The 244537-nt window shown below is 48.7% G+C and overlaps 4 protein-coding genes, 1 long non-coding RNA gene and 1 pseudogene across 11 annotated transcripts; 2 read left to right on the top strand and 4 right to left on the bottom strand.

The window, feature by feature from the left end:
• Positions 1-9496: 9496 nt before the first annotated feature.
• On the bottom strand, positions 9497-53679 carry EFCAB8 (EF-hand calcium binding domain 8). Its single transcript, XM_064475985.1, is given in 27 exon segments — positions 9497-10145; positions 11148-11246; positions 11332-11536; positions 12737-12869; positions 17583-17751; positions 20045-20182; positions 20755-20976; positions 23832-23966; positions 25012-25221; positions 26090-26294; positions 27076-27146; positions 28289-28516; positions 29587-29700; positions 30998-31104; positions 31107-31134; positions 32499-32650; positions 32985-33052; positions 36640-36770; positions 37422-37489; positions 39322-39446; positions 39981-40065; positions 40255-40360; positions 43038-43173; positions 44808-44908; positions 46257-46403; positions 51992-52222; positions 53674-53679. Coding segments are annotated over 27 exon segments (3894 nt in total). The 3' UTR covers positions 9497-9671.
• A 6725-nt stretch (positions 53680-60404) lies between these two features.
• Positions 60405-89579, bottom strand: MAPRE1 (microtubule associated protein RP/EB family member 1). Its single transcript, XM_031433985.2, has 7 exons — positions 89436-89579; positions 84888-85011; positions 77378-77523; positions 75067-75274; positions 72382-72503; positions 67839-67991; positions 60405-66217 (listed from the first exon to the last, which is right to left on the bottom strand). Exons 2-7 carry the CDS (start codon positions 85006-85008, stop codon positions 66161-66163), a joined length of 807 nt encoding a protein of 268 aa, XP_031289845.1. The 5' UTR covers positions 85009-85011; positions 89436-89579; the 3' UTR covers positions 60405-66160.
• A 5113-nt stretch (positions 89580-94692) lies between these two features.
• DNMT3B (DNA methyltransferase 3 beta) lies at positions 94693-131761 on the bottom strand. 5 transcript variants are annotated; one of them, XM_031433986.2, is made up of 22 exons: positions 131472-131761; positions 117443-117614; positions 116439-116500; positions 114660-114767; positions 113539-113664; positions 112701-112913; positions 111546-111704; positions 109668-109775; positions 108642-108786; positions 106953-107078; positions 106759-106803; positions 105517-105596; positions 105073-105185; positions 104351-104534; positions 103740-103824; positions 102663-102808; positions 102244-102334; positions 101770-101918; positions 100827-100912; positions 98244-98313; positions 97350-97468; positions 94693-96032 (listed from the first exon to the last, which is right to left on the bottom strand). In XM_031433986.2, exons 2-22 carry the CDS (start codon positions 117606-117608, stop codon positions 95891-95893), a joined length of 2523 nt encoding a protein of 840 aa, XP_031289846.1. In that variant the 5' UTR covers positions 117609-117614; positions 131472-131761; the 3' UTR covers positions 94693-95890. The 5 variants fall into 5 exon arrangements, 4 of the variants coding, with proteins under 4 accessions (XP_031289846.1, XP_031289847.1, XP_031289848.1 ...); XM_031433987.2 differs by lacking the exon at positions 113539-113664 and having other exon boundaries at positions 131472-131604; XR_004130944.2 differs by lacking the exon at positions 98244-98313 and having other exon boundaries at positions 96018-96032; positions 131472-131604.
• A 192-nt stretch (positions 131762-131953) lies between these two features.
• Positions 131954-133746, top strand: LOC116147393 (uncharacterized). The gene is made up of 3 exons (XR_004130945.2): positions 131954-132108; positions 132998-133192; positions 133268-133746. It is a non-coding gene; the product is annotated as an uncharacterized LOC116147393 (long non-coding RNA).
• A 12549-nt stretch (positions 133747-146295) lies between these two features.
• COMMD7 (COMM domain containing 7) lies at positions 146296-176431 on the top strand. Of its 3 annotated transcripts, none has more exons than XM_031433990.2 (9): positions 146296-146709; positions 153501-153554; positions 153654-153756; positions 161693-161749; positions 161832-161869; positions 162327-162417; positions 162729-162778; positions 163189-163237; positions 163756-164543. In XM_031433990.2, exons 1-9 carry the CDS (start codon positions 146626-146628, stop codon positions 163830-163832), a joined length of 603 nt encoding a protein of 200 aa, XP_031289850.2. In that variant the 5' UTR covers positions 146296-146625; the 3' UTR covers positions 163833-164543. The 3 variants fall into 3 exon arrangements, with proteins under 3 accessions (XP_031289850.2, XP_064331841.1, XP_031289851.2); XM_031433991.2 differs by having other exon boundaries at positions 146556-146709; positions 153504-153554; XM_064475771.1 differs by lacking the exons at positions 163189-163237; positions 163756-164543 and adding an exon at positions 176107-176431 and having other exon boundaries at positions 146552-146709.
• Positions 176432-185500: 9069 nt separating this feature from the next.
• On the bottom strand, positions 185501-186071 carry LOC105092260 (ubiquitin-fold modifier 1-like; annotated as a pseudogene).
• Between the last annotated feature and the right edge of the window lie 58466 nt (positions 186072-244537).

Consider the following 244537-nt stretch of genomic DNA (forward strand, 5'->3'; position numbering starts at 1 on the left):
GTGCATCAAAAGACAGTATCAACAAAGTAAAAAGGCAACCCACAGAACGGGAGAGAATATTTTCAAATCATGTATCTGATGAGAGATTAATATTCAGAATACATAGAGAACTAAAATGCAACAACAAAAACCAAACAACCCAATTCAAAAATGGGCAAAGGGTTTGAACAGACATTTCTCCCAAGAAGATACACAAATGGCAAAAAAGCATATGAAAACTTGCTCAGCATCACTGATCATTAGGGAAATGCACATCTAAACTGCAATGAGACCACTTCACATCCATTAGGATGGCTATTATCAAAAAAACAAAAAACCCAAAACAGAAAATAGTAACTGTGGATGAAGATGTGGAGAAATTGGACTCCTCATGCACTGTTAGTGGGAATGAATGTGCAGCCACTGTAGAAAACATTATGGCAATTCATCAAAAAATTAAAAATAGAATTACCATATGACTCAGCAATCCCACTTCTGGGTATATATCCAAAAGAACTGAAAGCAGGGTCTCAAAGAGGTATTTATACACCCGTGTTCATAGTAGCATTATTCACAACAGCTGGAAGCAACCTAAGTGTTCATCAACAGATGAAAGGATAAACAAAATGTGGTCTATACATATAATGGAATATTATCCAGTTTTAAAAAGGAAGAGAATTCCATAATACGCTACAACATGGGGGAACCTTGAGGACATTATGCTGAAGGAAATAAGCCAATCACAAAAAGACAAATACAGTATGATTCCACGTGCGTGAGATACCTGGAGTAGTCAAGTTCATAGAGATGGAAGTATAATGGCTGCCAGGGCTGGGGGAGGAGAGGGTGGGGGGTTGGTGTTTAATGGGTACAGAGTCTCAGTTTTACAAAATGGAATGAACTATGGAGATGGATGGTGGTGATGGTTACACAGTATCGTGACTACATTTAAAACCACTGGGCTGTACGCTTGAAAAAGGTTAAGACGGTTAAGTTTTATGTTATATATATTTTACCACAACTTTTAAAATTGGAAAAAAGTTATAAAATATCTTAAATCTCGTACAGGAGAAAATCTGGGATACTTTGGAAACGTAGGAAAATCCTATAAATTCTGATAGCACGTTCCATATCATCACTGCGTACTATTAGAAATGCAGACACAAATTTTCTGTTCCCTAAATTAGTCACTCATTTTATGTACATAAGCTTTGTCATAGCCTAGTCCCACCTGTTTTAGTATTTACTCAAGAGCTTATAGAAATGCTGAAACCAGTATCTACTGCGAGTATGTACCATGGTTCCCCCCACGGAGCTCTCAGCACAGAGCAAGGCACCCAGTAGGTGCTGGGTAAATGATGGGTAAACGATCACCGATCACCGAGGTAAATGATCAGGGCCAACCTCCAACCCAACCCCAGGAGATGCTGCCCCGAAGCAGGGCCTTCCAGGCTGGCAGGGTGGCTGAGCTCGAAAGCGCATAGGGATGGAGCCTGCAAGAGAAAGACTTCATACGGGCAGGGGCAGGCCGGTTGAGAGGCTGACAAGGGTTCAGCTGGGCATTACGAAGGTGGATAAATCAGAAATACACTTGTCTCCTGGGAGAGCAGCCTGGACAGGCCCCTGTCCTGCTGCAGAAACTGCCCCTCTGGCCACCCGCCAGGATCCTCACCAGCCCCCGGGGACCCTCCAGCACCCAGCTCCAGGACCTGACCTCTGATGCTCTCAATGGTGGGGTGGGCTTCAAGGGGTCACCTCTCCCTAACCCCTCCCAGCAATCTGTGGACGTGGGAGCCAAACGTATCCAAGCCAGCATTATTTCCATAGTTTTTATGAGAACCATTCTTGTTATCAACAAGAATGTTACTAACACAGCATACTGAGGTTTGGTGAAAAGTAAACCCACAGACACCCCGCTTCCCCCCACAAATGCCTCTTCCAGTCTCTCTGCTCTAGCTGCTCTACATCTTTTCTTCTAGTCGTTTGTTTTTCAAATTTGTTTAAAGTGTCTTTCGTTCAGCAGATTTTTTTTTGAAAATTTTACACACATGGTTAAATCAGTCTTTTCCTTTGTAGCTTCTAAGTTGTATGTATTGTCAGGAAAGCCCTGCCCAGTTCCAAGATTATAACAATATACTCCCTATTTTCTTCTACTAATTTTATAATCTATGTATAATATATATGTGCATACCTACACACTATAGATACAATATATGCTTTTAAGTGCACTCACAAGATTTAGATGTATAAAATCTCTTTCATACATCTGGAATTTATTTTTGTGCACAGTGTGAGGTAGGGATCTAGTTTAATTTTTGCTGAATTGCTACCCAAAGGCCACAATATGGTACCACTATCAAACAGTTCATCTTTCCTCTGTAGCTTGGAAACAGAATCAGTGTCTAGCTTCCAGTCTTTTTCACTTCCTTGGGCCCCTGCCTAGTCCTGCACCAAACTGCTCTCTTCAAGTTACTGTAGCTTTGGAAATATGCTGGTATGTGCTATACCACATACCCTCTTATTTCTGTTTCTGATACACTTTCTCTTTCAGACAAACTTTAGAATCAGCTTGCCACGTTGCATTTTTTTAACAGCTAAACTGGCACTGGTTTTATGGATTCACCTGTGGAGGACAAATCTTGTGGCCACATCAGCTCTTCTCTTTCTGGAACATGGTATCTTCTCTCCATGCCTTCAGGTTTTCCTTCAACATCTTTAGTAAAGTGTCATTGCTTTCTTCATGTGACTTCTGTGCTGTTCTTGTCAGATTTAATTCTGGATGTTTCACCAGTTTTAGGGTGACTGTAAATGTGATCTTTACCCTCAGTGACATTCTGTATGGTTGGAGTTGCAGCAAAGGAAACTCGTGTGGCCTCGAGTTCCATGGTCCCCATCCTCTTGAGGGTTCAAGTCAATTCTCCTCATATCATCCAAGCATTCCACTGTGCACAGGTGTGTTCACGCCTGTCACCTCGCCTCCTCCTCACTACTGGGACGAAGCATCCCCACAGGCAAGGTGACAGAGGCTCAGAGAGGTGGAATGACTTCCTAAAGTCAAACAGTGGGTCATGGTGGAGCTGTGACACCAGCCCAGACCTTCCACGCCCGAAGTGCTTGCTCGCCACCCCCGAGCCTTCTCACTGTCATTTCAGATCCCAGTGGGTTCAGGTGGGCCGACTGAGGAAGCGTGAGGGAGGGAAGGATGGCTGGGTCTGTCCCCACGGGGCCCCACAAAGCAGCCTGAGCTCCCTACTGCATCCCAAGATGCTGGGACCATCACCCAGGCCTCACCGGAAGGGCAGAGCCGGGAGGCGCTCCACCCACCAGGAGTCCTATTCTCCAGCAGCCCCCACTGCACGCGGCTCAGCCCCCCACCTGGATCATCAGGTCCCCCTTATTCACCATGGGTTCCCCCTTCTCCTGCCCCCTACGTGCCCCACGCCCCACAGCCCCTGCCCTCCAAGGCCAATAGGCCCTGGATTGGGCCTTACCATCCACTGCCCCCTTGAACAGACAAGGAGACAGGCCCGAAGGGGACCCAGTCTCACCCAAGGCTGCTACAGAAACCTTTTCAGCCCAGCGTGGGGCAGGGGCTGGTTCCTGTAGGAGAACAAAGGCCTCTCTCCCCCCACCCCCACTCCAGGTCCACAGAGCACAGCACTGGCGGCCATCCACCTGCCATCCAGCCCACACGCTAGCCTGGAGCAGAGGAGTGGGCGGCTGGCCAGGGTGGGAGGCAGCTCTTGCAATGACCAAGACAGGACCGGAGGCACAGAGCACCAAACCACCTCCCAGGGCCCCCAGAGTGGCGCCTCCGGTAAACCCAGCTCAAGCTCCAGGAATTTCACTAATCCTGCTAATCCCTGGACACCAGGCAGGGTGAGGCTGGGGCTGGCGGACAGGGCCTGGCTTCTCAGAGGCTCAGGGACCCCCTGGACCAGTGATAAGACAACGCCCTGGGCCCCACCCTGGCCTGTGCTCCCTCACGAGTGACCTGGAGGGAGTTGGCCTCTTAGCCTCAGTTTCCCCATATGTACCTGGGAGATGCTAGTCCTCACCGCCTCCCGGCCAGAGGCGAACTGAAGCCCCCAAGATCCTGGTGTGGAAAGCCCTTGTCGACTGCAATCACGTGTATGAACCCCTCACACACACAGCGAGGGAAGTATCACTTTATTTCCCCAAATCACATCCAGCTCCGAGACCCCAGGTATCTAGGCCAGTGGGAAGTCCTATAGTGGTCACAGTGGTTTTTCAGATCCCTTCACCCTCCCAGGGCTCTGGGGATGACTCAGCCCTAGAGAGGAGGGGCCAAGGCTGCTGGTCACCATGTGTCATGGTCACAGCTGGGGAGCCTAAACTTAAGCACCCACATCCATCCCTCTTCACCATGAGGCCTAAGGGCTTATGGGACCTCAAGACTGGCTATCCCGCTCTGGAGTCGCTGCTGGTGGGGTGTCTGGGAAAGGGAGGGCTGGCAGTGACAGGGGTCGGAGGCTGTGGTGAGGACTCTCCTGTGGCCCCTGTGAGATGCTAAGGGACCATGGTCTGGCACCCCGACCCTCACCCCAGATCGCCCTCCTATACAGAGCTGGGCCAGGGCAGAAGGCACACACAGATGCCACCCAAGGAAGGAAGGAGCGAGAGGGTGACAATCTCTACAGAGACTTGGGGACCAGGGGAGGTAAAGAGATTTACCTGTAAGTACTTTAACTGTTTTTATATTAAATTATATTATTAAGTAAAAGGTGAAAACTATGCTAATTTTGTAAAAGAATTGGAGCCTTCTGTTGAGAGTCTATGGGCTCCACCTCCGGGGGCGGGAGGGGGGTTCCCTGCCAGCTGCCTTCAGGGAGGCTGAGGTCTGCCCACACCTGCCACCCATCTCATTACTCGCTAAATACCCCTCCATTCTCCTCACTAGCTGGGGAATTTAGCCAATTTCTGAGGGGCACCAGGTCCAGGCTCTGCCCTCCGGGTTCACACCAGCAAGGCTCACTGAGTCTGGAGGCCCTTTTAGGGGGGCCCTTCCCTGTGTCACCCTCTCCAGTGAGGAGCTGCCTCAGAGCAGCCTGGGGCAGGGGCCCAAGCACCACTCCCTGTGTGACTGAGGGCAGATCCCAGCCTCTCTGAGTGAGCCTCGGTTTCCACCAACGTGACCAGAGGCACTGGAGCAAGTGAGCTCTGGCCCTGCTCAGCGTGGAGCCAGCCCCAAGGGGACAGAGGGACAGACAGCAGCCTCCTGGTAACAACAGTAACAGATGGCGCCCTGGGCAACTGGGATGTGCCAAATCTGTCTCCTGCCTCATGTCCTCACCCCAGGAGGTCGGTGCCTCCACTTTCCCCCATTTGACAGATGGGGTCCCTGAGGCCCACAGAGGGGCAGTAACCTGCCCACGTCACACAGCAACTTAGGGTTTGGACTCAGATCTGTTAGGTGCCAAAGCCTGTGCTCCTAAGCCACAGAAGGACTCAGAGCACCCCTCCCCAAACCCCGCAAGTGGCATCAGGTCAGCAACCTCCATCCTTAAGGCATCTATACCTTGCAGTGTGGGTGGGGAAGGTTCCCCTTTCTCAGAAGGTTTGGAGGGGTGTTTGGCTCCTCCTGAGTCCCAGCTTCCTAGGACTTGGGCAGTGAAAGGGCAGCTGGAGGTAGGTCTGGGGACCAATGGCCCCAAGGCCATCCCTGCTTGCCTCTCCATGTCCACAGTGACCATGAGTTTGCATCCATAAACCACAAGCTTGGAGGACCAGGTCCTGCAAGGGAGGGTCAGTGGAGGCAAAAAGGGGCTCCCAGGAGTTGCCCACCCCACCGGGTCCTCACAGGCACCCAGTTCCCTCTGGAATTTCCTGTGATCTGCCTAGAAGCATAGCTCCCTGTGGGCCTGCTGGTGCCATCTTCCCACCATTAGCACCATGGCCCTTCAGCCTAAAACTCTGTACCTAGTCTGTGCTGCTCTCAGCCACTCACACTGCAGTGGGGACGAGTCCAGAGGAGCCTTTCCTAAGAGCCACTGAGACAGGGATGGTGAGATAAGAGCAGAAGGGTGGATACCCCCGCAGCCTTCACCAGGTTGAGTCTGACTGAGCCCTGGGGCCAACCCAGTAGCAGCTCCACAAAAGCACACACCTTCACCAGGGGCCCGCCCTCCTCCAGCAGCTCAACGGGGGCGCCCAACAGCACCTGCATTAGCACCGGGACCACAGATGGTGGGCACAAAGGGCACTGCAGGGCATCAACGGCTGTCTCCAGCCTCTCTGAGAACCCAGAGGCTCCAATGCCAGGCCTTGTCCCCTTCCCACCAGGGAATTCAAGCACCAACCATTTATCCCCATTTTATAAATGTGGAAACTGAGGCTCCGATAGGTTGAATCACTTGCCCAGGGCCACGCTAGGAGTGAGGAGAGAACACATGTTGGTCCAGTTCTGGAGTCCACATTTCCTGGCTGTGTCCCCAAGGGTTCAGCTCTGGCAGCTCTGTCTCTGTTTATTCTCCCCTACCTCAATGGAATTCTTTCCAAAAAGGATGAGGCACCTCCAGTCCCCTAGAGGAGCTATCAACCCCTTCCCCAGTGAGCCATAGGACCATTTCCCACCCCCACACCTGAAGTCTGCTTTTAGTCTGTCCTGCTCTCCAGTCAACATGCCCTTTCTTTCTAAGCCTCCAGCTTGTCGCCTATAATAGTCATGATGGTAATAATAATAGGCCACAATTATTGGGCATTAGGTACCTTCAGAGAGCCAAGACAGTGTGCTGATTGAAAACATACTATTTAAAACGAAGAAAAAAGGGGGGGTGGGGGCGGGAAATAGGCTTTGCAGCCAGGCTTCTTCCTGGATTTGAATCCCAGCCCCACAACGAATCATCGAATCATCGAGACACCTCTCTCTGGCTCTCTGGGTTTCAGTTTCTTTGTCTAGCAGATTGGGATAATGTTAGTACCCACATCTTAGAACTGGTGTGAGAATTAAAAGTAAAGACTTTAGAACATATAAGGCCTTTTGAACAGTACCTGTCCTATATTTACCTGTAGTAAATGCTCAATAAATGTCAGTTATTATTATTACTGCTGAGGAATGATATTGGGCTGATTAACAGTATGGCTACTACCCAGCTGTGGGACCGTAAGGCAGTTACCCAACCTGAGTCCTGTGGTTGTGAGGTTAAATGTGGTCACATCTAACACAAAATAACAATAAAGACTTATTACCCTTCTATGTCAGATACTGTGACCATCTCAATGAGTTTTCACAGCATCTCACGAGGCACGTTCTACCAACCCCAGAGGATTGCACTCCAGTGGCCCACAGTAGTAAAGCACTTACTAATAAAGCTCTATTGACTGGCTTCCTGTCTCTCCTCTAAATGAAGACTTCCCTGAACTGACTTCAGAGCAGAGCTGGTCTTTCTGGGGATGGGCAGCATGGATGACTGAGTTTGACCTCAAGTGTCAACTGAGATTGATTAGAAGTGGCTGCCTGGGAACGGATTCTGAAGCAAGTCCAAGCTCAACAAGAAAGTTTATGATCCATTAATGATGTCTGCCACAGGCAAGGTGGGAGGGAAGTGGTACACACGCTGTCAATCTGCCCAACCTTCACCCTGGAACAAATAAAATTTACAGGGCCTGTCGACTTTAATATTTCTCAATGCTGCACGTTAAGAAGTTGTGATTGGGAAAAGGTTGGGTGAAGAAATTTCTGTCCAGTTCTACTGGCTCCTGTGACTGAGTGAGTGAAAAGAAAATTGAGGTTGGAGGGGCCACACAGGATGGGCACTCCCTCCTCAACTCCTCACATCAGAGGCCAGACCTTGGAAATCAGAGCCTTGCTGCCCTCTCTGCAAAGTGGAAAAACTCAGGATGGCATCTCCATCTGCAAGACCTCCCCTCAACCCTCCACACACGCCCCATCAGTGCAAGGCATGCGCCCCGGCCCAGGGCTCAGGGGGGCGGTAGCTCTTTCAGAAGAAGTGAGTGGCTTGCTCAAGTTCTCCCCGCACACTGAACAGCTTGGACGGCATTGTGGGGCAACGGGACACTCCCCTTTCCCTGGCCTTTGACCTTGCCTGTTACAGGAGGTGGGGGTTTCCTGTCACAAGGAATCTTCCCACAACTTTTCTGTCTCCAATGTTCAAATGCAGCACCCCCAAATCCTGAGTATCTCAGCCAGGAAGAGGCAGAAACACCTGACGTCCCTGGTTGGAATCCTAGCTCTGACATTTCCTGGCTGGGGGACTCCAGGCAAGTCATCATTCTTTTTGAGCCTCAGTTTTCTCCATCTGTAAAATGGGGATAGATGACCTACCTCATAGAAACTCTGTGAGAAAAATGTGTGTAAAATATCCGACAAATTGGAAGATTGTGTCATCCCCCTGTCCCACCCCAAACAGGCTCGAAAAAGAAGTACTAGACGTTCCCCACTCACCTTCAATCTCCTCCACAAGCCCAACTCCTCTCCAGGAAAGGAATCTGCTCTCTTGCATCTCTGAAGGAGGCTGGGCTGTGACAGGATCTCTGTCCACCAGGGGGCGCTCCCTCCCCAGCAGGATTGGTTTCACTGCCTTGCTTCTATTCCAAGATACAGTATCAACATAATATACTGTATGGGCTCATCAATTGTGAGATACATCCCAATTTCTGAAACCTTTTAAAATTGCTTTTTAGTACAATTTTTGAATTATGTCTGAGAATTGAGGAAATTTGATAGTATTTAAAAGCTCTTAAAGTAAAAAGAAAAAAAAAAGGTTTTGAAGGGAAAACAGCCCAGAGCTCCTCTCCCGCACACTTCAGAGGCCCCCCACGGCCTGCTCCTGGCCATCAGTGTCTGCACCCTCTGGTCCAGGACACCCCAGGCACCCCTCCCCACCCCCACCCCCCGGGCAGCGTGGCGCACAGCAGGGGCTGCTCTGGCTCTCCACAGGCTGCAGGTCATGTGTCCTGAGCCCCCACATGCCCCAGAACAGGGTGTGGAGCTGCTGAGAGGGCTGGTGGCCCAGCAGAGGTCTGGACAAGTGCCTCCAGGCCAGTGGGGGACAATGAACCCAGAGATAACAAGGCACTCCCAAGCCAGACAATGGCAGAGCCAGGCTGGGGGCTGCCCAACACACTTCCCATCCTCTCTTGCTCAAGAACAGTCTGGAAACACAGATTCCCCACGGAGGAGTGTCTGACAGGGAAGGAGGACAGACACCCAGCAGGGGCAGGAGACAAACAGCCACTACGCGCTCCAGATGGCTGCTGACCTCACTCCTGCCAGGAAGCTGAACCAAGTTTCAGAACCAAACAGCTCACCCCAGCGGCACGACCCACCCACCACATCACCACAGGGCCTGTGAAGGCCCGGCCCCGGGCTTCGGCCTGGCCCTGTGACAGCTGCACCAGGTGTCCTGGGGAAGGGGCTCTCCTCCTTGCATCTGCCCAGGGTCTTGCCAGGAAAACGTGACCCCATCTCAGAGACACAGCCTGGTGTCTGATGGGGCTAGGGACACACAGCCTGCTCTCAAGGCCAACATCTGAGAACATTTATTTTCTTCTCTAGGATTCTGGTGAGGGTCAGCTTCACCAGACAGGCAGTGTGAGGATAGCCAGGGGAAGGTCTGTATCTTCTGGGCCTGGCAGGGTAACCCAGGGACAGACAGGACCCCATGGGCCTGGTGGCACTGCTGGAGGCCTGGGGAGAAGAGTGGGCCACCTCAGAGCCTGATGTGGGAGTCCTTCTTCACAGAGAATGAAATGCTGGCTTTCAGAGGCCTGGAGAGCAGATTGAGGGAAGAGGCGACGGGCCCGGGGGCCGCCGACCCCTGCAGGATGTACCAGGGTACGTGCAATAGGACTGCGGGGGCCGACTGGGCCTGGGGCCTGACAAGGGCTGTAGCAAGGAGCGGGGGTGCTGGGGCTGGGGCCGCAGCTGCCAGGAGGTGGGCAAGGAAGCTGGAGTCTGAGGCTGACAGAGAGAGCGAGCCAGGAGAGGAGGCCACGGCAGTGGGGGTGCTGGCCGCGCTGTCGGGCACCATCTCCCTGCCGGGATCCAGGTCTTTCTGGATGCGCTGGGTCGCCAGGAGGGCAAGCTGGCCCTGCTGGTCTGCGACCTTGTGCATCACGGAGTCAGGCTGCTGGATGGGCACCAGTTCATTGAAGTGCAGGCTCTGGTAGATCTGAGGCGAGATCTGTGGGGAACAGAGCAGGGGAGCGTGCAGAGGCATGCAGACCAAGGGTAGGCTCACGGGGATGCTGGGCCCTGGGGTCTCCCATGAGAAAGAAGAAAACTCCAGAATACTGTGGCTATCACTGATGACCACTCCCTGCTGAACCCACTGTCTGCCAGGCCCAGCAGCCAGCCCTCCTCTTGGTGCTGGTAACAGTCCTGTGAGGTCAGCACTGGACTGTCCTCATCTTAGAGTGAAGCCTCAAGCTGGACCCTGAGTGGGGCTCAGTGCACAGAGCTCTCCAGGCGTGCCCCCACCTGTCCTGTTAGCACTCACCACGCTGTGCTTTGAGGCTCATCTCCAGGAAAGGGCAGGGATGCCAAGCGTTCCTTCTCTGCACTGACCTCTCCCCAGCCTGGGACAGAGAGGTTATCTCACTGATTCTGAGTCCCCACCACAGAGCGAGGGAGATCCCCCAACACCCCTAAGGCAGGTGAGGAAGGAGAGGCTGGGATCCACCCAAGCAAGAGGCAGGATGGGACCCAAAGCTGGTCTTTCCAAAGCCCCTGGCTCCTTTCTCTCCCCAAGGACAAGGCTCCTTTCCATTCCTTCTGTCTCTTACTGACTGTGTGCCTGGCACCAGAAAGCCCTGTGTCTGCTCAGGAGTGGCCTGCAGTATGGAGACACAAGCAGTGAACACGCTAACAAAGAAACAATCAGACTCTGGGAACTGCTTTGAAGGTGATGGACAGGTGCCGGGTCCACGGAGGACCACCTCCCTTAGACCCAAGGAGGTTTGTCCTTAAGGATGAAACCTGTGTCCACGGCCTCAACCAGGGCCTTGACAGACAAACCAACCAGATTAGCTTCATCCCAGAACTGTCTGTGGCCTAGAATGGATGGATGCACCCCTCACCCCACTGGAGGGCCATATGGGTATAAGGGTGGCCGCCAATGGAGATGGGATCCCCCGCCTCCAGCCCCAGCATCCCAGGGAGCTAGTCTCCCCCATGCCCTCCTCACCTGGTGCTTCATCCAGCCGTACTGCACGTTGGTGAACAGGAGGCCGGGACTCTGTGACCGCTCCCTGGGCTTGTATGATGCTCCCATGACTTTGCTCGCCTGTAGGAGTCCCAGGCAAGAGCACAGGCTCAGGACTGCGGGTTGAGGGCGCCCCTACCCTCCCTGCGCCCCGACCTAGCCTCACCTGCTTGCCCTTGGACTCCCACTTGTGCCAGCTATTCTCAGTGTCTTCCGGGGAGCGCTCTCCAGCCCATGGGGACATCAGGGTTATCTTCCGCAGTCTGGCCCAAGCTTCAGCCTCCGTGTCCGCCTTCCCATTCAGGAGAGCCATGAGGGCCACCTGCTCCCGTCACTGGTACGTCAGGGCCTCAGCAAGATCCTGCTTCTCCCTGATGTGAGGGGCTTTCTTTCATAAGATGCCCTCGGCACCACAAGGCGGACAGCCCTCCCAGGAAAGCCAGGAGGGTTTCTCCCTTCTGGGCCTGATCCTTTCCAACCCTCTCATCCCTCCCCTGAGGCCATACAACCCAGGGCCCATCACTGAGCAAGTGTTCAATTAACACCAGCAAACCTCTGCTTACACTGGCTCCCAACAAGCCCTGCAACCCTTCCCACCACCCTATGCCCTCTTCTATGGAGGCATGACACCCCATCCTGACCTTTCCCGGACCTCCCCTTGTAGAATACTTAAACACCCTCTCCCTCCCAGGGAAACCCAGCCTCTGTCTTGTTTGATATCCCCCCTCCAAGGTAAAAACATATGCCTTGATAAGAACATAGGTGCCACAAGGACTCTGTGAGTGCCTGGCAAACTCCTACTTACATGTCAAAATCCAACTCCAAAGTCTCTTCTCCTATGAGGCCTTGCTTACTTGGTCCAACCAATCAGGTGATTGTTCTCTAATCCATCCTTGTTCTTAACAGTCTCATCACTTTTCACATAGAACTGCAGCCATGGGTTTGCATGTTCGTCTACCCAAGTGGACTGCGAGTTCTTTGAGGCAGGACCTGCGTCTGGGTTGTTTTGGCTCTCAACCTAGCACAGGGCCTAGTGGTCAGCAGGACCTCAATAAATATTTTTTGAATGACTCAAATTTATACGAGACTTGGTCAGGAATAAGGGTAGAGCAGGGACAGAGGAGAAACCTGCAGAGGAAAGAACAAGTAGCAAGCAACCTGCCTCCCCCTCAAATCAGAGAAATAGCACAAGTGTCCGTTCAGGACCAGAGCCCTGGGCACTCTCCTGCCAGGGGCCTCTGGCCACATGGAAGTGGCCTCTGCAGGGAAGCCAGCCCTGGCAAATCTGAACCTGACTCTGGGGCAGGGTCCCATCTAAGGAATTGGGTTTTTATATTTCTGACATGTACTGCTCAGTCTTTCGGCTGATCTGGGCTAGAACAGAGCCTCAAGCTCCTAGGCCACGGCTGCAGAGTCAAGTTGCCTACAGGCCACAGGCCTTTGGCCTTCTGAGAGCTCTTCCCAAATATGCCCAGCACTACCCAATCCAAGTGAGGCTGCCTGGGGTCTGGGGAGGCTTCCAGCATCCCCCTCCTCAGGCCAGAGTTGCCCAGTGGGCTGTGATAACTCACTGCAGATCTAGATGGAAGGCCTTTTGGGTAGTGTCTATGAAGTCACCCTCCTCCTTTGAGCTTTTTTTCAGTTCCTGATCACTGACTGTCGGGGCATCCTGCAGCATTTTCCAAACACTCAGGCCAAACGTCCCTGTGATTTAACCAGACCCAGTTCAGTAACAAGGACTGGCCAACACCCCGCCGCTGAACCCTCTGCCCCTCACCATCCACTCGCAAGAAGTAGCCAGCAACCCCTAACCCCTGGCCTACACTTTATTATGCCCACCACATTCCAGGCATTATGCTAGCTACTCAGCAAATACCTGCAGGAATCAGACACTGGCCCTAGGATATACTTGGAGCTCAGGCCTAAAGCATCCTTCCCCACATGTAGGCTAAGATGGAAAGAGTACCATGGCAGTGACTGAATGGTCCTCATTTGGGCTTTAAGTTGTTCATGTATAAAATGGCAATAGCACAAAATGATCAGGTGTCTATCCCCTATGTGAGTTAGAAGTGAGTTTGGGGAGGAATGGGGCTGGACTAGAAATTAAATAGTGAGAATAGAGAAGCACGAGTCCTTTGGACAGGGTAGAGTGAGTCGTAGGCCATTCTTCTGCTGAATTCATTTTAATTAAGAAAAACAAAACATAAATGTTACAAAGTCACATTTTAAAAAATCACTATAGAACCATGAGTTATCACCTCACACCTGTCAGAATGGCTATCAAAAACAACACAGATAAATGTTGGTGAGGATGTGCAGAAAAGGGAACCCTTATACACTATTCGCAGGAATGTAAATTGTGCAGCCACTATGGAAAACAGTATGGAGGTGTCTCAAAAATCTGAAAATAGAACTACCACATGATCCAGCAATTCCACTCCTGGGTATAATCTGAAAAAAGTAAAAACACTAATTTGAAAAGATACATGCACCCCAATGTTAATAGGAGCATTATTTATAAATGCCAAGAAATGGAAGCAACCTAAGTGTCCATCAATGTGTGTGTGTGTATATGTGTGTGTATACACACACGTACCACATGCACAATGGAATACCACTCAGCCATAAAAAAGAACAAAATTTTGCCATTTGGGGCAACATGGATGGACTTGGAGGCATCATTCATTATTTGTAAAGACAAATACTGTGTGATATTATTTATATGTGGAATCAAAAATACAACAAACTAGTGAATATAACAACAAAGAAGTAGACTCACAGATACAGAGAACAAACTAGTGGTTCCCAGTAGGGACATAGGGGAGGGGCAATAGGGGGGTAGGCGAGTGGAAGGTACAAAATATTGGGTGTAAGGTAGACTCGAGGATGTATTGTACAACATGGGGAATGTAGCCAATATTTTGTAAAAATGGAAAGTAACCTTTAAAAGGTGTATTAAAAAATCACTGGAAAGCTGAAAAAGGAGGAGACTAGATTAACTAAGATTGCAGAAAGGAAAGAGTCCTTCCAAGAAGAACTGAAATTGGAAGCTGCTTTCTTCTCTGGGGGCATTTTCTGAGTCTGGGCACAGGCTGAATGAGAACCAGGCTCAGCTTAGTAGAAGTAAGCAAGGAAGGCATGGAAGCCAGGAGAGCTTCTGACAGCCAATCTGGCTGGCATGATGGATTAAGTCTGAGGGAGTCCCAAAGGCATAGCTGTTTTTCCCTCCAGGACATTTGCTAAGCACTGTGTGAGCTGAAGTTCCGGGGGCTAGAAAGACAGAGTGAGATCATAGGGAGACAGAATCCCACTGAAGGAAGAAGCTGACAACAAACATGAAAGACTTCACTCTTGAGTCAAATGAACACAAGTAAACTGAGTCTCTTAAAGCTGTAGTCCAGCCCCAACCAGCTTACTTCCTAACTGCCTTGAGTTGAGATGCCCAATACAAAGGAAAGAGCAAGTATACAGTAGGAAAAATCACATCAACCTCAGACTTTACAATTCCGAAAAGTTTGGTTTAGTTTGGTTTGGTTTGGTTTGGGTTTTTGTTTTGTTTTATTGGGAGTGTTTCTATATGTGACATGTGAAAAGATAGGAAAATATAACCAATAATCAAAAGAAGAGATAGGTATTAGAATGAGAACCACAGATAATTCAGATAACACTTTAAATAACTATTATAAATAATGTTAAATGGAGGAAAATATGAACAAAATGGAGGAAAAGAAGAATTTCAACAGTGACTTGAAATCTATAGGGAAAAAATCAAATGGGTATTCTAGAACTACAAAATACAATATCTGAAATTAAGAATCAATTGGATGGATTTAATAGCAGGCTGCATACAGAAGAAGATAGGATTAATGAACTGGAAGGCAGGTCAGTGAAACGATCCAAACTGTAAGGCAGAGATAGAAAAAATGGAAAGAACAGAATAGAGCATGAGAGACTTATGGGACAAAGCCAAATGCTCTAAAAATACATGTAATTGGAATCCCACAGTGAGAGGAGAGACAGAATGGGCAAAAATAATATTGAAGAGATAATGTTCTCATAGATGCAGAAAGTAGAATGGTAGGTGCCAGGTCCTGAGGGGAGTGGAATACGGGAAGTTGTCCAATGTGTGTGGAGTTTCAGTTATGCAAGATGATTAGGTTCTAGAGAGCTGCTGTACAACAAATTACATTATAGTTAACAACACTGCATGTGCACTTACAATTCTGTTTAGAGGGTACATTTCATGATCTTCCCCCAGCACTACTGAGATATAATTGCATATAACATTGTGTTAGGTTTAAGGTGTACAACATGATGATTGGATATATGTACATACTGCAAAATGATTACCACAATAAGGTTAGTTAACACATCCATCACCTCTCATAGGTATCTTTTTTGTGTGTTTTGTGTGTGGGGGGGGGACTTTAAGATGTAATTCCTTAGTAACTGTCAAGTATATGATATATATATATATAGTATTCTTAACTGCATGGTGTACATTAGATGCCCAGAACTTAGTCATCTTATGACTGGAAGTTTGTGCCCCCTTGGCCACCTTCATCCACTTCCCCCATGCCACGTCTTGCCCTTGGTAACTACCAATCTACTCTGTTTCGATGAGTTTGGTTCCTTTGGATTCCATAAATAAGTGAGATCATGTAACACTTTTATTTCTCTGTCTGACTTATTTCACTTAGCATAATACCTTCCTGTTGTTGCAAATGGCAAGATTTCCTTCTTTTTATGGCCGAATAATATTCCATTATGTGTATGTGTATATATACACATATAAATCATATATGTTACATATAACATATATATTATACACATCACATATATGTCACATTTTTTTTATCCACTCACCCATTGTTGTACACTTAGCTCAGTTCCATGTCTTGGATCTTATAAATAATGTTGCAATGAACATGGAGGTGAAGGTATCTCTTTGAAATAGTGATTTCATTTCCTTCGGATGTATGCCTAGAATTGGAATTATTGAATCAGTAGATTTCATGTAATTTGTTTTTTACCATAATAAAAAAAGATTTGACCCAGTGTGGGGGGAAGGGGCAAGATATAAAAGGCACAAACCATAAAGGATGAGATTGATAACATGGATAACATTAAAATTAAGAACTTCTGTTCATCAAAAGACATTCCTGAGAATAAAAACCAAAGTGGAAGGAGACAGCTATAAAACATAGAATTGTCAAAGGACTCATATCCAGAAAATATGAATAACTCCTATAAATCCAAAAGAGCAAAACATCTCGATAGAAAAACGAGCAAAATACCTGAACAAGCACTTAAAAAAAAATACAGCCAAGTGATCAATAATATATACATAAACAGATGCTCAACTGCACTACTTATCCATCAGGAAATGCAAATTAAAAGCCACAATGAAATGTCACTATGTATCTATCAAAATCGCTAAAATTCAAAGCACTGACAATACCAAGTGTTGACACAATTACGGGACAGTAAGAGTTGTTCTACACTGGCGGTGAAAAAGGGCAAGTTGATAACCACTCTGAAAGACTGTTTAGCAGTATCTGCTGAGACTTAATGTGCATACACTGGGGTTCAGCAATTCCATTCTTAGATATATACCCAACAGAAATGCATACACTTGTTCACCAAAAAAATATGTATAAGAATGTTCATAGCAGTGCTATTTTTAATAGCCTGAAATAGCCCCAAAGCCCACCAACAGTAGCACAGATAAATAAATAATGATGTATCAACAATATAATATTAGCAGCAATGAGGATGAATGAACAGCCAACAAATGGCTGAACTGCACAAACACAATGGTGTTTGAGAGCATGAATCCAGACACAGAGGAGAAACTGTCACATGATTTCACTATACAAAGTTCAAAGCCAGACAAACCTAATCTTTGGATTTAGAAATCAGAACAGTGCTTACTTTTGGAGAGGAGGAGGTAGAAATGGTCAGGTTGGGGGATGAGGGGAGCCCTGAGTGCTGGTAATGTTCTGTTTCTTGATATGATGGTGGCTCCACGGTAATATGTTTACTTTCTGAAAATTCCCCAAGCTGAACCCTTTTGGTTTATGTGCTTTTCTTTATGTATGTTATAACACAACAATTAAGTTTATTTTTAAAAAGAGAACGGAATATACCTTATCAGATATATGATTTGATATACAAAGGCAAATATTGTTGGGTGGGTGAGTGAATGAGTGGATGGACAGCTGATGGATGAACAGACAGACTACTGAATGGACAACTGGAAAGACTCACATCTTGTAATAATGTTTGGCCAAAGGCAGCTGCTATGGCCTGATACCCCCAACCCCACAGGATATAAAGTTTGTGCCAGCTTATGTTCCATTAGGGACAGGGCCAGGAAGGGCCATGGGGCACAGCTGAGCTTCAGCAGGACCATACCAATGGCATCACCAGAGAGTTTCCAAGCCTTGACGTCCTGGTCCTGGCCAGCACTGATACTCAGCTGGAAGCTGTCCACATACAGGATGTCTGCCACACTCTCCAAATGGCCCTTCCAGGTAATCAGAAGCTTGGGCGGAACCAGAGAAATTGTCTGGCCAGCCACAACCTACAGGGGACAGTACAGGAAAATTCATTATACTAAGACACAGGCCCCTCAGAGGGCATCCAGAGGCAACAGGGCCCTCTGGAAGGACCTTGGGACATGGGCCAGGGTTCAAGTACTAGACACGTTTCCACAAGAACTTTCTGGTGACCTTAGGTAAGTCCCTGCACTTCTCTGGTCCTCACTGGCCTCTTTGGTAAAATCATAAAAAGCACTGCATATTGCTATGTTGTTTAGCAGCTGTCTGTATACAGATGACCTTCATAACAACCTTATAGGATGTATACGAGTCTCATCATCGCACAGAAGAGAGACGTGAGAGTCAGAGATGTTTAGTAACTGGCCCAAAGCCACACAGCTAGAAAGTAACGGGGTAGACAAGAACCCAGGGTGTCTTCTTTACTCAGCTGGGCATCGGGAGTAGAATAGGGTGAGTAAGGGGGAATATATCACATAGCACTATGAGAGTATAAAACTCTACTTAACTGGAAAATGAGTGCAAATACCCAAGACCATTTTTAAATAAAACAAGATTAATGAAGGGGGACATATTTTACCATATTCAAGTATGTTAAGTCACAATAATAGACATGATAATAAGCTATAATGGAAAAGAATCTGAAAAAAATATGTGTATGCATATGTATAACTGAATCATTTTGCTGAACACCTGAAACCAACATTGTAAATCAACAACACTTCAATAAAAAATAAAATTAAATAAATAATAATAACAACTAAACAGAACAATGGAAGACAATAGCTCAGGAACCAACACAAATATATATTTAAAACACTGCTAGATGATAGAATGATAGGAAAACTGATGGTAAATAGAGAGCAGGACTCAATCAACAGTGTTGGAATTCCTGATAAACCATGTAGTGAAACTTAAATCATTATCTTACAACTGAATAAACACGAGAAAGGTCGAAGAATTCTTTTTAATGACACCACTAAACATCTAAAAGAAAGTATGAGTGACTAGTTATTTCTGAATAAGAAAGTGATAGGCAATGAGAAATATCACAATGGGAGGAAAAATTGACTTGGTCATAAAAATATACTGTAACTTAAAAACCATCATGAGTGAAATTAAAAGACAAATGACAAATTGGGGAAAATATTTATAAGATATATGACAGGCAATGAGTTAATATCTTTTAATATATTTTAAAATGATTATACATCATTTATAAAAGATGGTTACCACAATAGAAAAATGGGCAAAGGACATGAAGAAGCAACACAAAATTATATATGGCCAATAAAATAAGGAAAGATGTCAACATCACTAATAAGCAATGATATCTTGATTAAAATCAAAAGAAACTATATCTAAAAATTGGCCCAAAGTTTTTTTTTTCACTTTAAACATTTATTTATTGAATGGATACTATTAACAAGGCACTCTGATAGACCCAGGGGATGCTCGCTCAGAAAAATAAAGCTAATAATAAAAACTTTATGTTGTCAAGGATTAAAGCAAAACAGACTAATAAAGTGCAAAACTGTATAAACTTTCTGGAATGTGGTTTGGCAGTTCACGTTAAAGACCTTAGCGGTTTATGTTCTTTTAAATACTACTTCCTTGGGATAAATTACATAAACAATTACAAAGATCTGTGAAAAAGAATATTTGCTCTATCGTTTCTATTTCTTTTAAACACAGCTCTATTGAAATACAATTCACATACAATTTACCCATTTAAAGTGCTCACGCCAATGGTGTATTAGTATATTCACGGAGTTTGCAACCATCATCATCAATTTTACACCATTTCATCACCAGTTGATCTATATCCTTGCCAACATTTGGTATTGCCTGTCTTTTTTATTTCATTCTGCTAGGTGTGTAGTGGTATCACATTGTGGCTTCAATTTGCGTTTTCCAGACAACTAACGAAGAGATATGTGCTCATCTTCATTAGTCACAGGAGAAAAATCAACTGATTTTTGAGCTATGGAAATGTGTTACCTACTCAAGAAAATACATACATATTTTCAATATTTTTAAAAAGAATTAATGATTCTAGGGCCTTTATTACAAAGATCAAAACCCCTAGATAGTGTGTGTGTGTGTACATGTGTATGCATGTGCGTATATTTGGTATCTGCATACTTGTGTGTTACTGGTTAATGGTGACTTCTGGTTAACAGAAACATTTCCACCTCACCCAGACAACTTTGAACAGGACACATGAAAGATTCAGAATCTCAGTAAAGGAACCATGGTCTAGCTTGTTTGTGAGGCTCAAAGGCACTTTTCTGAGCAACCTTTCAATAATCTTCCTACCTTCTTCTCCTCCAATGGAATGTTGTATGGGAGGCTGGTCTGAAACTGTTTAGGAGTTAAGAACTGAAACCCATTTGTTCTACTGGGATGGGCTGCTTGCTTGTCGGAAAATGTGCAGTAATCCTTGATGTCCCAGATCTAGGCACAAAGTGTGGATTAGTGGCCCAGCACTTCCTGATCCCAACACCAGCTCAATCTGAGGGCCCCTCCCAGACTATTTCTCTCCACTTTAGGGGCATAGGTCTTACTCATCCCTCTTAAGTACCCAGACACTCAGGGCCAAAGGGGCCCAAGGGATCTTCTAGGCCAGGCCCTTAGCTAGCTTGCACAGAGAGTGTGACTGAGACAAGGATAGGACAATCTTGCCTCATGTCATCACAAAGCACAAAATCAGTTCCTGATCGCAGATTAGATGTGTGGCGGGGGGGGGGGGGGAAGCGGAGGGAGTTGTAGGAAGAGAAAGATGGAGCACAGGACCCACTGGGGAAGGCTTCTGGGCAGGGGGGCTCCTGACCAAGCCCTCACTCATTTCACTGGGCCCATGAGAGCAGGAGAGAACTTCTAAGGCAACCCACCCTACTGCCCACTGTTTTACAAGTGAAACCAGCACCCAGAGGGCATAGGGACTAGGCGAGGGCCACATATAGCAAAGAGGTGGCCAGAGCTGGGCTGCTGTCAGCCCCTCAATCTCGACGCCAGTTCCTCCTCACCTTGATGTGTCCCTGACAATCCCCTGTGACAAGAATCCAGTCGTTTTCATCAGTGGCCTTGGCGCCCACAACCACGTCCCTTTTCTCTTCAAAGTCCACAGGGAACTTCCCCAGCAGGCCTCCACTGCCGTGGATGGACCAGGCGTAGATGTAGCCGTCCATGCAGCTGCTCAGCAGGGCAGCCGTGTGTGGCAGGCAAGGTCTGGTCTGCAAGAAGATTATCTGCGTGAGAGAGGTGAGCGCACTCAGTGGGGCTGGGAGCCAGGGCTTACCCTGGCCACTGTCCCACGGTGCTGAGGGGCCCGGGGAAGAAACCACACCTGCCTGGTCCCCCAGTTTCCTAGATACCCAGTGAGAATGGTGATGGGTTACCACCCTTCCTACCTAGCTGGTGACCAGGAACATTTGGCTGGACCATGAGCTCCTTGAGGGCAGGGATTTGTCTTTTTTTATTCACTACTTATCCTCAGCAACCACAATGCTGTCTGACATGTAGTAATTTATCAGGGCATGGTTATTGAATGAAGACATACAAGTTTGGTTTGTCTTAAAGGCTCAAACAAGATTTTCTAAGACTTGTGCTCAACTCAAAATGATTTGGAAAATGAATTCATTCCCCTTCATATATACCTACAGTGAAATGCCAGATTTTCCAGCCAATCACCAAGAAGCTGGTGTTGGCATTTTAACCAAATTCTTCCTCCAGTTTTGTTTAGATCTTGCCCTTTGCTAAATCCCTCCTCTGCTCACTGTCACCTCACACGTCACTCCTGTGGCCCCACGGTGCGTGAGAAGGAAGCTGCTTGCCTGGCAACCACCACGCATGAGGCAGAGAGAACACAGTCAGAGGGAGAGGAATCAGGCCTGGCAGGAGAAACTGGAAGCTTCCCCCTTCCTGCTAAGTCAAAAATCATAGTGTAGTAGCTTATGTGTCCCCAAAACACGTTGCCAACAACAACAAAATCTTGATTATCCTTATTGTCATAGAGACCCAAAACAAAATGCTCAGCCTGTGTCCTGTTGGCCCAGGACAAGAAGTCTGTAAACCATAGACAAAGGGGAAGTATTTTCCCACTTTACACAAGTGTACTTTGCATGCTGTACAAAATGTGGACAGATGAAAAGAAATTAAAATCACCCACAGATTCTAACACCCACCATTAAGATTTTAATGCATTTTCTTCTGGCTTTTTTCTAATTGCATAAGGACTTTTATCATTTCTTTTAAAATTGTGAAATATACATGCAAGAACAGACAAATATGCCAATGGAACAATGGTCTAGAAATAGACTATAGAAGACCACAATATATAATAATGATAGAATTTCAAGCCAGTGGAGAAAAGATAAACTATTCAATAAATGGTGTTGGAAGAACTGGCTACCAATTTAGGGGAAAAATTAGATTTATACATCACACTATATACAAAATTACTTAGACGGGACAAAAAAAGTTGACTAAAAATATATAAAATTATAAATGTCTAAAATATAATAAATTTTCCTGTGATCCTGGGATAAACAATGACTTTCTCTGTTGTCGCAAAGGAAAATAACAAAAATGGCAAGAAAAAAATTAAAACCTCAGTGTGATACCATGAATGCAGATAAGGTGAAAATAGCTGTAAGACACAACAGGCAAAGGATTCACTTCCAGAGAGTACAGAGAGCTCCAAGGAGTTAATATAAAAAAGAATGGAAAAGGATGTGAATAGATATTTATTCCATTGAAGAAATACAAATATCTAACAAATATACAAAAAGCTCAAACTCACAAATAATCAGAAGAAAAGTCAAAAGGCAATGCTATTTTCCAGCTATCTAACTGGCAGAAATGAAGAAAAGGCTGATGTCTGGAACTGGCTTGGTGTGAGGACAAGCAGACTCTCACACTGGTGAGGGGGATGGAGATCATCAGTCTTCCTGGAGAGCAGATCATAATGTAAACTGTGCACAACTGGATCCCTCAGACCTACTTCTGAGAAATCCAGCATAACCTGCACAGATAAACCTAGAAGGGTCTCAACTGCACCACAGTTTATAATAGTGAAATACTAGGAACAACTTCAGTGTGTACCAGTTGGGCCTTCATTAAATAAATTACGGCAAATCCAAGGAAATACACTGCAGCCGGGGCAGAATTATCATTGAAGTTCATGAAGTTCTAGGCCAAGTTAAGATCAAGGTCGAGTTCAAGGCCCTTCCAAGGTCATGAGAGGAACTACCAACATGCTAGTTGTAACTTCGTCAGCTTTGTACGTTTTGAAATATGCTGTCATTTCTTTCTCATTCTAAAGAAATTTTCACTTTTCTATCTAATTTTATATTTATAAATATGTGTTATTTTTCTTAAAGGGTGCCTCCTAAACTGTGTAAGTTTCAGGCTCCGAAAAAACCTACATCAGCCCCCTGTATGAAACTATTAAAAAGAATGAAGTAGATAGACGTATATGTACTGAGAGGAAAAGTTGTCCACTGTGCATTGCAAAAGAGGCAAACAGTTCAACTACGGTCTCAAACATTCCCAGCTTTATTTGAAAACCAAAATCATACCTGTGTGTACACATAGCACATAGGCAAATAAAAACACATCCTAAAAGATGCACACAATTTTTATAGTAGTCATTATTTATCATTTTTAAGGAAAATTTAAAAATCTTGTCATAAGAATCAGATCATTAAGTATTCTCCTAAAACATGATTGCAGGATTCACCAAAAAGATATGCCACGAAGATCTTCCTTTTCTGAACTGGGGGAAAGCTGAGTCTTCCTTCCCAACACTTTCTCCACCAGCGCTGGGACAGCTGAGCAGGCAGGATGGAGGCAAGTGAGTGGCAAGGACTGGCTGGGAGCACACGGGCAGGGCTGCGTCGTCAGAGTCAGGAGCTCCCCTCAGACACAGCGGCCCGGCAGCCAAGATCCGAGTGGTACCTTCATCTCCAAGCTGCCTCTCCTGGCCCTTCTCTGGGGAGAACCAGCTCGCAGGCCCCCAGGCTCAGAAGCACTGCATTTCCCAGCCCACCCCAACTGTTCCTCACGCCGCCTCACAACTAGACCCTGCCTGCGCGTGGCCGACCTTCTCCACTGATGCATTGGACTGCAGCAACAGCTTCCTCTGGAAGTCTGCTTTTCTCCTTTCAGCCTCTCTGACAAGTGACGGTCTGTCGTGGGGTGTTCTTGACTGTTTGAGGCTGTAGGCGCTGAGAGCCTTCTGGAAAGTAAAATGGACCTCCCAGCTCATCATGAAAGGGTCTCCAGGGAACAGAGACAGAGGCGGATGCTGAAAGAGCAGCCCTACACAGTAGATACGCCCTTGTGCACATGGTACAGCTGGGTGTCTAAAGGATCCTGGCTGTAAAGACACTCTGATGCTGGGGAGTCCCTGTTTTAAATTATAAGCAGCTTCTGCTCTCAGGGCAGAGACTTGAGTTGACCTTCGGGGAAGTACTCTTCTTGGTCCTGGAAGAGACATTCTGACTAGAGGTGAGGATACAGGGGTGTGTGCACCTCTTGCTCTAGAAGATTTGAATGTGATGGTGCAACCCTGACACTTTGAAGATGGTACGAGAGCCTCACAGTGACATACAGTGTGGGCATCTCACAGAACTATGTCCTGGCCGGTCACGTGGGGCCGGATGAGCCCTACACCTCCCAAGCACTGGGTATTTGGGGAAGGTGAGGTTTCTCACTCCAGCCCCAGCTCCCAGGAACGGGAATCAGGCTTCAGTTGCTCAGACCACCTGATGGGCCCCTCAAGCCCCACACAAGAGATCACTGTTGTCACAGCTGAAGGTCTGAGGCCAAAGCCCCCCCTCTGGGAGTAGGGAGAGCAGCTCCCCTACTCTTCCTTGCTACTCCCTCCAAAATCGGACTGTCAGTCAAGCCTGGGAGGGTTGACCCTGGGGCAGAGGCCAGGGCTTGGGGGAGGAGGGAAGTGGTTGCTGCATCTGGGCCTCAGACCACTGGAGCCTGTTCTCTGTGAAACGAGGCTTGTTGGAGGAGGGAGGCCCCTAGTGGCTCCTCTCTGCCAGGGCGACAAGAGCTAGAGAACTGACAAAGGCTTTCAGCTGTCAGTTCTCTGGGTTGTGCTCCCTCCAGGTCCTGCCCGGGAGCCTGTGGACACAGGGGTCTATACTGGCCATGCTCTGGGCAGGGGCCAGGCCCAGGCTTGAGGCCACCATGCAGCTAATCAGGGAGGGACCCTGCCTGGGCCTGGAACAGCACCTCCTCAGGCGGCAGGATTGTGGGGCACCCACCTGCAGGGGTGCAGGGGGGGCTGGTTCCTTGTCCCTCTGGTGTCTCACCACCGGGGGTGCCGACATCAGGTTCCGCCTCAGGTGAGTGTTGGCCAAGGACCTGGCGCCGGGGCTCTGGGGCTGTGTGTGGGTTTTGTGTGCCCACTTCTGCTCCACACAGGGCTTGCTGGCCCCGTGGCTCTCAGTCAAGCAGTCATCCACATCCTGCACCTGTGCCAGGGAAGGGGCCGCCCCTAAGGTGCTGCTGCGTCCCAGAGGGTAAGGGAGGGCCTCCCCCAGCCAACACCAACACCACTCAGCCCTCTGGGTTCCCTGGGGCTTGCTTCCCAGAAACCGAGTACCCCTAAAGGCATCAAACCAGAGCTTAGAAGCCTGTGCCTGGGCCAAACACTAGCTCCCCAAGTACCCACTGGCAGGAGATGGCTCCCAGGAGGGACCAGTCTCCCTACCTATAAAATGGATAGTGTTTCTAAGTATTTTTGAGGTTGTTTTTAACCTGAAGGGAAACTCTAAAGTGTAAAATAGATTTTTAAAAAACTGAGGTGCTATGGGTGAAGCTGCTGCAGTAGCCTCCAAGCATCTCTCCACAACATGCAGGGAAACTACTAGGCAGGGTGGCCCCAGAAGCCCCTTCCAGCTCTAATCCACCCAAATACGGTAATTCAGAGACTATATGGGCTTTCTAAATCCTACTGTGATCCCAGGGAGCCCAGCGCGGTAATCTGTAGCCGCAGCGGGTAAGATGTGAGCCACCTTCAACGAGAGTGGTCTCATGGGAGAACAGGACTAGCACCACCAGGCTCTGGAGGCAGACTACCCAGATTTGGATGTATTACTTCTTGGCTGCGGGTCCTTAGGCAAGCTGCTTAACCTCTCTGTGCCTCAGTTTCCTCATCTGTCAAATGGGGATAATTATAAAAACTACCACCCACCTACCTAGCTTCCAACCTCCTCCAGAACAAGTCACCACCATCCCCTCTACTTCCTGGGGTACACCCTCCCCCACCCCGCAAGCCCCATGATTCTGGCCCACAGCTCAGAGGGAAGTAAGAGGGGAGCGTGTTCCTGTCGACCGTACCCTCTTGGGCAGCAAGGGCAAGGGGCTCTGAGAGGCACTGAAATTGAGAACGGGCTTGAACATGCTGGTGTTCCAGAAGAGGATGTCGCCGTTGTAGGAGGAGGTCCCGAGGAACTGGTTATGGTACTTGGCCATGCTCAGGACATCCTCTGTGTGGAAGGTCTGCCAGTGGTAGCACAAGAGCACCAGCTTGGTCTTGTGGAACCTGCACACAGGCCCAGAGGCAGGAGGGCTGAGTGTTCAGCCTCAGTGGTCTCCTGGGAGAGCATCCTCTAGGACTCAGAGCACTGACTCAGAGGACACCTCCGGGGACATGTTGGAGCAGGACTGAAGCTCTGCCCTGCTGACCTCATTTACTAAGCACCTACTACCTGCCTATTCTAAAGGCTCTGTCCTAGGGGCTTTACATACACTACTCTTACAGATTTGCCCCATTCAGGCACCTGAGTAAGGATTCAGGTTTAAAGAAGGGGAAACAATGGCCCTAGAAAGTCCCTTTGAAGGGAGAGGGCCCCTCTTGTCCAGAGCCCTTCACTGCTTCACTGAGACCCCTCCTGCTCGCTCTTCAGATCCCACTCCACCCATGACATCCTCAGATGAGCCTTTCCTGATGGCCTCTGAGACCCGATCAGAGTTCTGTCCCCTCACCATAGAAACCTGTACTGTTTTATTTTCATGGCACCCAAAAGACTATCATTATAAACCATTATAAATTATATTATTTGATTAGTATCTGCCTTCCCCTAGGAGCTCCAGGAGGATGGCGACTCCATCATTCTTGTTTATACCCGATCCCTAGAACCTATCAGCCTCATGGAGTGATGAATGGATGGACAGATGAACGCCTGAAGCAATGAACATCACCCACCACTAATTTTCTGCCTGGTGTTCTAACCAGCAGCAAAGCTAGGACTGGAGGAATCCACCTGAAGTGAAGAGAGAACAGTCGGCTGCCCTACCTCCCCCTGTGCACCCTGGCTACTCACATGAAATAAGTGATTCTCTTACTCCATCCGGTCACATAGAACACTTTGTTCATACGGACAATCCCACTGATCTGTTGAGGATGAAAGAAAACAGAACTCTAAGGTACCTCAGAGAAAGTGGCTCCAGGCCCCAAATGTCTTCCTAATCGTACCATGCAAGGAGTCAAAACTCTCCATGATGACAAGGCTCCCCTAGAGGTGGTACTGCCATCTATTTTCCAGAGTGCCCTCACATCCCATTGTCTGTTTGATGGACTTGGAGGAGGCAGACAGGGTAGGTAACCAGGTCCATCTTACAGGCGGAGAGCAGGGAAATGGACAAATGACTAAGCTAAGGTCAAATAACTAAGTGACAGAATCTGGACCAGTCCTATAATCCCTGGCCTCTTGGCCAAGTGCTCCTTCTGAGTCGGCTAAAGGACTGTGCCACAGGGGTTAGTAATGGGCTCAAGTCCCAAAGTGGGACTGCTGGCTGGCTTTGGACTTTGCCACACCCACAGACTGTCCCTATAAGCCTGTCAGGCATTTCTCAAATGGGGTGAGCACGGGGGCTCTGAATCCCCTGCCCCACTGCTAGAAATGCCATCCCAAGCTCTAACGTGTAGGTAAGAAGTGCTAGCATGCTAAAAGAGCAAGAGGAGCTAACGTCTGTGAAATGCCTACTAAGGACAGGCACCGATCGGCAAGACCAACTCCATGTTGATGACTGGCTGCCATCTCAAGCCAAGCTGACCGCAAGCCACAACTTCCGCCTTTAGTTAAAGCCCCTTCTGCCAGTAAAACCCTCCCTGGACCTGAGTGAGAACTACTGGTGGGAGCAATCATCTGACACGCCCCTCTCTCTTTCAGACACATCCCCCTTACTTTCAGCATCCCTCATTTGCATAAGAACCCACCAATCAGCTCCTCCCCCCATGCATAAATAACCAAGCCTGTATGCAGAAAGCAGGCTCCAGTCTAACTGGAGACTCCCTCTGCAGGTTTCTCGCAATAAACCTGACTCTGCTGTTGAGCTGTCTCTGATCCTTTCTCTCTGATTCAAACAGGCACTGTTACCTATCTTCATCTTATGCACGAGGACACAAAGGCTCAGGGAGGCATGAAGCCAGGCAGACTACATGTACAGACTTTCGGGGAGGCATGAAAAATAGTGCACCCCAGGGTTCTGGGAGCTGTGAGGGACCCCTGGCCCCAGCTGATGGACCAGACTGACCTCCATCTGGTCCGGGTTGGGGAAGGTCAACAGGCATTCACCAACACTGTAGTTCCACATCTTAATGGTGCCATCCCGCAGACCCATGAGCAGGCACCCCTCTGACTCATCCAGGGACATGGCAGTCAGCTCCACATGCTGGTCATCAGTCACAGAGAACTCCATCATCCTCCTGCCTGTCACGACCTCCCACACACTCACCATGCCGCTCAGGCAGCCGCTCACCACCTGTGAGCGAGCACACAGCTGGGGCTTCTCCCAAGGGCAGCCTCCACCTGCTGTGATGGAGGCTAGCCCAGCCCCGGCTCCGTGCACTGAGGAGAGAGATGTTCAGGGTCCTCTGGTGGCGGGATAAGCCACTCTTAAAAACAGGCCTTCCTCTGCTCTGGGGCACAGGGTGGTGCAAACTGGCATAGTTCTTTTAGAAGGAACCAGTTTGGTGAAATCCTCTTTAATTCAGAAACAAAATTTATCAGAATCTACCCAGAGAAAGTAATCTCTAATTCAGAAAAGACTTTTACTGAAAAGTCATGAATCATGGAGGGAAGAAAAACCAGTAAGAGATACACTAACTACCCCTTAAGTAGGGAAGTGCTGAGAGGAAAGGTAGGTCACTCCACCAAAGGCAACATTTTGCAGCCATTACAACTGTTACAATGTGACAGTTGCAGGTGGGGCTGTTTCAGACCAACCTTCCTGCTGAGGAAGGGGGATTTTTTTTTTTAAACTGTTTGAAGGCATTGAAGAACCCTAAGGTATGAGGGCGTGTGGCACCACGAGCCAAAATTAGAGGGAAGTTGGAGAGGTGAGCTCTGGCCTCATGCAGCCCAAGGCCACCGCTGTACCAGACACAGCCTGTCCTGCCCAGAGCCTGGGCCAGAAAAGGTGTTTCCATAGGAGTGGTCAGAGGGCCCAAGAGCCCTTTCTGTTCCCACACTTCAGAAACCCAGAAACCGTGTGCCCAGTTTCCCTGCCCAACACAGAGACCTCTACTCCAGCACCCACCCTGGGAACCTCGCAGGGCAGTCCACGCCTCATGTTCCATCCCACACTGTGCAAAGAACTGCCCCGAGGCAGCAGTCCCGGGCATGCAGGCTCAGAGGAGTTTGATGACCCGTTGACCACGTGGTGGAGCTCCCATCTCACCTGGGGTCAAGCCCTCTGCCGGGCTGCTGCTGGTCCGCCTCCCGCCGCCCACACCTCCCTCCACGCTGCTCTGTGCCACCCTGGCCCTGTGCTCGCTGCCCCACATCATGGGGCACTCCTGCCGGCCCCAGAGACAGCTGTAGCCCACTCACCTGCTTGAAAACCTTGCTGTATAGGATGGCGCACAGGGGTGCACTGTACATCGTGATCTTCTCCTCTGGTCCCCCAGGCCCCTGGGTCTCTAAGTATCCTTTTAGGATGCCAATCTGCAGGTAAGGAGAGGGGCAGACAGCCAGGGTCAGAAGGGCCCTGCCCTCAGTGACTGGCCCCAGGAAGAAACTTCCGGTAAACTAAGACATCAAGACATCCTCAGCTGCACTGCACACAGGCCTGCTCATGCCTCTTGCCCCTACTTTGTGGCCCCCACTTCCTGAGATCAGGGCTCCCAAGCCCCAGTGTTCCTACAACCCGGAAGTCCAAGTCCAAGGTCCCTCTTATAACTTCTGAAAAGCATGAGGCCTCAATCTTGTGTCCATGAAGCACCCAGCACACATCTCCATCATAATACAGAGCAGTTTCTACTAAATTTGTTCTTCTATCCAATAGGTTCCTCAAAGGATGGGACAGTGTCTAATATATTCTCTGCTCCTGAGAAAGAGCAGAGAGTTGACAATGTTTGATGATCTGAAATGAACTTCAAAAGTCTATTTAATTCAACAAATGCTGGCAGCCAGTCTGGCACTCAGCAGAGATGAAGGGACCCACCAACTCCCATCTGAATAAACCTGCTGTCTGGGAGAGCCAGCCAACGGCACAAGGCCAGAATATGTGTCCCCTGCCAGGATGGCCTGGCCAACAGAGGGTAGGAGGCCTCAGTAGGGCCACCACTTCCTCTCAACCACAAGCAACACCCTGGTCTCCCTTTCTAGACAAGCCTCCCCATCCACTGGCTGCTGATCGTCCTTACAGCTCCCTAAGCTCCCGTCTTGTCACAGGCCCCACTGCCACCCTGGACAGTCCACCCCTTGTGCCTCCCCCAAGCCGTCCCATCCTCTGGGGTCAGGAAAGACCTCATATGGGCACCAGCTAAGTCTTGGTTCACAGTCTTCACACCAGGTCTCTCCAGGCTCTCTCTTTCAGAGGGGCTGCTGGGGTGTGGGCCCTGCCTTCCTGGGGTTCATGATTTGGCAGGAAAGACAGACATGTAACCATGACAGGGCAGAGTAACAAGGGCCATGACTGAGGGGAGGCATGGGAGCTTGGATCAGGGGGCTTCTAACCCAGCCTGGGGGTCAAGGTGGGCTTCCAGGAGGAGCGTCCGGAGGCCGCATAGGTCAGGAGAAGAGCGCAGAGAGCAGGGTAGAGGGTGACTGCTGGGGCCTAGAAATGTTCCTCCAGGAAATCCCAAAAGACAGAAGCTTCAGGGACGAGGACACAGAGTCTAGCAGCTTTGTCCTCATGGCACAAAGCGCAGTCTCAGGGGGACAGGATGTGGCCATCCCTTGGCGTTTCTCAGGGCTTCGGGCCCGGCCACAGTGCCCCACCCCTCTGCCCAGCACTCACCGAGTAGGTGCTGCAGATGAGGCTGTTGTCATCCCTGTGGAAGTAGGCGCTGGTGATGCGGCAGTGTCCCAGGGCAAACAGCTTCCCACAGAAGGACTGGAGGCTTCGTAGTCCTGCATGTCCCACACGCGAATATTCTAGGGGTGGGAAGCAGGCAAAGGGGCCAAGAGTGGGTCCTCAGGGATGCAGCTGGCACCTGAGGCCGGGGCACACAGGGAAAGCACTTCCAACGTACCCCCAGAGACACTGTGCCTATGCTCATATGAGGAAACCGAGGCCCGGCTCCACCCCCAGCCTCCCCTAGGGCCTCCACCCTGCTCAACAGCTGAGGACGAAGCCCACACACGGCAGCACATGCCCCTGCAGACCCTCACTAGTTCCCACCCCAGCCTTCCTGAAGTACAGCCAGGTGGGCACAGAGAAAGCTGCCAACATAGTTGTCCAAAAGTCCCTCCTGTTCCCCTCAAGTTCCTCTCAGGTTGAGGAATTGTCCCCAGAGAGGCCCCACAGAAGTCCCCCAGGTCACCCATCACTCAGCATCATGGACAGAAAGCTGGACATGGTATGAACTTAGAGTCTACCAGATTCCAGCCCACATCCTGCCTCTGACATTGCTGTCTGTGAGGGTTGGGACAAGTCTGTTTCTGTTCCTTCCACCTCTCCAGCCTTGGATCCTTCATCAGAGGCGATGATACCCAACTTCCAGGGCTAACAGGATAATTCCAGACAATAGCAAGTGTGGAGATGTGTTGGGGAGTGTGACCTGGTGACCCAAAGGCCCTGCCAGCTCCTGGTCTACTGAGTACCAGAAGACACAAACCTGTCCCCAAAGGAGGGCTAGAATAGTTGGCCTGCATCCCCCAGCAGATGGGGTGAGCCTCTGAACCCATAGCTCAGAGCAGCACAGTAATGGGTTTGAGCAGGGGAGCCCCCAGACATTTGAAGGTCCAGTCCGGCCCTGATAGCCAGGGCAGCCATGAGAGGGTCCCTGGGAGAGCTGCGAGGAGCAAATTTGGACCTGCGGGGAAGGGAAAGGCAGGGGAATGGCTCACATGTTGTACACCTACTATGTGCCAGACAAGCACTGCCCTTGCACCACCAGCTCTCCTCTAAGCCACTCGACACCCATTCTCTGGACAAGGAGATTGAGACCCAGAAAGGGAAGGGCCCTGACCAGAACCACAAAGTAAGAAGCCAGGCTGGGCTCCATGGGAAGCCCACTCTGGTGGCTGCTCAGAACTAGGCTCAGACCTCTGCTGGGTGTGGTCAGAGACCCGTAGCCCCTCATGGTGGTGCCACCTAGGATGCATCCCTCTAGGCCTCAGGCCAGCAGTGGGCCCAGGGGCAGGGAGGTCACACCATTGCCCTGGGCCTCAGGCTCCCACCACCTGCCCGCCCCGCGGCTGGCTGAGCTAGCTTGTTATCCCAGCTTCGTCGGGGAACGGGAATGCGGGGTGGGGTGGGGGGAGAGCAGTAGGGCCGAGCTCTCCGAGGGTGACACCTTGTCCTTGGAGGTGCTGAAGAGGGTGCTGCTGCTCTTGCTGCTCACGAGGATGTGCGTCACCAAGGTCTTATGCCCCTTCATCAGCCACACAGGCTTTTTCGAGAAGAAGGGATTCCACAGGTGGATGAGGGGGTCATAAAACCCAGTCACTGGAGTCGAAAAATGGGTATCAGCCACCGGGGGCCTACACGGGGACCCTGCCCTGGGGCCAGGCCTTGGGTCCCAGCCAGGCTCGGCAGAAGAGGGGCGTTGCTGCGATCCATGCCTCTGCCCTTCCCACAGCTTCCACCACCATGCCAAGCTAGCCCATGTCACCACCCCAGGTGCCCATGAGCAGGGACCAGAGCAGCCAGAGAGGACGCGGGACAGAGGCTGGACGCTGCAGGGCCTCCTCCTCAGCTCTGATGCTCTCCACACCCCCCAGCTGCCCTCACCCTAGTTTTGTCAGACCAGCAGCCTCTGCATGATATGAGGTTTACTTACCCAGGATGTTCTTTTCTGGGCAGTAATCAAAGCAAAGAATCCCTTTTCTTAAATTCAGCACTGAAAACCTACGACAGCAAAGGGGGAAGGCTGTGAGCAGAGGCCTCAGGGAGCCTCTGAGCTTGGGATGCGGAGGAGCTGGAGGCAGGGCCGCTGCGAGGCCAGGGAGAAGTCACTACCTCTCCACCCAAGGAGAGGAGCAGCCCAGGGAAATCCAGCCCTGGGCTCACCCTGCAGACGAGGCAGGGCTGAGCACTGTAGGCAGAGCAGCAGCCCCCACCACTTCTGAAACCAGCAGTGCAGAGGAAACACCTGTCTCCCGCTGTAGCAACTCCTACAGCTGAACGGTTTTGCTTCTTCCAAGGGCAAACTTAACTCGATCTTCACCGCAGCTATACTGGGACAGTCCTACCCATGACACCAACCACAAGGTTGGGGAGGGGGGCAAAGGCTAGGGGAAGAAAACAAAGTCTCTGGGTGCCATGTCCCTGCCACCTGCTGGTCGCTGTGCTAAGTGTTGTCTCGAGAGTCACCTGGACCCCTCACACAACCCTGAAGACTGAAATCAGCCTTGGGCCACAATGAGGATATGGGAGTTAAGGAGCTTGCCCAAGGTCACATGGCTGGCAAGGTGAGGGGTTCAGGATTCAGACCCAGGGTGGGCATGGCAGGAAGAGGCAGGAGGCTCAGGAACCAGAGCTCTAGGAAAGGAAGAGGTGCAGCAGGGCCCGGTGGGGCTCAGGAGGCTTGGTGACCCAGGGGTTCCAAGAAGTTCAGCCCTGGAGGTCAGCCCTGGAAGCTCCGTGCCTTTGCACAGGCTGTTCCCTCACGTCTACACATCCTGCCTTTTCAGCTCCTCCTATTCAAACTGCCTTCAAAACTCAACAAAGGTCCCCCATTGTAGGGCACCCTGGCCCTCTAACATAGACTGTCCTCCACCGAACTTGCCCTTGACCTGCTCCTCTGCCGCTCCCATGGGCCTAAGCCAGTTGCCTGGTTGTCATCCTGGAGGCTCCCTCTCCTGCACTCCCATTATTCAGGTGGGCTCCACATCCTCTTTACCCACGTCCCACACAGCCTTGGCCTCTACTTGGTTCAGAACCCTTTCATTTCTGTATTGGCCTCCTGGGGGGCTCTCAATCTCCAGCCCCCTCCCACTTCCCTGTGCTCCCTACTCCACAACCAGAGGGATTCATCTAAAAATCAAATCTTCAAGAACAACATATCAAATACACATATCATCAAACCAGATATGTCTCTGTCGTCCATGCATATATGTGCAGAGAAATATTCTAGAAGAATGGTCACAAAACAGTGCTAGAAATTATTTCAGGCTGAGTCACCCATTTATTCAGCAAAAATTTCCTGGCTCCTACGCCCTTCCAGGATGACCAGACGCATAGATATGATGCCTCTGCCTTCCCTGGGGCTTTCCTTCTAGAGGAAAATGGCATGAGCAAGTAAAGGAACAGAGAGCTGGGGGTGGACATGTACACATCATGGTGAGTCCGGCAGGGGAATAAACTTTAAGTGGCTTTGACAGGACGGCTGAAGGAGACCAGGTCTGCAGGCGGCTGCTGTGCAGAGAAGGGACTGGAAGGTCAGAGGGGACACAGGGAAGAAGTCCACAAGGCCACAGCAAGCAATTCAGGTGGGAAACGACAGTGGCTTCAACTAGGTGGTTGTGGCAGGAGTGAGAGGGGAGGAGGGAAGCAGGGGAGATGCTGTGGGTTGGTCCACATGCTCAACACAGGCTCCCTCCACCTCCACCCCGGCTTCTTCTCCATCAGAGTCACTGCTGGCTCGGAGCAGGAAGCCAGACCCTGAGACCCACATTGCCTTGGAGGCTGAGGCCAACTCCAGAGGCCGTCTGGGTTGGCAGGGCTGGGCCCCAAGAGGTCTGCACAGGAGACCAGCTGGCGGTCAATGGTGCCACCCGCTGGCCAGTGTGTGCACTGCCGTCAGACAAGAAGGAAGAGGGTGCGTGTGCATGTGTAAAAATATATTCTCCAATCCATCCCCAAAATGTATCTCAAATCCCCCCATGTCCACTCCACTGGCTGACTCCAGGCCACCATCACATGTAGCCTGAATTATTACAATAGTGTTCTCACTGGTGTCCCCATCTCCCCTCCTGCCCACATACAAACATTCTGTTTGCAACAGAGCAGTCAGAAGGATGCTCCTATGTCAGACCGCACCATTTCCTCTGCTCAAAACCATCCTAGAATTGTGTCTATATCTGATTGCAAATAATTGTAAGAACATTCTTCTGAGACACTTGGGGAAAGATTAACCTGAACCGGGTACTTATGATATTAAAGCATTATACTATTTTCTCTACATTTGCGTGTGTTTGAAATTTTCCATGATAAAAATGTTTTAAAAGCAGGCAGAGAGGAGCAAAGCAAAGGCCTGGGGACAGGAACACGCCTGAGGCACAAGAGGGCCAGTGTGGCTGGAGTGGGAAGGTGGCAGGGCCAGACAGTGGAGGCCCTCATGGCCAGGATGAGGTCATCCCGTGACATCCTCCTGCTGTGGAGACCCAATAAAACAAGAAGTTGAATGAAACACATCACAGACATGAGGTGATACTCCCACCAAATAGAGAGACGGTCCTCAGCAAACCAGCTCCAAGCAAAATTCCACCACACTGCCCTACTCAAAGCATGAAAGTCAAGACAGAAATTCACACCACCTCAGGCAGATGCTCCTCTCCTTGCACCTGCAGCTCATTCTTGGACTTGGAGGTTGGATAGGGGACGGGGTGGGGTTTACAGGATTCCAGTTTTATATATGATGTTTTGATTTTTTATAAGGACAATGTATGTATGTATATTTGTGTGACTAAACGCTGAATTTAAAAAATAAAAAAAGAAGAGGCAAAGATTCACTCTGGGGTAGAGGAATACTAGGATGAAGGATATAGATTAGAATCATCTCCAAAAAATGCGTGTGGCCAACTGTTGAATACATACCAGGTACAGCGCTCACTTAAGTAAGCCTCGTGGTAAGTGAAGTAAGGGCTGTTTTCACGCCCTTTTACAGACGAAGAGACTGAGGTTCACAGATGTGAAGAAACTCGCATTCATTCCTTTGTCCAGAAAACATTTTTCTGTCTAGTTACATGGTGTGCCAGCTTCTGTGCTGAGTTTTGTGCATAAATTGGTGGATAAAAGAGGCTACCGATATTTTTGTTGCTGGTGGCAACACTAGAATGATGATTAAAACCAGACTTCATAAAAGTTTTCATCACGGGAAGAAAAGATGTGTAACTGTGGGTGGCAATGAATGTTAACTTGACTTATTGTGATGTCTTCAAATATATAAAAATAGCAAATCGTAAACCTGAAACTAATATATTATACATCAGTTTTCAAAACTGACAATCTCAGTTTAAAAAAAAAACTCCAGAGCCCACATTCTAACCGCCACACCCCACTGTTGGCCCTTAGGACAAGCAGTGCTTCCTTGGACCCTGTGTGATCCACAGGACACGGTACTGCCCGTGGGAGATGCCACTGTCCCAGAGGCAGGCCCACTCTTTGCAGGGACAGCCACATGTGGCTGAAGTGAAGCCTGACTCTTGGAGTGACTGTCACTGCCCACCCCCTCCCAGCCCCCTGACCTCAGCCTGGAGAGAGGTGCTCCTTACCTGAGGCTCTCTGGGGCTTTGGACGGCAATATTTTCAGCACCAGAGAGGACTTGCTGATGGCTGAACAGGAGGCCACCAGGTTCAGCTGGGGGATGAACTTGACCCGTTGACACCAGTTGGGGTGGAGAGCCTGGGAAGAGAGCAGTGGTGGTGGGAGACCCAACTCAAGGATAGTCATCCAGGCCCAGCCCCCAGAACGTGGCAGGTGCTGGGGGGAGGGACCAGGAGATCACCGAGTCTAGCGCCCTTTCAGTGATCACAGCTCTGACAAAGTGATCCAGCTCGCGGTCCTAGCCCAGGTCATGTGACCAGGGGTGTGTGGCCATCACTTGTGAATGGAGCAGGTTAAAAAGCACTGAAGTCTACTGTCATGTGAATTTATTTGTAAGTTAGTGGTGAGCATTTGAGATTTTGTTCAAACAGGAGAGCTCCTGGGGGATTCTGAGTAAAGTGCCATGGCTGGGCGTCTAGCTCATGATTCCTAAAGCTGCTGAATGGGGAAAGGATGTGGGGAAACCGCAGCTGCCCAGGAGAGGTGGTGTCTGAGCAATGATGGCAGTGAGAGAGATCAGCCGTGCCTGGGATGCTATGGATTCAGCAGAAAGAGCGGCCAGGATCCAACAGCTGCCTCCATCCTGTTCCCAGAGACCAAGCCCCAAGGCCTCAGACTGAACCCAGGGGGCAGATCCACCCCCTGCATTTATTTCTGAGTGATGCTTGTATATAGCTAATTACCATGCTAACAGCTAAGGGAAGATTCCACTCACCTTCAGCCGATAACCCGATAACTTCTATGCATAGGGGACTTCTCATGCAAGAGCTTCTGCGTGGAAACGTTGGTCCAGTGATCTGACAGGGGAGAAAACCAAGGCCTACGTCACCAGCTCTCCTTGTTTGCCAGACAAGCAAAACCTCAGAAGACCCCTTGGGTTGGTTTGCAACTCCCATATGTCTCAAAAGGCTTTTTCCCTCAAGCCTCACTGTGTCCTGGTGAGTTCAGTGAGGTGAACTCAGCACCCAGAAAACAGACCCAGTGGACACTGCTGCCCGGAGTCCCCCTGCTGGCTCCTGGCAGAGCTGGAACCAGGTTTCAGGGCTCCTCACCCTCCCCAGCTGTTGATCTCCATTAGAAAGCTCTGACTTTGCTGGAGTGGAGAATGAACTGAGATCCTAGGATCTATTGATTCTGAAAATAATCATTTGGGAGTCGGCCATCACGCTTCAAACTACATGCCTCCTTGTCCAGCAAACACAAGTTCCAAGAAGTTGCCTGCATGTGCCATCCAGCAAGCGTGTCTGGAGCAAGCACACGAAGCACGGCCCTGCCCTCCTACTTTCCTCTCCTTCCACCTTATAGCAAAGCCATGAACAGAATGTGCCCATCCCCATTTGTATAAGGGAACTGAGGCACAGAGAGGTTAAGCGACTGGCTCCAGGTCACACAGAGCTGGTCTGTCCAGCCTCTCCCAAGTCAACATGCAGCTGGGCCCCCTTCCTATTTGACCCCCAGATAGCACATGGCACGGAAGGACTCCTGTCTGACCACTCCAATGTCATCTGCCACACACCTTCCGATTTCCTGTCCACCACTCGGCCCAAAGATCACCACAACCTCCTGTGCCAATTCCCAGGGTGGCATAGAGTCACCAAGGTGGGCTGGGTCAGGGCAGGGCGGGCACCAAGGGCAGAGGCTGATGAGGCAGAACACAGCGTGGTGCTGGCCCACTCCTGCATCCAGAACTGCATCCATCTTCTGTTTGGCCAGTGGGGGATGCTGCCCCAACAACCTGGGCAGGAGTTATCACCGAGGCCAGGGAGCTCCCTGGAAAGTGTCCTGCTCAGAAACCGACTAGAAGCCCAAGGGGCCGCCTGGTGTCCTGGATGGAAGGGACCCGGTGTCCCTGGGGCTGGAGCCCCGGCCCCCTCTAGATGGACGTGGAGCAGCTTGGAGGCCCGACACCGTGTTGAAGGCTCGAACCTGGTCAGGGTCCAGTTCAGATGAGCTCCCAACAGTCCCAGCTCCGAACCCTCGGGATCTAGTGCCCTTCAGGAGAGCGGCCTCAGACAGCATCCTCCAGCATTTAGTCCACTTGGGATACAGCCCAGCAAGTGGTTAAACTGCAGGCTCTGGGGCAGACTGCCTGCCTCTGATCTCAGCTACCACTGTGGGGCCTGTGCAAGCGCTTCACCCCCTAAACTCCAGCTCCTGCTCCCTTAATGGGCTGTGACAACAGCCGCTCCCTCAGCTTGCGTGGAGCGGGGCTTTCCTCCAGGCTCTGCAGAGCCCACGTTTGGGGCAGCCTCTTAGCCCCACCCCACCTACCCATAGGCAGCTCCCAGCCAGGAAGAGCAGAATCCTCCTCACACCATGGAGGAAGCCAGGGCCATCTCCCCAAGACCCAGCAGGGTCACACAGCTGCCATGGGTTCTTTCTTCCTGGGATGAGGAAGGTCCTGAAGCCCTCCCACCCCTACACCAGCTCTCACATGCACAGCTTCCCACCTTCAGAGAGACTACCTACCCTTCCTGTGTCCTGCTGTCACCCCATCACCCCATCTCCCACTGGTGGCCCTGAGCTGGGCACGTGGGTGACTTCCCAGAGGCTCTTGAGCATGGAGGCAAGGAGTAGGAAGAGCACCGCCGGGCAAGACGATCCCCCCAAACTTTCACATCTTCACTGCCTCATTTGGAGGTCCTGGGGAGGATTCGGGGGTTGAACAGCCCATTGGTCACATCGTCGGAGGTGAAGACAATGACATTGCCTTTGGTGTCCCTATAGCAGAACACAGCTCTGTGGTAGTCAGACCTGGAAAAGGGGGAGGCAGAAGAGGCTGTGAAGCCAGCTGGGCACATCCAGCTGCAGCCCTCCACCCCTCCTCGGATTCCAACAGCCTTTCTCCACCTTGGGAGTGAGGGTAGTTCCCACACACCTTTCCAGCCTTGCCCTCAACAGCTGACAAACATGGGCCCAGCCACCCTGATCCAGACCATTGGTGAATCAGGTCCAAGATAAATCAGTAATTTATCTTAAACCAAAATAAATGAATTCCTGGTCCTCCAGCTGCTCTTTGTCAAGTCACCCTACTGATGGACTATGACATCCCCAGAGCCTTCAGCCACAGCAGGACAGGCCTTGGCAAATCAGATGGCTGACTTGGTGGGGGAGGGAGAGGAAGAGGAGTCGATGAGTCTGAGGTCTGAGTGACCATGAAAGGGGAAGCAGCTTGGGGGAAGAGAACACAGGCACACAGGTGGGAATCTTTCCAGGGCTGCTTCCACAGGCCCCTCCAAGTGGTGGAGCTGCTGCCAAGACTGTGCACTGGTCTCCCAGGGAACTCACCAGTAATCCATGGTCAGGACGCAGCTGTCCAGATCAATGAAGGTGAAGGCCCAGACACATCTATGGTTACTGCTATCAAAGAACTCTGGGAAAGAAACAGAGGAAGGCATGCTTGGAACCAAAGCCTATGTCCCAGGCCTTGGGGGTCTCCACCTAGCAATGATCCCAGGGGACTCTAATCCACGCTCTCAGTTGGCTAGGTGACAGACCTCTCCAAGTGCAAATGCACGGTTCTAGTGGCCAGGAGCAGGCCTGGGGAGCTGTGGGGACTCACTTATCTTCTGGTCAGTTGACACGATCGCAACCAGGTTCATGTTGTGGAGACACACCATGTCGATGACCCACATCTGCTGGCTGTGGAGTGGCTGGATCTGGTAAAGCTGCCAGAGGCAGGGCAGAGGAGACCTGGGCTGGGGAAACTTGCCTAGGAGAGCACGCCAGGAACGCAGTGTCCCGTGAACCCTCTCCTGCCACCGAGGCCCCGGAGTCAGGCACACACCTGCTGTGGAACCCAGAGCTACCATCCACTACTAACGGTGGGGCCTTGGGTAAATTCCCTAACTTCTCTGAGTCTCAGTTTCCACGTCTGTAAAATGGACTTAAAGAGCACCCATCCTCACAATCCCCTTTCAGAGCTATTTGAGAAGCTCATCAAAGTTTTAAACGTGCATCGTTTGTGATCCCAGGATCCATTTCCAAGAGGCTCCCATGACTGCGCCCACGTGTACTCACAGAGACGTGTAAGTGGGAGTGGGTGCTGCTGCCCAGCTCTGACAGCAACAGGCCAGACACTGCCCGGAAACACGCCTCACAGAAACCCACACCACCAACCACTGCCCAGACGCTAAGAACAAGGGAGCTGTGTATGTACAATACAGAATAGTGGCCAAAATCTGTTATTAAGTGAAAAAGCAAGGTGAAAGCAGCATTATAACGTGATACCAGTTGTGTATTTAAAAAGGAAGTAGGGTGAATGTACAGGCGATTCCTCCCCAAACTGGTCACAGCAGTTGCCTCCAGCGAGAGGAATTAGGGTCTAAGAGAAGGAAACTGACTTTTCCACAGTCTGCCCCCTACGCCTGAATCTTTTTTCTGATTTTTATTGAAATATAATTGACATTTAACATTGGTATTAGGTGTCTTTGTTTTGTCTGAATTTTGTTTACCATCTGCCAGTGTCACCTGGCCAGAGTGGCTTATTAACGAGAAAGCATCCTGCCGGGTTGTGAGGAATGGATGGAACTGGGGACAATAAAGCCTCTGGTGTGCTGCCCGGCTTTGGGATGGGCTGGATGGGTGCCTCCCACCCTGGTTGGTGCCAGCCTCAGTAACCCTTATGCAGACAGGATTTGAGCTGGCACTCCAGGCAGAGGACACCATGAGCAAAGGCAGATCAGCAGAAATGAGCTGCTATGTCCAAGGAAAAGAGGAGGCCAGCCCGACAGGCTTGGGTTGGAGAGCATGGGCTGTGGGTGAGGGGCGCCAGCTACGGAACTTGTATTTTACTCCCCAAATAACGCTACAGGCTCTGAACTCTTTCATCAGAACCCAGAGCACCAAGAGCAGAGGCCTGGGCTAACAGCTGGGGCAGTGAGGACAATGGACCAGGGACCCTCGAGGACCCTCTCTGGCCCAGGGCTGGGGGTCTAATGCACACACAATGGAGATGATGGTAATGGCCATCACCCCTCCCTACCCATGCTCAGAGAAACTGAGAGGGCATCTCAGAGACTTGCCCAAGGTTGCACAGCTAGTAAGTGAAGCCCAGCCCCTGCCCCAGACTCCAGGGCTTTCCATCTGCACCACCGTGGACATACAGTTGGTGTTCAAGACGGTACTTGGTGGCTCACTCTTCCCAACCTACTTGCCAAAGCAGCCCCTCAAGGAAGCATGCCCAGCTCTGCTCAGCCTTTCAGGGAGCCTCCCTCTGCCCTCTTCAGCCATCCCAGACTTTGGCCCTCAGGGGCATTGGTGACCATAATAGCCACGACCAGAAGCTCAGGCTATAATGTGAACCCCCTCCCCCAATAAACACACAAAAGAAAGTGAAATGTGCCAGAAACCCCAGCCTCAAGAGCACAAGTATGAATCCACGTTGGTCCTAGACTACAAAGTGCACCCTAGAGAGTCGCTGGAACTCCACCAACCTAGTTCCCTCCCTTGGCAACTTGGGGGAACCATCCAGAATCCTCCTGCCCCAGGGCTGACCCCCAGTGCAACCAGGAAATGCTCGGTAGTCACACAGCACACTCACTCAGCCTTCCCTGTGGAGCTGTGCCTCCCTCGTCTGCGGGAGGATTCTGGACTGGCCTGGCAACACCAAGTACACAGTGGGTTCTCCTGAGTGTTTTATCATTTACCACACTTGGCCAGGGGCTGAGGCACAAAGACAATGGTGATGTCAGCTTATGTTTCTCAGGTGTGTGCTGCTGCCCTGACCTGCTCCAAGCACCAGACATGGATTATGCCATTAAGTGCTCCCAACAGCCCTGCGAGGGGTACTGTTACCAACCCCATTTGACAGATGAGGAAACTGATGCTCAGAGTGATACAGTTACTTTCCGGGGAGCTAGAAGGTGGTGCAGCCAGGGTTCTACGCCTGGTAGTTGGGCTCCAGAGCCCATGCTCACAACCACTGTGACTTCTTCCCAGGTCCAAGGGAAGGATCTGAACCAGCAGGACTTGGTGATGGAGTGGGTGTGACGGGGAAAGGAAAGAAGGTTGATCTCTAGCAGGGAACGTTGGTAGATGGTGATGCCATTCACTGACATGGGGCACCAGAGACGTAAGCCTGGTGGGCAGGGAGGGCTACAGCGACAGTCGGTTTGGACAAACTGGGTTTAGGGTGTCTGTTGGGACATCCAGGTGCAGTGGACATCCAGGTGGAATCCTGCTTTCAGAAGAGAACTGTGAGGCCACAGTCCCATGGGGAAGCCAGAAGCCAGTCCCAGGAGCTGCGGCTGCAAGTGAAGACTGCCTAGTCCATGAACCCAGGGAGGGAGCCCGCTCTGTGTCCAAGGCATAAAGGCAGAGGCTCGCGGTGCGGGCCCCACTCACCCTGAAAGAGCTGGTCAGCGAGAAGGACTCCGACCAGAACTACAGGATCCCGTCCTTGGTGACGGTCAGGAAACGCCCAATCTTCCTAAGCTGCTGGACTAGAAACTCTACTTTCACAATCTCACACCCGTGATTCCTGTGGAAGGTAATAAGAGAGAGGAGCCCAAACAAAACCAGGGCAAACAGCACAGAGGAGGAAGGCCAAAGCCGGCAAGAGGAGCTTCCCTCACACCCGCACCACAAGACACTCTGGCTCTGAGAGAAACTCAAGACATGGGCTCTGCCCTCCTCACAGGGGACTGCTACCATTATCCACGGTCACCAGAAGGAAAAGAGACCCACTTATGATGCTGGGATGAGACAGCGCTCCCAAAGCAGTAAGTTTATCCCATGAAATAGCCAGTCAGCGTCCTCAAGATGGGATGGGCCAGAGAAGACAGGGGACAGGCATCTTTTGCAAAAGTTCTTTCATAGGAAGAACATCCATGGAAGGCAAGTGAAGTGAGGTTTGTCACAAGACAAAAACTGAAATAACAGCGTTTCCAGCAATGCTCTAGTGTTTGGAGGTGGAGTGGGGAATAGGGCCCAAGAATGAGATGGAAGTGGACAAGGGGATAGTGAGAAATCAGGACCCCATGCACCCAACTCTTCTCCAAAAACCTGCCCTGAGTGTAGCAAACAGCTCCTGGGGCAGGTCTGGCCTCACCAGAAGCCACCGAACAGCCTTCCCAGCGAATTTTAATGCCACCTTCCAGTGGCTTCTTTCTGGCAATTAAAGGGCCAGACACGGCACAGCACACACTCTCCCACTTGATGTGCCCACAACTCCAGGCCCCAGCAGGGCAGGTAACGTTGCCCCACCTTACAGGGACAGGGGATAACCATTTGCCTGGAGTTATGTCCTGGTTACCAGCAGAGCTGGAACTAGAACCCAGGCGCCTTGATCCCCACTCCAGCCAGAGCCGTTTCCACATGTCACTATGGACGTGATCTGAGCCATGACTTACAGATAACCCATGACTCTGGGAAATGCTACTGCGTTACAGTCTCTGCAGAAAAGAGGGGGGACTCGTCATCTGGACATGGCCCTCCTCTTACTCCAGCCCTCAGCCCACAGCTCTGCCCACAGCCTGACGAATATTCACAGTCTCCCCTCTAGCCGTCACTTCCAATTCTGCCTCCTCTGCCAGGGCCAAGTTGTTTTAAAAGTTACCCTTCCGCAGTTTTCATTACACCATCTTCTCTATTAAAATCCAGGTTGCTTGAGGGCAAAGACAGTCTTCAAGTTCATGGTCTGCCGCGTGGCCTGATTGGGGTGTGGTCCCCTGGGACAGACCCACCCACATCCTCTCCTAACCAGGTCACAAATGTAGGTCACCATACCTGGTACCCAGGACCCATTCCTGGGCTCCAGCCACCGGCACTGGGCATCTGGTGTCGCAACAAAGTGGGCTCCGGGAAGGGAGCCAGGGGCCTGTGGGCAGCCCAGCTTAGGAGGCCTGGGCCTGTGGTCCACATCCACTAGAATGTTCCTGGTTCTTAGGGAGTTTGCAGGGGTGGAGGCACACAGGGCCAGAGCACAGAGAGAGGATAAAGAGCCTCATGAAGGAGTGGGCCCTCAGGGTCAGGCAGAGGTCAAAGCAGGGACAAAGAGCCACTTGGCCCAGGAGTGGCACAGGGCTCAAGGAGCGGTTTCCTATGTGGCTTTCCATGCAGGGCTAGCCCCAGCCTTGTCCAGACACACCCTTCAGTACAGGAGAGGCTCCTTACAGGGGGATGATCCTCATGGGAAGGTGGAAGCACGGGCGGTGGCTCCTCATCATCTTCTCCTTCGCTCAGAACTCGCGTATCACGTAATCCACGTACTCCTGCTGCCTCAGGGAGAAACGCAAGCACTGCCATACGTGTCAGCCAAGAGGTCTGAGCACTGGCTTCCAGTGCCCGCCCCCATCTCTCCCCAGCCAGCCACAGTGCTGTTCTTGGATCTGGGTGGTGCGAAGGGTCTGTTTGCCAGCATTTGTGAAGCTAGCACAGCAGTGCCTCCCTCCTTAATTTGTTTCTGTAATTCTAGATAATCCTCACTCACTTCCACATCTGGCATCTCATCTGAGTCTCTTCATTCACCCCACTTTGGGGTAGTAAGACTGAGGCCCACAGAAATCTAGATGAGTTGCCCCAGCTCATATATCAAGTCAGCAGCAGGGGAGGACCCCTAAGCCAGGCCACAAAGGCAACTCTAGGCTCTGTTGACCAGTCTCACGAAAATATGGCCAAGGTCAAAGTGCCACCACCATATGAAACTGTAACAAGAAGTAGGGAGTTATTAAGAAAAATCATTGTGTAGATGACAGAGTGCTGGAAACGTGTTTATTACAGAATATTAAGCGAAATGAAGGCAAAAAAAGCCACAGAAAAACACAGAATGTATGTCTACACTGAGTGGGCTTTTAACATATGGGATCTTGAGGCAAAATCCCTGGGTCTGAAGACTGACTCGGCACTAACTAGCTCTGTAACCCTGGACCAGTTTATTCCTCTCTTGCCTCAGTTTCCCAATCTGTCAAATGGAGGTAAATTACCAGCAACTACCCCATAGGATTCCTGTGAGGTTTAAGTAAAGTAATAATATAAACTGTTTTGCACAGTGCTTGGTGCAAATGCTAGTTATCATTGTCAGCAGTGCGCCATCAATATGTCAGACTGTTTCTTTGCAGTTCGTTCCGCATTCTTAAATGCTATACATGCTCATTGTAGAACATTTAAAATCAGCAGGAAAAAAGCATTACTATTAAAATGCTCTTACATCCTGACATTTTTTAAATCTAATGGCCCCTGAGTGACCATGAAGGGCAACAACATGGTTGTGGCCCCAGCCGGAATCCCCTTAGCCAGATAGGAGGCTGGAGTGCAGGGGAGCCACGTGGCAGGTGGGGGTCCTTGCCGGTCTCATGCGGGGTCGCTGAGAGTTGGTTATCCACTCTCTTGTACCCCTGGAGGGGAATGAGCTGCAATGAACCCAGCTCACAGGAGTCTCAGGAGGGCCCCTCAAAGACTCCAAGCGTTCCCTCCATGCAGCAAGCCCCCCAGAGTCCACGGGAGGCTTTCTGATGTTGTGCCCACCCCTCATCACCAGCCCTCCATGTGCTCCACTGAGCAGCTGAGGCCCGACCCCTCCAGCCTCCCTCCAGCTACCTGCGGCAGCAGGGGCGCCCTCCTCACCCAGGTGACGGAGCTGTTACAGTTTATGTCCTCCTTCAAAAACAGCGCCTCCAGCATCTCATCTGACACATTGCTCAGAATCTTCTTCACAGCCTTAATGAAAGCCTTGATGTCCAGGGCTTCAAAAGAGACAAGAAAGAACACCGTCTACTTTATGGCAAGTCCCTCAGGTCCATCACTGGTCATGGAGCTGTCTGGGTGCTGAGTGGGGGACACACAGAGGATCACGTTGCATCTCATCTGTTCAACGTTAGATCATCCACAAATGCTGGCTGCGCACCTGCCACACGAGAGCCGTGTGTTGGCCTCACAGCAGTGGGGCCGGGGTTGCTAAAAAAGATCAGATCCAAGATCAGATCCCATTTCTCAGCAAACAAGACAGACCAGGCTTTGAGACAAAGAACATTGATGAAAAAAAAAAAAAAGTAAACAGTGACAACAAAGAGACATAAATAAATTCAAAGCTATAGCACAAGAAGTGAAGTGCATCTTTTAGAGGCAATTAAAATACAAACTTGGGCTGGAGAGAAAGATGGGGAGGGGAGAGGCACAGGCGCAGGGATGAAATTTTCTCCCCATGCTGGGTTTTACGGCTACAAGGGAATCTGCCTGCAAATGGGTCAATCACCCCTGTCTAGATCTTTTTTTTAAACTAAAAGAAGTGTTTCTAAAACCCACTCCAAGTGTTGGAACCCTCACCATGGCCTGAATGCTGTGTGTTATCTGGCTCCTCTCGGACCTCAGGTCCCACCTCCATCCCCTGCGTTCTCTGCTCCAGCCATGATGGCCCCACAAGATTTCTCACCCTGCCAACCTCAAGGTCTTCACAGGTCTGGTTCCTCTACTTTTCTAAGGAGGCTGACTTTCCTCATTACCATCCTAGCCATGAGCTCTGGGAGGGCAGGGCTGAGTCTGTCCCCTCCGTGTCAGTGATGGCAATGACTGGGTGCCAGTATCATCTGTGTTTATTCATACTGACCTCCTGACGGTGTCGGAGGTGGGGCGGTTAGGGGGACTCGTAGGGAAACTGTGGCACAGAGAGGTGGAGTCACGTGCCCAAGGTCACACAGCTGTGAGTGGTGGCACTCAGGCCGTCCCCAGCAATCTGGCTCCAGAGGTCAAGCTCTCCCCCAATTCCATGCTCCTCATCCAACGGCCAGCAAGGCGCTACAGCAGCAGTTATCACTGACTGCTAGACTGAGGAACAAACGAAAGCCTAACAGAAGCTGCCCTGCTTAAAGGAAGATCCATCTTGCTGACCTGAAGCAACAGCCAAGAGCCATACACGTCTGAGTGACACTTAACGAACAGTCCTTCTGTGTATCACATGGACCTCAGGTGACAGTCCGAGCACGGAGCCCTCCCCTCAGGAAAGAGCTGGGAGTCAAAGCGCCTTTGTGTAGCTTTAATGAACAAACTACTCTTAAAAGCACTACAGGGAGAGTCCCTTCATTGGTGTTTAAGAACCTGTACATAATATTCACTGCTGTATTATTTTAATATCCTTCTTCTTACAAACAGCTTACCGAAAAAATTTTGAGGATCACAAGAGAACAGACAAAGGTGTCCTGCATACCATGAAGACCAGTCAGGTCCCCTGCTTGTCGCCTCTAAAAGGAAGCACTCACTCATCTCACACCAAATGGTTCATTAATAGCTCTGAAAGCACAAATGTGAAAACGTCACTTCCCTGGGGAGGGCATCACTACATTCCCTAGGATCAGACAGGAGAAGACTTTCTGGGAGACCCCTGCCAGCTGACTCCTCTGAGCCACCAGTGACCTGGAACCACACCTGAGGGGGGCTCTCCTGGTCCTAGAGCCTCTCCTCCCTTCCAGCAGCAGCGAAGCACCGGCCACTCCCGCCTGCCTGGGAGGCTCTGTCTCCCCCAGGCTCCACTGCCTGCTCTGCCCTGTCATTCAGCGTTTCTCTTCCGTGGGATACTGCCCTTGAACAGCCTCATCTACTCATCCATCTCTACATCTCAGGAGAGAATTTATCTCCACGACCCTGACCATTTCCAAGTATCCCCCGGCCCCTTCAATTTAGCATGTTTAAAATACAATTTATTATCTTTATCCCAAAACTTGCCCCACTTTACTATGTTCATTGTCTCTGCTAACGGCATCACCTCCACCCAGTCGCCCAGGATGAACACCTGAGGGGTGAATCCTGTGGTCCTAGAATGCAGGCACTGTCATTCTCCCATCTTACAGATGAGGATAGAGAGGCACAAGAGGCGTGGAATTGGCACAAGGACACACAGTGGTGCAGCGGGGATTTGGAACCAGAAGCCTTTCTCCTCTCCTCTCCTCTCCACTGCCCTACACAGGGCGGTCACATGACGAGCTCGCGCTCTTTCAACCAACCTCCCTGCCATGTCCATCCTGACCTCCTGGCCACCATAACACTTACCTTTTTCAAACGGGTCTAGATGTGTCACCTCCCCATCAGCCCCACTGTGGGAGTTCAGGACCGCTTCTGATCTAAGAGCACCCCACCACCACAGGGCTGCCTTGCTCCCAGCCTCACCTGCAGGACACCCCTCTCTCCTGGAGCACAGCAACACCTCTCTTAAGCCAGTCTCTGCCAGACCTGCCCTCCTCCCCATCTCCTGGGAAAATTCCTACTTCACCTTTCCCAGGCATGTCCCAGATTATTTCCTTTGTTACAGGGGCAGGAGTCAGGGGAGGGGTCGCAGGGAGAAAGCTTCCACTGCATCCTCTGCACTTCTCTGCACTGTCTGAATTTTCTACCTATACACACTGCCAGTCCCAAGTGCCCGCTGGCCCCAAGCCCCTTTCTCGTCCTTTCTTTGTAATGCCAAGAGGTAGGAAGATAGCTTATTTTTTATATGCTTACAAGCATCTTTAGAATAAATGGTATATTAAAAATGTTTAAGAAAAGCATGGTGCTTCCTAGCCTCCATCCCTCCTCTAGGAGAAATAAGGGACTGCTCCCCACGCTTGCCCGGAGGGCACACCAGATCACCAAGGGCAGGCTGGTGTGCGTGAGGGCTCACACCCCTGCTCTCACTGGAAGGGCATCTGAGGTGTTAACACACGCTGGGGGAGCCCAAGAAAGCCCAGGGTTTGGAGTCAGAGGACCGCTCTGTTGGGGCCTGTTGTTGGTGTCTGTCTGAGCAGAGCCCCCAGCCCAGGCTCCTCCTGTGGAGTCAGGACCCCTGCTGCAGGGCTTCAGGGAGAACTGAAACCCGACAGAGGCCTCTGCAGCCTGTAAGGCCCTGCAGAGCTTGGTCAAATGTCTGCTGGCCTAAGGGAGAGGGGCACTCAGCACATGTGCCACCCACGTCCGCCCAGGAGCACCTGTGCAGAAGGAAAGCGCCCTCCTGGCTGCAGGCCGAGCTGCAGGCCCCCCAGCTCAGTGCTTCTCCTGTGACCCCCTGAGCAGCCCACAGCATCCCTGAGGCAGGCCCCACAAGAACGACAGGCTGGGGCACGTGGACACTTTCAAGACCAACAAAAATAGTACAGCCAAAAAGGGAACTTGCGGAACAGGGAAGAGAACCCTGTATCTCCCCTGTTCCCTCCGAGGCAGGCACGAATGGTCAGGGTTCCCGAGAAATGGTATCAAACAATGCTCAGAATCCACCTCTTTTAAAGACTTTTGAAGGAGAAAAATGATCCTGTTTTCCTTTACCCTACATCAGCTAAGGATGAATTCTCCTTTTTTCCATTTAAAACTATGGCCAGTTTTTTAAAAATAAGGAAGCTCTTTTTACATTGATAGGAAAAGATTTCAAGACATACTAGGTTAAAAGCAAGGGGGGAAACTTGATTTTAAAAAATTATTTTTTAAAAAAGCAAGGGATAACACAACACTGTAAATTAACTATACTTCAATTTTTTTAAAAAAGCAAGGAGTAAGTAGACAATTGTGTGGATCTTTCACAATATATATGGTATCAAATTATCACTTGGCACACTTTAAATATATTGCAATGTTATTTGTCAATTATGTCTCAGTAAAATTGGAGGGAAAAAAAAGCCAGGAGTAGAACAGTGTGGACGGTAGGCTGCCACTGCCTAGAAAAAAGACGAGGAGCCACTACTTGCACTCGGTGCTTCTGAAGGTCACAGGAAACTGAAAGCAGTAACCGCCTAAAGGGACAGACATGATGGAACTGGGTAGAACTATCCAGCTGAGGGAGACATTTTCTCTGTATACCAAGAAAAGGTGTCATGAGAAAAGTGCCTTTTGAATTTTTTGTTTTTTGGAAAATGTTTATAACGCAACATTGTAGAAATACTGCATTGTGGTCTGCTTTGAAAGGAGGGAGAGATAAGGGTAGCTTCTGAATTTTTAACTGTGTGAATATATTACCATAAAAACAAAACACAAGCACAATAAAAATCGTGGCCAAAGTTGGCACTGTTGGTTCCTCCAAGACACGTGGTAGCACTTCCTGGTTGCCCAACACCGACACCCAAAGAATTCTAATTAAGGACCATCTCAGCTTCAGGTCTGGCACAAATCATCCCTCCCCGGCCTCACTTTGTAAACTGGCCATTTACGCTTTCCTGCCCGCATCATGTGTAACACGTAAACATCACACAAACACAAATTGATGGGGCAGGTACCTGTGGCCCCAGCATTGGCTCTCAGAGTCTAGTGGACAGAAATACAGGTGCCTTTAACTATTCCTATTATTTAACTTGATGTGTATCATCCCAAGGGGAAAAATCAAGCTCTAAAGAGAAAAAAGTCTGATGCACAAAGGACATTCTTCACAATGTTATTTAAACTCAATAAAATCTAAATGTTTTATTTAGGGAAATGGCTTGGTCAACCAGTAGAGCACTTGTATTCACTGATAATGATGGTTCAGAAGACCACACAGCACTATGAAAACCCTTAAGAAATTAAGAGGAAAAGAGGGGCCTGAAATTACATATATAGTCCAATTATAGACATGTGAAAACACACGCAGACATCTGGGGCAGAGACTGAAGATGGCCCCATGATGTCCTCTTCCTGGCTCTCACGCTCTCCTGTGATTCCCCTCCCCTTGAGTATGGCATAGCCTGTGACCTGCTTCTGACCAGTAGAATATGGCAAAGGTGACAGGATGTACGGAACTATATGTGCATGATTACAAGATTATAGCACATATCTTGCTGGATTTTCTCTCTGCCTGGCTTGAGCCTTGAAATCAGCCATGGTGGTGAGTCCCACAGGGCCAGGAACTGGGCAGCTCTAGGAGCTTACGATAATCACTAGCCAATAGCCAGGAAGAAACAAAAGCCCTCAGTTCCGCAGCTTAAAGGACTGAATTCTGCCAACAACCTCAGTGAACTTGGAAATGGATTCTTCCCAGTAAAGCCCCAGCTAGTCTTCAGCCCCAGGTAACACCCTGATTGCAGCCTAGTAAGACCCTGAGCAGAGGCGCCAGCTAAGCTGTACCCAGACTCCTGACCCACTGAAACGGTGAGATTAATAAAATAAACATGCATTGGCTTAAACCACTAATTCTGTGGGAATACTGTTAACACCGCAATAGATAATAAACCATACATATGAAGTTGTTTGGAGGAAAGCACACTGAAATGCTGACAATGGTTACCCAAGTGTTTGGATTAGGGCTATTTTTTTTCTCAGTCCCAAATAGCTTCCAATAGGCTTCCAATGCAATATAAAAAGTTTTAAAGGAGATACTGGATGCAGAAAAACTTGAGTCTACACCCTCCACCCACACCAGGTACTGGGTCTCCCACCCTGCACAGAAGCCACAGGGACTGAGCCCACAATGCAGCCTTAACTCCTCCAGTCGAGTCAACTGAATTCTCAAACATTTTCTCCATCTCTGCCAGGTGTGGCTCAGTAAACAGCTGAGACTCGTATTGGAAGTCGGATGTCTGGCTAAGGGTGAATGATGGTGCTGGGGAGCTAAGAGCCTCCTTGCTCTTCTGGAATCCACCTGGAGAGGACACCTGGAACAAAGATGACTACAAAAACCAGGGACTAAGAGGGTTGATTTCCTGAGATGAACATTTTTAAACACATTTTATTGAAAGAGCACATCTTCGGGGTATGTAGCGTTATGGTGTGTAAGTCTTAACCACTTTCAGGCTTAGGAAGATGAAGGAAGATCTGGACTGCTTCTCCTGACTTCGGGGTGTTAACTATCGTTCCTGTTTTACAGATGCCATGACTGAGGCTCAGCGAGGTTAGTGGACACAGCCAAGATCCCATCTCACACATCACAGGACTATAACTTACAAGGTGCTTCAGTCAGTAACCACATAGTTTCAAATCTTCAGTGGTCAGAATTCAAGACCCCAAGGCATGCAGCTCCGTCTTCCCGAGACTGTGATTTTGTCCTGACCAGTCCAGACACTCCAGGTCAGATAAGACCACCTGCACACACAGTCCCTTCCAATCAGGGGCTCTCGGCTTCTTCTTCCTCCTCCTCCTCACCTTCTCACATCCCCCCTTACCCTTCCCCACCCCTCCAGCCCTCAACAATGCTTCCTCTCCACAGCCTCTATGTTCAACTCATTTTGACACTGAGCACAATGTTTCAGGTGACTAACGTCTTGGGCCATCAAAGGCTGCCTCCCCCAAAAGACTCCAGGTGTGGACTACATATAACCAGTGAGGGTTGCCCACTGAAATACATTGCTTTGGGCCTCGGGCAGTCAAGAAAACTTCAGTTCAAAAAGTCAAAAGACCACATGGAGGTTGGATTGCTCACTCTCCTCATCCCAACTGCACCAAACGAGCAAACACATTTGTCCTCCTGTGAACTTGCCTTCATTCACTCATGGTCTATGTACATCTGAGTGATAGGCACTGTGGATTCACCAGTGAACAGAGTGGAGACCTGCCTTCATGGAGCCAAACAGATGAGCTAGTTAATGCTCTAACCAGCCACACAGGCTCCCAGATTAGAAATGCCAGCACCATCTTTGGCTCTTCCCTCTGCCTCCCTTGAATTCTTACTGTCCCTCCTCCAACTGAGTCTTACTGTGATCCATCTCCCACATCTAAACCTTCCTCTTCCACATCCTTGCCCCTCCTCAAGCCCTAGACTTTTGCTGGGACGAGTACAATGACCTTCCCCAACTGGGACCAGAGTTTACCCTTCCCTTCCAATCCTCCTAACATTGGCACCAGTCATCTTTCTGGAAGGTAAATCTGACCCTGACTCTAGCTGACACTTCCCAGGCTATTCCCACCACCCCCAACTCCTGAGCATGGCACTCAAAGCCCTTTGCAATGTAACCCAGACCTGTCTCTCTAGCAAGAATTCAACTTTACCCACGTTGTTACCTCTAAGCAAAACAGACCATCACCCAGAGAGGTGAACTGCTATCTGTTCTTCAAAGTCTGGCTCAAATGGCATCTCCTCCAAGGAGTTTTTTGGTAACTTTCAGGTGAGTGTCATCACTGCCACCTCCATGCTCCCAAATTCTCTGTTCATATCTGCCATATATGCATGAGACCTGTGCATGCCTGACCATACATGCAGACAGCAAGGTGTGACGGGAGACGTGGCTGTGGAGTCCCAGAGCTCTGGGCTACAATTCTGCCTGGCTCCCTACTTCCGAGCTAATTTATGTCGGGGTTATCATATCACTTCTCTGAGCCACAGGTTTCCTCATCTGCAAAATCTCTCCCCAGTACCCACCGTGCAGGGTTGTGGTGAGACAAAATGACACCTGAACACACGTGAAGCTGCAGCAAATTGTAGTCATACACTGATAGTTCCCGTTATTACTCCCCATCTCACAGCGAGCTCTTTGAAGGCCAGGGCCTTAAATTCTTCTTAATTTAATCTTAATTCAACTTATACAAATTATTCTCTGTATTCCCCAGCTCCAAGTACATAATAGACACTAAATACTTACTTGGCTTGATAACAATTTCTACAGCCCACCCCACCATTATCACAACTTGGCTGGGCAAAATTAAATACAGTCCATATAGAGACTACAAATTGATGGCCTGAGACTTGCCCCTTTTGGCCCATAGAGTGCTTTAAAAGGGAAAACCCGCCTGCTGCAGTGTGGGTTTAAGTTACTTTGCAAATATCTAAGTCTGCAACCTCCATACCAATGAGTGACATCTCGTGGCTCTGGAACACTCCCTCCCATCATCAGCTCTGATGGTTTTCTTACCTTTTGAGACAGAGAGCTCTCTCTTAAGTCCTTGGAAGACTCTGAACTTGACCTAGAATAGGGAATCATAGTTGCTTTAACTCCAGTCTTTGTAAGGACCATGTGGGAGGCTGACCTAGCCATGTCACAGGAGAGTGGAAAAGAAGTCACGGTCAAGGGAGAGGGTGGCTGCCCCATGCCCATGGACACCCCCTACTCCATACACATTCAATGAGCACCTCTCCAACAGGGGCTCCTCCAACAGGGAGCTTTTCTACAGCTTAACTTGTAAGTCTCTTTCCCCTGATAGGAAAGAGTTGTCCTACTGATGCCTACTGGGCTTCACAAGTGACTACATTCCTGGCTTAATGCCAGAGGCTTCCTAAAGGGAGTCGCCCTTTCTACAGAAGTAGAAAACGCTGAGGAGGCCACATGGGGGTCCAACCACAAGTCACAGATTAGGGAAATAAGGTCCAGGACAAGCACATTTCCAAAGGGTCAAATACATGCACCAGAGGTGGGGCAGGACAGGCCCAACTTGCCACTGTGTGCTCTGCCAGCCTCCCTCAAAGCCCTTGGAGGAAGAACTTCTGTAGGAGAACTGACGATCTCTTCTCACGGTAGCATGGGGTCAGGTGCAACACGTGGGAGCAGTCCATCCCGTGGGGCTCTGCTCTGACAATACCAAGGGCACACTTCCACAGGGTCAGCGGCACCTCCATAGGGGACGGAAGACAGCGTTTTATTAGGAGTACTGGAGCATGAACCCACCTCATCAGCAAGTCCCCCTCGAGATGGTCCTCGAGGACGGCCGGGCAATGGCCAGGAAACAGTCAAGCCCCAGACGGGCCCAGGGGATAGAGTGAACGAGCCAGCTTGGCTTGACAAAGGGCTCCTGGCGGGGCAGGGGGTGAAGTGAGGAGAGGAATAATGGAAGGGGAGGAATAATGGAAGAGGAGAAACGAAAAGAAAAATGGAAGCAGAATGTAGAATCCTAAATATCTTCGCTGGGGAGTCTGGACAGGATGAAGGGCAATTACGAAAACATCAGCGTGAGATGGGGGGAGAGGGGAGGAGGAGGAAGACTGAAAACTGGCCAGTGGTGTCCTAAGCTAACTGTGTTTTGGCACCAGTTCAGATATAAAGACCAAAGGAGAGAGAAGAGCCAAAGGAAAGGAGACTTGGAAGCCAGGAACCAGGGTAACTGAGGGAAACACCAGAAACATTTCCAGAAAAGGGAGCAAGGCGGGATAGTGGCTTAATGCATGTGATGCTGGGCTCTCCGATTAGAAATAAAAAACAATTACCTGAAATACGGGGACTGAAACTTGAGGAGTGGCTACATTTAGGAGCCAAAGAGGGGAGTAACACACAAAAGTCAGGATGCGTCAGCTAGGAAGACTGGGATGCTCCAGAGCGGGTCAAGATGGTTAAGAAATGAAAACCACTGAACACGGCAATTAAAGGTCACCCGTGAAAAAGCCGCAGAGGTGTATCCATAAGTTCATTTCTGTTACGCATATATGCGCGTGTATGTTAGCCTGGAAAAATACACTCCAAATCCAATGGCAGTTATTGCTGGCAGGTGAGATTATGGAGGATGTCTATAGTCTAATTCATGCATTTCTCTATTTTTCTTTTTAATTCAGAATAGGTTAATGGCAATCTTTAAGATTTATTTCAATGGAGTGAATGGTGGGTACTTATCTGTGAAAGACCATTGTACAAAAGTGGTTGCTGCAGCCAAAAATAAAGTGAATGAGTATCTAAGAGAAATGGCTCATTAAATCAGTACACCTGCATTCAGAATTACCCAGGCAAGCAGAAGGATGAACCTGACCTTCAACAGATGACTAGGAGGGATTTTCATGAGATCCTATAAGAAAGCAGTGCACACTGTGATGTCAATTTTTATAGAAGAATGACAAATAGGTATGTGCTTATTATATAGATAAGAACACGTGTGTACACACACACACACATAAACACATTTATAAACAGGACGATCCTTAATAATTATGGGGCCGAGAGCAAAAGAATATTGGTCCACACAGCTAGTCTAGTTATTTAAAATGTTTATAAATTAACATACTATTAAACAAAATACATTCTATTCTCCTACCTTCATACACACACTTTTATAACAACCTGGAAGGCCTCGTTCAAATTTAGAATTCTGGAATTCCTCAGCTCAGTGACAGAATTTGGCAGTGAGGAGAGAGCCAGCCTCCAAACCCTCTACCCACCCCTACACCCCTCCGTCCTGCTTAAGAGGCTTGTGGATGGTGGCGTGTAGGACATCTCAGCCCCTATACCCAGGCTGCGCCTCCCCAACACCTCTACTGCTCCCCCGCCACTGCAAGCCTAGGCAGGGCTGCCCTCAAAAATGATGCACTGGGGGAAAGGCCCATAAAGACTCTGGAATCAGGTTCAAACTGATTTGGACAGGGAATTTCAGTACTCAGAGCAGGGATGAGGGGCGTGTACCAGCAGGGCCTGAGTGACCATCCTCTTAGCCCCTTGGACCTATCTCATCTGGTGGAAAGGGACATCGCCAGAGGAGGGACAGAGTGGGATACCCTAAAGCTTGGCCCTGGGCAGGGACCCTTCCTGCCTGGGTCTAAGGTGGTACTGTACTATCAGTAATACAAAAGTATGAGTACAGAGAAAAATATGGAAAGACATACACACTAGGGTGTTGATACAGATTATGGGAAGCTGGGGGCTAATGTGACAAAAAGGGGGGGGGGGCGAAGAATAAAGGAATAGCAAAAAGTCTGCACTAACAAAAGGCACAGGTATCATCACATTTATACAAAGCAGGAAAGCATGGGGATGCATAAAGAAAATAAGCATGCTTTGTTTTGCTTTAAAGTCTTCACTAACAAGTGATTAAAGTTAACATCACCAACAAAGGACACGCACCTCCTGCGTGCCACGCTCAGGACTGTCCCTTTGGCCCTATCCCCTGCCAAACTGCAGGACATTCTACAAAACAACTGGGCTTTACTCTTAAACTGTCGTTGACATGAAACACAAAGAAAAGCTAAGGAACTGTTCCAGATTAAAGGTGACTAAAGAGAGCAAGGCTAAAGGCAATAGGTGATTCTGAATTGGATCCTAGACTGGGGGGAAAAATCTCTCAGTGCCATTATTACGAGCATTGGTGAAATTTGAATGTGACTCTACATTATAGGAGAATACTGAATTAATGTTATTTCCTGCTTTTGGCAACCGGGCTGTGGTTAGAAGAGAATGTCCTTGTTCTTAGGAAATATACACTTGAGCATTTAAGGGTAAAGGGGTACAATGTCTGTAATTTATTCCTAAATGGTTCAACAAAAGTATACAATAAAGTAAATGAGGCAAGATGTTCACCATTAGTCTTCCCAGGCAAAGGAGAGTTCTTTATACTATTCTTGCAACTATTTAAATCTTTTTAATTATTTCAGAACTGAAAGTTCTGTAAGAGAGAAATATGAGTTTAACCAGAAGAGAGGGAGGAGCTCTGTGTATGTTCATGGACTGAGGCCAAAAGGGGAAAAAACATCGGTTGAGAGCAACAGAGACACCCAAAAGCAAAGCACCAGAGTAAGAAGCCGAGCGTCCTCTAATGCTGGAGGGGAGGGAGAGAAGAGTTAGATGCAGAATTAAACGTCTATCTAGGAGAGAACAGGTAAGATCAGGGGACGCCTGCTCTGAGGGGAAGGGGGTGGGGATGGGGTACAGCACAAACCTGGACACACAAGTGAGAGCTTAGAGCAGCCACCAGGGAAGCACGTGGGGGAATGGGAAAGAATAACTGGTTTGCTGAATAATCAGTTTGTCAGAATTTGTAGAGGCAGATGATTTAAGGCCAAATGCAGTTAAAGCTGTCCTGAAAACAGGTAAGAAAGGCTCTCCGGTTCAGCTTTTAATCTCAGGCAAACAGATCTCAGGGCTCAGGTGTCCAATCTTTTGGAGATAACTTTAACCCCAAACCTTCGCTCACCCTGACCCGATCTCCTCTCCCCAGTTAATCCTGCTGGCTATATTTGACAGGGGCTTATTGGTATTCCACTTCCTTCCCGACTGAGACATCTTGGCAGCTGTCCCCAAGTCCAAAGCAGCCCCTCTATGAGGTTACTGTTGAACTCCGAGGGCTTCCACCTGACTGCAGTCAGTTGGCCCCCATTTAGAACCAGGAAAATGAGACAGAATCCACACACAGAACACAAAACGGAACATCAGAATTCATTCCACAAACCATAACCACGCAGCCATTTTTCATCTCACGTGAGACATTTTATTGATGAAGTTGAACTTACAGCAGACACAGCCAGGACAAATATGAGTAGAAAGCGAGCCACAGGACAAATACAGCACAGAGTGCCCACCTCTCATGGAAACCGTGGAAAATGCCAAGGAGTCTAACGACAGAGCAAGTTCACCGAAACCAAAAAGCCAACTGGCCCCCACAGTTGGGACAGTGAAAGGCACAGCAGCTGACTTAACATGCCCTCTGCATGAGCTCCAATTCTTTGAAAAGAGGAAGGCTACAAGAGCACAATGTGTAAGATGGGGGTCTTACAAATCCAGACTTCATGGCAGGCCTGGACTTTGTGCAGCACTGTTCAATCTTGCCCCTGGCACAACACAGCAGGATGAGTTGGCCAAAGCTAAATCTCTTGGGGAGAATTCAACCAGGGGATGCCAGACTTAAAGATACCCAGCTAAATCACTTTTCACAATGACCTAGATGTTACCAAAACATGAACTGACCATGAAGCAAACCCTCCCCAAATCTTCACCACACAGAGAACACCCACATGCAGGAAAAACTCTCTGCTCCCATTTCAACAACAATGGAGACAAAAGATTTTGTCACATTGTGGAACATGAAACGTAGAGTGGCTCGATGAAATGCTGTAAAAGGTATAGAAAAAAAGTTTTAAATCAGTTTTATTAAACTAGATATTAATAAATTAGAAGGGTTTATTTGGATTAAAAAAAAAACAGAAAGAAGACTGATGATGCTACATTTGACTGTTTCCCACTGTTTTTTGGCTAAGTGCTTCCATTTTCTAATCCAATGTTACTATTCCTACTTTCAGCAATTCTTGTGTTTATCAATATTTTTATATGGGCCTAAAATATGCTAAATTCTATCACAACAAATGTAATCTTCCTTCCCTGGGAAGAGGCATGAGCAACGGGGAAATACTAAGATGCATTCCACTTTTTGGGTAAGGAAAAGTTCAGAAAACCCCCACCTAAAAAGAGCACCATATGATCATCAATAACTCAGGTTTGAAAACAAAAACCAAACAGAAGCAGGAGGGAGGGCATTTAAAAGAAAAAAATCTCCCAGATAAACCTCTGCACAGAATAATTCTGGAATAAAGTTCAAAGTCCTACTTGAGACTAGTTCAGGCATCACTTGCTAATCCTGAAGAGATTCTGTTCCGCTCCCTGTCAGCAGAGATGGGATGCTTCCGGAAGGGAGCAGCCCCGGCGGCCAGCGCTTCAACAGCCGGTCAGCTGCTGCAGGGAAGGCACCTCCACTCCACTGAGCAGCGGTGCCAACACTGTCGTCTCCAGCTTCACCACGGTGGGTTTTAAAATGTCAAAAACTGTACCCTAATGTACAATTTATATGTGCCAATTATTCCTCAATAAAGTTAACAAAAGTTCGTGTTCTTCTCAGCTTTATAAAATTTGTCAAAAATTTTAAAATGTAACTTGACAACCAAGAGAGGCTTTTCTCTTTTCAAATTCAAATAAACAAGACAGAAGTCAGTGACTGGTGGAGGTGGGGGGGGACCCTGAGGGTTAATGGCAAGATCACACCTTCAGTTGAGGCTCGCATGATATTCAAAACAATGCTCCCTACCACACACCACACTGCCAAAGAGAACTCCGGGTTCAAACACCAAAGATTTCAAAATACCAGGATTCAAGAAAAAAGGAAGATTCTCAGGGCAATTCAGTACCTACCCACCTTCTCCCCCAAAAAGAAAGAAAAAAAATTAAGTCAGAGAGTTAAAAATTCTTAGGAAATTTTTAAAAATAATTTTTATTTCATTCAACACTGAATAGTTATTTCTTCTCTCAGCTTTTAAAATTAATAGGGAGGGAGGTGCACACATAGGGGCAAGCCGGGATTAGCCTACAGCTACCTGTAAAAAACACAAATAATTCATTCCATTCTTCCAAGCAGGGTTTAAAATTTCAAAGTAAAACCAGCAGTCATATATAATTACACATTTAACGCTCACATTATTCTGTAGAAAAACATTTAAAATACAAAAAAAAAAAAAAGAGAGATATCAGGTTAGAAACCTTTAGAATGCTAAAATCCAGATGACCCTGAGGTACGCTGGATCTAAACTACTTCAAAATATATAAACAGGTCCCGTTATGAGAAATATAAACACAAACATGCTAAAACTGTGAAGCAAGCAAGAGAGGAAAGAAATCTGAAGGTCACTCAGCTTAGACTAGGACAAACCATGACAGATTCTGGGTACAACATACTTAGCTTCTTGCACTAAATGGCGATTTGGGGACAAATGCACTAGCGAAGCTCTCCCTGCAGCTTGCAGCCTATGGGGGAAAAAAGCCAAATGCATGTGAGCCACTTTTTACTTCTCCTGTCAAAACCTCTTCTTTCAGAATCAAAGCTTTTATTTAAACACCAAAGTTGTACACTTTACAAACCATTTCATTGTGAGAATTTTTTCAAAATTTCACATGCAAAAGGTATGCAGCTGATGCTGAGAATCATTGTGCTTTTTCTTTGTACCAAAACTGTTGCTCAACTGATGAAAACTGGCCTCCAGAGGCAGTATTTGCTGGAACTGGGCACTCTCCCACTCTTTCCAGCTCCAGTATCCTACTGGCCTTTACAGATCTAAGTAGCTTTTCCTGGCTCAGAAGGGATCCTGGGGAAAGCATCCTCACTCATCTCCTCACTAAGCCAATTGAAAAGCTGTGCTCTGGAGACAAGGGATGCAAGGCCTGGATGAAGACTCCGGTCTTTGGCTCCCTGATCACAGCACTTCTCCCTCGTTCATTTTGGTAAAGGTCAGGGAGGAGCTCCAGCCGCACACTCCCTTTATATATTCAGTCTGCCCACTTGCATGCTTGACCTTGGCTTAACTTTAATAGGCTACAGTGTGATTTGTGAATCATCCATGAAGGCTGAATCTTAGAAACTCATCTTTGTCCCCAGTGGAAACTAGGAAGAGCCATAAAGCCAGCTTTCTTAAGACTTACCCTGATGGACTGAATCTCACTACCAGCTTCTCAAATCTCATTGTACCATCAAAACTGAAAATTAAAGATATCACTAAATGGAATAAATTACTCTTCCTCCTCTTCGTCATACCTGCATCCAGCCTATCCTCACCAATGATTCCTGCAGACTGTGAAAAGTATGAAAGTAAACCACAAGAAAGTTAAAAGAAAAAAATTCTTTTTTAGTTTTTAAGGTAAGGCATCTTACAGAATTCCAAACTGCTAACAGATCACTTTGTCATTCTAAATTTATCTCTTGATACCATTTACAAAGTTCTAGGCTTTGATGGCTAACCTGGTTTGCTTTCAAACGATCACAGGACAAAGACTTGTCTCTCCCCATTTGGAGAAATGCGTCTGTGAAGGCTCCTTTCATTTTACATTTCAGAACCTCAGAGCTTCCAATAAAAAAGAAATATAGGCTATTTTAATTTTTTAAATTTATATATATGGTCTTGGAATAAGGGACCTAGAAATTCAAATCTAAGGTTAGACTTGCTTACCTAGATAACCAAACTAATGAAGCAGCCTAAACACAACCTCAATAGAAATTCTGTGCTCCAAGGACTAAGGTAACATTACTTTCCAACTCAGATTAAGCTACAAGGGTAAGTGACCTCCACAAGTTATAGCCGCATAACAATCTGGCTGAAGGCATCTGGGGTAGTGGTTCTAAGGATAGTCAAGCTCGATGTAAAAGTACAGAATCCCTCTGTGGGCTTTCTTTCAGACAGTTATATTCTCACATGTGAAAACTGAGAAAAAAGCAGCAAGTGTCAGAAACAAACACAAACTCACCTGGTTTTAAAATTTTATAATTGAATGTATGAATTCAAAAGTACGACATACTCCCAATTTTAAATCAACAGCAACAGTACCACCAGACCAGCAAAATGACTGGTGAGGCACAAACACTGACCACGGGCTCAGGCTCAGCTCGGCTCAAAGCAATTACTTCCACTCTGCTGACAGCAGTCACATCTGGGTCACCCACATACTTGCAAGCTAATCTGATTAGGCTGATCAGGCTTAAAGCCTAGGTTTTGTTTGCAGACTATGGTGAACTATACTAAACATCATTAAAAAAAAAGTCCTTATACCAATCTCATAAAACAATCCTTAAAAAACCACCTCCCTAGGGCCATTCTGGTTATTACAAAAAAAAAGGGGGGGGGGCTTCCTTTCCAACACCAAACTATATTCTAGAGAGTAAACCTTGAAGAAAATACCTATATTTAAATCAATGAATCTGAACTACTGAATGAATCTCCAACTAAGAGAAAATGGTGGAAGATGTGTTTAGACTGATTTCACTTGGGGAAAACCAGGATGAAAATCAGAGTCTGAAAATGAAAGAAGCTGGACTCATCAATGCCTCCAAAGCTGAAAAAGAAACATTAAGAGAACCTGTTACTTATTTTACAAAATACTCAAAACCTATCTTAGGAATTGTCCTAAACTCTTCTGACCTATAAACAGAATTTCAGGCTGGATCTGAAGAACCCATGGGGGCTTTCTAACACTGTGGTCACCTTTTCTGTTTATCAGCTCATTCTGATCTCAATAAGCACCCAGTGAGGAGGCACTACAGCCAATAACATGATCATCCCCATTTTGCAGGTCAGAATAAGAAAAGAGATCAGTTAGCTCAAAAGTTACAAAGCTAGGAGGGGCCTACAAGGACTCCAATCTGATGTTCCCCTTGCCAGAATTAGGCTTGAACTTGCAGGCATAAATGTGAGGCTAAAGTACAGGTCTGAGGACATCAAGCCCAGGTCATCTGAGGTTCACAGTAAAATGCAGACTTCTAATCTGACTCAGAATTTCTGGGACTGGACTTTAGAAATATGTTATGTCAGTCAAGAAATACATTATGTCAAAGATTCTGAAGCCCATCAGTTTGAGAACCACCCAGCATGAGTGAATTCTAAATCCAACTCCAGTCAGAGAACGGATCTGTTTACCTATCCTGCATGCCACACAGACCTTGCCAAGCAAACCAAGCAGCTTATTCAAATTAACTGCACCAGTGACCCAACCTGAATAGGTCACATTAAAAGACTTTATGTGCCTCAGCCTAAAGAGACAGGCCAAAGGACTTAGGTCAGAGGTACATGCAGTATCAGCTTCACTCTTTCCAAGGTAAATTCTCAGTTGACATTACCCAACAATATAACTCCAGGGACTCCTGGAGGCAGATTCTTGTAGATTACCAACACATACCATCTCCAATTCCTTCTGAGGTGCATAACATTTCAGGAAGGTATTACACTGTTAACTTCTAAGGAAGTAATATGGATATAACCCGAGCCAAAATTATCAAGTTGGGTTTACAAAGCATCCGTAATTGTGGTGGGTAACTACCTTCTGCACATCTCCTTTTGAATTCATTTTTTATAGCATAGAATTTCAAACGGAAAGAAGAAATGGTGACATTTTTATGTTACGTTATAGATGGATTGTGTTGATTGCCTTTGAAACATACTTTCAGGGAAAAAAAAAGTATTGCCCCATTGTATCCACCAAGCTCTGTCCTGCTGTATTTCTCAGGAGGAAACAGCCTGAAAAGGTTTCATGGAAGCTAGGCCAAGCAATGGACTTCTGAAAGATCTCTCACAGTAATATGAGAGTGTGAAACAGCAGGAGGCTGAGAAATGTACTGTGAAGAATGGAGAAAAAAGAAACAGGCTTAGAAACAAGCACATTTGAAAAACTAGTGAAGGATTTCAAAAGATCAGCCCTAATTTAAGAAGCATGGGTACCTTATCATTTGAACCTAAAGAATATACCCAGGGCAAGACAAATTTCAGAAGACATGATACTCTTGAAATACAGAATTTTATTTAGAAACTGTTTAAAGTAGAAAAAAACCCTGTCAAGAAAGACCAGGTGGAAAATGGGTTCCCAATAAAATGGAATTTTAGGGCAACAAAAGTCTAAAAGGCCACAAAAGAGAAATAGCACCACTGTTATTTGAACAATGGCTAGTTACTTGCATTTTTTGGCATTGTTAATTACTGAATCTAGGTTTTCCTCTGAATTCCACACAGAGCATGCACTACACAACAATTTATCATAAAATACCTGCTTTCTACACACATTTTAGGACAAGCTACCACCAGAAACAAATCAATACAAATACATCAGGGGCTGAACAATCTCAGTAGTGGGTGACACACATTTTGCAGAATTCTGCCAAACAAAGGAACTGAACAGGCTGTGGGCAAAGCAAATGAGGGAGAGTTAAGGAATGAAATATTTTAAATATTAATAATTAATTCAGACATGGTACTGTATTTTCTGCAAAAGAAAATTAACATTTAGTAACACGCTAACGTTTTTATCTCCAAAGAGATTAGTGCACTGGCAAAGTATTCCAATAACAGTGGAGGGCTGTGGACAGCAGGTACCAAAAACACCCAGCCTTGCAGATCCCAAGGTAGCGATGGCCTTCACTGATCACTGTCTTTGCCAGAGGTCCAGATAGACCTTGCAGCATGATCACCTGCCTGCTGAACTTCCACTCTAAGCAGCAAACTTTAAGGAGCCAAAGAGGAGTCCCCAGTGGGCAAGGGGAGCAGAGAAGAGAAACACGTTAAATGTAAACTTAAAAGACAGTAAAACGGGACACAACCCCCATTCAAATCCCAGAGATGTGGGCAAGTCCCCAAAAGTAGTTGTTAGGTTTAAAAACTAGACGCACCTCATTTCCAAAAAAACACAATACATAGAAATTGCAGAGATAATTGGAAAAGTCACCAGAGAAATGCGCAATGAAAATCAAGCTCTTCCACTCAAACTTCTCAGGGCTGAAACACACACTCTATTCATCCAGGCAACAATGCCTCTTGCTTCTTAGCAGAGATGCAATTGGTCAAGGACACTAAATGGCTTTACAGAGTAACTTTTTAAACTTTCCTTTTGGGCCAAGGTCTGGGCCTATGAGGATCAGAGCAGCCCCACAAGGGCTGTGAACTGCAGGTTTCAAAGATTCCAGGTTCTGGCCCTTCCTTCCCAGACACAATGTCAAACACATAATCACCTGTCACGTTACATTTTATATTTTGAAATATGGAAGCATATTTTAAATACTCTTAAGGCATTTATTTATTAAAACGTTCTCTGCCAAGATTTCACATTAGTTTAAAATTCAAATCAGTCTTTACAATTCTCTATTAGAGGTCTCCTCCTCAGTGTATTACATAAAAACACCTTCTCCAGCAATCAGTGTTACCAGCATCCACACAGTGAGCCCATGGTCAGCCTCTTTGTCCCCTAGGTAAACCAACTAGATGTTAATACTGCTCTGCTACAAGGTAAAAGCTCCTAACTCAAACCTATTGGAAAAGGAGTGAAACTTCTGCAAAGTGCACTTTAAGAAGAGGTACTTTTTTGCTTATGAAAAGAAACCAGTGAGTCCTCTAAGAATAATAAAAGGGAGTATTTTACAGTTAAGCACATGATTTGGAGTGAAGAATTCGGATGTTGCTCAGCTGGTCCAGGCTGTTAATACTCTTCCTGTTCCTCCTGTGGGCCCCCCTCATCAGGTATCACGAAGCCTTCCTAAAATGGGAAAATGAGAGGGGAAAGCTGTTACTCAACACTGAAGGAAGGATCGATTTCTACTGTGGGTTCACTTTCCTCATATTTAAAACCTCTCAAAGTCAACGGTTCTTCCTGTCTCTACCACACACTTGGCATTTAATGGCACAAGACCAAGTGACTGCTATTTTATTAGTCAGTGGACTCACATCTCACAGAAGGCATAAACTGAGCACAAATTTACCCTCAAACTTTTGAGGGTGATGGATGTGTATGTACACTGTCTTAATTACGGTGATGATTCCACATACCAAGTTGTACTTAAATATGTGCAGTTCACTCTGTCAAATGAACTTCAATAAAGCTGTTTAAGAAAATTTACCCCCAAAAATACCTGACATCACCATAACAGTACCACACCACCTCCTCTCGATAAACTGCTCACACAGCAGCCTTCCTTTATGTACTTTCCCACTTCGGAACCACGCATGCTATTGCAGGTGTTGTGAGGGTTTTGTTTACCCAAAACCCCCACAGCACCCATAACAGCCCCAAGACTGACCCAACATTAGAGGCATGGGAAAACATGTATGGCTCCCACTTCACCCTCACTCCACCGCATCTGGCGTGTACTAATGGCTATATTACCATAAAAATTCAGACTTTCCCCTTTAACCACCATCTTATTTTTTTTTAACTAAATCTCTATGGCTGAATTTACTTTAGATGACTCCACTAAAACAATACTCAGACTAGAACAAGGACCCCTATATCTTTAGCATCTTTGCTTTCATTATCTGGCACAGAGCAAGCTCGAAATAAGGATTTATTTGAACAAATTATCAAGTTTTCAGTCATCTGTCTTAATCCCCCCAAATTCACTTGATACGTTTAGAGGACAGTGTTAATAACAGCAGTTATTAACATGTTACCTTTCATCTATATCCTGCCACATACTACGAAACACTTAGATGTACACTGTAGTTTGCTCCTACAGACCTTGCTAGGCACGCAGAAGAATTATCAATTACAGCCACTGAACAGTGGACACAGCAAGATACCAAATCCTAAATCTAGGGAAAATCAGTTTTCCCTGTTCAGTTAACACAGCATAATTAGTATCAGCAGATTCAGCTGTGTAATGTACATGGATCCCAAGAAACATGACCACAAAGGGGGAATAGGAACCAGGCACACTCCTGGGTGGGAGGAGTAAAGGTGACAGCTGTGGGCAGCAGACATCAAATAGGGACCATGTGCCTGGTTCTCCAGGGCACGCCTGGGGCTCTGTTCAAAAGGAGGCAGCATCTCTGGCTGAGGGGTCCAAGCTGAAGGGGGCGGAGTGGGGATGGAAGGGCTAAAAGCATTCTGTGGCATTCTTGATCTATTAGTGGCCACAAACTACAGAAGTAGGGCAAGCCAGCCACCTCAGTGTCCTATGCTCAGAGACCTCAAGGCAGAGGCTGAAACTGGGCAGAGGTGCCCTCTGGCTGACTTTGAGGGTCAAAGATGAAGTCTTTTGATGAATGCTATGCTGTAACACAACAAGCATCAGCACTGAGTCTGGCAAAAGCAACCAAATAAAATGTATTTTCTCTTAGATGGCAAAATGGCAAGAAAGTATCCTCAGGTCAATACGTACGTCTGTGGCATAGAGAATGTCCACAATCCTCTGCAATACAGGGTTGTTTTCCCCTTCGTTCTCCTGGCAAATCAATTCAATGTTCCTTAGCTTTCCGAAGTAGAAATCTCTCTCCTTCTCCAGGTCTTCGACGGTAAGTTTCAACACGTTGACCTGCACAAGACATTAGAAAGGGTGAAACATCTGGCATTCACACACCAGTAATATATCACACAAACTTCCAACCCAAAATGAGATGTGATCTTTCACCAAACTCTCTAACATGGACAAAATCCCACTTCACTTTAATGTCAATTTTCCTCAGCTCCAGATAAGGAGCATTGGCTTGTTCATGGCCACCTTGACTATAACAATTCCCAGGAAAGATCAAACTACACCATGAAACATGCATAACTTCTCAAGGACTAAGACAAGATCAAGGAGAGAAACTCATGGGAGCCTGAGACAAATACAGAAGCAGAATCCACCCAGCCCAGCAGGGTGGCCAACAATCATCTACTGAGTCCTTACCAAGGCACTGCTCAATCAAGTCCAGCTCTTTCCAAGTTGAGATCAATAGTAAGAGAGGGTCTGGTCCGAGGCAGCGGGGTAGAAGTGGCGAGTTAGGAGGGGAAGACTAGCTAAGGATGACTATAAGGATGACTAACACTAGCCCAAAGACAGCTAGGACTGAGGGGGACCTGGGCTTGGAAAACTCAATGGTTCTTTCTCTCCCCAATATGTTGGGGTGGGGGTGATCCATGACTCAAAAGAAAAGTATCCTCTGCAGAGAGAGTTCTTGCACCACCATCTACCCCAAGAGAGTCTCAAAAGGGAGAGAAGACGGCAAAGGCAGGGAGCAGATCCCACTACATTCCATTCTAGCCTCTTTGAGCATCTTCTCAGCTCACCACATATGCTGCAGGCTCCCACGGAGGGCCTCTAATTTCCACAAAGGGGCAAGGAAGAAATAAATCTCAGTGCTCGGGCCAGGACTTCATCCAGACAAGAGTAGTAAAAGTCCCGACAACCCTCACGGTCCTTTGTGTATGTTAAGCACAGTGCATCTTCATTCCAGTATATTCAAATCTCTGACATGCGAATTCAATTTAATTTTCACTAAATGCAAATTATATGGCATATGGTGTAGCACAAAATCCTCACAGGCCTTATAGGCTGGGGCCACACGGAAAGGTGAGGGAATAGGAACCAGGCACACTCCTGAAAGGTGAGCCAGGAAATCACAGGTGCAGCCACTAAGAACAATTTGGATAGCAGGGAATTCTGAGAGCCAGAAGGCACCACCGAAATCTAGTCCACCTGAACTTCTAGTTGCAGAAACTGAAGCAAACAGCTTAGCCGGCTTCCCCACAGCCGACAAAGAAGCGAGACCCAACCAAAGCCCCATCCAGGGTGGAAGGAAGCGCCCCTTCATAACCTGCAGTCAAGAAGCATCCAGAGATGAGAAGCAGGTGACTAGAGCCACCAGGACCATTTTGTCAAAGACTTAACTTCAATGTTCATCATCAAAGGCCTGAACAGACCAAACCAGAATCAAGGTTCCAGATACCTTTCACTTTTCCTTTCGCAGTCACAGAAATCACTTTTAAAAATAACTGAAAGTTTCAATAAAGTACTATCATTACCTAGTACCGAGCAAAACGAAACCATCCATCTGCCCCCATTCTCCCCACCCCTGCTCTTACTGCTGCTTGTCACCTCTCCTTAAACTATCAGTTACTCTCAAAGTGGAGTACGAAGGGGATAAAAGGGCAAGAGGTGACTAACCCCGCCAAGCGGAAACTGCCTTGGATCTTCAACTCCAAGATCCAAGGGCCAAGGAAGAGGCCTTCTAATCACATGAAAAGGAAAGAAGGAAAAGGAAGTCAAAAGCCTTACTGAGGCACGCTACCTTGGAATCCACCTGTACACGCATGTTCCACTAGTGCCTCCCTCACAAACTCACTGAAACCTTCTCTGGCCTACCAGTCGTCAAGGGCACCAGAACCCAGCCCTCCAGGCCCCACCAAGGCCAAAGCAGCAGTTCTCCCTGACACCACTCAGTAACTGTGACTCCAAAAAAACAATAACCATACACTAAGTCACCAGCTTTCACCTGGTACTCCTCTATTTATAAGGTTACTAAAAATCTATAGCTAGCAATCAATGTCACTCTTAGAGCCATGCCTTACAGTGAAGTAATAGCTATAACCTGAGAAGCCCAAGGAAAACACTTCAAACTTCCACTGGCCAATATGGTAGCTATGAACTACACAAGGCTTCCTGAGCCCTTGAAATGTGGCCAGTGCAATTGAGACAGCCTATAAACATTAAATACACATTGGATTTCAAAGATTTAGTACAGTGGTCAAATGTAAAACATCTGACAATTATTTGTACTGATCACATGTCAGAACACTAGTATTTTAGATATATTGAATAATGTGTTATTAGAATTAGTTTAATCTGTTTCTTTTTACTTTTTCCAATGTGGCTACTAGAAAATTTTAATTTATACATGTGCCTCACATTCTGGTTTGCATTCTATTTCTGTTGAACAGCACTACTTAAGACTAAAATCAACCAGAAGTAAATTTCTCCAGGACAACTTAAGAATGTGGAATCACTGCAGTTCTCCTAATGCTATGACCACCACAACATAACTTGTGTAGAATACACTGCTCTTCTCTTAGCCTACCAAGCCCACGTGGCTCTATTTTCCACATCGGTTGTGTCCTCCAGACCTCCACAACTTCATCAAGGGCCATCACTTCAAATACTTTCAGGGTTAGAAAGATCATGTAAATGACCATGGGATTCAGGAACAGGGTGTGCGCAGGACTTCGGCAACCTGGAGAGAACCTAAAATCCTTCATATTAAAAAATAATAATAATAAAAATAAAAACTCTTTGCAAGCCAAACAAATTAATTCCAAGGCAGGGCTGGACAAGCTAGCTGTGACCTGGGTCCAAACCCCAGGTCAGGCTATTTAACCTCTCTGAGCCGCACTGTCCTTCTCTGTAACACTTCACAGGGCTGCCGCAAAAGCAAAGTGCTTAGGAGAGCAATGGCGTGCACACTCTAAAAATGTTTTGTTTTTGCTATTAACATCTGTTCATTTCACCAAAAAAATCTGATTCCTGTGAACTTTTAAAACTCATGTTAGAAACCATGTCAGTCTATCAAGACCACAGACAAGAACCATAGTAACCACAACTGTCTTTCACCCACTGCCATTTACCCCATTTATCCCACACTTTAAGGCACCTGACACAACATCAGCTCATGATCAAAGTATGAGCCCCACTGCACACGCAGCAGTGCACTCAGAGAGGTTAACTGCCTTGCCCCAAGTAGAAGTGGGAGCACCAGAACCATCCCCAAATCCACACAACCCGAAGGTGGCATTCCCTCACAGAGGACCCAGCTGAGCAGCGGGTCCCACAGAAGCCGCTGCATCATCTCCCGGAGAGCATAAGGCCAACCCTGTGCTGGTCACCATGTCTGGCCATGAACAACTCTTCCCCGTTTTTCCCTGAGACTGCTTTGTGTTGTTACCCATGCCTGGAACCAACAGTCACAGAAGTCTCCTTACTCTCCAGGACTTCTGTACTTATGGTGCCAGTGCCTAGAGGGTGCACGAGGCAACCAAACCATGGGGGTGGTGACCCAGTCATCTCCATACTCCAGAGGCACCTATGACCATGGGGCACACACAAATCAAAGAATGAAAAAAACCAAATGTGATCTTTGGGCAGGCTTTTATGTCCTGATTTCCTAGGATTATGGTCTGGGTCACAAGAGGTTCTGGATTAAAGTGAGGCCATTTCCCCTGGGCTTTAGGACTTGGCTTTTAGGAAAGTAAAAAGCTTCAATCCCAAACTCACAGGAATCACAGAGCATTCTTGATTTTAAAACTGGAATTAATCAACAAAATCATCCAAAAGCAATGGAACAAATGAAACAACTATAAGAATTAGTGAGAAAATGTCTAAAAGTTTTAAAATTTGTTCTGATTCACAGAGACTCTACCAAGTACCTTCAGGATATTTAACTAATCCCAAGGAAGACATTTCAAATCACTGACCTATTAAGCACAAAAGCAACAAGTTTTCATACCACTTCCATTCTCAACTTAATTCTCTAGTGAGCCCAGACTTCAGCAGAGACAGACTGCGGAATCTTTTTCAAATTATTATTTAGAAAGTTATCTCTCCTTTATCTTTTGCCAGAGCCAAAATTCAATAGACATTCTCCAAATCCCACAGAACCCTGACAGCGTTCCAGAGACTTTTAACAGGGTTCTATTGTATGGACGGGTTTCCAAACAGACACTGGTTTCTGTCACACTAACAGATTTCAGAAATGCCTGATACCGTCCCCCACCTCCACGCTCACAGTCCCCACACAGCACCCGAAGTGCTCACACACGTCATGAGGACTGCTTTTCTACACAGACAAGGCAGGTCTTTCAACAAGAACACGGACAAGCCTCCCCTGGTCAGGGCAGCAAGAGCCCTTTCCCCCCTAATGCCTCCTGTCTTGAACACAGGAAGTGCCTACCTGCTGCATCAATTCGGCTGCTTCGTCATCCCCATTCCCCACACCGGGGTTCTTCCGCACCACACCCGGGCCAGCCTTAGGGGTTGCAGTAGTTCTGTGTGTTGCAATGGGCCTCTGGGGAGCTAAGAGGAGCAGACGTAGTTTTTTAAGAGGAAAAATTTCATGACAAAAAAGAACCCACCAGACAACAAGAGGAAGCTGTGATCAACTGCCCTCCACAGCTATGTGAGGGGACCCAACGTAGAGAGCCCAGCATGCAAAACAGCACCCTCGTGTTTGCCCAAAGTGGTTTTTCATCCTGGTAGCACAGATAAGTACCAATTTTAGTCACGATCTTTCGTGCTGGGACTAAGTCCTTCTGTGTGGTCTTTTTTCCACTGGGGTGAACAGGACTATCATCTGAAAGAGGCAAAGTCATTCGGGCACATTTGGATGATCTTCCTTAATGCAGCTCCAACCAAATTCACAAACAGGGCAGCTTTACGCAGCAAAGGAAAACTTCACGCCAGGAGCTCACAGTCCCAGCTGTTGCAGGGTGCCCACGATTCCCCATCTGGAAAGTAAGGTGCCTCCGAACTCAGAACCTCGGGCTCCTTGGATTGGGAAGAGGCGGGGGTAGAGACTGCTCTGACCACTACTGACTTCAAAACCCGTATCTTGCTTAACTTTCAGAGGGTGTTTAGAAGGGTTAGGAGAGAAAAGCAGCACAGTGACAAGGATTTATAGGCTTCTCTCAGTAAGAATGGGCAAAAGAAAAGACAAGGAAAAAGAGGTAAAGGGGTCAACCTATCTACAAGTTAAAATAAGAATAATCAAGAACAATCTATCTTAAGGTAAATTTCATGGTTTTATTCATTCATTCAGCAATTATTTTGTAAAGCTTGTATGTTATGCCAGGCTTAGAAATATTTGATCGTCCTGTCACCCCAAACTGCCCAATAACCATAATGCCTTTCACCCATAGTAACAGGCATTTTCCCTAGAGGATCTCTAGTATATGTTTACCCTGAGGACTAAATGCATAATGCAAGTCTCCACATGCCTGTCGGCAGCACCTGAAATTTGCACAGGATTATCTACACACTTCCCCATTCTAACAAGCTAAAGAATAAAAATACTCAATATATGAAGAAATCTGAACCCTCATATACTCTGCTGATGGGCATGTAAAATGGTTCAGCCACTCTGAACAAGAGTCAGGTAGTTTGGCAGAAGGTTAAACACAGAATTACCACATGACCCAAGAATTCTGCTCCAAGAGTACCTACTCTTTTTTTTTTCCCAAGAGTACCTACTCTTGAATCCAAGAGAAATGAGAACATATGCCCACAGAAAGAAACTTGTATACAAATAGTCACAGCAGCATTGCTCAGAAGAGCTAAAAAATGGAAACAACCCAAATGATCATCAGCTGATGAATAAATCATGCTACAGTCATACAATGGAATATTATTTAGCCATACAAAGGAATAAAGTACTGACATATGCTACAACATGGATCAACCTTGAAAATACTACACTAAATTAAAGAAGCCAGACACAAAACATTACATATTCTAGAATCCCATTTATATAACATATTCAGAATAGGTAACTCCATAGACAGAGAGTGGATCAGCAGCTGCGTAGGGCTAGTGACGAAGGAGGAGAGTCAGGGGAAAATAGGAAGTGACAGTTATCAGGAACATATGACGTTTCTTTTTTAGGGTAGTGAAAATGTTCTAAAATTGATTATGGTGATAGCTGAACACACTGAGAATATACTAAAAACCATTCAGTTGTGTACTTTAAATGGGTGAATTGTATGGTAAGTGAATCATAGCATAATAAAGTCATTAAAATTAAAAAGTACTCAATGTCCCTCTCTACCTACCAGGTAGATTAGTCTCTCTCAGGGTACTATGTGGCTCTAACTAATGTTCTTGAAACCTTCTGGAAAGAAGAAATTAGCAACTAACGAACACCTACCCTGTTCCGAAGTATACATATGTTCTGTAAGTACAGTACTGCAAACACACCTTGGGAAACCTACCAGGCCAAGACCTTTTAGAGAAGGTCTGTAGCAACACCCTCCCCTTGCCTCCCAGATTCTGCTGGTATCACAGCAAGCCAACACCACTAAGCAGCTGAAGTTCGAGGGAGGGCAGGGAAGCGGTAAGCACAGGAAGCTGACCTGCAGACGGAACAATGATGCAGAGAGCCAAGAGCAATCCTCAAGAGACCTAGAAAGTTCTGCGGTTCCTGGGAGTTCAGGTCTGGTTGTAACTTCCTATCCTAGGGCTCTGTGAAACGCCCTTGTGTTCAAACTAAAGATCTCTTTAATATGAGCTAACCCAAGGGATTTCTATTCCATACAGAGTGTTGGCAAAATCATGTACAATAACTCATTCAAGTCTTAAGAACAACCCTCTGGGGCAAGTATTGAAATTCCCATTTTACAGAGGAAACAGTGGAGAAGAGGTGAAATGGATTACACAGGGCTCCAGAGATCTAAGAACAAACACAGGGCCCTGATGCCATAATCCATGCTCCCGCCACATGACTGGGTTTATGCTCTTTAAGCTCCCTAAGCCTATAGCTACCCCAAAAATTCTGGTTGAATATTGAATGTATGAATCAATGAATGAATATCTGGAGTATTATTACTTGGAAATGGTGTTTGTGTGTGTGTGTGGTTTTTTTTACCTGCACTGCTAGAGCTGAGAGGTTTCTTCGGTTTGTTCAGAGCTGGAGCAACAAGGGAGGGGGCCACCACAGTTTCTTGACCTTGTCTGGCAGCTACAGGGTCATAATCTTTTCCATCATAGTTTGCATCAAAAAACTTCTTGAACCACTGAACGAATTCAAAATTGTCCTGAAACTTTCCTTTTACTAATTTGTCCACAGGAATTATCTGCAGAGAAACATCAAGATTGTTGAGCCCAAAGCAAGAGGTTTTTGGCAAGTATCAAACATATCCAATCATCAAATCAGTTCAAAGCTCTGCCAAAAGGAGAAAAAAAAATTTTTTTTAGAGGCAAGACTAAGTGCTCAGTAAGCCCCCAGAAGTTTGTAGAGCAAGTTTCATTCAGTTTCCTCCACAGAGAACTTACACCTGCCAAACACCCTCCAAATCCATCAGAAGAAATCAGAAATGCAAAAAAGCAAGTATCATATATAAGTCACATATCCAAACACATCCTTAGACATGTCATTCCACTGTAAAGAGTAAATCTCCCGTGTAAGTTGCATGGCCACAGTGCCTGTCAGAGTATGAAATCCATAGCACAAACTAACCACAGGTGTCTATGAGATGTGTTTTAAAATAAAATTATCTTAAAGTAGGTCAAGGTACAGAATCAGTCCTGGGATAGACTTCCACAAAATGGTATGTTTTTCAAGTAATTCCAATCCTATTAAAACATACTTTAAAAGACCCTCTACGTTTTTTTTTTATTATAGAAGAATACTGTGCTATCAGGTATTACTTCAAATGGTTGGACTGCAGTCCAACTCAACTATCTTCTAATTCTCAAAGGATTCCAGTTGCAATGATACTTTTATTTAAAAAAAAAAGAATATACATAATAATCTGAACTGTATCACCTTTCTGAGCAAATAAATTTTTAAAAACTTCTTTGTATGACACCAAAACATTTACAAATAAAATGTTACATCTGGAACTCATTTCAAAATAATCCATGAGAACAGGGGGTGGGGTAGAGGTATAAATGAAATAAAACTGGCCTTGAGTTGATAATCGCTGAGGTACATGGGGGATCATTGCACCTTTCCCTCTATTTTTATATACTTCAGAAATTTTCCTTATACAAAAAAAATAAATGCCATGAAAGAAAAAATTATTCTATATAATAAACTACACCTAGTTAAAATTATGCCTGGTAACCAAATGATATTCTTACAGTACAAATGCCTATTTTATATACTGCACACAGACAAAACTAAAATAAAAAGACTGACTTCACGGTACGTAGAAACCAGATACAGCATACAGTAGCTAACTAGGGGGTGATTACAAGCTTTACTTAAAAAAGTTTACCCCCCCAAAATGGCTTTTTAAAGGATAAGCCCTAAAAAAAAAAAAAGAAAAAAAAAAGGATAGGCCCTTCTAATGGGGGTGGGGAATAACTGCATAATTCTGCAATAATCTATTATCTCCTAAATCAGGGATATTTGTCCTAATGAAACCTGGTGGACTGTGTCTTTGATACCTTCAAATAAGCTTGGGGGCAAGTGGGAAATTCCTAGCACCCACCAGCAATCTTCTTTGTATCTTGCTATAAAAATCAAGTATTTCTAGAATCTTGTCTGTTAGAACTACTTATTCTACCATATGGTATGCTTTACAGAAGTAAATCCAGAGATTAAAGGAGTCAGATGTCAGATTAATAGACTAAACAGTAATTAAAAAAAAAATTTACAGGTAGATTTACAGGTTAATTCTTCACAAAGTTACCAACTTCAAAATGAAGAAGGAAGACAGCAAGGGGGTAGGAGAGCAGAGGGAAACTTTGCTCCCAGTAAATTCTGTTAACTGGAGAAAAGATAACTATATAAATTGAGAAAAGAAGAAAATGTCCAAAGTAATGGGCCAGCATCTGTATCCTCAGTAATTATCACTAGTTTTTTTTTTATTGGCATATAAATTAGTATTTCACATATTGTTCTTAAAATAATTTTCACAAGAGTTTCATAGAATTTTGCTTATTAACACTTAAAAATAATATTTATGAGATACATTAAAAACAATATTGATCAAAGACTAAATTATTCCATGTAGTTAGGGTGACCATCCATCCAGGTAAGCCTTTCTTAATTCCTTAGTTTTTTTGTGGAGGGGTAGTTAGATTTATTTGTTTTTAGAGGAGGTACTGGGGATTGAACCCAGGATATCAAGCATGCTAAGCATACTCTATACCACTTGAGCTATGCCCTCCCTCCCAGTAATTATCACTAGTTAAGAAACAACCTAAATGAAAGAATAAAATTTACTTACTTTGTCAACACCCATCCTCTTAAAACCTGCTTGTAGTATTTTGAAGTTCTGGATGTATTCGTGTTCTAGCTTAGCTTGGAATTTCACTTTCTTCAAGGCAATAGAGCCGGGGAACAGCATGTCCATAAACTGACAATAGGCAGCCCCTGAAGGAACAACAACAAAAGAAGAAAATACACACTAGGTCACTAAATGCAGTAGCTACTAACAAAGCAGGGTGAAAATTTACTCAAACTCATTTAATCCATATACAATTTTAAAAGCTGTAAAGTGGAAACACAAAACCCAAACGCTTCATTATCACATGACTTCAGTCAATTTTTTTTTTCCCAAAGTCAATTTTTTAACTAACAAGACTATGGTTTTACCTGGTAAGTTCTACAACACACTTGCAACCTGGAATGCTATGACGAGAAAAAGGAATGTTTCTATGAAATTTTAAAACTTTTCTTTATAAGAAACCAGCATGACAATAAAACAACTACAAAGAAAAATGAATGCTGGCAGGAGGAGGGATTTCCCCACTATTTCAAAGATCCTTCCTCTGACCTAGGTTAAAAAAATGTTTTTTTCTATGATATCTGTTTCCCATCTCTAAATAAACTTAACCTATCATTTTATAAACAAAGTTGAATAGAAGACATTTTTGTGTCTTAAATTTTTTTCATTTTAAAGGTCATTATAAGAAATTACTGCATATATTTCATTCCATTTGTTCCCCAATTTCACTCCTTCCTCCACGTGTCCATTTTTATCCATCGCCACCCCCAAAAAGTGTTTTCTTGGCACTTAAAATTTCCAGGCATGTTATTTCTCTAATGCCCACCAAACTGCACTCTCCTAATACAGGGCAGGATTCATGTGCACTTACTGCCCTTTCAGGAAAGGAGGCAAGAAACCCAGCAACTAAGCAATAGGTGTTCTGCAGAACAAGGCTGCCATAATATGCATATTCAACTTATTTTTACATCAGGCCAAACTGGCTCCCTACCAGTTCCAGCATTAGAAAAAAGTGCCATTATCATTATTTTTACAAAGATGCAAAGAAAGCAGAAGCACTTCAATGACCAGAGTGACATTCTTACTAGAAAGGCGCATCAGAAAGTGAAAGCCTGATTCTTCAGTGTCTGATTTATTTACTCAACCAATAAAAATATACTGTGGGAATTCTATATACCAGGCACCAAATTAGCAATATTTATGTTTTTTAAATGGAGAACTAATAGCTCCCTAAATTCCAGAGGTCTCTTTAACAAACTAATAGTGTGACGAGTGATGACTATTATATTTTAAAAGAGATTTAAAAGTCATAATTTACCAATTGCACTGTACAGATTTAGCTTTGGATCCTGATACACACAACTCAACTTAAAAGACACACACACAGAAGAGAACCTATTAAGCATCTATATCCACAGCACTGCTTTACACATGGAAGGTATTTTTTCTGGAACAGCAAAACAATGTGCATTTATTAAATGCACAGTATTCTCAAGCCTTTCATGGGACTTTCCATTCAAAACCATTTAAAAGCAGCAGTCATCTAACTCAGAAAATATCTGCTTGAAAAACTTTCAGTTTTTATTTTACAGCTAGAAGATCCCTTAGAGCTATTATAAATTTAAAACCTGAGGACCAAAAACTGTGGCCCAAGACCACAGAGGCCAGACAGCAAGCTTAGAACCAGACCCCAAGTATCCTGACTCCCTGTCCACTGCTCTTTTCTGTATCATTACACACCATCTTGAACAGCCTACAGTGGAATAAAGAAGCATTTCCCAGATTGGGGGAAAAAAGATATGCCATGCTGATACACTCTAACTGACTGAAAAGAGTGTGTGTGTGTGTGTGTGTGTGTGTGTGTGTGTGTGTGTGTGTGTGTGTGTGTGTGTGTGTGTGTGTGTGTGTGTGTGTGTGTGTGTGTGTGTGTGTGTGTGTGTGTGTGTGTGTGTGTGTGTGTGTGTGTGTAAACACTGAGACCTCAACTAAAAACAGACAAATTAACTGGACAATTCACACACGAAAATGTAAACATCTAATAAACACATGGGGATCCAGCCTAAGGAAAATTTTTAAAAATAGGGCAAAGATTTACACATGAAACCTCTATCATAACTTTATTCAAAGGAGTAAAAAATGGAAACAACTTACATGTCCAACAGTAGGAGCAATCGATTACATAAATTCACACACCATCACCTGAGAGAATATTATGCAAGCATTCAACATATGTGTATTTTTTTACTTTCTGGGGAAAAGACCAAGATTTATTATTAAAAGAAAAAAATCCACAAAAACATATCTATAAAATGTCTTTGTATATGTAAAAATACCCATCTTAATATATATACATAGAAAAGATTCATATTAAACCATATGAAGTTATTGTTTTATATATCAAATATGACTGAATAGTGGCCATTTCTTTTTAAAATATTAATTATGTGCTACAATGAATATTACTTTTATAATCAGATAACAAAAAAAAGGTAAATGCTTAAAAGAAAAAAGTCTGTCAGCTGCTTTTTCACAAAAGGGCTCAAAAGTTCCTGACCTATAAATGTCCTAAGTGGGTACAGAACAGGTTAAAAAGGGCCTTCCTTCCAGTCTCTGCCTTAGTAACAAAGGCTGGCAATGTAAGCAGGGCTAGAAGAGGACCCCTCGTAGATGGCCGCTGTCCCAGTGGCCTGTGGCAGGTGTATTGGCCATGCCCTTTGTGGCTGGAAGCTGCAGACAGACTCAGGGCAGTACCAGCTGCGTCAAGGCATCAACTAGCAAGTCTCCACGGACTGCCTCAGCCCATCCCTACCGGGACCGGTGCGAGCACACAGAAGGGCACCACGCAGCCCCTGTCGTATCTAGAGTGCACTGGCTCTCAACCCTTTCGGGTCAAGGGTCCCTTGGAGAATTAGTTGAAAGCTGAATCAACATTCTACACAGAATAGATGCCCTCCTATCAGAAAACTCCAGATTAAGAACTCTCAAAGTTTTAACACACAGGAAACATACTGACTATTAAATGTTAGAGTGTTCAGGCATCAGAGTAGGTGAGGTGTGAGTCATTTTAAAGAATGAATAAAATTTGGAAACAGAAAGCTGTGAGGTGTCATTAACGCAGACATTAAAAGTCAGCCTCCAGATATTTTAACATGCAAACATTAATCCAATTTTAATGTTAAAAGCAGAAAACAAAACTGTACAACACATGTGTGCTTGTATTTGTTACTTACTGCAACAGTCTGCAATAGCAATAGACTAGAAACAAACTAAATGCCCATCAATAGGGGACTCATCCAAGGAAATCATGGTACTACACAGCCATAAAAGAAAGCAGAGTGGCACCTGCTATAAAAATATGGCACACTCTCCAGAATATACACACTAGCACTTGTGTAAAAGGGGGGAAGAGAAGACACACACACAAAATATGGACAGATGGATATTTCTGCTTGTACACACAGAATCTCTCTGGAGGCCACCCAGCTGATAACACTGGTTACTTCTGGGTGGGGGAACTGGGTGGCTAGCAGATGGGTTTACTTTTCACTGTTTATCTCTTTGTTTCTTTTAAATTTTAAACCACTTTGAGACCTTAAGTTAGTCAAAAAATAGTGTGACTATAGTATGTCAATTATGTTTTGAACTTATGGAAAATACAAAGTACAGCTAAGATGAGTAACCTTGGACAAGCTGTTTAACCTTTCTATCTCAGTTTATAAAAGGGGATGACAGTCCTTACCTTCCAGATTATACATAAATAAGTAACATATAAGTAAAGCATTTTGGAGAGTGCCTGGTCTATGATAAGAGCTCAAAAAATAAAACCAGAATTGGGGGGGGGGAATACAGCTAAAAGAGATAACAATAACTATCACTAACTTGTGACAACACAGAAGATTATGATTTTCTTCTTAATATATTTCTATAACAAAGACATAACTACTTATAATCAGAAGGAAATAAGTTTCTTGTCTTTTGTTTTGCTTTAATTAATGCAAAGAAAAATCAAGGAGGTGCTTGAAGAGTTAGGCAAAAAAATTTAAGCGATACTTCAGCAGAGGAGCTACTCAAAAAAAAAAAAAAAAAAAGGTTTTTTCTAAAGGCTGCAGACTATCTTGGTAAAATGAGAGTAGTGGGTGTGAGGGCCCTGGAGGGAACCTAGGGCCCGGTTAGGAGGCCACTGTGGCAGCAACCTGCAAACTAAGGAGCTAGATCCTGCAGAAGATCCTGCAGAAGACATAGAACTTTGTGAATAGCCTCAAAAGATGCTTCTCAGGCCTGTGACACTGGAAGAATGGTGGAATCACGGCCCAAAATACAGTGTCTGGAAAAGGGAGCCAACATGAGGAGAAAAACAAAGTCAGAGGTGTCACACTCTCAGAGTGGCTCTGGGAGCAAAACTGACAAATTGTTTTATTCACGCTCGAGGGCTGGCGGGGCCGCACAATAAGCAGAGGGAAAAGGAAATCTAGCATTGGCCTGCGAGCATCTGAACACCTCTCCTTTCTGTACAGCATAGGAACTATGAAGGAGACCAGGCTGGAGGGGAGAAGACAAGAAGTCAAGGGGGACCCAGGAACATTCAGTGAGGGCCACTCCACACGTTCAGAGCACCGTGCTAGGCCCATGGAAAAGTGCAGAGGGACCAGAAAGCAACCAGCATCCCCCCTTTGACACAAGCAATCCCTCATCAGAACCACTCTCTTTCTTTCCAAAATACTTGATGACTAACTCTTTCAGAACGAGAGACTAGAGAATGTAATGAAATCTTGAAACAACCAGCCAACTCTATCACTGAAAGCTACCCTCACCTTATCTCACTACAAGAGCCAAGCAAAGGCTCATTTCACTGTTAGGGGCAGCGAGCCCACAATGCTGACAAACAGCCATTTCACAGGCAGCCAGCACATTAATAGTGTAGCACCTCAGAGTTTTGCCCTCTCAAGGGAAAAAACCTATTCACCCCTTTCAGAGCTTGTGTTTAGTAGAGAATTCGGTCTGCGTGACCCTCTGCTCATCAGAGGGAAGATCAAGACGGAACAGGCACTAGTGTTAAAGGCTACTGGGATTCTCCTTGGGCCTCAGTCAACTGAAGGATCTGCGGAGTCTCACTCTGACTCCAATCCCCTGGCAGCAGATCTTCTGCAGGGACAATGTCTGTAGCTCATCCAGTGTGGTCTCATACTGGAAGCCAAGACCCCATTTTCTAAACACCAATGTGAAACACAGTGCAACATTCTGCGTATTCTGAGAAAAGTCCTACACAGCACATACGAGAACTAGCAATGAATGAACGTTTGTTTACAAATCAAAATGTTCTGCACTTGCCACTTTTTACTGGGGAAAAGTACTTTATCTAGGACAACAAAAATGCAGGTAGCAAGCAAAGTTAAAAATCTTCACAAATTTTTAATGAGACAGTATCATTATAATTCATTATATGTAATTTACATCTGTTTAGCTCTTCAAATGATTCTTTTAAAAAGATATAGTATGTATATAGCAAAAAGTGTGTGGGCCATGCAATGAAGCCTCTTCGTGCCCAGTCCTGACTATCAATGACAGGCTCTGCCCCAATGAGATAAATCTGGAGCCAGATCAGCACATGTACACCTTATTTACACATGAAAAGAGATCTCATTTCCGAATTAACTAAGTAAAATACACTTTGGAGTATATTTATAGAAAGAGGTAAATTTTAGGGAGAAATTGCTGGTGAGAAAGCTGGCTCCAATGAAAACTAAGGTGACCTCATCCCCACATTAGTCATTAATCATGCGGCAAACATTGCTTTAAAAACCTTGAACAAATGCGGACGTGGTGATGAAACTGAGGAAATTAACAAAAAGCAGGGGGAAAGCAGCAGAGATTTAAGGCTAATAACCAGTGCCTACGACTAACAAAGTAACTGATGTTTAATAAGTATGACTCTTGGGCACCACTGTCTCACTGTACAACTCCACATCAGGCCTCTCTCTGACTATCTATAAAACTGAGATTCAATCTCACAGCGGAAATAAGAAGTCAAGCAAATGAAACTAAGACCAAGACTAAGCCCCAGCTATAAAATAAGGAAGTACAAAAGCTGAATTTAAAAAAATTTTCATATAAATGAAAGCAATAATTTAAGTCAATCCAAATGGCACTAGTTGGTAAAAGAAAAGTTTAGAGAGCAAGCTACAGGGATTGAAGAACGTGAGCTCTTGATTGAACAATACTTCGAGCCTCAAATCTGTTCTTGATCATATAACTCTGTACTTGCTACTCAGTTTCTCTAAGCCTGTCTCCTCATTGTAAAATGAGGTTAATAAATATCCCTACCATGCAGAGGTATAGTGATAATAAAATGAAGAAATACTTGAAAAGTATTTACATACGCTTGGCACACAAGTTCAATTAAATGACTGTTGTTCTAATTACTAGGAGAAGCTGAAGGTTCTAATTCTCTATCCAAAAAACAAGAATTTAAGTAGCACCAGGATATACAGGTCACCCTTCTTCTGGTATATTCTTGACCTCACCTCCTGTCTACGGCAAATCCAGTTTGGATAACTCTACATGTTACATTCTTTTTATGTCAGGACAGTCAGGGGCAGTCAGCAGACCTCACAAAAGGTTGAGACAGGAACTCTTTGGAGGAAGTAGAAATTGACAACACTTTTTTGAAAAATAATTACCTAGAGCCTAAAGTTTATACCCTTTGATCTAGTAATTCCATCCCTAGGAATCACTGGGAAATAGAGATAAAATTTATGGTAAAGGATACCACACCTAGCCATTATTCACAATGGAAAAGTTAGAAATAACCTAGATGTCCAAAAACTGGCAAGATATTAAATAACTCCACCATATCCACAGAAAGAAATAGTATACAGCCATTACACAGAAGTATTTCCAAGATAGTGGAGGACACTAGAGAATATCCACAATATAACGTAAAGTGAAAAAAGCTGGAATATATACAAATATATCTGTGCACAGAAAAGTGAAAGAAAATATCCAAATAGTGGCTTTCTCTGAATAATGAAACTAGTGGCATTTTTTATTTTCTTCTCTAGTTTTCTAAAAGTTATACAATTAGTATAATTGTTTTAAATCATTACCTCTGCCAGATTCTTATTAAGTAGTAGTTCACTAAAATTGTGGGTGAAATGGTACAACTTGCCTAACTTTGGTCCTGTGCTACTTGGGAGTAAGAAAAGCCACTGATAAACTAATACAGAACTAGAACAATTACAATTATTCTCTCAAATAAAGCATTTCAAATTTGGATGAGCAAGAGGGCAGACAGAGAAGCTGGAGCTAAGCTGCAGGCCTCAGAATGCAGCCTCTACAGCCAGACAGTGGACAGGCGGTCTTTTCAGAAGTGGAACCAGGGCAGGGCTGAAAGAAATGGGGCAGCTCTAACATCAAACCCAAACCTGTCTGTGGCTTTTGCAGATACAGGCCTGTGCATCCATGAAGGACCTGCAGTCTCTCCTGGAAAAGGGGTCTACTGGATTTCTCTTACCTGAGCACAACTGTTCGATCTTTGTCAGATTCAACTGCAAAGACTCATTGATCCAGGCCAGCATGTCATGTCGACTTAGGTTATCGCTGGTGACCGACGTTGAGTACACGTTCACTGCCATCTTCTACAGCATGTGAAGAAATGAGAAAGGCTCACATTATTAGGTAGCAAGAAAGAACCAATGTCTCCTGAAGCCACTCATAACAGATCTATGGGAGCCTCACCTTCCTCCCCAACAGGCCAAATCAGAGACACTCAGATTCCAACCATGAGCTTGGATTTCCATGCATAAACATGACCTGAAATGAACTGCCCAACACCAGCCAGCCTTAAATTCAGGCCCCATCTTAATGTGATTGGTATAAAATTTTAAGCTACAAGAGACACTAAGTAAAGGGATGATAAAGTGCTTTATGAAGGGAGGCTGATGCACAAGAATATTCTCGGCTTAGAAAATGTCAATCGAAGTTTATCTATTAACATATCAAAATGTTTACATCAGTTTTCTTCAGATGGTGGGCTTTTATTAATTTCTCTTTACAGTTTCCACTATAAAGGTTCCAAATTTTCTTTAAAGATTATGTCTATTTTTATAATCAAAAAGAAAATAAGCTTTTCAACAACCTAAGTACCACAAAGGTGGTGGCAAATGACCTCACAATGAAGAGCCCTTGGTAACCAATTCTCTGTTGAGCCTCCTGAAGACAGGAGAGCAGCTGCGGGCCTACTAAGCACCAGAAGCTTCCCAGACATTTATCACTTAACCCAACAATTCATTGTGAGGCTCACTACATTCTCCTCATTTTACAGATGAGGAAAGAGAGGCTCAACACAAAAGCCTTGAGAACCAGTGCCAAGTCCACCCAACCCCACCATCCACATTCTTTTCTCTCCCCTAGAAAAGGCTGCCCCTCACCTTTCTGCCAGGCTTCCAAATTCCAAACAATACACAGAAACATAATAAGCTAAAATATTTATGAAGCACTGCTCTAGGGAGCAGGAAACAAGTAAGGAGAGACAAGCTGTCTGTCGGCAGGGAGCGCACTATCTAGTAGTGCAACTTCAACACTGACCAAATACATAAATGTCATTTCATATCGGCCATTCAGGCAATGGGGGTGGAGGGAAATGTGGTCAGGAAAAGCCTCTCCAAGTTAACATTTGAGCTTAAGAATCAGAAGGAAGCAGCCACGCGGAGATCTGGAAGAAGGGTGGCTACAGCCCAGTGAGCAGGAGGGAGAGCAGCAAAAGAAGTGAGAAAAGAAGCAAAGAAGCCAGATCACATTACAACCCTGCAGGCCATGGCAAGAAGTTCAGACCTTCTTTAACTGTAAATCCCCACTGTTGTGGGGATTTAAGTGGGGCAGAATCACACTCTCACCGAAGTTTGAAAAAGATCACCCTGACTGCTGGCAGAGAACAGACAGTGGGAAGGGAAGACTCAGGCAATATGAGATAAGGGCAGGTTTATCCAGAGCTAAATGAAATCCCTGGGCAATTACCATGAAGATACATGACTATAAAACACTAAATTTCAGTAAATCTTGACACGTAATTTTCCTCACTTCTTGTAACATCAGTATTACCAATGGGGGAAAAAACTCAGAGCTAAAGTGGTACCACCATGGGACCCCATGCTCTCTTACTTCTCTCCTCCAGTGACTAGCTAGTCCTCCCACCTATCTCCTGCAAGCCTCTGCCTCCCGAGTCACATGGCTGCAGAAAGTGAGGGCTGCTAAAGACAGATATCTACCCATTCAATCCCTTTTTATGAACACAGATGACTGAGGTCTGGAGAGATAAATGACTTATCAGGTCTGTGCCCTCCAGCCCCACATTCACCGTCCCCCCACAGCACTTGGCATAGTGCCTTACACACTGCGGGCTCAATAAATGCTACTTGTTTTCAGATTGGCAGGACAGTGTCAAATATAAACTTTTTTCAGAAAGCAAAGTATCAACACTCTTACATTAAACTCAGATGATAAAACCATGTTATACAAGGAGCCAACACAATTTAGCTCCTGACTCCTCTGGGAAATTAATCCCTATGTTCCTACAGTACTTCATTCAAACCTCTGCAATTGTCATTATCTCTTCATTTCTGAATCATTCCCAGATGAGACCTGGACAGGCAGGCAATTTGCTCTATGCAAAGAGCTGAGAATTTTAAGCTTGGGTTTCGCATTAAACAAGCAAGGTCCAGGGAAGGGAGGGACCCTGTCCCACTCATTCTCCCAACTCCATTGTCAAAAACAGTGCGGAGACCTGCCGCCACCATCTCTCACCCCATTCTCTGCAACAGCCATCAAATTAGTCTCTGTCTCAATCTGTTTTCACAGCAGCAGGGAGAATATTCTGAATCACAAATCAGATCAAGTGTCTCCCCTGTTCAAAATCCCTGAATGAAAGAATAAATGAATTGCACACTGGGTGCAAAATGCTATTATCAGGTACCAAGGAGAGACACATCCAAATAAAAACCACAGACCCAGACTGAGCACTTGTAATCTATTTTGGCAACATTCATACATACATCGGGTATTGTGTGTGTCCTGCTGCCATAAAATGTAAGCAGCTGGTTAAGCCACGTGTGTCTCCTGACCACACCCCAGCTCAGAAAACGTTAGTGGCCTTTCATCATCATATAATTTAAAACTCTTTCATTAGCAGTACATTAATACCTGGTCCCATGTGCTCTGCAAACTCTGCAACCACTAAATACATGGGGTTAGGCACCCTGTGGATGTGCAATAAACATCCACTGACTCAACCACTTAATTAGCTCTTCCATACAGTCAAAACAGAGCCCAGTTCTCAGAGCCTCAGCTACAGCTAGCGACAGCTCACTCCTCCTCCACGAGGATTCCACTGCTTGGCCTCAGTGGAAGACCCCAGAACCACCACGCAAACCTCACACCCCCACCCCCACCAAAGGTTCCTTGATCCAGGTTTAAATAGCCTTGAAAAAGCTTCCCCTAGCTTCTCCAGGTATCTCTCTTCCCTCTGCAGTTCTTCTAGCAAGCTCCCAAACCCATTCTGATTCACTGCTGGCTGATGAGCAACTATTTACGTCCAAGGCACCACATTGAGCCCTATGGAAAGAGCAGGAGGAAAGTGCCACCAGAAAAAGAAAAAACAAAAGGCAATGTGACCCTAGATACTTCACCTTCCTGGATCACAAACAACTCACCTGTAAAAGGTGAACAATATCTTCTGCACAAGGCAGTGGTGAGACTCTAAGTGAAAACACTTCAGTGAAAAGCACAGCATGTCCTAAGCATCCCTATGTGCCAGAAACCTCTACACACTGTGACACACCACGACAAAGGGCACATTAGATGAAATACGTTCTCTAGACTGAAACTCAGGGAGGCAGCGTAATGCAGAAGTTAAGAGCCTGGTCTCAAGAGTCAGACATGGGTTCAGCCACTTGCTGGACAGCATAAAGCAAATTACCTCCCAGAGTCTCAGTCCCCTAATTAGCTAAATGAAGATAGTATCTCCTAGAGACAATGTGATATTAAATAACACAATGCCACATCAAGCACTTAACACAATGCCTGGCACATAGCAAGTGCCTAATTACCTGCTACTATCGTTACTACTCTCAGAGATACCCCATTAGAGGTGGCTGGCAGGCCTGGTGTACCTTTCTTCAATGGTCTTCAGGATCCTCATGTCCAAAAATGGGATAGAGGCCAAACTCTGCCCTGCAGCTGCCCAGGCCAACTGTGAAGCTGGTACTGAAAAAGCATTGTTCCTGTCACCCGGTTATATTGTCTTCCTAGTAACCATATGAAATTATCTCTTCCACGTATTTTCTTATTTCCTGTCTCTCCACCATAACGCAGACTCCTGGAGAGTAAGCCTTTGCCTGCCTGCTCCCAGATGTACAGCCTGCGCTTAGCACAGTGCCCAGCACCTAGTGGGCCCTACACAAACACCTGATGAAGGAAGGACTCCATTGAGTTGGCGTGCTTTTTGCTATGCATCGCGACAAGAGCTTTCTGTATGTAGTACTATCTTTGTCCTCCGTTTTACACATAAGGAAATTGAGGCCCAGAGAAGTTAAAGCACCTGCCCAAGGCCGCACAGCAGGGACTCCAGGTTTGAACCCGAAACCCTAACTCTTTTAACCATCAGGCGACACCGGCCTCTTACAGTGGGGGTCCTCAGGGCTCCCAGCAGGACCCCCCTTAACCACACACATGCCCTCTACCCGGCCCGGCCACCCAAGAACCTCCTGCCACCAATATCTGGGTTCCACAACTCGGCCGCGGCCCATAAGCCCCCACGCCGCCGAGGGGCAGCCCCCACTTCCGGCCAGAGGCCCCGCCCCCACGGCAGAGCGGAGCGCGCGCCCCCAGCCCAGCCCGCGCGCGCCGGGTCACGGCACCGCCCTTCCCCCACCCGGCCGAACCGCACGGCCGTGAGGAGCGGCCCGGCCACCGCCCGCAGTGCCTGCACGGCCCGCCGGCGCCTGCCCAGCCCGAGGCCCGCCCGGCCGCCCCCTGGCCGCCGCCCCGTGCCCGCTGGCCGGCTCACCAGCTCTCGGCTGGACGGCGTCCGCTGCCCCTAACCGGCTCCGGTTCCGTCTTCGTCTCGTTCAAACCGCCCGACCCCGCCCGCCGCCCGCGCGATGACCTCACACGCACCCCACCCGGCTACGCGCCGACGTAGAGGCTCGTCATTGCCCGCCGGCTCCTTTTATAGAGAGGGACTAAGCCGCGAGCTGGGGGCGGAGCCCGATACTTGATCGACGGCTGAGGTGCCCAAGGGGCGGGGCGCCGGCTGCCGGGGCTGTGCGGCACGTGGCCTGCCTCAGCCAATGAGATCCCTCCTTGGGCCAGTGTGACTCCGCCTAGAAGGCGGGATCCAGTTACAAATTCTCCACCTTAGTAGCCAAAAAAATTGGTTTTACAATGACTTTATATAAAAATGGGAAATTGGATTTAAAAAAAATTGATAGGAGCTTTGAAATAGGACCCACCTCAGAGACACATTCTGTAACTATCTATAATGACCCTGTAATCTCATCATATTTTTTTCTGAGTACCGGTATGGTCATCTTACTTGTTTATGCTTTTATTGTCTGCCTTTACATAAATTTCACAGAAACAAGGATCTTCTCAATTCTTTTGCCGCTGTTTCCCAGAGCCTGATACATAGGTTCTCCATAGAGACTTATGGAAAGGATGAATTATACCCACTTTACAGAAGAGGAAACAGGCTCAGAGGGGTCAATTGCCCAGCATCACAAAAGATAATCTGTTTCGAGCAGATTTCCTTATCCAGATAACATGTATTCATGTATTCAACAAACATGTATTTTCACTGATCAATTATGACCTGGGGATTTAACGGTAAGCAAGAATCAGACATAGCCTCTGAGCTCTTTAAAATTTCCAGTCTAGCAGGGGAGGCAGAGCACATAACTCATCACATAAATCACTGTTTAATTACAAACCACATGTAGTGCTAGGCAGGAGCAGAATGTGGCAGGAGTGATGGCAACTTCATTGCATGGGCTGGATCCTGGTGGCCCCTTCTGGGCTGGGTTTCACCCAGTTAGTTGCAGAAGCAGAGGGAGATGTTCAGGGAAGAATGGGGTGGGGAGCTGGGGCAGGAGCTACTTATCAACCAGCCGGGAGGCACTTCAATATCTTAAGCCAGTACTGCTGGTTTGCCTCTCTGGTACGCAGTGGTTCAAGAGTATAGCACCAGGAGACCTTACCTCACCTGAGCAATGTGGGAAGACTTCCCAGAGATGATACTTGCTCTCAAAGATGAGATGTTAACCCAGTAAAAGAGCTGGGCTAGGAAAAGACAAACAAGAGGATGCAGCAAAGAGCCCTGTAACCAAATGATTATAGCAATAGTAGTAATATTAGCACTATAGTGAGTTGATGCAAAGCACAGATAATTGAGTAAAGATATTCATAAGTGCTCTGGGCGATATAATGTGTTACCCCCATCTTATATCCAAGGACATTCATTAATCTAACAGGCTGAGTGAATTTCATAAGTAGCAAAGCCAGCAGTTCTGGATCCGAATCCTTACTCTACTAGGAGTTAGAATCAAATGAGATGTGTATAATGTTCTTAGACCATTCCTAGCACATAGTATGTGCTCAATAAATGTTAGTGATTCCTAAGTCCCTTTCAATTCATGTCAATTCTCAATTACTGTCAATGAATTGTTGTTAGCAGTACCTAAAAACCATTTTGGGTCAGGGAGGAATTGGCGTGGGGGATGACAGCAGTGGAGAAAGCCGAATCAAGAATAGCCTCAAGGGCCAGACTAGAGTTTGAACCTGGTTCTGTAGACACAGGACAACACAGGTTTCTAAGCATGGGCCTCAGAAATAAAATTAATCTACCCTCACAGGAGACAGCTCCCAAGGAGATGAGAAAGGGCCATGTGATCTGCTCAGAGTCCACTCTCCTTCCTGAGGAGGAGGTTAGCCAAAGTTGTCAGAGCCAGATTAAGCCTTGACTGCAAAAGGCTGGAGGGTAAAAAGAAAAAAGAATTTCCATCCAGCAGGAGAAATTGTTTGGAGACTTTAATATGTCTTCAAGCTACTGTTTTAATACATAAGGGAATTTCATTTTCACAGATAGAAATTGTGAGTCTCCTTTCCAAAAACAAAACAAAAAATATATATGACTTCAAGGCCTGAGTTTTTTCCATGTGTATGACAAGGTTATTGAACTAAAAAATGGTGTTAGGACGTCTCATCTGCCTTGAAGGCCTCACCAGCTTATGGAGGTGGTGACTACAAAAATAAGAAATTACAATCCACACTGCTTTGTACTGAGATAGACTTGTCTATATATCCATAGGGAAGGAGGGCTCAGATTAGGGGATGTCTTTTAATCCTGCCTTGAATGGGGGCAAATAAGTCTTTCTGGAAGAGGTGAGAACTGGAGGACCAGTCTGGCAAAGGGGAGAAGGCTGTTCCAGGCAGAGAACAACATGGGCAAAGACTCAGAGTAAGCAGTCACCAATTCCAGTAATAAAGTTAAGCAGAAAAGGAGAGAAGGCAGAAAGGAGGGAGGGAAAGGAAGCTGAAAAAAAGTAAGAAAGGAAGGAAGCAAGAAAGGTAGGTAAACTGTACCACAAGCTATAAAAGGCAGCAGGTAATTTCAGGATATACACACAATACACATAAACCGGTAAGACCAATGGCTTCACAGAACAGAATCCAACTCATAACTCCTTTGTCACTGGCTGTGTGGCCTTGGGTATGTTATGGGACTCTCAGAGCCTCGGTTCTCTTACCTATGATCGTGGTAATCACCACCTTACTTCAGGATTGCTGGGAGGATCTCTAACAGTAAATAATAAAACAGCTGCTTTATTATATCAGCACTCACTCCCTGTAAGCACTCTTCATGTGCTTCAGTTATCTGATCCACACATCAACCTTAGGTTGATGTTATCCCTGTTTCACAGCAGGGTAAACCGAGGCACAGCCAAGGTCACAAGTTAGGAGAGAGTGAAGCCAGGACAGGCGTCCAGTCTGGCTGCAGATGGGAATCAAGGACCAAGCACAGGCCTGGAATGGAGGATCACTCAAGAAGCAGTGGCTGGAAAACCAGAGGGACTGAGATAGAGTGGGAGACCCTCTCTGTCTAGAGCTGAATACCCACCAATTAGCCATGGAGCTGTCCAGACGCCAGTCCTTGCACCACTAGGAAAGATAACTTCCAGGAGGTCTCTGGGGTGCCAGATGCCAAAGCCACCCCCATTCACTCACCCTAACAAGGAGCAAGGGGACCCCAACATGTGGGAGGTGGGGATAGACACATTTCAACACCAGATGCTGTTGCTGTAGTTAGCATCAGTCAGCCTAGCTCCCATGCAACACCTAGGTGAATATTAGCTGTCCTTCCTTTTTAAGACCTTTCCGATATATTAATACTGGCTGTTATCATCACTCCCAACACCCAGTCATTAACACTGCAGTGACTGATTTTGGTCATCACAATACACATGAGGGCTTACTGCATGCCAGGCACGAGGCAAAGCAATTTAGCCAGATCACACTCTTGAACAGTCACAGCAGCCCTAGGAGTGGGTAGGATTTATGGTCCCCACCTTTTAGAGATGATAAATTCCAATAGTCATCTACCCAAAGTGACACAAGCAGCAGACCCCAGATACAGCCCCAGGCACCTGGAAGGCGGCTTCAGAAAAGGCCTACTTGTAGTGCAAATCCCAACCCCTTCCCCAGGATCTGCGTGTCCATCACATTCTCCCCTGGGCTGCTGAGCCTGGGATCACTAAGTCCAAGCCTGGCCCCTTTCTTGAGAAAACAGAGAACTGCTCCCATAGCCCTTCTAAGGTCTGCCCCAGCATGCCCCACAAGCAGCCCAGGACAAGCAAAGGCCCCTCACCTGGAGGGCCAGTCCATCTCCTCTCTTGGGTTTTCGAGGCCGAGGCTGTTTATTTTGCTTCATCCTGTACTGGCATTTGGTGCAGCACTGAACACAAGCTGGCTTAGCAGGGCAGCCAAGGCCCCCTGGGGCCTGAACACCTGCGCAGAGCTCCAGCCTGGCTTGCTAATTGCCAATTGCCTCACCATGGTGACTTGCACCTGGGCTGTTCTAGCCCAGCAGCACCTAAAAACAGTTGGCTTCTCATTCGCCACTTCCAACTCTGGGCGAGACCCTTTATGAACCTGACCCTAAGGCACACAACCCTAAGCATGGAGGTGGCCATGATTGTAACCTATCTTCTGTGTGAAGAAACTGAGGCTCAGAGAGGTGCCAAGGCTGACCCCTGCTCACACCTTTCGCCCTCTGCACTCACCAGCTGACATTAACCTCTGGAGCAGTATTGAAATCTTCATTGGCTCCTTTTCACTGACCTAGAAGCTAGCTATAGAGAGATACGATTTTGGCATGATGGGTTCTGGGCTTAGGGCACCTGGCTGGGTGGCCCCAGGTAAACAAGATGGAACTACTGGAGAGAGCTGCAAAGTTTAGAAGAGCAACAAACACAATCCACCCAAAGAGCTGGGGGCATGGGCAGCCACGTTAGAATCAACCATGGGCCACTCCCAACCAGTCCTCTCGCTGAGGCCGAGTCCCCTCGCTGCAATGGCTGAATTGTGACATGGCAACTTGGGAGCAGAATTGGAGAATCAGCCCTGGGATTTTTGAGTTGTTAATCATCTTGATCAGCTACCCAAGAGTTGTAAGAAATAGTCTTGATATGGCTGTTCTGGACGTCAAGCCTTTTAAATGAACTCAAACACTCCAGTTATTTGTTTGGGGAACCAAGGTTTAGAAACCCATTCAGTAGCCCTGGTTGGTCCTTGAACCAGCAGCGTGGATTTCACAGGCTCCACTCCAGACTCAGAAACTCTGGGGGTGGGGCCTGGAAATCAAACTCCACTTAACAAGCCTTCCAGAGGATGCTGATACACTGGAGTTTGCGGCCTTAAGCTCCATGTCTGCTTGAGATCACCATGGTACTCCTGCGCTGGGCTTGTTCAATGAATGACCTACTTCAACTAGCCACCTTTCCATTTTAACCAGGCCCTCACATGCCCCACACATCTGACCTGCTGGAGAACAAAAGGGACACCAGACTGTTAGAGAAATACTGATTTTAATTCAACATAAGGTAAACTCTAGGCATGTCATCTTTCAGCCTAAAAATTAGCAAAACCATTGAAAACAAGGCACAATTTTCCCCATACTTGTTATGTGGCTCCAGTTACAAAAAAAAAAATTTATGAAAATGTTAAAACAAAAATAGATGTCTGAGATTTTTTTTAAGTGTATAAAAAACTCCCACAAAACCTGTCAACATTGTTCCTTATTCCACAAAATAGCACCAGTTAGGAGTAAAAGGTGTTTAAAAACCATTACGACAGCATTTCTGAAATGCAGCATGTCCGACCTCCCATTCCCCCTAAAAACGAATTATTGTGGAATAAAAAGGGACTTTAAAAATCACTGGAGGGAGGGTCGAGCTTTTATTGCAGTTTCCCCCTGCAGTCTCTTAGATGAGAGGAATGTGCTTCTGCCCCTGGCTGTCACTGCTTCTGAGATTAGAAAAGGCTGAGGAATTGGGGTGTCATACTTCCAATGTGGGGACCTGTGCCTGCAGAGTAGTCTGGAGGGTACATGGTGGTGGGGGGGAGCCTCCTCCTCTCCCCTCACACTGGGAAGGCAGGGAGATACTGAGAAGCCATATCCATCTCCACAATATATGGCAGCTTATAACCCAGCCCACCCCTTTCCTGAGCTCCCCAGAGGGTTCTATTGCAGTCACTGGGAGGGATTTAGCTAAAGGTAGCCCTGCCCTTGGGTTTATGGGGAAAAAAAATAGCCCTGAATGTGATGATGACGTCATCCCTGCTGAAATCATCATCCTTGTGGAAAATACTCTAAATGGGCCCCGACAGTAGACCCCAGCCCTTTATACTGAGGCCAGGGGAACATGTCAGGGAAAATTCAAGAAAGACTCCGACATCATGTCCTCTTCTGCTGGCCCTAGAAAAAAACCATCCTGGGCCCTTAAAACGTCCCTTGGCTCCATGTCTACTGCTACCTACTCCTGGAAACAAGGAGCTGCAGACATTTAAAATATTAAAGTCTTACAGTAACTGTCTTGGGTGATTTTTTCAGCATTAACCTGAGTATTGGAGAGCTGTCGGCACTGTGGTTTTGGTATCTTAGCCGTTGTTTCTCTGAGCAGTAAACCCAGGAAGGAAAAATTTTAAAAAACCATCTTACTACCTACTTCAAGTTTTAAAGTTTTAGGAGAAGACAAAACGAGCACCGTGTCTGGCCGCTCCGAGCAGCCGGGTCTGAATTGTGCACAAGGAGGTGGCCCCTCGGGGTCCCCCTGCCAGGAGGGGACGGGCAGCTCTGCTCCCACCGAGGTCCGCGGCATGACCCCACACAGCTGAGCTGAGGAAGGGCAGAGCCCGGCTGCACCTCCTGGGTCGAGGCTCTGCCCACATGCCCTGGTACCCAGGGGACTATTCACAGGCAAAGTAGTCCTTCAGGGGGGCGAAGAGGTGTCGGATGACAGGTACACTCCAGGACCTCCCGAGCAGCTTCTGGCGGGCACCCCGGCCCATGTTGGACACGTCCGTGTAGTGTACAGGAAAGCCGAAGATCCTGGGGGCACCAGAGTGAAAAGCCCGAGTCAGAGGTGCCCCCTCCCGCAAGCTTGGTGTCTCTGGGAGATCCTGACCATGGCGGCCAACACAGCACTGCTCTTTCTGCCCTTGGACCTGTCCCTTCCCCCAGGCCCACCGGGCCTTCACAAGAGCCCTCTCTTGACCCCCATTGGTCAGGTCCACTGGTTCTTCAGAACACAAATGACTGCCATGAATGAGGGCATGGTCCCTCTGGGAGGAGGCCTGTCTTGTGCATGTCCGCACTAGCACTGGGCTCCTGGAATAGAGCCGGTGCTAAGTGGAACTTTCTCAAATGAATGAATGCCAAAACAGACAGCCAGCAGACAGACAAAAGGACTGAAATTAGGCAATTTACGTAATAAGAAATAAGGACATTCACGAAAAAGGACCTTATTTCCCATCATCAGATGCTCAGGTCATTTATCACTGAGTACACTGAAGCATCCCTGCTTCAGACCAAATTGCTGGATCAAGGGTCAAGCTGAACTTAATGGCAGATAGCAACCAAATACAACAACAGCCTCACTGAATAGAATTCTAGCAAAGGCCTGGGAAGAGGCTGCAGATACACTGGACCTCATTCTTTCCCAGGTTTACAATCTAACATTAAAAATCAGACTGAGAAATAAAACTGGTTGTAGAACTGAAATATTTGGAATGAAGATCCTCTGTATCAAATAACCTCAAAACACAGCCAAAAATGTAATGAGGACTATTTATAGCCCTCATTACATTTCTAACCACAATAGAAACCAAATAAAAAAATAAAACAAAAAGAGAGGGAAAAAACTGAGTCAGAATAGGAGAACTGAAATCTAAGAACTGGTTCTTTGAATCAAAATTGACAACCAACCAGCTTAGCCAAATAAAGGAAAGGGGGGAAGACAGACTGTGGCTAAGGAGGAATCAGCTGAAGAATCAGCACCGTGGCAGGAGAAATCATGAAAAGAGCAATGGCATGTCAGTGGGGTTTCCTTTAGCCGGATCCTCATACATCCTAGTGTCCCAGCAGGTCGGGGCAGGCAGACGCCAGGGCAGCACAGCCCTGTACAGGTACGTGTGCGATCTAATGACCTCATGTTTCAGAATCCACCACCACCACCCTTTCACCATTTCTGCTAGGAAATAAGGACTAACTGAAAAGGTGTTACCCCCAGCCCCACTAACTTAGGTCAGTGAGACCATGTAGAATTAAGGCAAACACCTGCCCATGTGGACTGCTGACCTTAACCACGTTTTCTTCCCCTTTCTCTCTATCTGGTTGATTTCCCTCTCCACGTACAGCCTTGCTCACCTTTCTAGCTCAGTGCACCACAAAACATCTTCTTTGCCATTCATGACAACAGGGAAAAGTTGGTTTTTCCCCTGTCTGATCGAGTTCGACTTGGTGGTTATTGTCTGTACTTTCTTTAACTGGAGAACAAAATGACATCATGGAGTGAGCACAGAATGAAGGGTTCTGGGTCAGGGCTCAGAAGCACCTAGGGAAGGTGAAGGTGGGTGGGAGGGAGGGGGAGAGACGGTGGCAGGGCTGGGAGGCTGGGCTCGCAGAGGGAATGAGAAAAGGAGAGTTGGAAGGAGAAGAACATCCTGTGGTTCCCACAAAAGCCAAGAATTTAATGAACAGGAAGGACCAGCCTCAGAGAGAAAAAGAGATAAAACAAAAAAGTGACCATGAATGAGATCACATTGGGGGGGGGGGGTGTCAAGAAAACACCAGAGTTATTGATCAAGCAAGATTAAGCAAAAGTAAAGGTTCACCCAGACTGGAGAGGATGGTCAACCAGGATTTGAATGAATAGAGCTTAGTTTGATGGAAACATTGAAAATTAAGTTTGTCTTAATAGAATTATCCATGACTCAACAGATTTGGGGGTTTTTTTTTGCAAAAGTATAATTAACTCATTTCTCACTGGGAGGATGAGCTGACGTTATCTGTGTCTCCACGGAGTGTGCGTTCACAGTTGGAAAGTCTAGTTGCCTTTTCCCACGGTGATTATTTGTTATCAAGAACCTCTCCTACTCTGTACTTGAGGACGGGATAGAACAATTATGTGGAGAAAGGAGGCCCAGCACCAGGGAGTCACGTGGGGAGAAGGGCAGGAACAAATTAGACACCAAGGTCAAGTCCCGCATAGAGGTTACCAAGTGCGTTTCCCAGCGGGCCAAGGCACAGAGCACATCTTACCTTTGCTGTCCTATTGAACTCCAAGCAGTCCTGCAGCTCGAGTTTATCATTCTTTGATGCTATCACGGGCCTGGGAACATCCAAAACCCATTACTTTCTACCGACTGCAAAGGGGCCTTGGTTAGGCGCCTCCCAAGGTGGGAGTGAGGGCCCAAGGCTGCAAAACGTGCTCTGGCAGTGAACTTGCTACAGATACGTGATAAAAGTGGCCCTGGCATGAGCACCAGCCTGTCTGCTGAGCCAGGGACAGACTAGCCCCTTGAGGCGGGCAGCCCAATGTCCAGGAGCAAATGCTCCCCCTCCCCAAATGTTAACAGTAGTCAAAGCTCCTTCATTAAGAAGAGCAGAGAGGGGGAAGCACATCGGAAGGAGTCAGGAGCCACTTCCCTCTCAGCCCCATGGCTCACTGGCTCAGTGAGTAACCTTGAGCAAATTCTGCCACCTTTCTGGGCCTTGGGATCTTTGTGGGTCTACTTGCTACAAGTGGCACATTAAACCCATGACTTGGTGGCTTATTGCTGGGGATGCAGCTTTAGGAGGCTTTAATAGTGTGGATCCAGGTAAGGACAGAAGGTGGTTCACAAAAGGGATAATTACCCTTGCAACATCCAACATTGAAACCGGCAGATGCAGATAGGGGCAAACAATGCTTGAGAAGGGAAAGGGATAGAACTTAGAAACTGAAGTGGTTAAGCAGGTCCAGAGCAGAAAATCAGCAAGAGGTCTGAATGCACAGAATTGATGGACATCACAGCATCCCTGTGTAAGGAACTCCAAGGCCAAAAACAAATCAGGCATAAGAGTGGGTACAGTGCCCCCAAGAGGGGCCATCGAATCACACAAAATGACCCCAAAGATTTCCTCGACCTCACCTTCTAGATTTCCAATGCCACCCTCTCTCCACTCCCAACTTTTCCATGAAGCCATTGGAGCTAAGGGCTCACAGGCCTGTTCTACCTTCTGTTGATTCTAGGATTGAAATCTAACCCCCTGAGGTGTTTGACCTAAAGGCTGGATTTGGGTCTGTGTTGACGATGAGTCTCCCATCCTGCAGAGCCTGGCGGTCGCCGCTCACTTCTCTTCCCAACTCAGGCAAAAGTCTCTACTGATTCCTCTTTTCATCTCAGATCCTACATCTAATGCTCAGCCAGTCCTCTAGGTCCCACCCTACATTATCTAGAATCTGATCCCTCCTCTCAATTCCATAGAAGACCCTCCTGCAGCTGCCACCCGCACTGTGTTGAGAGCATGTGGATGGAACATGTAGGGCACAACACAAAATCAGTCAGCCCTCCTCCTCGCAGCCACCTCAGGTGTCTCCCCATCTCTGCTCTCATCGCTAAGACAGCTCATCTTGCCTGCTTAAAACCTCACGTGACCTCCTGGGCCAAAGTCAATTAAAGTGATGCCATGCCCACAGGGCCCACATCGCTTGGCCCACACTTCAGAGTTCTCTGGCCTCCAAACGAAGCCACTCCCATCCCTGGAACACTTTCTCTGAGCTGGTCTGTGAATGTCATGGTCACCCTGATCCTCTCCTTTCTGCTTTCAACCACCATGTCTCCCCTCCTTCACTTAAGGTCCTGCTGGGATGAGAAGCCTCCCATCAACTTTTCCATTGCCCCCTCCAGCCCAGACCCTGAAATCGTTTCCTATCCCCTCTACCCCTTCCCCACTGGCAGCTTTGTGACAGCCAAGACTGACATCCAAGGTGATCACTGTGGAACTGGCAGCAGGGCCTGGCCGAGTGAGAGCTCAAGAGCTGAGTGAATGAGCCCAGCCCATTCGCCCCTGCACCATCTGACCAGCTGATTAGCCAAGTGAAAATGTAAGCTATCTAGCAGAAATCCTGCCAGCTATTTCAGTGCCTTCTCACCTCTGTCCACACTCTGCTAAATGCCTGAACGTTATTATGCTTCCGATATTTCCTTTTAAAGGAGAATTTTTTCAAGCTAACTCATTTGCAAGTCACATTACCATCACATTTTGTTTCTTAATTAGCAGGTTGTTCTGCCTGAATCCACATAGGAGATAATTAATCCTCAGCCAAAGCAACTTGCTTGGTGACTTTCATCATGAAAGGACTGGTGAAAAGTTGGGGAAAGATCTTGGTTAAGAATATCCAAGGGAGATGGGCTTTGGGCTACTGATTGTATCTCAGCTCTTGCCACAGGCCTGGTCCAGGGATCACCTCATCTCAGGGGCAAGGAGATGGTGCCCGTTACCCAGTGGGACGGCATCCAGGAGGAGAGGTGGGGTGCAGAAGCGTCAGCATCCCTGGCTGGGAAGACAGTCTGCTCCAGCACATGGCACTTTTAAGAGCCAGGTTGGTGGGCAGAGCAGGAACAAGTCAACATGGACTGAGGAATCCTGGCCTGAGATTCCCAGGTAGTTGTACAGCTTAAGAGGCTTCAAACATAACACCAGGGGTTGGTCTGAAGCCCAGGGAGGGGCTTTTTCTCAGTAGAGCCAGCTCTTTCTAGAAGGTTCCAACGTGTCTCTGTCTCACAAGAGTTGACGGTTAGGGCTCACACCATTAGTTTAACTTGCCTGTTACCTGTCCCACTTGGAGCCCCTTGTTACCTGTTCATCCCAGGTAGGTTGCCCCAGAAGTAGCGGGCTCTGTGAGCAGCAGACACCTTGATGGCATCAATCATCACTGGATTACACTGCAGGGAGAGAGAAGGGCAGCTGCTGGGAGCCCACATCAGAATTCAGGTGGCAGCCAGAGGAGGGCTTGACCTGGGCAGATGACATGGCTAGCCCCTGGCTGTGGAGGAGGCATGGTCCCAGGGGACAGACCAATTCCCATCAAGAATCTAACTGGAGGACAGAGCCAGTACTCCCATATTCATGGTGGGGAAAGAGACCAGACTGGACCTCCAGATTCTGAGAAGGTATACCCTGGGCATGCCAGATGATTCCACACTGTGTAATGTACAGGTGGTCAAAGTTCAAAATTGAAATCTGGCGAATTGAGGTCCTGGTGGTGGGAATGCAGTGTTGGCAAAACAGGACTTACGCCACCCATCCGCCAGGTTCACACATGAGAACACTGACCAGTCAGTTTTATAACCTCTCTACCCAGAATTTAAGCTCTCAAGTTTTGGAAGAAATGAGTTTAAGTGTGTAAAAAGTATTTACTACACAGTGCTTGATGCATATTAAGCAGTGGATAATTAAACTTGCCTGTGGTCCCTAAAGCAAAAGTTTTCAGAACAAGGATGAGAAAAAACTCTCTAGAGTAAAAAAAAAAAAAAGTTTAGTCAAATCTCATGAGGCCTCCAAAAGTAGACGATGGTTTCATCATCTGACTTCAGTGGGTGCGGGATGAGGTTAGAGATCAATTATTTCCCATGTACTAAAGAGAACCAACCCACTTGACTCCATTCCTCTTAGATATAGCCGTGTATTCCAAGGGGAACCCACATCATTCCCAGCACTAGAAATACCCAACAACCCCCAGCTACCAGCAGGATCTTCCTGCTCACGTTATCTTAACAATCAAGACCCCAGGACCCCTCACCTCCAGGAACCGAGAGATGTCCCTCTTGTCGCCAACCTTCATGGCTACCACATTCTCAAACATCCAGAAGAAAGGCCGGTCTTCACCCTCCTTGGGGCGGGTGTAATTCAGCAGGTGGTAGAACTCAAAGAACAGCCGGCCTGTGCCCTCTGGGCCCACAAAAGAAGATGGCAGAACCAGATTCAAACCCTTCAACCAGCTCCTCCATAGAGACCAATGGCTTCCCCATGATCAGCTAAGGCTGACACCCTGCAGTGCCCTCTCCCTGCATGCTCTGGGATGACTAAGGACGCAGGCATCAGCAGTGCAGTATTTATGAGTATATCTCTGAGGACTGAAGATTCACAATAAGGCCTGAACAGAGCCCACAGGTAAGGTTGGCCAGAAGCAAACAGCTTTCTCAGGCCATTCCTCCTGGACCAGCACTCAGGTGACATAGGGTCTCTTGGGCCACCAGGAAGAAGGGATGCTCACCATACAGGCCTTTCCTAGCGGGATTCACATTGGAGAGATCATTGCAGGGGCTTCCACCAATCACCAAGTCAAAGGGGCCCCATTCTTCAATCTGTGAGAGTCAAAACAGTCACTCTTAGGGGAGGGATGGGAGTGAGGATGGAAAGGTGAACAGCCTGAGATCCAGGTAACCAGCTAGAAGAAAACCTACTTCTAGGTCTTGCTTAGTCATTTAAGTCCCTCAGCTCCACTTCTGACCCAAGAAAACCCAGTGCTCAGGATTCCTAAGATCTAAATCATTCTGAATGATTTCCAAGTTGTCAGTGTAACACTACAGCTTGAAGCTCCTCTTCTGTCACAACCCTAGGCGTGGGGAGGGCAACAGCAGGGCTGTGAGGATGAGCGGGGCTCAGGGATGGAGGAAGGGGTGCTGCCCGTACGTTCTTCTTTGTGATGTTCCGGACATCATTCACGTATTTGATATTGCCCTCGTGCTTAACAGTTCCGACAGCGATGGACTCTTCACACACTTCAGAGGCGACATATTTCTCCACTTTGATGCCCAATTCTTTGAGGACCAAGTACCCTGTTGGGGGTCGTAGGGGAAAGAAAACAAAACAAGGTTGTCCTGCCCAGGGTCATCTCTTCTTCCAGAGATTCTAAGCCATCTCCAGAACTCGGACCAGACACAGCAAGGCCATGGCGGTCCTCAAGTGAGCCCCTGACGATGGCAACTGCACACTGGGCTCCCCAGGCTCTCTGTGAGTTTCGTGTATGTATAACAGCCCACTGGCAGCACCGATTAAAACTGACAGGTGCAGAGACAATGCCCTGCATCTACCTCCCAAGCATAGTCAGACACAGGAACAAAACCATCTTTAGTAAAAGAAAACCCTCCAATCTGGCAGCAGTGGGCCAAGCTCAGTCCCACTGTGGGTTATCTGTGCCAGCACGAGGAGGTCTTTAGGACCCAAAAAGGCCGGGAAAACAAACCACTGGTGACATGGGAGTCACTAAAAACTGAGTTTTAGGCAGGTGGACACTGGTAAGCACACAAAGGATGCTAAGTGCACAGCAATTTGCTTTCACTGCTTCCTGCTCTGTTGAAAGGGAGATGTTCCCAATGATACATCACAGGGCAGTTCTGACAAATGAGTTAAATCAGACAAAGCCCCAGGGGCAAACACGCTTGTTGGCTTTGCTTATTCCATACACAGGAAACCTGGTGGAATGGGAAGGAACCAAGACTGGAGACAGTACAAGGAGAAGTTGCCTGATTCATCTCCAGTGTATCTATGTTTATGGAACAGAAAATAATTTGCGAAGATTCCTGCACATAAAAAATAAAATGCAACAGCTAAGATATACACGCGTCAAGTATGGTAAAATGGTGGAGAGGTCTGAGGAGACAAACAAGGAGCCAGTGACCAACAGGTAATCAATCCCAGAGGTCTCTCCTGACACTGACAACAGATGCCCGGACCAGGTGGGCATCCCTGGGTGAACCCCAAACTCACCTGTTGCAATTCCATCAAACAAGGACAAGACTCGAATGGGTCGCCTTCGGTTTGCGGGAATCGCAGGGTATAACTTGGGCACTTCCTGCAGGTTAAAGAAGGAGGTCAAGGAGCTTAAGGTGCAGGAGGGAGACTCAAGCTCGGGGAAGAGACAGGAGCCCCATTTCTTAGCTGGGATGCCCCGGGGAGCTTTGGCACAGAGTGGCCCTTCTACCTTTAGACATGGAACACAGGTGAGGCTTTGACACAGGTGCAAAATCACCCACAAAAGGACAGGTTTCCCTCCATGAACTGCTGAGTGCAGCCCAGGAAAAGCCTCTCCCACTAAGATTTGAGAGTCACAGGCTTCCCTTCCCTCTTCAGTTCTAAGACTAAGGCTGGATCAGTTCTATTTCTTCAGCAGGCCCTTGTAAATCCATATAATGAGTGGCCAAGGAGAGGGGGAGGAAAGAACACTGGGGCCGCCTGGGAACTGCACACAGGGCGCGCCAATTAGCCAGCTCTCAAGTCCGAGGCTGCCAGACGCTCCTTTGTCTAACGAAACTTGGTCTCCATGAACTCATGGCAGACTTGCAGGGCCCCCCAAGCCCGGCACGGCGCCCGGGGCTTACATATTCAAGCCCGGGGTCGCTGGTGAAGAAGGCCTGCAGGCGCACGCTCCAGTCCTTGCGGCGCCGCAGGACGCCGTGGCAGCGCTGCGGGAGGCACATGTAGCAGCTCCAGGGCTCCTGCAGCTTAGCGTTGGCGGCCGTGCCCGTGCCCACCAGCACCTCCAGGCACTCCACGCAGAAGCACCTGCGCCGGGCGACCAGGGAGAAAGGATGCATCAGGCAGCTCTCCCACCCACCTGCCCTTCCTGATACCTTCTCCAGCCCCCAGTTGCCCTTTTCCACGGGCTGGAAGGCCCTGGGTTTGGGGAACACCAAGCTCTTCCTGGGATGCCCGGACACCCTCAGTCAAATGGCTATGAACGACCAAGCTCAGCCCCCCAGAATTGGCTGATCTTCAGGGAGACTTCCCACCCAGCTCCCTGGCTTTCTTCGTAGTTGGTCTTTTTGGAGGGTCAGGTAATTAGGTTTATTTATTTATTCTTAGAGGCAGTTCTGGGGATTGAACCCAGGACCTTGTGCTTGCTAGGCATGCGCTCTGCCACTTGAGCTATACCCTCCCCCTTCCCTGCCTTTCTTCATTAAGCCTGCCCCAACGTCCCAGGAACTTCAAGGACAGGGCCCCTGCAGAATACAGACTCAGCCCTGGCCCAGGTCAGTGAGGCTCCGTCCCCGTGCCCGGGACCCTGTCAGGCCACGGCTGGCTTTGGCGGGGCCGCACTCACCGGCAGCAACTCGTGTTGCTGCAGAGGAGCAGCTCCCGGCCCTCGCAGCACACGGTGCAGTACGACTGGTAGCCATCATCGTCGTACATGTAAAACAGCTCGAGGAAGCGGTCCTGGCAGCCAGAGACAGACACCTGTGAGATTGCGACCCGGGACGCCAGGCCCCGCGTGCTCGCTGGCTGGCAGAGGCCCCAGGACGCGGCCACAGAGCAGGTCACTGCTGGCTTGGTGCCTGTCGCAGGGACAACTGGCGAGGGTTTGGGTGCCCCCAGGGACGGCCTCCCTGCTGCAGCCCCGCAGAGCCCCTCAGAGTGGAGGGTGGGGCGGTCAGCCCCCATGAGACCCTCCCTAATGCCCACACATGGGTGCTTTTCTCAGGGGAAGAGCAGGGAAGTCGCGGAGGAGGGAAGGGGCAGGAAAGTCCCGGGTGGGACCTGGACTTACCCGGCACGTCTGGCAGAGCCCACCCTCAAAGAGAGGGTGGAAGGACACGGGGTTTTTCCTACCACAGGACAAACAGCTATCTGTAAGAAAGACAGGATGCTGCCTGTGGCAAGTACAGCCAACACCAGCTGTTGAAGCCTTGGGGCTCTTCCTTCTTAAACATTTGCTCCACGCTAGGAATACACCAAAGATTCTCATGCTTTGTTCCTTTGACTGTGCTTCAAAGTTGCCATCCCTGTTCCAGAGATGGCAAGAGGCTAGCATGACAGCCCCAAGCAGAAGGTCCCATAAGACGGGCTAAGACATGGCCCAGAAGGAAGACTGGGGAGGGGAGGCAGGGGGCGGGGGGGGGGGATGGTGGAGGGTGGGAAGAACAGAACAAGGAGCTTCCTGAGCAATGGGACAGGCCTGAAGGCCTGGTATGAACATTTTTGAGACTCTTTAAAGACTGAGACTTTGGGGGTATTTGGTGATGCCAGCTTGCATGTTGTCCCATGGTAAGACTTGCCCACAACCAGCCATGGCTGTAATTTCAGAGCCCGGGTCCTTTTACTATTAGGCTCTCCTGCCTCCCTTCACATCAGCAGGTCTAACTGATCCACATCACGGATCAGGTAGGCAAGGCCTGAAAAAGCACCCCAGACTAGGAAGCAGACAGATGGGTGAAGGAGGCGTCTCGAGGGATGGAAGGATTATGGGTCAAAGTTCCCAAAGGATGGTCAGGGTCTGCTCCCAACCTGGCTCCTGGGTTGTTTTCCTACCCCGCATTGAGTAATCACTTTGTTGACAAAAGGACATCAGGCTGAGGAAGTGATGGTCTTTCTCACACATTCTGGGTCCCATTAGACACATACTGGGCAGTTTCAATCCCAGTGGTGACTCCCAGTCACGGCAAACAACCCAGAGTTGGCTTGGGAGAGTGACAGTCACTTATGCCCGGCTTTCACCACAAAGCCAGTTCCAGTGCTTGTTCGGGAGGGCCAAGAGGCCGCAGATCATGGTTTCAGATTTGGGGCTCTCCCAGCCCAAGCACCCCCACTGCTGCTCACTTCTTTTAGGGGCAGAATCTGTGTCAGTGAAAATCAGGCAGCTCATTCTATAAAATGTAGCATTTAAGTGGGATGTTCACACATCAACCTGAGGTCAAGGCAGAGTTCTGGGTTGAGCTCTGCAGGGCAGAAAAGCGGGACTGAAGCAGAAGCTGGGAGCACTACCCAGGAAGGGAGGATGGCAAGGGAGTACCTTCCAGACTGCTCTTGTTGTTCGTAACATCTGAAGCCATTTGCTCTGTTGAGAAAAGAGACGGCGTGAGATGAGGTCGAGGAGACTCTCACTGATCATCTAAGTCACACTCCCTTGCTGAGGGTCCTCACTTTGTGCCCACTACTACCTAATGATGGGTAGAATGGCCCCCAGCCTCCCGGCCCCACAATCACCTCGACTCTGGTCCTCCTCTCCTCGGTCTTTGCCATTGTTATAACAGTTTGTCTTGAGGCGCTTGGGTGGGGGACAGTAGTCAGAGGTGGCTGAGTCATCCGCTGTGCGTCTTCGAGTCTTGTTCTCTGTGAAAGGTGAGAAGGCAGCCGAGGCTGGGAGGGAGTGGGGTGCAGGAAGGACTGGACCATGCTTGCTAGGCCTGGGTACCAGCTGCATCTGGGCTGTGACTTGAGTCCACACTGGGTGTCACACAGCCCCTCTGTGGGCAACTTGGATAAGGATGTAATTCAAAACTCCTCACATGTTACGTATGTGTAGGGTCTTAGCTATGGGTGCAAAATACATCCTCTAGCCTCAGCACAGAGGATTAGACACAGCTCAGTCTACAGCTGAAACCCTGACACTGTCCACCATCCCCAATAAGCTGATAGCCACAGGTAGCTGAGAACCAGCAATGCCACTTGTGTGACTGAGGAACTGCGTTTTACGTTTAATATCAATGTAAATTTAAAAATTGATCCAATTAATCAGTTCATTTAGAACAAGTTGGCCATTGTGAAAACAGAGACCAAGCATTTGTAACGAAAATTTATCATCCAAATTGAGATGTTACAACACACATAAAACAAGATCTTGAAAACAGTACTAAAGACCATGTAAAATCTTAATTTTTTTATACCAACAGTTGGAAATGCTAAAATGTTGGAAATAGATTAAGTTTATGGTCGATATTAATTTCACCTGTTTCTTTAAGCTTTTTAATGTGGCTACTAGAATAAATTTAAATTATGTGGCTACTATATATTTCTATAAATGCCATTTATATTTTTATTCACTCTATACAGTATAGTCTATAAGGGACATGGTTAAATTTAACTCTGCCCCTAGGAGAGAAAATTATGCAGCCATTAAAAATCATAAGGAAACTTTAGTGACAAAATGACATTTGACAATGTTTATACTATTAATATGAAGAAACAGGAAAAGGAAGAAACCAACTAGTGAACAGAAAGCTCAAAGGACGTGCACACCCAGCAATATTAACCTGGAGGGCAGTTGTGAAGGTTGGAGTGAAGGGGTGGGTGAGAGTTCAGCTCGACTTTTTAACAGATTTGATTCTTTTCCAGTGACCACTGTATATACAAAGAAATTGAAAGTACAGAGAAAATAGTGCATAGTCAAAAGATGGGGAGGGAATACCGTGCTTCCTTGATTCTAAGTTCCCACTGCCTGCACGACGAACCTTCGACTTATTAACCACTTTTTTTTGGGGGGGAAACAAAACAAAACAAAACAAAACAGAAAACACTGCATTAAATATACAGATTGTAAGACAAATCCTGGATTTCAGGCATCCTGGATTCCTGGAGCATGACAATGTGAAACCACAGGTATCTTATAATGCAGGAAATAAGATAATCAGTCAAAATCTTAGGATGGGTGATGTCACTCTCTGAAAGGAGGTTGCTTATGGGTTTTCAGGGTTTTTTTTAATACTTTCCAAGTTTTCTTCAAAAAGCAGAGTTTATTTTTCCTTTTAATAATGGGTGCTAGTGTAGATTCCAGCCAAAGCTGATTGGTTGCTGGAAAGCCGGGCTGGGGTGAGGGGTAGTGGGTGTAACTGCATCTCCCAAGGGTGCCCCCACCAGCAGTGGCAGGGCTGCTGCCACAGGGAGTCTCAGTCCCACCTGGTCGCTTGTTGTTGGGTTTGAGGCCCTCGATCCCAGTGGGCTTAAAGCCCCCATGAGCCCACTCCAACATGGGCTTCAGCTGGTCCTCCAATTTGTCTCCAGGGCTGCTGGGGAAGGTCTTGCCAGCCCGTATCCTGGCTTTCTGCCGAGACAGAGACAGAATCTGATGAACAGGAGAGGAGGGGGCTCGCTAGGCCCCACCCAGGGATTCCCCCAGCTGGGGCCTGCATTCCCCTTCACACTGGGCCCTTTCATAGCCAGACAGCTGTCCTGAGCTGTGGTATGTGATGGCGAGAAGGGGCCTATGCAGGGGACATGGGCAAGAGGCCATGGGGGAGAGTTAATTCTCTCCTCACAGGCACCAAGTTCAATTTCTTCCCTGTGGTCAACTCCCTCGAGGGCAGCGGATCAGAAGCAGCACTGCCACTCTGAGATATGGGAGAAGCATCACCAGCACTGTCTTACCGCCTCTGAGAAGGCTCCAGGTTTCTTTTTCTTTCCCTCATGAAGATGGGGAGGTGTTGAACATTAAGTCCTATTTCAGAAGCACTAGGATTGACATGTTCTAATTAAGCACAAGTCTTGTCTCAGAAATGCTCACTAATCTTTTCAATCTCAAGCCAAGGTAGAAGAAGGAGCAGAGCCTGAGGGAACCCACAGACCAGGGAGGAAGCAGCTGGCCGCAGCTGCTGCCCAGTCTTGGCCTTGAACCAGCAGCTCTAGAAAAGCTTGCTCCCTTAAAAGAATATTGGCTCCTACTCCCCAGTGCTTCTCCTTCCTCACTCAGCAGACAGTATGGACAGACACCAGCAGACAGGCACCAGCAGGAAGCTGGGGTAGTCCTGGGAAGGCATGGGGCAGTTTCAGATCCCTTCCTACCCTCCCCAGCACGGCCCATCAGGCCACTGCCTTTTAACCTCCTCCCCCTGGTTGCCTTGTGGCCTGAGCTGACTTCCTGTATGTTTCTTGCTTTACCCCGATTCATGGGGCCACGCCCTCCCTAGCCACCCACCACCCTGTTACCTCCAGAGCGTAGTACATGGCCTTCCTGTAAGAGACCAGCTTATTGAAGGTCGCCAGGTTAAAGTGATGGCTGAACAACCCCAGCGCCACCAACTTATCTGCTGGTATCTAGAAGAGAAAGCCATCGTCAACAGCCATCTACAGCCTGCGTCCGCGGTTCCCTGTGTCTCTCATGGTGCTCTTCCTGGGGATCAGGTTCACAGATGGAAACAGAAAGTTTGCTCTTTGTGTAAGAGCAAAATGTTCCACATGGTCCCTGGTGTGGCTCAGTCTTGAAATTCACCATGGATGCTCCAACTTTTTTTTTGCTCATGTTCCTCCCTCCTTCGTGAGCACGGCAAGTAGCTGTGATTACTACATACTATTTCTTTAGCCTTTTATTATTTGAGCTACTTCAATGTATGCGTGTAGAGAACCATGTCTGACACAGAGTAAGCACTTTTTCAGTGGCTGTGATTTGTTGATTCGTGCCTTCCCCTGGGGCTAACGACCCATATTCGCCATGTCGCCATGTCTCAAGCCCCTCGTCCCCAGGCCGTGCATGAACTAATCTGGCTGCCAGTGATGAGATGAAACCAGGCATTCAGGTTTCATCAGAGCCGACAGACACGTGCTATTATTTCGTTCTCCCCAGCTAGTGCTTCTTCTGCTCGTGCTGGCCTCTATTGATCTCTAATCTGACCTCCCACGGGGGTGTTGCCCCCACTAGTGAGAAGGAACTAGGATTCAACACAGTTGTACATTGAAATGTGGGTGCTACCCCAATGCCAAACTGCTTCAATGCAGCATGTGTCCTAAGCCCTAGGCCACTTACTGTAATCCCATCCCATAGACTAACTAAAGTAACAGCCCCACACTTCATCTTATTAGCATCGGATGCAGTCTTGCAAAGCATGTGTCTCACTGGGCCAGAGCAATTACAAACAATCCAAGTTCTTTCATTTCACAGAAGTCGCCCACTTCCCTGCAACTGGATGCTTCAGGGGAAGCACAGGCCCAGGACATTTGTCCTGCTGCTCCCTCTGCTGGCCAAAGAGGGCATCCGCATGCAGACTCTCCCCACCAGGGGAGACTCATACTATTCTTGCCCTTTGGGAATTTCAATGTGTTTACGGCAAATGGCCCCTGAGGAAGGGGAAAACTAGAACCTCAACTTGAGCCTGAATCCCACAGTTATGCCACCTGGTCCTTCATGCCCGCATCTGCCTCCACCCAGCCCACTCGCTCGGCTGTTCCTCACCTAACCTCAGGACATACTGAGGGTTGGACTGACATTTGGAAAAGATTATCGCAAAGTATTGTTTGCCCCATTCTAATCAAAACCTGGAGATCTAAGAGGGTGCCTTAGAAAGGTATAAGAAGGATCCACAAAACAACTCTTATCTGGCAGACTCTCATCAAGAAAGATGAGCTTTAAATGGCTAATATCAAAAATCAGGAAACCCTGGACTCACCACTCAAAAGGACTTTACCATCCAGGTGACCCTGGATCCATCTCCAGGCCCAGCCAGGGATGGCCCAACCCCCAGGGCTAAAGCTGAGGCAGAGACCACCCTTCCTGTCTCTTCCAGGCTCCTCCACTCAACATCTTTGAGGATATCTGCCCAGCTGCCCATACTGGTGACTCTGACCCCGAGAAATAAACCAACAGAGCCCACGTGGCCATGGGTCCCAAGCTCTGGGCCTCACAAGACCCTATGTATCTTTGTGAGCCGGTGAGAAGGGATGTATGTTTTTGTCCTTATGGACACGCAGAGTCATGCAGCCTCATCCATCTGCAGAAAGCAGGCCGTTATCTTAAAAGGCAACTGTAAAAGGAAGGGAAGGAAAACACCATGGGTCTGAGAGCCACAGAGGCTTGCCTTGCCCTGGACTCACCTCGGAGAACTTGCCATCGCCAAACCACTGAACCCATCGCATGCCGGACATCGCCTGGCGCTTGGAGGTGGCCTTCCAGGACACCACCATGGCAGGCCACCAGGAGAAGCCCTTGATCTTTCCCCACACAAGATCCCCTATTCCAAACTCTTTCCCATCCTGCAAGAAAAAGCACATGAAAGAATCCCAGTGAGACAGTCCAGCTGGGCCAAGCAGAAACCCTACCCATCCCAGTGACCCCATGGCAATTGCCTCTGAGTCCAACGCAGGGCTTCCTGCAAGGCCGGCAGAGTTCCTCAGGAAATTCCCTACCCCTCCAACATTTCCTGGTTGAAAACTAGTGAGGATAGCTTGAAAATAAAGGACAGAAGATGGGCAGGCTTGGTTGTTTGATAAGAACATGGAGTTTTGTTTTTTTTACATTACCTCTACAACATTTACCCTGTAACATTTAACGTAGTATTCAGGAAAGAGATCAACTGAAAATTCATAGGAAGCAAGATCAGAGTAAAAAACCTGGATATTCCCATCACAGGTCATCAAATCAGATATTACAAAGCCATTAAACTGCCAAAAAAATTCATCCATTTGCATATATTAAAACTTGCCATAAAAGGTGAGATGCCCATGGAATCATGCAAGTTATTAAAATGTACCTATGAGATCTACTCTGAAGTCATGTACACGGAAAAAAAGATTTCTATACGATACATGTACCTACATATGCACATACATAAGTAGCCACGCCGGAGTGAAACCAACAAGCTCAACTGGTTAATTATAAAGAACACTAAACGGATCGTGCAATACAGTGGATTATAGACTTGAAAGTGAGGCAACTGCAATTCCTAATAAGGGAAGCCAATCAACACTTGTAAATATAACATGATGAAGAGAAATTATGAATTATGTATATAACCCAAGATATATATTTCTAGGTATAAAAATGTAATGTTCAGAAATAAAGTCAATAAAAATCTGGTGCTTGAGTTATGCCTGGGAGACAAGCAGGATACAGGAAGTACTATGTTGCATAAGGAAAATGTACTTGAAGAGTGAATTCAAATATTAAGATGAAAGTAACAAAAATCAGACTAATAGTCACCTCTGGGTAACTGTCTTCTTTTCCCCATATTCAGCCCCTCCTAGTGGTACCTGATACTCCGTGCTGTCTGCATCTCTACCCTCTGCATCCACCAGTGGCGGGGACTCCACGCTCTCCTGCTGGCTGTCCTGGGCCAGGTGGGCGTAGGGGGTGCTGCTGCTCTGGGGAACCACATCGTCTTCTGTGAGGTCAATGGTGAGGTAGGGGCTGGCAGGGGACGGCCACGGTGTGCCTGCCGAGGATGCTGTCCGCCGCCTCAGGGACTGTGGACAAAAGGATACATAGCTTGGGCCACAGTAAATCAGAGGCATGACCAGAGATCAGTGGTACCCCCAATTGCTCCCCACACAAGCAGAAAGAGTGGAACAGAGGCCACCAAGGATGGTTTTCCAGGAACAAGAATCTCTGAAGTGGTGAGAGAAAGCAACTTCCATGAGAACAAAGAATCAAGGACAAAGACATGATTGTGATGAGAGGCAGAGAGGGCCACTGGTTTCCTAAAGTGCTTCTTGGTGCACAACCTTGCACAGGAATGGGCAGTTGCTGGACCCCTATGGTTGTCAAGAGAATCAGTGAAGAAACTAACGAGACAAGACAATTTTGGAACCAGTGGTTTGAGTCAGAGGAAGAGTAAGAACCCAGTCAACAGGGAATCCTTGTGCCTTCCCAACACAGTTGCATCCAGGGACCAGGCCAGGAGAGAAGTCAACAGGCTTATGAAGGGCCTACCCAGCAGCCAGCAGAGAAAGGAAAAGGCAAGACCCTGAAAGGGAGATGAGCGTGGAGACGGGAAGCAAGTTAAACACCAGCCATCTTCAGGGGCGTGGTGAGAGGCAGAGCCCCCAGTTAGAGACTGGGGACAGGGGTCTGAGCGTCCGAGGAACCAACCCTGGTAGCTGAGAACTCCACGGGGGATTCGTCCACGTGATTGCGGCCCTGCCGGCCTCGGGTGGAACGCGGGGAGGGCCTGTGCCTCTCCCGGCTGGAGGTACTGTTGTGATTTCGGGTTCGGACCTGGAGCAAGAAAGGACAGGCACGAAGCCTTTGGTGAGTGGAGGCACAGGGTCTCGGGCAGGGGGCCAAGAGGACTGGCCTTGAGAGGCCGTCTCCCACCAACAGAGGTGAACGAGGCAGTTGCGTAGGAGGGGACTCGGGACTGGCAACTTCCCACCCAGAGACTCCCCTAGTTAGTGGGAAACAGGGGCAGGTAGGGTGGCCAGCAGGGCTGCCTGACAATCCACAACAGATTCCACTCTGCCTCTCACAACTGAAACTGGCCCCTGCAAACTGAAAAGACAATCCAAGTTTACTCTAAACCAATTTTTTTTTCCCAGAAAGCATTAGAACATTTGTTGCATTCTTCAGGAAGGTCTTGGTTATCAAGATGGATGAGAAACCCTTAGGCTTCCTCCTGAAACTGGCAGGAACTTGGGTGTTGCAGACCTGTGTTCAAAGCCTGCACAAGCGTTAATGTTTAACCCTGGGCAAGTTATTGGCATCTTCTCTCATCTGTAAAAGGGAATGAGACACATCACATGCTGGCTGACCATAAGCCTTAATTGCCTTCCCATTTCCAGAGTTTTTAGTCACAGAATCCACCTAAGGAAGTGACTCCCAAGGGCAACTGGCAGTCAAGTCATCCACCTGCAAACTCTATCACCCTTGGATAGGTCTAAGAGTGTTAAAAGTAAACATAAAAAAAAACAAACAAAAAACCCCAATGTCAATTGTGTACCCACTCTGTGCTAGGGATTGCATTTATGCCTTAAATTGTAATTTTTCTATAGATTTTGTTTGGAAGAATAAAATATGGCTTATAAATTTTTATTAAAAAGTATAAACTGCCACGTGAAAAAACCTACAAAATGTTCATGAGCTTTGCTATCATTTTTCATTTTCAAAACGTTTGTTCATCTCGGTCTTCAAGTTCCCAAGGAGATGCAAGACAGGGTTTTCTAACGCAGACCTATGCGCGGTTGCAAGCGCCTTGGCTCGGGGTGGGGACTTACAGCTGGGCTTTCAGCCCGAGTCCTGGTTTCACGGAAGAGTTTTGGCATCACTGGAGTGTCGGAGCCATCTCCGTCTTCCCCTTCGCCATCTCCATCGCCCGTCAGATCCTTTATAAATGAAGCATTATTAAGTTCAGGATGGCATTAAAAGGTCATATAACCAAAATAGTTTAAAATGAAGAGTCAATCATATTGAAAATAATCATACTATTGGTCCAAGTCACCTAAAAAGATTAACTACCTCACTTTGTTCCCAAAAAAAAGATTTTTACAATGGCTCACCGTGGGATCATGAGTGATTGAAACAGAAAACCCCACTGGAATCAGAAAACCAAAGAAATGGTGTAACTGCAACATGCATTGTGAAGCCTTCCGTGTCCACACCACGGTTAGGCTAGTTTGCTCTGCCCAGCAGAGAGACCTGGTCAATTTCCACAATTAATAGCATCTGCATGAAATTACAGGCTTAAGGAAGATGCTTCATGATACAATGCTGGAGAAGAAATGGGACCAATCCCATGTCAAGCAAGTCATGTCTTGAGGGCATGTCCCATGCCACACATTCAAGAAAAACTGAGCACATACACACACACACACACACACACACACACACACACACACACAAACAGCAGTGGTGAGTGGCCCGAGGTTAAGAACTTGAACTTTCATTTGCCAACTACAGCCCGAGGCCTTCATATTAGAACAGTATCTCCCTTACAGCACAACAGGGTTATAGTCAGAATCAAGCAATGCACCCTTCACCCAAGGCCAGGCACAGAGGAAGTGCTCAGGCAGAAGACTACTGCTGTAACACATAACTATCTACCAGAACTACAACAGCCGTCCTGAGCCTCTGAGCCTGCACACTGTCCCTCCCAATTTCCCACACAGCCCTTGTTCCCCACCATCTGGGTACCCCCGGTCATCCTCCATCAGAAGAGGAAGCTGAATGAGGCGAGTTTTCATTCATCCATGACTTTTGTCCATAATTTTGTTCCCAATGCCAAACACTGGTTCTTTGAGAAAAGTAACCAAATTGACAAAACTCAATATTATTCATAGAAAAACAGAAGACATAAATAATGTCAGGAATAAAAAAACATGTAAAAAGTGTAACTTGGAAAAAAACAAATCAAGTAGAAACCTTGATGTCACAAGTGTTAAAAGATATTGCAGGGATTATTGAAAATCCCCTGAAACAAGTCAGACAATATCTTTCCAACGTGAAAAAATCCTTGAGGCCCCATGGCCACATAACCCTGATATCAAAACCAAACTGGGGGGCAGGGTATAGCTCAGTGGTAGAGTGCATGCTTAGCATGCACAGAGTCCTGGGTTTAATTCCAGGTACTTCCATTAAAAATAAATAAATAAACCTAATTACCTACCCCCCCAAAAAAACTAAAAAAAAACCAAACACAGGCCTAGTACAAGAAATAAAATCATATAGCCATTTTACTCATCAATAGCTGCTAAAGTATATAAAATTCAAGCACACCGTGAGCAAGATGGACTCATTCCAAGAATAAAAGGAGAGTTTGCTACAGTAGAAATGTATCAATATAATTGATCGCCCATATTGAGAAAAAAAGAATTTCAAAAGCTTGGCATATAACGACAAATGCCATCCTAAGTGAAACTGTTAGAGGCCTTTCCTGAGTGTTCAAATTCATCATTCAAGTATCTGCTGGGTACAGTTTAAGTCAGCCTCAGGTCCCCCGGTCAATGAAAGTTAGAGAATTACCCTGAACCCTGAAGAGGGGAGAATAGAGCATGTACCTGAGTATAACTTAGCAGGCTGGAGACTTCCCTCTTGGACAGTCGTGAGCTTGACCTGCGGCCTGTGGGGGAAGGACCAGAGTCTGCTTTGAGGAAGGGACAGCTGCTGGGGGCTGTCCTGGGGCCTGGAATCTCCCTAAACCCACTGGCATCCTCAGGGCTTAATTTCTAACCCCCCAGGACCCACAGTCCCCTCAGTAAGTCCCCTCGTAAGGCAACAGGACACAGGGCCCGCAAAAAACAGGACCCAAAACAATACTGAAGGTACTCCTGAATGAGGGCATCAGATTCCTTCCAGAACTGTGCTGCCCAATTCAGTGGCCACCAACTCCACTTAAGTGAGCGATCCAGTGCCTGCCATGGCAGCCACATACGTTTCAAATGCTCACACATGGCTCATGGCTGTTGCAGTGAACAAGGCAGAAATAAAACACTTTCACCCTCTAGAAAGTTCTATTGGACAGCACAGCTCAATGAGTTCTTAACAGCGGGATGGGACAATATAGGGGTTTCCGAACCAGCTGAGTCATTCAATCTCAGTGGGGAGGATCCCAGGTGATCTGATCTGGGAGCTGCAGAGGGGAGGGGAGGGGAGGGGAGGGGGGAAAGGAAGCCAGCCTTAGACTTTCCCAACCTGAGTGTATTTCTTCCCACCTAACCACAGGCCCAGCTGTGAGGGGAGAGGGGTCCCACTGCAGAAGGGCCAAAGAGCCCAGTCTATATTGTGACTGCCCCCATGACTGGAAAGGAACAGGGGTCGTTACCTTGCAGTCACCATTCAGACTCCCAGAGTGAGGTGAGAGGAGAGTAGGGAGACCAGAGGCTGTGGGCAGTGGGTGAGGCTCTGCCTACATCCTTCTCCCCTCCCTGGGGCATGGCAGAGGGTGTCAGAGACCAGACTCTCTCCCCACAACCTGCCTTGAGCTTCCTAAGAGGCTAGGAGGCTCCTGTCCCAGCTGAGGTCTGCAGGGCCTGCCCCACCCCTCCCTACAGGCCCAGCCAACCTCTGCCACTTCTGATCTCCGGGGTGCCGATAGCCTCCAGGATGGGAGGTGAGGGAGCATCCTTGGAGTCGGAAGACTGGTCGCTGCAGCCCCCATTGGTGATGATGGAGTCTTCCCTCCTGCTGGCGTCGTCCTCTCCGTTGAGTTGTCTGGTGTCTCCCTTCATTGTTTCCTGCAGGAGGACCAGAAAGGGTAGGGTAGCAGGGAAGCAAGGGCAGGAGGGGACAGCACGCTCTAAGTCCTCAGGCCAAGAGAGGCCCCATGTTCTTAGGATGATACTCCCGCCCAAGGACCCTGCCCAGGCCACCCCCCCATCACCTGCCCCCCTCACCAAACTCGGAGGCTCGAGACTTGGTTCCATGTGGCCAAGCGACCCGAAGGCTCAGAAGCCAGCACCCAGGATAGGGGAGGGGGCTGGGCCGTGGTGTGAGGCTCAGGCTGCTCGGTGCAATTAGCCGGCCACTTCAAACAATGCCATCTAGGGCCCGCCTGCCCCGGCCTTCCTCCCGCCAGCCTTGGTCCCCTCTGCCCCTGGCCCCCTCTCCCTGCCCAGCCTCTTCAGGGCCTCAGGAAGCCAGTGCATTATTTTCCCTCCTGACCCCTTTGTTTGCTCTCTCCCTTCCCCTCAATCTCCAGGTCCTCTTCCCACCCGCCCCCTCCTCCCCCACAGAACAGCTTCTCTCCTCTCCATGGCAGCACAAGCCCCGCCCCACCTCAACCTCAGGGACCCATTGGTCTCCTAGTCTGTCGCTCACTCTCCTCCTCCCTCACCAGCTGGGGCTCAGAGTCCCAAGTTCCCAAGAAGGGAAGGGATGGAGGAGGCACAAGCAAATGACTAGGGCAGTTAACACAGGGCATGCTCCCCATCTGCTCCAGCCTTACCCTACCCCTGGGCCTCTGTCACCCCACTGCTGCCCATCCTGGTAACTGCATTGTCACTAGGCTATTCAGTGGAAGACCAGCTCAGGCCAGGTCTTCACGGATGCTTTGAAGGGCTGTGCGATCTTGGACCTGGCCCACTTACCTGCATCATGTTGGCTTCAAGAAGCTGTACCTTTCTCTCGTTTATTCCTCCTAATGTGATTGTGGGGCCATTTTATAGAAAAGGAAACTGACACATACTTGGTCTTCAATGTCTAAAAACCACATCTAAGAAGAAGAGTGAGGCCCTAGACTCCTGTTTCTCAGTTTCCAAAAACAGCTCCACAAGTACTTGGTGCCACACCCTCCTGTCCCGGAACTCTGCTTGGGAAAAGCTTCCCCAGCAAATGGCTACCCATGGACACTGAGCACTGTGGCCCCTATTCCTCATCTTGGCAATTCACCACATGGTGCCAGATGACCCGCAGGAGCCTCCCAGGGTACCTTCCAGAACCATCACCTAGGCTACAGGGTTGCAAGCAGCAGTGGTGACGCTGGCGCCACACCCACCAGGGGGCGCCGTGGGGCTTAATCTGATGAGGCCTGCAGCGCCCCCAGGCGGATTTGCAATATGTGGGTTCTCAATTCCATCCTCTGCTCCAGGCCATCGCCCCAGGTGTGGGTGTGGGGCAACTAGATCTCTAGACCTCTGCTAGCCCCCACATGGCCCAGGGACCATGGAATCACCCGGGAGCTGGTTAGAACCGCAGAACCTCAGGCACCGACTAAGTCAGGATCAACATTTTCACAGGCTCCCTGGGTTTAACAAGCAAGTTAAAGAAGCACTCTCAGGGTTATAAATGTATATACACTGATACATCGCACAATGTGGCATTTAACCACCTCAGGGTGTGCAGGCTCGAAGTTCCTAGTCTGTTCTCTCAACACCTGTTAAGGAATCTCACCAGCCCCAGGGAAACAGAGGAGTGCCTGCCCTACCTATCAGCTGCTTCTCAGACCCTTTACTCCCAAACCCTGACTCAGGAGAACAGGCTGCCTGGCCAGTTCCTGTGAGTCCAAGTGACCAGTATCTCAGGAAAACTGCTGGAGTACAGTTCAAAGTAATAATTAATTTCCAGCATTTCACCTCAGGCCAAACCAGTGAACTAAGTGGGAGGCTCGGCTATGGGGTGCAAGATACCAGGAGGGTCCACGGGGAGCCTTGGGGAGGAGGAAGGGGCAGACTGGGCTTCTAGACAGGAGATGGTCAGAGGCTGAAATCAAGAGACTTCCCTCTCACTGGGGACCCAGGGTTCCCTCAGACAGCCCCCCACTGGGTCAACCAAGAGTCTCCCTACTAGACAGACCCATTTGGAGCCCACAACCTGAGCCAATGATTAACTAGGACTAACCACCACAGGCTTCCCCAGGGCCTCCGCAGTGCCAACTTGTCTACCCGCCTGCCGGAGGGATGGACAAGTGAGCAGAGCTCCTTCCCAAAGCCAGACTTCAACATTCAGGAAAAATCTCCTGCCAGACCAGAACCAGAGCCGCAGGCACTGGAGGAAGATGCAGGGAAGAAAACCAGCCAGCTGCGTTGCCAGCTACCTGGAGGCCCTGGGGTGAGCTGGGCAGGTAAAATACTCCTACTTCCAGTGGCATAATTCAGTGAGTTACACATTCCTTCCCTGTGGCTTTCATTACCCTGAATTTGCAATGACATTAACTACACTTGCTGCCTTACTGCCACCACACACGCGCGCGCGCACATACACTTGTGCCCAGAACCTGCATGATTGAAAGATGCCCAGCACAGCTCCTCTCCTGTCCACATTATACACACAGGCCAAACAAACCCAGCCTCCAGATGTGCGCTGCTACAGCTCCCTCCCTCCTGGAAGCCCTCCCAGTCTCCCTACCACATGCCTTATTCAAAACTTCAACTTCAGACTTCAAAAACCATTGCTCAAAATACAGGCAAAACATTATCTGACATACATCTCAAAAATGTTCTTCTAGGGCAATCTACCCAAGCAATAGAAATAAAAGCAAGAATAAACAAATGGGACCTAATTAAACTTACAAGCTTCTGCACAGCAATGGAAACTGTAAGTAAAACAAAATGACAACCTACAGAATGGGAGAAAACTTTTGCAAATGAAACCAACAAAGGCTTGATCTCCAGAACAGATAAGCAGCTCATATGACTTAATAAGAAAAAAAAAACAACCCAATCCAAAAATGGGCAGAAGACCTAAACAAGCAATTCTCCAAGGAAGAAATACAAATGATCAATAGGCACATGAAAAAATGCTCAATATCACTAATTATCAGAGAAATCAAAACTACAATGAGGTATCACCTCACACCAGTCAGAATGGCCATCATTCAAAACTCCACAAATGACAAATGCTGGAGAGGCTGTGGAGAAAAGGGAACCCTCCTACACTGCTGGAGGGAATGCAGTTTGGTGCAGCCACTGTGGAAAACAGTATGGAGACTCCTAAAAAGACTAGGAATAGACTTACCATATGACCCAGGAGTCCCGCTCCTGGGCATATATCCAGAAGGAACCCTACTTCAAAATGACACCTGCACCCCAATGTTCAAAGCAGCACTCTTTACAATAGCCAAGACATGGAAACAGCCTAAATGTCCATCAACAGAGGACTGGATAAAGAAGAGGTGGTATATTTATACAATGGAATACTCTTCAGCCATAAAAACCGACAACACAACGCCATTTGCAGCAACATGGATGTTCCTGGAGAATGTCATTCTAAGTGAAGTAAGCCAGAAAGAGAAAAAAAAATACCATATGAGATCACTCGTATGTGGAAACTTTAAATAAATAAATAAATACAAAACAGAAACAGACTCATAGACATAGAATACAACTTGTGGTTGCCAAGGGCAGGGATGAGAAGGGATAGACTGGGAGTTCAAAATTTGTAGATACTGACAGGCATATGTAGAATAGATAAACAAGATTATACTGTATAGCACAGGGAAATATATACAAGATCTTGTGATGGCTCACAGCAAAAAAAAAGTGACAATGAATATATGTATGTTCATGTGTAACTGAAAAATTATGCTCTACACTGGAATTTGACACAACATTGTAAAATGACTATAACTCAATAAAAAAAGTTTGAAAAAAAACCACTGCTCAAAAGCCAGAAAGTCTTCTCTCCTAGGCCTCTGCTCCAAAAAGGAATAATCTGGCCCTCCGCATGTGGATACACAAATCCTCACCGGATCATTTTTTTCAGTGTTTACTAATATATGCCAGTCATTCTTCCGTGCTTTACCTGTACTAACTCATTTAATCCTTAAATGTGGTATATACTTATCCCTGCTTTACAGATGGGCAAACTGAGGCAGATAGGTTAAGCAATATAATTCATACTTGATCCACGGGATTTGTTTAAAAGTAACCAAATAGTCCAGGGAAATTAAATAAGAACACACAAACTTAACTACATGCTTTTGGCAACAGGAGGAAATTAGCACTAGGGATTGGTTTGTAATGGTACAAATCTCCCTCATGAATCTGGCTTCTAATGAGTCAAAACTGGCATTTCCTGGATAACGTGGCCCCCAGCACAAGCCAGCTGCTTTATCTGGAGCGATCACTCTAGCGCTGGAGGATAAACTGGCAGGGTTATCTCCCCAGATTCCGGTGGCATCTTCCTAAGGGATTTTTCCAGAGGAGCTGACACACTGGCTTTAGAACTGTGCCTTGCCACTTCGCTGCTGTAACAGTTCCCAGGTCCCTACTGTAAGCTAATGGCAATACAACCATCTCAACCCCACCCCATCCTCAGGCAGGTCCTTTCATCAACCTGCTTTCAACAGGCTCAGATGAATTAATTAAGTCACCCAGCAAAGTGGCAGTGCCAAGACTCATGCCTAGGCAGTCCTGGGCACGTGTCTGAATCTGCTGTGCCCAAAAAGATAATGATAAAAGTTATGAACAATGCATCATCCCTCCCAGGGTCTAGGGGAGCTACATGGCTAAGAGACATGATACACCAGCTGAGCGTTTACCTTCACAGGAGGTGGTGGTCCAACCTCGTGATGCAGGTGAACTCTGACCCTTTCTCAGAGGCTGGGGTCCAGCATGTGACTTGGGGGTCGGCAGCGGTGCAGGGTGGGCTCACCCGCAAGGTTCTCCCTGCAAGGTCCTGCCTCATTAGTGCAGGGTGCTTGTGTCCCGACTGAACCAGGTCACACGTGTCCAAATGCAATGTGGCAGACCGAAGGGTGGGCGGCACCCCCAATTAGAATCAGGGGGGAGGCCCAGAGACTCCCCCCAATCTAGCTATAAAGCTGAGAAGTGATGTCATTCATTTCCTCCAGGCTGGCACCAGAGCAGAGCTATTTCCCCGGCACCTTGGAAATGTTAATTGCATTAATTAAACTCACAATGTAGGCAGAGGGGATGGTGGGCATGATGGAGAAGCAGAATGGGGTGGGGGGGCACTTGGGCAACCCTGCCAAACCCTTAGTCCACCCAGATTTGGTGAAATAAAAAGGGAGAGACTGGAAGATACTCCCACCTCCCCATTTGAAAAAACTTCCTTCTCAGCGTATGGGTGGGAAATTAGATTCCTGACTCCTTCCCTTGACGGCTCAGGTCTTTCTTAGCTGTTCCCATAAAACAGAGTGGAGATGAGACAGAGCAATCACTATCTACCTCACAAAAAAAGCTACTCTTATGATCCCCCTTCCCTTCTGCAGGTGAGTAAACAATCTCAGAGAAAGCAGATTAGCAGATCCCTTGTCCAGGTTCCCAGAGGGACTTAATGAGACTGAATCCAGGAGACAGATTTTAAAAACAGTGCAGTAAGGACAGTTATAAAAGTTAAGTCTGGGAAGGGACACCTCTCCCAGGTGAGTGGAGGGGAGGCACCCAGGCATCAGGGGCAGTGGGGACAGTACATATAAAGAAGGTGGAAAACAGACAGCCCACCTGCCTGGGTCCCAGTTCAGAGCTTTTGCCAGATCAGGAATCTCCACTAAATTCTAGGAAAGATCAGATTCCAGGAAAGCAGGGATGAAAAAGCCCTCAATGTTTTCCTCCAGCCCCTGGTTTTATTGTCTGTAAATGAAGTGACCCCACCTAATTCCAGGGGTGGTTGGTGCTGAAGATCTCAAAGTAGATGACAAAACTTTGAAACCTGTTGGTTATGCATTCTGTGTGGTTACGCGGTCTTGCCAGACTTCCCAGCTCTGCCTCACAAAGAGAAGCATCCCCTCCTCCCTGATGATTCAGAAGGCATTTGGAGAATTGCTCAGTGCCTCTGGGTCATGGCTACATGCACCATTGTCATTGTACAGTAATAGCTGGGCCTTGGCATATTTACCAGAATTATTGTGAATTGATCCCATCAGGGGTCAAATTGGACAAGTACAAAAAGTTGGCTATGAGGCTGCTCCTTGCAGTATTGCTCATAGCAGCAAAATACTAACACTTGGATGTCTGTCAACGGACTGTAATAAAATTATATAGTATTAACAATTTAGATAATTGACAGAAAAACCTAGAAACATACAGAAAGATCTGAAATCTTTAAACTGGATTTTTTAAACTGGATTTCAGAGTCTATTTTTATACCCTATGTAACCAAAATGCCAACAACCAGTCCCGTTCCCCTACAATTTGGGAAATCCTGGGAAGGATGTACAAATGTGTAGGGAAGCCACTGGTGATCCAGAGTGGGTGGGGCATCGTGAGGAGCAGAGGATTCTGGGAGCTGCCATGCCTATTCCTGTGCAAAACCAGAGCCAAAGAGCCCTCTGCCCTCTCCCAAGGGGGTAAGGGAAGAAAAGGGACCAATGTTCCGAAAAGCCATCCCCTCACCTCTGCCCCTCACAGCAGACTGCACCTGCACAGCCAATGCCTTAAATCTCAGCCTATCTACCTACCGATGCAGTGGGGATACTGATTCAGCCTTGAAGACGGAAATCTTGATAGAATGATCTAAAACGCTAAGTGTCCATATCCTGTTACCCAAGATTCTCCTGCTAGGAATTGACTCAGCCCAGAGCTCTCACCAAAATCGGTGTGCAAGATGGGCACTGGTTTGTCACAGCAAAAGCTGCAAACAAATGACCCATAGGAGACTGACTAGATTCCATGCAGCCACACTGGGGAGGCCACTGAGAGACAAAGGGGGCAGCTATTGCTAGATGAAGCCATGTAAGTGAAAAAGTCTGCTGACAATACCACTCGTGAATGCATTTGTTGACATGCCATTAAGCCACGTTCCTGTATCATTTTTTCTCTAACTGTAAAAAGTTCGGTCTTTCAGGAAAATAGCTTATGGAGGAACGATGACCATATCCCCATGTTCCTTTTATAATCAGAAACTGCTGTGGAAGAAATATCTTCCTTTTAAAATCACCTTCAAGTTTAATCAATCTGAATTTATTTGTGTATGGTATGAGGTAGGGATCTCATTTTTCCCTGTAAGGAAAGCCAGACACCTCTAATGACTAGTAGGTCCCAACTCTGCCTCTTTTATGAAGTTCCCCTATATTCATGGGATGATTCTGGGCTCACTTCTCTTTTTGGTATTTACCCCTTGCCTCCCTTTTAATCACCATAGCTTTATAAAAAGTGTTCATACCTGCTGGGACAAGCCTGCCAACCTTATTGAAAAGTTTCATTGGTTTTCTCCTTAAAGGTCTTGAGCATCCCTTACTTTGGGTTTTCTCGTTTCTAGTTCTCTCTTCTAGCCCCTAGATTTCTTTTCTAGAGCTTAAGCTCTGCACAAATAAATTTAGACAGCATTCCTAGTTGTTTCAACATGAGGACTTACAGATTATCTCTACCAAAATCAGAATATAAGTCCTTATGTATTATTTCTTTTTGAAAAAGACAAAATACAAAGAAAAACTAGGGATGAGGGGTGTGGAAAGCAGGGAAAGGTAGGTGATCAAAAGGTACCAGCTTCTAGTTATTAGATAATTAAGTCCTGCGGAATCTAAAGTACAGCACGGGAGCTGAAGTTAACACTATATTGTGTATTTTAAAGTAGAAAGTTCTCATCACAAGAAAAAAAAACCTGTAACTATGTGAGGTTAAAATAAAGGGAATTGGATACTAAAATTGGCTCTTTTTAAAAGCCCATGATATCTCACATACACTGCTTTTTGAAAAAACATCCAGTTACCTGGTAGTGGTTTGGGTCTGTATATCTCAACACAGTGGTGAATCAGGCCTGCGGCCAAAGCAGTCAGCACAGACAGGCACTCCAGAGCATCTTAACCCAACTGCATCCTGCCAGTTGTGCAGGTCCACACCAGGTGGAGGCAAAGGGCTCAAAGAAATTTTAACAGCATTTCAATGCAGATTCCACTCCCTGCTAGCTGTGAGGCCTTAGTAATGGTGACAATCAGATTTAATATTTAGCAGCTACTTTGTCCTGTGCTTTCAGTTTAACACATAACATCCTAGGACAGAACAGGACACTGGGAAAGGCCACTCTGACCCAATCATCATGACCCATTCATCAGGCAGGAGTTCCTGCAGTGCTTCAGGAACCACACTCAGCAGACAGCCCCTGGTGGGGCTGAGGTTAGGAGCTGGGTGGCAGCAGAGCTAGAAGACAGCTGAGATAACAAGGCAGGCTCACCCCCAAAACCCGCACTGCTCTCACACTACAGATAACCTTTTGCCAAGAGCTCAAGCAGACAAGATTTCACCCGCACCCCTAGGTACCTTTGCTCTGAATTTTCCAAATCCTATCCAGGTGCCCCCTGCCTCCATGTAACCCAGAACCACCCAGAAAATCCCTGCGGACAGCATCTGCCTGTTCAGACATCTCGCCTAGTCAACACTGCATTTCTCCCCGCGTCCCAGGTGAGCAGGTTCCCTTCTGCTCACCCTCTAAGTCCCCTCTCGGTTCCAGCACTGCAGCTACATGGCACTCAGGCAGACTAAGGCCTGCTTCTGCTGCTGTGCTCAAGTCACACAGCACACACTCATTGAGCCAGGATGCCAGGGGCCCAGCTGGGCTGGCTCCTGGGAACACCAACCAAGAAGGCATCATCATCCCTTCTCCAGGAGCTGGAGTGCAGTGTAAGGCCCCAGCTCTGGACCCAGCATGCACACTTGCAACAGGAAACAAATGCAACTGGAAATAAATGCTGCTTAGGAAGCCCAGTTAGCCTCAGAAGGTGGAGCTGCATGCAGGGAGGGAGGGAAAAGAAATAGGTAGATACCCCGCAGGTCCCCCTCCTCTGCCTGCTCTAGAGGTAATCACTTCTCCACCCGGTCTGCAACACAGGAGACCTGATTTTGAGGGGAGAGATTGACGCCAGACTGAGAACTCCCCAGGACCCTTCTCTGGCAGCCAGACCTCTGGGTAGGACACCGGAGATGCCTCTGCTCTGGGGAATAAGATAAGACAAAGAGCAGAGAACTTCCTTCAGATTTTGGGAGACCCTCAGACAAGTTCACGTCCCTGTTCCACAAAGCAACCCTCCAGTTTTCAAGTCCCACGGACTTGTCTGGACCCTCTCAAATATGGAGATAAGGTCCAGAAGTTTAATACGAAAAATAAAAAGAGTAAAAATTTAAAAAAAAAAAACCTCAAATATTAGAGTGAGCACTAAACATTAAAACTAAGTTTCTCAGGGAGATAAAAGATGTATCTGAAAAACAAGATGGAGGGGAGGAAAGGGCTCAGCGGTGGGGTGCGTGCTTAGCATGCAAGAGGTCCTGATTTCAATCCCCAGTACCTCCATTAAAAAATAAACCTAATTACCTTCTCCACTACAAAAAAACTTTTTAAATTAAAAACAAGACATCATTACAAGTGGAATTTATAGGACAAGAACTCTTCAAAATAAAAAGACAAAAGTTCAAATGCAAGGGGTGGCCAGAAGCTGAGGACACAGAAAACAGGACAAACCTAAGGACAAATGGTCAAAATTTTATCAGGCCAGGAGCCTCCACATATGATTAATAAAGGTTATAGAAAGAGTAGAAAAAACAAAGGAAGTGATCATCCAAGGAACTTTATTCCCTCAGCCTTAGGATAACAGCCCCCAACCCTTTGGGGCCTCCCTCCCCCAGGAGCCCCTCCCACACACCTGGTCAGCATCAACCTGTCCCAAGAAGGAAATTTCTTGGTTAAGAACGTTCTCCCCACATATCTCTCCCACCCATCAATTACCAAGTCATTTTTGAAAATGCATTTTTAATTTCCTGCTCGTCGGAATTTTTCAATAGCTAATGCTCTCCCAGAAATTTCATCAACTGTAAAAGACCATTTTCTGAAAACCTTAAGTTTGGTCCTGGAGTCCCAAAACTAAAAAGTGGCTGGGGAAGGGACATGACAGGCAGAGGTTTACACTAGGTCAGAGCCCATAGACTGCACTGTGTGAAGGGAAATCTCTGTAGGTAAGGTGACAACTTGGTCAGGCCCAGCTGGGAAAGGGCAAGAGCAGAGGCCAGGGGTTGCAGATTCCAAAGAATCTCTCTTCACTGCTCCCCAAAATGCCCCAAAGGTGGCCACAGTGCCCGAAGAGAACTTCACCAAATGAACCACCTTTCCTGGCTCCTCTGCTTTCCTTGGGTTCTCATCCCTTCACTTGGGAAGGGCAGCTGGTCCTCTACTCTTTTCTCCATTTCTAGAAGCAAATGAGAGGCCCCCACATGAAAGCAAAATACTGATTACCTTGGAACTGAGATATTCTTTTCTGGCATCTGAAGATGGTAAATTTGATTCCACTTGTATTAAACACAATGAAAGTCGTGTTTTGAAATATTCCAATTCCCTACACAAAGCAGGTCCTCCTCTTTTTGCTCGTTCCCTGAGAAAAATCTCAAGAATGCTAACCAGGATTGCACTTCTCTCAGGAAGTAAATAATGACCAGTTGCCCACACTTTGGTGTTTACTACATAAGGTGACATTTATTGAATCCTCAATATGTGCATGTTTTAATCTATATTGTCTCAACTGACTTAAACTTGAACATCCTCTGGAACTGGTCAACAATGCATCCCTATTTTACAGATGGAGCAACTGAGGCTTAGGCCACCTGGCTTGTAAATGGAATGAAGAATATAAAACCAGATTTGATCCCAAAGGCCAGGCCCCTCTAATCTATTGCCTCTTCCTCATGGATGACAGTTTTGTAACACTTAGGGCCCCCATCTAACTTATTTTGTGAAAAAGCACCTAAGGCTTGCTAAGCTAAAAGGTCCCTGGATTCCATTCAGTCCTCCACACATCCCTCCTGGGGCAGGGGGTACTTGTACCCACTTCACAGAAAGGTTAATCAACCATAGCAGCCCCAAGAGTGGGTTCCTTCTGCATTTACCAGGCCACTTGCCTCCAGCCACAGCCAGACACGTCCAAACACCTGTACTGGGCTTTCTCACTCCCGGAGGGACAAACTGTCCTGGGATAGTGGCAGATGTGAAAGTTCTGAAAAGCACTAACCATCAAGGAACATTGATCTCCCTGGGCCTCAGTTCCATCAGCTGCAAATTTTTGGACCAGTGAGATCAGCCCATCACTTTACAAAGAGGGTAGGTGGTCTGTCAACTAACCAGAGGAATTCTTCCCTCCTCCAGCCCTGGTCCACCCAGAAACTGAAAATCACCCTAAATTCATGATTTAAAAAAACCTCACAGTATAAGAGCATGCCTGAGCTGAAATCCTGTACCTCTCAAGGGCGAGGGATCCAGGCACTGGCCATGGTGTTTGACAGAGAGTTTTGGACCATCTCAGGTGAAACTGGAAAAAGTGTCTGAGCTGGTAGAAGAGCAGGTCTGAGACAAAGAAGTTAATCCTGGAGTAAGTGTTTTGGGAAGAACTTGCCCAAACCCCACATCAGGAAGCCTGGGGCAGGGCTGCAGGCCTCACGTGGCTGGAGGAAGGGAGGGAGGGGAAGCAGCCTCTCCCAATCCCACCTCCCTTGCCCCTCCCCTTTGCCCCCTGCAGCTCCCAGATACTCTCCTCCCCTCCTTGCAAACTTCATAAGGGGTGGGGGTAACGCCTATGGCTTTAGGGAGCAGGATGCAGCCAGCCCCGGCCCTGGCCCTGGCCCTGGCCCTGGCCCTGGCCCCTTTGTCTCAGCCCTCTCCACCTCAACGGAGAAAGGTAAAGGATCTCACTTAGCTCTGCTATTACACCTTCAAGGAGGGCCCCAAACATGGGTGGGGGGTGGAGGTGTAAAAATGGCCCCAACCCATAAAATAAAAACATGCTACTTTCAAAAAGGAACAAAGGCACTCCTTCCTGCCAACTCCCAAATCGAGGACAATGATTTGGAAAAGTTTTCATAGCTGAGAGGAATATCTTGGTGGAGGAAGGCAGGAAAGGAGGGGCCGGCAGAGGTGCCCCCCTTCATCCCAATCCTCATTAATGGCCACCCTAAAAAGGGGTTATTGGTTAATACAACATCAACCTTCACCACCTGCTATGCCAAGCACTATCATATTGAGTCCTTACCAAAGCCTAATGCGAGGGACTATTACCCCATCGGACATCTGAGGAACATAGATGGTTAGAGATTAAATCTAGTAAAATCTGGTTTCATTCTTACACAACCTGGGGTTATTAGTATGATTGTTACTATTTCATAGATGTAGTAACTAAGGCACAGAGGACAAGTCTTACAGGGACAGATTTAAACACATGCCAAAGACCTATGAGTCCCTCTAAAAAGGACAGTCTGCTTAGCCCACGTTCTAGATTATGATGCCAACAGCGGTAAGCTTTTATTGAGGGACTACTGTATGCCAGGCCTGTAACAGAATCATCTCAACGCTGGGAAAAAAAAATCAAATCAAGTCTGCACCTGGGGATTCCAATGGCTGGGGTGCAAGAAGCCACAACAGTCCTGGTGGAGGAGGGCAGAGGCAGATCAATGCCCTGGGCCCTCTAAGTGAAGGCCCCCGCAGGGACCTGGCTCCCCGAAATAATTGCCACCAGTTGGCGAAAACTCACAGCATCCCGACACCAGGAGGCAGAAAATCAGAAATTACACTCTTGTCCTTAATTCTCTTTAATTCATTCACCAATCAGCTTGGGGGGATGAGGAAGCACAGGCCCAGCCAGCCTCTTTCACCCCGAGGGACGATAAGGGAAGAAGGCAGAGTAGAGACCAGGCCTGGGGCTGGGCCCGGAACTCCTGCAGCCCTTCCCAAGGCACAGGTGAGGAAAACCCAGGCCCAACTCCCGGTTGCTAACTTGCTAAGGCTGCCGGCTCAGCTTCCACTCTCTTCCCCGTGGAGTGGGACTCAATACCCACCCTCCCTCGCCAAAAAAAATCACACGGGCACGGAGGTAGTTCTAGGTTTTCAGGCCTCAGTTTGCAAGCTTGGGAAGTGGGCTCAGCCTGACTCTTGAAGAGGGGAAAATGGAAAGTGAGCCCCCAGGGCAGGCAGCGCGGCCGCGGCAGGGAGGCGCAGTCCCGGGCCGGCTCCTCCCGGCCAGGTGTGCACGGGGAGGAGGCACCACTCTCGAGGGCATCCCGGCAGCCCCGCAGCTCATCTAGGGAGGACCCCGCGAACCCGGTCCTCTGGGGCACGCCCCCGGGACGCGCGCACACCCCGGCCCACCTGAAAGCCCGCATCCACGCCCACTAGATCTTTCCTAGACCTGGAAGGAAAGAGGGAAAAAAGTCCCTAGGCTGAACCCCACGTCCAAGTCATAAAGGACGGACGCCCACCTCCTTGGCAGAACTCTCTTCTATTCCGCCCCCGCCCCCCGCAAAGAGGTTGGCTCTCAAGCCGAGGCCAGGTAAGAATACCCCTCCACGTGAGTTCCACTTCTCTCCAGTGGGGCACCTCCTCCCCTCGGCTTTAGACCCCAGGAAGGCCGCCCGTACCCCTCCCTGGGGACGAACCTTCGCCTCCTCTGAGTCTCATGAGTATAACAAGTATCCCTTCCACTCACGCCTCTGTAAGACACGTACCCCCGCCCATTTTGTCTTCCTTGCCCGCTTCCCCTAAGTAGGGTCCGGGGACCTCTCCTCCCCTAGCATGCCTAGTCTCTAGCCCGATGGGAGCCTCCTCCACAGGAGGTCCCGGGCACGGGATCCCTCCCTGCAGTCCCGGGACTCCTCCGCTGTCCCCTCCCCCACCAGCCCACGGAGTCCTCGTACTGGCGAGCCTCCCCGGGGCTACCGGGTGCTCACCTGCCGAGAGCCTGGCTCGGGCGCGGCTCCGCGGTCGAGCCGCGGGTCCGGACAGGCTGGCGGGAGGCCGGCGGGCGGCCGCGCTGGGCGCTTGGCTCGCGAATCTCCGGCGCCGATCGCCGAACTACGTTTACTTGGGCCCCTTAACCCCCGCGCTGCCGGCCGGGCGCGGCCGCTCGCTCGTCTGCCTGCCAGCGGGCCGGTGGCGTCCGTCGGGGGGCGCTCGGGGTGTCCACGCGGGTTACGGGCGGCGGGCCGGGGGGCGGCTGCTGTGAGGAAGCGGCACAGGCCGGACGGGGCACCAGGAGTGGGTGGGGAGGGGGCGGTGCCGAGTCCCCTTGTAACCCCGGCCCGGCACTCGCCCCGCCCCCGCCCGGGGGCGCCCCCGCCGCAGCCACTCAGAGCCGGGCCTCGGGCGCGGGGGGCGGGGGGCGGGGACGAGGGAAATTTGAAATCACTCCGGAGCCTCCCTTCGCCCCTCCTCCACAGGCGCCGCCTCCCTGCCCCCCGGCCGGTTAAATCGCCACTCGGGTAACAGGCCTTCGTGGGGACCCTGCAGACGCCCTTCAACACTCGAGACTACTCCCCGGGCCCCTTTCCCCCAACCCTCACCCGGACCGCGGACACAGACACACAGGTCTGGATGCGGGGACCCAGAGAAGAAAGCTCCCCAACCCGAGTCACACAGCAGCGGGGTCTCCCCTTTCCCCCCACCTCCAGCCACAGTGCCCCCCGGGCTCTGTGGTACCCCCGCGAGTCAGTGGCCCGGCTCTGGACCCTCGGACTTGCCCTTCCTCCTTTCCTCCCACCCTAATGGCCCTTTGTCAGCCATCTTGAGGGGAGGGGGGAAGAGCAGAAGAGGGAAGTCCACCAGGTCCCTGTCTGGGTTCTCGGTACAGCTGTCAACACCCGAAGGAGAAGCCCCATTCTGTTAGCAGGTTTTGACGGCCTCTGCCCTTAAAGGGGCATTGAACTATCGGAAAAAGTACTTCCTAATATATCTTGTACCTGGTGCTTACACTTACATACAGTATTTGTTTACCTACTTATTGTGTGACTCCATGGATTATACTGTGAGGGCAGGGTCTCAGTGTGTCTCAGCACACAGTAGATGCTCAATAAATGTGTTGAATAAATGAAAGAGCAAATGAATCATGACATGATGGCCTACAAGGCCCTATATGAGCTGGGTCCTACCTGCCGTCCCAGGCATCTCCTGTCCTCTCCTGTCCTCTCCCGTCTCACTTCACTCTAACCTTCTCACCTCTTTGCTGTTCCTCAAACACATCAAGCATGTTGCTAGGATATCCTTTGCCCAGATCTCTGCATGGCCAGCTTCTCATCTCAGTTTTCTTTCAAAAGGTCACATTCTGGAGCAGCTTTTTCTGACCACCCCACCTGAACCGTCTCCCCTCTCCTCACTCCTGTTCTATTTCATTCTCTTGGTAGCATTTAGAGCTCTTTGAAATTGTTTTGCATATTTCCTTGTTCACATCTTTCTTTTTCTTGTTTTTCTTGTTTTACAGATACACACACATAAACTACTCCATGAGAGCAGAAACCACATCTGTCTGTTCTGTTCAAACTAAGCTCTATTTCTAGTGCCTACAAGAAGAGTTCAGTACAAGTTTGCTGAGTGAATGAATGAACACGGGTTTCCTGCCTCCTGGGCTCCAGCTCTCCGAATAAAACCACAGCTTTCTCCCTTCATGTCTTACCAGGTATTTGCAAATGAGTAAACGGGAAGTTCTCTGGAAGCTGCAAAAGTTTCTAAACTTACTGGATCTTGTACTTAGGAACCCAGAGAGAGGCTAAGAAGATACGAAAGTGAAATCTGCTCAGCAACCAGGAAAGCCTCATGTGAGTGGCAGGAACTCCGTGGCCTTCTGGCACAAACATCCAAAATTGGGTTCCAGTCAGCTGGTGCAGGAAGAAGAGGATCTCTCAAGAGGGCCTGTGGCTTGTCCCCACCATCTGGGGTATGTCTTCAGAGGAAAGATAATACATATGGTGGACCTGTGGGGAGAGCTGCTGGGTCTCTGTTTTCTGATACATAAGCTAAGACCTCCCATGTGGCAAAGGATGTCTGTCAACCACCAAGAATGCCTGGGAGGTGTAGTTAAGATGCCAAAGAGTTGGGTTTTCTGGAACATGGCAGACATTTCTGGGGCCAGCAAACCACCTAACTCCAGGGAGGAAAAATACACAGTCTGAAAAAGCAAGTGGTCTCTGTCCTCATTTGGGAAGCAGAGTGAATACCAGAAGAAGGGGGTGAAAGAAAAAAGTGGCATGTTTCCCTAGGGCACAGAACTTCATAGTTAGCAAAGTTCATTGGTCATATTCCTCACCTCATTTGAGCCTCATATCCACTCCATGAGGAGTCAGGGCAAGGAGAATTGGGGGCCCCACTTCCGATGAGGGGACTGAGGCCCAGAGAAGGACTTGTGGGAAGTGAGTCAGCCATGTAGCCTGACCTTGGCTGAGCACCTGCTATGTGGCAGGTATCTGGCTAGGATTTCAGACAGGAAGGTCCAAAGCTTACATACTGGTTGGGGATTGTCAGGAAAAAAACATAAATGAACAAACAAGAGAATGTCAGGTGTGAATAAATCTGGGAAGATGATAAAATGGAGACTGGAATGACCTAGCTAGGGGGAGACCCAGGTCAGGATCCAGCTTGGCATGTGGGAGGGACAGCCACTGTGGCCAGAGCACAGGGAGTGATCAGGGAAGAAATGTGAGAGGGGCCAGGTCTTGTGGAACCTGGTAAGCCGTGGTGGGAATGTCACAATTTGAGCCATGATCTGAATCAGATGTTTAAAACAGACGGGAGTCAGGAGATTGATGGGGAGGAGGCTGGTGTCTGATCTGAAAGACTGATGGTGGCCTGGACTACGGTGGGAACAGAGGAGGTGGAGAGAAGTGACTGGATTTGGGGTAGATTTTAGAGGTTGAGCTACATGGTACTGATACCTCCAGGGGGTAAAGGGAAGAGTGGCATCAAGGATGACCCCTGGGATTTTAGCCTGAGCACCTGGGCAATGCATGATGTGTTTATCTAAATGAGGAAGGCTTGCAGAATGTGGATTTGAAGGGGAGCACAGTGGGTCTGCCAGCGTGGGCTGGGTTGGCACCCAGCTCGCCCAACTCTCTGTCCAGTGCTCTTCTCACTGGGTGGTAGGGCATGCCATATACATCTCCCACACCACACCCTCTTCTCTAGCATCCATTCTCAGAGGGGCTGACTTCATGTCCAGGATGGGACCTTTCATCAGATACTGTGGTTTGAATCGGGCCTCTGAGATCATGTGAATCTGAGAAATCAATTGTGTGGTCTCTCTGAACCTCAGTTTCCTCAGCCACAGAGAGAGAAGACTTCAAGGGATTGTTACTGGGGCCATTGAATGAATTTATTTTTATTGATTTATGTATTTATTTATTTATTTATATTGGCATATAGTTGGTTTACAATGTTGTGTTAGTTTCTGGTGTTGAATGAATGTAAATGAACACATTGATGCTGGATTATCCAGTTAGACAGATGAAATTCTGGCCCCCAAAGAAATATTTTTGAGAAAGATTTTGCTTTTTATTTCCCCACACCCCCAAGATTTTGCTTTTTGATGTTTTTTAAAACATATCAATTTTACTACACAACACACAAACTTTTGTTTCTAGATCAATTTTGGATTTTCCTCTGGTCGTGCACAGGTGCAAAAGTGTTTAGAAATTTATGATAACAGATCACAAGGGGGAAGAGTATAGATTAGTGCTGAGCCTGCGTGAAGTCCCGGGTTCAATCCCATAAATAAATAAATAAATAAATAAATAAATAAATAAATAAATAAATAAATAAATAAATAAATAGATAGATAGATAGATAGATAGATAGATAGATAGATAGATAGATAGATAGACAGACAGACAGACAGACAAATAAACAAATAAAAAACCTAATTACCCCCAGTCACCAAAAAACCCCCAGCATAACAACAGTAAAAAAGCAAAAAAAGCATTAAAAAACAGATCACAATCACTATAATCATGATAGCAATCAATATTTATTAAGGAAACAACAAAAATCCTGTGATTAAAGGACATTTGTTTTGTCATCAAAAAAAGATAGAAGAGAATATTCTTGCTCTTAGGAAATAAACACTAAAGTATTGAGGAAGGCATAAAGGTGCACAATGTCACCAATTTGCCCTTAAATGTTTCAGAAACAATATGCATATATATGGGAGAGGGAGAATGTAAAGCAAATGAGGCAAAAATGTAAACAAATGGAGAATCTAGTTAAAAAGACATTCAGGAATTCCTTGTGCTAGTCTTACAACTCTTCTATAAATTAGAGATTATCTCAGAAAAAAAAAAGATGCCTCCCCTCAAAAAATTTACCTTAAAAAGAAAAAACACATACACGCATATATCCTTGATTCCCTCATGCTAACAAATCAACACATCGGTGGACTTTTACCTATGTTGTGATTAAATATTCTATTTGTGTTGAATTATACTATCATCTTTTCAGCTCTTAGAAGAGCTGCAAGTTTTTAATAACACATGCAAAGTGCTTAGCACAGTGTCCATGCATCTGTATATGGTAGGTGTTTTTACGAGCAAGTGACTTTGTCTCTCTGTGCCTCAGATTCTTTATCTGCAAAATGAAGAAAGTAATAATACCTACTTCATAGGGTTGTTGTGAGTATTATATGAGTTAATACATGTAAGGCATTTTGAACAGTGCATGGCATATGGAAAACAGCATAAAAGTGCTTGTTAAATAAAAATACGTTGTTATTGTAGGGCAGGGCATACCTCAGTGGTAGAGTGCATGCTTAGCATGTAAAAGGTCCTGGGTTCAATCCCTAGTACCTCCATTTAGATGAAATTACATACATACATACATACATACATACATACATACATACATACATACATACATACATAATTATCTCCCCTCCAAAATGAAAAAAAAATTTTTTTAATACATTGTTACTACACTCCTGGCTTTCCCAGCTCACAGTAGGTGCAGAGATGAGCTTCCTCCCTGACTCCTCAGGGTCACATAACCCTGTCTCCTGGGCTCCTGGCTGCTGAGGCCAGCCCAGTTCATCTCTTAAGTCTGAAAGCAGCGTCTAGTATGATGAGCTCCATTTTACAGTTGAGGAAACTGAGGCTCTGCAAGGTGGGGCATTTTGCCTGAGTCACTGCTGGTTGGTGGCAGCTAGGGACCAGACTCCCAGCTCAACCCCCAACTCGCTGTGACCCCCCACTCTGAGTGTGCTATGCTAAGGAGTTTGAGCCTGAGTCTTCTTCCCCTTCTAATTGGAATAATAATAATAATAGTTATGCCTACTTCCCGGAGCGACTGCGGGGATTCGGAGAGCCCTTGTATGTGAAAGAACCCCATTGTAAAGTACTCAGTCTTAATGGCAGTGTCATTAGAGGCCACGTTCATTTGCAAAGTGGGTTCCTCACCTTTCGTTTTCAACAGGAACACCCACACTCCTTTCTGCCCCTGTTGACCATGGAAGGAATTCTTTTCTACTTTTCTAAAACTGAAAATGGGCCATTGAAATAGTTGCTTTAAATATACTTGCCTAGACAAGTACACAGAATCTGGCCAGGAATTATTCTTTAGTTAATATTAAATAAGCGTGTTAGCAGTAGCTATCCGTATCGAGAAAATATGAAGTGCCAGGTACTGAGCTGGGTATTTTACATGTATTACACATTGACCCTTCTAGCAGCCTTATGAAGTGGGAAGGACTGTTATCTACATTTTACACATGGGGAAACCGAGGCTCACAGGTAGAGTTGACTGTCCAAAGGCATACTGCCAGGAAGTGTGCTGAGAGCTGGGATTAAATGCCAAGCTGTGGTCTTAACCATTTTGCTACCCCCTAAAAGGCTTAAGGCGGTGCCTGGTAACCATCTTTAAATATTAGCTATTGTTAGTGTTCTTATCACTGAAGAGGAAGCCTGGGACCTGGAAACTGAGGCCCAGAAGGGAGCTTGCCCAAAGTCACCCAACAAGTCCCTGGTGGCAGAAGGGTGGACTCGAAGTCTCCTTAAGTCCTAGAGCCCTTTGCCCACTGCACAGCCCCATGACTTTCCTTTGCCAGGGAAGGGGAAACCACCCCCATCTTTTGAGCCAGGGAACCTCTATCCCAGGGCTCTGCTCCCAGCATCTCCCATCTCATCCTCCTCTCTTGCCTCCAAAAATGGGAAGTGCCTGGAGTAGGGTTGAGGTTGGGATGGGAAGTGGGGCATACCTTCCCTTTTTGTCATGACAACCCACTCTCTCCATCCCCTGCAAAGGCAGCACAGAAGTTCTTTCCTTGTTGCCCTCACTGAAGAGTCTGCCTTGTGGAGGAGAAATGTGAATATTTCTTGACACTATCAAATTATGTGCCAGGCACTGTGAGAAGAACTCAGGATAAAGTAGAGAACAAAAACAGACTCAGCCCTGGTCCTGGTCCTGCCCTCCTGGAGCTTACAATTGAGTAAGAGAAACAGACATTAATTCAATTTATCTCATGAACAGTTGTGAGATTACAGTTGTGTCAGATGACAAGATGACAAGGACAGGGTATAAGAGGAAGGATTTTCGGTGACAGGGCCTGAGAAAACTCCCTTGGGAAAGCGGTGGCCAAGCAGAGACCTGAGGGGACACAGAGGCTAAGAGGGAAACATGTTTGGGGCAGTGGGACCAACCCTGGCTAATGTCCCAGAGCATAAGGAGCATGGTCCACACAGGAAGCAGGGGAGGCCCACGTGGCTGGAGCACACAGTGGAGAGGGGGACAGAATCTGTGGAGAAGGCGGGGCCAGGTCGTGAGGAACTTAGGAAACAGTCATTGGATGGTTTTCAGCAGGGATGTTAGTAATGTGTTCAGATCTCAGTGAAGCATCTTGTACACTGGATCCATCAGCAAATCAGTTATTCCCTCAAATCAGATCAAAATCTGACCATCACCATTCTTCCATTGCCACCACCTTGGTACAAGCTAATAAGCTAACAATCTACCATCCTCCTTACCCCCTGGAAGCTACACCAGTCTCCTTACTGTGCTCCTGGCTTCCAGACTTGCCCCTCATACTCTCTTCTGATGCAGCCAGAGGGGTCTTTGCAACACTCAGGTCAGACCATGCCATAGCTCTGTTCAAAGCCCTCCCATGACTCCCCATCTCAGAGCAAAAGCCAGAGTCCTTCCAATGGCCCACGAGGGCCCCCAGGATCTTGACCTAACTTCACCTTCTACCATCCTCCCAGCCTCACCACGTCGGCCTCTTGGCTTTTCCTGGAACACACCAAGCATACTCCAACCTCAGGGCCCTTGCACTTACTCTTCCCCTGCCTGGAATTCTTCCCCCAGACAGTTGCATGGTTTATTTCTTTACTTCAGGTCTTTACTCAAATGCCACTTTATAGAGATGCCTTCTCTTAGCGCCCTATTAAATGAGCAAACCTCCACCTACCATCATCCAAACTGCTATGTATTCGCTTACCCATTATTACCTGTATCCCTGACAAGAACGTAAGCTCCACAAGGGACAGCTTATTTATCCGTTTTGACCACTGCTATATTTTGTTCCTGGTGCACCTAGAACAGGGCCTAGCTCATAGCTGGTGCTCAGGAAATATTTGTTGGTGAGTCAGGAATATGGGTTTGGGACTTACCTCTAGCACGTCTTCTCCAAGGCTTGGATTCCTCCCTTAAAAGGGGTCTCCCAATGCTTTCCTCAATGTGAAAAATTAGATGACACAGGAAATGCATGTTATAGAGTGCCATCCAGATGTCAATGGTGAAAAGGTCCTGTGGCTTAGACACTGGCTTCTGATGCCTGTGTGACCTCGAGCAGGTCACTCATGTTCCCTAGACCTGCTACCTCTGCTTCAGAAGTTAATTGAGGGTTAAACAAGAAGCCATACAGGAAGTGTTTAACACAGTGCCTGATATGTAGTAATAATAACAACTGTCGCTGTTGTTGAGGGACTGGACAAAGGATTCTACTTCCTGGATTTGCTCTGTCTCTGGACCCTGCCTCTCTGGTTTTGGGATAAACATAGAGGGGACAGATGCCCCTTGTCCAGACCTGTCCTTATCTCTTCTGGGCAGTTTCTCTCCCTCGAAGCTTCAGGAAGTCCATATACACAGCAGATAACCCTGCCTGCAGGCTGGGCTTTGGAAAGTGACTGTTGAGTTGTGCTGACCTGGGGAGTGGTGGGAGAAGGCAGGGTGATGTGCCCAAGACCCCAGGGCTTTCCCCCTTGATTGTTTTGTTCATATGATCAAGGCCTGACAATTCTGCTTAACTTCCATTCATCTCACAGGTCTCCACGCCTGGCTTCCCCTACCCACCCCCAATGGAACCTGCTCACCAGCCCCCATCTCCTTCCTAGCATTTATCCCTTCCTCATGTCTTTGAGAGATACTTCAAATACAGTGTGTTGCCTGCATTAGCCTGGGAGCTGCACAGGGTGAGGCAGTAGTCTGTCGTGTTCACTGCTGGGTCCCCAGCACCAAGCCCAGGGCCTGGCACACATCAGGTGCTCGTAAGTCTCTGCTGCCTGAAGGAATGGATGGACTTCTCCAGCTTTCAGATAATAAAAATGGTCAAGAAGAGAAAGTTCTCAGGGTAGCTCCTCCCAGGTTACACCCAGGTTGTGTTCACAACACCGAGCAGTAATTTGCATTGCAGTCCTAAACTGGGGCCCAGCCAGGCATTCACTTTATAATCATCCTGGGGAGAAAAACAAAGCAGACAATAGAGATCCAAGCCCTCATTTTCTCAGGCAGAGAATCCTACCTTGAATTTGAAATAAGGGGTGAGAGTCCCAAAAGGCAGAGGCATTATCACCCCCACCCTCAAAACTAGGAACTGCCAAAAGGCCCTTTAAAAAGCAAATTTCTAGAGGGGACAGTGTAAATGTCCCTTGAAGCTTAGGCCAACAATCTGAAACAAGCTTAAACTTTATCCCGGGAATTCCACTTCTCAAATTTGTCTCAAGGGAAAATCTTGAGATTTGGAGAAATATTTTTGAACAGACAAGCAAGTACGTCATCACATCCTATACAGAAACCAGAGACTTGGAACTGTCCTAGAAGTCTAACAATAGAGGAGTGTTTACATTAATTTACATGTACAAGGTTAAAAAATGAAAAGTAGAATTGACTTCCAGCAAGCTCAGAGCCAATTTGAAAACTAATCAGTAACCTCTCTGCTGCCTCATGTGTTGGTAAATTTGCATCCTACCTGGTCCTGATTTACTATCTTTCTTTCTTTTTTTGTTTAATCTTCCTATTTTAAGTGTCTCATTTCCTCTGACCTTTAACTGCCTCCCAACAGGGGAGTTTTTGTCTAGTTCACTGCTCTGTCCCAGCACCTAGCACTATGCTGGGCACGTAGGTGTTCAATATAGACTTGTCCTATGAATGGACAAATGTATCTACACAGCTGACTTCAAGTCTTCTTGGGCAATTTGGCAACTCCTACCCAAATGAAAGGTACGGACCCAGCAATTCCATTCTAAGACCTCAAAACTCCATTCAAAAGAATGCAGATATCAGTATATGTAGGAATGCTCCCTCAAAGATTGTAATAGTGCAAATATGGGAAAACCCTAAGTGTCCACGAATAGGGGCCTGGTTAAGTCAGGTAGGAGTCATCCAGACGATGAAACACTATGCAGCTGTAAAAAAGAAATAGCAAATCTGTAATTGCTGATGTGGAGAGAGCTCCAAGATATACTGCTAGAAGGCAAGAATGCTGAATAGTGAAAAAGTGTATAGATGAGTGCATGGTTCAAAAAAAGTAATAATAACATGGAGAAAGAAGTCTAATAGGCCATTTCTGAGTGATCCTGAGAGCACATTTGGGAGGTTCCAACCTCAGTCCTGGCTCTAACCAGCAAGTGACCTTGAATAGTACCTTTCCTCTCTAAGCCCATCCCCACTTCTACAAAAAAACAAGGGTAAGAGATATGACCTCCTGGTGAGGCTACTGAGAGGATTAAGGGGGGGGGGGAATGCATATAAATGCCAGACCTCTCTCCCAGAGTTCACAAAGACATATTAGTTAAAATAGAAAATAATTTTTCTTGTGACAGGATGGGAACAAAGATCATTTAACTTTTCTCTTAGCCCCTTTCAAACTTATTCTGTAAATAAATTGAAATTTACAAAAGAATTGCAAGAATAATACAAAGAATACCTGTATATTCTTTACCCAGAGTCACCAATTGTTAACTTTTGCCATATTTGCACTACCCCTCCTCATTTCTTTCCTTTTTGTTTTGTTTGTTTGTTTTGTTTTGGGGGGAGGTGATGAGGTTTATTATTTATTTCTGGAGGAGGTATTGGGGATTGAACCCACGACCTCATGCATGCCAAGCATGCACCCTACTCATTTCTTTCCTGAACCATTTTATACCCCTTTACGTTAAATACATTCAGTTTGTATTTCTTAAGAACAAAGATATTCTCTCTCTCTTTTTTGATTATGCATTCAGTTTATTGAAGTATAGTCAGTTTATAATGTGCCAATTTCTGGTGCACAGCATAATGTTTTAGTCATATGTATACATATTCCTTTTCATATTCTTTTCATTTCATATTCATATTCTTTTTCATTATAGGTTACTATAAGATAGTGAATATAGTTCCCTGTGCTATACAGTATAAACTTGTTGTTTATCTATTTTATATATAGTAGTTAGTATCTGCAAATCTCAAACTCCCAATTTATCCCTTACCACCCCCTTCCTCTCCTGATAACCATAAGTTTGTTCTCTATGCAAAGACATTCTCTTGCGTAATCAAGTACAATTATCAAATTCAGGAAATTAAACATTGATATAATATTATTATTTAATCTAAAGTTGTGTTCGGTGGGAGGGTATAGCTCAGTTGTAGAGCACATGCTTAGCAAGCACAAGGTCCTGGGTTCAATCCCCAGTACCTCCTTCATTAAGTAAGTAAATAAATAAACCTAATTACCTCTCCCCGCAAAAATAAATAAAATAAATAAATAATAAAGTTGTGTTCAAATTTCATCAGTTGTCCCAATAATGTCTTTTTTTAAGGCAGGGGGAGGTAATTAGGTTTATTTATTTGTTTTCAACAGAGGTACTGGGGATTGAACCCAGGACCTCATACATGCTAAGCACACACTCTACCACTGACCTATACCCGCCCTCCACAATAATGTCTTTTTCTTAAAATGTGGTAAGAAATGAAACAAACACATCACATAAAATTTACCATTTTAGCCATTTCCAAGTGTACTAATCAGCAGTATTAAGTATATTCACATCTTGTACCAATAGTATCTTTGTCTGCAGTTGTTTACCTCCATCCAGTATCACACATAGCATTTCTGTAGCTACCTTTTTTTTTTTTTTAGTGTCTTTTAATCTGGAAAAACTCCCCAGCCTTCCTTTATTGACGACTTTCATGACATAGGTGTTTTGAAGAGTCTAGACTAACTGTAATTTTGTGGGGTTTTTGTTATGTGTTTTATAATTAAAGGAGTTAACAGTGAAGGCATGATGAGGATAATAATAAATGGGAACATGAAAGTATCCATAATATTGTTTTCCCTAGCTTTTGGTAGAAAGAGGACCTGGAGTTTGTCCCTCTTGTTAAAATGCAGGATCCCTGGGGTGGTGGAGAGGTTCTGTATCGCCACTGTATCAATGTCTATACCTGGTTGCGAGACTGCGCCCTGGCTTTGCAAGATGGGATCTGTGCATGGGGAGAAACTGGGGAAAGGGTACAGGGGTCTCTCTGTATGACTTCTTACAACTGTATGTGAATCTACAATTATCTCAGAGTAAAAGGTTTAATTTTTTTTAAAAAATGCCCTTTGGCATTTCAGAGCCTGAAGTGTCAACCATTCTCCTAGGGAGATCCTAGCCCCTTGGTGAAGTTCCCAGCGGGAATCCTCCTGCCTGAGAAAGGACTTCTTAATGAACTCCTTTCACTTGCAGGGGTGGGGGGAGGGGGTCTCCTTTGCCCTCCGCAGGGACATTTTAAAGTGAATGAAGGGAGCTAGGTCCCTCATTAAGGCTGAAATAGGAGCTGCTGGGGCGGTGGTTCTCTAGAAGGAGGCCTGGCCCCAGGTCTGCATTTCCTGCTACAAAGTTATCTCATTAGCAGTAATCACCCGCTCCTTTCTAGTCAAGAGTGGATTGTGAAGGAGAACGTTGGAAAAATAATTTTTATCTATTGTCTTTGTTAATTGCCAAGTTCTTAATAAAACTGAAAAACTGTGAAGACCTGAAAAGGCAACCAATGGGGATAAGTTATGGGTATTATTATATTCTCACTCAGTAGAATACTATGCTGCATTTTATGATGATGTTTTTGTAGCATTTATCAATGAAATCGAGAATGCTATTTTCTGAGATTTTTAAGTTTCTCTTAGAAGATCTGGGATTCCTGGGCTGAGGGATGTGGGTTAGAGAGCAGTGTTCTCATCAGGGAAATGAACCTGCCACCAGGTCCCTGTTCAGGCTGAAATGCTAATTCAGGGTGTTCTCAGACCGATCAAGTTCTTGTCTCTCCCTACCTTGAAGCTTTGTCATCCTAGTGCTATTCTGAACCCTGAAAGTCTGAGCGAAATATCCCTTGACCCTTCTAGAAATTTCTCCCACAGAAATAAACAGATGTGGAAAATAAATTGTGTACAGGGATGCTTATTGCCATGTCCTTTTTTTTTTTATAAGATTGAAAAACTGGAATAAAATTAAGAGTAAGCATTTACTGAGCACTTACCATGAGCCATTTGCTGTGCTAAGTGTTTTACAAGCATTGTCTCATTTCATATTTCCAAGTAAGTTCTACTATTGTCTCCATTTTTACAAATGAAAAAAGAAATGGAAGCACAGAAAGGTTAGTAATTTGCCCGAGAAAAAATAATTATTAAGTGGAGGAGACAGATGTGTAAATGACAGCAAAACACAATGTGATCAACATTAAAATAGAAATAATATGAGCGACAATAGTTAGACAATGCAAAGTATTGACATTATACACAGTGTGCATTTGGGTGCTTAAAATAAAGCCCAGCATGTGGTAGGCATTTTAAAATGGTGATTATTTATACCTCAAACTTGAATATGATCATGAACCACCTGGGGATTTTGTTAAAATGCTGAATCAGCAGGTGTAAGGTAGGTCTGAGAGTCTGCTTTTCCAACAAGCTCTAGGATAATGTCCATGCTGCCGGTCTAAGGACCACACTTTGAGTAGCAGAGATTGAAGAGCTTGGCAAAGTGGGAGAGTCCCTGAATATGCAAAAACCAAACAAATCATAGAATTACCCAAAGACCTGTGACGTGGGAGAAGACTGGAAAACAACACAGTTACTGTCTTACTGCAGTGATGGGCAGCAATTTCAAGTGAATTTCTTTCCCTTTCTCTATTTTCTGTCACATTCAATTCCACAAATATTTATAGTAGAGTACTTCAGCACCAGTCACTGTGGGAGCAGAAATGAAGGAAATCCAGTGGTTTCCTCAAGGTCGTTTAAAAAAAAAAGTTAAAAATAACTTACAGAAATACACTTGAAATGGGTGAATTTCCTTGTATATAAATTATACCTGAAAAAAGCTGATTTACTACTTAAAGATATGAATAAATATAATGCCCTGACAGGGATCTTTTTTAATAGGTTAAAACTATTTTAAAATAAAAATTCCTGGACGGTGAGTCAGGGGGTCTGAGTTCAGTTCCTGTCTGTCAGTAACCTGAAGGTTTATTCTCTCCCAGGTACCTTGGACTTGGACAGGTGCCTTGTATACATTCTCAAAGCACTTTGTACTTCTTGGCATCGGTTAATAATTTCACACACACGTGACTTTCACATGTGTGTCTACCTACCTGACTAAACTCTGACTTCTCCCAGGCCAGGCACTGTATCTGGCTTTGTCACTGTGGTGTCTCAGCACTTGTCAGGTCATCTGCCCCACAGGAGGCACTCAGTGTTATCTATTTAATGAATGCATGAATGAAGCAGTGACTAAAGGGTCTACCTCTGGATAGAAGACATTTTGTTCATACCATTCCAGAAGGGAATTTTAGGGAAGGGTAGAGAAAAAAACCTGGTGGGGAAAGCCAGCCAATCGTCCCCACACTCCTCCACCTGGGTTTCTATCCTCAAGGCTTGGCTCAGGGGTAGGTGCTTTTGGCGTGGGGGTCTGGTCCTAGATTCCAGGGAGCATGCCTTGGTTTTCTCGTCTGTCCAATAGGGAACAGCGTAATACTTACCTAGGGCTGCAAGGTTATCCTTGGGAAGACAGCATGGGGTTTCAAGGGCTGCAGTGATTATCCCTGTCTCAATAATCTCCCCTCCCCAACCTGACCACCTTCCTCCTTGGCACTATCACAGTCCTTTGCACTTCTTTGCGTCCGTTTCCTCCATGCCAGAGTTTCTCAAAGTGTGGTCTTTGGGAAATTGTTGGAAATGCAAATTCTCAGGTTCCATCCCAGGCCTTTCTAATCAGATACTCTGGGGGTGGGGCCCAGCAACTGGCCTTACAGCCAGCTCTCCAGATGATGCTGATGCAAGCCCAAGTTTGAGATTTTATTTCTCTGCTCTTACCCAAGCTCTCCTAGAAACACCTGGCCTGCCTGTTCACTTTTCTACCCCCAGTGCCTGGCATCTAGGAGGCAGGCAATAAATATCTGCTGAATGCATAACAACTATGAGAATGATACCAGCTAGCCATTGACTGAGGCCCTTCTGTGTCCCAGGCTACCTTCTAAACATTTTAGGAAGGTTAGGTCATTAAGGCTCCACCTAGGGATCATTTTACGGATAGTGAAGCAGGCTCAGAGAGGCCAAGCTCTGTGCCCAGGGGTTACCCAGCGGGAGATGCCGCAGGGAATCCCTCGTTTGAGGGCTGTGCTGCCCTGGGCCCTCGGCTGGCCCCGGCAGCCGCGGGTATCCTGGGCTCTGCGAGGGCTCCCCGCCCCCGACCCGGGACCGGCCCGGGAGCAGCGCGGCGGCGGCGGCAGCAGCGGCGGCGGGCGGCGCGTGGCGAAAGTGCGGCTGCGGAAGCGCGGCGAGGCCGGCCGGCGGCGCGAAGGAGGAAGTCGGGGGAGGCGCGGGAGCTGCGGGGCCTGCGGGGCCGGCCGGACGCCATGGGCCGCCTGCACTGCACGCAGGACCCCGTGCCCGAGGCCGTGGGCGGCGACATGCAGCAGCTGAACCAGCTGGGCGCGCAGGTGGGCCGGAGGCCGCGGCGCGGGGGCTGCGGGGCGGGGGCCGAGCGCGGGCCCTGGGGAGGGGAGGGCGGGTTAGGCCGCGGGCAGCCCGGGGTGCCTGGTGGCCGTCGGGGGTTCAGGGAGGGGCCAAGGGCCGTTGCGTCTGAGGCGAGTTTAGGGGCGGAGGGATCTCGGGAGGCCTAAGGCCAAGTTGAGGTGTGCCAGGGGGATCTCGGAGACCCAGATATGGGACTGGGGGACTGGTGGGGGTCCTGGGAACCAGGAGAGTTTGCAGGGCCCTGGAAGAGGGACTAAAGGGGAGCCTTGATGAGGCAGAAGGGAGTTTGGAGAACTGAAGTAACGGACAAAGGGCGTTGGGAGGCTGAGGGAGTTTGGGGGACCCGTGGAATTCGGTGTGCCAGGCGAGGGCCTGAGACGTTTAGTAGGGGGGCTGAGAGGACTTGGGGAGACTGAGGAGGGTCTTAGCATCCCGAGGGGGCCGAAGGGAGCTTGGAGTCAGGGCAGGTCCTCTGGGGGTGGGACGTCAGAGTAGGTAATGGCCAGGCCATAGTGGGATCCTCCTCATCTCCACCCCCAACCCCCAATTAAGGTAGCTACTGGTGGTCCCCCGAAAAGAAGCCATGCACCCTGCACAGCAGAGGGTAGTGGAGCTGGCAAAGCCTTTTCCTCCCTATTCAGGCTGCAGGTGCCAGCCAGTCACCTTGAAGGCGTCCTGCTCCTGGGCCAGTTGGGATGCTCTTTTCATACCACCAAGGCAGCCGAAATAAGCGAGTTAAAATGACACTTCTCACCATCACTGCAAATGTGCATCTGTTTCCCCCACTGGGTTGTAACTTCCAGGGAGGTGGGGCCCCTCTCTTTCACCTCAGCATCCTCACAACTTACTGTTTTCTCATGAAGTAACACTAGTTATAATGCCAGTCATGTTCTAAGGCTGCAGTGTCCAGTAGAAATAAATTGCAAGCCACAGGTCTACTTTTACATTTTCTAGAAACCACATTTAAAAATGAAAAAGAAACAGGAAATGAATTTACTGTGTTTTCTTTAATCCATTATATCAAAATATTATCATTTCAACATGTAAGCCCTATAAAAAATATCAATGAGATATTTTCATTTTTTGGTACTAAGTTTTTGGGGGTGGTGGTTAGTAATTAGATTTATTTATTTGTTTGTTTATTTTGGTGGAGGTACTGGGGATTGAACCCAGGATGTGCATTCTAAGCATGCAGTCTACCACTGAGCTATACCCTTCCCCCCTGGTACTAAGTTTTCTGATTTTAGTGTGTTTTGCATTTATAGCACATCTCAGATTAGCCTTTTTCAAGTGCTCAGTAGCCACCTGTGGCTAGCGGCCCCTGTACTGGACAGCACAGTTCTAAGTGCTTTTATATGTATTAAATCCCTAAGTCCTTGCAACCACCCTAGGAGTCACGTACTATTACCATAAAAAAACTGGGACAGGGAAATAAATTGACCTGTTTAAGGTCAGGCAGCCAGGAAGTGGTGAAGCCAGGAATTCTGAACCGGACGCCTGACTTAAGATCCTGGGGAATTAAACATACTAGAGTAGAGCTTTGTAGATGATCTCCCCAGCCAGGTAGTTTAGCCTTTACTTGTTTATGTATTGGAGTTTTCTGGAAGACTTCCATTTGGAGAATTAAAAAATTCTGCTGCTAAAAGAATTTTTTAAGCTCCTGTATTATGTGATCCCTAAAGTTATCTTGAATTTGGTATTCCTGGAAAATATAATCCACTTGTTTGAAGAGCAGAACTTGACTCATTTTCTAGCCTTGAGACATACTCTAAACCTTTACCTTTGTTTTTTTTGTTGTTGTTTCTTTTGGGGGGGTGATTAGGTTTGTTTGTTTATTCATTCATTCATTCATTCATTCATTCATTTATTAATGGAAGTACTGGGGGTTGAACCCAGGACCTCCTGCATGCTTGGCATGCACACTACCACTAAGCTATAACCTACCCCCCACCTTTGTTTTTAATACAGAAAACCTTTTTCCTGATGAGTAACTTACCAGAGTCATTTGGGCCATTTCTCCCCCATCTTTTAGGTGATCAAACTTCTCTGAGTACCCACTCTATTAGCTGAACTTACTTTGAAGTCTGAGGTCTAGGCCTTACTGTATTAATGTTAATATCACCATTTTTGCTTATTTAGTGGGTATTTATCTGAATGCCTACTATGCACAAAACAGCCACTTAACCCAGGGAGGTTACAAAAGCTTGCTAAATGAAGCCTTTTGTGGTAGGGAAGTTGTGATCTGCTCAGGAGGTTCAGAAAATGGAGACACAGTCCAGTACTAAGTGGATCTGCATGTGCTCTCTGATGCCTGTGGTCAGTCCTAAATAAAGTGGAGCCTTGAGAGTAGGGAGGATTAAGAAATAATCATTTTTAGAATGGTTATGAGAGGGGAAATTCAGAAAAATATAAAGAAGGAAACAAATGGTCTACATGCAGTCCTCTCACCTAGCTGTAAATGAAGGCAACACACACAGAATATTCAAACAGTATTCAAAGGTATGAAATTAAAATATCTATTTCTCTTGTCCCCAGAAATCATCATTTTAATAGCTTCCTGTGTAACTTTATAGAAAAAAAAAGTCTACATCTGCTACCATGTATGTGGGTATCCTTTAAAAACTTTTTTACCCCAAAGGGATTGTGTAATATTCCTTGAAATGGATCTACCATAATTTAACCAGTCCCCTATTAATAGACACTTAAGTTGCTTTCAGTTGTTTGCTTTTGTGAACAATACTGTCAACAAATTGTATTGTGAAATGTGTCTGGGTTTATAGATTTTTGGAACATCTCTGAAGGGTATACTTTTTGCAGTGGAATTACTAGGTCAAGGGGTATGATCATTTAAAAAATTAGATAGATTGCCAAATTGCCGTCCAAAAAGTTTGCCCCAGTTTATCCTCTCAACAGTATGCAAGCATGTCTGATTCCTTGTATTTTCACCAGCACTGGTGCCATCAGATTTTTAGCTTTTTTAGATCTGATAAGTGAAAAGTGGTATCTCCTTGTTTTGTTGATTTGTATTTCTCATCTGGAATGATCTTGAGCATCTTTTCATACATTTAACTGATGAGACTTATTAAGATTTTGATTTCCTGGGTAGTCCTGAGCAGGTGAGCTCAGCATTCCAGGGAGAGATAGCTATGCAGGTACAAAGGCAAAGAATGGGGAAGGTGCTTAGGGAAGATTTATTCAACAAATACTTACTGTGCACTTACAATGATTAAGGTGCTGTGACCATACAAAGCCGTAGGAGGAACCTTCTCTGTTAAGACAGGTTTGTGTTCCTTATCAAGATTGAACATTCTAAGTGCCCCCAGGTGAGGTTCCAAGAGGGAGCCTCAGAAGTTAAGAATCTGGGTAGGTCCCTTTCTCGTTGGGAGTGTCATGATATCTTGGCAGGGCTTTGAAGGATAAGGAGGGTTTGGAAAAGTGGAGATAGGGATGGGGGTCGTAACAGCCTACAGACCAGGTTAGCTCGAGCCCTGTCTTGGGAGAAGTAGGGGGATGAGACTACACAAGGAGCTTGAGCCTGAGTGTTCGGACTGAGGCCTGGAAACAGAAAAGTAGCTGGAGGCCTTCCAGCTGCCCCATTTTTTTAAAGGCCCTAGGTGGCATAAGAAACAGTTGGCCAGAGACCTGACAGTTCCACAGGTTTGCAGCAAAAAATAAAAATGTAAAGAAATAGAGGAAAATTCAGTTTGAGGGCACATTCTCAAGCCACTCTGGACTGTTCTTGTTTTTACTTTATCAGCGGTTGTGCAGGGCTAAAACCCAGTATCATATACTGCAGAAAGACAGTCCCTGGGTCAGCATTGGTTAAAGTGTTTCCGTGGAATATACATGAAGTTTTGAGAAAGCCGACACTTCTGTGCCATTGGTTGGTGGGAGTATAACTCCATGAAACTTCTTTGCAAGGCAATTTGACAACATTTTCTCAGAGTTTAGAATGCATATGTCCTAGAGAACAAACTAGTGGTTGCCAGTGGGAAGAGGGAAGGGAGGAGGGGCACAATAGGGGTAGGGGACCAAGAGGTAGCAACTGCTATGTATAAAATATATAAGCTTCAAGGATATATTGTCCAACACAGGGGATATAGCCAATATTTTATAATGTCTATAAATGGAATATAGCCTGTACAAATTGTGAATCACTGTGTTGTGCACCTGAAACATATGTTATACGTCAACTATACCTCAATTTTTGAAAATGCATATATTCTTTGACCTAAGATACATTTTAAGAATATATTTTATAGACATACATGTCACAGAGAAATATGTGGGAGGATGTTCACTGCAGCCTTGTTTGTAATCACACCAACAAAAACATACACAGACACTAATGTTCATCTCTAGGGAGCTAAATGATGCTAAGTCTGGAACAGTTGAATGCCATGCAGTTGTTACAGGAACTGGGTAGATTTAGATCTGCTGACGTGATTGGTCGCTAAGATATAATTGAATGAAAAAAAGGCAAGGTGCAGGGAGTGGGTTCAGTATGATCCCATTTGTATTAAAAAGAAATTAAATGAAAATAAAATTGAGGGGAAGACCACAGAGGTACTAGCAGTAACTACCTGTGCAGGGTGGGACTCAGGGCAGAGGAGGTGGGCCGGGAGAGAGCAAGACTTTTTTTCTTAGTTTTTTGTAGGGGACAGTAATTAGGTTAATTTATTTGTTTTTAGAGGCAGTACTGAGGATTGAACCCAGGACCTTGTGCATGCTAAGCATGTGCTCTACCACTTGAGCTATACCCTCCTCCCAAGACATTTTATATTCCTTTAAGGTAGCTGAGTCTTTAAAAAACTTTGCATGTATATTACTTTTATATTTTCAAAGGCTAGTTATATTTTAAAATAGAATACGTTTTAGAATAAATTACCACAGAGTCTTGCCAGGGGATCACGTGGAGTTTGGTGTGTCATGGTCAAAGGGGCAGGTGCGTTTGCAGTCATATTATTCGTACAGCTTTAGGGACTTTGAGCTGAAATACCTGCCTGTAATTTTTTTTTTTCTTTTTTAATGTTGTATTGCTTTAGGAAGGTAGAGCAAATGGTTTAGTGACTTTAATTACGGCTATGGTAATTGCTGCCATATATTTAGCCTCTAGCCTTGCACTGAACTGGAGGCATTTCATGTGCCAATACAATTAGTACCATTCTGGAAGCTATGTATTATTACCTTTGTTTTCCCTATGGGGACTGAGACAGAGAGAGGCTAAGTGACTTGCCCAGGGTCACGTGGGTGCTCAGTAGCAAAACATTGATTCACATCTGGGTCTTCTAAACTCTTGTGTCTTGGTTTCCCCCATGATGCCACATAAATGGTGCCCACTGGGAGGTGACATGAGAAAGAAATATGTGTCTCAGCATGCTGGGGCTGCTGTAACAAAGTACCATAGACTGAGGGCTTGAGCAATAGACATTTATTTCTCATAGTTGTGGAGGCTGGGAAGTCCAAGCTCAAAGTGCCAATGAGTTGAGTTCCTGGCTAGAGTGCTCTTCCTGGCTCACCTCCTCGCTGTGTCCTCATGACATGTGCCTCACCGAGAGCGAGCTCTGGGGGTGTCTTCCTCTGCTTACTTACAAGGGCACCAGCCCTATCGGGTTAGGGCCCCACCCTTATGACCTCATTTAACCTTTGTCACTTCCTCACAGGTCCTCTCTCCAAATTCAGAAGTATTGGGGGTTAGGACTGCAGATGAATTTTAGGAAAACACAGATAACTCAGTTCTTAACACTATAGTACTGGTAAAGAGACTAACATGCACAAAAGAATAAAAGACAGTTCTAAGACAGAGTATAATAACATGTTACACTTTACTGCTTTGTCATGTACACAACAAGATGTTTATTGTGGGGAAAAAAAACCCAGCAAACACAGATAGACAAAACAGAAGAAAATAAAAATCACCCAAAATCCTGCCACACGAAGTCACCGCTTTAAAAAGCAAGGTGGAGAAAAAGTTCATGCAATATGTTACCATTTGTGAGAAATTATTTGTTTGGATTGATGTATGTTTGAATAATAAATATGAGGAAGTATAAACAAAAAGACAAAAGAAAAAGAGGTAACTGCTGTTAATGTTCCAGTGATTTTCCCTTTCAGGTCTTGAGTGTGTGCATTGTGAAATGGTCACCACCCTAAGTCTAGTAATCATCTGTCACCATACAGACTTATTGCAATATTATTGACTGTATTCCTTCTGCTGTACATTACATCTCCATGGCTAATGTATAACTGGAAGTTTGTACCTCTTAATCCCCTTAGCCTATTTCTTCCCCCACCCTCTCCCCCTACCCGTTTGTTCTCTATATCTATGAGTCAGTTTTTGTTTTGTTTTGTTTTTGTTTTTCGTATTTCACATATAAGTGAGAGCATATGGTACTTGTCTTTCTCTGACTTATATCACCAAGCATAATACCCTCTAGATCCATACATGGTATTGCCAGTGGCAAGATTTCATTCTTTTTATGGCTAAGTAACATTCCATTGTATATATACACCACATCTTCTTTATCCATTCATCTGTCGATGGACACATAGGTTGCTTCCATATCTTGGCAATTATAAATAATGCTGCAGTGAACATTCTTTTCACATTATGAATATTTGTAACTTCAAGATAATCAAAACAGGTGCCAACACCTGTGTGTTCTTCTCTTTCAAAGGCTGTAGTTGGATGGGATGTGGGAACACTAACCCAGGAGTAGAATTTTACTGATGTTCTGTGTTATTCTCTTCACAGCAGTTTTCAGCCCTGACAGAAGTGCTCTTCCACTTCCTAACTGAACCAAAAGAGGTAAAGTATCTTGTGAGAAAGAGAGTTCCCGAGTCTGGGTCTCCAGTCCTGAGATGCTTAGAAAGTGAAGTCCTGGTTTGTGCTGTTCCCTCTCTGCAGGTGGAAAAGTTTCTGGCTCAGCTCTCTGAATTTGCCGCCACCAATCAGATCAGTCTCGGTCCCCTCAGAAGCATCGTTAAGAGCCTCCTTCTGGTTCCAAATGGTGAGTAGCCTCTCCCAGCAGCTGAGGCCAGAGATATTACTTGAACATCCCGTCAATCCACAGAGTTGGCAAGCGTGCTCTGGGCACTGATCCAGAGCATTCGGTAGTGAGCCCGACATGGGCGGGTCTCACAGTCTAGGGAGGGAAGCCAGGTAAACAGACAACCGTGGTAGAGTATGACCGAGGTGCAGCTCAAAGCGCAGTCTGCATCCTGGCTTCCAACCCCAGACTTACCCGGTCCTCTACATGATAGGTACAGAAGTTGAGAGTAAGCATTTAGAAACTTCTATAGCAATTTGACAAAGTCTCTTGAATCTACTAACTTTTAAAAATGGAACTTGTATTGTTTTTAATGTAGTAAAATAGACATAATATAAAATTGACCTTGGGGAGGTTATAACTCAAGTGGTAGAGCACATGCTTAGCATGTACGAGGTCCTGGGTTCAATCCTCCAAGTACCACCTCTAAGCATAAATGAATAAACCTAGTTACCCCCCCCAAAAGAATAAAAATTAATAAATTTTTTAAAATCATGGTTAATATTAAAAATAAATTTTAAAAATTAAATTGACCATTTTAACTATTTGTCTTTTCATTTCATATTTCTAGGAATTAATTTTCATTGTGTTTTACAAAAATATCAGTCCATGATGGATTGAAAATTTAAAAAGATAGGTCTTTTGACGCAGATGGTTTGAGAAGCAGTGTTTGCCTTAGAGCATTTAAGGAAAGTTTCTGGCCAGGAGGGTGGTGATCACAAAGGTTGAGCTGTAGGACTATTCGTTGTAGCCCTGTTTATAGTAGAGAAAAATTAGGAAAAGTCAAATCACCCATCAGCTGGAGTTTGGTGTAATGAGCTGTGGCCCATTTTCACAGGGGACTATCGTGGTGGTCAAGAACTTTAGTTTGGAGGACCTGGGTGTGAATCCCAGTCTGACCCCTGATAAGTAGTGTGACTTTGGCTAGGTACCAGATTTCTTTCAGCCTCTAGCAACAACCTTCCACTAGCTGCTTGTCCCCCCTCTAAACTTGTTTTCGGTGCATCCCTGGGGTTGTTTTGAAAATTAATTAAGATAAGGTTAAATTAAATGCTTAGCACAGTACCTTAGTAAAAGGTTGCTCTTATTTTTCAAATTATGTAGAAATTTAAAAAGAAGCTGTGGAGGAAAATGTAATGATATGGAAAACCTTTCAGAATATTCTGCTTAATACTGTCTACCACAGTCCTATTTTTGTGTTTAAAAAAAAAGTTAACTGTGATTGTATCTGACTGGGCATCAAGTTGTTTTGTTTATTTTTAGCTGTGTATTGTCTAAAAAGTTGTTAGAATTAATTTGGCAATTTAATGAAGAGGTAATTGTATTTAAAGAGAGAGGCGACATTTGAGCCCAGTCTTAAAAGAATGAATAAATGTTGACCAGGCTGAGAAGAGGTAAAACAGCATCCCTACTTTGCACATTTTAAAAGTCAGTAATAAGCTGATCTTCCCAAGCTCTCAGCCCAGTGGTGCACTAAAAGTTGGGAGCTTAATTTGTTTGTTCCTGTTGGGCACCTTCCCATATATCTTAGTGCACATCCTTTCCCTTGCCCTGTCTTGTGCTCCTAAGGTTCAGGGCGCTTCAATCAGAACATCTCCGAGATTTCCAAATGTGAAATTTTATGATCCTCTATGTGATTCTTGCGTTCTTGCCCTCATGACAGGTTAAAAGCATGAGAACCACAAGGCTGGATGGGAACTTGCAGTCTTTTTAACACAGGAATAAATTTTCATTAAAACAGTGCAGAACAGTGCAGGGAAAATCCCCTTTTGATCATCCTACTCTTGTCTTTAGAAATAATCACAGTACAATTTTGGTGTATACCCTTTTATATTTTTACATATACTGACAGACACACATATATGCATTCACGTAGTTTTGTTTTTCATAAATAGCAGTAAACCATAGACTTGGACTGCAGCTTGCATTTTTGTTCTTCTGCTATCTGCAGTGTACCATGGACTGAATGTATCTTCTTTTAGTTAATCCATTTCCTATTGCTGGACATTTCAGTTATTCTGACTCTTCACTCTTAGAAACAATACCGCGGTGAACATCCTTACGACATCCACGTACTGCACGTTTGTGAGCGTTTCGGTAGGATGGGCACCCAGAATGCAGAACCAGAAGTTTTTATGCCCTTTGTCAATCTCACTGTAGGAATGAGTCTGTCAGTGGGTGCATACCTGTTAGCCGTTGTGGGCGCTGATTTTCAGGAGACCTCTGTCTGGTGTCCTCCCTTCTTTCCTGTCCTTCCATCTCCTCTCTGCTTGCCGTCTTCCTCCATCCTGCCAGAGCCTTAGTCCCTCCCAATTCTTGAGCTCCAGCCCCTGTGCTGCTACTTTCAGAAAGTCATCCCAAACCATTTCAGTCCACAGTGACCTCCCTTCCTCTTAGCAACCGAGATTTCTTCTATCTGCAGCCATCGTGGACCATAATCATTTTGTTTTCTGTTGTCGGTGCTGTTTGGTATGTGTCTGTCCCATGACCCTAACAGAGAGCTAGTTCCTTGAAGTCAGGGACAGTCCGTACTACTTTCCTAAACCACAGTTATCAGTAAAGTGATGACAGAGTGTGGGAGCTTTTAGACCATGCTGAGTGAGTTGAGCTGAATTTGGGAGATCCTGTAATCCTCCCAGCGGATGTTGGGTGTATAATCTTCAAGCAGGATTGATTATCAATGTTGATAGCAGGTCGTTTTATATAGATGCAGACAGCACAGAGGAACTAAAAGCATACCATTCAGAGGTGGGCTTTGCAGGCTTGTTTGGATTTGCGTGTCGGTCCTATCACCTAACAGAGCTGTTGGACCTTGGACAGATCAGCCTTTTGGATTCTTAGCTTCTGATCTGAAAAACAGAGTAATAAGAGCAGTTTATGGTGTTGGTGCTAGGAATAAATTAGTTAATACACATAAAGCACTTAATACAGTGCTTGCTGAACTTTAGCATTATTTATTCATAGTTCAGTTAGAGTCCTATGCCTCGATATCAAATCATCAGATAAAACATTCCTTTGTCTAATGGAGAAGATCTGAATTCACTTCACCTCTTGACTATTTAACACCCCAAAGCTTTTCAAGTTCTAGAATCCACCTCGGGTTTGCTGTGCTTCTCAGTAGCACTCAACAATTTCTGTTTATTTTACTCTTCTTTTTGTTCTTATACAATCTGACTTTTCTCTTCCTGCATAGTTTTTCTGCTTGAATTCTCCATTTCTTCTAGAGCATCTCCTAAGCATCTGAAATGGTAGCTTATAAGTCTCCTGGCTTCTTCCTCATCTTTTGGCCTGATGTGCCATCTTCTTTTTGATCCCAAAGGCTGCCATCCCAGAACAAGTTCCCAGCCCTTCATGCCTCGTTATGGCAGTGACATCTCCACCTCTCTTCTTCCATCCTGGATTCCAGGTAGCCCTGGAATGCAGGTACAACTTGGATCCTTGGATCCTGCAGCTCCTCTCAACTATTTACTTTGCAGAATGAATTTGTTTGTCGTTAACTTGGCTTTCAAGGCCTTCTCCAGTCTAGTCTGAAATGCAAGGCCTTCGTTCTCTTTCCCTTCCCTCATCCTGGTCTTCCCTGTGCGGTAAGACCTCATTGTAGAAGTGCAGCCTGTTAGAGCTGAAGGCACCTGGAGAACCCTCCAGATCCCTTTTCCTCAAAATTAGTGTTTTCATCCAGAAAAGACTTCTGTGGCCAGACAAGGTCGTAAAATACCATCCCTCCACCCCCCAGCCTTGGAATCTTGGAGATTCACAGACACATTCACATATCTCAGGCTCTGAAAGGTCCTGCAGTAAAAAGCAACCTGCTTAACCAGTATCTGTGAAACAGTTAACTATGGAACGCTTCCTTTTTTAGAGGTGGAGGGGGGAATGGAGGAGGGTCAAGTAAAAGCTTTGTAAAATGCTGATCTAGTCTGATCTTTGTCTTGGAGATAAAGAAACAGAGCCCTAGAGAGGAGAAGTGACTAGCTTAAGATCTTACAGTGGAAAAACTGGGGCTAGAACCTCCCTTGATTAGCTCAAAACCTGTGGATTTTTGTGTGTGTTTTTATTGTTCTTTAATGTTTTTCTTTCTTTATTTAGTATGTAATTCTTAAAAGCATCTGACTTGGACGTTTATCAACCCATGGCCAAATTGCTTCATCTGTGCCCCATCTACTTCTCCTTACTGCTCTACAAACTGGATTATTTCAAAACAAATCTCAGACATCATATCATTTTATTCCTCGTTCCTAGTTACGTATCTCTAAAAGATAAAGGACTTTTCCCTGTTTATCAAACTACTATGCAATTATCATATCTAAAATTAAAATGTGCAGTCAGTGTTTAAACTGCCCCATTGTCGTATGCATTTTGTTTGAAAGCGTTGTTCTCATCAGGATCCAGATAGGGCCCCCACCTTGCATTTGGTTACTCAGTGGCCCTTGTGTGCTTACTTGTCACTGTGGCTGTTTCACAGCTCTGAGACCTCAAGCCAAGCAGTTAACCAGTGAAATCAGTTTCTTCAGGAATAAGATGGAGCTAATACTAGTAGCTCATACACTGTTACAAGAATGGAGAAAGATAATGAATGTAAAGTGCTTGCTTCAATAATAAGGTGGTAGCTACACTGCTGCTATTATCATTGTGATGATGATTATGAGTTGTCTCCCAGAAAAGATTACAGATAATGTCACAGTAGGGCCACAATTTAAGCCTGTTTTTACTTTAATACTTAGCAAGGTATCTGGCCCTTGTGGGTACTCTGAACTGATTGTTTTGCAAGGAAAGGTGATAACTCACCTACCCCACTCCAAAGGAGTCTATCTGGCTGAACAACAGCAACAACAACAACAAAGGAATAATTAATCAGCATTGACAATAGTCACAAATGGTCTTCAATCAAATGTTGAACTAACTTCCCCAGGGCTCCCAACGTCACCTTACCCTGTTGCTTTTCTCTATGGCACTCTTCAACAATACTTGATGTAGCTTACTGATTTGTTACATTATGGTTATGGTCTTTCTCCGGAAAGAATGTGAGCCTCATGAGGGATTGTTGTCTGTTTGGTTCATTGACGTTCCCCAGCTTGCAGCAGAGTGCTGGCGTGTAGCAGGTGCTTCGTAAGTCTGTGTACAGTGACCATGACCTCTGTTGCCCTGTGAACCTCGCAGGGGTGGATTCAGCTGGTCAGCCTTCAGGGTCAGTAATCACCAAATGAATGGGGCTCACCATCCTCTCCCATCTGCTTCCTCCTCCAGGGGTCTTTACCAAGGCTTAGTTCTCATTACACTAAACAAGTTTACATAGGTTTGGGATGGAAGAAGTGTGTTTGCTAATTTTCCAGCTGTTTCCTGAAACCCTCACCCTCACATACACCACTGTCTTGTCACCCACATTATTTGATAGTAGTGGGGGTTTGCCTAAGGCAACTGCTCCTGTGACAATTGGAGTTCTAGGACTTTATGTCTGTGTTTAAAGGACATTCTCAGATTTCCCCCAGTGATATGTTCTGGTGACTCCAGCCCTGGAGTTCACACAGTTTTCTGCCTGACATAGGGTCAGGGTGCTTTGGACAAAGGAATCACCAAAGGAAAAAGGTGAAAAAGAAGTTAAGGACGTAAGGCCTAGCCTGACACAAATGGATACAAATTTTCTAAAATACGGCTCCTGCCTGCCCCAGGTAATGAGGTGACATCAGGATGAAGAGCTTGCTCTGTGGCCCTGCAGCTTGTTAGCCTTTGTTGTCAGTCGCTTTCAAGGCATCTCAGAATGACCTGGAGTAGAAAGAGGCAGCTCAGAATGAACTCTGGCCTGTAGGCTACTTTGTCTGCCACTTGCTGGCTGTTGTGGCCCCAGGCAATTCATTTAACCTTTGTTTGGGGGGCAAGGGGTAACTTTTTTTTTTAATTATGTAAAAAGTACAAGAAAGGAAATTAAAATGGCTCACTATTTTGCCACCTTCACATTAAAAAAAAAGTACTTGCAGCTAGAAAAATTTTAAATGACGCAGAGAAAAATAGTCCCACCAGTCCCTTTCCCCAGAGATATCTACTCTTTAAATTTTTATGGATATGTTCTGAAAAACTGTGCCTTACCTCTGTCTACATTGAGTGCTACCTTATTCTTTTTTTTTTTTTAATTTGTTTTGAGGGGGAGGTAATTAGGTTTATTTATTTTGGGGGAAGGTACTGGGGATTGAACCCAGGACCTCACGCGTGCTAAGCATGTGTTCTGCCACTTGAGCTATACCCTCCCCCAGCTTGTTCTTTTTAGAGACTCATAGTATTCCATTGTATTCCTCCCAGAGGGAACTGCAAGGGCAAATGCCAGGGGGTAGGAACCTGCCTGGCAAATTACAGGAAAAGCTGAGTAAGCCAGGGAGAGAGCACAGGGTCCTGGCGGAGGCCAGACCCTGCTGGGCACTGTGAGAACTTTGGATTTTACTGGGAGTGAAACAGGAGCTGTTAGAGGGTTTTGAGCAGAGCAGAGACATGGTCTGACTTAAGTTTTAACAAAAGCACCTTGGCGCCCAGGCTGCTGTGTGGATGCACCAAAACCAGTGCACCATTCTTAACTTTCCCTCTCCTCTGCCCATGTGGCCGAAGAGCTTCCCAGGTAGATCTCAGCGTATTTTGAGGGCATGTCTATAGGGTGAGTTCTTGGCAGCACCGTTGTTGACTATGGATTTGCCAAATTGTCTCCCCTCAAAGCTTAATCCTTCTGATCTTTAGTTTCTTGGTAAATTAAAAGTTACAATAATAATCTCTACCTCAGAGTACTGTGGGCTCATCAAACAGAATATTCGATTTGAACTGGGTATAAACTAAGGAGTGGACACGTGGTAGCTAGAAGTTCAGTGGGTCAGCTAGGAAGTAGCCCCATTCTTGGAGGGCTTTTATGGCTGAGGTTTCCTGGGGTCTTGCCTTTTTTATTTCCCTGTGGCTTCCTTTCTCAGTCTGATTTTGGAGATAAAAGATTTCCTCCCTTTGTTGACATGGTTTATTTTGCAGGAGACAACAGCTTTTAGGATTGTTTTTCTGGAGTGTGATGGGGGTTGGGGGCTCAGGTTTAGGGTGTTACTTCAGGGCCTTCCCTGGATGGCGGTGGATGTCTTCTTACTCTTTAGTCATCTTCTGGAAGACCAAGAAGTGGAAAATTTTAAAGTGGCTGCCAGATTGTGACTCTGGACTGTAGCCTGCAGGTGGAACATTGAGAAGCCCAGATTGCTGGCAGCACCTGGTTTTCAGGAATTGGGCCCTGCGAGCAGAACAAATCTGCCCCCATGGGTGTGTTCCCAGAGCTGCAGAGGGGAAGCCTCCACAACCCCTCTGCCAGCAACTTGGGAACCGTAACCAAACTGCTTAGTTCATCTTGGTTACTTCCTGAGAGCTGATCTTCCTCAGCAGCGCTGCCCAACATGTAGATGGAAACAATCTGTAAGCTGCGCTGACCAGCACTGTGGCCCCTGGGCCCAGGTGGCTGTTGAGCGCTTGAAACAGCTCCGGCAAGCAAGGAACAGAATGTTAAATTTTGTTTCACTTTAATTCACTTAAAGTTAAATAAACGCGTGCATTTAGTGGTTACATCTCACTTGTGCCCCGCCTGACGTGACATGACACTGGGCTCCGGAGGCTGTGGCCTTTCCTCAGATCAGGTACCCCGTCCCTGAGCCCCTGCCTCTCACGTCTTCCACACTTTCTGGACAGGCCAACACCTGTGTTGTATGAGAAAAAGAATGTGCTGCCTCCTTCTCCCCCATGTCGGATGCTCCCTCCTCCCCGGCTGGATTGGGGTTGCCCTGAGCGCTGCGTCTCACGGGCGCCTCTAGTCATCTGTGTTGTTTAGGCTGTGCCCGAGTACCGGCTGCCAATTGATTTGCCCTTTTTGACTGATTTCTCCCCTGTCTCCCAGGTGCCCTGAAGAAGAGTCTCACGGCCGAGCAGGTCCGGGCTGATTTCATAACTCTGGGTAGGTCACCACCCAAGGTTGCTCAGGGTGACCGGCACTGCGGCTCTTCATTATGTTAATGTCTCCTTCTACTCTCTTGTAGGTCTTAGTGAGGAGAAAGCCACTTACTTTTCTGAAAAGGTATCATAATTCCTCTTAACCAGGGTTAATTTTGATGGCTTGCTTTTTATTTCATGAAAAGAAACAAACTTAAAGCACAGACTAAGGAAAAATCATCAATCATTGTGTGTCATTCCCCCAGCTTAATGTTTTTCATTTGGTTTCATGCAAATGACATACATCCAGCTTTTAAACAGCGCTATTTAGTGCATCTTTCATTTTTTCCCTCTGATTTGACTGAACATAAATGTCATACAGTTTCCGTTCCAACCTGGGTTAAATCTTAGAATTAAAACATTTGTATAACCTCCTGCCTCTCTACTCCCCTCAGCCCCCAGATCTGTGCTCATAGGCCAAGCCCTTGGTTCTGCGTTCTTCCTACTGTCTGCCTAAAGACTAAACATGCTGTGTTGGGGGCAGAGTGAAGAGGGGACATTTTTCCCATTGTTATGACTTTGGCTCTTTGCTTTTGTTCCAGTGGAAACAGAATGCCCCCACCCTTGCTCGATGGGCCATAGGTCAGACTCTGATGATTAACCAGCTTATAGATATGGAGTGGAAATTTGGAGGTAACTAGTTAGAGCCATTCCTGGGTCATTTGGGGGACGTAGGGTTGGGTTGCAGAGGCTTTCGATGGCTTCGCTGGGGAAGCGGTCTCCTCAGTCTCCCGAGACTGTTGGGACCAGCAGCTGCTCCTCTGTGTCATTGTCCACATTCAGCAGCAATTTCTGTCCATGGCTCTCAAAAAGCTCACTTCCTGAAAAGCACATCTTGCCGTCCTCATACTGGCCCTCACATGGCTTCTGCTGTACAACCTGCAAGATTGGGGTCTTCAGAGTGTGCCCTCAGTCACTTACTGTTTTTCTCTTTTGTGTCATAGTGACATCTGGGAGCAGTGAACTGGAAAAAGTGGGAAGTATTTTTTTACAAGTAAGTCTCCTCCTGATCCTTGAAAATTGGGAGATTTTTCACTTGGTTAAAAAGTGTCAAATCTACATTGGGTTTCTTTAATATCCAATGAAATGGATGTTCCACTGAAGTGCCTCATGTATCTCATAGCAAAGTGATCAGCCAGAGATGTGCTCACAAACATGCCCACTTTCAGATGAATAGGATATGGCTGTGATTCTTGCAGGTTTGATTGGTCTTATAGTTGTGGGAATTGTGAAGATGTTTTGGTGGTGGACGATCCAGATTGCTCCTGAGTGACTCTCAAGTTAGACGCTGGATGCTTTGACATTTACGTAAAGTTCAGGTTTCAAGAATTTCTTTGCCCAAACATCGTCATTTTAATTTAAATATTCTTTTCCTTTTTTTCTTTTTTTTCTTTCTTGGATCAGTTAAAGTTGGTCATTAAGAAAGGAAATAAAACCGAAAATGTGTACATAGGTGAGTCCAAATTCCCACTTGAGCCTTTTCACTTTTCCCTGTTCTCTTTAATCACTGGGCTCGGGAAGCCCATCACTGTCATAACCGAGCTGTGGAGCCACCATTCTGCCACCTTTGCTGTCATAAACGATAAGCCATTGGCAGGTTGCAGACCTGCGGGGTCTCCCACAGTTGAAGACTTTTTTCCTAAGGGGAAAGGAGCAGGGGGGGAATGGCGATACCGAAGAGCAAGAAGCTCTGGCTGTAGGAGTCGCGGTGAATGTCCCGAATGACGGCCTTTCATCCCTTTGTGCTTGGGAGTTAATGCCATTCTATATCCCCCCTCCTTTTTTTAAATGGAGCTGAGAACTTTCTATGTTCAAGGCTCTCAGTTCTTTATTATGATCAATTACCCATCAAGAACTGCTTAGGTTAACTATAGCCAAAAAAGAAGAACAATCTGTGGGTGGAAATTAATTTTCTTGGGTGATTCTGCGGAGTTGGAAACATTTACCTGAAGCCAAATTTTCTCTCCCCAGAATTAACCTTGCCTCAGTTCTACAGCTTCCTGCACGAGATGGAGCGAGTCAGAACCAGCATGGAGTGTTTCAGCTGATTTCTGTCCCCTGCATCTCCCCCTCCCCTTGTCACCCCCTTCTCCCCTCGCCACCCCCTTCCCACCCCCACCCCCACCCCCGGGTGACTGCTCCGCTGGGAGAGGCAGCTTACTCCCAGGCCTGTGGGCCACTCCTTTGGACCCGCTGGCTTCTTGGAAGCCCAGGTGCAAAGGTCTCTGAAAAACAACGGGATTAAGTACTTAAAGAGCCTGACAGGATGACCTTCCTGAAGAGTCTTTGTTGAGGGACCCTCCGCCACCTATCTCCCGGGTCACCGTTTAGATATTCAGAGAGGCGATTGCATCTCAGACGCAGGGGAGGAAATAAGTTGAGTCACCTCCCCTTCAAAGTTCCAGAGTAAACAAATGGTCTGCCACTCAAAATACACACTGATTGCCCTCCCCTGCAAAAGAGCAAGGGCTTGTTTATGGCTGAGGAAGAGGCAGACTCTCTGAATGACACAGGCGGGGAGGCCCCAAAGCAGGCTGTGTGTGCGGCGGCGGTGCATTGCTAATCAGTCCTTCATGGGGCACCCCTGTAAGGATACTGCTTGGCCTGCTCTGAGGAGAACTGAGGCTAAACTCTGTCCTCGTTTTCAGGTTTTGCCTTGTAATGAGGTGGGCCTTTTGAGGCTATTTTAGCTTGTTTGGGTTCAAGCTGATCTTCTCTGTGGGTTAAATGATGAATAAAAAAAGGTTCTGAAGAACGAATCTGCATCCAGGCATGTCTCTGTGTGTGGATGAGGGAGTCACGTGCCTTGTAGAGAGCTAGTGCTCTTTTTTTTTTTTTTAACATTTTTTTATTGAGTAATAGTCATTTTACAATGTTGTGTCCAATTCCGGTGCAGAGCACAATTTTTCAGTTGAGAGCTAGTGCTCTTATCTTCGAAGATGATCTTCCTGGTTTTGGTGACAGCCCTGGGTCTTCAGTGACATTAGCTGCGGTCCAAAGTTGAGATTTGTAAGAGCAGTTCAGGGGAAACTCAGGTTAAAAATATCATAAAAAGCAGAGCAAGTGAATGTTTTGTGTTCAGATGACTCTAGCCCCAACCTGGCAAGTGACTTGTCTGCCTCCTATCTCTTCACTCCTCCTCAGAAATTTTTTAAAATTTTGAGTAGGTAGAGGGAGGGTATAGCTCAGTGGTAGAGTGCATGCCTCGCATCTGTGTGGTCCTGGGTTCAATCCCTAGTACCTCTACTAAAAATAAATAAATAAACCTAATTACCTCCCCCTAAAAACAAACAAAAAGCAAAAAAAAATTTTTTTTGAGTGGGCAACACATGCCCATGATTCAAAAGATACAGTGTCAAGTAATTTTTTCCTCCTGGAGGCAGCCCCTGTTACTGGTTTATTGTGTTTTTCTGGACACACTTCATACACTTGCAAATATACACGCATAGCATTTGACTTCTCTTCCCACGCAAATGGTAGCATACTGTACACACAGCGACCTGCACCTTGCTTCCCCCCACCCAGCCCCACTTAACTTGGAAATGGTTACCAGTCCGAACAGAGAGAGCAGCCTCATTCTTTGTAACAAATGCACCACAGTTTCTTCACATGGATGATTTTTCAACCATTTTCCTGCTGATGGGTGTTTAGGTTGTTTCTGTTCTTCTCTTATGAACGATGATGCAACTGAATTTTTGGTAGGAATTTTTTGTATCTATATATCATTTTACATGCATAGAAATGTATTTTTAAGGTAGACATATGGATGTAGAATTGCTGTGTCAAAGAATATGTGTATTTATCAGAGTATAGAAGGGGTAAAGCAAAAGCCCCTCTGCCCTGTCTCCGTACTCAGTTCCCCTGCCGCCCTCCTCCAACAGGTAACCCCAGGTGTTCGTTTCTTAGCTGTCCTTCCAGAGAGTTTGCCCCCATGTGTAGACAATCGGAATCTGAATTTTTACTCTTTTTTTGTTGTTTATGCAGATAACTATACATATATTCTAGTGTGTGGTGGGGTTATGACCAGCAGTTGCAATTTTGATAAATAGTGCCAATATTAGTGTTCCCCAGAGAACAAAACCAACTGTGTGTGTGTGTGCACTCATGTGCGTGCGGCACGTGTGTATGTATGTATGTGAGAGAGAAGGAGAGGGAGAGTGGGGGAGGATTGGTTTATTTTAAAGGATTGGCTCACAGGATTGTGGAGGTTTGGTAAATCCAAAATCTGTAGGGTAAGCTGGCCAGCTTGAGACCCAGGGAAGAGTTGCAGAACAAGGCCAGAGTCTGCTGGCAGAGTTCATTCTTGCTGAGAGGAGGTGGGGGAGTCAGCCTTTGGTCTATTAAGACCTTCAACTGATTGGATGAGGCCCACTCACATTATGGAGGGAAATCTACTTTACTCTGATTTAAAGTCCACTGATTTAAATGTTAATCTCATCCAATAAAAAAAACCTTTACAGAAACATGCAGAATAATGTTTGACCAAATATCTGGACTCAGTGGCCCAGCCAAATAAACATACAAAACAAAACATCACAGTACCAAACTGATCTCTTCAGAGATTGTTCCAATTTATGTAAGATTACTGTCCACAGGTCCCAAAGATGAGCAAATCAGTGCCTTTGGACAAGACTTCCAGATGTGGCCTTGAAGGGGGTGGGTGTAGCTCAGTGGTAGAACATGTGCTTAGCATGCACAAGGTCCCAGGTACAAGCCCTGATACCTCCACTAAAAAAAATAAAAATAAATGATAATAAACCTAATTACCTCCCCCCAATAAACAAACAAGTAAACAAATGTGTCCATGAGATTTTGTGTGCCTGAGACCATGGGAATCTAATATAAAGAGAATTCACTGAATGTCAGAACAGGAAGGTAACTAAAATGCAATCAAGTTAAATCTGTTCATATTACAGATGGGGAAACTGAGACTGGAGACGGAAATTGGTCACTGGTCACTGGTCTGTGCTGCCTGTGAACCATGGGGTCCTGCTTGTTCAGAAACAGGATCCTGAGAGACCTGGTAGGAATCAGCCCAGCAAGGTATCCAGTGCAGGTCCCCATCAGGTGCTCTGTGAGAGCTGGGCCTAACTGGCTGCGGGGTGGATTCTAAGGAGCCCCTTGCCCTGCCCAGTTCAGGTTCTCCCACCCCAGCTGGTCACCACAGTGGCTTCCTGGTGGTTCCACCCCAGTCTTCATTCTTACAGCTTCTACAACCTGGCCTGTTGCCTGCATGAACATTCTCATGGATAAGACTCATGTCAGCCAGCAGATCCAAATGCTCTGCTGGCGTCCAGGGTAACGTCCAAACTCCAGGCATGCCAAGCCCAGCGGTCTGGCCCTGCCTAATTCTCCCACTACCTCCTCTGCCTCATGGCAGGTATCCTGTCCTGCAGCATCTGGTCTACCAGACTGCACCAGCCACACCATGAGGCCCTCTGCCTCTCCTCCCCTTAGGCCCACAGAGATCCCCCATACTTCAGATGTAGGGTTCAGGGCACTTCTGAGGGCCTCCCCTGACGGCACCAGTCCATGATGAGCACTCCTCAGGTCCACTACCTCTGCTGCAGGGCCAGAAGTGTAGGCTCTGGAGTCAGACCTCTCGGGTTCCATTCCTGGCCCCTCAGCTCTGCCCCTGTGTGACCTCAGGCACGCTTCTAAACTCTCAGAACTTTAGTTTCCCCATTTGTAAAACTGGTACAGTTCTCACCTCACAAGGTTATCCAACAGATCACCTAGCACAATGTCTGCTCAGCTAACAGTGAGCTCTTCATTATCAAGTTATTGTAATTGCTTCTAGAATTCTCTTCTCCACTAGCCTGTGAGCTTCTGGATAGGAGGCTTGCTTTTCCACTCAGTAACCCCAACACCTGCACAGTCAGCTCCACTGCTCCCCACTCCCACCTGGTAGCAGGGTTACAGGCCCTGTTGTTAGTAGAAGCGAGGATGTAGGCAGGACTGTTAACAAACCTGCCTGGCTTTAGAAGAATAATATAAATCTGGGTAAGTTGGTTTGATTATTGGTCAGGGTTTTTTTAATTAATTAATTTTCTTAATGGAGGTCCTGGGGATTAAACCCAGGACCTCTTGCACACTAAGCACATACTCTACCACTGAGCTATACCCACCTGCTGATTGTTGGTCAGTTTTAACACGGATCATAGATAAGACTTTAGCATACAGTGACTGGGCTGGGCACCCATCTTCCAGGGACCACCTCCCTAGAGCAGGTAAACGCCTTGCTCCCTGACTCCACGAACATTCTTGGAGCGCCTCCTACGGGCCAGAGCTCCCCCAGACCCTGTGGGAACGGGGTGATGAGCTGTGCACACAGATAACTAACTGCCCCTCTCTTTTCAGTGACCTGATTTCTATGCAAGAGGAGATTATATCCTCCCCTCCATTTGCTATAGTTCAGATCCCACTGTGAACTCCAGGAACTACTCCAGTCCCACGGTGGTATTGAAATTTTGTCACAAATATAATCTATCGAATCAGGGGCATTGATCAGGGCCCTAGACTGCTGGGAAGGGATTTTGCTGCAGTGCTGGGGGATTTGAGCAGATTCTTTCTTACTGTTAACACTTCATCTTTGTATCGATTCCCCCTTGTTCCTATTCTGCTTAGAAATCTGCTGTCCGTTAACCTAGTCTTTGGCTGCAAGTTATTCCTATTTGACATTTTATTTACTTTTGGAGCGTGGTGTTCATTAAGATGGCAATGGTCAGGCCCAGAGAAGATCAACCAGAAATATCTGTATTTTTTCCCTGGAGGAAAAAGGACTGTTGGGTTGGGGTTGGGGAGGCATTCACTGTTCAGTTCTGACACAGCATACTTGGTCTTTTCTGGGTTGTGTTTTTTCACATTTGTCATATTTCACAAACATATTTCAGGATTTCTGTGGAAAGTGCTACAGATAATGCCTGATGGGTGATACCTTATATTTGCGCAACACTAGACTTTGTTTTTTTGAGGGGAGTCAAGTTTATTAAGGCATAATTTCCATACAGTAAAATTCACCCTTTTTAAGTGTACAGTTCAATGAGTTTTGCAAAACATCTACAGTCATGTAACCACCACCTCAGTCAACAGATGAAATATTTCCATCACCCCATCACTGCCAAAAGTTCCCTCAGGGGTCTTTATAGTCAATCCCCTCCCCTCCCCACTAGTCCTGGCAACCACTAACCTGATTCCTGTCCCCAGTGTCCTCTTCCAGGACGTGTATAAATGAAATAATTCAGTACATAGCCAAGCTTCTTCCACTTAGCGTAATGTCTTTCAGATCCATCTATGTTATTGACATGTCAGTAGATTTTTTTCTTTTTTATACCTGGCTACAACCCAGTTTTGTTTCGTTTTGTTTTATCTGTTTACCAGTGACCAGTGGAATGGTTGTATCCTGCTTTGGTGATTATGAATAAAGAACAGCACTGTAACTCCCAGAGTTCATTCCTTCACATACATCATCTTGTTTGAAGCTCAGGACCCCCTGAGAGTTGGGTGTGGTTGCACCAGTGTCTAAGAAAAAGGGACACAGCAAGGGTTACATTGCATGAGATCACCTGGCAATAACTGGAACTTTGGTCTTCTAACTCCCAACTAGAAAGGACTTTTTGTTTGGTTTTTACCAAGATACAATTCACATTCCATAGAATTCCAATTAGAAAGGTTTTAACAGAACTTACCTAAATTAGGAAGTATTACAAAATCAAACCCCCACTGAAACATCTCCATGAATGTTTTATTTCTCACCCTGTGTTAAAGCAAGAGGAAACTTAAAACACCATCTCTTGATCCAAATGGGCCTCTTTTGAACCGTGGGTAACCCAGTGATGAATAAAAAGTACTAGTCCGAAAAAGACTAAAATTGACAATAGCAAATGATTGGAAACAATCTAGTAGCAGGCAATGGGAGCTTAGTTTATATACTTGGCGGTAGGTGTATGTGATGGGAATAATGTGCAGCCATTGAAACGGATGTTGTAGAAGACAGTATGATGGATCATGGTCATGATGTGTAGGCAAAGAAATCAGGTTACAAAACAGTAAGATTAAGGTGAACCTACTCTTGTACAAAATGTTTACATGTAAATAAACTAGTAAGGGGATGAAAAGGAAAACAGTATCAGTGGTTATTTCCAGGCTGTGGAATTACAGGGTTTTTTAATTTTTTCTTTTGTTTCTCTGTAGTTTATGCATTTTTCAAGAAAAGCACAAATGAGTGTGCTCTATTATAGAGATAATACATGAAAGGCACACAGTAAAAAATTCAAACAGACCTGAAAAAGTAAAAACAGCCTCCTTCCCTACCCCCCGGATTGCTAAGAACATCTGTTACTTTTGTTAACAAGTTTTTTTTTCAACCAAAACAACTAAACTTCCTTCACACCAACTACCTGGACTATTTCTAGATTCCTTGTTCCTAAGGAGGCCGTGGTGACTACCCGGGGCTGATCTGGGCCCATAACCTGGGCTTTGTCTTCGACAGGTGGTCCCGCTTCTTTCTCTCTCGGGGCCCCTCTGGGCCCAGCTCCTCTCCATGGCTTTTCATTTCTGCTTCCCTAGGTCAGTCCCTGAAGCCAGACAGGAGATTCAGAAAAGCTTTCGTCAGAGCACCGCTTTCATAAATTGAGGAGAGAAAGCAAAGGGGAGGAAGAGGGTAGAGAGAGAAGCTTTTGCCCTTTCCCTCCCAGAGCTCGCGTTGCCTCCTTTCATGCTTCCTGCTAACGTGGCAGAATGAGCCTGAGCTATGGAGTCAGATTGGGTTCACATCCGCCTCTCACCATCTGTGTTCACGGATGCGCACACTCAGTGAGAATATTTTGGCCTCCAGTCTGTGTGTGACCCGAGAAGTTTTGCTTCACCCCTCCTCTCCAGTTCACCTGTGAAATGGAGATAATGTCGACCTCGCAGGGTAATTGTGAGGATTGAACAAGGTGGTCTCCGTGGGACACTGAGCCCAGCACCTGCTTCAGAGTGTGCACCACCGTCACTGCTGTCACTTAGTACTCAAGCCACGGTATTCAGAGAAAAGGGGAAACGAAACATTCACTGCCAGTAGGTAGCTGCCCCACCCCTGATATTTTCACCCCAGGACTAAATGAGTCGCTAGACTAGTGGTTCTCAAAGTGTGGTCCCAGGACCAATAGCATGAGCATCACCTAAGAACTTGCTAGAAATGCAAATTCTTGGGCCCTGGTCTAGACCTACTGGATCAGGAACTCTGGGAGTGTGACCTAGCCCTCTGCGTGGTAACCAGCCCTTGGAGGGCAATTGTGTTGCATGCTAGCATGTGGGAGCCACTGGGCTTCACCATCCCCTGCCTTTGAGAGCCCCTAATAACATCTTAAATAAACAGAGGATACAACCAGCCCAGTGGGCCCCTCCAAGACCCTACCTCTTACAGAGATGCCTCTGGATTGGGCTGTGGTGTCTTGAAAGCAACCCCAAAGTTAGGGCTGTCCCCCGAAACGCCGTGGGACTCAGCCAACCTTGAATTCAGTGAAGAGTGTCCTCTGTTCTCTTGGATTAGGGGGTTCCTCGATTTCTTCATCCTGCTGCATAAAACAGGCAGGTTTGGGACTCTGTGGCGTGCTCTGGTCTGGGTGGAGGAGGGAAGGGGAGACAGACTCTTGCCTTCGTACCCTGGGACGTTCAGTTCTGGCAGTGATTCTCTGAGCTGCTCACTGTTTCTGGCAGCCCCAATTTCAAATATTTTGGCACTTGATCCCTTTGGGGGCCCTTATACTTGTTAGGCCTTTTCCATGGGTTTTTGGTTTGGAAGCGATGGTCCCTGTAACTGTACAAGGCACGGTGCCGCAGTGTTGCGGTGGCGCAGTGAATTAGGAGACCTGCCAGCCACTCATCCTCAAGGGATTTGAAATAAAGAAGCTCAAGCAACACAGGAAATTGTCGGTCCACGTGGGCGGGTTGTGAGCGGTGGACAAGGAGGACTCTGGCTTACAGTGCCCGGTGAGGAGAGGTGGCCAGGTGCTGCAGGCTGGGCCAGGGTCAGGGAGTGGTCGCTTTGCCCTGACAAGCCTCAAGAGGGGGATCCTGGGGCCACGCTTCGCCTTTCACGTGGCCTGTGTGTTAACGGAGCTCAAGAAGCTGCCTCTGGCCTCTTTGGAGAGACCCGTTTACCTACTGTTGACTAAATAAAGGCTTAGAGAGGCTTATGGAATAAGGCTGCTTTTACATCAAAGGGCTCTTACAAAACAGCTTGGTGATGAGTTAAGTACAAATGAATCAGAAACAGATGGACTCAATTTCCTAGAAAATACCCCTGGGCTTCAACAAGAAGAGGGAAAGTGCTCAGCCAAAGGCATTGTGGGTTTTCGTTGATCCTAAAATATGCTCAACGATTTTGCCTGAAACAGAGCTGAGATGTGGGGACCGTCAGGCTCCAAGTCATTAGAAACTCCAGCTGGACTCCAGCCAGCACATCAGCTGATTCCCAGCGGCCCCTCCCCAGCTCTCCTCGGTGGCCCGGGAGAAGACCCCTTTGGCTTGGTCCTGCTCTGGGTTTGCAAGCCTGGGCAGAAAAGCCAGTGAGACCTTCCTCTTTCCACGTCGGTGCCCTGACTATAAGATGCAGGAGTTAATTTAGATGATCTCTAAAGGCCTTTTCCACACAGGTGTTCCATGAGTAATAATAACAGTAATAATTACCACCGTTTACTGAGTGATTCCTTATGCCAGGCACTGCTGTGCTAAGGGCTTTATATGCTGTGGCTTGTTTTCCTGCTTTTAGCAGCCCCGAGGTAGAACTATAATTATCTCCATTGTACAGATGAGGAGACTTGAGGCTCAGAGAGTTAAATAGCTTGCCCAAAGGCCCACGGTTGGTATATGGTAGAGTCTGGATTTTGACCAAGTGGTAGGGCAACTCTTGGTAATTTCTAGCCCATCTATTCCCAGATTTCCATTCTTGTGGCGACTTTCTCATCCTTGGGTTGGTACTGAATAATCTCCTCTCTGACTGCCCTGCCTCCGGCTGTCTGTTCTCCAACAAGTCTTTAGAGCCTTGGCCAAAGTAACCCCAAAATAGAACTTGTCCTTGCTTACCCTAAGTTCCCCCAGACCCTTACAGGCCTCTGTTAGATGCTGGGGATGCACAATCTTGCTCCCAGGGAGGAGGACAGTGACTCCAGGGCAGCATGATAGATGCCCACTGGAGCAGACGTGTGGGACACGCCCTAGGAGCCCTGGTGGAGCCGCCTGACTAGCTGGGTGAGGCCCCAGCAGGAGTGAGGCAGGCTGGCGAGGTGGGGTGACGGCACTGCTGTGGGGAACAGTGCTCCCTTTGCAGGAAGGTGGGAAGCCACGTGGCACTTGTGGAAGAACAGGAGGTAATTAAAGATGAAGGAAGCCCAGGTGAGTGTTGGCCAACAGCAGGCGAGGAGGCTGGGAAGGTAGGGACCAGATCTTCCAGCTAAACGGAGTGATGAACAGGGGTTAAGCAGGAAAGTGACAGGAGCATCTGTGTCCTGCCTTCTGGCCTGGCCCGCCTCCTTGCTGTCTCCCAGCTCCGGTGGGAGTGAAGACGTTAAGGGCAGGGAATTGTCCAGCACAGCCTGTAGCAAGCGCTCAGTCAGTGTTCACCTGAACATCTGCCTCCTGCAGGAAGGTCTGACTTGGGTCAGCTAGAACAGTCTAGAAAGCCAGCATCTAGCATCTGGGGTTCTAACCCTGGCTGCACCAGAGAATCACCTGGGAAATGTGTGAGCCACACCAGCCCTTGGATCAGGATCTCCAGTGGCAGAGGGGCCTGGCCTCAGCGTTTTTCGAAGCTGCTCATGTAGACGCAGCGCACAGCCAGGGTTGGAATGCCCGCAGCCTTCGCTGTACATCAGTCTCCCAGGTGCTTGCCTCGCCCCAGCCCAGGCCTGTGAAATCAGCACGGGACAGAGCGGGCAGGGGTCAGGGCAGCTGCGTTTTTCACAGGTTCCCGCATGATTCTAATGTACACATAATGCTGAGAACCCTTGATCATATCATTTGGATATACTTGCCTTGGCTTCTAAAGTAGGTCTGAGCCCTGGTGGGTCAGTGGTGATTAGAGAGTGATCAGAAGGGTGACCCAGATGCAGCTTGAAGCCCTTCTCATGAAGCAGTGAGTGTTTGATGGCTGCCACTCTTGGGGGCACAGATGATACAGGTCAGGGCAGTCTCAGAGTCTCTTACAGAACTCTCTTATCCAGCACCCATGGCACTGCGCCCTGCTGGCTGGGTGGGGACGCAAGGCCCTGTACCTGGGCTCCGAACTCCGACTCCACCCTTATCCTCCAGGGCTCTTCTGAGCCTCTCTGTCATCAACACCAAATAGGAATGATGAGTGAGGAAGACATGTTCTGATCACTTAACTGCTCAACTTAGTGGTATGGTCAGCAGATAAAGGGACTGGAGTGCCAGCCTGGGGGTTTCTCATTGTATGCAGGAAGAAATCATTCAGTTATTCATGTAACAAATATTTACCAAGAGTTTTACATCACAGTAAGACCAACCTCACAGCCTTTCTTTCCCAGGGGAGACAGACAGTAGCTAGGTGAAGAGGTACATGGTTAACTTGTAATATGAGTTGGGATGGGAACAATTTTCATACAAGGATAGGGAATAACGTTGGGGGAATTCTCACGTGGTCAGGAAAGGACTCTTGGAGGTGACAAGGAATCTAGTCCTGTGGGATGGTAGGGAGCCTGACAATGAATGGAAGGTAGAGGAGTGGCATATGCAAAGGCCCCGAGGCATGCTTGGTGTGTTTGAGAAACAGGGAGGCCAGAGTGGTTGCAGAAGGAGAGCAAGGGGGAGGGTGATGAGGGCGGAGGGTAGCAGGGTCCAGGCACACAGGACTGTAATAAAGAATCCAGTTCTTCAGCAGGAGAATAACCTGCCTTTTATCTCCTGAGTAAGAGAGTACATCAGGGTTTGATTGATGGGAAGTGAGAGGAGCATGGAATATCGTCATTTCAAGGACATGGGCTTCGAGTTTGAACTCACGTGTGACCTGGGGCAAGTTGCCTCCCCTCTGTGGCCCCCAGTTTCCTTTGTGGAAGGATCGGCCACACAGTCTGTGTTTAGCTGTGTCTAGTAAGGTATCCTGGGAGCTTCCAGCTGTCCGCTGCCCAAACATAAACTGAAGATAAAGAAGTGCCCACCACTCGCATGGCTGTGACACTGAAAACCCTTTGGAAGCAGTGTCACCGACGTTTGTTCATAATTGAGTGAAGTCGTCGCTCTTTTTGACTCAGCTGTTGTCCCCAGGGCAGACCCGTAAATGCTGATTTACTGAGGCTGAGCTGGCCTTATTTCACGATGGTCTCATTTGTCTTTATCCCAGGAGAAAAGTGAAGTGGCTGGGGGAGGCGGGAGGGGGGCCAGAGGCGCGGGGGTTGTGGAGCTGGCTGGGGGACAGTGGCTGGGGTGAGGCTGGGAGCTGGGCGCTGGGAAGGTGTCATATTTTATGAATGATTTCCTGACAGGTAGAGAGGCTGACTCAGCTGGCAGCCTCTCGTGGGTTGGTGTGTGGGGCCTGCTTTTCCGGAGCTGAATACTAATCTGCCTGGGGCAGCTGGCTCCAGGGAAGGAAGGCCCCCAGCTCAGTGGGGAGGGCAACTGTGCATCTTTGGCGGTTTGGTTTTTCTCCCCTAGAACGGAGCTTTTCTTAGCCTGTCCAGGGTAGGCTTGGGGGGGGGGCGGGACTCACCAGGCCTCTCCCCTCCTCCTCCTCTTTCTTCTCCTTCTCCCCCCTCTTCTCCACACCCCTCCTCAGAGGCCTCCTGTCAGCAGCTTTCAGCTCCACTGCCCGCCTGGAGCCTCCGCCTGCACTGCCTTCAGCAGACCTGTGCCTGTGCAAGTGGGTGAAGGCAGCTCCCCACAAACCAGGAGGCTCTTGGGGGTTGGGATGGGGGCCGAGCTCTCAGGAAACTAGGGAGGCAGAAGCAAGGAGGGATTCTGCCTCCTCCATCCAGGTACCAGCTCCCCAGAGCGCTCTCCCTGGAGAATTCCAGTGCTCTCTCTGCCATCTCCCCCGGGTCAGAGAAACCATTCCAGACAGAAGCCCTGTGCTTGTGGCCAGTGTGGGAGGATTTTCAAGCCTGTCTCAAAGCCTGGGCAGAAGACGTGTGTTTCTGAGCCTGGATGTATTTGCCGTCACAGAGGGAAGCGGGGAGGGAGTCTGCAGAGTGTCTGACCACGTGCAAGGCATCAGGAAAGCCTGCCAGGGGTCCAAGGGGAGCTTTCCATCCTGGAGACACTGTATTTCCCTGAATTCTTACTGTAACATTAAGAAGAAGTTATTATTTTCCCAATTTTTTACAGATGAGGAAATCAGCTCAGAGAGGGAAATTTATTTGCCCACAGTCACACAGCAATTAAGTCGGGGAGTGAGGTTTCAAACCAGTCTGCCCAGCACTGAAGCCATTCCTTATACTTCACTCCCTGCCTTTGGAGGGAAAGCCTGCGAAGAAGGTGAATTTGGAGGAGGAGCCCATCTTCTTGGTGCCAGAAAAGAAGTGTGGGATGGGGGAGTCAAGAGACTTGAGTCTAACCTGCTGCATGATTCTGAGTAAACTATGCCCTTTCTCTGCTCCTCTGTTACCCCATCTGGATCAGAAAAGGTTTAAACTCGATGCTTTTGAGATCCCTGGTCCTGCCTGCATTTTCTCCTGAAACCATCTTGCCAAGGCCCAGAGCCTTGAAGGGGACTTGAACACTGGCTGGCCTGAGAGTCCTGGCCAGCTGTGGCCACCAGGGCACATTCCTAGGGGCCTTCCATCTCCCTGAGGGGCTCTCAAGGCTCAGGGAAGGAGAGGCACTGCTGGCAAATGGAAGCCGAGCCCCGATCCCAGCTTGGTCTGGAGGGTGGTCTGCTGATGTTGGCCAGAGCCTCAGAGTGCCGGGCCCATGGCCCATGTTTCTGCCTCCATCCTGAGGGCTCAGGGAGAGAAGGAAGCCCAGTGCTCTGGGACACATGCACTCGCGCACACTCGCACACCCTGCTTCCTTCTTGTGAGGTGTTGATTAGATTGGGCCTCCTTTAATTATCAACACTTGGCAATTTGCAGGAGACTGACTGCAGGTGGTGGGGGCAGAGGGGAGGAGGCAGCCTCTGGAGGGCCAAGGAAATCTAGCTGCTGAGAAGCATCTGGGTCACCGGCTCCTCCTCCCAGGCTTGTCTGCAGGCCACGTCAGGCTTGCTCTCTGGTCCTGGTCTTTGTGCCACACCCCAGAAAGAGGTCCCGGCTAGCAGGCAGAGAACAGGCAGAGTAGCAAGGGTGGCTGGTGATGCTGGAAATAAGATGGAACAAATGCCTATCAGCAAGTTTAAGCAACTGGTGCCAAGAAGCCCCATCACTGTTACCTTGTGGGGGAGCATCTCTGGAACCAATGTGCCAGCTTCCTCCTTCCAGACCTACCCTTACTGCCTGGTGGCCTGTGGACAAGGCACTCACCTCTCTGTGCCTCAGTTTTCCCATCTCTGAAATGGGAACAGTCTACTCTGGGGCTATTGGGGGTGTACACGAAGCCAAGTGTGTCTTCTTGGCACCCGTGGTGAGCTGGTCAGTGGCAGCTGTCGCTGCTGGGGTGGCTGTTGTGGTTGGTGTGACACCTCACCCAGCCCCCCTCTTGCATTGTGTTGGACACAGCCCCTGGATGGAGACGACCATCTCCTTCTTCCCCTAGGACTTCCATCTGAGCACCTGAACGGTACCTGCTTCTTCACACATCTGTCTCGTAGACAGTGCAGTCCTGGAATTCTAGGGCTGTGCCCCCCGCAGCCCACACCCATTCCTGTTGGGTGGATGTTTTGACAGTCCCAGCAGGGGGAGGGGGGAGGCTGGGCTTCCCCACTGCTACCGCTCTGCACTCCCCCCTCTACTCGGCTACCTCTAGGTGATGTGGCCACTTCAGAAAGCCCGTGGCACCCGGGGGAGAAGCGGAGTGTTGCCCAGACCACCTTGGGAAGGAGCCGGGCTGCAGCTCACGCACTTCCTCTTCCATCCACACCTGCCACATCCTGGACGTGGTTTCTGTTCCTCTGCGAGAGCTGATAAACCTGCGGGCGCACAGGGAGGCCCGGAGCCACTCCCCAGTACACCTCCCCCCTTAGCCTTCTAGAAGGCCCCAAACCTCAGAGGTGCTTGGTATGTGGTTGCTGGATACCTGCTGGGGTGGGGTTTTCTTCCCAGGCACCAACACAGTAGAGAGGAGAGCCGGCTAAGTAACAGCGACACCCTGAGTCACAGCACTGCAGGCTTCTGCCACTGAGTGTGAACTCGTGCTGGGCTTACGGGACACAGATTGGAGGTGAAACGTCCGTGGGGAGCTGGAGCTCTTTGAGGGCACACATGTTCTCAGCACTGCCCAGCCCCCGCATTTTGGTGACGGCTCTAATCAATGGCGAGCAGCGAGGCCCAGGATGGTACAACGCAGCTGCTGCAGACTGACTCGGCTGTTGGGCTGCCCTCTGGTTGGGGGGTGTATCCTCGGGCCGCGTTGGTACAGCCTCCACTCTCTCTGAGCCTCTACCATTTTCCAGGCACTGGGCTGCATCCTGGAGATGCCAAGATCCAACTCAACTCACTCTTTTGAGCATTTGCTACCCACCAGGCCCTGGGCCTCTGCAATGGTGGTGCAGCCCCTGCCCCGGTAAACCCCAGGGTGGATGTGTGACCCACACCAGGTGATTCATTTGAAAAGAGGGTTGGGTACCTTGAATGGGGGCAGTTAGGAAGGGAGCAGCCAACTAGCCACAGGGCCATGCACGAATCACCTGGTTCTGTGCCTCAGTTTCCCCATCTGTCAGGCTGTCCTGCAGGATGCAGCCCCGGAGTCACACTCTCTGGGGCTCCTGCAGCCTGCCAGGCTGACTCTTCCTCATTAGTCAGGTCTCAGCCGAAGTGTTTCCTGCCAGAGGCCTTCTCTCACCACCCAGCCTCTGCCCCTGTCCCTCCCCCACTGTTCCTTCTGACAGCAGGTGCAGCAGAATGTTTGTGATGTGCTGCCCCTTGTATGGTCTTCCTCTCCTTAGCCCAGAGCTTGGCACTGAATCAATACTTGCTGAATGAATGAATGAATGAATGAATGAATCTGCCAGATCCCGTGGGGCCTTGCTCACCACGCCAAGGGCTGCCCCCTGGAGAAGGGGAAAGGCTGGAAGGTTAAATGAGGCAGCAACAAGAAGACCACAACTGTGTTGTTGAAAAGCCCCCCTGTCAGCCTGTGAGCGGTGAGGAGAGGGAGCCCTGCGGCAGCAGAGAGGCTGTCACTGGCTCCTTTTTCTTCCACCTTCTCCTCTGCACCTCACCCCTTCCAAAGTGGAGTTGTTTCAGCTCAGAGCCCAGTTCCTCATGAACTGTCATTGTAAACAGCCTGGAGGCCAGGAAAAAGATTCTTTTAAGTTCTCTTTTCCTCCTTGAAAGACTAGCTTAATGAAAAACGACTGCACTGGGGGTAGAGGAAAGTGCAGCCGGTCTGCGCTGAGAGGGGCGCAGAGAGAGGCACTCCCAGTGCCGGGAACAGGCCAGGTGCCTGACACACAGCGGGACTGGGAAGTGGCTGTCAGAGTGTCCGGGAGCGATGGGAGGGCGGGAAGGGGCTGCAGGGTGCTCACAGGCCTTGAGGGAGGGCAGGAGGAAGGACACCTGGAGACTCAGAGGGAGTAGCTCGGGGAGACTGGGGCCTGTGAGGAGGCGTCTGCACTTCCTGTCGCTGGGTGGGCACCGGACTGTTTCCCAGGGCGAGCGGTGGCCCATTGCTAACAAGGCGCCGGCTATCCCCTGAGCCCAGCTTCCGGCCACACAGTGGGGGGTCTCTAGCAGAGGGTGTGGGGGTGGGAAGGAACCCGCGGGTTGATGACTGATGACTTTATCTGAGGAATCCTTGCCTGGACTTTGGGGGTGGTGTTGGTGGGGAACCATGGCCCACCAGGAGGGCCCCAGAACTGCAGCAGACAGAGATGAGGAGGAGAAGTGGTAGGCTCTCGACAGACCGGAAGGAAAGGTTGTATTTAGAGACATGGAATCAGTGAAATTGCAGAAAGAGGAGGCAGCAGGAGAGGTTAGAGGGCTGAGCACGGGCCTGAGGTCAGGGTTTAGATCGTCGACTTTGTTTAGGTGGCTCTGGCCCCCAGGTCCTCTTCACTCTGCCATCATCTGTTTTATGGCCTGGGCTGTGTGGGCCTCGGTTTCCCCACCCATTCACGGGAATAACGATTTACAGCATCCATTTGTCGTGAAGCCCCCGAAAGACATTGCACAAATCACATCCCAAATTCTAACAAACTGAATTCTGCCCAAGGAGCTTTGAGAGATGGGCCAGAATAAGCCCAGCAGAACAAAATAAGGATATAAGAGTTAGAATTGCCTCTTTTTTTGGCAAGAGGTGTTGTTTGTGAGGAAGGGCGGAGAGGATGCAAAACATGTAGATATTGTCTATAACAAAAGCTTCAGGGGTGAGATGAAGACTAGCACGTCCTTTGAGGTGGGTTGTGTATTGTCATTCATTTTTGTCCTTTAAATCCATGTGCCCTGGGTTAACCTGACCGAGCCCCTGACCCAAAGGTGCCTCCTGGTGGCCAGATATAAAAATACTGATTGTTCTCCCACTTGCTTTTTTCTCTCCCTTGTTAAAACAATGTATTGTACTTTTTTCTGAATACCAGACTAATGCATCCAAATACAATATATTTCCTGTACGACTGGTTCCTAGAAGCACAAGGGCTGGGTGGTGGATGCTAGTGTTTTACATGTAGGCAGGTGACATCTTAAGTCTCTTTCCAAAATAGTTTGCACCAATTTGCAATCCCTTTTTGGTTCAGATAAACACCAAGAAGAGACTGATTGGGTCATTTCCGCAACAGGTCCTGCCCATAAAGTAAAAGGGCTGGATTTTAAAAGAATAAAAGGAAAGTAAGGAAACCAATTCTCTGAACAGCATGGCTCCTGCTTTACACTCAGGGTGAGACCCACCGATGGCTGAGCCAGCAAAGGCTGGGAGAGGCTTGCCAGGCAGTGACCCGTCCAGGGCCACACAGCTAGTGGGTTTTCAAAAGCCTGTCCTATCTCCAAACCCTTTGCTGCCCCCATGACCCCACCATCTTCCCCGGCTTCTTTATTCATCCTACCAACAAACAGCTCTGCCTGGCTACCACCGGCCAGGCTTTCTGCAACATGTAGGAGATGCCACAGCGAGCAAAAGCAGATGTATCCCTGTGCACTTGAAGAATCTCACAAATAAATGCATAATTGCAAACGGAGCCAAGTGGCCCCGGGCAAGAGGCACGGGTGAGTGAAGGGTGAGGGCGCCTGCAGCTGGCCAGGCACAGCTGCTTTTTTCTGTTCTGAGGGCATGGGGTGGCTCTGAGGGGTTTTAAGCAGGGGAGGAAGTGACTGGGTGAAAGATCAGATCAAGCAGAAAGATCAGTGTGTGCGTTCGAAGCTGCTATCTGGGTCTCCCCGTCCGTCACATGTCCCTTGGAGCCCCATCTAGGCCTCTGGGCCTGGGGGACCTGTGGCTGCCAGGGGCGGGGGTGGGTGAGGGGAGCGTGTGGCCGTTGAGCCCACCTCCGGCAGCCAGGTCTGAAGAGCCGGCCGCTTCCGCCCTCTGGTCTCCCTGTGGTTGGCTGCTGGGGCCGGGACACCTCGGGCCAGCGTGGAGGGGAGCTGGCGGGGGCAGCTGGACTGTCCCAGAAGGGGCTGGGGCCTCCTAACTCCCAGCCGGTCTGTGGTTCTGAGGGCCCAGCTCAGCCTCTTCCTGCCATTTGTCCCAGCCCTGGGCCTTATCGGGAAGGAATCTTTCCAGGGCTTCTCCCCGCCCCTCCCCACTTCCTCTCCCCACCCTCCCCCAGGCTGTGAGGGGGACAGAGAGGTGCCTGGCTCTCTGGACAAAGGGGCCTTGGGGTTTGGGTTAGGGGCTTCGTTTATGGACATTCCTCAGCCCCTTCATTCCCAATGGTTTCCTCTCTTCCCCTTCCCGAGTCCTTCCGGGCCTCTGGGGCCTGGCACCCGCATGGCCTCCGCACGACCAGTCAGCAGCCACCTTCCAGCCAGCAGTGTGTGCCAGGCTCCGCACCAGTCAGACGGGGGAAGAGCAGTGGGACGCGCCCTGCCCTCCAGAGCTCACAGCCCAGTGGGAAGATGCAGAACCGCCCCAAGCGAGGGAGAGGAGCACTTTTCTGGAACTGTGTGTGCAAAGGGCTGTGGGCTGGAAGGAAGAAGGGGAGGGTGGGGCCGTGGTCAGAGGAGGAAGAGTCCATGGCTTCCTCCCCAGACTTCCAAACACAGGGTCTGCTGTGATGAGAAACGGGGTTGGGGGGCGGAGAAAGCAAGACACACACACACACACACACACACACACACACAGTCCATTTTCCCCACAAAACTAAAGCTGTTTAATTTGAAGGACTTTTCTTTATTCTGAGATGATGGCCTTCCTGTATTTTTCTTTCCTTTTTTTCAGTGGTTTCATGTCCTTTCCAGAAGGTACTTTGTTGTTTGTTTTTCACTGTGGTTAAAGAGAACATAACATGAATTGTACTCTCTTCACAAACTGGTAAGTGTATGCCCCCGTGCCGGTGCCCAGCGCTGTACAGCGGAGCCCTAGAACTTACTCATCTTGCACGACTGAAACTCTACCCCCACTGAACAGCAACTCCCCATTTCCTCCTCCCCCCAGCCCCTGGCTACCACCGTTCTACTTTCTGTTTCTATGACTTTGACTCCTCTCAATACCTCATCTAAGTGGAACCAGGCAGTACTTGTCCTTCTGTGACTGGCTGATTTCACTTAGCTTGTCCTCAAGTTTTCATCTATGTTGTAGTGTAAGACAGGATTTTCTTCTTTTTAAAGGCTGAATAATATTCCATTGTACATAATATGCCACATTTTCTTTACTCTCATTCATCCACCAGTGGGCACGTATGATGTTACCAATTCCATTGCAATGCAGTAGTCAACATGGGAATGCAAATATATTTTTCAACATCCTGATTTCTGTTCTTTTGGAAATATACCCAGAAATGGGATTGCTAGATCATATGGTAGTTCTATATTTATTTTTGAAGACCTTCCATACTGTTTTTCCTAACAGCTGCACCATTTTACATTCCCACCAGCAGTGCCCAAGGGTTCTCTTTTTCATGTCTTCCAGCACTTGGCAACTCTTGTCTTTTGGATAATAGCTGTTCTAGCACATGTGAGGTGATACCTCTTTGCGGTTTTGATTTGCATTTACCTGATAATTAGGGATGTTGAGCACCTTTTCATGTATTTGTGGGCCATCTGTGTGTCTTCTTCAGAGAAAAGGCTGTTCAGGTCCTTTGCCCATTTTTTAATCTGGTTATTTGGGTTTTTGCTGTTGAGTTGTAAGCGTTCCTTATATATTAACTCCTTATCATATATATGGTTTGCAAATATTTTCTCCCGTTTCAGTTCAGATTGCCTTTTTGTTGATTGTTTCTTTTGCTTTGCAGAAGCTTTTCAGTTTGATAAAGACCCACTTGCCTATGTTTGCTTTTGTGGCCTGTGCTTTTGGTGTCATATCCAAGAAATCATTGCCAAGACCAATGTTATGAAACTTTTCCCCGATGTTTTCTTCTAGGAGTTTTATAGTTTCAGGTCCTACATTTAAGTCTTCAATCCATTTTGAGTTGATTTTTGTGTATGGTGGAAGATAAGGGTCCAATGCCATCCTTTTGCATGTGGATATCCAGTTTTCCCAGCACCAATTGTTGTTTTGTTTTAAGGGCCTTCCTTGGCAGAATAACAAATTTTCAGTCCTTTGCAGGTTCCCCAGAATTTCCTTTAAAATGTTACTGGTCTATGAAATCCTGTGAACCAGTCTTATAACTTTATTATAGTGACAAATTGTATTTTTAAAACTAGGATGTGTGGTCCAGTATACACATGGCTCTTATGAAAAGAGTGGGGCAGTCAGGAATGTTCCAGAAAATCTGGGCCATAGGACTATGTCATTGGAGGCCACATCCCAGACTGACTGTCAGTTGGTTCCTTCTCCCCAGTCAGACCATGGGCACATTAGAGTTCAGGGCTCCACAGAGGAGGTGCTCGTTAACGTCTGTTCACTGCCATGCAGTCAGGGGTGCTGCGATCAGAGAGGTGAAGCCCTTTGCCCACATCACAGAGCAGCTCAGGCAGAGGCAGCTGGCCTGGGGTCTCCCAGTTCTCAGGCCAGCACTGTTTTGACTGCCCTGTTATCAGCATGTGGCTCTCTGCCGGCACCGAACAAAACCTTCCTCCCTCTGGAGTCCGGAGTGGTTGACAAAGAGCTTTTTCCTTCTGAACTGGAAAGCCTTGATTTTGTAGAGATGGGGCTTGTACCATCTTAGTGCCTCCCCTGGCTGCCAGCATGGCACCTGGCACATGCGGAGAGCATGGTAAATATCTGAACGAAGGGACGACTAGCAATTTCAGTTGAGAGGCATCTCTGTATAAGGGCCAGAAATCAGACAATTTAGATTCTGTTTCCCATTCTGCTGCAAGTTTGCTGTGTGACACTGGACAGGTTCCTCCCTGTCCCTAGGCCTTAGTTATCTTATCTGTTAACAATAACAGCAACAATAATAACAGACAACATTATAATGAGCGTCTCCTATGTGTCAGGAACTGCTGCTGAACACTTTTTTTTTTAATTGAAGTATAGTCAGTTTATAATGTGTCAATTTCTGGCATACAGCATAATGCATCAGTCATACACGTACATACATATATTCTTTTCCATTATAGGTGACTACAAGATAGTGAATATAGTTCCCTGTGCTGTACAGTAGAAACTTGTTATCTATTCTATATATAGTAGTTAGTATCCGCAAATCTCAAACTCCCAATTTACCCCTTCTCACCCTGCATTAACCGCTTTTATAGCTGTAAACGCATTTACTCCTCCCGTCACCCCCCAGAGATAGTATTAATGCCTCTGGTGTGCAGATGAGGAAACCCTGGCCCAGAAGGGTTAAGTATGTTGTCTGAGGTCACACAGTTAGTTGGAGGGACAGCAGGGCTTCGGATGCAGGCAGGCTGGCTGGCTCCAGAGTTCACCTCATCCCTAGACGATACTAAGCCTCTAGAAGATGTATCTTTTCTTGCTCAGAAAGGCAGTGATTCTTTGAGATGCAGAAAGTGGCAGCTGTTTCAATTCTGGGCCCTTGGCAAAATGTTTCTGGTTGAGTTCCTGTAGGCTTTGTTCAATAGAAACCATGCAGATCTCTTCCTAGGAGGAAGGCAACTGTTAGAACAGGGTTACTCAGGAGGGATTTTGGTGGAGAGGGAGGTAAAAAGCAGATGGGAAGGCCTTTCTCCCTGTCTCGCTGCCTCTCCGGGCGGGGCCTCTTCAGTGTTCCCTCAGCTCCATCGCGGCTCCCCGCAACGAGGTCCAGGCCACCTTCAGCCCTGACCTGGGTGACTCTCTGGGCATCCAGTCTCACCTGCTCCAAAGCATTCCAGGTGGTGGCCAGAGTCACCCTCTAAAAACAGGAATGAATCACATCACTCCTCTCATAAAGCCCTCCCATGGCTTTTAGAAGCTCTTGTAATAAAACCCAAGGTGACCCCTGCCCACCTCTCTGACCCCATGCATACCTCCTCCTTTTCACTCATCCTCCTGTAGCCCTTCACTGTCCCAGCCAGTGGCCATGAGCCATATGGGGCCGCTGAGCCCTTGAAATGTGGCCGATCCAAACTGAGATGTGCTCGTCCCTATAAAATACACACTGGATCTCGAAGCCGTAGTAGAAAAAAAGATGTAAAAATGTCTCATTAATAATTTTAATATTGATTCTATGTTGAAATGATAATATTTGAGATATATTGGGTTAAATAAAATATATTATTCAAATGAAATTCACCTGTTTCTTTTTACTTTTTTTTTTTTTTTTTACAATACCAATATTTATTCTGAAAGGTAATTGTATGTTCCAAGTAGCAGGTATTAACTTCCAACGCCATCTCTAGAGCTCTTGGAATAATTTGCAGTTCTGAACCATGCTTTGAAAAAGCATCTCCAGCCACCCGTCCGTGCAGGATTTATTCCTGTCCCATCATTAGTAACAAGTGCACTTGTTGCTGCAGGAACTTTAAATTCTTCTGTTGCAAATTTTAAGACTGTTGTGAAAGGTGTACTTTCAGGAACACTGAGTACTTTGTAAGACAGCCTCAGGTCCAACATCAGCACGATCTTAAAAGAAATCTTTGACATAGTGGAGCCGGTCTGGGCAGAGACCCTCCCATCAGCTCCCTCTTTTGACTTTTTTATTGCGGCTCCTAGAAAACTGTAAATTCCACGTGTGGCTCGCACTCTCTCCCTATTGGACAGCACTGCTCTGACCACCCTGGCTTTCCTTCGGTTCCTGGATGGCCTCAGGCCTCTGGGCCCTGCATCCCTCTGCCCACAGCTCTCCTCCCTCCTGCCCCATTGCCCCCGGCCCAGGTGCGCCTCTGGAGCTCCATCACCCTGAACCCTCCCGTTTGCGTGTTTTTTATCTTCCTTCCCTGATGGAGTGCAGGCTATGCTCTCCATCCAGCACCTGGCTCCATGCTGGCCCGGAAAGGCCTGCGGCCTGCCAGAAGCCTGGGGGAGGGAAGGTGGGAACTGGCCCACATTCCTTGCCCAGAGCCAGGGGAGGTGGGGGTCTTCGGCCAGAGGGCTCCACCTGCTGTTGTTCAGGATTTAGCTGAAGCGGGAGTAGTGATCAGCGGCTCTGAGCAGAACACAGGCTACAAGCGGCTTTGGGCATTTCGTGGGGTCCTGGGAGCAGATGTGTGAGTAGAACCAGGGGCATGGAGACTCCCAGACTTCATGAGAATTCATTTGGCAGCTGGGTCAGCTGCCGCTGTGTGCCAGGCCCTCAGAAATCACCAGGGCAGCCCCGGGTCCACCTTGGCCCTGCCGCTCAGCAGCACGGTGACCTGGGCAGGTCACGCAACTCCACTCCAAATGAGCATCGTGGCTCAGTGCCTGGGGCCGGCGAGGACCAGAGTTAGGGCTGTGTGTCCAGTGCCCATGGGGTGCCATGTGGGGACACAGAGGTGCTCAGGCCATGCCAACGTCCTCGTGACCAGGACTCCCTCCCAGCCCACAGCCACCTTTGCAGGACGCTGGCCACGTTGGGGATAGAATCAATGTGTGGCCTCAGTTCCCGAGTAAGCCCTCCGCCTCCCACTACAGGTGGACCACCGGGTCACCATCTTGTTCTCTGTCTTCACCTCGAGGACCCTGACTTTAGCAGAATCTGGAGGAGGAGGAGGAGGAGGAGGAGATACCACTATTTTTGTGAGGCAGCCCTGGGTTTTAATTGGCCACTAGCTCAGAGTGAGACCACGGGTGACCTGATCACCAAAATAGACCAGGAGGAGGGCAGAAGCTTCCAAAACCAGGAGCAGGTGGCTGAAAGGAAGTGAGGGCACCATTCTTGGAACTGGCCCAGCTCCACAGCTGGCCTGGAGAGCAGGGAGCCCCCCGTCTGGAAACCTCTGCTAGTCCAGCCCCTGTGGGTGAGCACAGGGTGGGGCAGGAGCAAGTGCCAGCCAGTTGAGTCTGGGTCCTTCTGGAGCACAGTATATGGCGAGGTGGGAGGAGAGCTGTGTTCTGACTCTGTGTCCTTTTCCATCCACTGCTCTTAAATGAATCCAGGCAGCTTTTCTAAGACTGGGCCAGCGCCCCTGGGCCTCCACTTTTGAGGTTAGAAGGACCCAGGAGACAAGGTGGGCCGGGGCTCCAATCCCACGTCAGACATTGGGAGCTTCCCTGAGGCCCACGGTGAGAAGGTGACAAGGGCAGCTCTCCTTCAGTGGCTGCTGCACTCGGCAGCTCGAAAAGAAATGCAAGGAACAAAGAAGATGGCTTCTCTCATACAGCAGATAATGAACATTCTGGTTCTCAGCCCTGGAGAGGATCATCTCCCAGTGTCCCCAGCCAGGAAATTTACAGACTGCAATTGACCCTTCCAGAGGGCCTGGACGGGGCCTGGGCTCCAAGAGGGCAGTGTCTCCTGCTGGTTTCTCCATGGGCAGAGGTGTCTGGTGAATCCCACGACCTCTGACCAGAGCCAGGCTGCTCAGGGAGAACAGAGCCCGGCGGACCCCTAGCTTGGTGTCGAGGGCGGGGCCCCATGGAGGGGAGAGGAGCGTGGGCAAGGGCAGCCCCCAACTCTGCTTTTTTGTTTTATGTCTAATTATGAAAGCAATTCGTACTCTTTGTAAAATTTGGGAACTACAGAAAGGTAGAAAGAAGAAAATGAAAGTCATCTGTCATCCCAGTGCCCAGAGATGACGCTGTTGCCATTTTGCTGTATTTTTCTCCAGACCTATTTTTCTACACAGATCATACATATGTATATAAGTATGTATTTTAATTGTAATCATGCTCTGTAGCTGCTCCCCCAGCCCCACATGACATTATATCGTGAATACTTTCTCACAGCGTTCAAATTTTCTTTAAAGTTATTTAATGGCTGTATAATATTCTATTAATAATTTATCTAGCTATTCTCCTATTTTTTCCCATTCTCTTATTTTAACTCTCTTTTTTTTTCAACCAGGGGGAATTTGGCAGTTTTAAAACTTCCACTTAAAAGTAAGTCCAAGGAGGGGAGGGTGTAGCTTAGTGGTAGAGTGCGTGCTTAGCGTGCACAAGATCCTGGGTTCAATCCCCAGGTCCTCCATTTAAAAAATAAATAAATAAACCTGATTACCTGCACCCTCCCCCCCCCCCCCCCCAGAAGAAACCAAAACAAGTCCAGCTCTTTGGCGGCCAAGGTGGAGCAGTTCTGCTTTTCACACTGAGGAAGGCCCTTTGTTTTAACATCTCCGGGTGACAGCAAAGGTTGAGTGTTTGGAAAAAGACAAAAACTAAAACCCACCACCACCACTGGGGAGGCTGAGAAAGGGAGTTTCCCTCTGTGGCTGCAGCTCCCGCTGGGTCCCCGTCAGAGTGCCGGCCACATCATCCGAGCGGGTCTGGATGTGCCCATCCTCCAGGCAGCATCCTGGGGTGTGAGCTGCAGGAAAGGGTCAGGCCATTCACACTCTGTTTGTGACGAGGGGCCGTGTGATCTCGGGAAGTCCTCGCACTGCTCCATTTCTCCCTTACCTAGGCTGCACCATGGGCCTTATGCTGGAGTGGCTAGAAGCATGCGGTAAAGCTGCCTCTGGCCCAGTATTGCCTGAGCAAAGCAACGGGGCCTGGTGGGGCCTGGGTGGCCTCAGGCAAGTGATCTTTGCCCTGTAAGAGCCATGGAGCCCCTCCCAGCTCTGAGATTCTCTGATGTGTCCCCAGCCCCCGGGGCCTGTGGCTACACCCTGAATGGCTGGCCCTTGTTGGCCTTCCAGTTGTCCAGACTGGACGACTCCAGGCCCTTTTGAACAGCTCTGGCGTCCCCAGGGTCCTGATTTAGTCGCTAACAAGGCACTAATCGAGTTTCCCTGCCTTTCCTGGATCCCTGCTCAGCAGCCCGGAGCCAGGCCCCCAGTATGACTCCTGGAGAACCCCTGGGTCTGCTGCATCCCCTAGCCCTTCCAGAGAAATTTCCCATCATATTCGGGCTCCAGGGTCCTGCAAGCAGGGTTTCTGGAGGTCCAGGACTGAATGCCACTAGCATACACACTTTAGGAGAGCAGGAGCCTGTGCTTCGCATTCACTTGGTGCCCTCCATGCCCAGCATGGGGCCTGGCCTACAGTAGACCCTCCATATGTACTAGCAGACCAAGGCAGCAATGGCCTCTGACTGCCTCAGTTTCCCTTTCCATCCTGCCCTGCTAGGCGGTGAGCTCTGTGAGAGCAGAGAGCAGCCAGGTTTACCTGAGTCCTCCATGCCCAGCAAACACACTGGTGCGTGGAGAGGGTGCACGAATGTGTAAACAGAGACCAGATGGATTGATGAGTAAGTTATGTTTCGAGAGAGTCAGAGTTTATTATGCAGGGCCTCCCTTCTCCCCACCTCCCCAATATGCGGTCCCTTCCCTCCCACTGAAGGGTCCTGAATGGTCCCTTCCTCCGCCGTCCTCGGCTGAAACTGAGACTTCCTGGTTGGGTGACTTTGGACAAATCACTCAACCTCTCTGAGCCTTCATTGCCTCTTCTATAAAATGGGGCTGATATTGAAAGCATGGTGAGGCTAGCACAGTCAGTGCCTGGCAGGTAGTGGGCACTCAGGGAGAAGTGGTCCCGACTCTTGTTGACAGTGGCCTGGCCTCTGTGCACACTGTGAGCTGCCTGACGGGAGCTGGCTGACCGCTGACTGACGGAGGTACAGGAGACCATCCGAGCTGTGGTGGGTTCTGGGTCCCCTGACACCCTGGCAGCTGTCCCCGCCACCCCACCCTTGGCTCTGCCGTTGGATGTCCTTTCTCTGCGGTGTGCTGTGGCTGGAGGGCTGGACCAGGAGGGGGCCCCAGCTCCTCTGGAGAGCTGCTTTCCTGTCTCCCCACAAGAGGAGTGCCTGCACAGCCACGGCGGGCTCCCACACCAGCTTCCCCGGTGCAGGGCGGGGACAGCAGCTGCATCGTGGAGGCCCCCAGGCCCTCTCGGCCTGTCGCTCAATCCTCTGGGCTTCCAGATTTTCAAATGGGGAGAAACGCAGTCGGGCTGAAGATTTACAGGCCTGTTGAAAGGAGCAAATGAGATGGTGCCTATGACGGACGGCACTCTGGCCCAAGGTTGTAATATAATTATTAGGTGACGAGGATCCAGCCCACAGAGGCGGGGAACGTGCCCACGGCTCCTCAAAGCCGGGAGAGGCCACCTGGCCCAGTGGCCTAGATGCTGTGGGACATGGACAACTGACTTTCTTTCCCCATCTGCAAAATGAGGGCAGTCGCCTTCCCGGGCTTCTGGGAGGAGCCACTGCGGCTGCGCACGTGAGGGGTCGGGCCAAGTCCAGCTTCAGAGCTCGTGCCTGCCCCAGGGGCCTCCCTGGACCTGTTTGCCCATCTGTAATACCAAGGGGGTGATCCCAGCCGTCACTTCAGGTCATCTAGAGGACTCAATAAAACGAACTGTGTAACCCACCTAGCATGAGTGCCCGGCATGTAGAAAGTGCTCATTTAGCTATTATTATGGGGTTTTGGGGGGGTGGTAGCAAGGCCCACCAGGATGAGAACCTGCCCTCTGCCTAGGGCTCCTCCTCCTCAGCCTGTGATAGGAGACTCGGACAGATGGGAGCAGAGCAACTTCCATCAAGCTCACCAGCCCAGAACTGCATTCCCAGCATCTCTGGAGCACGGGGCCAGTGGGACGGCTGTGCAGCAGCTGCCACCAACAATCTGAAGGGGACCGAGTCTCCAGGCTGGGCCTTGGGGTCTTGGCTGGGCATCCGGGCCGAGCGGCAATGAACCTGGGTATCCTGCACGTGCCTCTGCACCATCTCCCAGCTGGTCACACATCATCACCATCTACCTTTCTGCTCACGCAATGCCAGCGCTCCAAGAGAACACCCAAGACACAGCAAAAAGCATTGTTGTTTTTTTCCCTGGCTGTAAAAGTAATTCTTCATTGTGGGAAAAAAATTAGAAAAATATAAATTAAGAGCACCCCAAATTTCAAACTTCCAGGTGTTTCCTACATATACACATGTAGACCTAGATAGTTTTAACAAAAATGGAATCCTATGATAATATGCTTTTAAAAAATTGGAATGAATATACTTTATTTTCAAAATCTTTTTTGTTATAAAATATGACACCTACAGAAAGATTATATAAAATGATTGCTCAGATTGATGTATTACACATCAAACACCCTGGGAACCACTGCTTGGGTGAAGAACTCTGCCAGTCACCCCAGAAGCCCTCAGCATGCCCCATCTCAATCACTCCCTACTTTCTGCCAAAAGTTGCCACTGTCTAGTTTTTTTTTTTCAATTTTTAGGGGTTTTTTTGGGGGGGTAATTAGCTTTAATTATCTATTCAATTTTTTTTTTTTAATGAAGGTACTGGGGATTGAACCCAGGACGTTGTGCATGCTGAGCACCCACTCTACTACCACTGAGCTATATACCCTCCCCTCTCCATTATCTCGATTTTTAAGATAATCACCTTCTTGCTTGTTGTCACCCAAGTGTGTATCCCTAGATGCTATAATTTTGTCTTTAAATCTGTCTTTTAAATCCCTTTAATCTACAGGTTTATTTTTGTAACTTGCTTTTTTTTTTTTTTTTTCACTTGGCCATGTATCTTGGACCTTGTCCTTGTTAGTAAATGTGACTCTCGTTTTTAATGAGTCCGTTGGATGAGCATAACTGGCCCATTCCCCTGCTGATGGACACTTAGGTTATTCTCACACTTTTGCCGTTATATACAACACTATGATGGAAATCTTTATGCATATGTCCTTGTGCACTTGAATGATTCCTAGAAGGAATTTCTAAGAGTGGAGTCATGGGTCCAAAGGACACCCTCTTTTTTTTTTTAAACAGCATTGTTCAGCCTATGATGCACATACCATGCAATTCACCCATTTAAAGCTTACAAGTCAATGTTTTTTAAGTGTATTCAGAGTTGTGCCACCGTCACCACAATTAGTTTTAGCACATTATCGTCATCCCATAAAGCACCCCATACCCATTTTCCTCAATCCTCTCCCCCAGCCCTAGGCAACTGTTCCTATGAAAGATAGTCTTCTTTCTGTCTCTATGGATTTGCCTATTCTGGACATTTCATATAAATGAAGTCCTACAGTGTGTGATCTTTGTGACTGACTTTCATGTAGCTTAATGTGTTCAAGTTTTATCCATGTCATAGCATGTACCAGTACTTCATTCCGTTTTATTGCTGAATAATATCCCATTGCATGGTTATACCACACTTTGGTCGTCCATTCATCAGTCTTTGGACATTTGGGTTGTTTCTGCTTTTGGCCTTTGTGGATAATGCTTCTGTGAACATTCTTGTAAGTTTTTTGTGCGAATATATGTTTTCATTTCTCTTGGCTACCTCCTAGGTGTGGAATTGCTGGTTTAACCTTTTGAGAAACTGCCAGAATGTTTTCCAAAGTGGCTGCACCATTTTAAATTCCTACCTGTAGTGTGTGAGGGTTCTGATTACTCCATATCCTTACCAACACCTGTTATTATCTGTCTTTTTTTATCGTAGGAAAGCTGGTGGTTGTGAAGTATTACCTTGTGGGCTTGATTTGCATTTCCCGGATGGCTACGATATTCAGCATCTTTTCATGGGCTTCTGGACCATTTGTACATCTTCTCTGGATCAATGTCTACTCAGGTCATTTGCCCATTTAAAAATTGGTTTATTTCTCTTTCATTGTTGTGAGAGTTCTTTATATAGTCTGGTTGCAATTCCTTATCAAATATGTGATTTGCAAGTATTTTCTCCCATTCTGTGGGTCGCCTTTTTACTTTCTTAATGATATCCTTGGCAGCACAAAAGTTCTTATTTTGATGATGTCCAATTTATCCGTTTTTTTGTTTGTTTGTTTTTTTGTTGTGCTTTTGGTGTCATATTTAAGGAACCGTTGCCTCATCCTAGGTCACAAAGATTTATGCCTATGTTTTCTTCTAAGAGTTTAATGGTTTTAATTTTCACATTTGGGCCTGAGATCCATTTCAATTTTTGTGTAGGGTGTGGGAAGGTCCAGCTTCCTTCTTCTGCATGCGGATAACCAGTTGTCCCAGTACCATTCGTTGAAAAACTGTTCTATCCCCATTGACGTGTCTTGGCACTCTTGCTGAAAATCAATTGACTATAAGTGTGAGGCTTTATTTCTGGACTCTCAATTCTATTTCATTGATCTACATGTCTATCCTTATGCCAGGACCACACTGTATTGATTACTGGCTTTGTAGAAAGTTTTGAAATTAGAAGTGTGGGTCCTCCAACATTCTTCTTCTTTTTTAAATATTGTTTTGGCTATTTGGGGTTACTTGAATTTCTATATGAATTTAAGATCAGCTTGTCAGTTTCTGCACAGAAGCAAATTGGAATTTTGATGGGGGTGGTGTTAAATCTGAGATCATTTGGGGAAGTTTTGCCATCCTAACAATATTAGGTTTTCAGATCCATGAACATAGGGTGTTTTTCCATTAATTTCAATCTTCTTTAATTTTTTTCAGTAGTATTTTGTGGTTTTTAGAGTTTAAGTTTTGTACTTCTTTTGTTAAATTTAGTCTTTAGCATTTTATTCTCCTTAAAGCCGGTGTACATGAAATTATTTTCTTAATTACGTTTTTGAAGTGTTCATTGTGAGTGCATAGTGATGCAACTGATTTTCATATATTCATCCTGTATCCTGCAACCTTACTGAAATCATTCATTAGTTCTAATATTTTTGGTGGATTCTTTAGGATTTTCTATATACAAGATTATGTCATCTGCACAAAGAGATCGTTTTACTTCTTGCTTTGTCATCTAGATGCCTTCTTTTTTCTTATCTGAGTGCCCTGGCTGGAACCTGCAGTCACTGTTGAATAGAAACAGTGAGAGCAGACATTCTTGTCTTGTTCTTGATCTCAGGGGGAAAGCACCCAGTCTTTCACCATTAAATACAATAGTCGCTGTAGGAAGGCTCATTTTAGGATTCCCTGAAAGGTTGGCTGGTTACAGCCTCACTACTAGTGTGTATGAGAGGGACCCCAGTTGCCTTGCCCCTTGCCAACATGATAGCCCCAGGTTTTAGAGGTGAGGAACCAAAGACCAGGAAGGGGGAGTGCTGCATGTCTCATTACACAGCCGCTCAGCCACCTACCGTCCAGCTGCCCACAGTCATTGGGGAGTGAGCCTCCTGGACACTCAGGCTTCCCTCCCTTAGTAGGGATGCCTTGAGCCCCACCAAGGGCAGCCACTGGTACAGAAGGAGGACTGGGTTCTGTTCTCAGCTTGGCCACTAAATTGTTGTGTGATCTGGGCCAAGTCACTCCATCCACCCTGCCCTGGGTCTCAGTGTTTCCATCTGTGCGGTGGGAGAGGTGGTCCACTCTGAAATCCTCCAGCTCTGACCACCCACCCTTAAACCCACAGCTGCTTCTGCCACTGCCCAGAGTGACCACCAGAGGGCGCCCCATACCAGCACTTGGCCCAGCTCCGCTGCAGGGGGGCCCCAGGGAGGCTGAGAGACAGGGTGTGTTTTCCAGGAGCCACTAGCTTTGCTTGCAAGGGCTTCCTTATGGCTAGACTGTTCAAGCCATCTGCCCCGTTCCTCTGGCTGAGCACTGGTCTCTGAGGAGGGAGGATGGAGACATCACCCTCAAGGCCAGCGACCTTGCTCTCATCCCTGTCTGCTTTGGGTTGGCTGCATAAGGTCCAGGCGTCCAGTGTCAGGGCCAACAGCCTTGAGTTTCTCAGCCTCAAAAGGTTTCTACTGTCTCTAGGCCTCTTACCGGGGACGCATCCTTCCCCTGCCGCATTGCCTGGCAGTGGGAAGCCCCTGTCCTGGTGAGTGTTTGGCCGCCTGGAAGGGGCACCGCACAGCCCATTTTGCATATGGATAGTTTCAGGCTGGGGGCCCTGGACAGTGTAGTCTTGGAAACCACAACATCCAGGACCCTCGGATACCTCACATGATGGACCGCAGAACCGCAGAGGCAGGCACCATGGACATCAGGGACCACCCAGCTCCTCCCAGAGCAGAGCATCTGACCTGCTTTGGGAAAGATTCTCCTGGGAACACCAGAGGGGTCCTATCAGCCCCACTCCAAACTCCTCCACCCTGATTTTACCCCCAAGCAGAAGCAGAACCTTTGCTTTGCAAATCAATCTCCAAGCAGCATCTCCCAGCCCCCGCCCTGATGTCTGCTGCTTGCCTTGCGTCCCATTACTTGCATATGTATTCTCCCTCCCATTCTGGACTGGGTCCCCTCGAAGGCAGAGTGACTCTCACATTCTCCTCAGTTCCCTCCCTGGTGGCTGGTTCAGGACTTGGTTTCCAGTAGAAGCGCGACAGATTTCACCACGGAAACCCGGGTCCCATCTTCCTCCCACTCAAGGGCCTCAGTGCTGCCTCTGCCCCTCGCTTAGCTGTGTGGCTTTGGGCCAGTTGCTGAGCCTCTCTGAGTATCCACTTTGTTTTCTTCTTTGCTGCTCTACTTTCCTCAAAAGGTTGCCAGGGTCAGAGAGGGTGTGAGCGCCCTGGTGTGAAGAGTGATATGCTCTCCCTGTGTCAAGTGTAATTGTCCTCAGAGCACCAGCTGCACGCAGAGGTCACATGGAGGAGAGGCGGTGCCAGGCCACACCCTCCCGAGTGCCCCAGTTTTCAAATAACAATGGCCAACATTTTCTGGGTTTGTTCTACGGACCAGACACTGTGCTGAGTACCTCACCAGGATTCTGGCCCTGGATCCCCTCAGTGACCATTCGAGTAGGCAGCATGACCATGCCCAGCTTTGCAGACAGGGAAACTGAGGTACACAGCAATCTGCTACCTGGCCTGAGATCACAAACTTGGCCAATGATGGGCAGGGCTGGGACTTGGAGCCTGGTGTCTGGCCTCTGGAGCCCGGGCTCTCAGCCACCGAGCTTCCCCATTTGTGCTGGCACAAGGCAGGGAGGGGCAGCTAAGGGGCCTTTTTGTTCACTATGTAGGGATCTTCAGGAGTCAGAGGTCATGGGTTCTGATCTTCCCTTTTCGGGACTGGAGCACTGAGGTCAGAACAGTCGGGCATCTGGGGCAAAGCAGGACCCAGCAACATCCAGTGTAGCTCTGACTGGGAAACTGGATGATGCCAAAGCCCTGTGAGTCTCAGGATCTATGATTCCAAAAATTGTCTGGCCGCCTCATTCCCAACAGCCAGCCTCCGTCTTGGTTGGACTGATCTTCCCAACTTTGGGGTCTTGGGAGCCAGGGTGGGAGGGAAGGAGTACTCAAAGGCTCAAAATGATGCTCACCCACCAGCCCAGATGCTGGGCACCAACAGGATCCTCCTCCCCAACGCCCAGGCCCTTATCAGGAATGCAATTTGGGTTGGTGGGGGAGGGGGAGGACCAAGGCCTCGGGCTCTGGCAAGGTGGGGAGGAGAGATAGGGAAGTGGAGAGGGGGCCCGAGGGGTCCTGCTGCTGGGAGGGCCCAAGGCTGGAAGGGATGCCCAGAGCCTGCACAGTGGGGGCTGTGGCCAAGCGCTGTCCTTGCTGGCCTGGCCCCTCGACAGGGTTCCAGGGCTGCTCCTGCCTTCCATCCTCACCAGGCAAGACGCCCGCACCTTTAATTAGCAAGCAGCAGCCTCTCCCCGATTCATCACAGTCACTGTTTAATTAGCCTCACACAAGGCGCCCCTACCCCCCAGCTTTGGGCTGAGCAGCCTGCCTCTCTCACAGAGGCTGCCACCACCTCACGGTGTCCCCTGTCACCCCCCCATACTGACTCTGCTCCCCAGAATGGGGGATGGGGCGGGCACGCCTGGCTGAAACCTCAAGGAGATTCTGGGCACTGGTGCTTGTATTGAAGGCATCCAGCAAACATTATTAGGGCCTCGAGTCTGTGCCAGGCTGGCGCTGGGTGGAACCCAGGTTGGATGGGGGTGGCTGTCTCAGTCGTGTGCGACTGCTGGGGATGGCTTTTCCCTTTGGGAGGTGTTGCTCCCACTCCCACCCCCCCATCTGGAAAGGGACAGCTATTCCTTCCTGCTCTCCCTGTCCCAGGGCCCAGCAGTCTCCCCTGAGAAGGCTGAATCCTTCCCCAGAGACAGATCCTGGAGGCCCAGGCCCAGGCCCAGGCCCAGGCTATGAGCAAAGGGAGGTGGGTGGGGGCGTCTCAGCTCTGCTTTGCATCTGCAGGGCCCTGGGAGTTGGGGGCACATGAGTGAGCCCACAGTCGGTGGCTGAACCAGGCACCCTCTGTTTCCCTGAAGCAGGGCGGGGCTGGTGGCCTTGGGAGTGACACCCCACACCCTTACTGCAGAGCCAGGGCAGCTGCCGGCCCCGGGGCAGCCAGCTGGAGGCAGGAGGCTCAGGTTCCATCCCCGTGCTGGTCCATCCTGGGGCTTCAGGCAAATCAGCCACACTGAGGCTTCAGCATCCTGGCTACAGAAGGGTGCTAACCACCCTGCTCTTATGTGGACAAGGATGTAGAAGGATCAGCATTATTCTGGAACCTGAGGGAAGTGCCTGAGTCCATCCTGGTACTGACCAACGTGTGGCCTCAGCCAGCCACCAGACTGCGCTGGCCTCAGTTTCCCTACAGGTAACATCTGCCTCATGGGTTGTTGTAAGAGTTAAATGACTTACAGTGTTCAGTGCACTCAGAACAGAGGCAGTCCTCAGTAATCGTCAGCTGTTTTTGCCATTTCCTGCCTCCTTTTACCAATCAATATTTATCGCTAGGTGAGAGGGAGTTGGTGGTGACACAAAGGCCTGGAGGCAGGAATTGGCTTGGGAGATTTGAGGTCCACCTGCAGGGGTGGGTGAAGAAGAGAGGTTGGCAGCTTCCTGTCGCTGTCAAAGGACAAGAGGGAGGAGGGAGACTCTGGGCTGGGAACTATATCTAGCCTTTTCCGTGAATTAGCACCTCATTTTAGCCCTTGCAGTTACCCTGTGAGGAGGTACCATCATCTACTTACAGGTGAGACGAGGAGGAACAGAGACTCCGCCCACATCCCTGAGGTGAAAGCAACAGGCTTGCGCTTGGAAGGAGACCTTGTGGCCCTTTGCGGCTGTGCTGTGCTGGGGACTTCCTGGGAGACAGAGAGAGGGCTAAGAGGCGGGGCCTGGACCAGGCCTGGGTGTGGCTGTGGAGGGGTGGGTCAAGCAGGAGAGGGGGCACCCAAGGGGTGGGTCTCTGGCCAGCACAAGGCTGTGTGTCAGGGCAAGGGAGCATCTTTGTACAACAGTTTTGTAATCAACTTTGGAAATAGTAATACCATACTTATGTAATACACAATTCTGAAAGTACGAAACAACATATAGAGACAAGTTAAGGTCCCCTACACTTTCCCTCCCCAGAGATGCCCTCTGAGACCTGTTTCTTGTGCATCTTTCCAGAGCAGCACCTTGACCACAACACTAGCGAACAACCAGCAGTCCCCACGGGCCTGGCAGGCACCATGGCCAGAAAGCCCTAGATGCACATTGGTTGCTTTTAATCCTCATACCAACCCTTGCTGTGTATATATCAATATTTCTGTTTAAAATTGAAGTAAACTGAGGTGCAGACAGGTTAAGGCCACACAGCTAACATAGGGTTTGGACTCAAGGACTCTGACAGCATTATGTAGATGAAGAAACGGAAGCACAGAGAGGTTGAGTAACCAGCCCCAGGTGACCCAGCAAGGAGGTTGAGGAGCCAGGACTTGAGTCTGACAGTCTTGATCCTGAACCTGCACCCCTGAGCCCCGCACTGTATTAGGAGAAAGGATGCCAACCCCAGAGTCAACCACACGCGGGAGTGAGGCTGACCACCGCCTAGCTGCGTGGCCTTGGACAAGTCACTGTCTCCCCTGTGATCTGGCTCCCCACCCAGGCTAGAGAACAGGAAGCCTGCCTCCCAGAAGGCTTGAGGATGAGCAAGAGCAGAGGGAGAGGCCTCTGGCCAGAGTGGCGCTGGGACACTGCTCCCCAGACCATCCAGCGGGCGCTTCCTGTGATGGGCAGGAGTAAGGGGGTGGCCAGGTGGGTGTTTCAGGGGGCTGGGAGCTCAGGGTGGGGCCTTCCCTCCCCGCAGCTGTGCAGACAGAGCAGGTGAAGGGCTCCCCAGGAGAGAGGTGGGTGGAGCCCGTCCACCCTCTGCCCAGCCCACAGCCACACTGCTGACCCAGGAATTCCGGGGAGTCAGGAGAGGGAAAAGGGGTTTCTAGAGGTTTGTGCAGTAAGCCCAACCCTCCCACCCCTTACCCAGGCTGGGTGCCAGGACCCTGCAGGGTGGGTGGGGCAGGGTGCTGGGGAGGAGGCTGCAGGCAGCAGCCGCAGAAATGACAAAGCGAGAAGGGGCCCAGCCCAGGTGCCGGCTCAGGCTGGGTTCCCGAGGAAGCGGTCCTCATGTTGGCAGAGTCATGTCACCGCCCCAGGCTGGTGGGCTGGCTTTCAGCTTAGCAGGCATAGAAAACCAATTTGTCTACTTCTCCCCTGCTGCAGCCCAAGGGTAATCAGACTATTGGGGCTAAGATCACCAGATTCAACAGGACATCGACCAACAAATGCAAAAGCCAGTTTCTTCATCTACAATGTGGGCCAGACTGTGAGAGGCCAGACTGCGTTAGTCTCTACCCAATTCACTTGCTCCTACCCCAGGCCCAGGGAGCCTGGGTTAGTAATGAGAGGGACCTGGGGACTGAGGTATGGAACACTGTCTTGGGGTGTTTGTCAGTGATCTCAGCCAGGCTGCCCAGAACAGCACAGCGGGGTGGGGCAGCAGAAGCAGGCTTGGGTTGGAATTCCAGCTCTGCCATCATGAGCCTCACTTTCCCCGTCTGTAAAATGGGGTTATTATCAGAATTGAGACCTCATTGTGATGGTAGAGCTTCTTAAACAATGCATGGTATGTAGTAGATGCTCAATAAATTCACTCTCCTCCATTGACTAGCTGGTTAATCTCATTTTCAAAACCCCACAGGCCTGGAGACAAATTTTGGCACTTGTCCTGTGCTCACTCGGCCGTCTGGGAGAGGCACTTTGTGTCTCCAAATGTTAGAATTGCTGAAACGTTGATGGGGAGATGGGGGACACTATGTGAAAGCGGCACTGTCCCTACTGATGGGACCCAGGGGTCACGGGGCCTCCCCTGCAGGTGCCAGGAGACTCTGGATCCAGCAGCACCTCTTCTCGGCCTGAGGCTGGGCTGGCTCAACCCACAGCAGTTTCTTTTTGGCAACTCATTAAGGCTCCTGGAGGACACCGCCTACTGTCCTGACCACTTTCTGGGCATGCAGTCTGGTCTGGAGCCGGGGGCGGCTTCAGGGGGTGGAAGGGAGCTGGGCCAGTCCTGGGGGTCATCCCTGAGGGGGCATTTCCACCTGGTCCTCTGACCCAGGGAGCAGGGCTGAGGGGCCGTCTCTGGGGTGTAGCGTTTTCCTGTGAGTGAGTGTGAAAGTGCCAGAAAAACTGGAAAGGGCTTCTTAATTGCAGGGATGATGATCTTTAGAAAATCTTCTGTCTTTTCTGTGAGGCAGAAACCGCTAGCTAGAAATGACCTTGGCCATCAGTGTTTTTCCAGGAAGAAATTCAATTGATATTGGGCAGTAAAGGGTGTTCGTGGTCAAATAAATTTGGGAAGCACCAACTTAAACAACCAACCATGGTTTCTTCTCTGCAGGGTTTCTCGGAGCCTTTCATGTGCATTTATGAAGTTCTAAGAGGCAGCAGCCAGGCCTCTCTGACAACAGTGTTCTTTTCAGTTGTCCTGGACCATCTTGTGAGCTTACAGGGCTATGGAACCCACTTTGGGAAATGCCAACATAGTAAAAACAAACAGACAAACAAACAAACTGCCCCCTCCTCCACATACCAGAGCTAGGGGGATCCTGGGGACCCTGGAGAATCTAGGGTCCAAAAAAAAAAAAAGGATTTGGGAGATGCTCTATTTTAAAGCTAAGGCTTTAATCCCTCTTTTCCCTATATTAACACATTTAATCTTCACCACCACCCTGTAAAGTAAGCATGTTGTCATCTCCATTTTCTAAGGGGTAAATCAAGGCACAGAGGGACAAGTCCTGGCCCAAGATTCACAGCTGGTAAGTGGTGGCACTGGGATTTGAACGCAGGCTGCCTGATTGAGGGGCCGCTCCCAAACCCACTGTGTGATCCGCCTTCACCACGAAGGCTCCAGAACCTGCCTCTCTCAGGTGCCACACATCTAAGCTCCTGTCTAAGGGTGAAGCTTCCGGCAAGTGGCTGGTGTCGAGTGTTCTCAGGAGGGTCTGTGTCTTCTGTTTCACAGAGGGATAGTCGTCTGGCTCTGAGTCCGGGGGCCTGGGACGCCCCGTGGGTGAGCCCTACTGTCCCCAGCTTCCCCACCAGCAGCCTGGCCCCACCAGAAGGCCGTGTGATGCTCTCCTGTCATCCTCAGCCTGGTTATGTCCATTCCACAGGATAGCCTCAGAGGGGAACCACGGCTCAGAGAGGGGAAGTAACCTACCCAGTCACACAGCCGGGAGATGGTGAGACTGGAATTTAAACCCAGGCTATTGGACTCCAGAGCTGGGTGCTCAAGATACAGGTGCCCTTGGTGACGAAGCAGTGGGTTCCTGTGGCCAGGGCAGCGGCACAGCTGTGGGGCCACACCCCATTAGGCCCCTGCTCTCCTCAGCTGGTGGCCGCCCCGGCAAACCCACGACCGTCCCCCGCCTCTGGACAGATGTGGTCTCAGGTTCCCTGCTCATCTCCCAGCCCTCCCTTTCCCAGGCTTATTTGGGCCAACAGTCAGTAGCATAAAAACAGGCAGATATGTCACCACCATCAGGGATGCGGGAAGCAGTTGCCATGGTGGCTGCTCGGCTGCTCAGGGCTTTATCTCCACCTCCTGGGGCAGGGCCTTGGTGGCTTTCTCCTTCTGGGGTGCAGACTTTTTGTCCTGGATGTGTTTTCTTCCGCTGTGGCTCACCGGTTCCTGGAGATAGAGTTGTTCGTCTGTCCCTCCGTAGGCACTGGGCATCTTCTGTGGTCCAGGCCCCAGCCAGACTCGCTTCTGCAGCAGTTGTGCTGGTCCTCCCCAGCCCCGAGGGTTGGCGGGACTCCAGGGTGCTTCCAGACCTCCTGGAGGCAGGGGTGCAGGCCTGTAAACACAGGATCTATTGGAAGAACAGGACCTGGGTTCAAATCCTACTTCTAGTAACTTAATAGTAAAGTCACAAATAACCCAGTTTTTAAAATGGGCAAAGGATCTGAATAGATATTTCTCCAAGGAGGACATACAGATAGCCAATAAACACATGAAAGACACTCAGCATCATTAGCGATCAGGGACAGGGACATGCAAATCTAAACCACATGAGATATCACTTCACACCCACTAGGATTGGCTAGACTCAGACAGACAGATAACAGCATGTGTTGGGGCGGGGGTGTAAAGAAATCTGGCCCTTGTCTACTGCCCCAGGGGAAATGTAAGATGGTGCCATCATATTGGAGAACAGTCCGGCAGCTTCTCAAAAGGTTCAACACAGAGTTACCACATGATCCAGCAATTCCACTCTAAGGTATCCACCCAAGAGAACTGAAAACACACATCCCCACAAAAAATTTCACAAAGGTTAATAGCAGCATGACTCATAATGGCTAACAAGTAGAAATAACCTGAATGCCTTTCAACCAATGAATTAATAAATATAATATGGAATATTATTTGCCTATAAAAAGGAATAACATACTGATACATGCTGCAGCATGGGAGAAACTTGAAGACATGATGCTGTGTAAAAAAAGCCAATCACGAAGACCACGTGTTGTGCGAACCCATTTGTATGAATTGTCTGGAATAGACAAATCTATAGAGGGGGTTGCCGGAAGTGGGGAGTGACTGCTCACGGGTAGGTTTTTTTTGGGGGGGTGATGATAATATTAGAAAACAGCAGTGATGGTTGTACGACTCTGTGAATGTGCTAAAACCCACTGAATTGGACGCTAAATGGGTGACTTGAATGCTATGTGAATTACATCTCCATAAAGCTGCTATGCGAAATTAGGAAATACACAGAAGCAGAAGAAAAACTTGTAAGGTCCACGGCACTGTCGCCTAGAGACCACTACTGTTACGTTTAATGGTGCTCTCCCAAATTACAGTCTGTTGCCCCATGTGCTGCTTTTTCATTTAATAATACATTGTAAACGTCTTTCCATGTCAAGCACTAGACCTCTACGTAAAAACAAACCCCACCTCCGCCGCGCCCTGGCCGTGGGCCTCAGGTGAGCAGCCTCGCCTCTCGGAGCCTCGGTCTCTCCCTCTGTAAGGTGGGGTAGCCGAAGGACCCCTGCAGAGGAAGCTGTGAGGATGGAAGGAAGGAGTCCGCACACCTCCAGCGCCTGGCCCAGACCCTGGCACGAGGAGACACTCTGGAAACGGAGGCCTCGTTGTGATGGCATTCGGGCAGGCATGGAGCACTCCAACCAGGGGGCCGCTCATTTCTGTATGTTTCACACATACTGTGATTCGAAACATCCATAGTAGGGAGGGGGTCAGGGTCAGACCCTGGGAGAGCCCCGGAGGTTGTTGCCACCCTTGATGGAAAAGAAACCACCCTTCCAAGCACCTACTGTGTGCCCAACACTGACTCGTGGTGTCTCCTTTAATTCTCGAAATGACTGTTACCGACCCTATATGACAGAGGGGGAAACTGAGGCTTAGTGAAGTGCAGTCACTTAACCTTTTCAGACAGCTGTGGGTCTAAGGTTCATGTCCAGGCTTGCTGGTCAAAAGCTAGCATTCTTGCTACTTCTGTGCCCTCCAATGAAGAGATGTCTTTGAAAAGGCTTGAGTTCTGTCCAAATGAGGGATTGTGCTATTATTCCCAGACCTGGAGGGGGATATGCAAAGGAGAAGTCACTGCGCCAGGATTTGAGTCACAAGGATGTGCTGGTGTGTGCCTACTGTGTGCTGAGTCCTCCACTGAGCTGTGACACAGTAGGGCCTTCAGTGCCGAGTCTGCTGGAATGCACAGGCTGGCAGGGTGGGAGGCAGGCTGAGCTGGGGCCCATGTCCAGGTAGGAGTTTGGGGCACAGGCTCTGGAGCCAGACAAATTTGGGGTTGTAATCCCCTGGCCTGTTGGTGACTTGGGCAGTTTCTTGGCTGTGTCAGCTCGATTCCTCTGTCTGTATTAGATGGGTACAAGAATTAGGCAAGTTAAAGCACCTTGAGTCACTCAGCACAGCTCCTGATGCAGAATAAGCTTTGGTATCAGCAGATGGGGCAGGTGGTTGGATGCCAGGAGCCCAGGAGGTGTGGCTGGGAGAGGGGCCGCTGCCCAGCCCAGTTTTTGATGCTTCTCTCCAGGCCCAGCGGATGGTGATCAGCCCGGCCCACATGAAGTGTCAGAGACAGTCACCATGGCTTCATTCATTCACTCATTCATTCATTCAACTAGCACCTGGTGAACACCTACTATCCTAGGCACTGGGGGCCCGACAGCAAACAAAACAGATGAAGCTCCTGACCTGGGACAGCCGACACTCTAGTGGGAGCAACAGACACCAGAGGAAATGAAGAGCGACATATGGGTATGTCACCTGGTGATAGATGCTGAGGAAACAGGTACTGCGTGTGGGGGAGGGGCGTCACTGGGGAAGTTGTCATTTGAGAGAGTGCCACCAGGGAAGGCCTCACAGAGAAGGTGACATTTGAACAAAGATTCAAAGGAGGTGAGGTTATTGTTCATCCATCCATCCATCCATCCATCCATTCATACTCAGCCATTCATTCTTTCATTCACTCCTCTAGGCAGTTGGCCGGCATCAGGAAACATCTTGGGTCTGTTCAGTGGCCTTGTGCGGGGAGTTGGGCTTGCTCTGAGTGGCTCACAGGTTGTTTCTCCCAGTGGTGGAGTCAGTACACATCTGCCTACCCTGTAGGAGCCATCGTGGTCTGCCAGGGACTGAGGGGTTCTCGGGACACGGGACTTTCAGTGCTAAACCGGAAAGTCCTGGGCAAACCAGCATGAGAGGTCACCCTCACCCTCATAGAGGCTGCCTTTGGTGCCCAGAGGCTGAGGAAAGGTCAGTGAAGACTTTCACTTCTCTGAGGGTGTGGGAGAGCAAAGCCGTGTGCCTGTTCCTGAGCGAGGAGGGCAGAGGTTTCAAAGCCCAAGTGTCCCAGTGTGTGCGGTGCAGGTCAGTGTGGGGACAAGGCTGCCTTCCGGGGCTCAGTAGGTGATGAGGCCAGAAGGGACGGTAGGGCCTTGGGTGTCTGCAAAGGGGCTGCATTGACTGTGGGCAGCCAGCCTCCAAGCAGGTGGGCAACTTGACTGTCTGCCTTTTAGAGTGATGCTTTGCTGGAGCAGAGGGCAGAGAGGGGAGCAGTGCCATGTCTTTGTTCCTTCCTTCCTTCATTCCAGGGGGCACTGAGCACCTTCCAACCCCCAGGTCCTGGCCGAGATGTCTACAATGGGTCTCCAAGACGGGGCGAGGGAGGGAAGAAGCGAATAGTGCAGAATCTAAGTGAAGGGTGCATGAGTTTTCAGTGTATTCTTTCCTGTCAATTTAGAGGTTTTCAAAATAAAGTGTTGGGGGGAATAAATAAGGATAAATCTGGGCCCCAAATGAAGCATCTGGGCTGGGGGGTGGGATAAGGCAGGTCCTTCCCTCCAGCAGCTCAGGGTCCAGTGAGGATCTGGGTGCGTAAACCCAGCCTGCAGTGGCGTGGGCGCTCCGTGTCCTCAAGGGCAGGAACCTGAGGCCGGCTAGGGAGGCTGAGGATGTCTCACCAGAGGAGAGGGAAGGGAAGAGCAGACAGAGGAACGGCAGAGGCAAACGCACAGAGCCTGAGGTGGAGGGATGTCCATCTCAGTGGAGGGTTCTTGGTGGGCTGGGAAGTACGGTTCAGAGGAGGCTGGAAAGGGAAGTCGTGGCCTCACGGAGCTTGTCTCCTAGATTCAGTCTCTGAAAACAAAAGTGAGACTGGACCACCATTGCAAAATCAGAGAGCACAGGAAATTATTTTTAAAAAGGAGATACAGCCCCTAGGTTAGCCCATCACCAGCGAGAACCACCTTGAAGTGCTTGATACATTTCTTCCTAGTATCTTCCCACATGTACATACACAAATCCTAACTTAGAATAATAAAGTAGTTTGTGTCTTGCTGTTTTTTGCTTAAAATTATATGGGACCTATTTTCTAGTGCCATTAAATAATCTCTTGAAACCTGACTTCTAAGCCCTTCGGATGACTCCGGCCGGTGGTGACCTCCCAGTGGGGAGGCGAGTTCTCCTGGCTGGGCATTGGGGCTGCTTCCACTTGTTTGCTATAACAAAGAGCACTGTGGTAAATAGCCTCCATACATACATAATTCCGTGTCCACATCGCTGATAATTTTGTTTTTTCCTGATTAATTCCTAGACATGAGATTCTTGGAAGCCCGCTGGGCGCAGAGCTGGCTGGGTAACCAGGAGAGGGGGTGGGTTTCCCAGGGCCACGTGTCCCCAGCTGAGGACAGCCCAGTGCCCAGCTGTAAGGAACACCTTGCACCTTTTGAATGTCTCACGCTCTCTCCTACCCCCAGGCCACCTTGTCTGAGCTGTTACAGGCCCCGCCGCCACCTCTCTCTCCCTGCTTCCCAGTCTTGCCAACTCTTCCTCATCTTCCCAGACGCTGGCATAACCTCCAGGAAGCTTTCCCAGAGCCCCAGGTCGGGTGCCCCCGCTCCCACCCCCTCTGCAGCTGCGCCGGGGCTTCCTCCATCAGAGCTGCTCTCTCGCTGGGATACGAGTGCCGTTTCTTTGTCTGGTTTTCTTTGTCCCCTGAGGACAAGGCCCAGGCAGGTTTCATCTTTGAATTTCCAGCACCAGGGGTTGAGCTAGCTCATTGCAGTCTCAGTAAATGTTTGTTGAGCAAAGGAATGAAGAGTCAGAGAAATGAATGAACAAATGAAACAAAGTCTGGAGGGGAGGGAGGCAGGAGCTCAGACACTGGGCTCTGGATGAGCGTCCAGTCCTGGGCAGAGGGGGACAGAGGGAGGGGCGGAGCAGGGCCCCTGAGCCTGGAGTGGGGAGCTGGAAGGCAAGACTTCTGTGAAAGGATGCTGGGCCCAGGGGCCCAGGCAGTACAGTGCAGTGAGAGAGGTGCTGGCTGGGGGACAGATCTGAGGAGTCAGAGGCAAAGGGCACCAATGGGTAACATGGGCAAGAAAACTCCAGAAGTGCAAAAAGTTTCATGGGCTCTGGGGCCCAGCTGGGTTCAAATCCTGACCCTGCTGCTTAATGAGCTGTGTGACCTCAAGCCAGTGACTTAACTTCTCTGTGCCTCAGCTTTTCCACCTGTAAGATAAGGATAATAAATGTTAGTACTTCATTCATTCATTCAGTTTTTTTTTCTACATAACAAACACTGTTGAGTGTCTGTCCTGGGACCAAGAATGGAGGCTGAGAGGGAGCTGACCACCACGGTCACACACATAGCAAGCCCTATGGCTGAGATTGAAGCCGGGTTTGCCAGTCATGGGTTCCATGCATACTGCCCTGCCGTCTACCTCCTGAGGCCGTGGTGTGAACCAGATGAGGTGCTGGCACGTAGGACACGCTTGCTAAGCAACAGCTGCTATCAGGGTCCTTCTATGACGTCATCATTGCTGAGTGGACTTTAGTTGCAGGGTCAGGCTTGAGCTGACCACCCACAAGGTCGTGGAGAATGTTCCTGCCTCTTCCAGCCTATTTCCTTTAGGGTGACCAACCATCCTGGTTTGCCTGGGAATGAGGGTTTTCCCGGGATGCGGGACTCTGAGCACTAAAACTGGGACAGTCCCCAGGCAAATGGGATGAGTGGTCCCCTTGTTTCCTCATCCATAACTTGGGGAACCTCCTGCCTCCCAGGGCTGTTGTGCAGAACAGAAGTAACACAAGGGGAAGGCACAAAAGCGTGGGGCCAGAATTCTAGATCTGGTTACATGAATATTAAAGAATTCTGTGTGCCATGGAAATCCAGTCATGAAAAAGAATGAGCTGGCCAGCATGTACTGCTAGGAAGAAGCTCTAAGATACATATTTTTGGTGAAAAGGGCAAAGTACAAAACGCTTCATGTGGCGTGCTTCTGCTAGTATGGAGTTGGGGCAGGGTGGTGGCTCTGAACAGACACACCTGCTCCTGGGTCCGTGGATTCCCCTGAGAAGGAACTGGGAGGCTGGGAGAAAAAGTAGGGGAAAGACTTGCTTGTCACTATATATCCTTTGGCAGTGTTGGAATTATTTTAATTCTTTGTTTTCATTATCTGGCCAAAAAATCTCCCCAACTCTGTGTGTCAAAAAACAAAAACAAAAAACCCACCCTGAGCAAAATTAAAAGGCCAAAGTTACAGAGTAGGAAAGGTGCCTAGGTCAGGGCCCAGCACCAGGAAATGCTCCACAAATGGCCTTCTCCTCGCTCCCAGCCACAATGTCATCAACCACAGGGCTGGGCGGTCGGGGGCCCAGGTGGACCGCTGCCTCCTCTAATGCAGTGGTAGGTGTGACTCTCACGTAAATGGTAACGTTCTGTATGTCAGGTTCAGGTGCAAGCACAATCTGAGAAGACACCTTCAGGCTCCACATGGCATCCCGAGTGCAGATCTGGGAGCTCCTGGGTTCCCTCGCCCACTTCTCTGCCTGCCTGTCTGAGGTCACTCTCTGCCAGGTTCTGAGGGCTGCCCCGCCTTGCTGGGTGGAGGTGGGACCACATCCCTCCAGACTAGGGAGCCTGCATGGGCTGCTGCCACTGCCAGTCCTCTCTGCCTTTGACCTTGGTGAGAAGGAGCCACAGCTGGTTTAGGAAGAGGCTCCAGGTGCAGCCTGAGATGCCCCAGCAGGCCTGACTTCCAATGACCTACTTCCCACGAGCCCCCGGCCCAGCCCTGCCTCGAGCTCCCAGCCACTTGGCCAGGCTCTTTTTAAATGTTTAGCATCACATGTATTTCAGGAAAATATTCTCATTTTAATATCTCAAATATTAATAAAACGTAGCCCATAAAAGCCTAAGTAATTTCCCTGTACTTCCTGAGTCCCATTTCCCTCCAACATTATTATCTGTTGGTAGGTATCCTTTTGAAAGTTTTACTCTCCTGTGTATATATCTATACCTCTATTTATATCTGTACCTATATCCATATCTGCACCTGCATCATTGTATCTATGACTGTGTATTTAGGTGTGTGTAGTACTTAAGTGTACTTCTCACATAAATGGTAACATTCTCTATGTTTTGTTTTGCAAGATGCTTTATTTTTCACCGAACATGTTAAGAACATACATTTGGTCCAGTACACAGACTACCACCTCCTGCTTTTTAACAGCCGCACACGCGGTATTCCACCACATGAGCTAGCCCGTCATTTCTGTGACCAATCCCCTGCATGATGAACGTTGAAATTGTTTCATTGTTTTGCTTCCTCAAACAGCCCTGGCCTCCTGGTGCAATTTCTCTGCGCGGGGGCCCTGGCTCACCCCGCACTGCTGCGGGGCTGGGTGGAATGTGGGACAGGTGCTCACAGATCGCACTCTAAGAAGCCACACTCCCACCCGAGAGTGCAGACCGCCTGTGTCCGTGCTCCTTACTGGTGCTGAGCGGCCCAATGGGTCACGGGTTTGCATCTGGCCACCGCTCCTGGCAAAATCCTTCCTCCCTGAGCCTCCAATCACTCCATTGGGTTGGCTTTGAATCTTGGGCCACAGAGAACTTTCCAGCCATCTTGGCTTGCCTGCTGGCCAATGGCCTGCTACCTGGGGTGATTTCAGGGAGAAGCAGGGAACCCCTGCATCCCCAAATTTCCTCCCCTTCCCAAGGCCACCCCTCCTGAAATTCCTCTATGAAGGGGTTGGTTTGGGGAAGGCCTTGCCCCTTCTGGAGCCCTTTTACCTAAGGCTTCCCGCCACACAGGCAGGCGTGGGGCAAAGAAGGTGGGAAGCGCAGGGGCACAAAAGAAGCAACCATCCTAAGGGCCTCTTCCTTACAAAGTGCCTCCTGTGCACGGGCACCACACCTGCCTGAGGCACACACTGTGCGGTGGGTGCTTGAATGTGCCCCCACCTTGCAAGTGAGAAAGTGGAGGCCTGGAGGGTGGAGGAGCCAGAATTTGAACTCAGGCCCCTACAGCCCCAGGGCCTAGGCTCTGTACCCACAAGGAGCTGAGATGTGTGTAGGAGGGAGTGCTGACTCCCTGGAGAGCCTGCGATCAATGAAGGAGGGAGGTGTGTGTGTGTGTTGGCGAGAAGGAGGCATCTGCAGAGACGGTGGGATTTGGGGAGGAAGGAGAGGTCCCTCCAGGCAAGGTGGGTGGAAGAGCCTGAACAAAAGCTCGAGGTGGGAGTGAACCTGGAATGTTGATAGTAGAAAAGCCTGGTTTGGGTCATGGTGCCATGCGCAAAGCTGGAGAGAGCCATGGGGACCAGGCGGGCCTGCCCTGCAGGCTATGAGTGCCAGGCAGGGGACTGGCTTGCAACTAATCACCACCCTTGTTATCATTTGCAGTCAATGACAGCTCCATTACTATTACAGCTGCCGACGCTCTGGCCTTCCATATAGTAAGCCTACTCTTCCAACAACTCCAGGAGATGGACACCATGATGTCCATTTTACAGATGAGGAAACTGACTAGGCTGGAAGCCCTTTGAGGTCAGGATCATCACTGACTCACCCCTGTATGCCTGTACTTGGCACTGAGTCTCTGCTATAGGAGGAATGGATGTGAGAAAAGAAGGAAGGAAGGAAGTAGGATGGATGGATGGATGGATGGATGGACAATGGATGATGGATGGTTAATGGAGGATGGATGGATGGATGGATGTCACTGAGTCTCCATTTCTTAGTCTCTTAAGTGGAGATAATACCAGAGGCTCCCTCACAGAGTCATTCCAAGGATGAAGTGAGAAAAACTCAGGGCAGAGACCTGGTGCAGAGGGATAAGAACAATGATACTAAGGGTGGTGAGTGTGTCTTGCAGCCTCATCGTGTGTCTGCCCCTCTTTCAAGGGCCTTAATTTCATTTTCTCCTACACGGCTGCTGGACGCGCACTGTCATTGTCACTTGCACTATTGAGGTTCCTGCAGGTGGCTGGGAATGCTGCGGCTTGTCCCTCCATCCCTCCTGATCCAAGTCGCTTTAACCCAGTGACCTGCACGTCCTCAGGGCTGACATTAGCTGCAGGGCTGGCCCGGAAGCCTCTCTCCTGAAGTTGCATCTGGAGTTCTTTCCCCCATATTCCAAATGAAAACCCCACATGCTTCATGGACAGCTAGACTCAATAGGACTCTGGGGATAATGGGACTCACCTACCTAGTCTAGATTACTCCAGGATTTGGAAAACAGCAGGTTCTTTGGGTCTGGGCCTGGCCAGAACCACAGTTTCCCCATCAGTAAGATAGAAATGGTCACAGTCAGACTGGATCATTCCTACAGGCATTTCTGTTTGTCTTGGGGCCCTGCCCTTCTGGCTTCTAATCTCAGAAAACGTGCTGCTAGAGTGAGTGGAGCCTGGCCCCGCCCTGGCTCCTGCCAGCCTCTGTCTCAGGAGGCGAGGGGACCCCTGGACCAGGGGATCAGCTGTGAGTTCACGTTCTGCTCCTGACGCTTTCTAGCTCAGCCCTGAGTGATGTGTGCGAGGTTCCTGACACAGCGGGTACCTGACATCATGACCCCTCTCCCCCTTTCTGTGCCTGGGCAAGTCCGCTCCCTCTCCAAGCCTCAGTCTCCCCGTCTGGGACACTGCTTCCCCCTGAGGCCTAGGGCTGGGGCTGTTTGAAGCTGGTGTAGGATGCTGGATGGGAAAGAGCTTTGCTGATGTAAAACCTTGGCCCATTGGGAAGATATATTGCCGTGACTGTAAGCATCAGGTCCAAAGGCCATCAGGGCCGGACGGTTCCTTCCCAGAAGGCTGTGCTGGAGCCCAGGCCACTCTCTCTCCATTAGCCATGGAGGAGCAGATGGCCTTCTCTCCGGGGCCCTGATGTCTGGGAGCAGCCTGGGGCTGGGCTTTCTTTCAACAGCATTTCCCCTTTTACTTTTACACATCCATCCCATGCAGGGCCCTGACCAATGCCTGGGTGCTCAAGGCCTGGGGAGGGGGTACAGACAGCCCGAAGCCCTGAGTAAACCTGGAGAGGCAGGCCACGCCCGCTGTCCCTCTCAGCCCCGTGTCCTGTCTCTTCTTCCCTTTCTCTCCTCACCCACCATCCCAAGGGTGCCTTCCTCACCCATGGCCCCGTCCCCTGCCAGCTTCCCCTCTCCCTTGTACCCCCTCCATTTCTCCCCAAGGATCTTTGGAAATCAAGGATCCCAGCAGATATCTCCTGCTGACCGCCCTTCCGACGCCCTCCACCAGGCTCGGCCTGTGCAGAGCCTCAATGAGGGGCTGGAGCCAAAGGAGAGAAAAGCTCGCTGACCCCTGGCCTGCAGGAGTGACCTCCCACTGCTCCTGGCCCCGTGTCCTGCCTGGGGTGCACCCCACGCTCCTACCCACAAGGGGCTGTCCCAGGCCCAGCACGTCTGCTTCCTCTGTCCTCTGCCTGGACCCCAGCCCTTCCCTCTGCCCTGACGTCACCTCATCTCACTCAGACCTCCCTTCCTGTGCTGCCTCCAGTCCACGTGAGGGGACCCTTTCTTGTGTCCTCTCCACAGAGTGAGTGCCTTGTGTCAGTGTGCATCTCTCTAAGGGGGTCACGAGCTCTGGAAGGAAGAGGCATGCCTGCTTCTGCTTCGTGCCTGGGCCTCTAAGCCTGGCAGGGTGCCGGCACCGACAAAGGCTCCTGAGATGCTTGTCAGACGCCTGAACAAATGGACATCGCTCGCTGCCCTCCTCGTGGCCACCCCAGGCGGCTGGGAGTGTGTGTGACCCCGAGCTCAGCCGGGCTGAGTTATATTTAGACACCAGGGCCCAGGCAAGCTTCTGAGGCTGAGGAGATGGTGGAGACCACAGTGGGGCCCCAGGGGGACCTCCTGGACTAGGGGGACTGTCCCTGTGTGAAGGCCGGAGCCCAGACCAGTCACGGTTGGCTCCCACTGCCCCCAAGAAGGCTGAGGCAAGATTTTGTCTGAACAAAGGAGCCTCTCTGGTGGGTTCTGTGTGTGGCGTGTATGTTTATATCAAGAAAGAATAAGTTCTGCGCTGGGTGGTCAGCTCCAAGAGTGGGCCAGGGGTGGGGGGCCGGGGTGGAAGTGGGGTCTCCCGGCTGGAGCCGGCTGCTTGAGCCGCCTGCCCGGCTCCCCTCTGCTCCACACCTCGGGCAGGCGGGCGCCGTGCCAGGCCAGGGCGCGGCCACCAGGCAGTGAGGAGGGGCGGCCCCGGCCCTGGCTGCTGCTACCCTGCTCTCTGGGCGGGCAGGCGGGCAGGAGGCAGGATGGATGTTCGCAATAATTACCCAGCTGCAGCTTCCCCAGCGCTGCCGCCATAGCAACGGTGCTGGCGCCCCAGCCCAGCGGCCGAGTGGCAGGAGGGGGTGTGGGCACTCTGGGCAGGTCGGGGAGGGGGTGGCACGAGCCCCAGGCGCAGCCCCACTGGCTCCCTTTGTCAGCTCCCTCGCCCGCCCGCCCCCTCCCTGGAGGCCTAGGCGGGGGGGGCTTTGTCTGGGCACCAAGAGGTTGGCACAGCCCAGGGGAGGCTCCAACAGACGCCCTGTTCCTGCTGCTGGGGCCCGTAGGGTGACGAGGAGCTGGTGTCTGTAGGGCTGGGTGTGCTCGGGGTCCCTGTGGCTCAGGGTTCAGCTTGGGGCCAGGGCTGCCACCCGGGTGCCCATGGCACACCCAGGAACCCCTCAATGTCATCTCCCCTCTACAGAGGGAGCATGTGGTCACTGGGTGCTTCTTGGGAAGGGTGTTTATGATTCCACTCCCCCATGCTGCCAGGGTCCTGGTAGAGCCAAGCCCAGAGCAGCCTAGGGGCAAGACTGGCTTTGTGGGGCATTTGTCTGTCGGGGAGGCCCTGGGCCTGGGGTAGTGTTTGGGGAGCCCCTCCTAGAATCCTGCCCTCCTGGCACCCATGTCCCTCCACTCAATAGTAGAGGCCCTGCTGGCCCCCCTCCTGATGAAGAGGACTGTGTTTATCTCCATTTTATAGGTGGGGAAACGGAGGCTAATCAGGTTATATCACCTGTCTAAGGTCACACAAGTGAAAATGTAGTGCCTCAACCCAGTTCAGTCTTGTCATTGCCCGGCCATTGCTGTGGTGTTTGTTGTGGCTCTTCCTTGTCCTTCTGTCACCTGGCAGTGTGGCCTAGAGGTTAGCTGAGTGCAGGCTCTCTGGCCTGGGTTGGGGGTGTAAGTCCATCTCTCCCAGCCTCACTTTGCTTTCCTGTAAAATGGGATATAATTGAACCTCCCCTTCTGGGGCTGTTGTTCAGATTAGAGAAAACAGTGAGTGGAACATGCAGAGCCCGGCATGTGGGCAGCGGTAGCTGTTATTATTGTTGTTCCAACATGAGGAGGAGGACCAAGACGCTCACCAAGGAGCCTCTAGCCTCCCGGGGCTCTCCAGGTGGCTTTCTTTTTTTTTTTTTTAAACATTTTTTATTGAGTTATAGTCATTTTACAATGCTGTGTCAAATTCCACTGTAAAGCACAATTTTTCAGTTATACATGAACATACACATATTCACTGTCACATTTTTTTCGCTGTGAGCTACCACAAGATCTTGTGTATATTTCCCTGTGCTATACAGTATAACCTTGTTTATCTATTCTGCATATGCCTGTCAGTATCTACAAATTTTGAACTCCCAGTCTATCCCTTCCCACCCCCGCCCCCTTGGCAACTACAAGTTTGTATTCTATGTCTATGAATCTGTTTCTGTTTTGTATTTGTGTTCTTTTTTTTTTTTTTTTTTTTAGATTCCACATATGAGCAATCTCATATGGTATTTTTCTTTCTCTTTCTGGCTTACTTCACTTAGGATGACATTCTCCAGGGACATCCATGTTGCAGCTAATGGTGTTATGTTGTCATTTTTAATGGCTGAATAGTATTCCATTGTATAAATATACCACCTCTTCTTTATCCAGTCATCTGTTGATTGACATTTAATCTGTTTCCATGTCTTGGCTATTGTAAATATTGCTGCTATAAACATTGGGGTGCAGGTGTCTTTTTGAAGTAGGGTTCCTTCTGGATATATGCCCAGGAGCGGGACTCCTGGGTCATATGGTAAGTCTATTCCTAGTCTTTTGAGGAGTCTCCATACTGTTTTCCACAGTGGCTGCACCAAACTGCATTCCCACCAGCAGTGAAGGAGGGTTCCCTTTTCTCCACAGCCTCTCCAGCATTTGTCATTTGTGGACTTTTGAATGATGGCCATTCTGACTGGTGTCAGGTGATCCAGGTGGCTTTCTGAAGGTGAGGCCTCTCTAGTGGGTGCCAGTCAGGACAGCGAGCTGGGAAGTGGGGAGTTCCAGCCTGGTGAGGAGGCAGTGTTAATCACCTAATCCCACGAGTGTGTCTGGTGTGTGGGCTGAGATGGTGGAGAAGGAGACAAACCTGGGGGCTGAGATGCAGACAGTGCCAGATGGAGTAAGACCTCATTTACAGAGTAATCAGAAAGGGTCCCTCCAGGGAACTGGCCTGTAAAGGTCAGAAGGACGTTCTAGAATATGGCCTTGCTCGAGGAACCAGAGGGAACTAGACTTCTGGAGCACAGAGGGGCAGGGAGACTGAGGTCGCCGGGGTTGGATCTTAGGGCTTCGTGAGCCATTCAGGAGAGTTTTTAGGTGTGATTCTAAAAGCATGGCAAGTTAGCAAGTGGCTTTAGGTAGAAAAGGAGGTCAAAATATATTTGTTGGATAAATGAGTAAACAAATGAAAGACTGAATGAATGGTAGTTTTATTCTGCACTGGCCAACCACAGAGCTCCTCTCCCTCCACCTTTCCCTCCTTCCTCTCTGGAATCCCAGCCCTTCCTGGCTGGTTCAGTCATTTGTCAGCTGCTGCCCTGGGAGCCCACAGTCATATGGTGGAGGATCAACAAGTAAATAGTAAAATTCCAGATCAGCTATTTGGCTAATATGGGGGAGTGTTCTGAGGAAGGAGAGCTGACACAGGTTAGGGCATTACCTGAGAGGGGTGTTCAAGGATCAATAGGAGTTCACTAGGCTGCCAAGGCAGAAGACATAGCACTTGCACCGCCTCAGAGATGGGAAACAGCACAATATGGTAGTGTATTGTTTTTTCATTGTTTCTTTGGGTCAGTGATAAATAAGGATAGCTACCTTTATTGAGCACTGACTGTATGCCTAGCCTAGTGCTACAGGCGTGAGCTCACTGGAGTCACACAATTTAAACCCTGCTCCCTTTGCAGCAGAGGCCTATTTCACTTTTATGAATGAGGAATTGAGGTTTGGAGAAGTTAAGTCCCTTGCCCAGGGTCAGACAGCAACCACAAAGCCCATGCTCTCAAACACCCAGGAGTGGAATTGGACAAACAGTTCAAGTTGGGCCATGAAAGTTCCTGAAAGCCAAGCTAAGGTGTCAGGACCCAATCCTGGAGCTGCTAGAGAGTCATAGTAGGGTTTTGAGTAGGGGAGGCGGAGGGCCAGAGCTGTGTTTGAGAGAGAAGTTTCTGTAGTTTCTGTGGAGGGGAGATGGGGTGGCTGTGACCAGCTGGGAGACTGCTGCAGCAGTCCAGGTGAGGGATGAGGAGGTACTCCAAGGGAGTGCCTAGGCAAGGAGAGGAAGAGATGCCTTTGAGAGGGGCCGAAAGACCGAGGTGAGGCCAGGAGAGCAGACAGCGTCCACTGGAGTGGAGGCATGGATCACAATTAGCGTTCAAGTCTGATGAGTCTAACAGGAAGTTGATGCTCTTCCATCCCCTCCAGCCAGTTATTATTTCACTGATATGTTAAAGACTTGTCAATTTCTCCCTCATGAGACTATGGGCATATTAAAAAAAAAAAAAGGTAGCTGGGGCAAGGCAATTCTTAACCCAAAACGATACTGGCTGATGATGGATTTCAGGCAGAGTGGGACCACTGTGAGTTTTACCAGAATCGCCAAAGCCCCTAACAAGCCAAGGACGGAAGGCATCACTCTGGGTGGCAGCATGTGTGCATATGGGAGCTGGCACTTGTGAGGGGGTCTGGACTGGGGTCAGGCTGCCCTGGGTCCATTCCAGAAGTTGCTGGGGCTGCAGAAATTGGAGAAGCTTCTGGAAGCCTAGCAGTAGCATTCCTGACCTCCCTTTTTGGGCTTCCCAAGGCTGGGCCAGTGAACTGAGGCCCTCAGCCTGCCTGCCCGCTGCTCTGAGGACATTGTAGCTGGCAGGCCAGGCAGGTGGTGGCTCGGACTGCAGGTGCTGTGTCACCTGAGCCCAGGTCATGGCCGCTCCACAGGGAGGAGGGAGCCATGTTCCCATGCAGTCTGCTGGCTGGCTCCCCTCCTCGCTGCCATGGGGAACCGTGGCCTTCTCTGAACCTAGAGGAAGGCTGTCAACCCCCAGCCTTCACCCCAAGCCCCTTCCAGACATCTGCTGCCAGGAGGAATTGGGATTTGGTGGAAAGTGATGGTTTGGAATCTGACAGTATCAGGTTTAAATCCTGGCTTTGCTTCTTAACACTTAGGTGGCCACCTTTTCTCTGAGCCTCAGTTTACATACCTGTAAAGGGGGCTGGTATAGGACAGAATGAGATGATGGATGTCAAAGCCAGCCCGACTCCAGCCCAGAGTCAACAGGAAGTCTGATCTCCTGTCTCCCCCACTTCCCTGTCAGTGTGACTGGGAGAGGAGATGGGCCAACAAAACAAAACAAAATGAAATCGCTGGAAGCCTGACGAATCTGTGAATGATTGCTTGTGAGATGCCCTGCTTGAGCCGGATGTGCTTTCAGCTTGGCGTCCAGATGGGCACCCAGAGCGGGGCACGCCTGGCCAGCCGTGCTGCACAGATGGTGAAAGCACAGGAGGCCAAACCCAGGGCTCCAGAGCCAGAGCCGGAACTGCGGTGGGGCAGGCGATGGTGGTGGGGGTGCTGCATTGGCCTCCAGACCCTCCCTTCCTCCTGGCGGGCCTCAGCTGCCCAGGTCAGCCTCTACCGGTGGCGGTTGCACCGCTGATCCTGGAGCTAAGTGTTGCCAGCCTTCGGGACCATGACCTTGCTCCCCTACGACCAGGCAGACAGCTGAGGCCCCTGGAATGGACACCAGCTTCTGTCTACATGGCCAGGTCCTCTCCAGCACACCCCAGGGCTCTCAAAGCACGGGGCAGTCCCTTCTGGCCTCAGCACTCCGGGGTGTTCCGCCTGGCCGCCTCTGCCCCTCAGGCCCTCTGCTGCGCCCTGTGCACTTGCTCTTCCCGCTGCCTTTGATGCTGCTCCCTCGGATCTCCAGGGGGCGAACTCCTGCATTTGCTTGAAGCCTCTGCTCTAATGCCCCCTTCTCAGAGGAGCATCTAAAGATGCCTCCCCCTCACTTGTTACCCCTCTACTTGGCTTTAGTCTTCTTCCTGGTGCTTATATGATACCTATTTCAGGCCAAGTCTAATCGTCTGCCTTCCCACACCCTTCCCCTCTGAGATGTGAGCTCTGCGAAGGAAGGGATCTGTCTTGTTCATGGCTGAATCCTGGGGCCTGGGGCCTGGCTCAAGGAAGGCACAATACCATCATTGAGTGAATGAATGAGTGAAGGAATTCCTCATTCAGCAAACATTTATAAGCACTCACTGCAGGCAAGATGTTGCTTTGGTACAAGGCCTGGGAACCAAATCCCTCACACCCTGGCCTTGAGGAGGACATCACCAGGCATGCGATCCAAGGACACAGAGCAGAGAATGCAGGGGAGGCCGAGAGGAACCCAACAGGCCTGAGGTCCCCTGAGCCCATCCTCCATATCCTAGCTGTGTGGTCTGGGGCTCAGCACGTGCCCTCTCGGAGCCCCACAGTTCTTATACCAACCAAGGGTCCCAGCATCCTCCCCACCTCCCTCCTGGCTGCCACCCCTGTACTAAATTTTTAATCCAGTATCCACACGGCAGCCAGAGGGGCCTTTTATTTTTCCCTTCTTTTTTCTTTTGCTTCCAAAAATGTGTTTATTTATTTTCTGAATAGGTAACAAATTTACACGACTCAAAATTCAAAAGGTGCAAGAAAAAATAAAAAGAGAAGGAAGTACCCCTCCCACCCAGGGCCAGCCTGGCAGAACTCCTCCCCAGAGGCAAACACTGTTTCCTCCTATTTTCATCCATCATGCCAGAGATAATTTTATGCATATACAAGCCAAATGCATACCTTTATCTCCCTTCTTTTTTTTTTCTTAAAGCTGACAGTAGCATACCATGCACGTGGTTCTGCCCCGTGCTTATTTCCCTTGATGGTCCAATCTGAAGAATTTTTAGGAGGTCTTTTTAAAAACATATACTCTACCTGGTCCTTCTGCTACAAACCAGCCCTCTGGTGGGTCCCCAGCATTCTCAGAATAAAACCCAAACTTCTACAGGGTCCTCCGTGATCTGGCCACTGGAAGTGACCTCATTTCCCCTCTCTCCAGCAAGCTCACTTTACGCCAGCCTCAATGGCCTCCTCCTGCTCCTCCAGCATGGCAGGCAGAGTCCCACCCCAGGGCCTTTGTACTTGCTGTTCCCTCTGCCCTGTTCTTCTAGAAATCTTCTCAGCTCCCTCTTTTTCAGCTGTCTGCTCAACCATCACCTGCCCAGAGAGGCTCTCCCTGATTCTCTTAGCTAAAGCAGCCACCCTCCCACCCACCCTGTCCCTTTATTCTCCTTTATTTTTCTGGATCATATTGATAACCATTTGCAATGGGATGTATTTGTTCATCGCCTGACTCTTCCTCCAGACCGAGCTCCATGGATGTGAGCACTGGATCTGTCTTGGTCACACTTCACCCCAACACATGGATTTTAACAAGTACTCCATAAATATGTGTTGTTGGAGTGAATGAACAGCTCCCCAGTTTACAGATGAGGAAACTGAAGCACAGAGGAGGGGACTCCCTTGCCCAAAATCAGGGTGGGGTCATTGCAATTCAACCACCCCAACCTGGGTTTTCATTGGAGCCCAGTCCTCCGCTTCCAGCTATGTGGTCTGGGGCTGTGCTCTTACCCTCTCTGAGCCCCACAGTCCTCACCTCCCATCCTGGGGACTGTGAGGAAGATGAGATGGGCGTCCATGGTGCTTTCCTAGGGAACAGAGCTTCACTTACACACCACAGTGGGTCACTGTGTCACTGCCGTCTGCCTTCCACCAGAAGTCCCATCCTGGCTGGTCCATTATGACCATCTAATGTGATGAGAAGGTTCCCAGCCATTAACAGTATTTTTAAACAACGAACCCAAGGAAATATTTTTTAAGTCCCGTGTCGTGCTGGGGAACGGCTCTGAATTATTAACTATCTGGCAGCCCTGCTATATTTCTTGACAGAGTTTATTCCGACATATACAGTTTTCCCCCTGGTAATTTATGAAAAGTGTATTCCCTTCTTCAGGAAATCACACCCCTTCTCCCAAGCACCACCTCCCCTGACCCCAGCTGCAATGTTTACTGGGTAAATTCAACAAACTTTTATCTTAAAGAGCATTTGCTGGCTTGCCTGATGTTGGAGAACATTTTCCGAGGAGACACTACAACTGTGTTTTCCGAAACACCCAGCCTAGGGCTTCTTAGGAATTCAATAAAACCCTGTCAATTAGGATGAATTAATCATTGGGAGATTTTTGCTCTCGTCTGCCAGCAGGGCCCCCTCTCCCTCAGCCCCACACTTGACACCTGGTGGGGAGGGCACAGATCTGCTTCCCATCCAGATGGTCACGGGTTTGAGCCCCAGTAGAATCCTGTTTCCTGGGCCCCAGCGCCCCTGGTCTCCCCCTGCATTGCCCAGCCTGACTTTGGCTTTCGAGGGCACAGAGTTAAATGAACCCAGATTTAGAATCAGAGGCCCTAGGTTCTAGTCTTGCTGGTGTCACAGACTTAGTTAAGTGACCTTGCGGGAGACACTAAACCTCTCTGACCAGTTTTTTTCTTTCCTGATCCAGTTTTCTCATTCATAAAACACAGAGTGATGATCCAAATTCAGGCAACCACTCATCAAATATATAGAGTGCCCTGTGCTGGGCACTGGAGGTCCAAGCTGGTGCCCACCCTCATGGAATTCATTGCAAGTGGGGAGTCAGACCAGCTAAACACACAAAGGAACTAAAGAAATGTCAGATGCTGGTAAGATCTATGGAGAAGATAAAGCTGGGGCTGGGATGGGAAGCGGAGGTGGGGGCTATTTTCAGCAGGAGGTGCACCAGAGATGGGATGGGGGATGGTACAGATCTGGTTGGGCCAGGGAGGATTTTGCCCCCGGAGACAGACAGTTGGCGGTGTCTGGAGAGTTTTGTTTGTCACAGTTGGGGGTGGGGTGCTGCTGGCATCTAGTGGGCAGAGAGCAGGACATCCCCGCAGCAGAGTGGCGGGCGCTGAACATCACTGGAGCTGCTGAGAAGCCCTGCCGCAGGGGCTGCTGCAAGGCCTTTGGCTTTTGCTCCAAGGGGTCCGGAAGCCACAGGAGGGTTTTAAGCAGAGGGAGGACATTGCCTGACAGGATGGAGGATGAACTGTAGCAGGGAGAGGGATGGCCGATGTCCCCTCAGACGCCTGTGCCACGACTACTCAGCCACTTCCCGAATCCGTACTTACTGCTGTGAGCGAACAAGGCCGACCAGGGCCTGCCCTCCCTGAGCACACAGTCCACTCCAAGGGGAGAAAGCTCAGGAAGCACCTCACTTGGAACGCGCTCCAGCGTCCACACGCCTGCTGGAGCCCCTCTGCCCTCTCTGACTCTGCTCTTCGCCGTGTCCTTTGCACACACCCGGTGTGTGCAGGTCTCTGGTCAGGTCTTTGCAGTTCTCTTCCCTCTGCCTGGACGCCCACAACCTGCCCCCTCCCGACCTTCATGACTCTTCCCAAATGCTACCTCCTTCCCGAGGCTTCCAGCCCCCACCCTTGTCCAAACAGCCGTCACAGCATCCTTACCTTCTGCCTCTTTACTGTGCTTCCATCCATCTATCCAGCACCCTCCCCCACATCCATCCATCCTTCCATCTGTTCATTTGTTCCTTCATTCATTCAACAAATACCCAGTGAGTCTCAACTGCGTGGCAGACCTTGCGCAGGGTGCAGGGGACCCAGTAGGGAATGGGGCAGGTGAGGCTCTGGCTTGTGCGGTCCACGTCGACAGGAGAACAAATGCTATTAGCTACACGAGCACAAGCTTGCAGCGGTAAGAAGGTTATAAAATAAAGGTCTGGGTGCCACGAGAGTGTGTCATGGGAGTGTCTGGTACAGACTGGGGGGTAAAGGGGGACTTCCTGGAGGAAGTGGCTGCTGAACTGAGATCTGAAGGGAGTGGAGGTAAGTGGGTACAGGGCGGGTGCATTGGTTACAGGGCTGTGGAGGGTGGAGGAGGAAGAGTGTTCCCAGTCTGTGAGGTGGGCAGGAGCCTGATGTATGTGGGGAACCTCGAGGAGACCAGTCAGTGTGAAGGAGCCTGGAGAGATCGGGGTGGGCTGGGGTGTGTAAGGGGCAGGAGATGAGGTCCAGCGGTGATTGGGGGTACAACTGCATGACGCCTGTGGACCAGGTAAGGAGGGCCTGGGGGAGATTTGAGGCAGGAGGACATGGGGGCTAATTTACACCCTAACTCCTCCTGCTCTTGGAGAATGGTCTGAAGTGGGTGAGGGAAGCAGCAGGGAGCCCAGTGAGAAGGGTGCTGTAGTCGTCCAGGCTTAAGAAGGTAGTGACCTTAGCCAGGACAGATGGCGAAGAAGTTAGAGGTAAAATAGATGCCCTGAGGGTGGAGTGGGTGTGAGGCTAAGAACAGGGGAGGAGTCAAGAACTCATTCACCCACTGAGTCATCCTTTACCCAAGCAGCATCAGGCAGTCCCTTCACTGGGCACTGAGGAGTCTACTGGCCCAGAGGTCCCTCTCTCCATCCATTCATCTATAAATCTATCATCCCAACCAATCTCCCAGCATCCAGCCAGCCAGTCAGCCATCTTTCTATTCTATGTTTTTTAGCACCTATTGGTATTAGGCCGAATGTTGAGACACAGGGACCAGAAAGCCCAGGTTCAGCCAGCTGTCACTGGGAATCTGGAAGTCCAGATTCAGTTAGAGGATCTTAGCAAGGCTAAGGGCCAGAGAGGTCACAGAGGCCAGATGCCATGGCTCGAGGGACACTGAGGCCCAGAGAAGCTCAGGTCCCCGTGCAAGGTTGCATGGCCCAGAACACAAGGACCGGGCTCGGTACCAGAGTCCCCCTCATGCTTCCCACTGCAGTCCTTTTTTGCAGGTCTCCTGGAAGCCCTGCCTGGGACCTGTCAACCCCCAAGGAGGCCCTGCAGCTGGGAGAGGAGCAGCGTTCCAGGGCCTACAGACCCCTCCTTGCAGATCTCCTTGTCCCACTGCCCACCCACCCCTGCAGGAGGCGCCTGGCTGGGAAAATGCTTCTGGTGCTGCCTAGAGGGCCCCTGGGATGCTGATTCATGGCTCACAGGAGCTGCCTGTTAAGTAGGAGCCTGGCTGTGGCCTGTGCCTGTCTCTTTAAGGCGGGCTTGGGCCTCCCTACCCAGTCTCCGTTCCCTGAGGAACAGGAACTGGGCAGGCCTGGTGTCTCCCCACACAAAACTAGTGACTCCAACCTGTTAAGGCAGCCTGGGGCGGGGCCCACAAGTCCCAGGGAGGAGCTGGGAGGAGGAACCTGGCACAGAGGGGCCCTCCTTTTTCCACGATCACACCCCCCAGTGAGGGGGGAGCCTGGATCCCAGACCAGGCAGCCGGACTCCAAGGTCTGGGTCTGTGGCACCTAGGAGGTGCTGAGCAAGGATCACCGGCTGTCCAGTTTGCCTGGTCCTAAAGGCGGCAAACTGGGACAAATAGGTAGCGCTACTGTAAGTACTCCAAGACCAAAGCCTCCCCCATCCTGACAGCTCCTTGGGGTGCAACTGTCCTGGGTCCCAGGGACTGCCCCACCCGGGACATAGTTATGTGACCTTGGGCAGGGCCCCTAATCTCTGTGAATTTCTGTAACCTGAGGGCGTGGCCACTGCCCTGCCCCTCTCAGGCCAGTGGGAATGTCTGGGCTGCCAGAGTGACTCTGAGCCTTCATTTGAATCAACCTCTGTGCACTGAAGTCAGATGTCCTCGGGGACCTCTGCATTGACCGATGTGGGGAAGGGGACCATTACTTCACCCAACCCAGGGCCTGGCCCAAAAGGGATGCTCAGCGCATGTTGAATGAATGAACGCAAGCATGAATGAATGAGCAGAAAGGTAAACGTGTGTCTGTGTCTCCTGTCTGCACAGAGCTGGAGAAACAGAAAACTAGACCCATTTCTGACACTGAGGAGGTCATCCTCAGAGGGAAGGGAGACAGAAGAGGAGTCGGTTCCCAGAGTGGCCCCGTTTTGAGCTTATACTACCTACCAGCCAGGGGAACTCTTTCCTGCTCTGTGCCTCTATATCCCTCTCTGAAAACATCATTAAAAATGGCCCTGTCCCCCTAGGTTGTTCAAAGAGGTAAAGAAGCTGATGAGCATAGATCTCGGCACCTGCACAATGATGGTTATTGTTATTGCGATTGTTACAATTGTTATGGGGTGGAAGCCAATGGGGGAGAGGAGAGAAGTTGCCAGGAGAAGGGGGCAGTGGCATGGGGAAACCCAGGCACCTGTAAAGGTGACCTTGAAGAAGGTGCCAGGCCTCTGTTTCCTGTTGGCCCGCTGCAAAGGGAAATTTCAGGCCTCTGGGGTCTCCTGGCCTGTGAGTCTGCACAGAGCCTTCTGGAAGCTGAGCCCTAGGCTGGGAGGGGAGGGGGGAGTGTGGGGAGTGACCCTTCCTGGCGCAAGCCCCTCCGCCCTGCCCACAGCTTAGCAGGGCAGGGGTCGGATCCAAGGATAGCCGTGTGGTTGGCCACAGTGCTGGGCTGTCTCCAGCCCTTCCACAGACCACACTTAGCAGATTAGAATCCAGGGCTGCTGGAGTGAGGTTCACCAGAGGCCCGACGAGCCAGATTGGGGCCACCATTTCCTGCCCCAGAGCCCCCTCTGCCCTGCCCTGGCCCCAAGTAGAGCTCCTTCAGTTCTGCCTCCACGGGCAGACGAGGACACGGAAGCCCAGGGGGGCAGTGGGCTACCTGCACTGCCCAGAGAGTGCACAGAGCAGAGAGGCTGGGGCTGAGGCAGCCAGTCTCTGCCTGCCACCTCCTGGGCCCCATGGGACCCATGGAGGTAGGGACAGATGCCAGGGCTTCTCCCCGGGGGGAGGTCACAGAGGCACTGGGACACTATCAGGGCCCACCCCCGCATGCCAGCCGGCCCACTGCCTCAGGCTCCAGTGCCCAAGACTGCCAGTGTCTGCCCTGCTCCAGGCTTCTCAGGAGCCCTGTGGCCAGGCCTATTCATTGTGCAAAGGTCATGGTGGTTCCAGCTGACTCCCCTCCATCTGGCCCAGGAGCTGAAGCCTGGGGACAGGGCGCACAGTGAACCTGCCAGGCCAGGGGCCTGCGGCCTCTTCTGCACTCGGCGGGCCAGGGTCCTGAGCCTCTTCTGGGCACCTGCTCACTTGCTCAGCAGCATTTGCTGTAATTATCCAGCCATCCCCTTCAAGTGTACGGCAACCATAGCAACAGACAGATGTTCTGTCCCAGCCACGGTCCACAGCGAGCCAGGAGCCAAGCACAAAATTTAACCCCTTCCAGCTCAGGCGGGCAAGGGCAAGACTGGACTGTGGGCCCAGGAGCCCCAGACCAGGCTCCCAAGCTCGCTGAGGCCAGGCGGGTGGGCTTGGTGACTCCTGAGGACCCATTTGTCTCTGACACTCACTTTGTGCTCCATTCTACCCTTTCTACCCGCCTTGTCCTCCTCTCCAGAAGTAAAAGATAGTGGTGAGGGTAGAGGTCCTATCCGCAAGGCTGTGGTGGGACTGGCTGAGCCCTGAGTGCTCATTATGATGCAAGCAGAAGAGAGCTGGACACTGAGTCAGGAGAGCTGAGCTGTCCCTTGCTTTGGGTCTGCCTCTGGTTTGCTCTGTGGCCTTGGGCAAGTGACTCTCCTTCTCTGAACCTCAGTTGCTACCTCTGTACAAGGAGGTGGGTAGATTCTCATGCTCTCATTCCACAAATACTTATTGATCATCTAATGTGCACCAAGCCTTGGGAAGGCCCTAAGGAGACTCCGGGGAACCAGGTGCATGGGGAGATCACACCCCAATGTGGGAATGGGGACACTGACAATAGACATGTAAACAACATATAGGATGGCTGTCATTTTTGTTAAGGGCCACGAAAGACCTAAAAATGCCCTCTGACAGAGGGTAAGAGACGGTGGGGGCTGACCTGCTTTAGACAGGGGGTCAGGGAAGACCTCTGGGGAGAGGACATTTGAGCTGAGGCCTGAGGCTGAGCAGGAACCAGCCACACAGCTCTGGGGGAGGAGAGTCCTCACCAGAGGGACAGGCAAGGGCAGAAGCTGGGTCGGGGGAATGAGTGAGCATGGCCTGGCACAGCCTGGGAGAGCAAGGAAGCCCAGCGGCCTGCAGGGCCTGAGCACAAGGGTGAGGAGAGGGGAGGAGGTTGGAGTCCCAGCTGTAGGCAGTCCCACAGCACATCCCGGGCCCACCTGCCCTGGGAAGGCTCTGAGCAGGGGCCACCTGGTCTGACTTTTGCACAGTCTCACAGCGTTTGGCTATGATGTCTCCTGCCCCAGCCAGTCAGCTTCGACTCCGGCAAATTGAGCCTCCCCTGAGTGGCGATGGCTGGGCCAGGGGCGGGGCAGGCACGGGCAGGGGACAACAGCTGCTCCCCAGCGGGCCCCTTGCTCACTCCCTCACTCACTGGGCTTTGCCCGGGAGGCAGGGCCCCACCTGGGTTAGCTATTAATGAGCAGAGCATGGGTGAGCCCCAGAGAGCCCCAGGGAGGGGCCCCACCTGGGGTGGGGAGTCCTGAGTCTCTGGCCCCATGTTCCCCCAGCAGGCCTGCCTCTGCCCCTTCCTTGTTTTGTGGCCTTGGACAAGTCGCTTAGCTTCACTGGGTCTCAGTGGACCCTCCTAGAAAAGGGCTTCGGAAGACTCCTCCCCTGGCCCCTACCAGCCCAGCTCTCTGCAGGTCCACTCAGCTCCTGCCTCCCTTGCTGCTCCATAACACCCTGTCTGGGGCCTTTGCCATGGACTGCTTGCTCAGGCTCAGCCTTCACGGCCCTGAGTCTCTGCTCAATGCCACCTCCTCAGAGAGGCCGCCAGGACCACCCCAGTCAGAGTAGAGCTGCCCCTCTCCTCCGTATCGCTGAGCCATTCTGTCTGGGTTCACGGTCATTCTAGACTGCATTCCTTTATTTGACACACAGCTCCTCTGTGCCTGGCACTGTCCTAGGTGCTGGGGACAGCAGAGAACTCAACACACCACCCCCCCCCCGCCCCGCCTTCCCCAGAGGGCACATTCTAGTGTGTGAGACACAGTAAGACAAAGAAAGCAGGAGGGGGTGGGGAATTGCGGGGACTATGGTGGTGGGGTGGGGGTCACAGAGACAGCCACACTGGAGCATGAGGCTCTGAAGAAGCAGAGGCAGAGTTTGGGGCTCTGCTGGAAAGGTCGGGGCAGAGGCCCTGAGGAGGCATTTTACCTTCCTCTCTCGAATGTGCCTCCAGTGGGCGAGGACAAGGCATGTCTTCCCTATTGCTCCATTCTGGGCGCCCAGCACATGGGTGGTGCTTGAGAAAAGCTGGCATTGCTGTCACGGTGGGTGGTTGGAGGATTACAGACAGCGCAGAGCCTCTGAACAGGCCCAGCCTGCGCACGGGGCCTGCTGGCCTGGGTGTGAGGGACCCGGTTGGGGAGCCCTCCGCAGGAGGAGCCTCCCAGGGCACAGGGAGGCCGAGAGAGCCAGCAGGGGAGGAAGAGGCAGGGACAGTAGCTGGGCAGGTCTGCAGGGGACTCCCATGCTGTGTAGAGAGTCAGGAGTTATCCTGAGGGCTGAGGGCAGCAGTCAGGAGGGCCTGGGGAATGGATGACATGATTAGATCTAGGCTTTGAACAACCCTTTTGGCTCCATTGTGGAGAACAGAGTGGTTCTCAGTGGGACCAGGGGATGGAGCGGAGGCAGGGAGGCAGTGAGAAGACAGAACAGGGGCCTGGGAGAGCAGGAAGCCTCCCAACCCCGCACGGCTGGGGGTGGGAGGGGGACCTATTTATCACAAGAAGAACCAGGGTTCAGTGAGCTCTCACACCCAGCATCCACACAGCGCCCCCTACCCCCAACCCCACAGAGCCCCTGGCTGCCCACCAGGCCCCATTCCAGACCAAGGAGACGGCAGGAACACAGAACTCAGGACAGAAATCCCTGCCCTCCTGGGAGAGACCAACGATAAACATGATAAGTAAACTGTATAGTGTGTGAAATCGTCCTAAGTGTGAAGGGGAAAGAAAGAAAGAAGTGGGGAAGAAGACAGGGAGTGGCAGGTGGCAGGAGGCACGTTGAAATTGTGGACAGGACACCGGGAAGTCCTCCCCAGGAGGAGCCTTCTGCACTCGTGCTGTTGGGGGAGGAACATTCCAGGGAGCCAGCGCAGTGAGGCAGGAGCTGGAGTGGGGAGAACCGGGGTTAGGGGGGCAGGCAAGGAGAGAGAGGGCCTGTAGGGTGGGGAGCATGGAGGGCCTCAGAGGTCTTTATAAGACCTGGAGCTTCTCTGAGTGAGGGGCCACTGCAGGGTAGAGCACAGGAGGCTGCGTGCCATTCTCCTCGGAGCAGGGTCCCTCTGGCTGCTGTGTGACTAGAGGACAGGCAGCCGGGGCTGCAGCCGGGAGAACAGGAGGCAGCTGGGGCGAAGATCCCGGCAGGAGATGATGGAGCCTGGTCCAGGGGAGGTGAGGAGTGCTGAAAACTGAGATGCATTTAGAAGTTAGAGCAGCAGGACTTGCTGATGCATCTCCTGTGGGATGTGAGAGAGAGAAGGAGGGAGAGAGAGAGTCAGAGAGAGGGAGAAGTGCGAGGCGGGAGCTAGTGTTCTGGCCCGGCACTGGGAAGAGCGAGGAAGGTTGAGGGTAGAACAGGTCGATGTGCAAATATCGGGAGAGCAGATTGGAATGAGGCAAACGAGGGAGGCGCTGTGGAGGAAGAAGGTGGATTGCTGCACTGGGAGCTCAGGGGAGATGTCTAGGTTGGCGACAGCAGTGTGGGGGACCCACAGAGAAATCGTCTTTAAAGCTGGCCAGGGAGGAAGGTAGACAGAGAGAAACAGAGGACTGGGACTGAGCCTGGGGCCCCCAACCTTGAGAGGTGGGGGAGAGATGGTGGAAGAAGCAGAAACGAGGCTGAGAAGGAGCAGCCGAGAAGTCAGAGGAAAACCAGAACATTCGGACAGCCAGCCAGGAAGGCGTTGAAGAGGCAGGGAGAGTTACTGCGTCAGTGCTGCTGTGTGTCAAGGAGGAGGAGGGCCAGGGATGGCACTGGTTTAGGACCAGGGCGGTCCTCGGTGTTCTGCAGGGGAGGTCAAAACCCAAGGGGAGCAGGTTCAAGGGCAGAGTGGGGATGGTGAGGATACACACGCTTTCAAGGAGCTCCATCTCAGGGTCAGAGAGAGCGGGGTGGCAGGGGAGGGGACGTGGGCCCAGAGAAACAAATCAGCCTTGTTCAGGTCTATCTGGTAGGGAGGGAAAGGCTGAGGAGTTCTAAGAGGAAGGGAGAGTTGCTGGAGCAATATCTCAGGGAAGACAGAGGGAAGGGGCCACTGAATCATCCCTACGACCACAGGAGATGAGCAATGTTATCCTTTCCACTTCACAGATGTGGAAATGGCAGCACAGAGAGGTTGGTTCTCCGGCCCCAGGTCACACAGCTGGGCAGTGATGGTGAATCTCTGCCACTCTTTGGTCCCCTTCATGGGCCTGGGTTGTTATCCTGGTTGACAGATAAGGCCCAGAGAGGTTCAGTTCCTTGGCTCAGTTCCAGTGTCCAGGTTAGGAGGTTGATTTGACAGGATGTTGTTTGGAGAGTCTGGGGAGGAGAGGCATGGCCAAGAGTGACTCCTGTTCTCAGCATGGTTCCCTGGGGGCCTCAGGAGCCATTCCCTGGGCTGGGAATTGGGAGAGAAGCAGCTTTTCAGAAGATGTTGAGCTTGTCTGCAATGTGCATGAGTTTTCCTCTGTGTAAAATAGGGCTGATCATGGAGTTGACCTCACTGAGTTCTTCTGAGACTCAAATGAGTCCACGTACTAAAGCCCTTAGAACTGGGAGCAGCACTGAGGAAATGTCCTGTGGGTCCCATTATTCTGAGTCTGCCTAGTTGGATGCACAGTAGGGCTTCCAGTTGTGCATGAGCAGGTGGCTCACAGGTGAGCCTGGCAGGACGAGAGGGCTGATGGGAAACTCAGGACTACATGGCCCTTCGGGGTCCTTCCTGGAGGAGCCTCAACCCCAAGTTTAGTCCCTGTATTTGAAGGCCCAGCCTTCCAAGGACCCCAAAAGCCCTTTAGAAGCTCCAAGGGTGGGGCATCTGGAAGATGGTCCGGGGAAAATTTCTTCCTTTCTCAAAGGTCTTCGTTATAGAATGGGTGCCTTGATTCTCACCTTGTGCAGATGTGGTGATTGTAAGACGTGCTGAGTGAGCCCTGGGACCGAGACTTAGGAGGGCTGGACACCTACCTGCTCTACCCTAATTTGCTGTGTCACCTTGGACAAGTAGCCTGACCTCTCTGGGCTTTATCTGTAAAACCTGGATGATGTGAGGGCCCCTGCAGACTATTGACTCCATTGTGATTTAGAGCTTTCCGATTTCATTAGGTGTCAAGTCCTCAGAGATACCTGCGGAGTTTTTCAGCTTCAAAGGCCTGCTTCTCACCAGAGCAGGACAGGGGCTGGAGCAAGGAGAATGCAGGGCCACTTGGGTCTGAAGGGCCCCACCTTGGGACAGCCGTATCCCAAGCATAATTTCTCGGGTGCCTGGGGTGGCATCTTGGATGGCATCTTGGCTGGCCTGTGTTTCATTGATTCAAGACAGAGGAACTATGGCTCCCATTTTCCAGTTGTCCCCATTTTATACCATGAGCAAACTGAGGCTCAAAGGAAACATAGCTCACCTACTCGTCTCTTGCCACAACGCCAGGCCACCCCTGAGGAGCTGGCTCTCAGGGTGCAGACCTCAGATCCTCAAGGGCATACATCAGCCTCTGCCCTTCGTTCTCCCATGCAGCTCTGGTATGTGGCATCTCCCATGTGTCAGGCCCTGTCCTGGGCACTGGAGACACTGAGAGGACTCAGATGAGGTCCTGGCCTCCTCTAGTGGAAAAGACACATGTGAACAGAAACAAAGAGAAGTTGAGAGGGGCTGGGACACCAGGGAGGAGAGATTAATTCTGACCTAAGCATCTAGGGAGGCTTCCTGGAAGAGGAGGCACCCGCAATGGATCTGGACCACCATTAGTAACTGTTACCATCTTTTGAGCAATAGCCTAAGGCTTCAGAACGTGGTCTCATCACACCTTCCCAGTCCTGATCGAGGCAGGTCCCCTGTTACCAATGAGAAGACTGAGGATCAGAGAGTTGGAGTGACATGTTCAGAGGGACCTGAGCCCATTTCCAAGGCCCACCCTCCCCAGGCTGAGGCAGCAGGGGAATTCGCCCCCAGCCTGACAGCCTCAACCCAGGAGGCCCAGGTCTTCTTCTGGTCGAGTGTCCCCGGAGCCCGGTTTCACTTCCCAAAACACAGACCTATTTTGGATCCTGCTGACTTCCTTTCTCACCCATGGCCGTTCAGGCTCTGAGGACTGGGCAACCATAGGATGGACTTGGTGCCCCTGGGCCTTTCCCAACGCCTGTCTTACACCACAGCCCTGGAGCCTTCTCCCTGCTGGCCCCTGGGGGAGGGCACTGACCGCAGGGGGCTGGCGGGATCTGCTGCCCGGCAGCCTCCTCCCCCACCAGCTAGCTCAGCGGTCCGGCTCCCAAGCCCCACTCAGCCTGAGCTTGTGAGGGTGGGAGGCTTGGGCCGGATCCAAGTCCCGGCCCCACTATGTCCTGGCCTGGTGACCCCCAGCAAACTATTTCCCTCCCTGGACTTCAGTTTCCTTGCCTGTGACAGGAGACTAAGGTGGTCTCCCACCTGGAGTTGTTAGAACCACATGAGAGTGAATCCAGTTTAAGAGCTATACACCAGACCCTGTTCTAGGCACTGGTGATCCAAAGATTCTTGCCCTCAGGAAGCTGAAATCCTACTGTGGGGTGAGGGGGGTCAAGGGAGCTGGGGAAAAACAGTATGAATGAGTCGATTAAACAGTATATTAGAAAATGATGCAAATTATGGAGAAAATGAAGCCGACAATGGAATGTGTGTGTGATGGGAGGAGGGGTTTGCCGTTTTTAGTAGGGTGGTCATGGGAGGCATCCCCAGAAGGTGACATCTGATGACTTGAAAGAGGTGAGGGAGCCAGCCCTGCAGACATCTGGGAAGGACATGCAGGCAAAGGGCACAGCACGTGCAAATGCCTTGAGGTAAGAATACAAACACGGCAGGCAGAGAGTTGCTGCCGCAGGGACTGAGGGCCAGAGACTGGGGACAGAGGCCCAGGCAGGGACAGGGAGGCAGAGCTTGAAGGCCTCAAGGCCAAGGTCAGGACTTAACTATGAGAGAGGTGGGGAGGCTTGAGGGCAGTGGAGAGACGTGATCTGACTTGTGTGTGAGCCGTTTGCCTCCAGCTGCCTGATGGAAGGGGTGCCTTGGGGTGGGGCGAGGCTGGCACAGCCATCCTGCTGGTGACCGGGGGCAGCAGCACGGTGGTGAGTGGTCAGATTCTGGTTGTATTTTGAAGATGAAGCCAAAGGTATTTGCTGATAGATCAGGTGTGGGGGTGGGAGAAAAGTGGGCAGGGATGACTCCAAGGTTTTTGGCCTGAACAACAGGAAGAATGGAGTTTGTGTTTCCTGAGATGGGAAGGCAGTGGAGGGGCAGATGTGGGGGTGGAAATTGGGAGCTGAGGTTTGGACACATGCTGCTAAGATGCCCTCAGCCCTCTGAGTGGTGAGGCCAAGTCAGCAGGTGGGCAAACAGGTCTGGAGGGCAGGGAAAGGGGCAGGCTGGGCTCAGGGTCAGCCTCTGCTCCCAGGTCTCCGATTCTCATCCTGCCTCCTGCAGGCCAGTCAGTCCCTGGCTGCCAGATAGGTCTCTTAAGAACTGAAACCAGGTTGTGGACAGATCTTTCCAGTATAATGACTTCCCACTGCTCTAGCCTAGAGTCCAAACTCCTCGCCCAGCCTGGTCCCAGCCCACCTCTCCAGCCTCATCTCCCTTCAGCCTGCCAGCTTTAGTTTGTACTTTGTGCCAACCTCAGGGCCTTTGAACTTGCTCTACTTGCTCTGCTGGGTTCTGATCTGCTCGTTACCTGCTTGATGGCCCTGGATATGGCTCAACCTTTTTGGGGCCTCAATTTCTCTATTTATAAAAGGGGAATCTCGGAGTCCTCGAGCCCTAAAGATGGTCCTTACATTTCCATGTTTTGGTGCTTTGGGAGCCATGGGAAAGCTGCCCTTCTTTGCTCTGTTCATGCCTGGTGAGACCTTGGGAGGATGTTTTGTGTTCACCACCTCCTCAGGCTTACCTGACTTCTGGGGTCTGTCGAGGGTACTGGCTGCTGGAGGGAGGGAGACGTGGTCCCTGGGCTTACATCCCTGGAGGTAAAGATTTGGACAGAACGGTATGACCTCGAGCGCGTCCTTCCCTGCTCTGAGCCTTAGTTTCCTTACCTGTAGAATGGGGCTTGTGATGGCTGAGAGGTCTGGCCACAATGGGTAGGGTGTCTGGCACACTGCTCATCCAACAAGCACTCACAGCGCCTGCCCGGGGCTGGGCTGGCTGCCCGATGGCGGGGGTGAGAGTCAGCCCTGGCCTCACAGAGCCTGCCCAGCGGGCACTTGGCAAATGACGTGATTACCAAGCAGGACACGCCCAGGGTGCCACCGCAGGGGAGGTGGGGCCTCTAGCTGTGCTTTCCAATAACACCCACTGCCCAGGTCTCCTCAGTGGGCAAGACCCGGCCAGGATCTCCCTCCAAGACACCATTCCCCAGGCCAACACATCTCTTTTCATCCTTTGGCTCCTGGGCCCTTCAGAGCCAAGAAATCATAAGAGCAGGGGCATGAGCCCCACTTCTGCCGGTCACAAACTGTGGGACTTAGACAGGTGACTTGCCTGGGCCTTGGTTTTCACATCTGTAAAATGAGGTAATGACAGGGCCTGCTTCCTGGGGTGGTTCTGAGGATTCAGTGGATTGTAAAGTACCACAGGACTGAAAAAATGGTCGCCATGCTGATTGAAGCCCTTCTGGTACATTTTCTCTGTGGACCTGAGGGCAAGAAGCAAGGGCCTGACACGTCTTAGCTCCAGTCCCTTGTTTCACAGAGAGGATGAATCACTTCCTCCTGCTTCTGGCCAGGTCAGCTCTGCAATTCACGTGTGTCAGAAGTTGTCCCAGACCACTTCCTGCTCTCAGTGCTCTATTCTATTTACCCGTTAACCCAGGTTTCCGCCATTTTACAGATGAGGCAACTGAGGCACAGAGAGGTACAGTGACCTAACCAAGGTCACACAGCTGGAGAGTGGCAGAGCTGGCATTCAAACCCAGGCAACCTCGTTCTATACAGATACCCAAACCCTTAGAGTGCTTCTCACCAGCATTCTCCACTCCCAGAGGCTGCCACACAGTGTTATCGGTCATCTGAAGCCACGTGGTCATCCCAGGGTCAAATCCAGAGATCGTCTTCCTCAGCCCAGCAGGAGAAAGGTCTCCAAGTTCAAGAACCACGGATTCCCATCTTCACCTTGCTGCTGCCAGGCCAGGAAAACCTTGGACCAATCTCTTCCGTTTTTTTGCCTCAGTTTCTACCTCTGTCAAATGGAGAATAGAAAACCCTTCCAGCTCTGTTCACCCTGGGTCCTGCCCCAGCTCTGCCGTGTATTTGCTCTGTGACCTTCCTCCAGCCAGCATGCCACCTGGGGCTGCTTCCCTTGTCTGAAAACTGGAGCTGATGCTTCCTATCTGCCTTTCCCCTGGTCTCAGGATGGCTGGGAGAGCCCTACGGAAAAGGCTGTGAGGAGCTCCCCAGACACCCCCAGCCCATCCTCTGCAGGTGGGGCCTGTCAGCAGCTCAGCTCCTGACCAAGAATGGGGAGGCCATCCATCCATCCATTCAATAGCTGTTAGTTGAGCATCTATTCGGTGCTGAGCACCAGAGCACAGCAGAGACTGAGACCGATCTGGAATTCTCGTAGAATTTACAGTCTGGGGAAGGCCAGATATTAATAAGGAAACCACATACATGTGAAAAGCACTGGTGGTTAAATGTTACAAAGAAGGGATGCAGGGGGGTACCCCATGAGAGCAAGCTGTAGAGGAGGATCTTAGGGAGGGAGGGGTTTTTAGCAAGTGATGGTTGAGCTGAGCACTGTAAGAATGAGTTGGAGTTAATAAGATGAACTTGTGGCAAGAGGAGAAGGGTTTGGGCAGAGGTCCTGGGCTGGGAGGGAGTGACATGTCCAGAGTCACATAGCTTGTGAAAGGGGCCTGAGGCCATTCCCAGGACCCTGGCAAATGTAAGGAAGCAAAGGAAGGTCAGTGTGTCTGAAACCTCCAGTGATGGCTGGTGGGGGCGTTGGAGGAGCAGGGTCAGACTCACTGGGTCAGCCGTGGCTTTCACACTTTCAGGAGAAAAGGGGTCTTGGAAACCACCCAAACTGCTCATGGTACAGACTGGGAAACTGAGACTCAGTTGGGTAAGGGACTTGGCCAAGGTCAAAGCAAGTTGGGGCAGACCCAGGGTTAGAATTTAGGCTTCCTGACATCTCGCCAGGGCTCTTTCTGCATCTGGAGAGAGGCCCGAGAGAAGTGGGAGAAAACCAAATGTTAATTTAGCACCTACAATGTGACCCAGAGTCCTGTGCACATGTACACATGCATGCACGCACGCACACACACACATACACACACACACACATTTCACTACTGGGTCTCTGAGCCTAAGGCCAGGGCCGTGGCCCTGAGAATCCCTTTCAAAAAAGAGAGGAAGAGGAACGTAGGAGGTCATTTGATCCAGACCCCTGCCACTGGCCTCAAGGCCTTATTCCACTGCCTCATTTGAAATCCTCCATGGTGAATAGAAATTGCAATCCCCATTTTGTAGGTGAGCAAACCAAGGGAAGGAGAAAGTGAGGCACTGACTTAAAGTCCCCCAGTAATCATCAGCCAAAGCATCTTAACTCCTAGTTTAGTGCTCTTTCTGAAGTCACTCATAGCTCAGGTTTGAGCCATCTGGCGGGGAGGAAGTCCTTCCTGCTGCCTATCTGAAATCTCTCCTGCTTTGCTCTGTCAATTTCCCCTGGTTTGGTTGGCTGAAGATGTGGAGAAGTGTTGCAATGCTCCTCACGATCCTTGACTATCATCTTGGAGAGGACTGAGCTGATGTAGGAGACTCAGGGACAGCCCTTGTCTGCCATGAATCTGAATCCAGGGTACCGGTTTGCTGGAGGTGGGGCGGTAGCCAGGCCCATATGCCACTGGGGCCTTTTCTCTAAGGGAAGCTTCTGGGAAACCTCTGGAAAGACTTCCTTGGGGAAGACGTCCTTCCAGATCACCCCCAAGGACAACACTCTCCCCAGGATGCAGCTGCCCAGGGGCTGAGCTCATGGTCAGCAACCAGCAGAACTCAAGGCCTCAGATCCACTCCCATGGTCAGAGGCGGCCTTGCGTTTCCTTCATACACATACCTGTTCAACTTGCTTGTCAAAAACCACTCAACAAAATCCAATTTATGGAGCCAATAGGAAATGGGGGAAATCCCTCTAAACAAAAAATGCCTCTTTGCAAATCAGGCAGGAGGAAGGCCTGACAGCTGGGCATCTACACGAGCCAGCCCCGTGCTGAGACCTAGATTCAAACCCTGTGGAGGGGAGCCCAGCCTGCTCCTAGCATTTAGTTGGCATCTTTCTCCAGAGAGACCCACATCTCAGGGCTCAGTGTGCCCAGCATTTCCTGAGAAAGCTGAGGTCATAGAGATGCTAGCAGTGATTTACTGAGGGCCTACTGTGTGCTGGGTGCTCTGCTAAGTGTTTCTACATGGACTGCTTCACTTCAACCCCCACAGCACTCCCGTGAGGTAAGTGCTGTTACTGCCAACACCTTACAAGTGAGAAAATTGAAACTCAGAGAGTTGAAATCCTTTGGCTAAGGACACACTGCTGGAAAGAGGGGCACAAGGCAGCGCCTTCACTGCTAACATTTTGCTGCAGAGATGACTTGTGCCTAAAAGGGGCCAGAGGTGTAGTGGGGAGAACTGGGTAAGGGGGTAGGAGGTTGGACCCTAGGCCCAGTTCTGCTGTCAACTGTCTACATGAGTCCTTGTCCCTCTCTGGGACTCAATTTCCCCACTCCTGAAATGGAGCAAACTGGTGCATAGGTTCACTGTGCCTGTTGGCAAATTAAAGGCTTTGAGAAGTCCTGAAGTTAAAAACAAAACAAAACAAAACCCAGTGGGTGGTTGACTCCAGTTGACCAGCAAAAATCTTTACTTAATGGTTCACAAGGCCTCAAGGCAGTATGACTTTGAGTTGAGTCCCTGTTAGTAAGTTAGTTGACAGCCATTAATGGGCCTGTTGGGAGATAAGCAGTGAATAAGCGTTACCCTACTTTTGGGGAGCTCCTCATCTGGAGAGAAGGTAGCCAAATAGATGATAATAACCAAATTGTGTGGTCACTGCTCTGAAGGAGACCACCTGGGGTGCTCAAGGTGCCAGGAGAAGAGACTGGGGGTCAAGGGAAATCTGGCAGACAGGATGACAGTCAAATGGGGTCTGAAGGATGAGTAAACCAGGAAGAGACTTGAAGGCAGAGGGGAGTAAGGAAGCCCCAATGAGAGGAACAGCATATATAAATTATAGTCATGTGAAGGGTATGTTGTTCAGAGGAATGGAGAGCTCAGTGTGGCTGACACAGAGAGGGATAGACCAGAATAGGAGAGTGAAAGGCCTTGAATGCTAAGCTGAGGACTTTGGAATTTATTCTAGGGAATAACAGAGGTCATAATTGAGATAAGAGATCCTTTGGGTTGGGGTGGTGGGGAAGACGTACAGGCCAGGAGTCCAGTGAGGAGGTTGGTAAGCTGTCTGGTTCCAGACCAGAGGAGGCCCAAACTGCAATGAACAGATAGTGTATCTAACAAGGGTCTTTTGGTTGCAAGAAATCCAGCACCAAGAGACCTAAGTGAAAATAAAAAGGGCCTTCAGGCACGCCTGAATCAAGGGGCTCAAACAATGTTGTCAGAAATCTAGCCACCATCACAGTGGTCAAGGGGGTGGGATGATTTTGATGGCCAGGGTTCAGGTCTGTCCTGCTCCAGCTACATGCTCTAGAGAAGGAGTAGGGGGAGTTTCTCAGAGACATTTCAGATGACCAGGAGAAGAATGTTGCTGGGCAGGTGAGAGCAACAGCCCACCACTCGGGTTGGGGACTGCTTGTGGCTTTTAGTGGAGGATGGGCCCTTGCTCAGCCCAGGCCTCTGAGGCTGAGGCACATAACCGAGAGCTGGTGTGGTCAGGGCAGGCTTCGTGGAGGACACAGGCCTAGGAGTGATGCAAGAGTTCGGACCCGGGAGAACAGAGGTATGGAGGTGAGAGCAAGCAGGATGTCTTCTGGAGCCAGCGAGCATGCCAGGCCCGGAGGGCTGGTAGAGGGGAGTGGAGGCAGGCGAGGCTGGAACTAGAAGTTAGAGGTCCTTGAGTGCCACGCCTCCTGTGGCCTAACTGGCCGCCCTCTTAGAATATACAGGTCAGGGGGAAACGGTGGCTTCATCTTCCACAACCGCCCAGGGCTGCCCACTGCCCACTCAGCGAGGCCCATAGCTGGCCAGGCATTCAAGGCCCTGCGTTCCGCTGCTCCCACAGGGCCTCTCAGCTCTCCCAAGTGGGCCGGCCCACCACACTCCAAACACACCATTCCCTTTTCCACCTTCAAACCTCTGCTCTGGCTGTTTCCTTGCCCTAAAATCCACTCTCCTTTGGTATTTCCACCCATCCTCCGAAGGCCAGTTAAAAGCCTTGGCCCCCAGGAAGCTTCAGTAGGATGGTCCTCTGTTCACTTTTGACCTCACAGAGCTCTTTATTTAGGATTTTTATTGACATGCCCCTTGGGCCAGCTGGCCTGATGGGGGCAGGGTGGCAGTGACATGTGCACGGGTTTTGGAGCCAGTCAGATCTGGGTTCGGACTCTCCCTCTGCCACTCACTAGTCTTGTGACCTTGAACACAACACCTGACCTCCCCTTGGTGACATTTTCTGACCTATAGAATATGAACAAGGCCTCACAGGAGGCCAAAATATGGTTATGTGCACAAAGTTCTTGGCACATAGTAGGCCCTCACGCAGCCATGCAGCTCTATTTTTGTGGGTATTCAAATTATGAATTACGTCTATCTCACCCTCTTTTGGCTTTGGTCAGGCCGGGACCACATCTGGTTTTTTCCCAGTCCCCCAGTGCCTGGCACATAGTAGGGGATTTGTAAGGGCTGACCTATCAGTTCTCCTGGGCTGTGCAGACCCACTGTCCCCAGCCCTCCCCTCCCAGGTGAGGCTGGGAGTAGGCCCCATGGCCCCACACCTGCTCTCTGAGGCTGACCCGGCAAGCTGCTAAGTGCCCGCATCCAGCATCAATAAATTACTGGCGAGTTCAGGTGACGGGATAGATCCAGTGTCAGCTTCCTCTGTGTCCTGCAGGAAGGCTCAGGCTCTGGGGATCCCCCTCCATGAACCTCCCCTATGAAAGGCTCCATCATTATAACAGTGTTGCTCACAGGGCACCTACTGTGCGCCAGGTCCCACCTGGGCACTTTGCACCCACAAAGATTCTGCAAAGTAGGTACTAGCTCCATTTTACAGATGAGGAACTGAGGCTTGAGGAAGGGAAGTGACTTGCAACAGACAAAATGAATAACAACATAAATCTTCCTGGATCTCATTGCGAATTTTAGTTACAACCAATGCAATTGTGAACACACACACGCACACACACATGCAAACACACTTAGGGTTTCTTCATTCACTCATTTATTCAACAAATATATATTGAACACCTACTATAGACCAGGCTGTCCTGAGTGTTGGAGATACTGCAGTCCACAAGACAAAATCCCTGCCTTTTTGATACGTAGGTTGCAATGCATGAGGTGAACAGAAACAAGAAACGAATACACTTTATAATAGAAGGTGGTGCTGATTCTGTGAAGATGAATAAAACAGGACAGGGGATAGAGAGACACTGGGGACTATTTTTGAAAGGGTGGTCAAGGAGGGCTCAGCTGGGGCAATGACATTTGAATGAAATCCTTATCTCTTTCCGCTTTGGTTTTTGGCAGAGATGCTGGACTCAAGGGCTTCTCAAACTCTGTGAGGTGGGCCAAATGTTTCCCACTTGGGTGTGGTTGACAGCGAGGGTCACTATAGGAGCGGAGACATTGCTCTCCTTCCTCTTGTCTTCACCCTGAGTGCCTCTGTCCAAGGAACCCCCAGGGCAGGGCTTCTCTGAGATGCTCATCTGAGCCTCCTTTATGTGTCCTCATGGCAGCTTTTTGTTTTCTAATTCTCAGCCTATTTGTTACAATCTTTTAAAAGTCAGCTGGTCCCTGAGTGTCATGGTGGCTGGGGCCAGGTCCAGCTTGTTTACAGCAGTGATCTCAACACTAAGCATGGCATCTGACCCACAGAGGCTGTTCAAACAAACATCGGAATGAGTGGCAGATGGACATGGTGATAATAGAAGCTAACATTTATTGAGTGTTTATTCGCACTACAGCCCTGTGAATGAGATATAATTATTATCCCCATTTTACTGATTTTGAAAACTGAGGCTTAGAGAAATCAAGGCACTCATGTCAGGTCACTCAATGGCAGAACCTGCCAGGAGGAGCATGTTAAATGCTGACTGATTGATTCGGGGGAGGCAGAGCAGTAGGGGGCAAAATGCTATAGATGTCAGTCTGAGATGTGTATTTTGAGAACCAGCCCTTCCATTCATCCCTTCATTCGCTCATTTATTCAGTAATTATTAAATCTCAGCCACGGCGCTAGGCACTGGTAGGTACAGGTAATCAGGCAATCATGATATTGTGTGGTCAGAGCCAGGATGGGGAAAGCCCAGGGGTCTATGAAGGGCCACAGATGCCCCTGAACCAACCTGAGGGGTCAGGAAGCCTTTCTGGGTGAGACAGCCCCGGAGCAGCCGGTCACCATGGCCGAGTGGGCTGTAGGGGAAGATGCTTGGGTGCAGGGGTGGCAGTAAGTGCACAGCCCCTGATGGAAGTGGCACTAGTGCCTGTCAGTGGAAACCAAGCCTCCTTGAGCCTCTGGGGCCTCGCCGCTCCTCCCAGCCTCTGGTGGACTGGCCTCTGTGGGGGCCTGAGTCACTCTGCCCCACCCCAGGCCTGGAACTCTGCCCCACCCCAGGCTGGGCTGGGGCCACCTCACCTCTGAGTTTCATTCATCTGGGCCCAGAGTCAGAGCTCAGTTAACAGCAGGTGATCTGGGCCAAACCAGGCCAAAGCCATGTGCCCCGCTGGTAGCCCTGAAACTCTTCCCTTCTGTGAGGCTCAGTTTACCCATCTGTAAAGGCTGAGTTTAGACTGTACACTCTCTGCAGACCCTTCCTTACTTAACCTCCTGTGACTCCATACATTACTATCAGTATTGGAAGTGGACAAGAGTCCTGGGGGTCTAGACTCCCTGTGCTTCAATCCCAGCCGCCCCTGGACATCTGGATGAAGGGTTAAAAAAAAAAAAACAAAACAGGAGTTCACTGACCTACAGTTCACTGACTATGGGAAGAAGGAGGACAGTTGCCCCCTAGGACTGGTTGCCCATCCGCTGTCCCACTCTCGCCCACAAGCGGTGTACTGTAAGAAACTTATCTTCTATCCAGCATGCTCTGGGGCAGGACCCCTGCTAAAGGATGTCACTGACATGAACAGGCCAGAGGTCCAGGGATCTGCTTCTGCATAAGGGGGGATGGGCTGCAGTAGGCCATTCTCATCCTTGGCTCAGCCACCTCCATCTTTTCCTAGTACCTCGGGGGGCAAGAGGCTGGGATGTGCCTGGTGTAAAGTGAGCTGACATGTGGTAGGAGAAACCAAGGCTTTGACCTAAGCCCCTTGACCACAGACCCCTGGCTCCTGTAGCTGCCCTCCATGCCTCATTTCCTCTCTACTCCCCTGTTTAAAACTCACTGATGGTTTCCCATCATGTCTAAAATGTAATCCAAAGTTTTTCCCATGGTCTCCTGCCTTCCAACCCCTCCTCACTTACTTCACTCTAGCCACACTGGCCTTTCAATTGCTGGAAAATGTTATCTCTTTCCTACCTCAGGACCTTTGAACATGCCGTTCCCCTACTTGGAATGCTCTTCCCTTACACTGTAGCATGGCTGATTCCTTGTCATTTAAGTCCCTCCTCAAATTTACCTTCTCAGAGGGGTCTTTCCTGATCCCCCTAAGAAAAGCGGTCCCTCTTGTCCATTATTTGCTATCACAGCTCCCTATTTCCATCATGGCCCTTTCCCTAAGCTGCAATTATTGATGGTTGGTTTGTTCAGTGGCCTTCTTCCCCACCCACTGGCGAGCTCTGAGGGGACAAGGACCTTGGGGATCCCATAGCTAAATCCCCAACACCTGGTGCATAACGGCTGCTCAAGAAATGTTTGTTGAATGAATGAAACATAAAAAGTATCAACACAGTTCATCTTCCTCCTTGAATATTTTGGAGCCTCTATGAAAGAGAAAATGGCATTTACTGAGCACCTGTTATATATGCCAGGCTGTCTCACATAAATTATTTTTGCTAAATCATTATATCCATGATGGTCTCCCTATTATACAGATGATGAAGTTGGGGTTCAGTGACCTGCCTGAGGTCAACCAGCAAAGAGTGGACTGATGGGTTCATTCAGTTGGAAAGTATTCTTTGTGCCATGGCAAATGGTAGTCTAAAGTCTGTTTGACTCTACCCAAAGCCCATGTTCTTTTCATTGTACTACACCTTTGGCCACACTAGAACTCAGCCCAAGATGGACAACCAGGTTTTCAGGTTCTGAACGGCAAGCAAAGACCCAGACTGCATGGAGAGGTGGTCTGGCTTAATGGTGATTGAAGTAGGTCTTGGAACTGGATAGAGACCCAGGCTTAAACAGGGGGCCCACCAAGGGCACCAAAGCACACTTGCTGAAAGTGATCATTAGCATTGCTAGGCTAGAGCACCTCTGTTCTCAGGAAGGGAGTCAGCTGCAATGGTAAGTGTCAAGGGATCATATTGGAAAAGTCAGGGCATGGGCTTCCAAAGCATGCAGAACCTCCTCCCTGACCTGGAGTTTTGTGCCTTTTGGGTAGTGCCTTGCCCTCTGTGAGCCCCAGTAGTCATCTCTGACAAATGGGCATGCTAGCATGGAACCAAAAAGAGCTCTTAGGAAGATAAAGAGGAAAAATGACTGTGGAGTTGTTGGTATATATAAAGTAACAAGGAAATGTAAATTATCTAAAAATAAATCTATGTGAAATGCAGAGAGGGGTTGGGACTTGGAAGACCTCTTGGGTTCTTTCAACAGTTATTGGCACTTTCTGTGTGCCAGGTGCTGTGCTAGGGCCTGGGATATAGGGATTAGTCAGACATGGGCCCTAAGCATCTGGAGCTCCCAGTCCACTGGGAGAAGTGAGCCAGCCACATACAGTGTGGGGATCCCTCCCAGCAGAATGGCAGGGGGAGACTTCCTGTGTGATGCTGTAGCAGGAGCCAGACAGATCTGAGCTGGAACCCTCCTCTCCTCCTGGCATGACCTTGACCAGGTCAGGCCACCTCTCCAAGTCCCAGGCCTTCATCTGTAAAATGGTCCATTCCCTTCTGCCTCTCAGAGTTGCCAGGACCTGGCATTCTGTAGGTACTAGAGTGGGAGGACTTGGGATGAGGGTAGCCAGTTGTTCCTAGGCAGAAAATGGTCCTGCACAGGCCAAAATCTGGGACTCAGGCTTGGACAGTGATTTGCCTGCAGGGGCAGCCTAGGGATACTGTGAGTGGACCCCAGGGAACAGCAGGAAGAGAAGCACAGCTATTTTTCAGACCTGTTAAGAAAGGAGGGCAAAAATCCTGGGGAATTGGCCTGTGCCTTTATTTATGTTAGTAATCTCATTAAGGGGGAGGGGGCTGGCTCTACCCA

Source organism: Camelus dromedarius, chromosome 18, assembly GCF_036321535.1.
Source record: "Camelus dromedarius isolate mCamDro1 chromosome 18, mCamDro1.pat, whole genome shotgun sequence".
Lineage (NCBI taxonomy): Eukaryota > Metazoa > Chordata > Mammalia > Artiodactyla > Camelidae > Camelus > Camelus dromedarius.

What these genes read in the sequence shown, in the direction of transcription:
- DNMT3B (XM_031433986.2), bottom strand. Translation starts at nt 117,608, where the DNA reads ATGAAGGGAGACACCAGACAACTCAACGGAGAGGACGACGCCAGCAGG. An exon ending in GCGATGGCAAGTTCTCCGAG is followed by an intron (nt 109,776 to 111,545) that starts GTGAGTCCAGGG and finishes TTTCTCTTCTAG; the next exon opens with ATACCAGCAGATAAGTTGGT. An exon ending in GGCTCTGCCAGACGTGCCGG is followed by an intron (nt 105,186 to 105,516) that starts GTAAGTCCAGGT and finishes TCTGGCTGCCAG; the next exon opens with GACCGCTTCCTCGAGCTGTT.
- COMMD7 (XM_031433990.2), top strand. Translation starts at nt 146,626, where the DNA reads ATGGGCCGCCTGCACTGCACGCAGGACCCCGTGCCCGAGGCCGTGGGC. An exon ending in CCTCCTTCTGGTTCCAAATG is followed by an intron (nt 153,757 to 161,692) that starts GTGAGTAGCCTC and finishes CCTGTCTCCCAG; the next exon opens with GTGCCCTGAAGAAGAGTCTC. An exon ending in TGGGAAGTATTTTTTTACAA is followed by an intron (nt 162,779 to 163,188) that starts GTAAGTCTCCTC and finishes TTCTTGGATCAG; the next exon opens with TTAAAGTTGGTCATTAAGAA.
- MAPRE1 (XM_031433985.2), bottom strand. Translation starts at nt 85,008, where the DNA reads ATGGCAGTGAACGTGTACTCAACGTCGGTCACCAGCGATAACCTAAGT. An exon ending in CAGCCGAATTGATGCAGCAG is followed by an intron (nt 67,992 to 72,381) that starts GTAGGCACTTCC and finishes TGTCTTGTGCAG; the next exon opens with GTCAACGTGTTGAAACTTAC. An exon ending in ACATTCTCTATGCCACAGAC is followed by an intron (nt 66,218 to 67,838) that starts GTACGTATTGAC and finishes TTCCCATTTTAG; the next exon opens with GAAGGCTTCGTGATACCTGA.